The 278,048-nt window shown below is 48.6% G+C and overlaps 12 protein-coding genes and 2 long non-coding RNA genes across 40 annotated transcripts in view; 9 read left to right on the top strand and 5 right to left on the bottom strand.

Annotated features, from left to right (window-relative positions):
* The window catches only part of BUB1B (BUB1 mitotic checkpoint serine/threonine kinase B), a 31,621-nt gene extending 7,271 nt beyond the window's left edge, over positions 1–24,350 (top strand). The window contains exons 1-19 of one of the 6 annotated variants that reach the window (XM_085063495.1): positions 1,738–2,471; positions 4,028–4,210; positions 4,558–4,617; positions 4,845–4,989; positions 5,763–5,959; positions 6,041–6,219; positions 6,333–6,526; positions 9,161–9,255; positions 11,234–11,460; positions 11,743–11,852; positions 12,301–12,587; positions 13,522–13,703; positions 15,745–15,891; positions 16,049–16,164; positions 16,432–16,593; positions 17,303–17,445; positions 19,680–19,851; positions 20,216–20,322; positions 23,805–24,350. In XM_085063495.1, the coding sequence (XP_084919621.1) occupies positions 2,464–2,471; positions 4,028–4,210; positions 4,558–4,617; positions 4,845–4,989; positions 5,763–5,959; positions 6,041–6,219; positions 6,333–6,526; positions 9,161–9,255; positions 11,234–11,460; positions 11,743–11,852; positions 12,301–12,587; positions 13,522–13,703; positions 15,745–15,891; positions 16,049–16,164; positions 16,432–16,593; positions 17,303–17,445; positions 19,680–19,851; positions 20,216–20,322; positions 23,805–23,994 (2,904 nt within the window). In that variant the 5' untranslated portion in view covers positions 1,738–2,463 and the 3' untranslated portion in view covers positions 23,995–24,350. The other 5 variants (XM_085063499.1, XM_085063500.1, XM_085063498.1 and 2 more) reach the window with 5 other exon arrangements.
* A 2,599-nt stretch (positions 24,351–26,949) lies between these two features.
* On the top strand, positions 26,950–69,119 carry PAK6 (p21 (RAC1) activated kinase 6). 14 transcript variants are annotated; one of them, XM_085063482.1, is made up of 13 exons: positions 26,950–27,215; positions 31,288–31,366; positions 42,544–42,869; positions 43,184–43,382; positions 43,993–44,057; positions 52,599–52,807; positions 56,632–57,234; positions 60,382–60,873; positions 61,110–61,243; positions 63,907–64,033; positions 64,215–64,340; positions 65,013–65,147; positions 67,084–69,119. In XM_085063482.1, exons 6-13 carry the CDS (start codon positions 52,604–52,606, stop codon positions 67,249–67,251), a joined length of 1,989 nt encoding a protein of 662 aa, XP_084919608.1. In that variant the 5' UTR covers positions 26,950–27,215; positions 31,288–31,366; positions 42,544–42,869; positions 43,184–43,382; positions 43,993–44,057; positions 52,599–52,603; the 3' UTR covers positions 67,252–69,119. The 14 variants fall into 14 exon arrangements, with proteins under 14 accessions (XP_084919608.1, XP_084919612.1, XP_084919610.1 ...); XM_085063484.1 differs by lacking the exon at positions 26,950–27,215 and adding an exon at positions 29,546–29,647; XM_085063480.1 differs by lacking the exon at positions 26,950–27,215 and adding an exon at positions 30,966–31,122.
* Positions 69,120–72,506: 3,387 nt separating this feature from the next.
* On the bottom strand, positions 72,507–113,236 carry PLCB2 (phospholipase C beta 2). 3 transcript variants are annotated; one of them, XM_085063475.1, is made up of 33 exons: positions 113,032–113,236; positions 103,269–103,349; positions 103,099–103,176; positions 101,474–101,542; positions 94,112–94,252; positions 93,364–93,443; positions 93,021–93,074; positions 90,931–91,006; positions 90,488–90,588; positions 90,019–90,185; positions 89,677–89,823; positions 89,274–89,431; positions 87,309–87,391; positions 86,853–86,937; positions 85,547–85,718; positions 84,688–84,785; positions 83,896–83,992; positions 83,691–83,775; positions 83,288–83,412; positions 82,233–82,387; positions 81,716–81,880; positions 80,629–80,728; positions 80,256–80,360; positions 79,230–79,315; positions 79,040–79,136; positions 78,814–78,867; positions 78,252–78,462; positions 77,893–78,055; positions 76,815–76,891; positions 75,428–75,523; positions 75,080–75,137; positions 73,730–73,816; positions 72,507–73,513 (listed from the first exon to the last, which is right to left on the bottom strand). In XM_085063475.1, the coding sequence occupies exons 1-33, from the start codon at positions 113,062–113,064 to the stop codon at positions 73,241–73,243; spliced, it is 3,657 nt and encodes a 1,218-aa protein (XP_084919601.1). In that variant the 5' UTR covers positions 113,065–113,236; the 3' UTR covers positions 72,507–73,240. The 3 variants fall into 3 exon arrangements, with proteins under 3 accessions (XP_084919601.1, XP_084919604.1, XP_084919603.1); XM_085063478.1 differs by lacking the exon at positions 103,269–103,349 and having other exon boundaries at positions 113,032–113,235; XM_085063477.1 differs by lacking the exons at positions 103,269–103,349; positions 113,032–113,236 and adding an exon at positions 106,756–107,206.
* Positions 113,237–113,328: 92 nt separating this feature from the next.
* Positions 113,329–114,384, top strand: INAFM2 (InaF motif containing 2). The gene has a single exon (XM_085063494.1). The coding sequence runs from the start codon at positions 113,502–113,504 to the stop codon at positions 113,892–113,894; it is 393 nt and encodes a 130-aa protein (XP_084919620.1). The 5' UTR covers positions 113,329–113,501; the 3' UTR covers positions 113,895–114,384.
* A 4,954-nt stretch (positions 114,385–119,338) lies between these two features.
* Positions 119,339–146,221, bottom strand: CCDC9B (coiled-coil domain containing 9B). 3 transcript variants are annotated; one of them, XM_085063472.1, is made up of 14 exons: positions 145,955–146,220; positions 143,580–143,693; positions 143,085–143,189; positions 142,305–142,367; positions 141,750–141,914; positions 138,395–138,544; positions 132,479–132,553; positions 130,379–130,563; positions 128,992–129,053; positions 128,437–128,490; positions 127,908–128,013; positions 127,256–127,313; positions 126,095–126,907; positions 119,339–121,624 (listed from the first exon to the last, which is right to left on the bottom strand). In XM_085063472.1, exons 1-13 carry the CDS (start codon positions 145,973–145,975, stop codon positions 126,125–126,127), a joined length of 1,941 nt encoding a protein of 646 aa, XP_084919598.1. In that variant the 5' UTR covers positions 145,976–146,220; the 3' UTR covers positions 119,339–121,624; positions 126,095–126,124. The 3 variants fall into 3 exon arrangements, with proteins under 3 accessions (XP_084919598.1, XP_084919600.1, XP_084919599.1); XM_085063473.1 differs by lacking the exon at positions 119,339–121,624 and adding an exon at positions 121,631–125,446 and having other exon boundaries at positions 145,955–146,221; XM_085063474.1 differs by lacking the exon at positions 142,305–142,367 and having other exon boundaries at positions 145,955–146,219.
* A 5,804-nt stretch (positions 146,222–152,025) lies between these two features.
* On the bottom strand, positions 152,026–163,782 carry LOC146437056 (uncharacterized). The gene is made up of 3 exons (XR_014852803.1): positions 163,602–163,782; positions 158,165–158,648; positions 152,026–152,196 (listed from the first exon to the last, which is right to left on the bottom strand). It is a non-coding gene; the product is annotated as an uncharacterized LOC146437056 (long non-coding RNA).
* On the top strand, positions 157,388–176,941 carry DISP2 (dispatched RND transporter family member 2). Of its 3 annotated transcripts, XR_014852801.1 has the most exons (9): positions 157,388–157,638; positions 164,852–165,289; positions 167,582–167,611; positions 169,347–169,470; positions 170,364–170,479; positions 170,746–170,864; positions 171,803–171,900; positions 172,598–176,083; positions 176,170–176,941. XR_014852801.1 is itself a non-coding variant. In XM_085063470.1 (8 exons), exons 1-8 carry the CDS (start codon positions 157,559–157,561, stop codon positions 176,015–176,017), a joined length of 4,425 nt encoding a protein of 1,474 aa, XP_084919596.1. In that variant the 5' UTR covers positions 157,388–157,558; the 3' UTR covers positions 176,018–176,941. The 3 variants fall into 3 exon arrangements, 2 of the variants coding, with proteins under 2 accessions (XP_084919596.1, XP_084919597.1); XM_085063470.1 differs by having other exon boundaries at positions 172,598–176,941; XM_085063471.1 differs by lacking the exons at positions 157,388–157,638; positions 164,852–165,289; positions 167,582–167,611; positions 169,347–169,470 and adding an exon at positions 169,740–170,023 and having other exon boundaries at positions 170,174–170,479; positions 172,598–176,941.
* A 1,153-nt stretch (positions 176,942–178,094) lies between these two features.
* Positions 178,095–182,443, top strand: LOC146437054 (uncharacterized). The gene is made up of 8 exons (XM_085063469.1): positions 178,095–178,254; positions 179,178–179,310; positions 179,455–179,511; positions 179,728–179,824; positions 180,880–180,973; positions 181,269–181,321; positions 181,449–181,523; positions 182,086–182,443. The coding sequence occupies exons 1-8, from the start codon at positions 178,191–178,193 to the stop codon at positions 182,215–182,217; spliced, it is 705 nt and encodes a 234-aa protein (XP_084919595.1). The 5' UTR covers positions 178,095–178,190; the 3' UTR covers positions 182,218–182,443.
* A 64-nt stretch (positions 182,444–182,507) lies between these two features.
* On the top strand, positions 182,508–196,971 carry IVD (isovaleryl-CoA dehydrogenase). The gene is made up of 12 exons (XM_085063468.1): positions 182,508–182,657; positions 185,509–185,598; positions 186,860–186,911; positions 189,506–189,675; positions 191,121–191,214; positions 191,466–191,602; positions 192,112–192,208; positions 193,327–193,420; positions 194,291–194,372; positions 194,841–194,945; positions 195,591–195,663; positions 195,765–196,971. Exons 1-12 carry the CDS (start codon positions 182,526–182,528, stop codon positions 195,896–195,898), a joined length of 1,260 nt encoding a protein of 419 aa, XP_084919594.1. The 5' UTR covers positions 182,508–182,525; the 3' UTR covers positions 195,899–196,971.
* A 2,204-nt stretch (positions 196,972–199,175) lies between these two features.
* On the top strand, positions 199,176–204,951 carry LOC146437052 (uncharacterized). The gene is made up of 2 exons (XR_014852799.1): positions 199,176–199,368; positions 203,922–204,951. It is a non-coding gene; the product is annotated as an uncharacterized LOC146437052 (long non-coding RNA).
* Positions 204,952–213,650: 8,699 nt separating this feature from the next.
* Positions 213,651–248,779, top strand: BAHD1 (bromo adjacent homology domain containing 1). Of its 2 annotated transcripts, XM_085063467.1 has the most exons (8): positions 213,651–213,974; positions 233,586–235,229; positions 238,310–238,671; positions 240,268–240,427; positions 241,384–241,460; positions 243,438–243,529; positions 244,272–244,423; positions 245,767–245,900. In XM_085063467.1, exons 2-7 carry the CDS (start codon positions 233,603–233,605, stop codon positions 244,402–244,404), a joined length of 2,451 nt encoding a protein of 816 aa, XP_084919593.1. In that variant the 5' UTR covers positions 213,651–213,974; positions 233,586–233,602; the 3' UTR covers positions 244,405–244,423; positions 245,767–245,900. The 2 variants fall into 2 exon arrangements, with proteins under 2 accessions (XP_084919593.1, XP_084919592.1); XM_085063466.1 differs by lacking the exon at positions 244,272–244,423 and having other exon boundaries at positions 213,654–213,974; positions 245,767–248,779.
* An 11,279-nt stretch (positions 248,780–260,058) lies between these two features.
* Positions 260,059–262,198, top strand: CHST14 (carbohydrate sulfotransferase 14). The gene has a single exon (XM_085063465.1). The coding sequence runs from the start codon at positions 260,119–260,121 to the stop codon at positions 261,187–261,189; it is 1,071 nt and encodes a 356-aa protein (XP_084919591.1). The 5' UTR covers positions 260,059–260,118; the 3' UTR covers positions 261,190–262,198.
* A 9,327-nt stretch (positions 262,199–271,525) lies between these two features.
* Positions 271,526–273,720, bottom strand: LOC146437049 (prolactin-releasing peptide receptor-like). Its single transcript, XM_085063464.1, has one exon. The coding sequence runs from the start codon at positions 273,608–273,610 to the stop codon at positions 272,525–272,527; it is 1,086 nt and encodes a 361-aa protein (XP_084919590.1). The 5' UTR covers positions 273,611–273,720; the 3' UTR covers positions 271,526–272,524.
* A 3,505-nt stretch (positions 273,721–277,225) lies between these two features.
* CCDC32 (coiled-coil domain containing 32) overlaps positions 277,226–278,048 on the bottom strand; it is a 4,754-nt gene continuing 3,931 nt past the window's right edge. For both annotated transcript variants that reach the window (XM_085063463.1, XM_085063462.1), the window contains exon 4: positions 277,226–278,048. This exon is cut by the window's right edge and continues 916 nt beyond it. The gene's annotated coding sequence lies outside the window, so the exon portion shown is untranslated.

Below are 278,048 nucleotides of genomic sequence, written 5' to 3'. Positions count from 1 at the left end.
CCCTCTGGTCACACAGCTTGAAGGAACTAAATGGAACAGATCCTGCTTCAGGATGCATGGCAGTTCAGACATCATAAAAGTTTTATTTTCTTTTGACTGGGCCATATTAACATGTTGGGTTGGATTTGTTGTTTGTTGTTTTGTTTAATTTTTTGTCACACAGTTGTGTGTAGTATGTTGGCCTTTGATGTTACTCCTTCCAATTTTCTTGTGCATTATTTCTAAGCACAGAACAGAATGTCTTTACAGTGCTCCCAAACCAGATTTTGGCATTAGCCATGTTCTCTCCCGTGCCTGCTTTTCTGTGCTACACACAGTGAAGTACACAAAGCTCAAGTAATAATTTCATGGTGTTTCAGGACTCCGTGCAAAATTGAGCCCAGCATAAACTGTGTGTTAAGTACTCGCAAACATAAGGAGCAGGAGGATCCACTCCAGCGAGTGCAGGATCAGCAGCAGGACGATCAGGAAAAGACAGAGGTGGTGATGTACTGCAAAGAGAAGGTTTATGCTGGAGTTGACGAATTCTCTTTTGAAGAGATCCGAGCTGAAGTCTACAGGAAGAAAGCGAGAAAGAAGGAGGAAGGTATGTTTCAAAGTGGGCTGAGGCAAGTAAGGCTTTTGAGATGGAATTATAAAGTTGTATTTGCTTCTGTCAGTTATTGCAGCTGCATCTCTTTTTTTCTCCTGGAATAGTTGTTTAAATGCTATGAGGGACAGAGACAGTAACATATTCAACAGCTTTCCATGGAAGTTGTGGAACAGGGAAAGATCACCAGAAGTTTTGGCCCCTTGACAAATGATTTAGGCTGTAGCCTCTGACTGTATGTGAAATATGCTTTGGGCCTTACAGGCTTTTTTTCCTTAGACGAAATACAAGCCATAGAACGGAAGAAGGAAGAAATACAACGGAAGATTGAAGAGCTGGAAAAAAAATTAAAGATGAAAGAAGCTGACAGGCAGAAACAACGATGCGAACAAGTACTGTCTCCATTTAACAGTTTTTTTCCAAGTAGCAGGAATTTAAAATGAAAGTACACAAGAAAGCCAAAAAGCAGCATATTCTTCTAACACATTTTAAGCTTCTTGTGAGGGGATTCTTCACTGAAAGTACACTCTCTCTTTCTGCCTTCCTTTCCTGTTTTCAAAACAATGTCTACATAGTAAATATTTTAAATAACGAAACACAGTTATGACTTTGTTGTAAGCTATGTTAACTGCTTACGTGTGTCTCTAACAGTTGCAGGGTAACTAAAACCTGTTATGAAAATTTATATAAGGTTGCAAAGAGTAAATGATGCATTTCAACTGAATGCATGTTGGAAGGTGGTGGGGTGGGATAAAGGGAAATGTCTAGCTTTTATGTAAAGAAAAATTTGTCATAAAATCTACTACATGTTTTCATGGTCTCCTTTTTTTTTTTTTTTCCCCCAGGAGCAGGAAAATGGAATTGAATGTTTGACTGAGGATATAATTGTGACAGGCTCATACAAAACCAGCAGCCTTTGTGCAACCCCAGAAGATACATGTGACTTTAACAGGGCTTCCCACCTGGCCTCAACACCCTTTCACGGGGTGGCAGCTCAGAGAATCCCAACTCCTGCTTTCCCACAGAGTGAACTGGAGAAAGACAGTCCAGAATCCAAGAGTGCACCTCTGAATCAGGAGACACCAGTGTGTGAAGAAGCATACACTGAAGCTCTCCACGTAAAAAAACTGAGGTAATTAACTGTAAAAGGCCTTAAGCCCCTTTTCCTGCATGTCTTTGACGGTTGTAGCTTTAGTGTTGCTAAGGAAAGGGTTTTCTGCCAAGACCAGAATATACTGGAGAGACCTATTTCTTTATCTCAGGGTCTGCTTTGCCTTGAGCAGATTTAAGGGGTAATAGCAAGCCTACTTGGCTGTTCAGCATTACTGCTGTGGGACTTATGTACAAGGTTTTTTTAAGAAAAGAACTTGCAGCGAAATTAATAAATGCATTCTGTCATCATTTTCAAATATGAAATCCAGAATCACCAATTCCTTTTATACTCATATAGTGAAGGTAACTAGCGGGGCTGAGCATCACATTAACACTGATATATACTTCTGGGAGCCTCTTTTGGGAGTGTCAAACTATGTATTTTTCCGGGATACCCAAAAAGTCAGGTTTTCTGTGGCACCAATACAGAACTAATCGCCAGTTGCGTGAAGTGAGAGCCTCAGGAAAAATAACGGGGTGAAATTACGGTAGAGAAATAATGTGGAGAATCAGCGGGTGCCAGTGGTTAGCAGAGGGAAGAGCGGGAACACACTCGCTCAAGAGGAGTATGCCTTTCAGATGAGATTAACTGCGAGCGCAGTAATTATAAAATTATTTATTTTTCCCTGGGGCTGCCGCGTGTGAGGCGGAAACTACATTTCCCGTGATGCCCTGGGGCGACGCAGGACGGCGCCAATCAGGCGGAGCGCAGGGCGCGACCAATGGGGAGGTGAGAGAGGTTTGAATTCCGAGGCGCCGCCGCCGTTACGGCTTTTGTGGTGCTGGGATCCTGTGCCGGTCGGGACAGCTTGCGCGGCCGGGGACCGTGTGCGGTTCGTCCGGCCCGGAGGGGCGGGGGTTTGCGAAGGGTTCGCGGGGCTGGAGCGGCCTGAGGTGCTGTGGGGTCCGTGAGGGGATGAGGGCGGAGGCTTTGTGGGGTGAGAGGTGTTCGGCTCTGATTCGGTTGTGGGGTCCGTGAGGAACTGACGCGACCTCAGGGGCTGTGAGGTGCGCGGGGCTGAGGGTTGTATGGTCCGTGAGAGGCGCGCGCATGTGGGGTCTGTGAGGGTTTAGGGGCTCCGGATCTGTGAGGGGCTGTGGGCCGTGAGGGGCGCTTGGGGACGTGGGGTCTGTGAGGTGCTCGGGGCTGATGGCTGTGGGGGTCCATAAGGACATATGAGGCGGCCTCAGGGGCTGCGAGGTACGCGAAGCTGATGGCTGTGGGGTCCGTGAGAGGCGCTCGGGGATCTGTGAGGGGCTGTGAGCCGTGAGGTTTGTAGAGTGGGGGACTATGAGATCGGTGTGGGGCTGAGGAGCCGTGAGAGCGGAGGGGCTGTGGAACCACTGTGGGGCTGAGGGGTGTAAGTTGTGAGATGCGCGGGACTCAGGGCTGTGGAGTGAGCGGTGCTGAGGGGCGCTCGGAGATCCGTGAGGGGCTGCGGGTTGTGAGTTGTGTAGGGCTGTGGGCGCGTCTGTGAGGGGCTGAGAGCTGAGGGGCTATCAGGTGTGAGGTGCGCGGGGCTGTGGGGGGACCTGAGGGGCCGTGAGGTGTGTAGGGCTGGGGGTACCTGAGGGGCCGTGAGGTGTGTAGGGCTGGGGATACCTGAGGGGCTGTGAGGTGTGTAGGGCTGGCGAGCTGTGGGTGGCTGTGCGATGCGTGAGGGGCTATAGGGGATGATGAGTCGTTTGGCGAGCGCGGCTGTGGCGCTCTGAGGGATCCCCGGCACGGCGCTGGGGCTGCCCGGACAGCGCGGGGTCCCCGCTGCCGGCGTGGGGCGGTGCGTCCCGGGGAAGCAGCAGCCTCGCCTGCCGTCGGTGCCACTGGCGAGTCCCCGCCGCTCTCCCCCGCCGGCTCCCCGCAGGGGTCGCGGCTCGGCTGTGGCTCGCTCCTCCTAGCACCGCTCCCCGGTGAAGAAGCAGAGGCGCCCGACTCCGGCTCGCTGCGGTTCCCCCTGGCCGGAGCGCACCCCCGGCAGCCCCCGTGAGGGTGGGGGCCTCGGGGCAGGGGAAGGAGCAATCAGGGTGGCGGGAGCTGGCTTAATCTTAGTGGCCTTTGCTGCTAGCGTCGCCTGCCTGAGGTTCTTCATTGTCAAGATTGGCTCTTTTTCTCATTTATTTCCCATGGAGGGGAATGAAAGCCCCAGGTCCCTCTAAAAGTTAGGCACCTAAGCGTTGTGTTTTGGTTGCACGGAAAATTGGGGATGAATGGGCTGATGAAAGCCTGCTCTGCTCTGTCAGCCTTACGGGTCTCCATTTCTTGTGGGTGTCCATTTCTTGTTAACACAGGATTAAAGGAGAGGCGTTCAGGATTAAAGGAGGGGGGGTCATGTTCCAGGAGTGCAGCCATGAGTGGGAGCTGAGCAAGGAGAATGTGCAGCCCCTCAGGCAGGGGCGGGTGATGTCCAGCTTGCAGGAGGCACTGGCTCAGCAGGACTCCTCCAGCCACACTGCTGTGCAGCTTAAAAAACAGTGAGTGACGTTATAACAGCTCCTTTCCCCTTAACTTCCTTTCTCTTTGTCATTTTATCTATGTCTTCTTTACCTGTACTAATCTCATAGGCATTAAAAAAGGCATCAAAGAAGTTTAATAACTGATGTTTGTACTGTTATCATACTCCGGGATTTTGGAACTACTCACTTCTGGTGCTGTGTAGTACAGACTTCAGCTTTCAGGTTTGCAATGGAGCATTTAACCAGCAAACATGAGGGAGATTTGGGTGTGCTTTTTAATAAAATAATTAATGCAGTTTGCAATGTACAGGTTAGATTTACAGTGATACAAATGTATTTATTGGATTAATAATTTTCTCTTTTAGGGAGTTTGAAGCAGAAATAAGATTTTACTCTGGAGATGATCCTCTGGATGTGTGGGACCGGTAAGCTTCCCTTTGTTTCAGAAGAAAGAGTCAAGTGGTCAGATGTCCTTGCAAAAGCAAGGGAAATACATTCTAATTTAATTAGAAGCTCATTGAAAGCTAAAATTTAAAATTGTTTTTTAATATTATATTGTCTTTCAGTGTTGTGCCTACTTTTTTCTTCACCTCTTCATATTGTATGGACAGTTATTAAGAACTGACTTGCTATGACCACCTTCTGTCTCTAGGTACATCAAGTGGACGGAGCAGACTTTCCCCCAGGGTGGCAAGGATGGCAACCTCACAGCAGTTCTGGAAAGGGCAGTGACAGCCCTCCATGGGCAGCAGCAATACTACAGAGATCCTCGCTATCTTAATCTGTGGCTCAAGTTTGTGAGTGTATTGGGAGCATCTCTTGGGTGCAGCTTTTCCTTGGGAATTGTCGTGGTGTCTGCCCACAGCTAAGCTGATTTTGGTGACAAGAGTCAAACAGTGTTGTACAATGAGTGCAATATTAGATGTACTTTTCTTCCAGCGTATTACTTTTGAATTCTGCTTTTGAATTACCTGCTTTTCATTTCCACACTCACTGTCTGGAGTCTGTACACTTGGAACAGCTGCAAACTCCAGAAGTTTTTGTTTAGGAAAAGCTGGCTTGAATAAATAGAGCTCAACTATTTATTTGAGGAGAAAGAGAAGTGATTTAAAGATAGAATATCTAAAATATATCTGTCCTACCAGTTATTTTAGCTTCTAGCTGTCTTGTGTCCACATCCTTTTAAACTCTAAACCAAGCTATGCATGTTCTGGTCCTGCCCTGTCTCTCCATTGCTGTAATTTTTGTTGTCCACATCTTTTCAACGCAGCTTTTCACCAGCTTTAGCTTGCTGAGCTGATTTACCAGTTCCAAAACCGGCAAGGAATGTGCTGTTCTTCATCCACAGCTAAAACAACTGTTCTCAGGAATACTAATATGGTGTAATTCAATCATTGAATTACCTCAGATTCCAACAAGAAATGATAAAATTCCATGTACTGGCCTTACAGGTGCTTTTGTCAGACTTGTACTGAGCTCAGTGGGGTCTTGCTGGAGGCATTGAAATGCAGATTTGAGTGGGAGCTGTCTGCAGTGCCATGTGATTACTGCCATACTTGGGTCGTTTCAGGGCGATTGCTGCAAGGAGCCCTTGGATGTGTACAGTTACCTGCGCAGCCAGGAGATCGGCACCACGCTGGCTCAGCTCTACATCACCTGGGCAGAGGTGCTCGAGGCCAGGGGGAGCTTCAGGAAAGCAGATCTGATATTCCAGGAAGGGCTCCAGTGCAAGGCTGAGCCTTTGGACAAACTCCAGGCTCATCACAAGTAAGGGAAGAGCTGAGGTGCTTCCCTGGGTTCCCTGGTAGGAAAGGTTGTGCTGATTTCTCCAATATTTCTTTTTCCTAGGCAGTTTCAGGCCCGTGTTTCTCGGCAGGCACTACTGACACTTGAGGAAAGCCCTGGTGGAGACAGCATGGGTCTGCTGGAAATTGCAGAGCCTCAGAGAAGTTCACTGGCAGATCTCAAAGGCAGAGGGAAGAAAACTGTGAGAGCCCCCATTAGTCGTGTGGGAGATGCAATTAAAGGTACATTCCAGAGCTGAAACAACCTGTTATTGGAGGAGTTTCATCTCTTTGTCGTGGAAGTTGCAATTTGAATGTGATGGCTGAAGGTTAATTGACAATCTTTTTGCTTATAGCTCTGAAACCAAGCAGAAGCTGCCAGCCTCAGGCTCCTCTGCAGCTTTCCAATACTCCAAGTTTTGCTGTGTTTGATGAAAATTCTGTGCCTGGCCCTGAGATTCCCACACTTCCAGCACAGTCATGGCCAGCACCTCCAGTTTCCAGGGCCAAAGAGAACGAGCTCAGTGCAGGACCTTGGAACTCTGGCAGGGTAAGGAGGCTCAAAATGGATTGGGAAAAGAGAAGAAGGTTTGTGAAAGCTGATGATTTCTGATCCCAGAGACAGAGGTCATGTCTTTCTCCCTTGCCTGTGGTTTATTTCTATTGTAGATACAGTTTTAATGGTAGAATTGTAAAATGGTTTGGGTTGGGAGGGACCTTATAGATCATCTGGTTTCACCTTCTGTTATCCCAGGTTGGTCCAAGCCCCATCCAGCCTGGCCTTGGAGAGTTGCAGGGATCCAGGGGCAGCCACAGCTTCTCTGGGCACCCTGTGCCAGGGCCTCAGCACCCTCACAGGGCAGAATTCCTTCCCAATATCTCATCCTAACCCACCTTCCCTTGTCTGAAGGCCATTCCAGTTTGGCCTGTCACTGTGTGCCCTTGTGAAGAGTCCTTGTCCTTCTAAAGAGTCCCTTGCCATGTGTACTCAGTTCAAGTTTAACAAGCTGGTATTTCTAGAATAAGGTTAAAAGGCTGTCTGGAGTTTTAAAATCAAGAAATGAAAATTGTTGCTAACCAGAAGGATTGGCTGAGGTGGCCTGCTAGACTGTTTGGAGGGCAGAAAAGGAATGTAGGAGGGAAAACATGAGCCAGGGAAGGGGTGAGATGGCAGGCATTAGTTAACTCTGTAAGAAAGAAGAGTAAGAGCTAAATTAGATTGGGAAATACCACCTGAAGGAAGAACTTGTTGCCTGTCTTGTGAAAATAAGGCAAATACAGCATTCTGCAAGTCTTGTTTTGAAGTGCTTGTGAGGAAAACCGAAGAGCGGAGATCAAAAGAATTCAAGTGCTGTATCAATGGAATATTTATCCTGACAATAGGATGACAGAAAGTAGCTTCCAATGGCTTAAAGTAAACATCAAAAGAAGCAGCTGTGCTACAGGTGTTGAAGCTGTTGTAGAGAAGTGGTGCAAGACATTGTCTGAAGGGAATCAGTCCTGTGAAATGAGGTTTGTTTCACAGGTGCTCAGATAACCCCCATTGTTCCCATGTTCTTTGTAGCTCCGAAAAGAAGACCAGAAAGTCATGAGTTTGATGCCTGGAAATAGAACCCAAACTTTTCCAGACAGCATTAGACTGGTAATATGAAAGCAAACCTTTACTTTATTACCTTCAGGTAAACAATATGGTGAGAAACAGTGCCCTGAGTTAGATCCTTACGATTGATAAGATTGGGCAATTAGAATATCTTAGCCAATATTGTCTAATTAGAGGAGCAGTTGGTAGGGTCATCTCCCCCTCTGGGTTCTGCCCTCCTACTCTGCCTTTATTATGCCTGTTGGTTACATGGTGCAAAATCAAATGTCCTTGGAGAGCTTAACAGCCAGACATAACAAAATTTCAGGAATGTGTCAATAAGCACCTGTTGTTCAGTGTGGGAAAGAAAGACGGGAAATTGCTAGAAGTTCTACTGGGGCATTTAAGAGTCTCCAGAGCTACAGATACATTAAGAATACATAAAAGCTAAAAACCTGAAGTATCAAGATGATGAAAGTATTTTCTTCTTCTCAATATGGAAGTTGTTCTAAGTGAAGCTTAGTAAAAAAAACTAGCATGAGGGAGGGATGCAACTAGGTGAAAATTTAGGGAACGCCAGGATTATTCTTTTCAGATAGAAAGCAATTTGATGAAATGAATGGAAAAGTTCAGTAAACCACAGGTTTCAATTAGCTGAGAAGAATGAGGAAGAATTACTACTATAAAGCTTCTTTTATCAGTTTTCCTTGTGCTGCTTAACACATTCACTCTGGTCTGCAAATGCTTCCATATTTCATTTAGTGTATGCCCTTAGAGTTCTGTCTGCTCTCCCCTTAATGAAATTTCTTGGATTTAATTAACTAAAATATCCTGCTCCTAGCAGGAGAGTTGAGGATGTTTGATTCCACTCCACTGAAGGGCAGTGCAAGAAAAACCTTTGGTGAATGCTTTGAGATATTAAAACCTGCCCAGGGGAAGGGGTTTCTCTTGTTGCTGGTGTCAAGATGCCTCAAGAAGCAGTTTGGGAGATGATGGGCAAGAGGAGTGAGTTTGTGAAGTATTCCCACCATGTAACTTTTTTTGTGCTCAAGAGGCACAGGGAATTCAAATGGGAAGATGAGAGTAAGCTGTAGTCAGACTAAATTGCACCTTATATCTTAAATAATGGACCTCAGAAGCTGTTAAGGGATTTTTGTGGTGCTGAAATGGCCTCTGATGTGAAATTTAAAAACAAAAAGAAACACCAACCCAGGGCTGGAGGCTGTTGGTGGACAGGAGAATGAATATTATCCTAGAAGTGGGGCAATCTTGGCTGTAAAATGAGGGAGGACTGTGGCATTTCTGGAAAACGAGGAGCAGCTGGAACAGCCATCCTGCTAACATTCCCTCAGAATAAGAGAAGCTGGGGCTGTGGAGGGGATTAAGGAGGAGTGCACCTTGCTTCTTGGGTGCCAGTGTTCAGGTGGTGGGCTGTGACTGTGTCAGGAGGGATTGATCTTGGTAAAAGTCTCTGTCAGGTTTAATTTTCTATAAAACAGAAACTGCAAATGAGCAGAAGATGAGGAAAAGGGAGATGCAGAGTGCAGAGGGAGCTGGAGACTGAAATGAATCCCTAAGGTGCTAACGTGGCCTTTCCTTCCGCAGCGTCCTCGCAGCACCGTGAATTCTGGCATGGAAGTGCCTCAGCCCCTGCCCAGTTTCACCCCCTATGTGGACGAGTCAGCTCAGCCACAAATGATGTGAGTCTTGAGTTGGGGATGGGGGACTGCATTTGGAATTCTCAAAGCTGCTTCCTAAAATTCTGACTTGTTTTGCCTAGTACTTAAGCTCCTGGAGCTACAAGAATTTAAAGATCTGTCAGCCTGGAAGCAATTAGTGCTGCAGCTTGATGACAGAGGCTTCAGCAGAGGTTGCATAAGGACATGGGAAGTGTTCAGAGCTGTTCGTGATGCAGGAGTCTATATCTGATTTATATATGCTGATTAGTTTAATAGCTTAACTCAGTGTGTTTACACAAAACCACAAGCTACCTGTCTTAGGGTGCTGTTTGCTGTGAAACAGCCCCAAATTGAGGCAGACTTGTGGCTGGCTTTTTTTTTTTTTTTTTTTTTCCCTATCTTGGGAACTCTGTGCTCAGCATATCTGGAGTTTTATTCTGAGATAAGCTATGAGAGTTGCCATGACAACAGTGTTGCTTAGGTCGTGGAGGAGTGAGTATGCTGCTTGTACAGTGCTCCCTGAAATGCTGATAAATCCCAGGAGATGGGGTGGTTTTGTTAGAGCAGAGGAAAAGACATTATTTTGCAAGGTTGCTCCACCTTCCTGTGGCGAATGATGGCCAGGGAACAGTCAGGCTCTTTCTGAGAGAGGAGTGGAAAAGGCTGTTTGGTATTACAGATGGTTTCCACAGCTCTGAGTTGCATGGAATCAAGGAATGCTGAGAGGTGGTGAGCAGCATGGATTGCATGTGGACTGCAGAAGAGCTCTGAGCAAGGCAATGCCATTGTTTTTGAAGAATATGTAAAAAAGGGCATTCATGTTTAAATCATAAGACTGTTTAATGCTCCTGAAAGTCAGTGATGCCACATCATTAAATGTCTTGGCATGCTGGTGTCTGGGATGAGGATTTGTTACTCAGAGAAGGCAGCAGCTTTTTATGCCAGGGAGAGGGAAGGAGTGGGTAGAACTGATCATCATGCTGAATTAGCTCTAAGTGGCTTAGGCAGAGACTTGGTGTGTAGGTTTAGATAATGTAGCTGAAATCTTGAAAGTAGATTTTATTTCTGCCTTTGAATCCATTTCTGCCCAGAGCCGTGGTCACCTGCCAAATGGTCTGGAAGTGTTGTCCTGAAACTGTGTAACTGTGATGCACATGATGCCATGAGCTGTCATCCAGAGTTCTGGGCAGAAGGACCCTGTTGTGATCTTAGTAATGAGTCCCCATACTCCCTCAGAAAAGCTTTAAACCCTCAAACATTAGGAGCACCTGTTTGCCTCCTGATCTCCCACACAGTGTGAGGGTTGTGAGTCCCTTGACTTGCAAAATGGAACAAATGTCTTGGAGCTGTGCCCAGGGTTTTCTTTTGAACTCCTTGCTTACCCAGACCACAGGTACCTCACTTTTTACAGTTTGTTGTTCAGGGCATCCTTCACTGAGGCACATCTGGGAGTTAATCCTGCTGAAGTCAGCTGGATTGCTGGTGTTGGGAAAGCTGTACCAGTATTGCTTGCTCTCTCCTGAAATTAGTATGTAGGTTTCATCTAGCCCAAGAGCTTCCATTTTCAAGTCTCTTTTCTCCTGTGTCCCTTTGCTCGCAGATAATCATCCTACAAACTAGAGTTTGGGGACTTGTGTCTCCCCTCTGGTCACACAGCTTGAAGGAACTAAATGGAACAGATCCTGCTTCAGGATGCATGGCAGTTCAGACATCATAAAAATTTTATTTTCTTTTGACTGGGCCATATTAACATGTTGGGTTGGATTTGTTGTTTGTTGTTTTGTTTAATTTTTTGTCACACAGTTGTGTGTAGTATGTTGGCCTTTGATGTTACTCCTTCCAATTTTCTTGTGCATTTTTTCTAAGCACAGAACAGAATGTCTTTACAGTGCTCCCAAACCAGATTTTGGCATTAGCCATGTTCTCTCCCGTGCCTGCTTTTCTGTGCTACACACAGTGAAGTACACAAAGCTCAAGTAATAATTTCATGGTGTTTCAGGACTCCGTGCAAAATTGAGCCCAGCATAAACTGTGTGTTAAGTACTCGCAAACATAAGGAGCAGGAGGATCCACTCCAGCGAGTGCAGGATCAGCAGCAGGACGATCAGGAAAAGACAGAGGTGGTGATGTACTGCAAAGAGAAAGTTTATGCTGGAGTTGACGAATTCTCTTTTGAAGAGATCCGAGCTGAAGTCTACAGGAAGAAAGCGAGAAAGAAGGAGGAAGGTATGTTTCAAAGTGGGCTGAGGCAAGTAAGGCTTTTGAGATGGAATTATAAAGTTGTATTTGCTTCTGTCAGTTATTGCAGCTGCATCTCTTTTTTTCTCCTGGAATAGTTGTTTAAATGCTATGAGGGACAGAGACAGTAACATATTCAACAGCTTTCCATGGAAGTTGTGGAACAGGGAAAGACCACCAGAAGTTTTGGCCCCTTGACAAATGATTTAGGCTGTAGCCACTGACTGTATGTGAAATATGCTTTGGGCCTTACCGACTTTTTTTCCTTAGACGAAATACAAGCCATAGAACGGAAGAAGGAAGAAATACAACGGAAGATTGAGGAGCTGGAAAAAAAATTAAAGATGAAAGAAGCTGACAGGCAGAAACGACGTGAACAAGTACTGTCCTCATTTAACAGTTTTTTTCCAAGTAGCAGGAATTTAAAATGAAAGTACACAAGAGAGCCAAAAAGTAGCATATTAGATATTCTTCTAACACATTTTAAACTTCTTGTGAGGGGATTCTTCACTGATAAAGTACACATTCTCTGCCTTCCTTTCCTGTTTCCAAAACAATGTCTTCGTAGTAAATGTTTCAAAGACACAGTTGTGACTTTGTTGTAAGCTATGTTAACTGCTTACGTGTGTCTCTAACAGTTGCAGGGTAACTAAAACCTCCTATGAAAGTTTATATAGGGTTGCAAAGAGTAAATGATGCATTCCAACTGAATGCATGTTGGAAGGTGGTGGGGTGGGATAAAGGGAAACGTCCAGCTATTATGTAAAGAAAAATTTGTCATAAAATCTACTACGTGTTTTCATGGTCTCCTTTTTTTTTTTTTCCCAGGAGCAGCTGAATGGAATTGAATGTTTGACTGAGGATGCAATTGTGACAGGCTCATACAAAACCAGCAGCCTTTGTGCCAACCCAGAAGACACATGTGACTTTAACAGGGCTGCCCACCTGGCCTCAACACCCTTTCACGGGGTGGCAGCTCAGAGAATCCCAACTCCTGCTTTCCCACAGAGCGAACTGGAGAAAGACAGTCCAGAATCCAAGAGTGCACCTCTGAATCAGGAGACACCAGTGTGTGAAGAAGCATACACTGAAGCTCTCCACGTAAAAAAACTGAGGTAATTAACTGTAAAAGGCCTTAAGCCCCTTTTCCTGCATGTCTTTGACGGTTGTAGCTTTAGTGTTGCTAAGGAAAGGGTTTTCTGCCAAGACCAGAATATACTGGAGAGACCTATTTCTTTATCTCAGGGTCTGCTTTGCCTTGAGCAGATTTAAGGGGTAATAGCAAGCCTACTTGGCTGTTCAGCATTACTGCTGTGGGACTTATGTACAAGTTTTTTTTAAGAAAAGAACTTGCAGCGAAATTAATAAATGCATTCTGTCTTCATTATCAAACATGAAAAGTAGAATCACCAATTCCTTTTATACTCATAGCCTTCTGCACTTATTTTGAGTATATGAAATGCATCTAGAGTTCGTGGTTTAGTTCTTCTACAGAGGAAAAAAGGTGGGGAGAAGAAAAAACTGGCAAGATAACTTTTTATTGTTGTGAAGAAAAAATATTTGTTGCATGGGAGTTCTTAATCTATAGCTGAGTTGGATTTTCTGGCTGTTCATGGGTAAACATGCATACCATGCTGAAAGTGTTTTTTACTCGGGAGGTTACTGGACAACCATGCTGATTACAGTTAGGAAGAGTTATTTCAGTTAGGAAGAGTTATTTCCAAGCCACCTCTTCACTGCTTTGAAAGCACTGAAATTTTGTAGCAAAGGGAGTGGTAAATATTCACAATGTCTTCTGTTCCAGCAGTCAGATTTGGTGGAAGAGAAGATTTTAAAAATCCTCTTTAGACTAAGATTCTGAGTGTAATCAATCATCAAAACTGAAATGAAGCCAAGACATGACTTCTGGCTTTCTGCTAGGGATGGGAGAGAATTTCTTCATGTTAATTAAATCTGGGCGTGCACAGTATCCTCTCCTGGTCCCTAGGTTTGCACTGTCTACAGCTTGTATCTTTGGGAAGTCTGAGTAGTTGATGTCTTTATTTGCAGCCCGATCATGGAAGCAAGCCTGGAAGATACTCGCTCGTCAGGTTCTTCAGTCTCAGGAGGTTCTCTGTCCTCTGTTACACAAATGTCTACTAATAAATACCTCCAGATCACTGAGAAACTGGAGCTGTCTCAGAGCTTACTTGCTGAAGTGGTTACTCATTCTCAAGGTGGAGTTGTTACTGGTTAGTACTAACCTGAATTTCACTCACAACAAATAACTTACAGCTGTCTCCACATGTGGGTTTTTTTCTGTCCTTCCTGTATCCCACTGTGCTTTGTGTCTTTCCCATTCCTGTGCCTTGTGACTGAACTTGTCTCCCTTGTTTGAAGCAGTAGTGTGGTGCAGTACAGGATGCTTGTCAGCATCTAAAACATGTCAGTGTTAAGGTGAGAGAGAAGTTACTTAAGGTAGTAAAGCAGGTAGTTTGTAGGAGTAATGCGCTCAAATTCTGACATGAAAAATTTGGACTGGATGGCAGTAATAACTTCTAAGACAGCTTTGTCTTGGTTTGTCTTTGTTTTTTCTCTGTAATCATACTGTGTGTCTCCTGATGTGCTGATAAGCTATTGCTTTAGAAAAGATGAATACAAATTTGGAGTCTAGTGCAAGTTGCATAGTTTTGGTTTAAATCTCCACTTTTAAATATGCTGTAAACTGTTGTGCTGCTTCACAGTAGCGTTCTAATTCCTATTGTGGGAAAACAGTAATGGTACTTAAATAGTAAAATTTTTCCTTTATTTTGCATCTAGTTAAAGGCCCGTGTTTCTCTCTGTTCTAAATATTTAGATTACAGTTAGAACAGAAATGGTCACAAAAAGCCTTCAAAATTTGGCCTGTGGAATTAGATGTGTGCTGAATTATGGTTTTCAAGGTGTTTAACCTGCTTTAACTCCTTTAATTTTGGTTTATGGTGCTTTATTAGAATTGCATATTTGAAAATTCAGAGTGTAACTACTCTGGAGATATATGTTCTCATGTGCCTGCAGACTATTTTATGATGAAGCATACTTGGGACCTGGAATAGAAATGTAATTAGAAGTGATTTCACTGAAGCAGGTGGAATATTTTGGATGGATCTTTGAGTTGTTTTTGTCATATGTACTAATCTTTAGAGCAAGATGGAAAATCTCTTCAGAAAAGAGAAAGCATTTTTTTGAGATGCTTAATGGTCCTTTCTTAAACTTTGCATCTTTCCTATTGCTTTATTTCTTGATTTCTGCACATCTCCCTTGAACTGCAGGTCTCACCCTACATGTAGTAATTCTTAATACTGTGTAAAGAATAAAAAATACTTCAGGTGTCTGTCAGTTTATTCCTGCAAAATATGCCAGTAAATTTCATAGGTTTGTGATGATAAAAGCTTGGAACATGTTGTAGCCTCCAGCCTGCACTGTTTCCTGGATCTGCTTTCACAGAGTTGCTTCCTGAGCAGTACTTACTGAAATGCTTTTCAAATTAGTATGGGTATAAAAGTAGATGATCTGGTTCTTACCTGTGAGCTGTAAAAGTTTAAAATGTTCTCCCTCCTTACAGTCATGGCATTTGGGAGAAGGCAGTAGAGGCCATCTCGTTCTTGTGTTTTATCTCAAATGAGCAGGCAGAGTAAACCCTTGAGGCTACCTCACTTTTTTACAGATCAGCTCATCTACTGAATGACCTTATATTCTGTTATGAAGGAAAACAAGTCCTACAGGGAATTATCTTAGGTGTCTTCCAGGAGATAAATGCCATTAAATTCTAAATATTTTAGTGAGCAGCAGAGTTGGAGTCCAACTTTGTTTTCCTTTTCTTACATAAAACCTCTGCTGTAATCAAAGGACTAAATTTCCCTAAACCCCATAATTTAAAAATCCCAAACTGATCACTTGCTCTGGGCATAGACTTAAAAAATGAGTGTTGCTTTGCAGAATGAGTTTGAATTCTGCTGTGGCTGAAATAATTCAGAGCTTTGTCTCTTGTCAAAGATAGATTTTGCATGATGCTACAGAAGAACACTTGAGACCTCACGATAAGAATTTGTAAGGCAGTTTTAAAGACAAGGGTCACATTCACTTCCCAGAACCATTGGAAAGAGATTAATTGAGTTGTTAAGAGGTGAGAAGTAATCAGAATGTGGATCAAAAGCTTCTAGTATCCAGGTTACGTATTACTGACAGATATAACCAAGTTGCAGAGAGTTAACACAATTTCAGCTCACTTCTTCTTGTTGTTTGTCTTCTTAGGGGATGATGTGGCTCCGTTCCTGTGGAGCGCTGAGCAGCGTAAAAAGCTTTTGGGTTCTGTGCTAGCATCGCTGACTGCTTCTCCAGATATTCACTCGGAGACTGGAACTCTGCCTTGCATGGAGGTTGGGAAAGACATTGAGCTGGGTAGGTGTACCAGACCCTCTGCAGCGCAGAGTTTGTGTTCTAATGTGTTTGAATTACGGTTCATATTCATCCTCTTAGTTTCATGTGGTGCAGGTGGGGAATGACTTGGGAGCAGCTATTTACTGTGACAGCTTATGAATGTAAACTTTCATCACAGGAAATGAGACTTACTGCATCAAAATGGAATATTGTAACAATGAAGAATACAAGATGTTTTTTGCCATTCCAGCTGAATGCACTTTCCCTGAGGATGCGAAGGGATTTGCAATAAAGGTAGCATACATGATGGTTATTGTACAAGAAGTGTGAAATGGTAAAATCTCATCCATTAATATAAACCCTTAATTTCTGAATTCCACGCATGAAGTTTGCTACTTCAAGTCCTCTTTCTAATTGTGGATCTAGATTAAAAATTTCTGACTGTGGAAAATGTCTTCCTTGGTCAAGTGGGAGGGGAAAGAAGAGAGGATGAGAAGAATATGAAGATGAGCAATTTTTACTTTATTCCAAAAATAAATGTTCTTATGTACCTTCTTGTAGGTGTATTCTGAGCCTGTGCCTTGGGATTTTTATTTCACCCATGAGTTACAGAAGCGTTTGAATTCTGACTTTGACCAGAGCTTCAGTGAGAATTGCAGCTGTTACCTGTACCAGGATGGCTGTGCCATTGTGCACAAGGATACAAACTGCTTCACACTCAGGGTCAGTACAGACAAACAAAGGACAATTGGAGGGTCCAAACTATTGCTCATGTGCCAGCAGTGAGTTTGGGGTGGTGGTATGCTCATTGCTGAAGAGCTGCTCCTGTTTAATCCTGGAATACAGATCTTTGGTCTTTATCTGTGTACAAATTGGGGCTGTCCGTTAATGCTTCAGTTGGGTCTGGTTTCTCATTCATAGGTCATGTGCTTCTCAGAGACAATCTTGAACCAATTTTTCACATTTTCTGTCTTTGTGAGTCATAAAGGACTGGAGCCAAGGCCCACATGTTATTCCACAGCAAGATTTGCATCTAAAGCTGTTGTTTAACTTGACCTCTTTCAATATAATCCAGTCAGCAATAGCAAGGTCATAGAATTTAATGCCTTGCTGACTGAATCACACTTGAAGTCTTGTAAGTGCATTTTGAATTGTTGCATGCAAATAGGACTGAAATTCAATAGTGATTTCAGTTTTCAGTTTGATTTCCCCCTCCTGATCTTTTGTCCAATTTTGAATAATAATGTTCCCTAAGAGCTTACTGTTCTTGTAATTCTGTTTGGGCTGATCATATGCAAAATCTGATTATACTGAATTTAGGGTGGGACTATTACCTCTGTACAGATGAATAATTAAACAAAAGGTGAGCTATAAATATTTCACCTAATCTAAGGCAGAAGGGTACAGAGATAGGTGTTTATTCTCTTTTCAGGATATTCTCCGTGACCGTAAGTTCATCACAAAGGAACTCATCTTCGTGGTTGTTCATGATCTTCTGCGTGTGGTAGAGAAGCTGCACAAAGCAGAGATTGTCCATGGAGATCTGAGGCCAGAGGTGTTGTTTCTGGGAGACAGGTTTGTCTCTTCCTATGAAAATATGGGAGGGACAGAATGGTCATTTCAGCTACAGCTCCCGTGCTGCTGTAATTTCTCCCCCTGAGCTGGTGTACTGAGGCCGGAACAGCAGGCCCTGAGCCCAGGCTGACCCCCAGATGAACCTTCCAATCAAATGCTGTATTTGTATTTGCTCCTTAACACAGCAGTGTTAGCCATATGATCTATGTATTCACTTATTGTCAAAACCCGTATTAGCCTTTCTGTATTTAGAAACCAGACAAGACCACACCTGGGGTTTGGGGGTGTAGGAGCAAGAACTCCTTGGGTTCCTCCTTAAGCCCTGGCCAGGATTTGGGAGGAACCCCGGAGGAGGCTGAACCCAGATGTTCCTGCACGGGAAGTTGTGTGAGCTTGTTTATTGCACATTGTCCAAGCCAGACCCTGTCCCAGCACAGTCAGAAGCTTCTTTGCCTGTGGGTGGATGCACCCGTAGGAATTCCCAGTTCTGTTTCTGCTTGACTAAGGTTCCAGACTGCTAACTGGATATGGTTCTTAACTTGCCTTTGGCTTTACACCAGAACCCTATCTGAAACCCAGGCAATTAGAAAACAGAAGTCAGGTGGGACTGGAATATCCAGATACCCTTAAACAAAGTGTTCAGCTTCCTCTGCAGTCCAGCTTGTATCTAGATGCACAGACCTAATTTTCTTCTTTAAGCTCTTTCCCATGCTATATTAAGAAAGTCATGTATCCCTTGGAATGAGAACTGTGAACTAAGTGTGGTGATACCTGGAAATAGAACACAAACTTTTCCAGACCATGTTAGAATGATAATATGAAAGCAAACCTTTACTTGAAAACCTTCAGGTACACAATATGGTGGAAAACAGCGCTCAGAATTCAATCCTTAAAATTGATAAGACTGGGCAATTAGGATATCTAGCCAATATTGTCTAACTAGAGGAACAGTTGGTTAGAAAATCTCGCCCCCCCACCCCGGGTTCTGCCCTCCTACTCTACCTTTATTATGCCCGTTGGTTACATGGTAAAAAAAAATGTCCTTGGAGAACTTAACAGCAAGACATAACAAAATTTCAGGAATGTGTCAATAAGCATCTGTTCAGTGTGGGAAAGAAAGGTGGGAAAGTGCTAGAAGTTATACTGAGGCATTTAACAGTCTCCAAAGCTTCAAATAGATGAAAGATATATAATAGGTAAAAACTTCAGGAATCAGTGGGAAGCCAGTAACCAGAATGTCTCATGAATCAGATATGATTCCATTACATAAATTCACTGGGGCTGTTCTTAGTTATCACCGATATGTTAAAAATAGCTATTAAATTGAGATTTACTTTGGGCCTACAGTAAGCTAACATGCATACTCCCAATGTATTTTATTTATAATTTCTTTGTGATTCTTTTATTAATAACTTATTTATATAGTTATTAATAAATTACATACCTGTACTATGCAAGTTCTAATATTTTCTTCACATCCTGCAATGGGCTGTCGTGCACATCCCTTGGTGTGCTGCATCCTGTTCTGGAAGTCACTGATCTAATAGTGGCTTGATGGACTTGGATATCTCCTGCTGGATTTCTGTGTGGTGAATACAAAACAAACAACTGCCAAAAAGTTAAGATAATGGTTTGGGGTTTTTAGATGGCAAGAGGCCAAGTGCATAGTATAAATCACAAAATAAGCTCACAGCATACAAGTACGTAAGGAGAGTAGTAGTGAGAGCTGTAATACATGGATATTGTTGGCCTGGCAGTTGTCGATAGATGCCTTTTAACATTTTATCATTAAAACATTTTAAGCCTTTACAGTTCACTCTTCCCTTCCCTTCCTGTTTGTCCTCCCTCACCTGTAGACTAGGAAAGGTTTTTTAAAGTATTATCAAGCTTAATTATTTTTTGCATCAATTATTCTGAGATTGAGAAGGAGAGGGAGAAGTGCAAAACATCACGCTATTCCCACAGTCCCCAAAGTGTGTTTCAGACAACTGTGACAAATATGAAAATAGCGCCTTAGTGTTTACTATTGCTTATTGTGGAGAAGCAGGATCCTCCCTAGGCTCCCTGCTGTGAGCCCTTGCTGTCCAGGGCAGCCCTTGCAGCAGTAGTTCTGACAGCAGCCATCAGAGGGGAGCATTGACATGGCTAAGACTCAGCTTCACTGTGCTGTTAAATTTAATTTAAAAAAAAAGTTTGTTGGATCATTTTCTGCCTCATGTGCTTCCTCTGCTCAGGATCTGTGATGCATTTTCTAACGAGAAGCTGTCATATGCTGTGAAGATGGTGGATTTCTCTCACAGTCTGGATTTGAAGTTACTGCCTGGAGTCAGCTTGCCCTACAGCTTTCCCACAGCTCACACCCCTCATGGACAACAGCTTCTGGCAGAAGGTTTTCTTCCTTATCAGGTGAGTTTCTATTTAGCAGGATATCTTAGTTTCTCTGTTTCCTTTACAAAACCCATTTTCTTAAGTTAAACTTTACTAGTGCTATGGAAAGGTCTGGTCTCCATAAATACTGAATAAAGAGAATTTTACATCTGATGGAATCTTTGGCATTAATTGAAGGGATTAGTGGTGCTGTTCAGTGATTGTAACTACTGCATTTATTTAGAATCCTACAATGAAACCAGAATTTTACCTTTTGAAGTTTTCTTGCTTAACAGGTCTCTGAAAGATTCTGGTGCAAAGATGGTTCAGACTTAAATACGTGAAAGCACTAAGAGCAGAAAGTCATAGACATTGAACTTTGTGATGCTTGTTGTGATTACAGGTAGACTTGGTTGGCATTGCAGATGTAGTCCATTTGCTGTTGTTTGGGGATCATATCCAGGTCTATCAGGAAAATTCCACCTGGAAAATCAGCCAAAACTTATCAAAGTAAGTCCTTTTACAGATGGGGCTGCTGGGAAAGAAAAGACATCTAATTTAATTTTCTTTATAGTGGTACTATCTTCAGAGCTTAGAATGTACAACCTGGGGCTGTTTTTGCCAAAAAGTGTTAGGTTTGTGGGAACTGTAATTGTGAAGTTCTTGGACTTGTTCACTGGTAGCCTCAGTGCTGTGTAGGAGACAATTTTAAGCAGAATATGAATAGTCCAGTTGAGATGATTTTGCTTTTTCTATCCTTTCAAATGAGACTGATTTAGTCTCTCTGCACCTTACAGGTCAAATTTGGAGAAGTTTGAGAAGGTGGGTGGTGAGGGGGGCAAAGATCATATGAGCATGTTGCTTCAGAAATGGATTCGTTTGGCTTTCTGCTTTTTTGTTTTCATTCTAGGACACTGATGGCAGAATGTAACAGTTGTCTGTAACAGTTGTAGAAACAGTACATGTGCACAACAAAGAAAATAATTTAAAACTGTCTCTAAGATGCAAGTGTGCAAACTGCTGCTCTTTGGAAGCTGCTGTTTGTCCTCAGATACTAAATTCTACTGCTCTCTTTTAGCTGCATGTTTTGGCTGTACATTTGCTCTGCCTTCTCATACACTTTGTTTGTTCTTAGACTGAACACTGTTCATTTTGTTGGGCACATACTGCAGATTTTTTTGCCTTGGCATTTCATAAGGACTTTCCAGAACTCTTGACTTAGGACAACAATTACTTCATAGGTATCTGATTCAGGATCATGGATCACTCCTAGAACCATTGCTTTAATAAAACATACTACCAGTATGGGAGTTGTCCAGTTCCCTAGCAACCTGCACTGCTTACATCTCCCAGTTTGTTGTACTCAGCCTTTGGAAAAAATCCCATCTTCTTAAGCTGTGTACAGAGGAAAAAATGTTTTTTCTTTTTTTTTTACTGGGTATATATCTGGTTTTCTACTATGAGATCCTTTCTTTAATTCTGCAAGAGATTAAATTGGGCTACTTCAGATGAATCCACAGAAGGCTTGGGACGTGGTGTCAGGGACCTGATCAGGATGTGGGGATGGGAAAAAGAGCAGTAACTGTCTGGGTAACTGGAGCAGGAGGAATAGTAAGTCTGAGTTGGGAAGGATAGGGCTGGCTGTCAGTGGAGTTTGGATGGGAGGGGTTAATTGGAAAGGAATTGTAGTCAAAGCTGGGGATGCTGGATTGAAAAAACTAGGATTTTGGGTTGAGGTAGAACTCGGAGGGAGACTTCAAGAGTGAGACCTGTGAATGGCTAAAGGAAACACAGCAGGAAGAAGTTAAAGCTTGGGCATGAGTTCTGTGGAGCTGGGACCAGGCTGTAATGGCTTCTCACTCATCTGCATGCCTCAGTTCACAATTTGGGAGTTCAGAGTACATATAGGGAATTTCTGTTTTCCACCCTCTCTTCTCCTTTGCTTCTGAAAGTATTAGAGACTTATCATTCATGATCTGTACTTACTTTTTCACTATCACTTATTCCAAGAAATGTCTTCATTGGTGCTCTAGCTACACATTGTACTGAAGTCTTATATGCACAGTGTAAATGAGGCATTTCATTATGTGGGAATAAGGAATTTGCACTAAATCCTTTTCCATTCACACATGGATCTTTTAGTGTGTCTGGTTGGTACTGATTGATGACTCTTGCTCTAGTCAGTTTAAAGCTTTCAGGTAATCTGTGACAAGCAAATTCACTGCTGCGGGGAACTTGCATCCACCAAGAGGCTCCAAAATTATGCACTCCCTGGGAGAAGAGTCAGCTGATGGAGAACAATCTTGCTCTTCATCCTTTGCATACAGCCCCAAGTGCTGGTGGCACTTGTAACACCCGCGATGACACAGGATTCTTCTTCCTGTTGCTTTCAGTAATTCTACTTTTTAAAAGATGACCTTGCTTCTGTCCTTTCTATTCAAAGTTCTCTAAATGATTTGGAAAGTGAGTTTTTTATTTCTTTGGGGTTCATTTGGAAAGCTTCCAATTAAAAGGCTGACTGGTGTTAAATACAACAACCATGACCCTCTTATCTTAAGAAAACTTTTTAAAAATTACTTAATTATTTTTAAGTATTAAACAAATGTAAAGATAACAGAATGACTGAAAGAGCTACTGATTTTACTACCAGTTCAACAAAATACCAAAGCAGTGGGGAATTGCAGGGTAGAGCACAAAGTTTTTCTTCCAAGGTCAATGGTTCCCAATAAAAGAGAACCCACTTAAAAGGTGACAGAATGAAAGCAAAGCACTGCAACATTGCGGTAGAGATTTAGCGGAAGGTAGAATGTAAATTCTGATCAAGTTGATTTTTTTCATCTCTGAGTATAATGCCGACAGCCTGTTTTTCAGGGGAGGGATTTTACCATTATCATAGAATAGATTTGATGAATTTTTTCTGTTTTCACTGTACTATTTTAGGAAGCTTCATCTGTGCAGGTTTATGTGAGGCAGGATATGGAAGCTGTGTTTGAATTTTTAGGACTATTTTTGTCACTTAGAACTTCTTACACCGCCTTAGCAACACTTCATCATCTCTGCTACACCTCTTGCTCACCTAATCCCACAAAGAAAATGGACTCAAGTCTTATATTTTTTTTCTTGGTTAGGTTCTGCATTGACTTAATTATTTTAGCAAATACAAGAGTTACCAGTGGTAAGAGCTATAGGCTGGATTCATTCTGAGACTGGCTGCTGCTGTTTTGTCAGTCACTTAGATAAAGCAGAGGCAGATAATTTGTTTCAAAGCCACTGTAACTCCTAGCTCCAGGGAGAAAAGTGCTTCTGTATTCAGTAGCAATGCAAGACTGAAGAACAAAGGGTTAGCTCTAATATCAGTTTTCTGAGACTTAAATGAGTCACTTAACCTTTTTATTCATGTTGTGTGGGTACATCTGGCAGAGAAAGGATTTATTACTATTAATTGTCTCCAAAATGTTATCTATACAGAGCTGTGGCAGATGGAAGGAAGGGAAAAAACAAAATAAATCTGGCTCTAAACCACCTTTTTCTTTTTTTTTTAAAGTTTTTCTTGCAGCTTTCCTTTAATATATTGCCCTGTTAACTTAGCATGCAAGTGGGTAAATAAGATTTACATCTGCCCCTTATTCATGAAAGGAGTTTCCCAAGTTGTTTGGTTCAAAAATGTTCTTGATAACTCCTTTGAACTACAACTGCCATAGCTTAGCGTGAATAGTGGTAGTGGTCAGGTATACTAGAAGAGGTAACTACATAAACAGTTGGTTTAGACCTGTGTAGTTACTATCCAGAAACCTATTGAAGAAAGAGAAAGAGGTCCATACATATAAAATGACCAATATGTTCCTAGTTTTCCTTTATATTTATTCACGTGGGTGAAAATTATTATTTCCAGTGTGGTTCTCCCAGGATGTTTAGTGCTGAATATAAATGGAGACCTTGATAGACATGGTGTGTGTGTACTTTTCCACTGAACACTGCTCTGTTTGTTTCAGGACCCCTGGCAGTGATTTCTGGAGTAAACTTTTTGAGAAAATTCTGAATGCAGATGGTAAGTCCACAGTACCTCTGCTGAAGGAGCTGAGAGAGGAAATCAGTGAAATGTTTGACAGCTCTTTCCAAGAACGACTTTTGTTGACCTTAGCTGCTGTGGGACAAACTTTCCTCCTGGTGGACTTCCAGTGATTTCATAGAAAACAAACACATTTGGTATTGTAGAGAAGAATTTGTTGTTGTGTTCTGATGTTTTCAAATGTAAACGTGAGAGTGTTTGGAGCCATTCTCCAATACTTCACATGGGACTTGCTCAAGAATGTTTCTTTTGCATGACTTCATAGAAAACCTTCTAAGCCTCTCCAGGAACTTTTGTGTTGAAGTGGTTTGTGAGAGAAAATTGTTTGTCTTAACTGCTGCCTCCCCTTGTACAGCTCCTTAAAAATTTAATGCCTAAGTTGCATTGCACACTTTGAAATGTCTTTGCATTCAATTAATTCAAGTCCTTTAATTAGTGTTTAATCAATAAAGTTGTATTTTGGTAACAAGTGTCATATTAAGCATTGCTGTCAGATGGTTTCAAAAGACTTTTATTTAGAAGCCATGCAGGAGTGCTGCTGCATGACTGGGAATATTTATTCATGGATGCAAAAGCATCCTCATTTGGCAGCTTTCATAACCATATGAGATCTCCTGGATACCTGGATACAACTTGAATGATTCTGCTTGGAATGTGCTCTCGTAGAAAGTTGTCTTAAGAAATAGATGAAGTCATGAGTGGAAAAGCTGCACACATAAACCTTTTTCCTTCTTAAGGCGAGAGTTTTGTTTACTTTTGCAAGGGCTGGAGTTTACTTTTGCAAAGGCTGGCTCAAATCCTGACTAGATTTGAGCATCCCTGAACTCTCAATTTGCCCTAAGTGAAGTGTTGGCAGGCTTTTGTGGGAGGTTAGGTGGATAGCTGTATGTGTTAACCTTTTATACACTGCATTATTGAAACAAATACAAGGACTTCATTTTATTCAAGGCAACAGAATTTACAGGATCCAAACCCAAGGTGATACTATGTACTTTAAGTGTTGGGAAACTTCTCAGACTTGGGATTTACATCCTTGCAGGTTCTCCCATGCATGAAAGTGAGAGTAGACAACTGCATCATTAGTAATTTCTTCCCCTAAAGAAGCCAAATTGGCTGTGTTTTTTCATTTGATTAAATTTGCCAGCCATGGTTCTGCTTGGTTCTCCCCTTTTGTATTACCTCCAAATTTTGTGCTGGAACTTAATTTTGTCTTTTCCATGTTGCTTCAAGCCACCTTCTTTCCTGCTTTTTTTCTGCATGTTCCATCGCTATTTGTCTTACTTTAGCCTGTCTTCTGTTTGCTCTCACAGATTCCTAATGCCTTTTTTTTCACACTTCCCCTGAGATGGTTATATATTCTTCTAATTCAGGAATAGGACCTAAATGCCCTGGTAGACCAGCTTTAATATCAAATGTAAACTGCTCCAGAAGAATTAATTTTTGTCCTTAAATAATGTTTCTTGTAGTACAATATATGGAGCAAGCAGATAAAAAATGATTTATCTCTAACCAGAGTTTAGAGCCAAGATCACTGGTAGAGTACCCAGGAGTCCAATGCATAGCTAACTTCTGCTAGCTCTAAAAGATAACATGTTTGTTCTTTTCTTTAGCCAAAATGTGTTTGCTTTTGCTGATCCTCTAACTGCCTTTTAGACAAAATCTGGGGAGTCTCACATGCTGTCCTCTCACTTGCAACTCTTTCAGTTTATATGCTGCAGCACTGAGCTGAATACCAGGTAGGTTAGGAAGAGAAGGCTCCTAACAAAGGATTGGTCATCCCAAGGACTTCTCAGACAAGAAATGTTTGTAGCCAGTACAGAACAACTTCACTGTGTCTAATTCACACACAGCTTTTGAGAACAGGCTGAACACAGAGATAAGAGCTCTCAGCAGAAGTTCAGTAAAGGAAATCTGTTCTTCAGGTCTTTAAAATATGTAAATGAACCTATCTGTCTTTACTTAAATGAGGTCTAAATCAAAGATGCAATACTCCACTATTAATTTTTTGTTGAGTTGGCATCTGTTTTCTTTCTAAACAAAAAGTGTGCTAATCCTCCATCTATTAAGACTGCCCTTGGTCAGTTACTCTTCATGTATGTCCCAGACAACACAAAACTGCCCCCCAATACTGTAAAATAAGAAACTTGGCAATGGCATTAGAAATTACTCCATAATAAACACACAAATAATGAAGAGGAGTGAGCAGGTATAACAAGCATGAGCAGTCACCTCTTCTGATGTTTGTTCCCACTTTTGCTTCGATGGAACTCTGCCTCTCTGCTGCACAGGTTAGTATCTGCCTCCCCTATCCCATGAGCTGATTGCACCAATTGCACCAGGAGGTCTTTAGATAAACCTGTTGTCTCTTCAAGTAGCTCTGCCTCCCACCTTAAACAAGTTTTTCCTGAGCATCACTTTTTGAATCAGTGTGTAATCTGTGACCTTGCAGGCTGGAATTGTCATAGACTTACCATGAAGTAGGAGACACACCGTTGTGTCCCACAAGATACTTGGAGATGAAAATTGTCTCAATATTTTTTAGGGGAAAGAGCCATCTCTGAATTCTGAGATGACACAATGTTCCACGCCAAGTAGAAGAATGAATGTAGAATGAAATTGTGTGACAGCCAGATGTAGAAGTCCTAGTGATATATTATCTCTAAAAACCACAGTCATGGAATCTGGGCTATGGCAAATTTTAATGCCTATTACATAAATAAAAGTGCACAAAGGAAAATAAATCCAAGGAATGTTATAGATCACATTCTATATAGATCACATTCTATTCAGTTGTACCAGGTTGCTTGAGAACAAAACCAGAGATACAAGAGGGATGTCTGGAAGATACCTGCAGGCTTCAGCTGCAGTTATTCAGAAACTGAAAGAATCAAATGTTAATGTCCACTCTGTTAAGCAGAAAGGGGTCTAGAAATATTTGTAGGAAATCACTGAGCACCCAAATATGCTACAGGTAAAAAATGGAGGCTGATCTAATGTGCTTGAGCTGTGGGTGGGGCAGACCCCACAGGTGTGAGCCATTTTCTTCTCAAGGTCTGGAAGCTGCAGCTGGAGTTGGTTCCACTGTTTCTAAGGCCTAATGGAGATCACTGCCTACACCTGTGAAATACAGGTGGTCCATGTTACCTCCTCAGTAGCTGTGGAGTGACCAGTGATGTTACAGAACTTAATTGCTTTTTAAGATATACCTACAGGCACTTACAAGTCCTTGTGAGCTCTGAAACTTACTTTATTTGCTCACTTAATACCTGAAGAGATCATTTTAAGGAAGCTTAAGGAAAGGTGAGGGGTACTCATCATCTGCTGGTTTGTAAAGGTATGTGATTTGTAGATTTAAAATCCTAACTGAGCTAATTGGGAAATGTCCTAAAATTTATCAGATAAACACACTCAGAATATATGTATCAGAGACTTTTCCAGCCTGGGATATGTATGTGTTTAATAGAAAGATTAAGAAAACCTCAGAAGATGTACCTGTTAACTGTTATATTATCAGAGGTGTAAGCTTGAGCTTGTGCTAGCAGATAAAATGACTTCACAGAATAAACTAGGATTTTTGTTTTTTCCAGAGTGAACTAGAAGGGGCAGGCAATTCAGGAGAGCTATAAGGATATTGCAAGGTTATGCACAGACAAAATTAGAAGGGCCAAAGCCCAACTAAAACTTAATCTGAGTACTGCTGTGAAAGACAGCATGAAAATGCTTCTATAAATAAATGAGCAACAAAAAGGGCTGGGAAAAATCTCCATCATTTATGGGACTTTGGGGCACTCCTCAAAGTGCCCCAAAGTAAGAAGTGGTTGAGTTGGTATCCCTGGCAAGATTTAAATAATATATAGAGGTGGCACTTGGGGACCTGGTTTAGTGGTGAACTTAGCTGTGCTGGGTGGGCTCTTGGAAATCTCTTCCAACCTTAATGATTCTATTATTTTAAGAAGAAAAATCGCCCCTCCTGCATAAGCATCAGTAAATAATTCTGCATCTTTCCTCTGTTCTGCTGCTGATTTCCCAAATAATATTCCAAAATGCCTTTGGGCAAAAGTGCAGCTCCTGAGGTGCAGTGCTCCATGCTGTGCCGCAGTGATTTCCCCAACGATGCCTCGATGTACAAAAGCTGAGCTCCTTTTCTAAGTGAGTTCTTTGCCTGTGGGCTGGGGAATTGGTGGTTGGAATCTCTCCTTTAGCCTTGGGCTGTGGGCACTGCAGTCCTATTGATGTGCCTGTGCTTAAACAGATCACCCTTAAAGCTTGACAGAGGAATGCTGAACTCCTTTAACAGTTTAATTCTTTTAGTTCTTACTATTTCACACTCGTTGCCCCTCTGCTCCGTTAATCCAGCAGAAGCTGGATGCTGTTTGGAAGCTTAGAAATATGAAGGTTTCATTTCCATAATAGTTTAAATTATTAAACAACATGTGAATATCAAGGTCATTCAGTAAAGACTGAAGAAGAAAGTTGTTCCTTTTGTTGGTTCTAGAAATGTTTGTTCCCTACTTTCCTTTTGTAATAACTACAATCCAAAGGTATTTAATTATTGACTTGGTGGTTCCAGCTGGTATGGAAGTGTGATTTACAAAGTCAGGAGCAGCAGCTGAGTGAAACGCTGACAAAAGACAAATGTTAGTGTTCAGTTTCTGCGCCTGAGCTGATGTTTATTTTCCCAGTGCTTTGGATTCCCTTGAATTTTCAGTATATCAGGTTGTGTCGTTCCTTGAAGATAAACTAGTTATGTACTTTGTAGAGTAATACTTTATATAATCATTCACTCAGGAATCATTTTGTAGGAAAAAAAAGAAGTTGGAATATTGCAGAATTTAGTGGTGTATGTGACTTATCTGTATGCTTTCTTGATATCCAGTAAAGGCACTGGACTGTTCTGCCACATCTGCATCCATTCCTAAAGAGCCAGCCTGCTTCACTACTTTACCTGTATGTGAACAGAACTGGCTACAGCTTGTCCTGTTCTTAAACCACCCTTTTATTGCAAATGCATCCTAAAACTATTATTTTTTGTTCCTCTCTGTTTTTAATCTGCCATTTTCTCTCTGCTGTGTTTTGTGATTTTTATATGTGTTAAATGTTCATTCTGTGAGAGTTGTGTTGATGTGCAGTGGCACCCCACACAGCCAAGGCCAAACCAACAGTCCAGGATCCTCGGGGGTCCCTTCCAGCTCAGGCTGTGATTCCATGAGTTATAATTGAGTGATTATAAGTAGTATGAAGCCTTTACATAAACCAGGGTCTCTGTCCCCTCTCTTTTTGTGACACATTTTTCCTTCCAGAAGTTGTTGTATCTCAGTAATGCTGCAGAAATTTACAGGGTAGAAATTGCTCTACAAACATGAGTGTTATTTAACCTCAAATCCAGTGAGGAGCTGGAAAGCTCTAAATCTAGCTCTAATGAATGAAGTCCGAAAGCTGACAGCATTCAGTAATTTCACAGGCTTGGGATATTTTCTGACAAGAAAACTCATTTCTGAGACTTGTTGACAGAAACATCAAGAACGGAGCTGCTGCCTTTGCCTCCACCCACTCCAACAAAGAGTGGGGGAAGAGAAGCAGCTCTTATAAATAGCTTGGTTCCTGTTGTATTTGTAAGTTCGGTTCTTTTTGTGTCAATTACATCACTCTCTTCTCCATGGCAACCCCCTACGATGTCCAAACGGCAGAGCACCATCAGAGGAACTCAAACCAGCAGATGAATCAAGATGATTTAACTGCAAAATAGTGCAGGGGCAACAGAAGGAGGTAGGAAACAAAGGGGCTACTGGCAGCTCTGTTACTCTGGAAAATCAGCATCTGTAGTGGCTGGTTCCCAAAACTGCCCTATCTTTATTTCCAAGACCTTGTCAGGAGGCAGTAGGCGAAAGGAAGGCAGGCAGGCATCTTATTCCCAATCTCTGATCTTCTGTGTGTCTGGAGAGCAGAACTATAGGTGACTAAGCAGGAGGAGCATGGCTGACTCACTCCTGAATTATTTCTCACTCCTCTTCCCCCTCCCATCTATTCTGTTTGTTTTTTTAGCTTTCACCCAACAGCTCAGATTTTCCCCCAGGCCCTGATGAGGAAGAATTAGCAGTAGGCTTTCTTGTTACCTAATGTTCACAAAAATGTGCTTGTGGTTATCCAGGTGAGGAACTAGAAGCCAACTCCAAGAGCAAGAAAAATGAATTGGCTCTTGGATACAACACCTTTATCTGAGGGGGGTGGGGGGGGAGTGTTTCTCCTTTCTGAATGTTGTGTAGGAAATACCAAAGTAACTGATGTGCCAGGAAGCTGTAAATAACTGGCTTCTTTATCAGGATACCTATGGAAAACACCTAATTGCCTCCCTGGCAGCCCTGCTGGTGTTGATTTCTAAATCTACTGCAGTGGGGAGCAGCCGTGGCACTTGCTGTCTTGATTGATTACAGCACTGGGTTCTGCTGGGCTGCATTTGGGACTCAAGGATCAGGAACATAACAGTTACAGCTGCAGAGTTTGAGGCAGTGTGAGCTGTTTCAATCAGCTTAATAAACCAGTCCTCATTGACATCCCTATGAAGTCTGAAGCCTTAGAACAGTGTCCCTTCCTTCTTCTCAGGGTGCCAGGAGAACTGGTGCTGAAATGTAGACCCTGCAGAAGTGTCAGCTTTGTATTAGTTTTTCATTTTTTTGAAATTGCATGACATGGACCCGGGGAAGTTATGCAAGACAGCACAATGCCCAGAGTCCTGACATCCACAAAGAGCCATGGCAATGCTCCCCACATGCAGAAGGAAGTCTGTGATGGAATAACACTGTATTTGCTACTCGTGGCCTGCAGTTTACAGGGCATGAGAGTCTTTAATCACAGACTCTTGAAGTGTGAGGCTCTGTTATGTCTGTAGCTCTCTCCCCACCCCAGTGTGATGCTAAGCCTGTGATTTCTAGGCTTGGTGACAGGAAAATGCATGGAGTCTCTACACACCAGAATCTTGATTAGTATATTGCTCTTGCCTTTTGTGCAAAATGCCACTCAAGGCACTGTGCCATCCTCTTTGCTGAGCTCACAGCATCAGCCCACGATAAAAAAAGGTCCCAGAAAACATTGACTCACTGCATCCCAGCATCCTGACAGGGCTATATGTCTGCAATGAAATCTCCTCAGCTGGAACTGCGAGGTTTCAATGGAACTGATGGTTGTGAGGCTGTTTTACCTTCCCTGAGTTGTGCTACCACCTGTACTGCCTGCCAGGAACACGGGTGGGAGCACTGGGATCACTGCCCAGCACCTGGCACGGGGCACTGCTGCTGAGGAAGCAGCTGGAGCCGGGGGCTTTGCATGTGCATGAGGAGTTTTCTGCAGAAGCTTTAACACTAAATTGCTGAGAATTTTTGCCTGAAGCAAGGGATGTTTCCCGTGTTTAGGACAAGCAGCAACCTGCAGTCAGAAGGAAGAAGGGGCTGAATTCACTCCAAAAGTATTTCTCCGGGATCTTTTTTCAAGGTAAGCCTGCTTTTGTGGGAGGTAGAAGGGGGCAACAGGGGTTCAGCGTTCTGAACACTAAAACTGAGATGACTTCTGCATTTTTGTTACTTTTCCAAGGTGTAGAACTCAGATAAATGTATTACGTCTCTGGTACTCCCTTTTTAGGCTGAAAAATCAGCCAATAAAAACTCATTTTCTGAGGTCTGAAGCCATAAAAAATGAGTGAGGGAGAATGTTTTTAACACTGCCTTGTGCCTGCCTGTTTTCTAGTAGTGAATCAATGCCATGAACAGAGCCTCTAAAACATATATTTAAGTAGCAGAATGATGGGTGTTGAAAGAACGGTATGTGAATGAAAGTAAAATTTAGTAAATAGACATCAGCTCCTAAGCTGATTAATTTCATTTTGTGGTTTTCAACATTGCCAGAGTATTTGTTGTTCTGTAGGAGTCAAAATGAAGATGGTTCCTGCCTTGGGAACTTGGACTGAAAGGTTTTTAATTGGCATGGTTTGAAGAAATGCTACTGAAACCAAAAGCAAGGAGATAAGATTTTTTTTTTAGCATCTATTTGAATGACACATGAACAACCAGTTTATTACTGTTGAAAACTATTGGTTGAGAGGCCAGAAGGTAGTAGAGAGCTTCTTTTCCTAGCTGCAGAAAAAGCCCCTTTAAGGTAGGAAAAAATACCTTAAATGTACAGAGATAGCTGTGAAAAAAACTGGTAACACTTAAAAAATGTTTTATCATCAGCATCCCTTCCTTAACTGAAACTCTTTCTAGCTGGGAACCCTCCAGATTGAGAAATGTGTGCTTAGGTTGTAGGGTATAAATTATAGTCCTTGCTGGAAGTACAGCAGAGAACAGGTTTGGCAGAGCTGCTGGAGCCATGGAGGGAAGGCACTTGCTGAGCCTGGAAGTGCAGGGCCAAGCATCTACACTTTCCCTTTGCACACCAATCATGCTAGTACCTGTATCCACTTTCATTTTGCTCTTGGAAAAGGAATAATACGTGCTCATGAAACAAAACCACCTTCTGCCTAGGGAACTAAATGTAGTCAGTAAACTTCTGGAAAAAATCCTTGTCAAGTCTGTGAGGAGTGAAATCAAAATACTTTTTTTGCCTCTTCCCTGGGCGAGGTGCTAACAGAGCAGTGCCTGGAGGGACACTGTGCTCTGGGCTGGCTGTGGGGTGGCTGGGTGAGGCTGCCTGGGGAAGGAAGGGCACCTGTGCCCAGTGTTGAGGCAGGGGCTGGTGGCCAGGAGAGCCTTGGTGCCAGCGGTGGTTGCGTAACATTGTGCTGTCTCCACAGCTGGCGCTGCCAGGCGCTGGATCAGCTCAGGCACTTGGATGTAGTTGCTGCAGCTTGATTCCACTCTGTAGAAAAAGTTGAGGATATTCCTGCCAGCTTCCCAGTCAGGAGTCATCCGTTCTGCCTCTGTCACTTGGGGAGCATGAATGAATAAATCTTAAATCATTAATCTAGGGCAGCTTCCAAGAATCCTGTGTACCCAAGTGTGGAATACATTGTGATCCGATTCATTATCCAGGGACAGCAAAGACTTTGAAGAGGTGTTTACCCACGGGGTGGGCACGCTGCACTTCAAACTCCCTAAGAAAACCACACCATGAGAGGGTAGGGGAGCAAGGGAAGTGCAAGCAAGGCCCCAGAGGAGCAGAGAAATTGCAAAGGGACAGTAGTAGCCACGTGCTGTGGAGTGGTGGACAGGCCAACACAGCAGCCTGGGGCTTTGGTGGGGGTATGGAATCCACTGCTGCTTTTGGGAGTACCACTTGACATAATTTTAGACTGGAATTCTGCATCACCAGTGTTAAACATCATATTACCTTCCATGGGATGGTTCTTTACATCTGATAAAACCTTGTATTTTGGCTGATAGGATTTGGTGGTGGAGGGGCTTTCTCCAGTTCCAGAGAGAACCACGGCAGGAGGGATAAATAAGACAGAATAAGTGCTGCTGCTGAAGAATACGAAGTACAGCAACCTAGATAAAGGTGATCCTAATTGAGGAGGAGGAGCACTGGTATTTAATTAAAACTACTCCTAAAACCCAGGCTCTTAGCAGTAAAATAAATAATAGCAGGATATGAGTAATTCCTCTCCGGGGGAATGTCGGAGACAAAATTACAGTAATGTAGTAATAAGAGGGGCCTGTGTGCAATTGCTCAGAGGAATAGGAACAGGGCAGAATGATTTTTGACTGCTAAGAAGTTCAAATGTGGTTCAAGTGAAAAGGGACTGATGCCTGTTAGAGTACATGCTCATCGGGCCGCTTCCAAAGGCAGAGCTGTCTGAGTTCCTGAGCTGGATGTTCTTGCTGGACTTGGCAATTCCAGCACAGATACCGAGCTCCTTCTCTGCTTTGGCAAATGATGGCAAGTTCTGTGGGTCATTTGCACTCCTGCTGCTCAGTCAGGGTGTTTTCAGTGAATTAAAAATAAGTATTTCAGACCTAAGGACAACTGTGCCGCATGTCATGCATCTGGAGGCAAGAAAGGATATTAAACCATCTTTTGCTTCCTTATTTCCCTCCCACTCCTCATTTCTGATCATCTCAGAAATCCGTCTGCATTCCTCAGGCTGTGATGGCCATTCTGGGGAGGTGGTTAAATAGTGTAAACTCATTAACCACTCTTGACTGAGTGATAGCCAGTGACATAACATTGTTTCTTCATTGCCTGGCACAATGCTGCATTTCAGTTTTGGTTACTCCTTTCATTTCATGCTTTTCATTTCTGTGACATCCATCTGTTTACCAGACAAGGTTGGGGGGAGGGATGTGGAAATCCCAGCATGCAAAAAGAAAAAAACATACAAGTGAGGCTGGATGGGGCTTGGAGGAGCCTGGTCTATTGGAAGGTTCCCTGCCCATGGAAGGTGATTGGAGCTGGGTCATCTTTAAGGTCCCTTCCAACCCAAACTATTCTGTGATTCTATGAGTATACAATGGGGATTTAATGAAGAACAGAGGCATTGGAATGAGGACTGCTGTTGCAGTGAGAGAATATTCTGGATACTTGGGGACCAGGAAAGCAGGTAGTATGACCTTTTTCCTTTTATGTTCTTCTTTCTTTCTTCCCCTCTTACCCCATCTGTGAAAACAACCAACCAACCACCCGCCCACAGCTCCCTCTCAAAACTCTCAAGTTTAGTCAAAGGAAAGAGTAAGGTGATAGTGGTTTGTGGTAGATGTGGAAGGTCATTTGTAGCCTGCTCTGAAGAACCAATATGGCCAAACTGGGGCTTTGAGCAGTGTAATTTTTGGTGCAGGCCCAGCTGAGGCACTGCAGCAACATCCCCTGGCGAGGGGCAGGTATCCTGCTGATATGGCATGGAGAGAGTGTATAGACAAGATGGTTCAGTTGTTTAAACATGGCATTGCAAACTAGAAAGCAAATATACTCAGCAATTTCAACAGAGACAGCAACTCCTGAACTGATAATGCCAACGTGATGGCTCTGAGCTCAATTATTTGTCCCTGAGAATGGCTTAAATTGGATTGTCTGCAGGGTCAGTGTTATCTTATTGATGGCCTTTTATTTTTCTGACTTCCTTCCCTGCCAAGTGTTGTGGGTACCTTTTTTACCCCACCTGCGTCAACATTTGAGTCTTCCAAATCTGTGACTTTTCAAGGCACAGAAGGAGCTGAGGGTCTTTACAGCATCGTTGGAGAGCTGTGCTTAGAGGGGGAGAAGAGGGGTGAAAGTCTGTCCTTAATCTGGGCCAGGAACAGAGGAGTTAACACGTAGTGGCCGGAAAGCACTACACAGATCTTAAAATAACCAAGAACAGGATAATTTGGCTTAAAAAACCATCTGGGTCTTGATTCTGTGCTCATTAAAATTCATAGTAGCCTTATGATTGGCTTCTGGAGGAATTAAGCAGGGTGTTACACTTCATAATGAGTACTTTGGGCCTTGGCCAAGAAAGTTCACCATTGCATAAAATAATGCTAGAAATCACCTTCTTTCCTGTAACATCCAGCTTAGAATGAGGATCTTTCTAGCACTTGTGGAAGCCAGTGAAAAAGCTCTGATTTCAAGGGATTTTGGATTGCATCTAAAGAACAGATGTTACAGCTGACTTTGGGAAGAAGTCTCTCTGGGAGAGTCATCTCTGAGCTGGTCGTGCTGTGTCAAGCTGTCCACTTTGGGGACACTCACAGTCTGCAGCCATCACAGTGTGCAGGAAAAGGGGGAAGTCAGATTGCAAACCTGGCGCTGGGATGGAAAAGTTGGGCCACAAAAGTAAAAATGCCTGCTGATGTTTATTTCATTAGAAACACAAATGTATTAACTAATGGCACAAATAGCTTAGAATTTTGTGGCAACCATAAGATGATGTCAGTAGACAAAATGTTCCTGTCTGTGACTGCTGCTGAGAAAACCTGATTTCTGCCTCTTATAGAATACTGTTTGGTGTTAAAGGGAAGAAAATACTAATCCTGCTTGCTCCCAAACCAGAAATTTGTGAAGCTCTTTGGGCTTTTGTGTTGCCTTCCAAGTTCTAGATATGTTCTCCCGAAACACCTCGAAACAGAAGCCTGAGTGACATAAAGCTGAGCCAATAACTAATTTAAGGAACACTTTTATTCCTGTGTCATTCAGAGACATGTTTTTAAAACAGTCTTTTAGAACTTGGGCTCACCTGAATTTTCTGGCTACTCCTAACTTGTGGACTGGTCTGTGGCTGTGCTTAAACTGAGACTGCTGTTTGTTGAAGGAAGGAGATAAATGTATTTTCCAGAAAAATACTCAAGTAAGGGCACAACTGTTACCCAGGCTTTCAGTTTTCATTAAAATTCTGAAAACTAAACATGAAAATAGTAATTTTAAATGTTAACAAGCCTTTTCTTCCCCCGCCCCCAAAGGTCACATGGGGAAATAGTTACGCGGTTTTGTATTGTAATGTATTTCTAAAAGTCATTTATTTGTAGACTTTATTTGGCACCTCAGAGAGCACATGAACAAGAAAAGGGGTTTTTTTGAATTAGCAGTTTGAGGAATGGTGATTAAGTAGAAGATTAACTGAAGTTTTTCAGTTATTTTTACAGTTCTATCCTCAGAATCTCTAAACGTGCAGATTAGGAAACATTACCTCTTATTTACAGCTTAAATGTCTTATGTTGCTCCTTTCTTCTTTAAGTATTATTATTATTCTTCAGAATCTGGAGATTTTCTTTAATCTTTAGGTATACACACACACATTTATGTCTATCAGTGGACTAGCTTCTGGTGTCATGCTGAAGAGGATTCTGGTTGAGTTGTTCCACCATGGTTCCCCTCTCTCAGCAGCCAGCAGGATCTAGACTCCTTCCAAAGGAAGGGCATGTGCTCTGCCAAGTGCCAGCAGGTCCATGTGGTCAGGTAGGCTGTGACTGTGCTCACTTTGGCCTCCTTTAATAGTAGGGTAGGGCTGTGGTATAAAAATGTTCCTACAATACCAGAGACAGCCGGTGTGTTCCAGTCCTCTCTGACATGCATTGCCTGACTGTGTGCATGTTTTGGTTCCTTAATGTGGAATCTGACAGCTTTAGTAGTCGCACAGATGTTTTGGGTAGTTGGAAACTTGTTGTTAATGGAGACAAGTGGTAAGTGGAGCTTTGCAGTTAACTGGGCAAACTGCTGGTTTGCCCACCAGCCTGTGCTGTGCTGAAATTGTGTGTCTCAGAACAACCAGCACCTCCTTCTGTCTTAGGTAGTATTCAGGCCATTAAAAATTCCAGCCTAAATGATGGCTGCAGGAGATTGCTGAGGATGAAGAAAGTAAAAGATTTCTGTAACTACTATCAGGGAAGACAAAAATCACTCTTAGGGGTGGTAGGAACTAACTACTTCCTCTGTCGTAGCAGTTAGAATGCAAGCCGAGGATGCCTCAACTACAATTTTTCTATGCTATATCAATAAATCTCAAAGTGGGGATTATAATAATTTAATCCTTTGCAACCCCCGCTGTGGACTCCAGAGCATTCACAGCTTGTGGAGATAAGGGAAACCAAGGATACACTATTGTGACATGCTGCTCTCAGTGGCAGAACAAGAAGGTCCAGTTCCTGATTGCAGGTCGTGGCTGCTGTGTTGTGGCATGACTTTGTGCGGCTGAACTGCAGGCCAAGCTCCTGTAACAACCAAAGCTTGAAAATAAATAGTAGGAAAAAACCCCAAACCAAACCAGGTTTAACCCTTCAACTGCCTCCTATTTCCAGGGAGAGGAAAGCAAATGCTTGATCCAGCCTCAGCAGCTGGAGGGGCCTGAAATAAATTTTGTTCCCATTGCAATTGTCAGCCCTTACCCTCTTCTCCTCTTTGGATTCTGTTCAAATAGCTGCTCTGCCTCTATCAGCCTTCCCCCCAGAAAGTCACCCACTCACTACCACAGGTCAAAGCCCCCTCCTGCACTCGCCATAGGGAAGCTGCTGCTCGGAGGTGACACCCATTCCCTGGCACGGGATCAGCAGCGCATCTTCCCGATTTTCCTGGGCTGAATGCTTTCGGTGTAAGGCTGAGCTGGCTGCGAGGACAGTTGTTCCCTGCCTCCACAAGGCTGCAAGTGGGATGGGAAGCCTGTGCTGCACGGAGGCACGTGCCTGGATTTTGACAAGCATAAGCTCCAACCCTCAAATTATTCTAAGCTCTTGAGAGTTGGGTTTGAATGTACCCAGAGGTAGAGTGACTAATGGCAGCAAATGGTGTTAGACTTTTGCAGCCGTTATTTCAGCCGCTAGGAATTCGCTGGATTCTGGCTAATACTTCAGCGATAGCTGACTGACCTAGTTATTCAGAACAGAGGCTGCGGTCTCTTTTCCTCTGGTGTCAGTGAGGGATTTCAATCTGCATTTCTATAGTATCCTTAAGGATCGCAGCATGCTTGGAAAAACAACAGATTAAGCCGCCTCTGTTCTGGGGGAGCTGAGCATTGTCAGTTATTTTACCAGCGTGCAGAATGCCTTTCCCAAGGTGACCTGGCAATCTGTAGGCAGTGTTGGCTTTCTGCTGGGATGTCGCCATTGCAGGACTGATCATCCTGACTTTTGTGGGAAGCAGCAGATGCACCTTTTGTAGAGGGTGGCACAGGCTTGTCTGGTGGAGCATGACGTTACTTCTGTTATAACCAAATAAGTCTGTGAATTTTTGCAAGTAAAAGATCTGGAAGAAGTGTGAGGTGGCCATGTTCCAAGCTGTATTGATATTATCTGTAGGGAACATCTACCAAGCCACAGGAATTTAACCAGTAGCAAAACTGCATGTGCTGTGTTCAGGTGATCTTCTTGAGCTTTAACTTCAATTTCTCATCAGAGTGGGAGTTAAAATTTTTCAAATTTGCTGTTTTCTTACTCTCTCTAAGCTTAACCTGTTTTCTTCACTTCACTGGAAGAGTTGTCAGGCACTGGAAGGGGCTACCCAGGGCAGTGGTGGAATCCCCATCCCTGGAGTGTTCAAGGAAGGACTAGATGTGACACTCAGTGCTCTGGTCTGGTTGACAAGGTGGTGATGGGTGAAAGGTTGGACTTGATGATCTTAGAGGTCTTTTCCAACCTTAATGATTCTGTGCTTCTTGCCTCTGGCGTTCTCAGTCTGGCAGGATTTGCAGGTCCTTTTGCTGTTTCCTTGCCGGTCGTGCTTTGCTCCACCACAGGAGTTGTTTGTCCTGGGAGAACCTGGCTGTAACTCACTGCGAGCCTGAAGCAGCACAAATTCCCTTCTTCCATGTGCCCAACTCTGCAGTGTGTTTGGCATAGGGTAAAGAGGGGCTCTGAGCTCCCCACTCCCTGCCAGATAGGAGCATGGGGATGTGTCCTGATCTTCGACAGCACTCAGAGCTCTGGCAGAGGCAACAGACTTGCTCAACCAACCTCCAGTTCTTCAGCTCTGGTGCATTAGTGTTTTGTTTCAAATCGGGAAAAATCTCCCCTAGTTTAGACTGTAAGCCTTGGATAAAAGCACTGGGTGAGCTCACAAAGCTGGAGTGCAAGCAGGGCTTTGTCCTGCTGGCATCTCAGGAGGCTACCTGGATAATGGCAGCAATGCATAGTAAGCAGGAGGATAACCCCAACACTGGAGCTGGACGTCCAGGTAATGCTCTCCTGGAATGTTCTGCCCAACTTTGAATGGGATACCCTTGGGGAAAGGTGGCTAAACAGTAAGCACTTATTTAAAGCGAAACTGCCTCTGGATTTCTCCCTCCTTATCTCCAGTCCTGCCTCATGTCATGTGTTGACTAGGAGACTCCCAGACTTGATTCCTATCTCTCGTGCATCCTCTCGCCAGTTGGTGCTGATGTGTGAATTTGCAACACACCCTTTCTGCTAGTGACCCCACTGTCCCACTCCTTAAGTGTATTCTTTCACTTCCCTGACCAGCTTCTCTAGATTTCCAGAACTATGAAAGAGAAGAGGGAAGGATTCTATGCAGAAGAGCATTTTTGCCTCCTATCAGATCCCTGAGCAGAGAGGAGACTTGATGGAAGGTCTGGTCCTGAACCACAGCCTGGCTTCATGGGTGGAATTGCTGTAGTCCTCACTGGGATTTCCTGAATGTATCCCATTTCCTGTGCCTTGGTGTTAGGCTTTTTCTGGAAGCTTTGTTGAACATGGATCCATTTTCCTTAGCTGTCTGCCCAGTTCCCACAAGCTCTAGACAAGTAGGTAGGTACGTTTCTCCCAGCTGAGGTAGAAGACAGACATTGTATATGGTACAGTTGGCCTGGGTGTCTCTGACCTTTTATTTTTGAAGTTTAAAAGTCCCCAGTGTTGCCTATTGGAATAGGCAAACATTGAATAGTGGGATTTTCATCACAAAATCCTCCTCCAGTGGCAATTAAATGGGATTAAATGAAACCTATTGCAGAAGCAGTGCAGGACGTGAGGTGCTGGAGCTCTCCTGGCACAGTGATGTGGTTGGGCAGGGTGAGGAACAAGGTGAGACGAGCACTTTGGATTTGAAATTTGCTTTGCTTTGTGTCTGGGGAGGGGACATGGAATATGGAATGGCCTTTGCTGGGAAGATAAATCAGGCAGGCTGCGATGCAAACGTTTAGTCAACATACCCTGCAGCACTTGTTGCTGCCAGGAATGGCTGTCCTGGAGACCGACAGGACCTGAGTGAGCAGCACAGAGCAGCCGTGGGAGGAGTGGGGCGTGTATCCCATGTTTATAGAAATCTGCCAGTATAATTATTTATATTGTCTTGTGCAATTCTCTAGGTTAGAAGGGAGCAGTGGGCAGGCAAGGAGCAGTAAAATGTGTAATGAAGGGATAGTTGCTGAAGGGGGAAATTAGAGATGTGTCTCTTCTACTGGGAATTTTTTCTTCAAAGTGTGCAGGACTGCTGGGACCAAACTTGTGAATATATAGACTGTAAAGTGTCCTAATTTTTCATTAAGACTGTAGGCAGCAGAGGTTCACACTGACTCAGAACTACCTTGGTTTCATCTAAGCTTGTGCCTTGACAAGTAAAATCAGGCTCTGCCATTTATAACAAACTCAAGTCTTATTCTAGAAGACCGTGCTAGCAGGTAACTCAGGAAATACAATACTCTGGCAAATGTGGAGCCAGCTCCAAGGCTGAATGACTCCTCATAGACTGCAAGAGCCGTTTGTGTGTGACGCTCCCCACGCCGTGGTTGTGCAGATGACTCCTCGCTGCCTGGCACAGCAGCAAAGCCCAGGTGCACAGATGACAGGGACAGCTTGCCCTCCACACCTACCAGGTTCAAGCTCTGCTTCCTCATCCCTGATCCTCCACCACGCTGCTCTGCCCTGTGAGTTCCAGTGCTTTGGGAAAGAATGCTGTCCGCCTTGTTATTTACTATGATTTGTTACTATTGAAGGGAACTTTGCTTTTTTTTTTTTTTATTACAACTGTATATGGGGCCTGCCCTGTAGGAGAGACAAGCTAATCCCCAGACAGAAAGGAACCTGGCTAACTCTATTTCCTATACCCTAGGGAGGGAACAGGCAGAAAACCTGGATCTCTGTGGCAGGCTGTGGCAGGCAGGGACCTGCAGTGTAATGTAGAAGTGGTGACTGCACGTTTGGGAAGCAGCCTTCCACAACTTAGCTAGCAGGTCTGGAAATGAGGATTAGGAACCTCAGACCATCCGCTCCAATAGGTTCTCTCTGTGAACCTTGGGTCTGTTCCTCCTCCATGATAGTACTGTAGAGCTTGTGAATTCCAGCTAAGCTGAGACTCTGGTGGTTCTACAAAGATACTGCAGCTCTTTTACGTGGGATGAACAGGTAGGGAGGAAAATGGGAATGAGGGGAACATAGCTAAAAAATCACTGGGCTGGCCTATCTCTGCTGGACAAGCCACTCCCAGCAATCATAATGACAGCCTAATGATTATTTGGAGCATGTCACTCGTTTAAGAGTGGTTCAACAAAACCAATGTTAAAAAAATCCCTAAAAAGTCACGGGAGTGGATTTTTGTGGTTTATATCTCTGTTCTTTGCACCTAAAAATATCTGAGGGCTAAGCCAGCATTGTCAGTGGTTTGGAGAGGCCAAGAATCCTCTTTATTCACAGTGGGGCAAGGGCAGCTGATGGGTTTGCTGCTGTGAACTCTGACTGCTCCCGGGCTGTAATCCCCAAAGTGTCCTCTGATGGTGGCCCAGTCACCAATCCCATCCGGCACTGCCAGAGCTGGTGTCCTGCTGACTACAGTGGCTTGTGGAAAGTCTATTTCCAGGAGTCAGTAAACCCCGAGGCACAGGCAGCACAGCAGGATTAGAGGGTGATCCCAGACTCCAGACCTGGCAGCACTGACTCATGGCGAGGACAGGGGGAAAGTAAAAGCGCCAGGTCATGTGCTGCTCATCTGCAATGCAAATAAATGGGGTGAACTCTTCTACAGCAAGCCATAAAGCAAGCAATCAAAGCGTTCCTTCCTGGAATGACAGAGGATTGGTGGCAGGTCCTGAAATCTGCAGCCAGGCGACACAGGCGGAGATGTCGGGTTCGTTAGAAGCTGCAGCAGCTCCTGGCCCCGGGGCTGTGGAGCCGAGAGAGAAGAGCTGACGAGTGGAGCTTTAATAAGTCACAGTGAAGTGGTGTGGTGGAAAAGGGCGGAGGGGAATGGGAGGTGATCTCCCCGAGGTTCTCGCCTGAGACCCGGCGCATCGGGGTGCCCAGGTGTGACTCTGAGCTCTTTCTCTCTCTCATCCCCTCTAGGGACCGAGAAGGGAGACGGTGAGGAGAAGCCGAGATGGTCCCAAGAGGCTCTGCTGTCGGCATCTGTCCTTTTCCGTGGAACAGGAATCTGAGGCTTCTCCACGCTGAGCACTCCTATGTCCCATCTGCTACCACACCCTGAAATCAAACTCGGCAGCTTAGGTGCACCAGGCACTGTACAAACATGTCAGACTTGCCTCCACCCCTTTTTCTTCTCCCACTTTCTCCTGCCGTCTTTCTCTCTCAAGTTTGTCGAAGTGTCAGCGGATTCCGGTGGCGGAGCATTCTCACTTCACCTCTGGTCGCGGAGCAATGAGGAGTCAGGGGTAAGCGCCCTCCCGCAGATTTGGGGATCAACGCTGGCTGCCTTGCTTGCTTGCTTTAAAGCCATAACAGCCGTCCTAATGGCCGCTGTTTTGTGGGATTTGTTCTCTGTGTTTACGGAGGACTGGGTTTGTCAGTTTAAAGTAAGTCTCCACTTCTCGGTGGCTGTGCTGCCTCGGCTTAACCCCTTCTCTTCAGAGCTGAGCCGTGCCACTGCCAAAGATCAGCGTTATGATCACACGCGTGTTGGCAGTGCCAGCCTGGAGTGAAGCCAGAGCGCAATAGTTCGGGGGGTCATACAATTTTTTCTCTCAAGGGATGCTTCTGGAAGGGAAGAAAAACTGGGAGCTGGATTCGTTTGGGAAGGAGTTTGCTTCATCTTTACTCCTATAGCCCAGCAACACAGTCCTCCAATCGGCTTTGCTGCATGACAGTGGGAGAGTTTACCTCCAGACCCTTCTTTCTCCTCTCCCTTGGAATTGTCCACCACCGGCATTGTTGCAGCAGAACTACCAGTAAGACCTTGTGGTTTTCACTTTCCAGGGTCTACGAGGTGGGACAGCGTGTGGGGCTGTGGTGCTGAGGTCTGACGGTTCAGCCAGCTGACACTGGAGGATGGGGAATGTGGAGGGAAAATGCCTTGTTGAATCTTGCATGGTGATGCTCTTAAACCCTTGGGGTGAAGAAGGGGTTAAATTTTACTCTGGATGATGCTTGAGAGAGCAGACAGCACGTCAGGAACATGCATACTCATCGCCTTTACAGGAGACAGAGCAATATCTGCTCTTAAGTATCTTGTATCTGCAAGGACCCTCACCATACCTCCCAGAGAGGTCTAGTTAAACCCCTCCTGTGTGTATTCCCAACCTTCTGGCAGCTTTGCTGGCCAGGATTCTTTCAGAACACCTCCTGAAGCTAGGCTGGAGTACTCGTGTGAGGCTGGGTGTATGAGTGTGTTTTGGCTGGCTGAAAGCTGCCCAATCTCATCCTATTTAAGTTACAATCTACTGTTTTACTGGGCATTTGTAGATAATTATTTTTGTCAGGTAACCAATGCATACAAGCAGGTATTTGCAGTGACAGAAAACAGTCCTGTCTGTTAATATTTGCTTTCTTCTTTGCCAGGACATTAATGCTTTAATGTATTTGGGGACAGAGCACTGAAAACACAGAAGAGAGATTTGTGTCTGGTGAGTGCAAGCTCTCAGGTGAGGCTGGGGGTTGTACAGGGAGTGAGAGACCTTTGCCCAGTCTTTGTCTGCTTTTCTGAGTTCTCTGTTTGGGTACAATCTGAGTCAGCCCCTAACACAGCTGCTGGGGAAGGGAACTTGCTGCCTGGCTCTCTCTCCAGCCCTGTCTCAGGGAAAGGCTCATTCCTGATGGTGTGATGAAGCTTTATATTGATTTTAACATTCTGTGCTGCCTTGGTATGTACATCCTGTGTGTTGTGTGAACAATGGTTCATGAATCTAGGAGCAAAGCTGATCATATAGTGGAAAGAGCTATCAGCAAATAGCTTGCTGGATTAGTAACTGTGCTCCCAGATGGAAAGCCTGCTCCCTGCACAGGGGTTGTTTCTGTCTAGATGGGTGTGAGTATTAATGTGCCTGGGAAGGTCACCCTGGGTCCTTCTGCCAAGGCTTGCAAAAGTGAGAAACTACACTTATTTGGTCATGAAATGGTTTTTATTCCCAATGAGAATGAAATTAATTAAGGGGAATTCTTTAAAGTTTGGCTGTCCTGCCTCCAATCAGGAAAAAAGAGAATTTTTACCTCATTCTCCAATATACCACAGAGAAAAGAGCTAAATATTTCTGTAAATTGCTTTAAACAAAATTGCTTAAAAGAGCTTGGACTAGCTTAGCCCAACTGCAAGTGAAAACACAGCCAGGCTCTGAGCTCTGCATTGCACTTGGGGGTTTTTTGGGTACCCACAGGGGAACCCTGCTGAAGTTCCTTCCCGTTCAGAGCAGCACATGAGCTCTGTACCTGGACAGGACTCAAGTGAGCAGGAGCAGCTGAAGACCAACCAGGAGTTGTGCTGCTCAGCACTGAGGGCTGCAGAGAGCACAGCAAACTCTGACACCTCATCAGGGGGTTCTGGAGTGGCTTCCTTGTCTGTGGCACTAACCCTGCTCCTGCACCAGTCTCACTGACTTTGAGTTATAATGGCATAGGCTTAGTGCAGTGGAGCACAAAATCAGCACTTGGCTGCTATGGGTCTTGTTTTTAAAGAATTCCTCATTATGGTTTCTAAAGTTGCAGGATTTCCATGTGGTTTGAGGACTAATGTGCTGCCATTGGGTCAAGTAGCGATGATAGAGTTGTTCTGAGACTGACCCTCCATTTATCTGGCAGAAGAGAACAGTGGGAATGGAGGGTGCCCATAGACTTATAGTTGAAATCTATTTCCCTCAAAAATGTCTCAAGAAATGACACTTTCCCTAGGGCTCAGCCATTTAACTTTAGTGTTAGTAATTAGATTATTTTGTAATTAATTGATGAACAGAGTGTAGATGTAGCCAATAGCAGTCATTTATCTCATGTTAGGACTGCACCTCAGGTTTTAATGTACAGAGGGCTGTGTGAACACTCACAGTCATGGCAAACAGAGCAGGATAACCGATATTCCCTGGGAGGAGACTTGTCTGTTGTGATTTAAATTTGCATCTCAGTGTTGGCAGCAGTGAGCAGGAAGGCACTGAGAGTCAGGCAGGCTGTGGGGTTTAAGCAACTGTCCCCTCTATGTTTTGGGGCACACTGCCTGGGTTGCAGTTTTCCCATCAGTTATCCTGTGGGGATAACAGAAGCAAACTGCCTTGCAGGCTGCTGACAGGAACTAAATATATTTGTATCTCTCTTTGGGAGAACACGATGAGCATAACTAGGGACTGAGATTGTTTAGTGTTGGCTGGAAGGAAGTTTAACTCTTGCATCTCTAAACTTGGGTGATCTGAAAAATTGCTGGGGTGTCTGTCAGCCCTTTGCTGTGTGCTGCAGTGATCCAGAGCAGTTATCACCAGTGCCTCTGCTGGGACAGATCTGCTTGTGAGAATTCAGCCCTGCTCCCTGAGTGTGTGACTTTTCCTGCATACAGTGAAATCTGTGCTGTGCCCATCTGCAGCATGGAGCTGCAGCTTCCCTCCTGTAACCCTGTGTGCCAGAGGCAGCTGGATGTGTGAGCCATGCAGGAGTGTGGTGAGGTTCCAGCGTGGCTGGCATGGAGCTGCAGGATGTGGCACCCAGTGCTGCAGCCCAGTGCCTTGGCTTCTTCCTCTGCCATGTGACACTGTGTGCCAGATGTGGCCCCTTGGCTTGTCCCAACGTAACCTCTTGTCTGATATGTAAGATGTTGCTATTCATGTGAATTTTTGGAGACAGGGCCTTAAATGGTCTTATTCTAATCTAGATAGTACTTTTAGGCTGATTTTGAATGTATTTGTCACACAAGACAGGGGAGAGTGAAGCCCTGAATCCTTCAAGCCCTGTCTTGAAGCTCTGTGGTGCTTTGGATTAACAGCAAAATACAGCAACTTGTTTTTAACCCTGATGCATCCTTTGTGGCAAAATGATGTCAGTAAATCCGTGTGGAGCAATGTAGCTGCCCTTTGAACAGGGATCAGGGAGGGGTGTAGGTGTGAGGTGTCAGAGGCACAGTGCTGCGTGGTTTGGTATAGCCAGAACAGGACACAAGCCACATGAAGCATGACAAAGGTGAGGGGAAAAGGGCCAGAGCTGTTGTGGCTTCAGTGTCAGCCTGGTGACCTGCAGCACACGTCCTGCTGGCTCTGTGTGCCAAGGACACCATGAGTGAGTCGCCTTCCCTGGTGCTGCAGCAGCGGTTGGTGGCTGTAGCCTCTCACACACTGAGCTCAGCTGGGAGAAGCTGCTCTTGTAATGAAGGCACTGGGCTGCAGCTGAGGTTTGGGAGTGATTTCTGTCTGTGCTGCTGGGTTCTGTCGAGGTGGCTGGACCTACGTGCTGGTGTGCAGATCAAACCTGTGGTCTGAGTGTGTCTTGGCTCCTGCTGGGGCCCTGCACCCAGGTTTTCTTTCCATGGAAGCCAGGGTGTGTTGGGCCTGGGTCTGGCCCTGAAATAAGGTTAAAAAGAAGCCAAGAGACATACCTGGGAGATGTAGATCTGATAATCTAGACATAGCCTGGAAGAAACAGGGCTAGTAGTTCTTTTCTGTCTCATCTGTAAATGAGGATAATAATTCTCTTTCCTCACCTTTCATCTGTTTAGATGAAACCTCCAGAGGGTGGGGCCTGACTTCAGAGACTGGCACAATGGGATGGTGACTTTAGCTGGGATTTCTAGGGGACTGTAAACAATGGAAAACTTTGTTATTTGTCAAGGGATAAAGCCCATTAGCATTTGGGACATGCCTGTGCTGGTTTTGGAAAGTTCAAGAGGTCTTTGCAAGTGCTTTTATGTATGTCCCAGAATGAATTTGGTATGGCACAGCTAAAACACATCTAAAAGTATGTAACCCAGCAGTGTCCCAAACAAGCTGAGCAAATAGGCGTTTACTGGGTTTCAGGTTTTAGGCCTAATATTTTAGCAAGGAAATGGAGCAGGGGAGGGAGAGGCAGCACTGGTGCCTCAGAAGCCTTCAGACCCATTGCTCATTGGAGGCAAGGCAAAAAATGTCAAGCCAGTTGTGCTGTTCTTCTCATGTCTCAGAAATAAACCCACCAATATAACAAATATGTCTCTCCCTAAGCTTATTTTCTAATGTAATATTAATCTGTGCTCTCGTGTGTGTTTGGTCAGGATTTAGAGCATTACATGAGTTTTGCTGTGCTGCTGCTTCGCTCGGACATGCAGCTTTGCCATGGGGGGCTGGCGAGGGAGAAAGGCGTGGAAGGAAAGGACTTGAAATGAGGAAAGGGAGAGCATAGCAAGGAAATAGTCACTCCTCCTTTAGCAGGGAAAAAGGTACTTCAACCAGTATTTCTAAAACTAGAATTGCAGACACATGTGGAAGGTGTCAGGGCTGTGCTCTTAGATCCCGTTTAAGATTTTGGACCGTTTGGCTTTTCTTTCTCCCTTTCACTGACCCTTGTTGCCATTCCTTGCTGTATGAAATCACATTTGGGTTTGTCAGCTCCTCAGGGACCTAACCTGTCATTTCCCTTTGTTTGAAAACAGCTATGATTGTTTATGGCTTGTTATAAATAATAGGAGTGTTGGAAACCTCAGGAAGGCAAACATGAGTATTTTAGAAGGTATGGGATGCAGTGAAATTCCATGTGTGCATATTCACACATACATTTGTGTGAACACATGCATATGACATGCATGGATAATGGCCTAGTTAACCTGTAATCCATTTCAAATGCAGCACATGACAGTGACCTGAGTAGCAGAGTATGGAAATACATTTTTTCTTTTAATTGGCAGGTTCTCTGGGATCTTCATCTTCCTACTGCAAACTCAATCTGCATATTGCAGTTCCTCAGGTCCTGTAGGAAGAGTTCTCTCCCTCTCCTTTTGGAGCTGGCCAGAGCAGTTTGGCAGACCAGCTGTGGGAGGACTTGGAAATGATGGGAATGGCTTTCTTGAGCTCAGGGACCAAGTTATCTGCCGTCCGGGGCCGGAGGAGTGCAGGGAGCTGCGTCCCGATCTGCGATAGCAACGCGCTGAGCTGATGAGCGAGTTCAGCGCTGCAGCAAGGAGGGGGAGGGAGAGCTTATTTTTAACTGGAAACTGCACAAGTGAGACTGAGGTAGCTCTGTGCTGCCGTGCTATCATCAAGTGCGTGTGAGGCTGAGGGAGGGCACGGGCATGGCTCAGCCCGGCGCTGTGCTGGTGGGACGTGTGGCTGGACGTGAGCAGGGTGGAGGCAGGTCGGCTGGAATGGCAGTGCAAGCTGCTGCCTTTGTCTGGGCGTTGGAACAAGCCACTCCTGATAACATTTATCTACTTTTTTTTTTTTTTTTCCCTCGGTGGTGTTGCTTCTCTTCTGTGCCCTCCTCCTCGGGTTGCCTGTCTCCCAGCCATTCCTCTCTTCCTTGCTAACTCCCATTCCCCTTCCATCCTTAATCTTCCCACCCCTTCCTCTCATCTGAGCCTGACCCCTCTCTCTTCTTGCCCCTCCTTCCCAGCTGATCCCTCCCCCTGCTCTGGATCTGCTGGCTGTGGGATTTTTTCTCGTGCTCACTGGCAGATGTGACAGCTTTTGGAACTGTATCATCTAGGAACAGCTATATCTGGAGTTGAAAAACCTAGCGTGGTTTCCCAGGCAGCAGGAATGGATCGCTGAGAGAATTTCAATCTCCGACTGCTTTTGTCTTGTGGTAGTGACTTTTATTATTTATGTTTGTGACATTTCTTACAGTACAGTTGTCAGCACTGAATGAAAGACTAAAGTCAGGTAGATTATTATAAAATCAGTGTCACAGTATTTGTGTTGTTATATTAAAGGGATGCTGTCTACGTTTAAATACAGGTTTGGCTTGATTTACAAAATCTTATATGCATAAAATGTTGTTATGAATTTCTTACTGGCTTAGAAAAGGCCTGGTTTTATGTGTTTTATTTAACAATAAACAGTCTTTAGCTGGGTATTGGAAATACAAGTAAACAGCTCTTGCATGAAAACCACAAAGTGAAAGGAGACTGCTTAAATACAGACCTCCTCAATGAGATGCAAAACCTACCAAGATTATTAGAATTCACTGGATTTCAAATAACTATTTTTAGTGTGTGTATTTCATTTGATCTTAATGCAGTTTACCTTTAAACCACCTGTCTGATCTCTTTATAATCAGGGATTGATGCTGACCATGTAAAGCAAATGCCATTGGATGCCCAGGGGTGTGTTGCATTTGGAGCTGATTACATTTTGTTGTTTTTAAGATGTCTGTTTTAAGCCAATAAGGTAGATGCAGGCCATGCCAACTAGTCACTTAAAACTGACCATGAACTCAGTAGGTGCTCCTTTCTGGGTTTTGGAAGCCTGCTTTTGTCTATGGGACCCAGGTGAAGTCCACATGTTGATTGCCAGGGATAGGGATTTTATGTAAATATACAGATGTAGTGTTGTGTTGATGCTTCTGCAAACTGAGATGATGACATAGAGCCATTGTTCTGGTTGGGGCCAAAATACCACCTGTGTTTTGAAGCACTTCAGCTAGAGTCATTCTTCTTAAGGGGAAATGCCTGATATGTTCAGAAAACCACTGATGCTACAAGTGCTAATGAGTGTGGCATTTGCTACACCCCATTTTACAGGACCCTTTTCCACCTGAAGCACTTGAAAGAGCAAACTTGAAGATACTGGTTGACGTAGTAAGATCCCTGGGATTTCTGTGGCTGGATGAAGGTGGATCAAGGAGCTGTCATAACTGATGTGTAGTCAAGGATTCAGAACTGAACTGCTTGCTGTAATACTACAGAGATACTCCCTTCTTTCCTTGCAGGCTCTGAAGCTCCTCAGCAGCTCCAGCTGTTGGTTTGAGCACTACTAACACCACGAGCTATTAGAGTATCTTTCCTTTCTGGGATTGTCTGTACTTTTTTTTCCCTTGAAGAATTGCCCTCTGACTTTAGTCTTGATTATTAGTTAATAAGCAGCACCTAAGGGGCCTGATAGATGAATCACTGTGTTTGAGGAGCTGCAATACAGACCTGGAGCACAGACACCCTTCCCATAAGCTCTCCATTAAGATGTATTTGGGTTTTCATTGGAGCTTCTTCTAGGCAAAGATTATTCTCACTGCAAAATCTCTTCTGGGCAGAGCAGTTGCTTCCAGCCTCTTTTGTAAGGTTTTTTGGTTTTGTTTTTTTTTAGTTTCCTAAGCTTTTGTTTTCTTTTTCACCTGTGAGCTATCTTTAGCATGCTGTCGCAATGGACAGTGTCAGTGTGTGAAGTTGGTGTTTCACCAAGGATGGATTGCATGACTGGGGGTTAGATGGAGCAAAGGTCCTTCCCTGCCATACAGACACTTCCTACCCCTGTGACTGCAGGATCATGGTAACCAAACCAGGAACCAATGTGTATTGGATTCTCAGGACCCCAGTCTAGCACTAGGAAGCAAAGTCATTGTTCAGCTGGTGGCTGCACTTTGCTCCCTAAACAAGTGTAGAGTGGGATAACCTGGAAAATGTTTGACATAGATTTCACTGTGATGTGCTGATTTTGGAGGCTGGTGTCCTCTAGAAGTGTGGTCATGTCTACATCACAGCGGGTTATCTCTCCATGCGGTCTGTCTCTCTGACCCTTGTAAATATTTATTCAGCACAAATAGTTGGAAGCTGAGGTCCTGTATGGGGGAAGAGTGACTGCTGCAAAGTTGAAGATTAAGTGGCAAAAATCCTCTGCCTGGTGTCAAGGCAGAGATGGCATTCATGGCTGTAAGCAGTGTTAGTGAGAGGCAAATGCTGATGGTGAAGTTGTCTGTGGAAAATTTTTGTTTATTGGTGATGTTAATAGCTTTAAAAAAACCTGTGAAGCTTTTCCCCAAAGCAGTCAATAGAGTCATAGAACAATTCAGGGGAGAAGGGACCTCGAGAGGTGCAGCCCAACCCCCCTGCTCAAGGCAGGGTCAGCTTGGAGGGTCAGGCTGGATTACTCAGGGCTTTGGCTTTGAGAGCAAACCCCTGAGGATGGAGCCTGCCCAGCCTGTCTGGGCAGGCTGCTCCAGTGCTGGACTCTCCTGGTCACGGGAAAGCTTTGCCTTCTATCCTGTTGGGACCACTCCTGTTTTGATTTATGCTTGTCTGTCTCTGATTCCCACCACTCCCCACTGTGAAAAGCCTGGCTCTCCATAGAAAATCTCCTTACCTCTCCCTATCTTCCCTATCTGGTTTTTGTGAAGAGATTGTGTCAATCTGTTGCAGTCCTCCAGCTTTCCCTCCTCTTGACTGCATGCAGAACTCTGATTCTTCCTTTTCCTTCAATATCCTCCTGATTTCAAAAAGGTCCAACCTCTTAGCTTTCTATGTAAGTATCTTTTTTTGGTTATAAATTCTTAATTCAGATTTGGAATGTCTCCTGTGTTTGGGTATATTTCAGTGCTAGGTGCTTCTGGTTTGTTGCACTTGCTCTGGCTGTTCACACAAGCTGTCTCTCTCAGCCCCCAAGGGAAAGGAATCTTAGTTTTTAATTTTAGCTTCTTCAGCTACCTGCTGACAGAGTTTGATTTTCCACCTACCACCTCCTCTCTCCCTCCCGAGCCCTCTGTCTAAGCAAGAAAAACTGAGATCCAGAGTCAGTGTCGAGCAGCTCTTCCTTTGGCAACAGCTCTGCTGTCTTCAAACGGGAGCCAAGTGGATATTACTTACTTGGAGTAAGCAGTGAGAAGACAACCTGAGTCCTTTCCATAGGCACCTTAAATTCCAGGCTTGTGGTAGACTCAATGCTGTCTAACTGGCTGGACTCCAAAGCCATTTAACAGAGGTACAAGCAGGTAGAATATAAATAGGTATCTCTAAATTATTTTTAAAATAGTTTTATCAGGCAATATGAATTTGTAGAAATAAAGGAAGTCATTACAAATCCCATCTCAGCCATGAACCTGTAAGATGGCCTTGGGAAAACCATCTCTCTTCTGGTGCTTGTTTCCTCATCTATAAAAGCAGGTGATCAACCCCTGTTAAAGTGCTTTTCACTGGAGAATGTTCTCAACACAACACACTTAACTCAGAGAATTGATGTGTGATTTTACTGGTTGGGCACTGGAGCCCCAGACAGGCACTGACAGCGTTGCCTTCTCCACTTCAGGCATCATGTTCCGCAAGAAGAAGAAGAAACGCCCGGAGATCTCGGCTCCGCAGAACTTCGAGCACCGTGTCCACACCTCATTTGACCCAAAGGAGGGCAAGTTTGTGGGCCTGCCACCTCAATGGCAGAATATTCTGGACACGCTGAGGCGCCCCAAGCCAGTGGTGGACCCTTCAAGGATCACGAGGATGCAGCTCCAGCCTATGAAGGTAAGGGAGGGAGACTGTTCTTCCCTGTTCTTCAGGGAGTTGCCTCCAGGTTGAGGCACTGTTTCCATTGTCCCATGAGCAGGACTAAGGGTGGTATCTGTCTGGAATTCAGTGGATAGCAGGCTTTGATAGCCCAAGGTGATAGTAACTTCCTCAGGAATAAGGACAGTAGGATCCTGACCTGTTGCTGGCACTGTTGAAATAACCAGCTGGCTGCCTGTCACTGATGGGGACCTGTGAAAGCTCCTGTGGTAGCTGACAGGACCCAGGATGTGTTCAGCTGTTGTACAGGGAAGCCAGGAGGAGAATTCGTGGAGAGACCTGTTTTAGCAGGTTTGTCGTTCTCGTGGGTGAGCAAATTTGGCTGGTAATTAAGTTGCCAGGGAAGCCTGAGTGGGAGAGAGCAGGGTGGCTCTGCATGAGCTGCCTTGCTCTTCATGGACAAGAAGGACAAAACCAGGGTCTGGGCTAAAATGGTTAATAAATCAGAATTTTAATGGAAAGTGGATAAATTAATGGGAGAATGTCCTTCAGTAAGGAAAAGTAAGTGATTCCTGTAGATGGGTAGGTTTAGATGGCTGCTGGCATCTGGAGACTGTGTGAGTGACAGCAGGAACATGCTGTGGGAAAGGCAACTTCGTGGTGACCTCTCAGGAAAGGAAATGAAAGTTGGTGACAGAAATATTGTGCCTGAAGTCTTGCTAGCATGGGGGAGGCTTTTGTTCCCAGTTAAAAAAAAACTTCAGTACCTAAAAACCGAAATGTGCATTGTAAAATAAAAATGTTGCTACTTGGATTTTTGGAGGGATATAAAAAAGAGTTGGCTATCTGAAGAATATATTTAGCTTTTTGTGCACAGGTGCTTAAAACATGAGGACTAAAGGGGACTATATTTGGTATAATGCAAGCTTTAGTACATAATCAAACCTGCAAATGAAATGGCCCATCGGGATCTTTGAGCAGAATGCTGATTTATAAAGGAAAAACATGCTTAGGAGGACCAGGTGGAAAAAAAAAAGGCAGGAGGTATAGCCTGATGTCCTGAATGTGCTTTGAGGTTCCAAATGTAGTAGGGGATAGGAGCACAATCCAGAGAAGAGATAAAATGTGTAATAGGAGACCAACTTGGTTAGATCAGGAGCTCTTTAATGAGCTTAAACTGCAGGAGGATTGCTCAGAAGGGTGGAAACTAGGTCAAGTTATAAAGGGCAAGGAGAAAAGAAATTCATGCAGGAGCAAAACTGGAAGGCCAAGGCACAAAAAGAGATGTTATTCTCAAAGAACATAAAGGGCACTAAGGAGACATCATAAATGCACTGAGGAGGAGGATGAAGGAAAAAATTTGTTCACTGCTGATTTTGGAATGAAGTTAACAGATGACACTGAGAATTCCAATGTGCTTAATGATTTTTCTCTGGTCTTTATTGTGTGATCAGTGGGCTGACAATTAGCACAAGTGTGAAGGGATGAGACTGCAGGCCAGAATAAGAACAGAACATGAACAGAAATGAGATTTAGCTAAGAAGTTGCACATTTTCAAGTCAGCTGGGCCTAATGAAATCCAACGAATTGCAGATCAGTCAGAATAATTTCTATTCCCAGAAAGAGACTGGAACAAATAAGCAAGTAATCTATTTGCAGCCACTTCCAAGGAGATAGCAGGGTAATAGCCAGTGTGGATTTATCAAGAAAAGAATCACGTCAAGCAACCCAATTTGCATCAATCACAGGCTAGGGGGCTTTGGGTCAGGGAGAAGTGATAACACTCCCCTGTATCTTGACTTCAGTGAGGCTCTGGACACTGCACTGATGGCATTTCCAGAGCAAACCATGTTTCCTCAAGTATTAGGCAACGGGTACTCAAAAAATAGTGGGATGCATCACTGTTGGAACAGAAATGTGTGTAAAGAGATTTCCAGGAGTTTGCCCTGAGCCTAATGCTGGTCAGGACTTTCATGTCTGCCTTTTTAAACCTGAGGATGGTAAAAACTGAAAGGAGGTGCAAATCTGTAGGAGAACAAGGACAGAATACCCAACAGGCTTTAAAAACTAAAGAAAGGTCTTAAACTAACACTGTTTTCCCCAGCAATTCCAAGTGCAAACACTCTCTTAGACTGTGTAACAAAGCTGGCTGGTAAACTCCATTTGAATTAATTCCTGTTCAATGATACTAGTCAATTAGATTTTTTTTTTTCCTTTTGAAGTGCTAGTTGGCCAAGCCCTCACATATAGTCCTGGATTCAACTATCAGAGTAGTTCCTGGTTTTGTGTGTAGCTTATAAAAAGGTGCTTTTCTTGTTTTAATTATAATTTCTCAGCTTTGGACAGTAAGGCAAGATCTATGTAAGAGCACTCCATACACATTTGGCTCAAATTTTGATGTTTCCAATCTGATGCAGTCCTTAAACAGAGCAGGAAAGCAAGATTAACTCCTATCTTCCCTGTCTGCTTGGGCTAGGTCTGACTTGGTGGGAGTGATCTGAGTCTAATCCTAGGCAATTTTAGCTAGAAGGTGAGGAGAGTACTGAGTGGATTTTCTGGAGAGGCCATAGCACGTTGTTGGAGACTTCTTATTCTGAGAACACACATGTCTTTCTGGAATGACTTCTGTCCACTTTGGACAAAAGGTTGGTGTCCCCAGCACGTTCTGTGATGACAGCTGGGCTGTGGAGGAAGGAGTGGGTGTGTGTGGTGAGGGAGTAGGAGTGAAGACCAGAATTTCCAGCTGCAGCTGGTGTGTGTGTGCCATGGAATGAGTGGAGTTGTCCTTTCTGCACCTTGTTGAACAAAAATCTTCTGTTCTGCCTTTCATTCTCAGACGCTGAGCAAACCAGGTGCTCGTTTGTGCACTGTGGTGGCATTCTGTTGAAATTACTGGAGCTACTGTGTTGCACCAGCTAAGTATTAGTCTCAGTGTAATTAATTCAGCATGTTTAGAAGATCCCTGGAGCTCAGTTAGCAAACAGGAGATTGCTGTCACTCCAGGGAAGGACTTTCCTCAGGCAGAGATTCATGAAAGTGTAGGAGTGATCCTGTGCTGTGAATTTCTGTGGAGAAATGAAACATTTTTGTTTGCAGCACTAGAAAAGCTTCTGTAAGCTTTTCAGTTCCAGAAAAAACAAGGTAGAACACTACATAATATACCAACAGCTTCAAGTGTCCTACTTGTACAGAGCTGGTGCCTGTTTGGATGGAAGCCTTGTTCTTCAGCGTTTGCTTACAAGGCAGTTGTGAGCTGCTGTGACCCTTTGTTCATAATTTTTAATTATAATAGCTTGGCAGAGCAGGGAGGCAGAGTTGGAACAGCATAGTCTGCACTGGTCAGGATTGAGATGTATTAGCAGAAATTGTGGAGAAGCAGACTGAGAGAGGCTGATTACAATGCTATTGAGAGTGCTTCAGGGGAGAGATGAACCTTGTGTTAGCACAGCAAAGGTGAGTTTTGCAAGTGGAGCTTGCAGCATGCTGGAACTTCTGAGAACTAATATTTCAGGAGCTTGGTGAGTGCACAAGTGATGTAGTGTAACACAATTTCAGCCCAAGAAAGCCAGGAGTGTTGCAATATCCCAGTTTTGCTCTAATATTGTCTTTTAGAATGTGAGCACACCAGCAGAATTGACTGTTCTGGCTGAGCAGGATGTAACCCAAGAACTCAATTTTTTCCCTCAGTAAAGGGCAATGAAACAAAAGACAAAAATTTGTAATTTTTCCTGAATTTCTTGAGTTGTCTTTGTCTATATGTACAAAATCTAACCTTTGGCAAGATAAACCGAGCCTCGATTCGTACAGCTCTGACTGGTTTCTCGCCTCCCCTGTGTTCCCAGACCGTGGTGCGGGGCAGCACCGTGGAGGTGGAAGGCTACATCTCTGGGTTGCTCAACGACATCCAGAAGCTTTCTGCCATCAGCTCGAACACTCTGAGGGGCAGGAGCCCCACCAGCAGGAGGAGAGCGCAGTCCCTCGGGCTCCTGGGAGACGAGAGACCCCCGGACATGTATCTTCAGAGTCCTGAAGGAGACTGGGCAGACAAGTACGGGAACTACCTCAACTGCAATGGGGGGTCCAAGGTGGCCCGGAGGCAGACCATGTGGCCGGATTACAAGCCCCGCCTGGAAGGGCAGTGTCATCCCAACGGGATGGTGACAAAAGCCCAGTCCCTGGGGCCGTCGGAGTTCCAGGGTGCCGATGGCAGCTGCCCGCAGCGCGCCGCTGGGCTGCAGCACATGCCCGCCGCGCCGGGCGACAGCGACGTGGCCGTGAGCAGCCCGGAGGAGGGCTGGCTGCAGCGACAGCACAACTCCAGGCCCTCGGGGGAGGGCAGCCCCACCTCCAAATCGCGGGAGAACAGCCTGAAGAGGAGGCTCCTGCGCAGCGTGTTCCCCTCGTCCAGCGCCTCCAGCAAGCCGGGCGCTCCCCTGCCGATCAAGGTGAGAGTTACTCGCTGGAGTGTCGAATTTAGAGTTCCAGAGGTGACAGATGCAGCCAGCTTAATTGCAAACATCGGGCAACCATCTGTTCTTGTTATGATTGATGTTGGAGTCGAAACAGTCCTGGGCAGGGGAGATGTGTGGTCCGGCTGAGCTTCACAGATGCTGCGAGGCACAGCTCAGGAGGGCAGCCAGACCTCCGGCAGAAGGTCTGCTGGAGCTGCTGAGCGTGGGCTGGGAAGGACGAGGGGTCTTAGTCATTACCTTCTGCGAGGTAAAGGCATGACTGCAGTGCCATTCTGCTGGCACCAAAGAGCCTTTGCCATTTGGGAAGTTGCCATGGTTTGCATTAGCAGTGTATTCTGCCCGTGCGAAGCAGAGCTGCCTCGGGAGAGAGTTGGGTGTAGCTGTATCTGCCAGGCTGCTACAGCAGCAGCGTTTCCATCAGCGCCCACAGTGCTGTCACACAGGAAGTCTGACTGCTGCATTTGGGAAAGGGTGGGATGGCTTACAGCTACAGCTCCTCCAGGAAAGCTATCTTGAATGAATGACTCATTTCTTGTTAAACTGGAGAAAATCTCTGGTTCCTGGTACTAGATGGGAAATGCAGCCATTGCTTCCCCAGTCCATTCTGGGCTGACCCAGCACCCGTTGTGTTTGCTTTGCTTGTCTGGGGGCTTCAAAGCTGATGCTGGGCCAGGCTGATTCCCAGCAGCTGTGCAGTCACTGTCCAAACCACCCTGACTGTTCTGAAGGGTGTTGCAGGGAGGGGGTGTCTCCAATCCAGCTGCTTGCAGCTTGCATAAGGATTGAGGCTCAAGGCTTTGGACACAGTGGGTTTCCTTTCCAAGGGAGAGGATTTTGAAGGGATGCAATCCTTGTGTAACACAATCTGCTGGGTGTTACTGCAGTAACACTGTGGCTCTGGGCTGGTCTACACTGGTTGGAGGCCTGTCCCTGAGTTACCTGGAACTGGCCACTTCTGTCTTCCCCTAGACAGAGTGCCTTTGCCATGCTCAGCACTTCCATGAGCAGGAGCAGATGTTACCAGACAAGTGGGTGTGCTTGGGAGTGTTTGAACTCCAGCTGTTTGTCAGAGAGGAGCAGGGAAGACCTTGAAGACCATGGAATTTATCTCCCTGCTCCAGTGAGGGATCTGTGCCATTGCTGGTAGTTGTTTATCTAAGGTGTTCTTACCAGCCTCTGATGATGAAAACCTGGGTCTCGCTCTCTGATGGAGCTGATGATGTGTGAGAAATGCGTAATTGCAAGGTGAAAGGGACAAGGATATAACTGAATCATGAAATCCCAGACTGGTTTGGGTTGGAAGAGACCTTAATGTCCATTGGGTTCCACCCCCTGCCATGGCCAGGGACACCTTCCACTAGACCAGGCTGCTCCACACTGGCCTTGAACACTTCCAGAGATGGAATATCCACTGCTTTGCTGGGCAGCTGGCTGAAAATGAGGAGGTGAACACAGGGGGTTTGAGTATTCATGAAGGAAATATGAAGGAAAGGAGTGGGAGAATCAGTGACACCTCAAAATGTCCCAAGACTGGAAGCATGTACATGGGGACTGTCAGATCACAGGAGCAGGAAATAGGACTTACATGTAGTTAAACAAACCTGTGTGAGCTTGCACACGTGTTGTGTGCCCTTCTGCATGCTCTGGGTTATGTAAAATGTTTTTTTTTCTCTCTCCTGAGACAAAACAAGATTTGGGAAATAAATTCTGTGTTGCTGTGAGCGTGTCAGCACAGGACTGCTGGGGTGGAGCTGGTGTATGGGGAGGAAGGAGCTCCTGACAGGCAGTTGTGTTTGTGCTGTGCCCTGATGCCACTAAATCGTGTTTTCCAGGGCCTCTCTGTGTGTGAGGCTTATGCAGATTCTGCTCTTGACAAAAATCCTTGATTAAAATCCAAAGTGCATAGAATTAAATCCTACACAATTATTTTCTGTCTGAGACAGGGAAAATGAGTGCTCTTGTAAAAAATTCTCGATTGACAGTTTTTGGTTCCCATCCCTATATTATTAACTTTATTAATAATCTCTCTGAATTGTGAGAGAGAAAAGGCTTTTTGCTTTGAAGTTGTTATATTGCCCTATAATATAAATGATGGGCTTGCTCTTTCTGAAGTTGCTTCTTTGACAGATCCACTGTTATTTTGCATATATTTATGTGCATATAATATGTATATTTTACATATGCATGTGTATGTATATAATGTATTTTGTACCCTACGTGCTAAATGTTGCCGAATTGTAATTAATCAACATTTCCAGGGTGAATATGAGCACAAGAAGATTTATCCTTCCTGTCATGGGAATGCATATCCTGCAGCCACATTCCCACAGGCTGTGATCTTACTACATCTCCTACACTAGACAGGGCTGGGCCTGCTTGGCATTTGAGTGGGAGGTCTCCCAAAACCTAGAGCACTGCTAATCCAAATTCACTGTAGGTCAGTTTTAAGCCAGTGAGGGTGGCAGTGTAGCTGGAGTGTCACGCTGGCTGCCTCCAGCTGTCTGGTTCCTGGTGCTTTTCCCAAAGCAGAGGACTAATTCCATGCCTGATCGACAGGAATGCTCTGCAGGTACCAGTGGAAAGTGCAAAGAGTGTTTTCAGTAGGCAGAGTGTAATTACCCAAAGGGAATTAGGCCAAGACATCAAAGTGATTTACAGCCTTGGCATGGATCCCCTTTCCTTTTATACAAAGGAAGATCAGAGGCACAGAGGGATAAAGGATTTTCAAATTCTCTGCAGCACAGGTTGCCCCTGAGTTTTGGTGGCAAGGTTGGAATGCTTTTTAGCAGCTGGGGTTTTTTTCTGTGGATTTTGCGTCTTGGTGGTTTTTTTAAAGCATGTGCTTTAAAAGGCTCCCTTTAAACTGGCTCGGTCTGGAGGCCCCTAAAGCATAGCACCCATTCCCTAAGGGTTTCTTGAAGATCTGCTTCTAAAGAGATCTTCATCCAAGCTGTGTGTTGGGCAGACGTGGAGACAAGAACCTAAAGCTCTCGACTCCAGTTTGCTCCAAGGTGTGCTAGGCAGAGTGGGATGACACAGAACTGATTCCTCCCCTCTCTGCTTGTTAATCCAACCATCACTTTTTTCTTTCTCTCACTTTTCTCTTTGTTCTTCTCAAAGCCCAATGCTTTCTTCAAGCCCCAGCAGTGGGGATCCCCCCAGAGCCCTGCAGCCAAAGCCCAGTCTCTCCCCCCAGACCAGCCCAGCTCCGAGTTCCCCAGGATGATCTCCGAAGCTGGGACCCCTCAGAAGTCCCCAACAGCAGAGAAGGCTGTGGCAGTGCCACCAGGCCGGCCATCCCCAGCAGGGTCCCCCAGGAACCGGCAGACCCAGACGAGTTCCAGCAACCTCCACCTGCCCCAGGACTCTGCCGGGAAAGGGCAGCCAGCCAGCGAGGACCCTGTGGTTGTGACTCATGAGCAGTTCAAAGCTGCCCTCAGGATGGTTGTGGACCAGGGAGATCCCAGGACAATGCTGGAGAATTACGTGAAGATCGGGGAAGGCTCCACGGGCATCGTGTGCATCGCTCGGGAGAAGCACTCGGGGCGCCAGGTGGCTGTGAAAATGATGGATCTGAGGAAGCAGCAGCGCCGGGAGCTCCTCTTCAACGAGGTGAGTGTGCTGATGACAGGGGGATTCTGCTGTCCACATTGGAGCAGTCAGTGTGGCAAGAGGAAGGGAAGAGCAGGATCAACACCTTTTTAGCAGCATTGTACCAAGAGGAGCTGTTGCTGGGGGGATGGAGGGTCTGTGCTGTACTCACAGGGCTCTGTGTGCTCACTTGGCTGGATAAGGTGGAATGTCATGACTGATTTTGTGGTGGTCACTTGTCCACTGTGGTTTTACAGGTGGTGATAATGAGGGACTATCAACATGTCAACGTTGTGGAGATGTACAAGAGCTACCTGGTGGGAGAGGAGCTGTGGGTGCTGATGGAGTTCCTGCAGGGAGGAGCCCTCACAGACATTGTGTCTCAGATCAGGTACAAAGCAAAATCCCAGATATCAACATGTGAGAGCAAGAGCAGCAGAGTGGGGATTTCTGGGACAAATAGTTTCCCTCAGAGATCTTGTGTTTGCAGTGCCCTGAAATGACTATGGTTTATAACTGTTATCTATTTGAAATATGTGATAATACTTCTGATGTAGAAGGGACCAATTTAAAGTACTGATCCCTTTAGATACCCACTAGTCATCTCATTGATGACCTTCCCTGTAAAACACAGTACTCATAAAAAGTGTTGTTTACTGTATCTGTTGACTCCTGGCCAGGAAGTTCATTGAATAAGTATTAAAGAGCGTGCAGAAATAGTTTTCAGTGGTGCAACCTTAGCCACAAATTCAACCTCACTAACTCCTCTGGAGAAGTGCAGCAGAGCCTTGAGATCTGGACTCCTTCCCAAATTTCATTGCCTAAAGATAGCAACTACTGGACACTCTCCTAAATTTGTTTCCTTATCTACACTGCTTCATATCCATTAATGCCCAGAGCATTTCTGTAGGGCAAAGAAGTCGTTCTCAGATGGCCTCTGGTCCCTCTGACAGGGTATTCTGATGATGCAGTTATGGTGTTTGTGTCTTACCTGTGACTCTGGAGCACCCTCCTCCTGCTTTAGAGCAGTCCTGCAGGGCTGGAAACTGGTGCAGGGAATGCCATTGGGAAGACTGACCAAGAAAATCTGTAGGATGAGAGGTTCTTTTTGGCAGTTTCAGGATCTTAATTGGATCACAATTAGAAGCATTGCTAGCACTATTTGTATTCAGTTTTTTAAAAATCACAGTGTACCTTTGGTTCACCTATGTGCTTGTCCTATATCCTGTGGTGGATTTAAGGCATGTTGGGTTCTGTGTTTTGGAGGAACACTTGTGATAATTTTGCGAGGCATCAAGAGCCACACTGTCCTCTGTAGCCTCCACAATCCCACCTGGAAGGGGTGTCCTGGAGACATTTATCTGGGCAGGCCCTCCAGAACTGAGTTCAGAGGCATCTCAGGGTCTGAAACATTTAATCCTGAGGAGTGCTGAGTTACAGCTTTCCAGGCCAGTGAAACTCTTGTAGCTCATAGCTGGTACTGGGATTACAGATAAAAAATGATGAAGAGGTCTATAAAGGTGTGTTTATATCCACCAGTGAGACCTCAGCCTAGATTTGTTTTAAGAAGCTTCCTTTGAACCTGTTAATGAATGCTTGTTTTTCCACATAGTGGAAGTAGGATCTGCTATAGCCATAACATTTATCAGAAGTAAGCTAGAAGCCTTTATCAGTTTTTCCTGGGGAGGAAAATACCCTCATTGCAGTCATTAAACATTTGCTGAGGGGGATAAGTGATTTACATCTCCAGGAGTGAGGTAATCCTCCAGTAATCTGTTTTACACTATGCAGTCACTTGACTGAAACCAAATTCCATATGTGACAGGGTGAAAGTGCACCTCTTGTGATCTCCTGGAACCACAGGGCTCTCAGATGGATCAGCTCAGGCACTGTGGGATGAAAAGCACTGCTCCCAAAAGCATTGGGTTATGTGCTGGGAAGTCCCACAGATAGCCTTTCTCCCTCTCCCTTTACAGGTTAAATCATAAAGGCAGATGTAGCTCCCTGACACCCTTCAGGTTTGGTTGCCAATAGTGTGGCACAGGGCAGCTACAACCTGTAGGAGCTACAACCTGTAGCTGTCCTGGTTCAGAGGAGTAAAGTACAGAATACCAAAGAAACAGCACAAGTGTGGGTTTCTCAGCTGATGAGGTAGAAATTGTTATGGGTTTAGAAAGTGTTGGTTCACTGCATGGCTCTGCCTTCTGAGTGCTCTCTTCTCCTCAGGCTCACTTGCAGACCCAAATTTGAGGACATCTCATTGCTCTGTCCTCCACTGAGAGTTGTTCAGAGCAACTGCTGGAGAAAGGCTGAGAATCAGAAGCACTCAAATTGGGTGCTTCAGCTATTCTTTACAATGATTCACTCCTGGCATTGCTGAGTGTGAACATGCAGAGCTGTCACTGTCCCCAGGTACAGGAGAGAGTTTTCATTTCTGCCATTTTCACTCAGTTGTGAAGGTTTTTGTGTTACTGTTCCAAACAGCAGGAGCTTCTAAAGAGGAGGTTCTTGGTGCTCATATTCCACATGCTAACATAATGCTAGAAATCAGGAGCATCTCATCTGCTTGTAGCCTGTGCTACCTTTAGTTAGGTGTGAGTGTACCCCAAGTGTCTGCAGGAAACTCCTAAAGGATCCCTATATTCGCTATCAAATGATAATGTTTGGATGTTTTGTGGATACAGTTGCACAATAAGCCTTATGAATAATGGCTTTACTATATTTGCTTCAAAAAAAGCTGTCTCACCAGTTACTGCAGCACCTTGGCATCAAGCAGCACTTCTGCCTGTCAGAACTGCCTGAAACAGCATCTTGCAGAATGAATTTAGGTACAGAATTTAAAGTGCAATTTCTCTGTATTGAACCTATGAAAACTGAAAACTGTCAACCATCAAGTCAAAAATGCTTTCGCAGTAAGAGACGTAGAAGAACGGTGAAGGTGAGATGGTAATTGTCATAGGAACTGAAATAGGTGTGCTTTAACCTCCCTGTGCCCCTGTGAGGGAGCACAGTGCTCTGCCCAGCACAGTTCAAGTCCCCCGTCTCTGCTTGCAGGCTGAATGAGGAGCAGATTGCCACGGTGTGTGAGTCGGTGCTGCAGGCTCTGTCCTACCTGCACTCTCAGGGGGTCATTCACCGAGACATCAAGAGCGACTCCATTCTTCTGACGCTGGATGGGAGGGTGTGTTTGCTCTGACCAATTGTCTGCTGCTGCTGCAGCTTGTGCCTCTTATTTCCTTTCTGTTCCCAAGCCCTTGTTTGCCCCTCATCCTCTTACTCCCTTTGTTGTCTTTGTCCGTGGTGTTTCCCTCTGTGTTGTTCAAGGCTTATTTTTAAGGTTGGTTGCTTTTCTCTTTGTACAGGTCAAACTCTCCGATTTTGGTTTCTGTGCTCAGATCAGTAAAGATGTACCTAAAAGAAAATCCCTGGTAGGTACTCCTTATTGGATGGCTCCAGAAGTCATTGCAAGGATACCATACACCACTGAGGTAAGGAACCACCTCCCTAATAGCAGGAGAGAGAGCAAGTAATGTTCTGAAGTGTCACAGGAAATTAACTATTGGCTTTTCTAGGAAGTCTCTAGATTCTGTATAAAATATAAACCCAACTATGATTATGGCTTTGATGGTGATGACATTAATATTTCCTAAATGAGTAGAAAACCAGATTGTTCTGCTTCCAGGAATGAGGCTTCTTGTCTTCTTACACCTAAAGCTTAGCCTAGACTTGTACCTGCTGTGGACAGATGTGAGCAAGGAGCAGCCTGTGACATGATAAGGATCAGTAAATTGATGCCATAAAGGAAGGGGAGGAGATGTGAGCTCTGAGGGGTGCTCACCCCAGGGAAAGCAGACATGGGAGCTCTGGAGTTCTGGGCAGGTGGCAGCAGACTGACTAGTTTTTTTTACCAACCAGCCAGGTGTGGCACAAGCAGTTACTTGCACACCTTTACATGTTGCAACACCAACGTGGCTCAGTCCTGGGTGCACAATTGACTTTGTTAAACTACTGTAAGGGGTCCAAGAGCATTAGTGGGGGTCGACATTGTACTCTCTTGGTACCATTTGTTATGGGCTGGGTGTTGTAGTCTTTGTGAAAGCAGCAAAACAAGGACCTGCTGCTCTGGAGTGTGTGTATTGATGTGACATTGTCTCCCACAGGTGGATATCTGGTCCATGGGAATCATGGTGATAGAGATGGTAGATGGAGAACCCCCCTACTTCAGTGATTCTCCAGTCCAGGCAATGAAGAGACTCCGTGATAGCCCTCCTCCCAAACTGAAAAACTTCCACAGGGTGAGCATGCTGCCAAACACTTGTAAGCCTGATGGTTATCACGGGCAAACATCCATATCAGCTGTTCCCAGTACAGCTGGCTGTGGAAACGGCCTTGCTAGGACACGTTTCTTGGGGAACAGCTTTGGCCTCGGGGTCTTGGTGGCTGCAAGCTGCTGCTGACAGCTAGTGGCTGCTTTGGGAAACAGCCTTGGCAGTGTGAGGGCACCTGGCCGTGAAAAGAGAGTGCATGTCAGAGCTGCTTCAGGTAGACCCAGCAGTTCTCAGCTTGCTGATGTGGATAGAGTAGCTCATCTTCCAGAGAAGGAAACAGGAGGATCTTTGCTCTTGGGAGTTTCCAGCTTCATGGCCTTCAGGACTACACAGGCTGCATTATGGTCAGAGCAGGAGAGCTCAGGACAGACTGGTGCTTGTCAAAACACTGCAGCAGCTCAGATGAACTTGGCTTTATGGTTTCTTAGGAAAAAGTAGTAGTGACATGAGAAATAGAGTGATCACCTCTTGGTGCCCTCTTAGAGCAGTCGTCCTTTCATGTCATGCCTAGCCTCTGAGATCAAACAGTTTCTGCAGCATCCTGAGCTATCCAGCCTTTCCAATTAATCAGAGCATCTGCAGCTGCTGAAACTGAATTATTTAAGAGAGTAGACTGCTGAACTAACAGCACACACTCCAACATCAACAGCTGTTCTTTCCTCTTTGCCTTTGCAGCACTAATTACAATTTCACGGTCACATTCTGGACCTGGTTCTTGCCCTCCTTGGGCAGTGTAAAACCATTCTGGTTCAGGTCACAGCTTGATTGACATGGCCCTGACACAGGCTGTGACAGCTAGAGCTGGTTATAGCCTTGCTCTGTGCCACTTTGTACTGGGAAGCAAACTGGGTTCCAGCAGAGCTCTGCACTGCAAGCCAGTGGGCATCCTGCCCTGTGTCCTGCTGGAGTGCAGCTCCAGCTGTGGATCCAGCCCTCCACTCCAGTGCCAGTTCATGGCTCACTGTGGTCAGTGACTGCAGTACTGGGTGCAGCAGGTTGAAGGGATGCCACCTAGGATGATCCCTGCTGCTTTGCTAAAGCATGAGTAGTGTTATTGACAGGGATACAGGCTGGATCCTGGCACTCATCCTGAGCTGGGCGGTGCCTTCTCCATCAATCCCAAGTGAAGTCATCCAGAGCACTTCTGAAATGAGCAGTAGTGCAGTGTGAACAATATTTCAGGATCTGCTTAGTGAACCAGGTCTGGGAAAATGTGCCCAATCTAAACTGGATGTAATTATCAGCATTAAAATAAAGAAATGTATGCCAGGTTCATTTTTTTTATTCCATTGTAACAATGCAGAGGATTAAACCAGCCAGAGATGTGCAGGGTCTTGAACTGGAGGTGGTGCCTGCGGATGGCTACTCATCCAGGACAGACCTGTGAGGTCATTCAGCTTTTTGGTACTTGTTCTGCAGCTTCTTCATCTTCTTGTACCAGTAGCAGTAGGGTTTTTCAGGCTCTCAGAACCTATTGGGGAATCCTATTTAGCTACCTTTGCATCATCTGTGGCCAGTAAAAGATTGGATTGATGCCCCCTTCCCACCCAAGTGATGTGCCCAGGTAGCAGGAATCCTGCTGAGTTTTTGAGCTGAAATGTAGGAAAGTTTAAGTAACAACATGGGGAGCAGAAGTAACCCAGATGGAAGGACATGGCAGGCAGTCTTACCTTAATTGGTTGTGCCCCATTCAAAAGAAAACAACCCAAGCATTGTGCATACCAGTGACAGGAAGTTACATCCATAGCATAGAAAGCATATGATCCATGTCACAGTGGTGGGAAAACAGGGATTCACTCTGGGTATGTGCAGGATCCTTTTAACCACAGCTTCCTCAGCAGCCTGGTGTTGCTCGAGCTGTGCCTGGTCCCTTTGTGGGTTTGACTTGGTTGCTTTTTCACAGACCTCCCCAGTTCTGAGAGACTTCTTGGAAAGGATGTTGACACGGGATCCATTGGAAAGAGCAACGGCACAGGAACTTCTGGATCACCCCTTTTTGCTCCAGACAGGACTTCCAGAGTGCTTGGTGCCCCTTATCCAGCAGTACAGGAAGCGTACCTCCACCTGCTGACTTTGTGAGGGGAAACTGTAGGGAAAAGGAGTGTTTATAAAAAAATATATAGAAAAAAATAAGAGCCCAGGCAGTCTTGACCTGTGGATGGTGCTTGGAACTTGCCAGTGATTATTTTGGAGGGCGAATGTGAATCCTGTCCGTGCATCCTCAGCCTTTTGTGGCTTCTCCTTTGCTGAAGACAATCAACACAGACTAGATCTACGTGAGACCAAGTCTGTCTCAAGGATAAAGCGGGTATTCCATGGCTTGGGGATCACTGCTGCCAAAGGATGGCATTCGGAAGTGGAGTCTGAAGATGTGGATCTGAATGTCTGTGAGTTTCTGCACACCTTGGCTGCTGACTACTGAGCTGGAATGATATTTCCCATTCAGAAATGTGATCTTTGTTTCCTTCATTGTACACTGGAGCCGTGAGCTGACTCACTTTGGGGCACAGACCCCTTTAAACTCTCAATGCACAAAAGACTTGACTTTTTTTTTTCCTCTGAGACCTTTTCACAGATGATTTTAATTTCCTTCAGGAAATGTGGACCTAGAAACCTGCACACACTTCCTTCGGGAGCAGATGTGATATGTGTATATTTGTTTCTAAGTGGCTCTCTTGCATCAACATGCTTCTCTTTTGCTGCAGAATATGTATGGTTTAGTGGTCAATCTTGAATCCATTTCATGATTTTAAACTTTTGGAGGGGGAAACCCTTGGATACAGGCTTCAAAGTGACTCTGTGAAGACCAGGTGCTCTTGCCACCAGGATCTTACGGTTGAAAATTCACCATATGCAACATCTCAGGTGCTGGTTGCAATGTGAACAGCATATTCCTGTGGTTGGTTTCCAGGCACCTTGCTTTCCCAGTCCTTTCTCCCAGGAAGTACTGCCCTGAGGCAGTAATTGGATAGCATTTTGGGGATGCTGTAGGAGACCAAATGGAAAAGTTTGAGCTGTCCTGCAATATCCCAGGATTGATTTTTGTGTTTGTGTGCTGCTGTCTGGCTATTGGTCTGCCCTTCCCCATTGTCCCTTTACATCTGGAAGGTTTTTGGTTGTCTAAACAGCTCTTTCAGTTATTTTAAGATAGTTTTAGGTATTTTGTGTGCTGCACTCTCCGATCAGTGAGATCCTCAAGGTAATTGGACTCTAGGTTGAGATTAACATTGTACAGTGATGGTGTGTTTTGTTGTGAGGTCTCAAGAATATATTGCTACATGTGGAACTGGGATCTTGTTTTGAAACTTCAGATACCAAGCTACTGGAATTTAAGTTATTCTCAGGACAGTCCTACTGTCTCAGAAACTGACCTCAGAACTGCGTTTCTTCAAAAAAAGTTCATAACCTCTGTCCTCTGCTATTTGCTCCAGCTACAGATCCTGCTTCAAAATTGAAGCCATGGTTGATTACTTGAAGTAATTTGGGATGGAATTCATCTGCACTGCTGCCAGCCATCAAAGGGTGGGCACCCAAGCTTGTAGGTTGGCTCTGTAGCCCACGGGAGAGGAACACCCTCTGGGGGAACAGCTCTGGAGGTGGTTCATCCCCTTGGCTCAGACACCTGCTGAAGGATGAAATCACTCTCTCTCTCTTACCCATGGCAGGTTGAGAGGTCATAGGGGGGTTGTGTAGACTGGATGTCTAAGTTTGGGGCTGATGGAATTGGTTGAAATTAATTCGTTAAGCTCCTCCTTAGCTGCACTGGAAAATTTTTGATGTAAAATGTTTCTGTATTCTAGATATATTGCTTTTTTTTAATGCAAAAAAAGCAGGGCTTGGAAAAGATTTATAATTTGAAACAAACAGTCCTGCTTGTCTGTAGTTGTGAATCCTTTGCACTTGTGTTTTAAATTAAAGTAGTTCTTGATTTATTCATAAGCCTGTTACAGTGCTGAGATGCTTAAAAATGTGTCTGTAGTTCAGAGATGGGAGTGTGAACCCTGGAATGTGGTCTGACTGCCCTGTTCTTGTGGCTATGTGGCTTCTAAAACAAGAGGAGGCTGGGGCAGGAGCCTGGATCCTGAGTCCTGAAACAAAGGTTTCTTGGCAACAGGGATGACAGCTTTAGCATTTAACACCATTTTATACTTTAGCCCAAATCTGGCTAAACAAAGTGAGGGATGGCCCTGGAAAAAATGCATTCAAGTATCTTATAAAATTTTAAAATCTCATTATCATATTTTTGAGGAATGCAGAAAGGATCCATCTTCCTACCCAGTGTTGAATTCAATTCCTGCTTCTTATGTTTCCCTCTTTGCAGTTTGTGCACAGCACAGCACCAATTAACTGCTCCATTACTTAGATGAGTGTGGAATCAAACATAAATCCTAAGATAAACCTAGATTAGCTGAAAGATTGAAGCTCTGTCTCCAGGGCCTGACAGCTCCTTCCCCAGGAGCCAGGCAGGAGAAGGAGGATACAGAGCAGGTTTGGAATTTGCATTGCAGTGGTGTTCAGGTTGGGATTTCGTGTATGCTAAGTGAGATCTGACTGTACAGCAGGGTGTAGCCTTTTTGACGAGCTCAGAGCCTGCTCAGTGGGTAATAATGCTAGGAGATGTTGTTTTCTGTGAGTATCTTTGCTTTTCTGCAAAGGTACACTCATGTCTCAGGGTCTGCTGCTGTTCTGTGTCATATTTTCCCTGAATCCTTCTCTTCTCTTTTCCCTCCTGTCAGCTTTGCTCATATGGAGCCTTTTCCCTGCTGCCATAGCCCTGGCAATCAGCATCCAGGAGTCCTTTGAAGATGGCACGTGATATTTCTATGAACAATTTGCTGAATCAAACGGGGAGTCTGGCAGTGCTGTCATGTCCCAGTTGCACTGGTTTATCTATAATGGTGCCTGTCCTCCTCCAACAGGCCTCTGATGTTGGATGCAGCAGCTTATTATCCCATTTATTTTGAAACAGGACAAATCTTTGTCTAGAGGCCCCTGTTTTTTAACCAGTGGCAACAGGAGGACCCTGGATCAAATGAAGCTCGTGGATTTGACATTGTTGATTCTTGAGACAAACCCCACCCTTCCCCTGTGGACTGGGGAAAGCCTCTGGCTGTGCCCTGAGTCCAGGGGATAAATGGGGATAACAAGTAATAATCTCGATAATCTTGGAGAACCTTGACATGTGGGATACGTGTGGGGCAGGGAGAATGTCTCTAAAATAGAACAGTTGCTGTGCAGCAATTCCTTCTGTGAGTGCATTAGACACATCAGCACTGTCTCTGTTATGGAGGTAAAAAGGATTGGGGTCATTCAGGTACAGTGTCTCCTGTTTGTGTCCCTTGCTGGGGTTGGAGTCCTCTGCTTTAGACATCCCCATTACTTAATTTTTCAATAGTATAGTACAAAGGTTTGCCTCACATAAATATTTTGGGGCAGAGAATGAAATCTAGACTATGCCACTTAAAAGATGAAAATGTGGAAAGGATCAGAGATTTAGGTACAATCTGCTGCTGTTCAGTGTCTGGCCAGATGTTATTGTCTCAACTGCTGTTGAATTGGAGTTCTGTGTGTAACCACCTCATGAGAGACCTGTCTGCACCAAGTACCCATCACCCTGTGCTTGGCAGGTGAGTGAAAACACAGGCAGGGCTGCACATGAAGGAATCCTCAAGGATGTCTGAATCCCGTGGGAAGAAACAGTGCTGGAAAATCAGATGGCCCCACTCCTCTGGATCCCGTGAGTAACCAAACCGTGGTGTGACTGAGTTGTGCTGCTGGAGGGATGGTTGGGTTCAAGGTGTGCTCAGGAACCTTTGCAGTTACATTAGGCTTAGTGCCTTTACTTAATTTTGTCCATTTCCCATCTTGCAGAACTTTCCCCAGTTTTGTGCAGACAGGGAGGTGTTGGAGGCTGCAGCACACATGGGCATGGAGAGGCTTCAGCCTGGGGAGAGAGGAGGTGATGCAGAGTGTGGTCTGTGCCTCATCTGAGCCCTGCCTTTTCTTATTGTGATGCTTCCATGTGCACTCTGAAAAGTACATTTAGAAGGTGCTTTTATCACTGAGATGAAGTCTGTATAAATGATTGCACCTGTTTTTCATGAAATTTTGCATCAAGCCCCTGTTCCAGTGCTGGGTTCCATACCAGAAGGGTTGCAGAGCAGCAGCTCTGATTGGGGGGTGTAAGAGCACAAGTTGTCATGGTGGATTTTCTTGCTCGGGTTTCAAATATAAGAGGACATGAATGCCACCAATCCCAAGTGCTGAAGTTTGTTTTCTTAGCTCTGTGTTGTAGTCCAGCTGAGCTCTGGTCAATTTTGAAATGCCCACACCTCAGGGAGGCCCCTGCAGAGCATTTTGCTCTGGTGCTGTGTCAGCCCTTGCTTTGGCCCCTGGATTTGTGCTGTTCAGAGCTGTCGGGACACTGATGCTCTGTTGGGGAAAGGGCAGAGGAGCTCAGCTTGAGAAGAGCAGAGTGATGGGTCCTGCTGGCTCTCAGATGGTACCTGGGGGAGCAGGTGAGGCAAGGCAGGAATTATGGGCTGGAAAGTGAAGCTGTTTGGGAATTGTGGCAGGCTAGAGGGAAGGAGACTCTAGTAGGTGTTGTGCATTGTCACAGCTCATGCTGGTGCTGTTGGTGGGAGCAGCCTGTGAGATCAAGCCTGCCCAACCTGACTTAGAGTTGTCTTGTCGAGTGCTGCATGGAGGGACAGAGCATGTCCTGCCTGTCACTGCCACTGTCCTGTGCAGCATAATCTTCAGGTTGTGGCACTGGGGGAAGGAAACTCCTGTGAACACAGGCACTGCTGGTGTGCCCTGGCTTTCCTTGTGTGTCTCCCTGACTCAGGTTTAGTCTGTGGGGTTCATTTCCAGAGAGGGTTTGAGGGAAAAACCCAACCCCTGGAACTTTGGCAGCATGTGGAGAGGAGGCCACCCTGTGCCTACCTTCTGGTCTGATGTCAGTGTCTGGGTTCCCCCCAGGGAGAAATGGGACAAATTTTCCTTTAAAGTAACCTCTAAAAAGCTCCTCTGGTGGGGTTTGAGTGGCTGAAGCTGGTGACACACTGGTGTAGGAAGCAGGGCTCAGTGCCCCTGTGCTCCAGTTTGGAACTGCCAGCACTGCCTCTGGCTTTAAGGTAAAATCTACAACTTCTCCCTGACTGCACTCAGACCTTGCTGGGATGTTTGTTCTCTGGTGAGGAAGGGCCTCAGACACCACAGGGACAGAGAGGTGGACAGACAAACACACTGAGACACACACACAGTGTCACAGACATGGGCAAACAGACACACACACTGACTGCAGCCAAGTAACAAATGAGCCAGTTGTTTGAGAAAAGCAATGTTTTATTTTTTTTAGAAAATAAATAGGTCAAAAATGTACAATCCATAATTCCAGTACTCTGGTGACACCACAAGGGAGATGGGGACGCTTGTTGGGTGTTCAGGCTAGGCTTAGAATATCCTGTCTCATACCTGCTTGAGCTGGGGTTTGGTTTGTTTTATAGCAGCATTTGTAATTGTCTATTAATGCAGCTTCAGGTGTAACTGTTCTCCTGTAGCACCCACAGCCTGGTGTGGTTTGCTGTGATTGAGCCCACTTTCCACTCCCATCCCCACCTGTGGTGTCTCTGTATCAGTGTTTAGGGTTGTTTGGTTTGTTTATTGCTGTTTCATTGAACCGTGTGGAAGATGTTAGAATGAGCTGGACTGATGTGAAGGTGTGCATGTGAGGAATGATCAGGGAACTGACTCTAAAAACTGGTCTGAATGCAAAGTAAGTAGTCCTGTAGCTGCTGCTGTGATGCCAACAGGGAGCTGGTCTGCAGGCACAGGCCCTTTCCCACTGCTGAAACACCTCAGAGCTCAGGCTGGGGAAGACAGAGGGTGAAGTACTCTGAAAGGTGAGCTCTCCAGACTACTTCCAGGTATCTGGGATAGTATAGTACATTCCTGAAGGATTTCAGGAGCTCCCCAGAGTGGAAAGGGATAGCAGTATTTTGTGAAGCTGGTTGTTACTTCACCATATACCTTCTTGCAAGGAACAGTAAGGAAGGGACTCAGAATATGCTCTCTTCTATCTCCACATCCATTCCAGCTCCCAAGGGCTCAGTCACTGCCAGTGTAAGGCTGGACACCTCTGCCACTAGGATGTTTGCTTCCAGTTGGTCTGTAGAGCCTTGTTCTCCCTCAGGAATGCTTCGACCTGCTTCCTTCTCAGTCTGGGGCTCTCCAGGAAAGCTGGCTTTGGTGTAGTTCTTCACTATCTCCTGCACCTCCATCTTCAGAGCTCTCAACTTCTCCTCACATTCCACCAGTACCTGCTGGTGGAGCTGCAAACAGAGAATCAGGTCATTCCCACACTCTGGAACCAGGCAGAGAGACCAGGAGCACTGGGATGAGCTGTTGGAGCTCCTGGGGTGTGTGTGGGCCCCTCATCCACTTCCTCAGCCCCCTGGGAGTGGGTGGGCTGAGGGTAGCAATAAAGATGGATTCCCTGGGGGTTTGGACTTGTGCCAAGGAACAGACCTGACCCTAAATGTTCTCACCTGGCTTTCTCTCTCCTTGATGGATTGCAGACTTGCCGCCTGCTTCTCCTCCAGTTTCTGCTGGAACCTGCCAGTCTTCTCTGTCACCTTTACAGAGATAAAGAATTAACCCCCCTCAGGTTCCAGTTTTGTAAGAAAGGGCTTTGGACAGCCCAAGCTCAGCCCAGCAGGGCTGGCCTGGAGCAGCAGGCACAGCCCAGCCTCATGCCTGGATTCAGAGATACCACACTAGCCTGGCAGGTGAGTGCATGTGGACACACAGGACACAGGGACATGGATACACAGACTTGCATAAGGACAGACACCTGGACACACCCAGGGATACATGTGCTCACACAGGAACACATACAAAGGTGGATACAGGGATGGACACACAGACACACAGGCATAGGAACATGGACATGTACACAGGCACACAGAGACTGACTCCTGGTCACAGGAACACATGGACACAGACACAACCACGTGCACACCCTTGGACACAGAGACACAGACACATGGACTCACAAGGACACACATGAATGCAGACAGAGATGGACACATGGACACACACATGCTCACAGACATGCATGGACACAGACATACTGACATGGACACAAAGACAGACATGAACACACACAGGCACAGAGAAATACACACATACACACCCCCCCACACAGGTGCACACAGACATGCAGACAGACATGGATACAAATGGACACAGACTGCCACAAGAACACTGACAGACACACAGACACATGGACACACACACTCTCAGATGCATGGATATGCACAAAGTATCCTCGAAACAGGGACATGTGGAGACAAACACATGGACACACACATGAACAGAGAGACACACAGAACACATACACAGATGGACAGACACATGGGCACAAAGCCATGGACACACTGACAGACAGTGACATGGACTCACAAGGACAAGCACATGGACAGTGGCACACAGATGGACACATGGGCTCACACAAGGACACACAGACATGGACACAGGGACAAATGGATAGATACACACAGATGGGCATGCAGACACACAGATGGGCATGCAGACACACAGGGACACACACAGTCAAATGAACACACAGACACAAAGGGACAGACAGATGCACAGAGACACAGCTGGACACACACACCCTGACCCAGACACACCAACATGCACAGAGACACCTGGACACACATGAACATAGAAGCATATACACAGGCAAATATGGATGCACATGGATTCACACATGGGCTCAACAGACAGAGACATGGGCAGACACACACAGCTGGACACATGGCCACACTGAGTTCCCCCCAAAGCCCCCTTCAGAGCCCAGAGCTGCTGGGGCAGCCTCACCCCCCAGAACTCACCCCTTTGACTGTCTGCACCACTTCCTGAATGTGGGAGTTATTAATTTCTTTCTTCAACCTTTAAATAAAAGTATAAAACCCTGTAAAATCCATCTATTCTCCTCCCATAAAACCCATTTGTCAGTATTGATCAGTGCCATACTGACCAATAGCTGTGTTACATTCCAGCACTGTCCTGCCACAGGGGGAAGCTGCTGTAGTTTTGGGAAAGGCAAATAAAACATCACTCAAATGTGACTGAGCCATAAGGCAAATAACTGGATGCAAAATTCTACTTTTTCAGCTTCCAAGTCAGCAGCAGACCCTGCATCCTGCATGGACAGAGCCCAGGAACATCCACTCCCACACCTCTCCTGAGCAGCCTTGTCACTGGTACTCCTCAGCATGGCCTGGACCCGCTCCACTCTCTTGGCCTCCATCTGCTTCTTAATGTCTTTAATGTTTCTGTGGAGAGAAGAGAGGAGATACAGGCCTGGTTACCAGCCCCACACACAAGAGCAGGCCTCCAGCCACATCTCTCTGGAGCTCTCTGCTGCCCAGAAACACCAGGAGTGCAGCAGGAGGCCTGGAGTCTTAAAGGAGAGTCAGGACATGTCTTGCCCCAGCAGTGGAAGCAGCACATGCTAAAGGCAAGAGTAAGAAAGAACAAATGTACTGGAGATTTTCCCTCCTCCACCTTCCCAGTTTCCAATCTATCCTCCAGTATCTACACCTGTATCATGTCCCATGATGTCACTCATACTTTGAAGTTTACCTCTGCTTTTGGATTTCACAGCTCCTTGCCTTGAGAGGAACACTACTTAACACTATGTGACAGAGGCACCCAAGACATTCACTGGCTGTCCCACACTTCTTTCCTATGAGAAACAGTGAACAATCACTTCCCTCTTCTCTTCTAGACCATTCATGATTTACACATTCCTGTCACATTCTCTCAAACATCTGTTCTCTTTCCATTCAGATTATTTTATATTTATTCCTGCTGAACTGAATTGCCATTTCATTGCCTGTTGCTCCAGATCTTGAAATCCTTCTGGAGCTTCACCCAGCCAGCTGCACCTATGACTGTACTAAGGACATCCTGCTGTCAGCAAACCATTACCTGGCTACTCATGTTTCCTTAGACTTGCCTGAATATGCTCAATAGTTGAGAAAAGAGACTCTGGCTTGGGGCAGGGCACAAAAAGAGGGAGTTTTATCTGATTTTGCAACTAAAGGCTGAGAGAGGATTTAGTGGGAAGGAGGAATGAGTGAGGATTTTAGCTTCAGGACAAAGTTCCTGAATGAACAAAGTTCTTGAATGAACATGTCTGGCTAAAAACTGGTCAACTGATTCTGCCAGTTTGTTTAAATCCTGGAGCCAAGATGCTCAATTCACTTAGAAGATGGAGTGGATGAGTCCCTGGCAGGGATTAATGTCAGTGATTAATCCTGACTGCAACAGGCAGAGGTGGCACCCAGGGACCAGGCTGCTCACTGCAGTGGAGCACTGTATCCTGCTTGGGACCTCGTGGCAGGAGCGCTGTTCTGGAGATCACAAGAGGTGTCTTTCCCCTGTGCCACTGTGTGAGATTTTGTGCCACATCCCCCTGCCTCAGTTTCTTACCAAAGAAAAAGAAAGGGTTTCCCTTCCCCATCCTCAATCCTGGCTGTAGAGCAGTGCTTTGAGATCCAGCAGAAAGTGCTGCCCTGGAGCAGAACCAGGCACTAGTTGTGATTCCATTGCCGTGTTTACCTTTCCGACGTCTCCGTCAGCGCCCGCAGCTCAGCTGCCTGCTTCTCCCTGGCCAGCTCCAGGATCCTGGCAACTTGCTGTTCCAGGGATGAGCACAAGACCAAAAGGGAACAAACCAGGATGAGACACTGTCCCCCAACAATATCCAATTACATCCAGGTGAGCTGTACACCTCCCTGCATTGAATTCCAGGAGCCACAAATTCTGAATCCGTGAGGCTGGGTGCAAACGCTGGCACAGCAGTGAGCTCAGCTGTGTGCACAGGCCCCACTGTGCCAGTGGATTGACACTTTTGAGACAGGAAGGCTTCATCCTTGGCTCCTCTCCAAGGTAAGAAGCCTGATATCCCAGGTAAGCCAGTGCCCAAATGCCCTGTTATTTTCCCTCAGGGTTGCACACAGCTTGCAAGGGCCTTGTTAAGCCTAAGTGCACCAGTGAGCTGAAGATTTTAGATATACAGTGCAAATTCCTTTGGAAAACACTAAAAGGAAAAGTCTTCCAAAGCCTGGAAACACTCCCCTTTCATTGGAACAGACAGCACATGCTGGATTTACCACCACCATCCCATGGCCTGCACTCTGTCCCCAGGCACTACTGTGGCTCCTGCTGGCCTTGGCTGAGTTCAACCTGCAGAACTCCCCTCACCTGGACTCTGGCTTTGACTTCCACCAAGTCAAACAGCAGAACACACTCTGATGGTGCCCCTAGTGAACCCTCAGCCCAGCTCTCAGGGTTCCTAGACTTCTGGAGAGGTGGTACCTGGCAAGTGGCTACTAAACACCACATTAACTCTGAGCTAAGCCATTAGAAGAGCTAGAGCAGATGGAGCCTGATGTGCTCCAGGCCAATGCTGCTCTTTTTTTAAATAAGAGCAGACATATAAAAATGTTTCTGCAGGAATTTTAGGGCTTCTAACAAATAAGCTCCACATCTTCATTCTCAAGTTGCCTGACATGGACCCAACAATGTGCATGTCAGGTGTGTTCTGGGGCCACATTCCCAAGCTCAGTTTAGTGAATAACTTGTGATTTTTGGGGCTGTGCTAGGATACCTTTTCAGGTGACACTGCAGCCCTCACCTCGGTGGCATGCTGCTCTTTCTTCCTTCGGATCCGATCGTGATGTTCCTCCCCAAGGCGGATGAGGTCCAGCTCCAGCCTCTCCCTCAGCTCCACCAGCTGGTGCTGATCAGTGCTCTCTGCCACTTGCACAGGATTTGCAATGTCCCCTGGTGTCACACTCCTGCAGAACACAATCAGGGGCTGTGCTGCTTCTCGCCACACCAATACAATCCCAACCTTCCCATCCACCATTGCAGGGAACACTCCAGGGACATGCAGATGCCTGCACTGCTCCATCTTCCTTCAGAGAAGGGGAGCCCATGTTTCCTGGGGATCCTTGTTTTGGTTTGGGAATGTGACCCTCAGGCTGTGTTTACCTCTTCTTCTGGGTTTTCCTTGTGCGTATTGTCCTTTTCTTGCCCCCAGGGCAGGCCAGCTCCGAAAAGAGTGCAGAGTATTTCTGCAGTAGCTCCTTCCTCTGTTTGCTTCCCTTCCGCTCCAGCTCCCTCACCTCCTTCTCCTGCCTCTTCAGCAGCTTCAGGAAGCGCTTCATCTGCTGCAGCTCAGCAAGGCTGATTGTCTCAGGCTCTGAAACACAAAATGAAAAGGCTGAGCAGAACCAGCTCCTTCCCAAGGCTTGGAGTGGGGAAACTGGAGCATGTCCCTCAATCACCACATCCAAACCAGAGCCCCTTCTGCTCCACACCATGGGTGCCTCTCTCCCCAGGTACATATTCTGTAATTCTTTAGGAATTACTTCTAAAAACAAAGCAATGTACATAACAGTTACTTGCCAACATATCCTGAAACAAGTTTCCTCTTGTGCCTTCGGTTCAGTTTTGAGGCACAATTAGACCTGATCTGGCTACACCAGGCAGGGTTGAGGCAGGTCTTTTTAATTTGGGAATGTAAGCCCAGGTGACTAGCACAAGAAGTTACCTGCCATCTGCATCACTTCTAACACAGCTTCATCCTTGGTGAACACTGCTGCTCCTGAAATCCCAAAAGAGGTTCCTGTTAATGTTAATCTTGGATGTCTAGGTTGGAAATGGACAGTGGAGAGCCCACCAGAACACAGGCCACGTGAAGGGATGTTGGTGTCAGTACAGAGGAATTAATTAAGCTGCCAAGATGCTTAAATGCTTAGAAACTCTTGGAAACTTACCTGTGGACCCTTTAGAGGGAAGAATGCTGGGTTTCCCGGTGGAGTCTGCCACCCCATTAGTCTCAGCAGATGGGAGGTTTGTCTGTGTGCCAGGCCTCTAAAACAAAGATCAGAGGTAAATGAAAACCCTGTTATTTCAGGCTAAATTCATGCAAGGTGCTTTAGAGAACAGAACCTGGCAAAAACTCACATCCCCTGAGGCATCCTTGATCTTCACCAAGCGCTTGTCCTGCAGGTTGAAGAACTTGATGGGGTTGGAGAGGGCAATAGTGAGATCTGGAAACAGAGAGGAGGGCTTGGCTTGGATAGCAAACAACTCATGGACTCGTTTTCCCTGCCCAACACAGGACACTGTGAAGAAGGAATGGTTTGTGTTCTCTGCCTGTAACCAACCTCTCCCTGACAGCACAAAGGAGGGAGGGAGGAAGGGAATCTCCTTCACCTCAGTCCCAGCCCAAGGCCATGGCTCACAAGTGATGTTCAGGGCAGCTTTATGAAGTGATTTTGGGAACTCCACTCCCAAAATCCAGGGCCAAATTAAGACTTTCTCACCTGCACAGCTCCCTGCTCCAATTCCAGTCCAATGACATATAAACCTCATATTTTTACTAAAAATGTGATAAACCAATCAATTTCTCAGGATTTCCCCAGTAAATAAGGTTCATTTGTAAGAACGCAGGGGAGGAGAGAGCAGACATGAGAAGTATTTACAGAACTCCTGTGGCCAATGCTGTTGCACTCTGTGGGTTTGGTCATGGCTGTTGATCCCTTTCAGTGGGGCTTCTGTCTCATCCAGCTGACCCTTCTCAAAGGAAGGTGCCCACATCTCAGTACCAGCAAGAACCTCCCTTCTCTTCCAACAGGGAAGAACATCACTCCTAAAACCTCCCTAAAACCCCTGTTCTCCTCAGCCCCTGAGAGCTGTCATCTATTCCCTGAAGGAAACCTCTCGCTGCCTCTGAACAACAGTAGGGCTCAGCCATTCCCCACTGGAGCCTGGTACACCTGCATTGCAGCCAGGCTCAGCTGCAGTGGAGCCTCCCTGCTCCTCCCAAGGCAGCAAGACTTTGACAGGATGCTGGCACATGCTCAAGTCCCACCCTGACAAGGAACTGAGGGTGCAGCAGGAAAGCATTCCCTGGGCTGGAAAAACATTTCTGAATCCGAGTTTGGAGGCACCCAGAAGCACCCCCCTGTGCATTCCAGTGCTCCCTACCTGCCCAAGCATCTGGCACGTAGTCCTTGATCTCCAGGAACACGAAGAGGGCGGGCATGGTGAGCGGCATGTTGCTCTCGCTGCGCAGGCACACGTGGTGGTAGCCTGGAACAGAGAGGGGAGGCAGCTGAGCTGGCAGCATCCTCTCCCTCCCTGTCCCTGTGCTCCAGCAGCCAAAGGCCCTCTTTACAGGAGGGCACGGTGAGTAGATCATGGGATAAAGCCAAGGTTGTAACAAGATGGATTTGGAAGTTCCACTGCCTGCTCCTTAATCTCCAGGCCCGCGAAGTACGCAGCTGTCTTTATCTTCTTTATGGCTCCTGCTGGACAGATCTCAAGAGCTCAAAAGCTGAAGGAATTTCCACAAATTTACCTGGGTGCATTGCGATGACGGGAATGATACGATGGCCAATGAACTTCCCTCCTTCTTCCCAAGCCACAATTTTGAGAGATGCCAACTCAGGCATCATGATCTAAGGGAAAAGCAGAGTAAGGCACCAGTGTCCTTACCTCTAATTCCTGATAGCAGCAGCATCCTTCTTCCAACCAAACTATTCCATCTCTTCAAGGATGTCACTGCCTATTTGTGCATCTTGTAATTTAAGGGCACAGTTTATCATAGACAGCTGAATTCCCAAAACTCCACCAAATGCAGGCTTCTCAGCCTGCCCAGGATCACAGGTTACCTAGGGACAAAAATAGGGCAACAAACCCTCCAAACCACTGCTTCCAGGAAGCAACTCACTGGAGAGTGGAATGAACTGGGATGGATAATTTAGCAAACGTGGTAGTGTTGCTGTAAGGGCTTTTGACTCCCTCCTTGCCTGTTTTCTTGTGCCACAAAATGAACTCAATTCTGCCAGGAGTGAAGCCTCAGAGTGTTTCTGAAAGGAGGATATTTCAGCCAAGTGGGCTGAAAATATCTGTAGTTTCATGCTGTGCCTGACAGATGACTTCTGTAATGTGTACTTGACTTAACTTCCCTGTGCCCTGCAGCTGGATGGGTGACCACTGAATTCTTGGGGAGAGACAGGGCTGTTTTCCATGGTCTAGCAAAGCTGAAAACTGGTCCCATTACTGCTCCAGTCTGGTTGTTTCTCACTGACAGTTTAACCACAGACATTCAGTTCCTTTCTTCTTTCTGGTGCTGGAAGTTTTCCAAACTAATCAGTCACTTCAGTCTGAAGAGGGCATCACAGAGGGGAGACTTTGGATGCCTGTTATCTGCAGAACCATTCCCAGCTACCCCTTGTCTGTTCTGGGAAATATTGATGGAGAGTTGTTTAGGATATTGTTGTTTGGATTGTTTTATTGTTACTGAGTATGTCCAAAGCCAGGCCTGAGGTCTCCACAGGGGAGTCCCTTCTGCTGCTACTGACCTCTCTGGAGGCAGTGCTCATGGCCAACAGAAGGGGAAGCTTCACAGGTTCCCTGTCTAAATTACCATCAAATGTTCTCACCTTTTCAAAAACAAAAGGCTCCTCTTTCCACACAGGGTTAATGGAGTTGGCTGTGGAAGTCAGTTTGGTTCTGTGTTTGCGTTTGGCGTCCCTTGGCAGCCCAAGGAGCTCCACTTCCACGTAGGTCTTCACGCTGCGGTCCGAGAGGAACTGACCAGAGAGTACCTGTGAACAACACAGAGTCAGCAACTGCTGGCAAGAATGAAACAGAAGGACCCACCCATTCCTTCACCCCAGAGTCACTCTCCCACCCCAAAATAGCTTTTCTGCTCCAGCTCTTCTTTTACCTCCACCCCTATTTCTTGCTTCAGCACTTCCTCCCTCCCCACCAACACAGCCTTGGCTGCCTCTGCACAGCAGATGCTCATTTTCCATTTTCATGTGATTATGATTAATTTAAAATAGCAACAAGCCTGGGAGTTGCCACAGTAACACTTTCCCCCAGGACTCCACGGGTTCATGTGCCACCGAGAGTCCCCCTGGGTGACACAGGATGGGGTCCCCAGGCTGCACTCACTGTGACAGAGACAGTAGTGGCCACCAGCCCGTCGATGTGGTCCACGGAGAAGGGGTCGAACTGCTTGTCGGGGCGCCGCATGAACTCGTGCTTGAGCAGATAGCCACACTGCCCGTTGAACTCAAACAGGGCCATGTTCTGCTGCATGGGGACATCTGAGAGCAGGGCAACACAGTGAGACAGGGCTGGGGGGGTCAGGCAGCCTGTGTGCTACGAGGGAGCTGAAAGCTGCTGGAGGCTTCCGGCCCCTGCCAGCCCACGGCTCACAAAGCCATCTTGAAAACTAATTAAGCCTCTCAGCACCCCACAGGGAAAAATATTACAGCAGCTGTTGTAAGGAGGGGAAGTGGTTTGCTTGTGCTTGCACCTTAAGTCATGGCAGAGCTAAATTAAAACCTACTTTAAGGAGCACCCACTATTTTTGGGTGCCTGAGCCCCTCTGCTCCTTCCGCCTTTCATCTTGGGCTTTCTCTGAGTCCATCTTCTGTCTGACATTTCTGAAGACACTGCCTGGTGGTTTCTGCACCTGCCTGCACTATCATCCTCTTCAGAACCAACCTTGCACTCGCTCCCTTTTGTCTCCTATGCTCTATACCTAACACAGCCTTCTGAGGAAGGAAGAGGGGTAGGGAATAGCTCTCAAGGCTTTTCTTTCCTTCTTATGCTGGTTGTGCAGCAAGGAAAGGCTTTTCCTCCCTGTTCAGGTCAAAATCCTGGAAATAATAGCACAGACAGGTCAGTGCTGTGGCCAGGTGGAGCTGTGCCTCTGCCTTGTAAAGAGCTGGCAACTCGGGGGACGGGAGCTGCAGGTGCCCTCATGGATGTGATTCAGTGTGACACTGTGGAACAGGATGGCCAGGGACAGTGCCTGGACACGAGGTGACAGCAATCCGTGTGTGTATGCCAGGTCTGTGCTGGGCATGGAAAAGGGCTGTTGGTCTGTGGTAGTCAGAGGAAAACAGCACTTTGGGAATAGGTGCATGGAATAAAGCAGCAGGGAAATGGCAGCAAAGGGAGAGACAGGGATCAGGGGCACTCGGGGACCCCACACTCACCCATGGTCTGGAAGTTGAGTGCCACCATCTGACAGCCAACATTCCAGAACATCTGGGGCTGGTAGTTGGAGGAGTCCATCCGGGTGCCTTTGGGGTAAATGCGGCTCATCTGACACTTGTTGTATCTACAGGCTCTATAGGAAACAAGCTGGAGCACTCCCGTTGTGCCCTGGGGCCAGGCCACACATTCCCATTGCAACAACTGTTGGAGCTCTGCTACCAAATGCTCAGAGCCTTCCAGACAAGACCTCAGAGAGGCCCAGGCTCCTTTTCCATATGATTTCCCCTTAAGGACAAGCATCTAGCAGCCTTGACACTGCCTACAGCAGGATGCATCCTGTCAAGAATCTCCCTCCCACTCCAAGCACCCAATGGCACTGGGAAAGGGCTGCCAAAAGGATACTCTACAAACTGCACGGGGAACTTGCTCAGTAGATCGCAAGCCTTCGTCTCGGTGAAGGAAGAGATGACATAACTCCGGTTCTTCTCTAGAAACAGGAGAAGATAAAGCATTCAGAACGAAACACCCCACTCCCCATTCTGCCTGTGGGACCGACGGAGCCGGGAAGCACTTGGCCTGGATTCCAAAGGGACTGAGCCTTACTTACTGGCTGAGACCTCAAAGGAGTCAAACTTGATGGGCTGGATGTAGTTAACCAGGCTGGACATCTCCTCGTATGCTGTCACTTCCAGGCCAGCTGTGCCCTGAGCAGAAAAAAAGCCAAAAGGAGGCAGATGAAGAGACCTTCCCTGGAGATAAAACAAACTGCACTGGGGCTTCCCATCCAAAGAGCTCTGCTGGCTGCCCTGACCACAGCACTCCAGTTTCTCTGGCTTCCCAGTCCTACAGCTCCATGGTGGGCAGAGGCACAGAATCTCCAGGCAGCTGGGCAAAAATGGAACCAAGGCACATGGAGAGCTCTGTTCCAGTGAGGATGTACGAAGCCCAGAACCTCTTTGACCCCTCAGAACATGGAGTCTGGGACAAACAGGATATTGTTCTTCCTCCTCTCCAAAGGACACCAGGGAGATAGAAATGGGAAATAGACTTAATTGAAGGGAATGCTGATCTCCTCCCTCCCCCTTCAGCAGCAGCACTTTCAGTAACAACCTCTCAGACCAAGGCTAGGCCTCTCCAACAGCCCCAGTGCAAACAGTTATCTCCAAATCACACAGAGTCAGCAGTAACTCCTCTGCCACATTCTCTATGACTGCAACAGAATTTATCTTCTTCAGTTTCTCTTACAAAAGTCTTGTTGCGTGGGGGATGGAAAGCCCCTGACAGGCTCATTCCCCTTTGTATTCTGGGTTCATCTCTATTCAACAGGGTGAGACCTCAGAGAAAACGGAAGCCAGCAAAAATCCAAACAGAAGAGGAAGAGAACCAACAGTGACAGTACCTCATCTGACTGCATCTTTTTAATTTCCTCTTCATCCAGGTTTCTGAGCTGTTCATCCTCTTCCTCTGGCTCCTCTTCAGCAACATCACCTGCCCAGACTAAGGACACAGGCCCTCATCAGTGGTGCAGGTCAGCAGGACAGACACAGGACCCTGCAGGCTGCTGGCAGTGGAGGGCTCTGCCAAACCTCACCCCCAAGTGATGCTGCAACAGTGAGGGGAAGAATCCTACAATTTTATTGGCCAAATCCAAATGTGAACTGGACCAGCACACACAGGAGACCAAACCATTCCTGCTGCAGGCTCCCCTCTCACCCAGGAGTGACAATCACTGGGCTGTTTCCCCACCAGGGTCACACATATTTGTGGGAATAAGTGTCCATTTCCAGGTGTTCTGCACTGGTGCTCACCTTGTCCTCACATGACCTCATGTGCTCCTACCATGGCAGGGACTGTTCTACCACTAGGACCCTGAGCCCAAGAAGTGACAGGAAGGGAGGAGAGAGGGGTTGAAGGTTTTATGAACCTCCAAGACCCCCAGAGTGAAGAACTAGGCTGTGGGGAATTTGTGGTTATCAGAGACCAACAAGCAGTAACAAATTATTCCCCTTCCCTCAACCCAAAAGCCAGCACGTATCAGTGGATCTCTAATGGATGATGAGAAGGGTGTAAATGATTGTCTCTTTTGGTTGGACCAAGTGTTCAAAGCATTCTAAAGATTTAATTTCTCTTCCACTTGTATGCTGCTGCTTGGGATAACTGATTTAATTACTAGTGCTGGCTTGCCTCAAGCTCATATTGGGTGACTTGGAAGGCTTTGCCCATGCAGTTTTGTTAGTCCCACTTCCCTTCAGACATACTAGTATCTTCAGCATCCACAGAGGTTGGCTGCTCAAGGGTTTCTGGTTCCATGTTCTTCCCTTTCTTCAAAGAATTCTGCCTCTTCTCAGATATAGATTGGTTCTTTTTGTTTTTAATCAAGATTTTCCTTAAGAGATCCTTAGGACTTGGCAGAGGAACTCCTGGCTTCAACTGCAACAGATACACTTCATCACACAGAGAATTCAAAACTCACCTCTCCTGTCTCCCTGGCACAGACATCTCTCACCCACTGTACACCTAATTTCCTGCATCTGCCAGCACATCCCACTAGATCAATGCAGATTTTTCCTAAGATTTCATCAGTGGTTTGAGACCAACATTTTGCACCTCTCAGCCATTTAGCCACCCATCCTGGTAAAAAAACACCTGCATGGCCTGAAGGCATCTGCATACCTCTGGCTTCACATTCCACCCACTTCTCTCATTATATCCCAGATCCTCCTCCCTCATCAGCACTCAGGCCAGATTTAAACACTGCCTGCAGCAGATTTAAAAAAGATCCCAGAGGAGGTGGCTCAAGACAAGGACATGTGACAGACTTTACCAACAGCAAAGGCCTGTTAATAACTTAGCTGATCCCTTGAAATGTTCCCCTCATTCCTCTGTTCCTATTGCCTGGACATGGGGCTGACAGTGGGCAGCTGCTGCCGGCACACTGCTTCTTTCCAGCTCTTCTTTGGATCTCAGTGCTGTCTAACAGATGCTTGGGCCAGGTACCTCAGCTGCCCCTCCTCTACACACCCCAGGGACCAGCCTCTTGCCCTGCTGGCCCTGCCCAGATGTTTAAAACCATGTCCTCTGGCAGGGCAGCTGTGGCACCAACATGCCCAGGGAGCACCAAAGGTGTCACTGGGCCCACAGAAATACCTGTTGTACAGGTAAGATGAAGACTTGGGTCAAGGAGATGGGGAGCTTTCCTCAGTTATTCCGAGCCCATGGCACTGACCTGCCCACCTATGCCTGGAGGGGAATATTTCCAGGCTCGAAGCAGGATTAGGCCCTTGCTCCTGTTTCCAAGTGCTGGCAGACAGAGCTGGACCAGTGCTGTGTGCAGAACACACCTAGTGCCCCTGGTACTACTTGGCCACCCAGAGCTCAGTGCCCAGAGTCCCTCAGGTCAGAGAGTGTTAAACAAGAAAACCTCAGTAAGAGCCTCCCAGCCATCCCTATGAACCAGGATCCATGCCCGTGGCATTGTGTTTGTTGTGGCACCTCCCAGCACCAGGAGTGACCAAGTTTTCTAGGCAGGCCTCCCCCATGGCTCCTGCCCCAGCTCCCACATACCGGGTATTTCTCCAGAGGCTCTGTCAGCAGCATGTCTCCAAAAATGGTTCGGCAGTACTCTGCCATCTTCGCCTGCTGCTTGGGCCTAGGAGAGATCAGGCAGGACTGAAGAGGAAAGCAAATGCTCAAATCCGGAGTTGGGCATGAACAACCACCTTGAGATCCATGACCTCTACCCAGAAAACCATCTCTTGCCTTCACCCAGCTACACAGATGTCAAGGTCCCATTCCCAAGCCAACTCCCATGTTCATGCTCTACATGGTAAAAGGCTGCACAGCTGTGACCACTCTGCAGGTTGAGGCTTGTCCTTCAGCTCTGACCCACCTCCAGTTGCTTCAGAAACCTCAATTAACGCTTCACTTCAGCTCAGCACTCACTTAAAACCCAGCAGGCCTTGCCTGTGTATTTTCTACTCTGCACACAGCAGACAATTCTCCCAGTCACCAAATACTCACGAGTCCACGTGGTTCTCGAAGGACAGGATCACAGGATATGGAGATGTTTTGAAAGCACTTTCTGCAATGGCCTCAATGGCATCCTGAAGGAGAGGTCATGGTCAGAGAGAAGCTCAGCACTTAATAATGACACACAACTGACTTCCCACTGAACAGACTCCGAATTTGTCTCTCGGGAGCTTCACTTTGAAGTCACTAAACTTCTCCCAGAAGGAAGGTGAGAAGTGTCATCTTTTTCACACCTGCCCAGATATCCAGCTCCAGAGGATCCATGATGAGCTAAACTCAACAGCTTGCACCACAATGAAGCTGAAGATGCAGGAAGGTGAGGTTTTGGTTTTACTGCATGGGTCAATGTCCACATCACTGCACGTGAGACTGTCTGGCCAGAGGGACAAACACCTGTCCCAAGCACCTTGAACTGGCACAGAAAGGTGTGTGCAGCACCAGACTGAGTCACTGCAAACTCTATCCATACTTTCCTCTGAACCTGCCCAATTTTATATAATTTCTGCTGCTTATAAAATCCTTTTGCCTGGCAGCAGAGAGAGCTGGAGTGTTCAGTCACCAGCTGTGCTGACATTTCGAATGCAAATACCATGGAAACCTTCTCAGCATTAATGATGTAAGAAAAAATAATATTTTCCTCAAGCCGCTGTTAAACTGCCACAAACTTTCCACTATTTTCCCTTCTGGTGCTGCTAATTGGTAAAGAAGTGCTATTTGCTCCTTTGCAATTACAGTCCCCTGATCATCCCAAATCCTGGATCAGCCATGACCTCAGCACAGAGGGAGGCTGCCACAACTGCTCCCTCATGGACCACTGGGAGTCTCTCACAGAAGCCTCAAGGCTCTGAGGAGAAGCTCCAGACAATGCTACTGAAAGGCCACAGGAATTGTAGTGGAAGGAAGGACTATGTGTTATGTAAAACCAAAAGCCAGCTCATGCTGTGTTAGCAGGTTATAATTTCCTTGAGGAATGGTCCCAGGCTTCGGCAGAACTCTGCAATTACAGCAGCTACAAATGCCATTATTTCTGTTCTATCTGCAGTGAACTGCTGTGCAAAAAAGCAGCAGTGATACCACAGGGCTTTGGAAATTACTGAGTCTGAGGATGGCAATACCTCTGACCTTAAGGACTGGTTTGGTTGGTTGTTCTTTTTCCCCAACCTAAATATTTTAGTAATAGTGAAGCGTGGGAACTGGGGGAAGACACAGAAGAAAAATAAAGAGCTGTAAAAAACAATCTAAAGCACCTCTACCTGTTGGCAGCAGCTGTGTAAAGGACTGCTGAAAACCAAAAAAAAAAATCAGTGCAATGCCTTTATTTTTAACCTGCAAGCTGTGGATAAATGCCCTGTACTGCCTGGCTTTGTGCTGAGCTTCTGAAGGCTGGGACCTGAATCCTCAGGGAAGCCAGATGCTCCACAGAACACATTCCAACACTCAGGTCATTAGGAAGGAATTGAACCCTATTCTTCCAAAAGGCTGCACTTGAGGCTGTCAGCCATAGACACCTGCTGCAGACCAGAAGATAAACTCATTTTAACTGTGTGTTTTCTAAACGCCATCCTGTTTGTTCCTCTGACATGCCTCTATCTATAGATCCACCAGCCTCACGCCACGTTCTGTCCATCCATCCTGGGACACAGCCCTGTGTACACAAACACGTCTGCTCAGCCATCTCTCCAAGCCTTCCACCTGACTTCCACATTTCCCTCATTCATTCATCCATCTTCATCCAGCTATCAACCGCTCTGTTCCTCCTCCTGTTCCAAAAATGTACAAACTCCAACCTAGTGCTTATCTGTTCACTTTTCCTTCTACCCACGCATTCATTCACTTGTCACCTCGCCATCAATCTTCTCTCAAGCATCTTTGCCCTCAGCCCATCCCTCTGGCTCCCTCAGCAATCAGTCTAAAAGCAGGCAGGGGATAGCATGCATGGGGAAAGCTCTTCCCTACCTTGAAGAGGATCTCAGTTGTCATGGTGAAGCCGTGGGTGATGATGGGCTCCTCGTCCGGGGGTCGGCCCTTCCAGCAGTCCAGCTCCACGCAGCGGCAGCCAGCCAGCAGCGTCTGGCGGTACATTTCGGGAGAGGACACCCCAGAAAACTGCCCAGCTGCAGGAGACAGGCTCAGCATTAGCTACTCACATGGGACAGCTCCTGCACAAACAGGAGCAACAGGACTCTCTGCAAGCCTTCAGCAGGGGGACGCAGCAGATTGACAAGATGTTTTTGGTTGCAGGGTGATACTGCTTCCTGCCACGAAGCATTTAGAGTCAGCCCAGCCTCCAAAACCTCCAGGGCACACACATCTGGCCGGCTGATGGTGTCACTCCCCTGTCCCTGGGGCAGTGCCATACCTGTCAGATAGGTGTTGTGTGAGGAATTGATGTAGTAGTGCGAGAGCGGCTGGGTCATGTCTTGGTACAGCATCAGCTTGTCCAGTGCTATCAGGTTGTTCTCAGGGCCACAGAGGAACCAGACCATCCCCTCTGGAGACAGCTGCCCTGCATGGCAAACAGAGCTCTTAATGGTCCCCAAACAGAACAGCTCTGGGGCCTCTTTGGAAGTGCATTGCAACACAGGGAGTTGTGGGAACCAGGCTGGTTGCTCCCCCAGGAAGCAGGATGGCAGAAGGCACAAGATCTTCTGCTCTTTCCTCCTGCCTCTATAGCAAGAGCTTTGGGCTGAACAAGACTCACCTCTCTGGATGTTAAACCCACTGGGCTCGTACTTCTCTATCAGGCTCTGCACCTGCTCAGGTTTGGCTGGTGGGAAGAGAATATCATTGAGGCGGGTGTCGCGCTGCTTCTTGTTGATGAACTTTGCCAGGTGCTCTTTGGTCATGTAGGGCTTTGCTTTTAGATGGCTGCAGTGAGAGAGTCACAGAGGGGCAGAGGTAAGGCCTGGGAATTACCCAGGAAATCTTTTCACACAGGAGAGGTTGATCCTTCCTCAGGTGCCTCCTTCAGCTCATTTATTTCAGGGTCTGTAGCACAGTAAAGTCTCATCCTTTTTATTCAGGCTGTGAATGAAGGCATTAAGTGTCCTGGGATCCTGCCCTTCTAAGGCTTAAGGCCAGACAAACCACATGGCATTAAATCCCCTCCTTTCTGTCTATATTTCGCCACAAGAGATCAGGTTCTGGGCTGTGGCTTGAGGGAAACTTACTGTGAGGTAAATATCTCATCAATCTCAGGCCGTGGACACAGAGACATGAGGAATGTCTTGTACACAGGCTCGGGGAAGTCCTCGGGGTTGATGGCATCATTCTGAGAAAGCAATGAAGACATGTCAGGATCCCAAACCCATGACAGATCTCACCTCTCATTGAACACCCGCAGTTCAGCACTTGGCTGTGACAACCCCAGAAACATCTGGCGGGGTGTTGCTGCTCCTTGTGCCACACAGTGTGAGTGCTGGAGTCACAAGTGTTACTGGAACACAGTCACAACTGATCCCAGCAGGCTGCAGTCAGACCTGGCAGCAGTAAGGTAAGCAACTATGAGCATCTCGGCTGATGGTTTTTCACAGCCAAAGACATCCCAGTCAGGGCAGGGAAAAAGATCCTTCTCAAGCTTGTGAGACTTCTGGATATCCAGAGAAACCCTTACCTTGCCATTTGGCAGATGACAAGCACTTAACGCTTGTTCCACCCTCTTCCTGTCTGCAGGGAACATCTGAAAAATACTGACCAGACAGGCAAACAAACATCACCATGGAGCAGGAGAGAGGGCAGGGGGGCTGGAGCTGCAGGACACTCCAAATGCATGGCGAGGGAGACAGGCAAGACAACTGTAAGCATGAACCAGCAAAGACAGGCAGTCTTTCTCCAGAAGAGCAACTGAAGGACTGAGTTTGGTTAACCTACTCAGGAATTTTTGACTGCTGATTTAAAGAAGTTCTGTATTTCTGCTATGGACTCCTTAAGAGCCCTGTCACTCAAAATCCTTCTTCCCTGTCCTTTCCCTGCCCCTCTTGGAGGTGCTCCCTATGGCACTGTGGAGAAATAACTGAATTTTCCCTCCTCTCAGAACATCCCTATCAACAGCACTGTGGTCTCCTCCATGGATAAATCCAGCCTCAGCTCTGCTAACCCCCTGGAGTCACAGGTGCTCCCAGCAAACAGAGGAACAAGGAGTGTCCTGTGCTGTCAGGTGGGAGTGCCTGGGGTGGCTGCAGCAGCTCATGCAAACCCTGTGTCCACAGCTGCCCTTTGCAAAGCAAAACTGCAGCACCCTTGGTATGATTCCAAAGGGATTTACATATTTAAAGGGAAAGGCAAATACTTGTAGAATTTTCAGGAATTTTGAAAGCCTTACATTTACCTGCACCTGGAGATACTGAGTATTTTTATAAACCTGGTTCTTAATCTGGACTATGTCATGGTCTGAATTTTTATCATTCTGCAAGAAATGGGCACTGAGGAGAGGTACAGCCTGTATCAGATTCCTTTTTTCTAGCTTGTTTCAGAGGAATAAGCTGGTTTCTCCCTGCAGCAATGCTACCTTGCTTGAATTTTAAGGATCAATTCAAAGCGCTCTTCCCTAGTGTGTTATTCATTACAGACCTACACATTTTTAACAGCCTTTTGATGAATACTCTGGTTTCTGACAATGAAATTCTGCTGGTTGGTGGTTCAGAAAACAAATAACAAAAAATGTTTAGTGTTGAATAAAGCCCAGCCCTCCAGGAGCCCATTTAGTCAGCACAGCCCTAATCCGGCACAGTTCTGCCATACAACAAACCCTGGGCCTGTGTTTATTTGGGGTCATTAGTGTTCACCTCTTGTGGTGCTGTAACACAGCACAGACTTAAAGCAGAGGGGTTCAAAACTTCCCAAATGTAGAGTCTGCAGTTCCTTATTCTTAAAACAAAAGGTAATTTACAGACCCCAAAGCGAATGCAACATGGCAGTGCTGCCTTTTGTCATTCTATGGGCTAAATCAACACAGAGGAACCACAGGGCCAGCCCTGGAGTGATTTTACTTGGGAAGACACTGAATGGCACAAAATCAATTCCAGATTCATAGTGCAGGGGAGAAGGGACAGGGTGGGCTTTGCTTGCCATTCCAATGGGAGCCCTACCTGATGCACAAGGCCAGGCTGGGGACAGGGAAGGACAAATCTCCATCCATTCTAAACTAGTACTAACATTGGCCCAGAGACTGCTTTGCTCTCATGCACATCTAGAGTGAAGGCTGAGGGATGGAGAAGTGGGGAAGGGCTGTAGTGGTCACATGGGGAGAAAGCAGACAAGAAAACAAGGAAGCCCTGCTGCAGGTGAGCTGGGGAGTCCAGCAAAGAGTTCTCCAAATACAGAACTCCTTAAAGGAGAGGGAAACTGAATCCTACACCTCATCCACCTTTCAGCTCGGGTTGACAAAACAATCTGCGATCAGAATCTTACCAAAGTTGCTTTGTTTTGTTGATTATTTCTTGGCAACAGCCAGGAAGTGAAATCTGTGGCAGTTTAAGCCATTTCTTGCTGCAGATAAAGGCCACAAAGTCTCTTTTCCAGACTCAAATGATGTGTCACCTAGGTGCAGCAGGAGCCCTTCCGTGGCCTGGACACAGAGGGAAAGTTCTCTACCTCTTAGGCTCAGGAAGAGCCGACAGACAAAGCCATTGACCAACCACCTCTTGCCAGCTGCTCTGCCTGTAGTCTGACTGAACACACAATAAAACAAATATCCACACTCACTTCCTGACAGGAATCTTCCCATCTTCATTCAGCTGCAACTTCAGCTTCACCAGACTGTGAAAAAAATCCCAAACAAGATTATGAAAACGCACGGGTGCAATCTTTAGAGATCCTACTAAGTAAGGAGAAAGGAAAAACACGCAATTGGGAAAACAATCTAAGAGTGAACTGAAACTCAGGAAACTGAAAACAGACCATCAGCTTAACCTTGGCATGACCCAGGCCTTGGTCTGGAGGCTGCCAAGGGCCCTGGAAACTTAGAAGTCTTTTTTTCCCCCCAGCACTGACAGAAAAGGCAGGGCACAGATGTTTCAGAGGACAAAGTTTCTCAGAAAGGACTTACATTTTCTCTAGGAAGGTGTGGCGGGGAGCGTTGTATGTGAGGGGATTGTGGACGATGGCCATGATATCCTCAGCCCAGTCCTGGAACAAACAGGGCAGAGGCACTTGGGCATTATGGAACTGCTCCAAGAAGTACACAGTGAACATGGAAAGGGCACAGAATCCTGAAATGGCCTGGGTTGGTAGGGACCTTAAAGTCCATCCTGCCAGTCCCACATCCTGCCATGGGCAGGGACACCTTCCACCAGACCAGGTTGCTCGAAGCCCTGCCCAGCCTGGCCTTGGACACTTCCAGGGATGGGGCAGTCACAGCTTCTCTACCAACCTGTACCAGGGCCTCCTCACTCTCATAGGGAAGAAATTCTTCTCACAGCCACTCAAAATCCACCTTTTTCCAGTTTAAAACCATTACCCCCTATCCCGTCTGATACTGATGAGCTTGGCTCTATCACCTTCCTCCTGTGAATAAACACCAGGAGCTGAAACTTTTCTGCTTCTCATCTGTCTATTCATCCATACAAAACACATGAAGGACAACAATGACTCACTAAATGTCTTCTACTGGTCCTTCTCCTTGCAAGGCAGAGGCTTCTAGAACTATGGAGATACCACACCTAACCAGAACATAAACCTTGTAAGGAACGCTGACAAGGCTCAGGGACCTGGCTCCCCCTCTCTTTTCCTGCTCCCCACTGAATGCCCCAATCCTTAGTGGTTCCCAGTGCTTCCACAACCTCAGGCTTTGATACCTTGCCAATATTCTCCTTGTAGGACACAAAGTTATGGAAAGTGAGGTCAACCATGTCAGGGCCAGATACAATCGTCAGGTTCTTCAGCAGGAAGGTGCTGTGAGGGTGATCCAAGTTAAAAACCTCTCGGAGCTTCAGGGACTACAAAGGAGACAGAAGAGATGGGGGTGACTGGAGAATGAGGGTAAACTGTACCCACACCCCAATATACACATTGCCCCAAATTCACAGCAAGCAACTCAAGGGCTGCAAAATTGCTTAGTGCAATCTTCTTTTCCTTGGCTTTCCTTATTTTTTATTTTTGTTCTGGAGCCTACATTACCTGTTCCTCCATGGGATGAACCATCATAACTAACACCCCTGCACAAGTCTGAAACAGTCAAAGCTGGAGACTGCTCTTAAAGAAACTTCTTCTGAAACTTCAGCCTGGGCTTGCAGACAAGCAGGGGAGGGTTTGGCTTGCTTGTGCCAGAGGTGTGTAACCAGTTGATTTTATCAAAACACACACACACTAAAAAAAGTGTATTAACACGACACAATTACTTGTGACCTCCCTCCATAAGAAAGATGTTTTTTGGGACCCCTGTCACTACAGAGCTGGGTTATTTCCCTCCAAGCCCCATTTTCTGCTGCTTTCAGTTGCTAGGAGTGGTTTTTTCCATAGCAATTCCAGTACCTTACAGCAATGGCTCACCAGGGACTTGTTTTGTTAAGTGTAAGGCTCATCCGATTAGTGGTACTTGGATTGCAGTACCATATGAAAGTATTTATAGAATCCTTTAAATTATTCAGCATTTTCTGCATTCCTATGTGTGGTGTCACTAAGCCAAGGTATCCTAGAGTTTTACTGATGGTGCTGTTTATAATGGAAAGATAAATCTCCCACTCCTAGAATAAGGCACAGCAATTCATTATCTAAAGTGCAGGAGAAATCCCTGTCCAAGCAAACAGGGAGCTGTCAGAGCACCTGCTCCTTTAGAAATAGGAATGAATTCACAATCTGGGATTGTTAGAGCAGGTCAGACTTTTGGGTTAAACTGAAGCTGGAATCTGAGCACACCTTCAGGCTTCATGGGTCTGCAGCACATCACACACATAGCTGCATACACATTTCATAAGAAACTGCAGATTTTTTTTCCACTGCAATTTTCCAGGTTTCTGGAGCATTTGCGATTTTAACACATCTGTAGCAAACAGGTATCTTTCAGAAAAAGAGGATGGGCTAGATTGTAACTCAGGCTCATCTGACTGCTGTCTCATTTTGGAAAAGCACCTCTCTGAGGGGGTAACTCTGAAACCTGTTTAATCACAGAGCATTTGGAAGAAGGGAAGGGAAAGAATATGATTTGCTTATTTTCTGCAAGGGAATTTCTAAAATGGCTCACTCTTGCCTCGTGAGCCATTTTCCTTCAAAACTGAGCACCACCAAACACCCACATCTCCTTCCCACACCAATGGCAACTCCTTGTTGGAGCTCAACTTTCCAGTGTCAGCATCAAAGCGTTGGGATTTTAACTCCAGACTTAACTTCATCTTGCAAAGGCACCATCATTTGTTCAGCTTCAGGGTTGTACGGGAGAGGAGGCCCAAACAATGGTGAACTTGTGGTTGTGCTGAACTCATTTCCTGTATTTGTTATCCGGGGCTCCTCCCAGCCCTTCCTTCTCCGCACGCCGCTCTCAAGCAGACATTCGTCACCTGGCTCTCTCCAGACCTCTCTGTTCAGGCCAAGGCCCCAGCAAGCCAAGTGCTTTTGCCCTTATCCAGGCAGTGATGCATCCAACACCCAGTGAAGGGGTGGAGAGGGGAGCAGGGACTGTGTGTGAGCTCTGAACCTGATATCACAGCGCGGCTCTTTCACAACCTGCACTCCTTTAGTGCCTTGTGCCACAGCTTCACTCTAGGATTACTTACTGTCACTTTGCAGGTAGTCATAAAGGAAAAATAGGAATTGCTGCATGAAAAGCAGGACATGCATATTAGCCATGCAAATCAGAAGGGAAACACACTTAGCAAATCCCCTTAAAAAAACCCAGACAAGCAGAAAACAACTAGCAGAGTGGCTGAAATATGGACTCAGTTTCCATTTCACGTCCCACCCTCCTGATTTCCCTAAAATCCTCAGCTGTACAGAGATCCATAGCTTCCCCAGAGAAGCAAATTCTCATGCAAATATAAACAAAGAGCCATAGACAGATGCAGGACAGAGAGGGATGGTCCTTTCTCTGCTTGAAAGGGGGCAGAGCCAAGTCACAGTGGGACCTTCCATGTCACTGTGCCCTGACAGAGCTGTGTCTTGTGGCATTAGGACAAGAAAACTTCTCTTTTGGAGAAGAGAGGTCTTGTTTGGTTCCCAGAAGGGAAAAAGGAAGCCACAAGACATTTCTGATGCCTTTGACTCCGGAGGTAACACTCCTGTCCTCCTTAGCCTTGCTGCTCCATGCTAGAGATGATGGCCACAGAATGAGGAGGGCCAGCCTGTCCCTGTGCCAAGCATCTCAGGGACACAGGCAGACAAAAATGCACAGTGAAGCACTCTCAGCTCTCAGTGTCTTATCTAAAGGAACTGGAAAATGCAGCAGCTCAGACTCCCAGGCACAGAACAACCCACGGCGCTCTGCAATGCAGCAGGGACACACTGCCAGGGACAGAGGAGACTCTGTGGCCTCGGAGCTCACTGCACAACCATGGCACAGGCAGGAGGGCCTAGCATGGCAAAGGCCATCACTCACAGGTGCTCATTTCCTTGCTCAGCTCTGCTCCACCATTTATAAATCCTTTGCCAGCACATTCTTGTACCTGCCTCTCTCTAGCACACTCACAGATCAGTGTCTCCACACAGCTCCATGATTGCTCTCCAGCTGGAGGGCTGGATCAGACTTAGTTCAGCTCCATCCTGGGCTCACAAGTTGCTGAATCTCAGTGCCACAGCTGCCCCATCCCTGAGCTGCAGCAGAAACACTGACCACCTGCAGCATTTACACCCCATGGCTCACAGCCCACAGCTCAGCTCCGAGGGCACTGTGATTGTCCCACATGGTTCCTGAACATTCCCACTGGCTCCAACTTTATAATCTCAAAACATGAGTGAAATGCCTTGGTATCATTTTCTCCCTGCACATGTGCAGCGCAGGCTACATCTCCAGGTTCAACACCAACAGAATGTGGACAGAGGATGAAGCTGGTTTATAATTATGACAATCAAAGCACAACACTTCTTTTTACTAGAAAATATGCCTGTCTCAAAGCCAATGCCTCCTGAAACATCTAAACAAACCCCAAGACACAGCCAACAGCCAACCAACAGCCCAGCAGCCTGGCCTAAAACATCATGTATTTTGGCCTTATTTATTATTACAATCTCTGGCAGCATTCTGGGGTCTTGGTGCCTCAACAAAAAGAAACCACAAAAAAAAAAAGAAACCACAAATGGAGCAGGCTTTATTGTTCCTCGTTACTGAAATGAAAACACAGACCTGAGTGTAAATAACAGTCTACTGTGTCAGACAGTGTAGACTCAATAGCTTTTTAATCTTGTCTCCGTGCTGTTCAAAGGCCCTGCTCATTCTTATCTTTATTACTGTTGAACTCACACCACAGTTTGTTCTGCCCCCTCTCAAAAAAAACCCCAAAAAACCAAGAAGAAAAGTCACGGCAGAAACACAGAGCTGCTCTCCAAGAACCTCGCAGGGGTGGTGAGCAGGGGAGCCCTGCACAAGTGTAGGAAGGGCCAGGGAGGCCTTGGCTCTGTGGTGAGGCAATGGCTGGGGAGGGCAGGAGATGGCCATTCCCATTTGGAGGTGGCTCCGATGGCTGCCAGCCCCTTTTCACACTGTGCTGGGCACTGCCTGCTCCCTAACCATCCCTAAGAAGAGATGGGGTCCCAGCTGAGACCCGTGCTGGCAGTGCACACGACAGCAACTCCCTTCTCAAGTGGTTTTCCGTGTGGGTGCTTTGGTGTTATTATTCTTGCTGTGTGTAGAGGTTACAGGAAAAAAAAACCAACAAAACAAACCCAAAACCCAAAAACCCAAACCTCCTGCTCGGCAGTGGTGGGAAAGTGTTACTGAAAGCAGGGAACTCCCAACACCCACAGTGACCCACTCCCTCCGGGGAGACTCGTCAGTGCCATGGGACTGGAAAACTCAGGGCATGTCACATCCTTGAGCTGCAGCCCAAACCTGCACAGCCCCTTGCTGTGGAAAGCAGTGGCACAGATGCTCTCCATACAGCACCCTCCTTCCTCCAGAATTCCTTCAGTCACAATCCAGTAGGAAAACCAGGCCACAAACTTTGCCTCAGAGCAGCTGCAGATTGACTGTGGCATCACTTGCAGAAAAGGGGAAAGGAGGCTCCATTTGTTGCTGGTGCCATCCACAGCTCTTCCTAGAGCTGTGATCCTGTTCTTGTCCTAAATAAGGCTGATGGCCCATTTTTCTCCACCTTTATGCAGTGAAATGAGTAACTCTTTGTACTAATTTCAACAGTTCTATTCCACAACCATTCCAAGCCACTATTTTGTAACAGGGCAGACAGCACCCATGGTCATTCTTCCACCTCAAAAGAGATCTTTGTTGGCTTCACCACGCCAGATTTTTATATTTATACCTTTTGTATCAACACCCCAGACATGGCTGCCCTATGTGGAGGATGTGGTAGTTCATGTGAAGAAATTTTCCCTGCTTTCTGCATTCCTTTGTGAAATTCTGTTCTCAGGAGAGCCAACTGAACATGCCCCTGAGGGCTTTAAGCCAGAGGCATCATGGATAGCAGAGCCATGTATAAGCAGGAATTTTCCAGACCCAGCTGGCACATCTTTGGTTCAACATCCCTTGCAGTGCCCACACAAAATCTCCCAGGATCCACAAGGGAAAGGTGGATAAGGAGCAATTCTAGTGCATTTTACTAGATGTTATAATCAAATTCCAGAAAACTCCCTGAAATAAAAATGGGATTTGTTTCAAATGAGCCTCTGTAAAATGCAGAATTCAAAAAGCACTTGGGATTTTCACAGCAAAGGTTCGTCAAGTGCATCACTTCTGCCCACTGAGAAAACTTAATAAATCAGTCAGTGCTTGACCTTTGCTTTGTCATTTTTTCAAAGATGAGCTGCAGCCAATTCCCAGGACTATAAAATCCCATCCCTGGCCTATTAAAACAGCTAGAACAGAGCAGCTCCATCCAGGTGCCCAGGGAAAAGTGCTGGAACAGGGCAAAGGCACTGACACTTGCCTGACACACTCCTGCAGCTCCCAGCAATCCAGGATTCAGCAGCTTCCTAGCCCTGAGGCATTATCTCACATTTAATAACCCTCTAATGGCATTCCCTTATTGTACTGATGTTTTACACTCACTTTTCCATGACTTTGAAGGAAGCATCACCCATGGCACAGTGATATGAGGTGGGACAGCAGCAGCACCTCCTGCTTGTGCCACACCTGCCTCTGGAAAATTCCACTTGACATGGAGCTCCTGCACTGGATGAAACCCTGAGTAATTGCTTCAAACCATGAGTAGCTGCTTTGTGCTCCCCTTCTTCATTCAACTCCTGATTTTACAGCACTCCACATCCCATTCACCAAATTCCTTCTGCCAGACTACCATCCCTCCTACTCAGATGTTCTGCCCCCAGCAGCCACTTCATTCCTTTGTTAATCCTGCTGCTCTTCCATACCTTTTCCAGTTCTAGCCTAAATTGAGAGTACACTAGAATTGCACATAAATATGGGTCCATTTGGGGTGTACACTACAGAAGGACTTCCAAATTATTTCCTTAGAATTCCAAACATTCCATTTACTTTTAGGGGCAAACACTGCTGAACACTACATTGATATTTTACCATACACCCACGATGTTTTCTGAGTAGCGACAGTCAACTCAGGGCCTGCTATTACAGAAGAATGAGGGACTTTTTTCCTTGTGCATTGGCTGATTTTTATCATCTGTATGAAATTACCACTCATTAGATCAGTCAATGAACAATTCAAGGTCTTCCTGCAAACCAGCCTGATTTTATTACCCCAAATAACTCTGTACCTCTGGCAAACTGTCTTCGCCTGGTACTCTCCAGTTAGTCTTCCTTCACTAATTCCTAAAATTTAGGACATGTTTCTCCAGCCTCCTGTTGCCACCAGGACATCCACCCATGACCTCAGTACTTCCACCAGCAATTTAGCAACTGTATCAAAGATCAATTCATTTTGCCAACAGGCTATTCCTCAAAGTTTCACACACTAGAAAAGGATACCTCTCCTTTAGGCTGGCCTCTTCCTTAGTGTGTCCCATTTGGAGGGCAGCACCATCTCTAACAGCCCCAAATATTTTATTCTCTCAAATTAAAACTTAACTTCCAGAGAGCTTTTTTTAACCACAATTCCCACAAAACAAGTTGCAGACAAAGTTTTAGGCTCATTGAAAACTCAAGTATGTTCCATTCTAGTGAATTTCGAAGGAGAAAGGCAGTTTCTCTGAAGGACATGTGGTTTTTAAGAAGATGGGTAGTGTTCTTGAGCTCTGCTGTGTCTTTAGCACCCACCTTATATTGGTGTTTTGAGAAATACTGGTCTTGGGGAGCTCTGAACAGACATTTTAAGAGCAGATTGAGAAAACAGCCACACAAGTTATGCAAAAGGCTGCTTGAGGCTCAGCAGATATTGCAAAACCTTCCCCTTTTGCCTTAGAGTCACCTGTATCACCACATGACCCATTAACTTTACTCCTTTGGTCCCTTTCCACCTTTGAGGCTTTACTGCAGTTTTCTTCTTGCCTTTTCCGTACATGGAAAAGTTAAAAACAAACAATAAAAAGTCACAGAAATAAAGTCCTAACAAGGGCTGCAGGAAGCTTCTATTATAACTGAAATCAAAACCAAAGCACTGATCACATGCAAATGTAAAAATACATGAAAAAAGAAAGAAAAAATCTAGTTTTTCTGAGGAGAAAAAGCCCAGTACACACTGCTGGAATGGCATTGTAATTCCAGGTTTGTGGGTAACCCATCCTGTGCATCCTTACACAAGGGCAGCTCCGGTGACTCAGTGCAGGAGCATCACAGCCTCCAGCAGGACTTACCAGTGCAGCAGGGCACTTGGAAGGTGAGTTGGTTTTCCTGGCTTTCTGGCACATTCCTTCCAACAAGCCCATCTACCTTAGTCTGGAAGTGCCACTTTTGGGTGCACAGAGGGCCACTGGGAGGTCAGGGACAAGATCAAGATGGTTTTTCTGTATTTACATAGCTGTGATGTAAGGAGCTTGGATCCTCCTACAGAAATCCAGGACAAACTGCCTGAACTCTCACCAAAACTGCAGGCAGCCCAGTCTTTCCCATTGAAACACTGGACAGAAGGAAGCTATGGACTCACCTTGGGCATTTTGGCAAATCGCCCCACTCGGGTGTCTCGGATGCTGGTGATATCCAGAATTTCCCTTTCCTACAACAGAATAAGGACAAGGAAATTGAGGAATGACAAAGGAGGAAGGAAAGCACTCCATGACAGAACCCCAAGAAGCTGTAAAGCAGGTTTGGGTCAGTGTCTTTCCCTGTGGAAGAGCTCTCCCAGCAGGAACAAGGCAGGGAGGGAAGCCGTTCCCATGGAGGACACTGCACAGCCTTCAGCAGGCAGCTCCTCCACATCCTCACTACTGGCTTGTTGTCTTGTTTGTTCTTTTAATATACAGCCTGAATTTCCTTCCTCTGTTACTAATTTTTCTTCTCACCATGGGTCTGGAGAACAAATTATCCTTGTTGCAGCAGATAGTATTATTTTCCAAGATCACAATACGGGACAATGTGGATGCCACGTCTTCTGGCTGTATCCCCATTTTATTGTTAAGCGGGACAGCAATTTTACTCCTAATCCCACTCCTTTCTGGGTCCCTAGAGCAAAAGCAGTTCTGTTTACCTTAGCTGATTAAATGCTTTTAAATGCTCTTTAATCAAGAGCATTTTCCAGGAATCTGAGACCCCTTCCAGTCTGGGTTTCCTTGTGGCAGCTACGCTTCCTTCCCCCAGCCCCTTTCCCAGGTATCCCAATGAAGTATCTCCCTTTCCATGGGAGCTCCATGCCTCGCTTTGTGCTCCACGTCTTCCTGCTGGAACCCTTAGAGCAGAAATTCTACCACCCGAGCAGACCTTGAAAGCAGAGCAGGAGTGACAGAGACAGAGGGGTGTGATAGTCCCCAGCTTTGTGACACTGTTCCCAGGGGATGTGGCTGTGGCAGTGCCCAGCCCCAGCTGGCACTGGGCTCAATCTCTGGACAAGCAGAGCTCACCCATCCCATTAGTTCCCTGGTCAGGCCCTGTGCAGGATGGTCTGACTATCTCCCACGGCATGTAGGTCAGGCAGAGGAAGTAGAGCTGAACCACAGCCTGCTCTGGAAAGCAGAAGTAAGCCCAGCCTTCCACCTCCCTCTCCACCACTTGATGCTACTCATCAGTGAGGAACTGAACTCTCTTTCCTCCATGTGTTGCCTCTCCCTCTCCTCCAGCAGCTGGCATCCTGTGCTTTGCTCGGGCAGCCTGCACACACCACCTTGAGCACAGCTCGCTCTCCAGACCCCACAGAGGCCCTTCATCACTATGGTCACTACATTTGAACTAAAATGTACAAAACCCCAATGAGGCAGTTAATGGCCCCATTGTACAGGTTGGGAGAATCCCATATCTTGCTGGGTGACAAGGATATCAGCACAACTGTTCTCTGTGAAGTCCTTTGAAGGACAGGTAATGAGCTTTGCAGGAGTCAAAATGCCAGCATGACAGGCACAGGAAGGCCACACTCATACCTTCAGTTCTTGCTCTTTCCTGGTGCTGTGAAAACCAACTTGCCCCTGACTAATTCCCGCTCCTTGGAGGGGTGTCCCTGCTAAGAGGAACGAGCGTGGCAGTTTGCTCCCAAGTGCAGGACCTGTGCATTTGTGGTGTTTTCATCTCACATGAGCCTGACCTGGCTGCTTGGAGCCCAAGCTGTGCAGTCTCAACACTCACCGTGCTCTGATGGGTCCAGTACAGGTAAAAGCCCTGGGGATCCACTCGGAGAATCACAGGAGAAGCAGTTGATGTTTCCTGACAAAATAAACAAAAAAAAGAATGTTGGCAGCTTGGGTGATTTGGAGAAAGCATCCTGGGACAGGAGGTTCCCCAGTTGTAATACAGACCTGGGCAGGTGAACACCCTCTGGGATTTATGAAAATGAACCCAAGGATTTTAGGATATCTCCAGAGCGACACTGTGAGGCTCTGGAAGCAGAAGCCTGAGTCAGCTGACCTAACCTGTGCATTTAATAAGAACAGCTCTCTTGGAGCTTTCTACACAAAGAACTATGAGAACAAAGTACATGGAGATTCAGTTGATTTTTTTCATTTGAACAGTTTCCTTCACCTGCTTCATTCTACAAGCTCAGGAGTAGCTGAAGCCAAGCAGAGAGAGCATTCATCTGTGGCATCTCCCATCCAGGTGCTCAAGCTGGTTAGCTGGGCTCCTAGTCAGGAAGACTTCAAGAGGTCCATCAATACAGCATCATTATGCTGCTTTATGTGGCAATTCTGAAACTCCCCAGACTGTCTCTACACAGACCATCAAAAGCAGCAGCTATGCATACACTCACACCAGAGGCACAAATCAGAGGAAATTATTTGGGGCTGACCCTGAACCCCACACAGCCCTTTCTGAGAAGGCTCCAAATTCAATTCAGGAAGCTGAAACACCTCACTGCTGAGATGAAACCAGTGATGAAACTTGGAAGTTGTGCTTGTCTCTTGGCTTCAGGTTCTTCAGCTTGTTACTCGACTTAGACTTCACTCTAGAGTGTATCTGTATTTTCAGGGACCTCCATTTCCACACTCAATATTGACAGTAAACTGTTCATTGCACAGCACATTGTATGTGGTCCTTTTACTCCCTCCTGTCTTCCTCCTGCTGTGCCAGGGCCAGCGCTGGCCTGCCCAGCACCATGTCGATGTTCCCAGAGCTCTGGGCTGGCTCCCTGCACACGTGGCCATGGAAAGCAGAACAGGCCCCACAGTGCCACCAGAGTATGGAGCCCTGTTCCAGATTACCCTTATCTCCCACAAAGCAGCTTTCTGGGGGGCAAGCTAAGGCTGCAAGGAAGCTGCTGCCAGCAGGGATCCTGGGCAGGGCCAGGGCTGTCTGGGGGTAGAGGCAGCCCCTCCAGTGGGATGACTCCTGACGGCAAAGAGAGCTGGCAATCCTACAGAAGATGGTCTGGCAGCCAAACTGGCTGCTGCTCGCTCTGTGGGGCAGAAAGCAAACACTGTCTGCTAAAATCCTGAAAGGTAATCCATGAAAGGTAATCCATAACCTTTCAAAGACAGAACAGTTCTGCCTCTACTATGAGGACTCAGAGTCAGCACAGAGCCAAACCAACACCTGCCTGCCCTGCTCTAGAGGTCAGCTACTACCCTGTGCCCTACCTGAGCTTCTCACAGAGTTCCCAGCTGGTTCTTGAACTCAACTACTGCCCATGGAGTAGGACTTCACTTCTTCGGTCTGCTTGGCAGCTCCAGCTTGCTGGATGCTGAACAAAGCACAGCAGAGCTGCTCCTTAACCCAAAGTCCTGAAACTGACTCCGTGGGACAGGTCAGAATAGTCCTGCCTGTCAGGGATCCATTGCTCTCTCCTCTAGACTACCTTACCAAAGCTGGACAAGGTGAAGGCTCTGTATAAAAAGTGTGGGTTTGCTTTTTTTGCTGGAAGACCCCAGTTCAGTGCCAAGCTGAACAATGATGTAAGAGGCCAATATGATCTTCCTTGACTCCTTTGCCTCACTTATTGTGGAAGGAGCTCAATACTGTTGCCAACAGCACAGTCAGGTCAATTGAAAGACACACAAAAACCACAACTCTCATGAATTCTAAAGCACAGCAATCCTTCAGTCTGGAGCTCTCACCACCATCCTCTGCAGCCTGCTCTAACCATGGATTATGAAAGCCCAGTGTGATGGAGCAATGTGACCAGAACAGCCCCCTCATGGAGAAGCCTTTCTTTATTGGTAGAGATCAAGTCTGTAAACTACTTAGTTGAGGCAACCTTTTAGGAATGTTTACAAACATATAAACCTTAGGAAAAGATCCAGACAGGAATTGAGCTCACTAACCAACAGCTGCAGCAGCAAATAAACACTTGTGGGTCTTGGAAGCCCAACTTGACTCACACTGGGTTTTAAGGGAACCTATCCCAGGAATACCCAGTAAAGAAGTACTTAACAGCTTCTAATTTTTGGGAGAGTGGTCCCCAAGGACTGAGCACAAAGTCATCAGTGAGTTTAGACAAGTTTGGCTACTGTTATTCTGAGAAACCAGATCCCTGTTCAAATTCTAAGAAGACCCAAGTGCACTCTGCAGGCACTGGGCACACAGGAAAGAGGAAGGCTGTGCCTTTCACTGTGCCCCAGAGTCATCCTGCTGTTTACATACTGCTAGTGGAGCAACTGTCAGTGATATTCCAACCCATATTCCTCACATCCATCCTTTCTGCCACCTGCACAGAACACTGCTCTCATTTCTCAGTGCCACTGGACCACCCTCGTTGATGTTGCACACAGGTGATTCACTCCCCCACATACTCCCTTGGGATTTAACACTCTATTCTAGCTTCACACCCACCAAAGTGCTAATCCCTCCTGCACTGCTGCTGCAGGCTCCTTCTGACCATCTTGTTTGCAACACCACATGAACTGTCTCCCCAGATCCCCATGAACAACCATAACCTGTTATGGGTTAAGGGTTGTTGTTATGGGTTAAGGGTTTCCCCCCTTTTATCAACATCGATGCTCAACAGCAGGCAATCCATCTCCAGACAACATAAATGGGCAGCTGCTCTCCTCCTGCTCAGTTGTGTGGCTACTGGGGTAAACACTTCTTTGCCTCCTTTAAAAATGAGGAGGGGAACCCTTACATTCCAATGAACTGCTGCTGCTCTGCACTTTCTTCCCCTCCCACAGAAAGACAGTGACTGCAAAGCAGCCATTTAGAAGGTAAGGAGGACAATGAACTGGAGAGAGCAGCAGCCTCCTGCTCTCCAGCCTCCCTGAAGCTCCAGCCCTGTCAAAGCACAGGCTCTTTGCTGCTCGGTTGCCATACGCTCGGGAATTCCCAGACCCAGGGGCCAGGCAGGCGTGGGAGGCCATGGCTCACCCCTGATCCACTCAGGCAACAGGGCCATAAGAGGAAGCAGCTTGGAGGCTGATTTCATCTCTATCTGCAAAGTACAGTGAGCGCTCTCTGCTCTGGAGTAGATCCTACCCCTCACGCTCCTCCAGAAAGTCAAAATGCAGCACATGCACCTCACCCCACAGAGACTCCCAGCACTGACCACCTTCCCAAGGGCTGGTGTCCTACACCAGAGGCTGCACACACAGACCCAAAGCACACTCACTCAATTTGTTTCCATCCTCCACAACAAGAAGTGCAGAAACCACATCTTCAACCCCGTACACACCTCACCTTGATTTTAGTCTTCAGCTTTCCTGTTTTTCCCAGCTCCCCCTCCCTGTCCAGAGATCTCTGCTCTCAAGTGAGTTACCACACTGAACACAGGCTCCCAGCCTCCCCACAAGCAGTGACCCAACCAGTGTCTCCCTGCTCCGCAGAGGCAGCCTAGGGAAGGAACACCCCAGTACTCACATCATCCCATTTGATGAAGCGGTCTCCCTTGCACAGGTACTCCTTCACCTCTGGGGGCTGCAGGACGGGGCTCAGCATGGACATGATCCCGCAGATGTGCCCCTCGGCTACCAGAAGCAAGGGCAGCTGCACAGTTCACTCCACCTCGGTCCCCTCTCCTCTATCTCTGCCTCTCACATGGCAGGGCGTTCTGCCATGGCCACTGTTGGCATCGGAGAGCAAACAACCTCTTATATCCCAGCCCAATTTAGGAGGGGCAGGGACAGGCAGGCGAGGAATGATGAATCTGCATTGTAAATCAACAGCTCTCCAGGCAAGTAGAGCCTCACCCAAGGTCACCCACAGGAAGGCTGGCGATGGCTGGGGTGCTCGTGGGCACACACAACCACTGTCCCTCTGGGAGGGATCCACTCCTTGGAGCTGTGCTGGTGAGGCACCCGGCTCGGTGAACTTCCGCAACTCAACTTCCTTAAATGCTCTCTTGACGAAATACAGGCATTGCCAGAAATGCTCCAACTGCTTCAGCAGCTGTGGTTACGGAGCAGCTCAGCTCTGGCTACAGGCAGACTGCCCCCTTCATGCAACAGGCCAGATGTCCCAGGAAACAAACTCATTCCTTGCTCTGGACAGATTCCATTTCTGGGGCCACTCACTGCACTGTCCAGTCTTAAACAATTTTCCTTTCTCTTATGGGCTCTTTTAAATGTCAACCTTAAAGTGAGACAGACCAGCAGAGCAGCTGGAAATTCCCTAGATGAAATAAAACAGAGTTACAAGGAACTGCACAATTCTCTGGATTGACTTGGGTCTGTGGCAGATACGTGGGACAGATACAGAACAGGAGAGGTGGCAAGGTGAGGATTGTGGTGACAAGGCTGCAGAGAAGTTACCAAAAGCAGAACAGGTTAAAGGCAAACAGGGCCAAAACGAGTCTCTGCTCCTGACCTTGGAACAAAGTAATTCCATGTGGGCAGAAGAGGAGGAAAGGAGTTCTGCTGGTTGATGGGCACTGGCTGACCTGGAGAGTGGCTTATGAAAAGGCCTGACATGGGCAAGATCAATTTTAGTCAGAGGCAGAGTCCCACAACTAATTACAAGTGGAGATAACTGCTATGACTGCTGTAGATTCCCAGGCACATGGCTGGATGTCTTCTATCAATGCCAAGGTGTGGCACTTGCCATTGCTCAAGAGGGACAAGGTGCTGGCAGAAGTAGCACAGACTCTCTAAGAAGGGGGGTACAAACCCCCCCACAGTGCAGGGCAAGCCAGATGCACATTCTGTTCCTTCCCAGCCCTGGTGTGATAAGTCTGGCACTTTGGAGCAGCCTGGACAGCTGGCAGAATGGTCACTGAAGGAATCCTAAGGGCATTCTCAGGTGTTTGTGGCATGAGGCAGGAAAGATTAACTGGAACTGTAGCAAGTGCTCCAACTGTAAAACTACAAAGGCTGGAATCAGAGCTCCCTGCTGCAGGAACAGAGAACCCTGAGCAAACCCAACATCCTTTGTCTTTCAAGGGTTTACCTGCCCAAAAAAAGCTTGGGAATAAGAGAGCTTCCGCATTTCCAGCTACCACGGCATTTTCCGCACTTATCTATCTTGCCCTTACAGGAACTGGCTATCCAAGGGAAGGCTGTTGGCTCCATTTCCTTAGGGTCACTGGGATATTCCAGGCACAGCCAAGCCAGTGTCACCATGATCCCACACTCAGGGAAAGTGGTTACCCCCAAGCAGAGAAGCAGCAGACGAGAGAGGGTGTAGTGAGGCATGAAAGTTCTCTACACTCGCCTGATCCCTTCTGCAAGGCCAGAGCAGCTTCAGGGCTGCTTCCCTTTACATTAGGGAGCAGCAATGGAGAGAATAGAGAGCATCAATCTTACTCAGAGGTGCTGCAGTCCTCCCAGCCTCTGGAACACTGACAGCACTGCAGGAAGGTCCTGAAGGTCACAGCTGTGAAGCAGTAAGAGGTGGGATGAGCTTTGCCAGCTGGTAGTGCCAAGGGCAGGTGAGATCAGTCATAGCTACTGGATCCTGTGGCTTGACTGGTATTATCAATTATGACAGCTTTATGAACCAAGTGTGCTTCCTGCCAGAACCTTCCTGCCAGGGCCTCACGGAGAGGCTGCTTCTGTCCTTCTCCCAAACCCAGATATTCATCAGCTTTCTCTGCCTCATCAACAAAGAAAGCAAGAATCCTGCCACAACCTTCATTTACACGTCACTCAAGGTCAGCTCTCCCTGAGGAATAAAACCTTAATTCAATAAATAATAAAATCATAACTGAGACCCAACCAAACACAAGCAGTGTGAAGAGCAGTGCCCAAGCTGGTGGCTGCCCTGCAAGGCCACGTGATACCCAACAGCAAGGGCCAAGCCCCGTTTTCACAAACGTTGTCACAAAAGCTGCAGCTCCCTTTCTTTTGCCCAACCCAGCCTCCTTATCTTCCATTTCACACTCCTTGCTCTGTGGGAGCCTCTGTCCCTTGCATGCAGAGATGGCTGATGGAGCCATGATAGGATAGAGCAGCAGTCCTGCCCTCTGTGGAAAGCTCCAACATCAGAGGAGGTGGGACCAACAGCACTCGAGCAGTATTTGTTTGTCCCAACCATCCTTTAATTTTCTCTCTCCTGGGAGGCCCATCACCCAGTGCACACTCATCCCACATCCCTCTGTGTCCTTGCTTTCCTCCCATACCTTCACCACCAGGTGTTCCACCACCTGCTACAACAGTTTTGATATGCAAACATTTCCTCTTTTGTCTAGTACCCTTTTTTCTCTCTGTGTGCTACCTATCCAGCAGCCTGTACCTCCCCCAAGGTGCATGCAACAGCAAGGCAGGCAGCATCACCCTTCAGACAAGGTTTAAAAGATAAGATTTGTAGACAATTATTTAAGCCATGCTGTTACCCACCCCCCCACCTCCTGACTTCCAGAAAATTACTCTGTTAACCTCCATCCCAGCTTACTCCTGGCACACAGAAAATCCGTAAGAAATATCTCCCAGTGCTGTTCCAGGATAATTACACTTTGCCATGTGTAATGCTGTCCTCTAGTGAAGAGCTGTGACACTGCACACCAGCAGTGAAGTTCCAGCTCTGCAAATGCCAGCCCATCCTGCTGCTTCTGTGGCTGCTCTGCCCTCAGAGCTCTGGCAATCCGGAAAGGATTAACGATACCATTAAGACCACAAAGCCAGTATTTTCTCACCACCCTGGAGTGCAGAACTGCTAAGGGTGTGTACAGGGGCATATTTTGTGTCCTACTTTGAGCCCAAACCACAAGGCCATGGACTCCTGACAGCTCTCAGCATGACTCTTCAGGCTTGCTCTGTGAAAGTCAGAGGGCAGTGGACTGTGGCACAGAGACAAGTGGCCACAGATGCCACAAAGCCATAAAAGCAGTGAGGTCTCGTGCAAAAAGAAAACAAACCAAGAAACTATCTGTCCAGCCACCACAACATGGTTAGGCCCATAATTAACTGCTCCCTAGGCAGAGTGTGTTGTGTTTACAGCACTGGCAGCTTTCAGCGTATTTCTGAACAGCACAGAGAGTGCTGCAAGCAGGATCACACCATGTTTAAGCATCCCATACATTCCTGCAGTGCCAAGTCACTGCTGCTCAGGGCTGGCTGGACCATGCCATTCCTGACTGCTAGAAAAAGAATGACCTGGCTTGGAAAGTCTTGTTAACAGGAAAGGAAGAGTGTGAGGAGCAGCAGCACACAAACAACATACCCATCTCATGGTATGCTTCAGAGAAGAACAGGAAAGCAATTTTACCACACCTGGAGGTGGATGCAGCCAGTTTCCCCTGTATTCACCTCCAGTACAAAACACTGCACAGGAAATCAGGACACTGGGGGAGGAAGCCCCATTCTGCTATTAAGCTCATCAACATTTCCTTCCCACTTCACCAGCCCAACCTACTCCAACTGCTTGGAGCTGAACAGGTGTCAGCCATGGTCTTCCCTGACCCTTCTACAAACTTCACTTCTCCACATGCTAGCCCAAAGCTCTGGTTTCTGTAATGTCCAGCCTCAACCTACAGCATTCTCCTCTTCCCTGCAAAGGCCTTTGCACAGCTCAGAGAGATGTCCCAGGCATGCCATCCAGTGTTCTGCTACTCCCAGAAGCAGGGTCTGCATGGAGAGAATCTATCTCAGACCAGCAATCTTCCATTAATTAAGTCTTCCCTATCCTGCAGCACTGTGATCCTATTCACTGACTGTGATCATGGGAAATCAATAACAGGTTTATTTAGCTACACCCTTCAGGGGCCCTTGGAGAGCAAACAAACATCCCACTGCAACACATAGCAGCAGAATTCAAGCTTTCTAGTGGACCCTCAGACCTGAGAAGTCAAAATTAAAGCAGCTTATAAGGAACAGGAGCCTGCAGAGCAATTTTTGGAGTGGTGAGAGGAAGGCTGTTCAGGGGGCTCTGCAGCTCTCCTTCCTTAGCAGGTCCAGTCCCTGAGTGCACTGTGTACCTCCACTCTATTTTTCTCCAGCAAGTGATCTCTTTTGTGCTCTTTGTAAAGAATCCTAGAGAGGGATAATTTGCAAGCTGTGTCTAGTGCCAGACACAGTCACTGACTTTATAAGACCCCAGAGCTCCAGTTTTGCACCATAGAAGTCACTTGTTTCTGCTAAAACCCCAAGAACACAGCAAACACCACTACTGCAGCTCCTTTCCAGGGGGTTGTTAGCAAGGAGTTCTGCTCAGGAAAGAAGGCACACACCTGCTCACAGCTACCTGGAGAGAAGCTCACACCCAGTTATTTGTCCACAACAAAATGAAAAGCTGACTTTGGTAAAAGCCAAGACTGCACATTTAATGAACACAAGTTTTGCCCTACTCAAAGCTCCGAGAGCAGAGGGTTAGCAGGGAGAAGAGAGCCTTAACACTGCCAAATTTCTTGAATAATACCATGGAATTGTGTGTTTTATGAAGGGCAAGTCTCCACTGCAGCATGAATGAATCACAAATAAATGCAACAGGGAGGTGAAGCTGTTGGGCTGAAGGCAGAACACTGCAAGCCCACCACACTCACTGCATTTGCTGGGAATGTTCCAACAATTCCCCTGCATGTATGACCTTGCCCAAGGCCAGTTCCTAAATAGGGAAAGGTGAATACATGTTTTGACAATGAACAGATACATCTATCATATTGCTAATGATACTTGGTGGATATGAGAGGATACAAATACATTTGGTTGGAAGGTTCATCTAGAGGTCAGCTTTGGCTCAGGGCCTGTTGTTCAGGCCTTAGTACTTCAACTCTACAAGTACCAGGCAAAAACTGTCAAGACCTCACTAAGCCCCAGAGGCATTCCTTGTACATGTCAATCCTCTCCCTCTTAACTGGAATTAAGCAAGAGCATAGGGAAAGGACTTGTGGGAGGTAGTAACTCATCATCATTTCACCTGCTGAACACAAAAAGCAGAAGGGGCTGGAGCAAACCCATCATTGAGAGAAAACGCATTGAAAAACTACTAGAAAAATCAATTTTGTACAAATTGCTATAAATTTCCATGTATAATTACACTTAAACATATACAGGTCAAGCAACTTGGTGTATATAACCTCTAGAACACCACAGAGGAGGCAATTCTATAACCCAGGAAAGTTTTTCCAGCTGGTTACCATCAGCTAATTCCATTTATGTGTGAGATATTTGACTCTAAGGAGAACACAGATGTAACCAATACAATCAGGTGTAACCAATCAGCACAAGAGAGGCCCAGGGCACACAGAGAAGTCTCCCAATACTGGCTAACAAGAATTTCCCAGACATGCAGCAGCATTTCATGAACATTAAACACTCCAGGAGGCTTCATGATGTAGATCAAAATCGTTTGGGTTGGAACAGACCTTGAAAAATCATCTAGTCCTCCAGTAATACAAGTCCTGGGTTACAGGAGGTTTCTGCTGGAAACACTACACCTGACTGACCTCAGATTGACAGGAGGCAAAAAACGATTGCAGAAGGTGCAACTACATCATTACCAAAAGTAATTTCCTTGCAACAAGGCTAATTTATACCCCAAATCAGCATTTTAGTTGTCTTTTGAGCAAGACAGAAGAGCACTTTTGTAGGGAACTAACACCTGTGGAGTCAGGTAAAGCCATGCCTTAAGAGAAGATTTTGATTGTACCAGTAACAGGTTTGGGGACTGCCCAATTTGGACAAAACTGAGGCAGCTTTTCCCTCTAAAAATTGCCGCCTAGCTCGGGCACCCTTCCAGCCTCACAGAGGTGCAGGCAGCACTTACCTGCATCAGGGAGGCACCAAGAAGTAACTCCATTGGGAAGCCCAGGTAGAGAGGAGACTCCTGACCTCCTCCAGCGCCGGCATGTTCCAGGAGGCTGTGCCAGGAGCCTTCCCTGCGGCTCGGCGGGTGCTGCCCAGCTCCCTGAGGCACCGCTCACCGGGCTCCCCTCACGCCGGGACGGGAAAGCGGGATGACCAGAGGGCATAGTCCCGGGGGGCTCCTTTTAAAGGTGGCCCGGGCTCCTCCCCCTGCCCTGCCTCCTTCCCTGCCCTCCCTGCCCTTGCCGTCCCTCCCCTCGGGGCGGGGTTGCCCCCTGCGCTCCGCCCCTCGCCCCCGGCGGGGCAGCGCGGGCAGCGGCACCGGCGGCAGCGCGGGCGGTACCGGCATGTCCTGAGCGGCGGCGGCGGCCGATCCGGGCCGGAGCCAGCACGGAGGGCTCGGTGGAGCAGCGGGCCAAGGGCCGGGCCCCCATGAAGGAGAAGGAGGCGGGAGCGGAGCGGGGCAAGCCCGCCACTTACACCGGGGACAAGAAGGCGCGCATGGCGGCCAAGACCAACAAGAAGTGGGTGCGCCTGGCCACCGTGCTGGCCTACGTGCTCTCCGTCTCGCTGGCCGCCATCGTGCTCGCCGTCTACTACAGCCTCATCTGGCAGCCGGTGCGCGGCAGCGGCGGCTCCTCCAGCCCCGGCCCCGGCGCCGCCGCCACCCCCGCGCAGCTCCGCGCCGCGCCCGCCGGACCCACGGCGGGGCCTCCGCCCGCGCCGCCGCGCACCGGCCCCGGCCCCGGCCCCGGCGCCACCGCCCCGCCGCCAGCGTCCCCCCCGCCCGCGGCCGGGAGCGGGCAGGGCGCCGGCAGCCCCTGAGCCGGGAGGCCGCGGGAGGCCGCACGCCGCCGGGATGCGGCCGCGGGGCTCGGCGGAGGATGCAGACCGAAGGCTCGCCCGTCCCTGCGGCACCGTGCAGCGCCCGCGGAGACTGACCGGAGACTGACCTGGACACTGGCTCGGCCCCGTTTGGACTCGGTGGAACTGCGGTATCTTCTTTTTCCCCCGGTTTTTCCTCAAAAGGGAATTTTGTGGCTTCGTTTTCTTCCTCACCAGGGCTAGCTTCTCCCTTTGAACCCGCATTGAATTCCTGCGCTGTTTATGCCGGTCTGTTACCTATACAAGGATATCGATGTCCAAAAATTCCTCGCTATTTACAGGATCAGCTGGGAACAATACGAATTTAGAGGCTGTAATCCGTTGTTGAAGTAAAAAACAGTTTTGTTTAACGATGAGCATAAACTTATTTAAAATATGTGGAAGGTAAATTGACTTGTTTACTATATTAAAATATTTTCCCAATATGAAAGTCTCTGTAACACAGTATGTTCTCTTCGGTGGTGGGAGGAGGAATGCTGAACTGGAAGGGCTTTGAGTAGCAAAGATTTGGCCACTGCAATGGGCAGCTGTGGTATATGATGTGGATTCATTTGTCATTGGTCTCCATAGGTGAGGCTGGAGAAGCCTCTGCATGTGCCTAAATCCTGCTAATTGTGGAAACAAAGCAGTGTTGGTGGAAAGGTTTGATCTGTGCTGGCAGAGCAGGTGGAGCCGTGCTGGTGGGCTGTGAGCTGCAGTGTGGTTGTACCTTGTGCTGCTGCCTGCAAGGGATGGATTGTCCCTGCACCTTGGGGGCATGCAGAACCAGGGTAGGTCTGGGCCAGGCAGCTCCTCGTGTGCCCTGGGAAGGCTCTCCTCCCAGCTCCATGTTTTCCTGCCCTTTGCCTCTCAGAAATCATCTACTCCTTGATGAGCAGGGTGAAAAAATGGCCTTTAATGACTCTGGGATGTGGGATATCAACTAGGAAACTGTAAGAGCCATGTTGTTCCAAGCTGCTGCTTTCCAGATGGATGGATTCGGCTGAATCTGTGAGGCTGCCAGGCTGTGCTGCATCCTTATGAAAGACTCACAGCAGTTCAGATTCCTTCTGCTGAGGGATACAAATGTGCTGTAACGTGGCGTACGTATTTCAGTTGTGCACATCACAAAGGTACCGTAAAATATGGCACTTGGCTGCTTAAAAGAGCTGTTTCATATCAAAATTGGAGTCTGGGACTGTGGTGGTTTGTTAAGGCTGCCTCATCAGCTGGGCATTGCCTTTTACAGCATCTGTGAAAGGCACAACCTGGAGCAGAGGGCTTGGGGGAGAAATGAGGCGAAAGGAGAGTGGTTTGTGATCTTCTTTTCACCCTCCTTTCCAGTTTTCAGGGGAGCATGCAGGGATGGCTGTGCGTTGTTAGAACAGAAAGATGGTGGGAAGGACAAAACTATCCCGCTTAGTCACTTTAGCCAAAATCATGGGATCACTGCCACCCTCCAGCAGGGCAGGATGAGGAGCTGGAAGCACTGTACCAGCAGACAGCTGCCCTGCAGCTGTCAGCTCCCGAGCTGCTTCTCTGCTCTCCCTGTTCATCCGTGGGGAAAAGTGTCCTGGAGCAGCACCAGCTCCTGGCCCCATGGGTGTCTGCTCTGTGAGTGGGTGATTTTGTTCCCTTGGTGGTTCTGCCTGCAGTGTGTTGATCTCTCTCTGTGGGGCTTTGCATGCCCATGGTAGTTCCAGGTCCTGGTGACAGTGATGCCGTTTGCTGGCCTTGGGATACACTTCTGGTGGTGGGGGAAAGTTCCTGCAGCTCCCCAAGGGAGGAATCAGTGACAGAGAAACCAGGCTCGGCTCATTGTGGTGCCAGTTGAGTTTAGTCTGTTCCTTGGCTCGGGTGCTAAATGCAGAACCAGTTGGGAAGTGTCTCTGGGAAGGAGCTTGTGTTTAACTTGTAAAACCTTTGGAGATAAACAAAGCTGCATGCAATGACACGGCTGCTAGGATTTCTCTGCAGCTAGCCTGCAGCTCAGAGCTGGTGACTGAACGGTGCATCCAATGTGTGCTGGGTGTCCAGGGCCTCCTGGCATCCTTCACTTTAACTACAATTGCTCTCAGAAGACTAATAGAACCCGGCTGTGTGGCGCAGATGGGAGAGGAAGTGAATGGAATTAAATGGGCTGCGTGGCCCTCTTCCAGCCTGTCGTGTAACTGCTGAGAGACGCCTTGTACTTGGGAGCAGACACAACCCAAAGCTCTTTACCTGGTTTGTGGTTTTGGTGGCAAAGGATCTCTGGGACAGAGACAGTACTCAGATCCACTGGATCAAAGGGAACAGGCCCTTCACTGATGGCTGCCTCCCCTTCTGGTGCTAAAAATAGTTGATGAGCCAGTACGAGGATGGTTGTGGCTGTCTGCATTCCTGTAGGAAAGTGCAGGCTTGGTGAGTTCCCAGACTGTGTTTTTGCATCTTCTCCTCTGCTGACAAACAGATTTCAGTGAAATGCTGCTATTTCTGTACCCATTACAACTGGCTTTGGAACATCCTGGGGCTTCACTGTGGTTGTACTGAGTGTGTCAGGAAGGGGAAGCTGCCTGGGGAAGATGCAGAAGAGTTGTGGGCTGCCAGTCTAATGGCCAGGGAGCTTTGGTGATTTCAGCAGCCTGGTTTTCCAGATCTTCTGGACCCATATTCTTCAGCTACAGTCTCTTCCCCATCCTTTTCCTAGCCAGGAATTGCAGCCCTCTGGAGGCAGATGTGTTCCCGTTGGGATGCTGTTGCCAGCCTGTGATGAGCCCGTCGCTGTGCTTCTTACTCCCGTCATGACAGGCTGTCGAAGAAATCAGTGACTAAGTGCACTTTGCAAATACTCTAGTAACAAAAACAGCTCATCTGGACTGATTTCCAGGTGTAAGCTAACTTAAAATTCACGGCACTGGGGATTTCTTGGGAAGTAGATTGGCTGCAACAGATACTTGGATATTTTTTGCATTACCTTGCTGTCGTTGTACTGAGACAGTCATTGGCATCACAACAGAATTGCTTTAGTGCCCTAAAATGGTGCAGTCACCAGTCTGGGGTAAAGCTGAGGTTTAAAAGGCAGATGGTTGTGTCGTCTGTTACGTTACTTCAGCTCCAGTTCACCCTTTCCCTTTGCTGCTCCTCAAAAAAATAATAAAATCCAGGTTCACTTAGTGTGATTGTATCAGGCAAGACAAGGCACAGGGTTGTTTGTTGCTTCCTAGGTAGAAATAACTGTAACCTTGTGATTCAAGATGTTGATTCCTTGGAATTGCTGGGGAGGGTTGTTCCCTTCACACAGCTGCCGTCCTGCATGTCACTTGCCAACAGAGCTGTGCCATATTCCCAGTGTGTCTATGTTGGTGAGGAAGGGAGACGTCTGGAAGTCACCTGGATGAAGGAGATACTCAAGTGTGAGTGAAATACCTTAAAGCCCTTCGCTTTAGTGATAGAAGGAACTTGACAAGAGTCTCAGAACTCTGGGATGCTCCTGTAAAGGCATGATGGCTGTAAGCACATGGCTGGAATTCTGGCATCTGTGCTTCTATTTTTTCACTTCATTATTTATTGATTAAACATGGTAACAATTTTGTAATGCCAACTTTTCCTCCAAGTTTTGAGTCTCTGTATAATTTAAAGCCCAAGTTCCAGATTTTTGTCCTCTAGGAGCCTTTAAAAAATGGTGGCACAGGGAACAGAAGATGTTTGTCCAAATCTCCTTGGCTCTCTCCTTGCACATAAATGCCTCTGGCCCACACCTATTTATCAACATCTAATACCTAATATCTACCCTCTGCTGTGCACAGTGGTCTTGTCCCAATGAGCCCAGTTTGTCCAAGGAGAGCATTTGGCATAACTCACGTGCAGAGAGACCAGAAGGAAGGGAAATAGCAGGAAAAAGAGTTACTGGAGCACGTAATCTGCTCCAGCAGCTGGCTCACGTTTCCATCTCTAAAAGCTCTCTTTTCCCCAAGCACGTTCTCTTGTGGGCTCATCTGATGCAGTGCACGTCATCTTAATCCCAGATTCCTGAGCAGTATCTCTGAGGAGGAATCTTGGCTTAATCCCTGAGCGTAGCTGAAAATCAATTGTGTGGTGTAGTGATGATAGCAAAATCAGTGGCTGCTTCTGGGCATTGGGGATTTCCCTCGGAGAAGTGGAAGCTGATCTTGATGAGCTGTTCTGGATAGTGTTACCAATGGCTGACCCTGAGTCCTGGAGCTGCTGGAGCACACGGAAAGGGGAATGGGGTAAGAAACAGTCATAGCCGAGCTGGAGCATGAAGCTAAGGAGATGAAGCTTGGTTTGTGGCTGTTCCACAGGTGTTCAGAGGCAGTTTTGGGAAAGCTGGCCAGGTGCTATGTCACTGCACTGAGATGGTGTGAGCAGCAATCAGCCGCGCACTTCCCAGTCCTGCCTGCAGAGCCGGGGAGCTGGTCGAGCTGCTGCTGTACAACCTGTCCAGGGAAGGCAGCAGGCAACGTCCTGAACTTCCCAGCAGTGCTGTATCCTGCTGCTGCTCTGGGCCTGCTTTCACTGACTTGAAAAGCACTAACTGCTGTATTATGTACTTAAAGTACAAAACTGATGGCTAAGTGCCAGTCCCCTCTGCCATTTGCAACCAGTTAATCTGGGGGGAGGTTGGTGGGGAAAATCAGCAACATCTTCTGTTATTTTTTCTTCTAGAGACTCTGTATAGGGCTTTACTGGTTAGTGACCTGTGTGTATGCTCCTGCTGCAGGTATTGAACTTGTTGAGGTAGGAATGGAGAGTTGAACTGCTGTCGGGATTTTGTGTTACTGCCTCCTTCAGTAATTGCTTTAGAAACAGGTATCTCCAACTTTATCCAGATGTATTTTTGTCCTTGGCCTGAAGGCTTTTTAAATTTAATTCTTTATGCAAGAGCTGATTTCCTAGTCTGGGATCAATTCGGATAGTGTTAGTTACAGAGTTGCTGTGTTGAAATAGATTGTAAATTTCTAAGGAAATAAACAGTGTCTGGTTGCAAGCTGATCCTTTGGTTTGAAGGGAAAAGCGTTCTGCGTGGGAATGCTGCTGCTCCCCTGGTGTCTGGAAAAGCTGGAATAACTTCCACCAAATCCCTGATCTACCAGCCACTGCTGGGAGGGAATGGGTACGTGTGCAGGCAGGTGACTCTGAATTCTGCAAGCTGCCATTACGCTTGCTTGCAAGAAAAGTGCAGTGGTGATGAGGTGGTGGCTTTGATGCCTCAGTGAAAAAGTCATCCTCGTCTTCCTGGCATTGCTGCAGGTAGCTTTTGTGGTGAAGGAGCTAGCCCAGGAGTTCAGTGCTTCCCAAAGGGTTTAGCACTCTGAACTGGAGCTGTTGCTCTGAAAAGGAAGGATTACTGATCCCGCTTGGAAAACTGTGTATGTGGAACTGAGAAACACTAAGAAACAGAATGCTTTCCTCATTCCAATTTTTATTTCATATAAATAATCCCTCTACATCAGATTTGACAACTTTTCAGTTTTTTCTCTCACTATAAAGAAGAAAGAGCTAAGCCACAGTTGTCTGAAAAATCACAACCCAGGCACCAAACAAAGTGCATTGAGCAAAGTGTTAATGAGCAGGAGAAAATACACTTACACAGGCACAACCTGTCCAGTCCCATCCCTGGAGCCTCGATCAGACTCAGTCCTTCCTGGGCATCGTTACCTGCTAAGTCACTTGGAAGAAAGGAAAAAAGGAGGGAATGAAGGACCAGTGATGGTTTTCCTTTCAGAACGGAGTCTAGGGCAATAAGGTTTTTTATCTCTTCAACACAGGATGGACTAGGACAATATAAAATTCCTGCCTGGCCATGTGTCCAGCTGCTCCTGGGGTGCAACAGTTTTTGAGCTGAGACTGTGTGTTCCATGGACCATGAGGCAAGCTGGCTCCTGGGAAATGCTGGTAATGACTCAGTCTGACTGGACCAAGAATGAGGTCAGAGACCTGATGTACAAAATAATAATAAATTAAAAAATAAACAATTGGAAGCAGGTTTTTTAGCCAGTCAGATAAGGAAAATCAGCCTTAAACAGTGATGGAGAAGCTCCAGGACCTGGAGCAGTTTTACAATCTTCTATTTATCTGTTCTATTATCTGTTGGATAAGTCCAAATAAACCCAGTCTGGGCTTTTGTGGGGTTTCTACTGATGTTTCTACTGATAAAACACAAAAGCTGCACTCTCTGTTTCTTGATAATACCTGGTGTGATGCCAGCAAAGTCTCTTGAATTTGGCACAGGGAGGAAATTCCCAGGCTTGTGCTTCATGATAGGTGTCACGGGTTTAAGTCACGTGGAAAACCAAATGTTTGTCTGTGCAAATATTAGGTTATTAAAGCAGCATAGAGTATTTCAGTCCACACGTGCCAACCTGATCTCCAGGGCAGTCTGCCAGCCTGGTCAGCCAACATCCTGCAGGACATTCCAGGCAGTCTTCACACACACCTGTCCCAGGGACATTTTCTCTGGCATCAAGTTTAGAGCAGCACCTCAAAGTGAGGGTGATGCCCACTCCGCTCTGTCATTCAGAAGTCAGAAATTATGTTGTGTTATTCCTTGTGCCTTCTCCTTAGCTGGTAGCTGTATTCCAGCTAGGTCCTAGCTTGCTGTAAGTGGAAAGCCAAGCAGCTGGAATTCCTGCATGTTTGTGCTTGTAAATGCTCCTCTAGATCCTCCATTTGAAAGGTGTCTTTAAGGCCAGGTCAGAAGGTCTGTGGGGCAGCTTAGAGAGGACTCCTGCCCTCTTATTCAAGCACAAGGCTATGGAAGGCACAACCAGGAAGGTGAAATTGTTTGATATGAAGTCTTGGACCTCCAGCTCCAGTTTGGCCTGGGTCCTGCTGCCAACTGCTTTGGGCAGTGTGATGGAGGAGGAAGATTGTTGTGCTGTCCCCCTCCTTGCCATGCTGCAAGGATGCCCAGTTACCCTTGGGAAGGGGGCATGGAGTTTGCTGAGCATACACACACCTGGTCACCCAAGCAGCCACCTTCCTTGGCACAAAGCACTGTCCTGATGTGCTCCTCAGCCTCTAAAGGGGAGGAGAGCTGGAGGCTCTTCAAGAAGGACATGCAGGGGTTGATCTGTGCTTGTCAGAAGCTCTCCATCCATCCATCCATCCCGCTCATGCCCTGCAGCCCTGCCACTACCATACACCTCTGCCAACACTTCAACCATGTGCAAACCTCTAGTACAAGAGCTCTGAACACTACTTCTTCACCCATCTACTGAACTACACCCTAACACGTCACCCCTCTGCTTTGCCAGTCACCTGTTCCTGCTGTTCCAGCTGTGGCACAGCCCCTGGCATGTGCAGGCCCCTCCAGCCTTTGGGGAGAAAACGGGGGGTGTGCCCAGAAACCCAAACCATAACTTTAAACAGAATTAGTCATTAAATAAAATAAAGTGCATCCAGTAGACATTTCCTTGGCTTGCCATGCCAGCTGCAATATATGCCAAACAAATAGATAAGTGATGGTGTTTTCTTTAGGGCGGGAGTGTGTGCACCCTTCCCTGTCCTTTGACTCATGGATAGGGAAGGGGGATGCCAGAACTATGAGTGGGGTAGGTGATGGAGATCCCACATGTTGCAGATGCTGAAGGGTACTGGGCAGGTGCTGAAAGCTGATTTCATAGAAGGCAAAAGAGTGAGGATAAGTTTGCGCTCCTCTTCTCCTCCACCGCCTCCAGCACGTTATCCTGCGAAACGAGAGCAGAGACAGCCACGGGATTATCAGTCTCCAGGGAACTGCTGAGCTGTAAATTAAAATGTCTGCTGAGCTCCACTCTGCCCTTCCTGCACGGCTGGGGCTGCTTGGGAGGCACCACTGGGGCATAACCCAGATACCTGCTGCCAAATCCGACAGAAGCAGTGGGGGTTCGGCAGCCCAGGGGAGGAGCCGACTCTACCAGTCTGGATTAAACACTCTCATTCCTCCTCTGGGATGGATACATCAACTTTACTCTTTCCTTGTATCTCAGGAAAAACAATTCTGACATGTTTTTGTGTGTGCTAGTTCAGCACCTGGAGCACCAAGGCTTCAGGTAGGGCTCTATGATCCTTCCTGGTGAACCTGTCTTGGGGGTGCAGCACTTGTGTCCCCCAAGGGCAGAGGGTAAACTGGCTTTTCCTAAGGAAAAACTATCCTGTGAGTGGAGCCTACTGTCCTAGAGCTGCCTCCAGACCCAGACATGATGATTTTAATTGGGAAAGGCAGACTTTTTATTCTTTTCTAGTTGCCAGATGCTTGGGTGCTGCTCAGAATTGCTGAGCTGGCATTTTCTTGCATCCATATTTAAGTCCATAGATCTGCCTTTTGCTGATGCAGATTTCAGCACACGAAGTTCCCAAGAAAAGTCAGGAAGGGGATATAAAAAAAAAGATATTAAATCCCTCAAAGGCAGGAGAGACCATAGGAAGCCTAGCTTGCATAAAAAAGAAACATCTCAAGGAATCATTTAAAGACACAGCCACAGATATTTAATAAGAATCTGCACTGAAATCAGACCCGAGGTGCTGACACAATTGATGCTGTGTACAGCTGAGATGAGATTGCTGATGGAGACTTAATTCCTTCTGTCTGTGTGCAGCAGCGAGGGCTTGCTGTGTCCTGCTGCTGAGGGGCGCTCAGTGCTGTGGCAGCACACTGGGATTTAATGAGACTGGGAAGAGCCAGAAGCAGACTGTCAGTCACACTTGGTGGTCCAAATATTGTAAGATAATCTGGTTCATGAGTCTGAGCTGACTCCAGCACAAGCTGTCCCTACTGTGAATCTATTTGGTCACTGATGCTTGCAGAAGGCTCTGACTGTGTTTTAGTGCTGGGAGACAATACCCTTCCCTGCCTTGCAGTATTATCCTTTCAAAGCAGACACCTTCTTCCCGTGCATGAGTGAGTCTTTACAGCCAAGACACTGGTGGGCTTTAAAGTCATTGCTTCTCTTGGTAATTAGCCAGAGCGATTAGCCTTTCTCACATTTCCCATTGTATCCTCTTTCCCATGCATAACTCCAGGGTCCATGGGAGACTGAACAGCTCTGGGCTGGCTCTGAGCTGGGGCTCAGGATAGCAATGCCCCTGGGTGCTGCCTGGGCTCTGCCAGCAGAGTGGCAGAATTCCCTGTGTGTGTCAGTGTCACAGGAGAGAACTGATGAAGATCACCAGGGTCTCACACCTCCCAGCCTGGCTGGCTGGGGGATGGCACTGGGATGGTCTTCACAGCCAAGCCAACACCAGGCCCTTGTGGGACCTACTGGTTAGGCTCCATGTGATGGGGGGGATGTGCAGAGCTCCCTGAAGCTGCAGCTGAATGTAGCTGATGAAGGTTGGGAACAGCAGCAACAACTGCAGGATACAAGATCAGCTCCGTTCCCTGTGTTTGGAATGGCAGCATCTCACCCATCAAAGCCCTGAGTTCTGTTTAGTTAAGCTCCAGTAAGTGGCTCTCAGGATTCAGCTGTGGTGAGCTTCCAAGTGCTCTGACAGGTAGGACCTTTTCCTAATTCCCCCATATTTATTCCTGGGCTTCTCCCATACATTGTCCCCTGCCCCAGCATTGTGTGCTCGCTTGGATGTTTCTTCCCCTTTGCTGGTGTTTGCTACCCCCATATCTGCAGAGATCACAACTCCACTTCTTTCTGCCTTCATCTTCCCAGACTAGACAACATTCCCTCAACAACCCTGGAGTCCTTCCCTGTGTGTGCTTAGTCTCTTGCACGATTCCCACAGAATCCCCATGTTTTCCAATGTTAGCACTGCACTCCCATGTCGTGCCATCACTCCAGATGGAGTGATGGAGACAACTGTGTTATCAAGTCCCACTCCCTGACTCTCCATGAAGACTAAGCTCTCCCCTTAGGTAGTACTCAGAGGTGCTCTGGGAATTTGAAATGCCCATGGCATGACAGTGGGCTCCAGAGGGTGGTGTGGGCTGCAGGAAGGGCCAGGGAAGCTGATGCTATTCAAGGCAAGCCCTTGACCCTGCCAGTCCTAGGCCAACTCCCCAAACATACCAGCAGATGGTATTGTCCTGTCTCCTGAACCTCAAGGAAGCTGGTTGCTCTTCCGCAGCTCCGTAACTGTTTTGGGAAGTGCTGGTTTCTGCTTGTGCTGCTTCCTGCACCAACCTTGGGCACTGGTTTGCATCAGAGCCGACCTCTGCTGACCTTCTCCGTCCTGCAGCACTCAGGCCCTGCCTGCCCCACTCCTCTTTACGTCAGCCAGTGCTGCAAGGTCAGATCCCTGGAGCTGCTCTGGAAATCTACCCCCAGCTGCATTTTCTCTAAAGATGTTAAGATTAATTTTCTCAAGAGAATTCAGGGAAAAGCTTCTGTGGTTTTTGTGTATCGTTTACTTCTCTGGGACTTGTTGGACATTCTCCAGGGATTCCAGTGCTGCACTTCGAGTAAATATTTATTTCTTGTTATTTGAAGTGAAGGATGAAAGCCCCACCACACTTCTCTGCAAAGCATCTCCCACTGATTTGAAGGTGCTGGAGATTTTTAGTGCCATAAATAGACATTGGGAGGGGGAGCTGTGAAACCCACGTGGTGGCTGCACAGAGCTGTGGTTGTGCAGGAAGGGATGTGAGATCTACATTTAATGTGAGTGGGACACTGTGGAGCCCCCAAGCACGGCAGGGAGACAGCACATCATCACTGATGTTACAGATGTTACAGATACCCACTGGGCTCTGAAGTGGACTCAGGGCCCTATTACCAAACCATAGGAATCTCCATCGCTGAGATGAAAATGGACTTCTCTAGTTTATTGTTTCCTCTTAGTTAGTGTCTAATTAAAGCTATCCTGAGTGAGCAAAGTAGTCATTAATTCCTTCATTCTCTAATTTGGTGGGAATTTTGGTAGATTGGAGAGGCGTGGCTGGACAGTAATCTCCCACTATGTCCATCCAGGTGTTTCATAACATTCTCCTAAATGCTGTTGGAATTAATTTCTCTCACTTAAAGGAATTTTAGTTGACGCATAGAACCAGCTCCTGCTGGTTCTTGATGTTTTGTCTTTTTTTGAAATCACTATGACGCTTGCACTTCTCCCTGCCTTTTGTATGGATTGGATTATAGGGAAAGTCTTTGTTAGCAGCTTAGCCACTTCATCCCTAAGCTCGTTTGTACCTCTGGGAGGAATACTGAGCAACACCGGGAGACACATTGTAGGGTCTGCAGAAAAGCTTCTGGAATCCGGGAAAGGCACTTGGTGCGGGGATCTGCCTGCCTGGCTCTGAGCAGCTCATTGCCTCAAGTGCCTCCTTATGGAACAGAGCTCCTGCCTCTGAGAAGGACAGAGGCAGGAGTATCCTGAGAGCCACTCCAGTGTTAAGCAGGCTGGATTGTGTTCTGGAAACGTTCATCTTTATTTAGTGTGATGTCCTGCTCTGTGGGACATTGCCTGGAAAAATGCACCTTGCAAAGAGCCTCTACCCTCTCTCCTTTCCCCTTCCTCCTAATTTCTACCTTACCTTTGTGCTTGTCTTCCTTTGTTTCTTCTCCTGGCTTTGCATTTGCCTTTATGGAAGAAAATTGTTTGTGTAAAACCTGGAGCTTTGCTCCATAACTGGCTCTGTTCTCCCTCCCTTCTGGTTTGGTTCATGTGCCTTTGCCCCAGGAACCACCTCACCCTGTGTATTTATACACTGCCCTGCACATTACTGTTACTATCCATCATTCAAAGTTGGAGCACTCACAGAGCTTATACTGGGAAGAGAATCCCACTTACAATCAACCTTCTTCCAAGCTCTGCCCATGAGGTGGGCCCCTGTGGCTTTGCAAGTTTTTTGGGGAAAGACCCCACTAACCTCAAGCTCCGATCACCCCAGAGGCAGAAATAAACTCATCCCACTGAGGTTATCCCTCCCATCCTTGCTAAGGTCATCATTTCCCAGGAATAGTTCAGTATGAGCCCTAATTAAAGTGTGTCATCAACCAGCCTCAGCAGCCCAGTCTTCTGTCCAGATTTTCCTGCCTGACTTCCCATTCCTTCCCGACCCACTCCAGGACAGGCCTTTGGGATGCATAGATTTAATTACCTGAGGGATCGATAGCACTGCTAATGAACATTTCTGAACATCTGGCATCTGGTATGATGAAATTGTACCACAGAAAATAGAGTTGTGGCCCTGTACTATGGCTGAAAGCATTAATGAGATAACTCACCTTGTCTCAGGCAAGCCGGTGCAATCTCTGCTAGTTGTGAATGTCCCCACTGTCCTTGTCCTTGCAGTCCTCAGGCTGGTCCCCTTCCCCAGACTGGGATTTTGCCATGTCCTGCTCAGGCACAACAGTCTTGTCAGAGCTGGTTTTCCCTGGGGGAGAAGGCTCATGGTGTTCAGTGCCTTCACCATCTTCATTTCCTTTCAGTGCAGGTGCCTGTCCCTCAAGAGCAGTGGTTTGGGTCACTTCTTCCCCTCCTTTGCTCGCCAGCTGTCCTTGCTCTGCATCCAGTCTGTCTCCTACTGCTGTGTCCAGCTCTCCTCCGTGGCTGTTGAAGGAGTTCTCAGAGGACTCCTGTCCTGAAGCTGGGTGTTTCTCCAATCCAGCTCCATCTACATTTTCTCCCATGGGCACTGACAAGGCCTCCTCGCTGCCAGGCCCGGTGGCTTGCACAGTGCTCGGCAGGCTGCTCCATGAAGCAGTGCTGTCAGTGCTCTCCTTCTCCTGGGAGATGTCACCAATGCCAGGCTTCCCATTGGCATCTTCCCCAACGCTTTCCTTGCTTGGCTTGGGCCCTGGCTCTGAGTCCCTGGTGCTGGCTGGGGACACCTCTGTGCTGCAGCCCCTCACTCCCTTCCACTCCTCCTTCTGGCCATTGTGGGCAGGCTGGACCTTCCCACTTCGCAGCCGCTGTGAGGAAGAGGCCCCATGATCCTGGAGACTTGGCTGTTTCCCCTTTTCCTCCAGCTCAGCTGTGCAGTTCTCTTCCACCCCCTCATCACCTTTGCTCTTCCGCTTGTCCATACCAAGGCTCCTCTGAGAAATGAAGGACATATTAAATTCAGCTTATTAAAATATCAGTATATTGTATTTCTTGTCTATGACAGTTCTCAAAACTTGAAAATTTTGCAAAGTATGTAAAAGGATGTAGGTGGAGAAGTGTCCAGGGACCAGAATACGTGGGGTGGTTGTGCTGACAGAGAGTCAGTGCAAGCAGTGAAGCTGCTGTCATGTCTCACTATGCCATGAGAGGAGGGTTAGTGACAGGTACAGCTACCCAAAAACAGAGGTCTCCCAGCCCTGGAATGGATTAGAGATTCCAATTTTCCTGATAGTGTATGTGTTGAGAAAACTCAGCAGCCAGCCTGGAACTCAGGAACTCACCTGGCCATCAAGGTCATCCTTCAGAAAAGACATGTCCTCGCCTTCTTTTGCATCCCACCTGTCAAGAAAAAGTGATCACAATTTAGGCCTTGAAGTTCTTACAAAGCCAGTGTCCCTGCCTGACACCTGGATAGGGATTCCTATCAGAGCCATGTATTCCTTGCCTGAGCCCCTTGTCCAGGCCCATTGAGAGACACTCATTTGAGACCACTAAATCTTAATGAACCGGTTGCTGTAATTCTAATTGTAATGAAAATATAAACTCCAAGTGCCAGAACACAGTTGAGTCAGACTAAGAAGATAAGTTTGCTTGTGCTGATGCCTGCCACAGTCTGGTCCTGCTTGCCTGGCAGTGCCCAAGTGTCCCAGAACAGCAAGTGCCCAAGTGCCTCCACAACAGCAGACACAGAGGCAGATACTGAAGGCTAAAATAGCTTTGAAGTAGTTTGGAAGACAGACTATTTACAAGGGCCTGGAGTGACAGGACAAGGGGGAATGGCTTCCCACTGACAGAGGGCAGTGTTAGGTGAGATATTGGGATGAAATGCTTCCCTGTGAGGGTGGTGAGACTCTGGCACAGGGTGCCTCTTCACACTTAGGCAGGGAGTGAGACATGGACATGCACACTATGGCAGTGCTGCCAGCTCCTCACCTTCTGGCTCTGCCCGTCAGTCTGTCCTTCCCCTTGGCACGGCTGCTCATAGCAGGCACTGCTTTCGGACCAGGGTCGCTCACATTCACTCCATGATGTCCTCCACCTAGGAAACAGGTTGGAAATCCCATGCAAAAGCAGGCAAAAGCAGCTGATGGACTGCTGAACAGGGCAACACCCTCGTATCCTTGGAAAGGGCCTCTGGAGTGAGAAGCCTCTGAAGCTGTATGCATACTGCACATATCTTTTCTAAAGTAATAAATACAAATCAAGAATTTAGGGTGTTTCTTGTGTGATTTTTTAAAATTCCAAATTCCAACTCAAACTTTAAATCTTATTCCTTGGATACAGTGTAACTTGTGCTGTTCTTGCAAGATTTCTTCTCTGCACACAGCTATGAGAGCAGCCATGTGGTATGTTCCAAAAGGCTCTCCAAATCTGCAAGTGCCTAGAGAGAACCCTCTCCCTGAGGGATATCAGAGGTGCTGGCATTTGGTGGGGTGACAACAGAATCCTGTGGTTTACTCACCTCTCCCGTCGGGAGGAAAGGACCTGTGCTGGAATTTCCTTGCATTCCTTCCCCCTGCAAGGACACAAGAAAGGATGCACCAGAGTGAGTGAGTCTGTAAGGGACAGACAGCAGAAAGCCTGATGTTCAAATGGGGTGTCACAAGGGAAAGCTTTGTTTTGCCAGTCCAGCTCCTGAGGAACAGGAGTCAGGATGGACTTATGCTAGTAAAGAAGCCAGCATGTGCCATAGGGATCAGAGATGATGTGCTCTGGAATAGGACTGCCTCTTAAACCAGTGTGTGGGAAGAGGCAGGGCTGAGCCTCCACACTGTGTCGTACCAGGTTACAGAAGCCACTCCTCTCCCTGGGAAGGTCCAAAGCTCTAGCACCCAGCTGCTCAAACCCATCCCCTGAGCCCTCTGCCCAGCAGGGAGGGCTGAGCCCCCAGCTCAGAGGCATTTGCCCAGGAAAGCAGAGCTTCACAGCTGACAGCCACGGCAGCTGCTGCGGCACTGGGATGCACACGATCAGCGTTCACTAGCGTCAGGACAGAGTCTAGGTGTCCCTTGCCAACCTTTCTTATTGCTGGGATTATCCAAGGCTGGCTCCCCATCCTTAACAAAGTCCTCTTCAAACCTGCAGGTTAAAAACAGGCATTGTCAGACCTGACCATTCTCCTTCAGTGTGCAAAGCGTGGGCAGGAGCCCTCGGCACGACGCAGGCTCCGGCCTTTGGCCCTTCTGCACCTCCCCACGGGCAAACCTGTGCAAGTTTCTGAGCAGCAGCTGAAGCTGTGTGTGCTAACTGAGGCTGTGACACAGTTCTGCCCCAAAGGAGAACCTCTAAAACCTTTACATCAGTACCCATACGTATATATTAAATTCTGTGAACATCCTATAGATGTAGTGTAGCTGTTTTAGACTCAAATGCAGCTTCCCAAGCTTCCAAACACAATCTGAAGTAGCTTCAGGACTTGTCATCTCAAATCAGACTCATTTGGTTGGCTTCTAGTCCTGCTTGTTTTGTATTGTGGCTTTTCTCTTAAAAATGGATTTTTGGAAAAACAGTAGGGCTCAGGGCTGTCTTGCCATCAACACTCAGCACCCACTAACTCAATTCACCCCTGTTTACTGGGGCCTCAGTGACTGAAAACTGATGTGTTTGCTCCCATTCCTCAGCCAAAGGATTTTGCCACCTACTCATCCAGTACAAACTGTTCTATCGCCAAACCTTTGTTACATTCCCTAACCCCATACCCTACCAGAAGCTTATCCTGCTGCAGGTGCCAAGTCATCCTCCAAAGCTCCCTAGCTGGGGTGACCCAACTGAACCAGCACAGTCAGAGGGACAGTGATTAAGGCAGGGATGTGTCTGGCCCCATTCCCAGCTGCCCCACACTGCTGTTCCCAGCACTGTCCCCATATCATACGGGTGGCCCTTTGAGGTGATGCCCTTGCCCCACAGTGCCTGAACAAGCTCAGCTTGTGGGGTGGGGAGGATTTAGGCATGTTGGGCTCTCCTGTGCTTGAAAACAAGTGGGAATAGGGAGAGAATCTGTGGACTAGCAACAGAAACATGCCTGTTTCTGGAAGAGCACCTGTATCCTCCTGCCATTGGATTTGTTCGTGTGGAAGTGGAGAGGATCCTCCAGATGCAGACTGAGCCTTGGTTCGTGCTCCCCTCCCTCCCACAGTTCATATCTTGGTTGGACCAAAGGCAGGCAGTCTTTCTCAGCACATGGTATCCCCTCTCAGAGTAGGAAAGCTCATGTCAGGAAGAAAACATGAGAATCACTCTGATACCTGATCCCACCTACTTGCATGGTCAGGGAAGGAAGAGGCATCAAGTGTGGGTTTGGTCAGGCACATGGCAGCATGGGATTGATAAGTATCTGCACAAGACCCCACCCACGGCTTTAGGGCTGCTGCAGGCAAAGCACCCTGGGACAGGGAAGGACCTACATGTGCTCTGACTTCTCCACATCCCAAGCCCGTCGCCACTCGCCCTTGGCGTTCTTGTGACGTGCTAGGCGCTCCAGGTCGATCTGGTCTCGCTCCCTCTTCCAGCGGATGTACTCCGAGCGCTCCCGGCCAGTCATGGGGAAACTCAGCTCCCCAGGGCTCTTCTGGACTGCCTTCCCACCATCCTGGTGGAGGGAAAAGAGCTTCTGGTTAGTTAAACTCTGGAACAGTTGCATTCAGAGTACTTTGTACTGTCACCAACACAAATGCTCAGCAGTATCTGAAAACAACTTGGGACAAGGTCAGCTCCTTTCTCTGATGAGATGAGCACACATCTGATCTCTGCTTTACCCAGAGCCTAAGTACACCAGGGCTGGGGCTCTTTGGCTTTACAGAGGGGGAAACTGAGGCAGCAACCTTTGCTAAGGTTTCCTTATGGCATAGAGGCAGTTCCTGGAGTGCTTGCAATATCTCTCAACAGGGTTTGAGTGATGAGTCCCCCAAACTGAAGACTTTGGGACACTTAAATCAAAGCTCTGCCTGTGAAAACCTTCACAATGAGAAGGCAGGGAAGGAAGTCAGCCTTCTGTGACCACGAGGCATCCATGGGAGACCAGCCACAGAGCTAGGGCTCACACTGTGCCCAAGGGCAGCATTCCCAGAGCAAAGGGGCTTTTACCTTCACTGCTGTCAGCCTCTTGGTTTGTCACTCCTCACGGCAGACTGGTTAAGGGCTGACATTGCTCAAAAATTTAAAGCTTAATGGAAAGACAGTTCAGAGAGCTGATGGAGCATGTGGGAGGAAGCAGCCCAGCTGTCAGGTTAATGGATGAGGTGGAAGCAGGAGCCGACAGGCTGCGGTGTGTTGTCAAGCAACAGTGTGTAGGGAACAGCTTAGTGCAGAGCCTAGTCCTGGGGTGCTAATTACCAGCGGGTAATTCATCACCTCACACACGTGTCCTTCCACACCAGCCACCCTCACACCTTCCCCAAAGAGGAATTAACTCCTCAGCCTTGCACTGTGGATAAGAGACACAGCAGGAAGGAGAGACTGAAAGCCCTGTTACCAAGGTGACCCACCCGCGTGGGCCGGAGCTGGGGTGGCACCAACTGCTCCTCCATTCCTCAGCTGGCAGGAACTGGGGATCTGACACTGTGTCCCCAGGGAGGGAGAGATGGGGTCCAGGGAAAGGCAAGGCACAGCGGGTTAAAGCAAGGGCAGACACTGTCCCTTGGCTGGGGCACAGCCTAGGGGTGCTCCCCACCGCTTGCAGCCCCATGGTAAGGCACAATGGGTCCTGCCAGCATGGATCCTAATGCATCCATAAAGCCAAAAGGGTGGAAAGGACTGAGGCTGATGCCCGTGCTCTCTCGTGGGGAGGGGCAGAAGTGGCTGGGGGCTGATGGAACAGGAGGAGCTGGACCCTCACCTCAATTACAGCGTAGCTGCGGTTAGCTGGACCACAGGCTATTGTGATCCCCCTTCCTGCTCCAGGGGGCTCAGCTGGAATTAGTGTCTAAGAGCCCATCTGTGTCCTCCTAATGAATCACAGTGAGGTAGGGTTATTCTATTTGTGCTCCATTAATTAAAGCATCTGCAGGCTCGGGGGAGCCAGCATGTCTCCAGGCTTTGCATTAAACAGTCAGTGGGAAAGCCTGTGCTTTAATTTACCTCCATCCTACTCAGCTCTGGCGGGGGTGAGGAGCTCTAGCTAATAAGGCCCGAGCTTTTCAATCCACAAGGAGATGGTTTTGGGACAGGAACCAGCCAAGGTTGTGCTGCCACAGGGGTGAGGATGTTACCCTACCCTTCCCTGCAGCTGTGTGAAGGGCTTGAGCAGCCATGACAAGGTGTGGAGGCAGGTCCCTCTCACCCTTCCAGTGCTGCTTTGCTCCAGGTGTGTCAGCTGCTCAGCAAAGCTTTGGATGATGACAGGGATGAACAGTGGGAGCACGTCAGAGCACACTGCTGCTTCACAGAATTACAGGATGGTTTGGGTCTGAAGAGACCTAAAGATCATCTTCCTTTAGGACTATGGTGGGGAGGCACATTCTACTGGTTTCCTCTTCCAAGACAAGGCTGCCCTGGGCCCCACTCACCTTCCGGCTGTGCTCACTTTCTGGGCCTCTGTCACTGTCTGATCTCCTCTTCTCTGCTGTTCTCCGCTCTTCCGCCTGCAAGGGAAGGGACACAGGAATTACTTCAAGGATTAAGCAAGGATTCCTGGCAGGGGAATCAATGCCTGACCCTATGCCCACCAGGACATGTAAGAGCTACCCAGAAAGGATCAGCAAAAGCGGAAGGATTGTTTCTGGGGCCCAAAATCAAACTGATGTAGGAAAAAAAGAAGTCAGAAAACAAGAAGTGTATGAGAAAAACATTCCCATAGGTCCCTCCTTCTCCCAAGCTGGAAGCAGAGTGGTGTCCTGCATGGTCCAATTTCTTTCCAAGGCAGACCAAGTTTCAGGTATCTTTCCAGATTTGGGCCATCTTTGGATTCCACTGTACAAGATCTGGGAGCCTATATGAGGTGCAGCTACAGCCCAGCATGGTCAAACTAGGAGTGATTTTAGTCCCTGCCAAACACGGCATCCTTCTACCAGAGTCCATCCCTGCTCCCATGGGGCTTACCCATGCTGCCACCAGATTGGCAAGCTCTGCTCTGGTGCTGATATTCCTCTACCTGCCAGGAGGTGATAATTAGCACCTGTGTCTTAGTGAGCCACAGATACCAAACGTGGGCCAAGCCAGGGATTATCTGCCCTACCTGGAACTAATAATAGAGGCAGAGCCATGTCAGAGGCCAGGGTGGGATCACTAACAAAACACTCTGCAGAGCATAAGGATCCTTTAGGAAAGGCTTTCTGCCTGGTTGGATGGCTACAGGGCCAGGGGTGTGGAGGGCTGAGCTTGTCCTGCTGCCATTTTGCAGTGCCAAGCAGAACTGAAACACAAAGAGGAACATGGCAGCACGAACTGCCAGCTCAGCCCTTCCAGAAAGCAGCAGCCTGGTGAGGTCCAGCCTAGGCTGGAAACAGGACTTTTATTCTATGTATTCACCAGACCCAGCTTTAGTTTTACAGGGAAACTCAGGATATCAGTCTCAATACCTGCAGCTCTGCCCAATCTCCCAAGGCCACTCACCCCACTACAGTTTGTTCCCATGGGATCATGCAGGGGACAAGCTGGGGACAGATTTTTGGTGGATTGCCCACACATGCTAAGTCTGAGGCAGGTGGGAAGTGCGGCCATACAGCTCACGGACACATCACTTGGTGCATGACAGCTTCACTGGTCTGACTGGAAGCTCCACTACAGATGGAGGTTTGTTCACACAGATCCGTGAAAATAATGGGGAAAATATTAGCTATATTGTCCTGGGATTTTTCAGCAAAGATTTGGGAAAAATGCAGAGGGGTCTGCATTTCTGGCAGAGAAGCCACCCCTCACCATATCCCACCTGTTGCAAAAGGGGATATGGTGAAAGATGACAACAGGGATTTGTTTTAAAATGTTGCTGTGAAAACTTATGTAACCAACAATGCTCCCCCTGGACTCAAAGTCACCTGCTCCAGCAGCCCCATATGAAGAACCTTGTAGTGAGAGATTGAATGAGTCTCTGCAGTCCCAAACTGAGCATTTAAAGAGATATTAAACAGCAGAAATCTCAAAACTTTGCTCTCCCACAGCCTTGCATCCCAGTGGCTGTCCCATTTGGAATGCTAGCTCACTAGTGCCCACCACAAACCTGGGTCATGGGGACACTGCACAACCCTCCTTCCTTTTACACCCTCACTCCAAGCCAGCTGCCTTTTGCCTTAGTCTGCTTCTATTTTTGCTTCTCAGAGCGCACTGTGGAAAATGGAGAAGACCACAAAAATGTAGTTCTTTTGTACCAGGAGAGCAGCTCTGAGCTGCACGGAGAATAGTCAGCTTGGCTCTTGCACTGGCTCAGGGGCAGAATTCCTGTTGCCCTGCTGCCCCAGAACCACTGTTCCCGTTACCACACACCTGGGCCAAGAGGCAGAAAAACATGTTTTTCTCTTCCTTCTTCCTCTCTACCCCCAAAATTATGAACAATGACATGGACATTATCATCCCTAGTGCAACCGTTCCTGCAGAGCAGGAGAAGAACACAAAATCCTGAAAGGAAGGAAGTCATCTCCTCAGTCATGGAAGATAACAGTTGTTTATCCTGAGGTTTCTGCCAGGATTTCTCAGTTTCTAAGTCCAGAATGGCCCAGGGTGGGGCCCAGGGTGGGTCAGAGCCTGCTTCGAACCAGCCCTGGCATCCCAAATGCCTTCTGCCACTGGGTCTTTCTGACCTCTGGACACACACACTCGCAGCCAATGTCACCATGCAGTGGTGACAGTACTAATGCCACTATCCAGCCAAGCACTGGTTTGTACGAGCAGCTCTCCAGAGGCTTTGACAGACTTCCACATCTCTGGGCTACTTCAATGTCTTCTTTTTTAAAAAATAAGGGCTATCAGATGAGTTAAACAAGCCTCTCGGTACCCACTTCTCCAGGAACATGTCAGCACCACAACTGGCATTTCTTCTACAGGAGGAGATTTTTGTAGAAACTTAAAGCTGTTTTTCCAGTGCTCAGATTTCCCACTGGGCAGGATTTTTGAAACTATTACATGAGAGGATTTTTTTTTTAATAACTCTTTTGAAAAATCTGCCTTCTTAATTGTGCTGCCTGAAGGGAGCTAAAGACTTTTCAGCCACCCTTTCTGCCTATTTTCCCCTCCCATCTGCAATGTAAAAGCAAGTGTTTCTCCTGCCACGGGTTTGGTTCCTCTCCTCTGCAAGCACGGAGTCCTCTGTGTTAGTCCCTGAAAGCAGCTTTTGTATCTCTTGATTACAGTCATTTCTGATACACCATCCTGGGAAACTCTGTTAATAAAAGGACAATTTAAAAGCCCTGCAGCTCTATCAACTGCCCATTTAAAAGATGATTTGTAACCTGTTAATTAACCATTGTGCTCCACTGGTCCTGGGCTGCTGGCTCCTAGCTCTAATGTACTAACAAGCCTGAAACATTGCCAGAGCATGGAGTGGCTTTTTAGGGCTAAAAATGAAGGATTGTCTCCAGCTCTGTGTGCAGCAGAGCCCTGAGGCAGCCTGTGGGGCAGCCAGGCAGAGATGGGTCCCAGATGTGGCACCTCCAAGCCAGCAGCAGCACCAGAGGTTATGAAGCTGCACCAGCAGAGCAATTGGCTCTGCAAGGACACAGGACAATTTGGTCCCTTCAGCCCTCTGGGCTCATAGAGAGTGAAAGAGTCTTTTTACTTATGGCACCAGGGCTGTCTCAGAAAAGATCACGAGAGCAGCTTTTTTTTCCCCCTTGCATTTCCTCTTGGCAGCTTCTGACCCAGCTGTGCTGCAGTCTGGGACTGACAGTGTGGGGTTAGCCAGAAGAATCATGAGCAGCAAGAATGGGAGTCTTTTTCTTCTCATTTTTGTTTGGTTGGTTGGTTTGGCTTTTTTGGCTTTTGGGGGTTTTTTGATGTGGTTTTTTTTTTTCCTTTATCGAATTTCATCATGAATAAAAATAGAGAAAATATGTGATAACAAGGACACCCATCAAGCACTTTAATAGGATAAGTCTGACAAGTGCACAGAGAAGGAATCAAATTTGACAGTGGCCAGGCTACTGGGGGGGGGGGGTGTGATGGATGTGATCCTTTCTCCTAGGTCTTTGTGGGAACCCCAAAAGAGCAGGGAACCAGTTGGGGCATGAGGTAAAAACGCCCAAGGGCTGAACCATGCTGGGGTTAATGGGAGACTGAAAGTTAATCCTTCCATCGGGGGTCGCAGCTCAGGTCCTAACACACAACTACCCAGCTGACAACACTGACACCCCACCAGGCTCTCGATCAATTTGGGGAGGAAAATGAAGTTTCTCTTTTGGATTAACAACTGATTAAAGGATAGAAAAGAAAAAGTGGCCAGAAAATGGCGGTTTCCATGGCAGAAGATTAGCAGGAGTGTGCCACTGGAACATGTGCTGCTCAACATGCTCATAAATGGTCTGGAAAAGGAGCTGAAGAGAGGGATGACAGTTTGCTGATGATACTAAATCATCCAGGGCAAAGAATGTAATTTGCCCGGAAAGAGCTGCGAAAGATCTCTTGACATTGAATGCCTGCATCATAAAATTACAGCTGAAATTCAATATCAGTAATACAAAACAACTCACACAGAGAAAAATGCCCCTTCTTGTATACACACACAGAGTAATGAGTCCTGAGCTATTATTATCAGTCAGGAATGAAATTTTGGTGTTACTGTGACTAGTTCTCTGAAAATGTTAGCTCAATTATTTAGGAAAAAGAAAAAGCAAGGAAAATGCAAACTTGTTGGGAGAAGAATAGAGAACAAGCCAGAACATTGTTATGTCACTGAGTACATCCAGGAGAGCCTGCAGCTGGAATACCATGTGCAGTTCTGGTCTGCTTGTACTGAAAGAATATGGTAAAAATAACAAAAGCACAAATGGGGACAATGGGAATGATCAGAAATAAAGAGCTGTCCTCAGCAGATACATCTAAATAGGGGCGATCTCTTAAGTTATGTGAGATGGCTGAAGGGAGACGTGAAACAGGTCGATAAAATCGTTTGTGCTTTGGGAAGTGACCAGGGAATGATCAATTCACTGCTTCCCCTGATGCAGGAACAGCAAATGGAGCTGCCAGGGAACAAGGCTGAACCAGTCTGGGATTCTAAGCTTCTATGATTCTATGGTTTCAGCCAGTGCAGCCTTAGGCCTGCCCTCACACACACTCTGAGTCCAGATGCTTTGAGGCCAGCGTGAGCAAGGTACTGCCAAAACCACACATGTGGATGCTCAGCCCCAAATTTCATATCCCATTGTGGAACCAGATGAGAGGTGCCCTTTTGCAGGGCAGTCTATACACTTAAAAGACAGCACAGGATCTAAAGCCAACATCCAGGCACTCCCCCTGCTGCTCTCTCCCAGCACAGCCCCAGTCTTATTATGACCTCAAAGACAAGTGTTTAAACGAACCCAGCAGAAGGAAGCAGAAGGAATACACTTCCCCTTGCACATCACAGAAGTACATCTGACAATCTCAAGGACAGGAACAGCACAGGCACAGTCGGGACATTCCCATTACACCCAGGAGTGTTGGTGATGATGTCTAGACTGAAACAGCAATGTCTGTCATGAGGACTTCTGGGGTTACCAGTGGCTCAATCAGGCAGCTCATTTGAGGTTTATGGCATTCAAAATGCTGTTTGGCAGCCACAAGAAAGGAGCACCTGGGCTCTTGGAGCCTAGGTAAGCCCTGGGGAGGAGGAGAAGCTGAAGATGAGTGTGGGTAGTAGGAGCAAATGGTCAGCATTCCTGGGTGTGTTTGGTAGCCACTCCAAGTGTTGTTTTCCTACGTAGTCTTTGCTGACCCTCTTTGCTGCAGGCAGTCTTCTTTATCTGTGAAAACTCCCAAAGAGGAAAACAGCACATGCCTCTGTGTGTGCAAAGAGGAAGGTATTTGCAAAGAAGTATTTGAAATATGTTTCAAAGATTAACAAAGCTCAGCCAGCTCACTCAGCAGGTGATAGCTGGGCACAGCAGGACGTGGTTCAGGAGCAGATATTGCCCAGCTCCATTAATATTTAAGTCATGCAGTGTGTCAGGAGGACACTGCTCCTGTCCCACTCTGCTGTGTGCCTCCAAAAAGAAGCTGGTAAGAGAGGAGGTGAGATTCACACCACATATCTGGCAGTGCTTTCATCAATCCTCCCAAAATAGCATCTGCTTATGAACCCAGTGTGTTTAGGAGCCTTCTAGCTTTAGCTAGGATCACAGGGGAGGGAAAAGATCGTGGCTTTCTTCTTTCACAGGGATGGAAGGCAGAGATACAAAGATAAGCTGCACACTATTAACATAGAGTGTCTCCCAACATCCTGTGGCTGGGCCCTCCTCATGCCAGCAGAAGTGGATGCCATGGATAGGTTACAGGCCAGTCACTAGCACTGCACTCACCTTTTCCTTGTTGTCCATGGTGATGGCAATCTGCATCCTCCTTCCCCGTCGGAAAGCCACCAGATGGTCCGTCTCCTCCTCACTCAGGTCTGGCACTCGGCCCGGGCCGGGGAAGCTCTCGGCACGTTTCTCACTGACAATCCTCTTGCCCTGGAAAGGATAGACTGAGTTAAGGACACCCCCATTAGCCCTCCTAGGAGAGTAGCCGTCCTAAACTGCAAAGGATTTTGGACTGGCAGAACAGAAAATGAGCTGCACAGTCAGTCCCCTTACCTGGTAAAGCTGCCACCCCACTCTAAGGGATCTGTGATATCACAGAGGTGTGTTTAGCTCAGCCCAACGTGGGCATGGTGGGATTCACCCTGCCTGGATGATTTGCAGCATGAACCCTGAGGGATGGTTTTATTTCAAGCTTGTGTTTGTGACTTTGAAACAAATGGGAGGTTGTCCCCTCTGCAAACAACACATCCCAATAAAATGTGAGGCTACCTTGGAGCATAAGCCTAGAAGGCAGAATAGAAGGGGAACAGTGGGGTTCTTTCTCTCCAGCCTTGCCCACATAGCAGTTACTACCCCGAAGTGTATTTGCACTCAATAATTCATCATTTCATAGTCATTGTATGTCTCTATTTCTGGAATTATTTATTCAGCAATGGAATACTTTAGAAAACTGATATATAAACTCCTTGAGCAAGGGCAGTTTACCCCTCTCAGATATTATTTCCAGCTGTCTGTATCAGTGTCATGACTTCACTACATGAATTTACATCTGGTTCTTATTTTGTTAATGATCTTTGTTGCTGGCTGATGTCCTGCCAGTGCCCTCAGCCATCAATTCCACAAAATGAGCACATCTTTTGTAGAAAAATAAATACTTTTTCTCATTTAAAAGCATCATCTTTCAGATCAATCATGTGCCTTTTTATTTTGCCTTACAAGGAAATAAGAGACTTAATAAGTCATTTCCATTGTTATCTCTGATCTTTTTCTTTTCTCTTCATCCACATGAAGTCTGCTCAACATCACAAGGGATGAGGGAACCTCAGCAGCTTCCCTCTCTAAAGGATGGTGCATTTTACTCTGTTTTCCTCCTTGGGCTTCCACATATACTGGAGTCTTGATTTAAAAGGCACTCAAAATCTCCAAGGAAACTTCAGTGAAACTTGGGAACTCTTTGTTGCTACGAAATTGTTTTCAAAAACAAAGAGCACACCCAGACCTCTGATTTGTAGGGAAGACTTGCCATCAGGGCCTTTGCCATGACACGTGATACCAAGAAGCCTCACATCAGCATCATCTTCCCTCAGCACTGCCAAGAGTTCAGATGTTAGCGTGGAGGGAGTCTTGCTGTGCACAGCCTCCGTCAGCATGACCTTTTTTACGGCTTCTCAGTCATCGAGTTTCCTAGCACATGATAAATGTTTTAGGAGACACTGGGCTACTTCCAGCAGCAGAACCTCAGTCTCTTGTTTATTCATCTTTCACATCTGTGTGATTTTGCTGTTTCAGCAGAGATAGTTCTTGAGTCAACCCGATGCAGGGGGGAGGAGTGGTCCTGGCTCTGCCTGTCCTGTCAGCCCCAGATGCACAGACACGGTGGGAACCTTGTTACACATTCCCTTGGGGATGTCCAGCTCTGCTTTTGGGTTCAGTAATCCTAGGCTGTACTGCTGAGGTCAGAGCCTGAACTGGAGACTGGCCTGGTCCTGCCCTACCCATAGTACTGGTATGAGGTGTTTGGCATTCTAGTTAATATAATTTTTTATTAAGAAAGTAAGCCCAGAGATGCTAACAGCAAGCTATTAATCCACAAGTTGTACATCAAACATCTATTATCTTAAGTCAACAGCTGTTCCCTAGAGCTCTTCAGTGTTTAGGTGGTGATGGCTCATCCTTTAGACACATAACAGGGTCACAGATACCTCTTGCCAGGGAGGCCTGGCACTGGGAGGGTGTTTGAAGGTGACTTCATCACTTGCTGTCTGAGAAAGTCCCTCCTGAGACCCAACACAGAGAACCTTTTGCCCAAACACCTTGAGCACAACAGAAGCCTCAAAGAGAATCACTGGATTACAGGGAGGTGACACCTTCCCTGGGCCACTGGATGTTAAAAAGCACGGTGTGAAGGCTGGTGTGTTGGCAAAGCCTTTAAAACCCTGCATTTATTAAGCAGATGGCAAGGAAGACTCAGAGGAAATACAGGAAATGGCTATTTAAGAGAGATGTGATAGCTAGACACATCCAAGCTGGGAGACCACCAGATTTTCTGCGTTATACCCTTTGCTCTCCCTCCCTCCTTCCCTACTTTCTTCTCTCCCTCCTTTTCTCCCTCCCTCCATCCCCATTTGGCTTCTGGCTAAGCTGCCTTGCCTGGAGGCACATTCTGCTCAACGTGCTGACATGTGTCTTCTTTCCCTGTTTCCTTTTTTAACAGTCTGGGTGATCTCCTAGCCTGCTTGTCCCACATTGGGAAATCCTGGTCCTTGGTGCCCCAGCTGCCAGAGCGAGAAATGTCATACGAGGAGAGCATCTGCATAGAGCCAACAGGGACAGAGAGCAGGGTCACAGCCACAGTGCCTGGCAGAGCCACCTCCTCCCCTCCACAGGGCTTGTCCTGGGTCATTCCCTGCCTGACAGAGATCTGGGACTCTGGCACCAGCTCTTTAGCTTAGTCAGAACTACACCACTCCCCTTACAGAGACACTGTGCCCATCTCATGTCTGAAGCATGTCCCAGATTGCACAGGCAGTGTTAAAAATACTCATCTGAGGAGCGCCAGGAAAAGGAACATGGGAACAAAGGAAACCCCTGGACTTCTGTCCAGTTTGTGCTGCTTTGCAGATGGCTTTCCTTTGGGGCGTCTGGCTTGACAACAATTTGGGTTATTGAGGATCGGACATGAGTGGTTTTCTGCACAGCCCAGCAGCTCAGGTGCTGGGACTGTGTGGTGGTCACAGGAAGGATGCTGTTGCCTCTTTTAGTCACACCAGTGTCACCAAGCAAGTCCCTCTTTCCAGGCACAGCAACACAGTTTAACCACAGAGTGGCCCAGGAGGGCAATGAGGTGACTGATCCCTCAGAAAGGGAACTGACTACACATGGCTGGGCAGAGAGTGCTGCTGAGGGGGTTAGTAAGGCCTGAGGGCTGATTCCTGGGAATCAGAGACAGAGAGGGAAGCATGTGGCAGCTCTGAGGTTGTGCTGAAGAACTGTGAAATGAGAGGAAAGAAACAGTAAGGGAACTATTCCCTTTGGATGTGACATGCTGGGCAGAAAGCTCAAGTGAGAGGCAGAACAGAAGCCCCTTTGTAAGTGAAGAGGCTGCAGTGTAAGAGGAATCCTCTTCCCTACTCACCTTTGCTTTGTTGTCCATGGTAACAGCCAGCTGCATCCTCTTCCCCATCCTGAATGTGAACATATGATCTGCTTCCTCCTCCTCCTCCTCTTCCTCACTGCCAATGCCGAACCCAGGGCTTGTAGGACAGGGGCTTCCCCATTTCTCACTCACCACCCTTTTGTCCTGGAAAACGAATCACTTCCATTAGCAAATCCAGGCCCTTGACTGTGGGATGTGATTCCCTTCCCCAAACACACCTGCACAGAAGCGGGGAGGCAGCTACAGAACAGACAGACCTTGCCCCCAGGAAGTTCTCTGTGCCCGGCACACTGCCGTGACATTCCTGGGGAACAAGGGGCTCGTTGTCTGCTCAGCAGCAAAACCCACAAAGACAGCAGGGCTGAAAAATCCTTTGCACTTACAAATCTGACATTTCAGAATAAAATGCCAGAGTTATGGGAAAGAAATGTCATCCTCATCTCTTTCTGCAGCACTCTGAGTTAGCTTGGGAAAGCCTAAGTCCTGCTGGAGGTGGCCTTGGAAGCCAAGTGGATGGCTGAGGGTGGTGCTCACCATCGAGAGGGCTGTGCTATCTTGTCCATAGTGTTCAGTCTGGGTAATTGCATCTTTCAGGTCCTGTATGAGAGAAAAATGTGTGCAGCAGCGCACCCCGAGAGAGGCGAGGGCCGTGGCCGGGGTGGGAAGGGAGCAATGCACTGGCCTGGATCCAGCAACCGGAGTGCTGAAAGGAGGGTGGACTGGCTCAGCAGGCTCCACATGAGCTCTGGCAGAGGAGCTCACCAAGGGGTTAAGGTAGGACTGGCTTCCCAAGCCCCACGCTGCCAGGATGGGTGGACATGGCTTATCAGATTAGATCCAGTTAGGAAGGAAGCCTGGGACTCACAGCCTTTGGCCCAGGGCCACTTGCTTTTCTCACTCCCAAAGCCTAAGGAGACCATAAGTTTTCCCAGCCGATGGCATTCTCAGAGGCACTCCTGATGCCTCCCATGACACACATACACACACACACCTCTGATACCCTCTACCTATATATTTGCAGTGATGCTAACCCCTGGAACCTGTCCAGGGCCGAGTGTTCCTGTTCACATATCCAGTCATCTGCCTGTTATCTCTGTGTGCATGGGTACAGGTGCCTGGGCATGGCTGGAAATGTATGTGCAGAACCTAAAATCCCTCTGATCACACATCTCTGCAGAGTTTACCCATCTTTTTCAGGGCTTAGGAGCTATTTCCTGTGCCTCAAGAGAGCTTTGCTCTCTTTCAGAAATGTCACTTTGCTGCAGTGGGATTGGAGTGAGAGCTAGCCTATGGTGAAGGATAGGCACCACTTACGTTGTGAGCTTTGGTGATGGTAATAGTGAGTCCATCCTGCTTGGGCCTCCTGGAGGTAACAGCCATTCCCTCCTGTTCCGCTCGCTTTTTGTCCTCTTCTATTTCCTGAAGCACAGATATCACCTTATTACAAGCCTGTACCTGGGTACTGTTCATTTCCCTGTTTAGGAGTTCTGCAAATGGACCCACCTCCAGCTCTAAGAGGGAGTGGATCAACTTGTGTCCCAGTTGTGGGATGCAGACAGAGGAAGGTGGCAGTGGGAGAGGAGATGCTACAGCAGTGAGGCAAGTGTCAGTGTCTGTTCTCCAAAGCCACTCAAGCCATAGTTAAAGGCTAAGCTAAAGGCAGAGCTCTGCCCACCCACTCCAAGTGTTTCCAATATAAACATGATATCTACAGAACGTAGTCATTCTGACAGCGCCACAATCTTCTTTTATGCTGTGAGTGGAGGACCCCAAATCAGAGCTGGAGAAGGGAAGGACCTGCAGACTCACCTGGTACCTTCGTATCAGCGCTTCGTTCTTTTTCCGCAAAGCCAAGATTTTCTTATCCAGTTCAACATCTTTCTGCTCTTTCTTCCTTAACACAGCATCATCCACAGCAGCATCCTGGAAACAGAAGGAGAAAAGCTCTTCTCAGTCATCATACCAACAGAAGGAAATCTGCTCCTTCTATGTGGGCAGGGTGGGAAGTGTAAGGGTCTTTCCCCACCACTTCTCCCCGACCTTTTCCTGACAGAATTGACCTTTCCTTTTCTTACACGTTTTTTCAGCAGTGAGGTAGTTTGAGCAAAGTGCTGTTGCCCCACTTTTATGGCTGTCAGTGGGCTCCACAGTTAACACCCTGCTTATCTGCATGCAGTACATGACCCTCACTTTTGGGTGTTCTGGGGCATGGAGGAGGCGTGCTGGGCGTCAGACACCAGTGAGGGACAGGCAGCAGAACCTGCTCATGGTATAAACCTCAACTCCTGCGCCTGCCCATCTTCACTGGCATCCCCAGGGAGGGTTAATCTGATCTAACAGCCCCTGCTAAGGGCTGCTCTGCCAGGACACAGTGACACAAGCACACATCTGTGTCCAGGTGGGACAACAGGAACATTTAAACCACCTCCACACATTCTCTTGCTAGACAATGGATTTTGTCAAGATCCGTGGGAAAACAAATGGCTTTTGTCACATTGCCATCCATCATCAAGTATGCGACAGGTGAGCAGATTGCCTGTGTGGGTGGATACACTTCCATGGGCATTTTGCAAGGCTGATTAAAGCTGAATTTGGTGTTTACCTGAATAGAAGCTGTTCTGGGAGCACTAAATTGGCAGGTTCGCTGTTTACCGAGCGCTGGGGTGTTGGCTGCTGAGGGTGGGATCAAAGTGGTGCATGCCCTCAAACACACCCCTTTCATCTTCAGATTCTTTTGAAGGAGGACTGGCAGAGCTGCCGGCTCGAGAAAAATTTTTAAATTCCTGCAGAGGTTGTACTTGTGCTCTTCTCTTTTCAAAGCAAAAAATGAAAAAGGCCTGTCAGGCTATTCTCCCTCTGCCCATTTGTCAGCATTTTGTCTACGCTGCAAGACGGCTGGGGGCGGGGGGGAGGGGGAATCCTTTCCATTTCCAGCTGGAAACAAGTCACTGGAAGGGAAGTTTGCTGGTGTTCAGTACTTCTCCTCCCCTTTATTAACAAAGCCATTGAGGTATTTCTCTCTGCACAACCTGTTCCAGCAAATGCTGGGAGCTGTGGGTGAGAGGCGGTTGCTCACCCGAACACCCAGGGCCTGTGACCGAAGCAGTGAGCAGTGTGTGGAGCCCACGCTCTGCTCCCAGGAGCTCATCCATTGTACACTTCAGCCCAGTCAGCGTTTGCTCGTCAGCTGCCACCCCGAGCCAGCAGATAACAGGGGGCCGTGCCCTCTCTTCCGCTTCTGGAACGAACCCGCCAGCCTAGCCCGTGCTGAAGCTGATGCTCAGGATGGAAAGAGGCTCCACCGTGCCCTCGCCAGGGTAAAGCTCTTCCGGGGAGCCAAGGTGCCCGTATGTCACCGCGACAGGGAGTTATAAATGGCTTTGGCAGAACAAACGTGCCATGGCTTTGAATCAGCAATCAGCTGAACCCAAAGCCTCCCCAACAGCAGGGCAGAGCCAGGGAATGAGAGGCCTCATTCTATTGCAAATAAAAATGTCACAAAAGGAGAAAATGCAAAGCTATCGGCTTCAGCCTTCAATTAAAGGACGACATCCCGTTGTGTCTCAGCCCCTCTCCTAAGTGGCACTGGCTACGCAGCTCCTGGGGGGGCTGGAGGGACGCCTTGCTCCTGACCATTTCTGCGTGCAGTGTTTTCCCACACATTTCTATCACTGCCTGCTCCTACAGCAAGATCTTGGAGGCAGCAGGGTTGGGAAAGTGTGAAAGGCAGGAGGTGGGGGGAGGGAAAGGGGACAGGAGCGGGCTGTACTAACACTCTTCTGCGTGAGCAAATGCATCCGCTCTTTTTAAGAAATACCTTCTTCCTTGACAGCTGCGGCTGAAGCCCTAACCAGCATAGGCACCATCCAGCACTGCCTGCGCTTCTGTTTGTTATCTGCCTCCCGGGAGGCACATTGTCCTGAGCCAGCCACCGCAACCTGCCCCAGCGAGGATGCAAACCCCAGCACCCAAAACGCGCCCCCCCCCAGCTCCCCTCCCCGCAGTGCAGTACGGCTTGTTTGCTCCCCGTGCCTGCTGGCAGCCAGGCAAGGCAAGAAAACAACAAAGCGACAGCCACCGAAAGGCCACCCTGAAGGAAGCGAGTGCGAGTCCTTGCGTGGCCTTTTGGGGTGAGGGACCCCAGTGCCCACGCCCCTCCCAGGCCCCGCGCAGGCAGCACTCACAGCTCGGTGCATGTTGGACATCGGCGGCGCAGCCCGGTGGATTCCAGAGCAGAGCTAAAAGAGGAGAGCCATCAGACGGCCTTTCTCAGCACTGGTTGCACAGCATACAAGATCATGTTTTGATTACAAAAGCCTCGTCTGGGCTCCCAGCCAAGAGCACTGGCTGCCTAATATACCAAGCACAGACAGGGTTTGGAGTGCCTGTGTCCTCCTCTCCAATCTCACTCTCTTTTTAAAAGAAACACTCCCCCTTTTCCCCCCTCCTGACTCCTTTTAACTTCCTGATGCCACAAGCCCTCGTTCAAAGTGGGAAAAGCTGGGCAAACAATGACGGATGGATCAGGCGAACAGCTTGGCTTCGCTGCGTGGCCATTCACGGGGTCATGTTGTTTGTTATGCACGGCTGGCTCCACGCCTGGCGGGGCCGGGAAATATCTGGGGTCCTGGATGTCTTGTGAGTGCGAGTGTGTGCACGAGCCTGCGTGGGAAAACATGGGTCAGATTTGCCTTTTTCTGTTTAATTTCAGTATTCTCTAGGAATTATTTCCCCGCTGTTGAAGTGGGCCTTTCTTTCAGGAAGGAACAGAAGAGTGCTGTGGGGTGGGCATCACCAGCCAGGAGCAGGACTAGCAGGAAATATACAGCCAAAGCAGATGGACTACTGTAAGTCTGAAAGCTGCCCAGACAACCCTCAGAAGAGTAACAAGTAGCAGGAGGGCTTTGAGGGAACAGCATTCAGCTGCTGCACCTTGGGTCACCACATGAACCCTTACCTCACCACAGAATATCCTGAGTTGGAAGGGACCCACAGGATCATCCAGTCCAGCTCCTGGCCCTGCACAGACACCCCAACAATCCCATCCTGTGCCCAAGAGCAGTGTTCAAACCCTCCTTGAGCTTGGGCAGCCTTGGAGCCATGGCCATTCCCTGGGGAGCTGTTCCAGTGCCCCACCAGCCTCTGGGGGAAAGAACCTTTTCCTGATATCCAGCATAGACCTCTCCTGACACAGTTCCAGCCATTGCCTGGGTCCTGTCCCTGGTCACAGAGAGCAGAGATTGGAGCTGCCCCTCCACTGCCCCTTGTGAGGAAGCTGCAGACCCCAATGGGTCTCCCCTCAGTCTCCTCCAGGCTGAACAAACCTCAGCTATGTGTACTGGTCATGTGCTACATCCCCCCTCAGGGCAGACTGGCTGCCCTCTCCCTCTATCCTGAGGGACCCAGATTGAGTGCGAGGCAAACAGGAGATGGCAGCACACCAGGGAATGGTTTGTTGCCCAGGGACTAATGCACACCCCAACCTTAATGTGGGCCCTGCAATGTTCATATGTCACAAAAACCAAGCTGGCCCACTGTTGCCCACTGTCCCCTCCAAGGCCTTTGAGCAGGTCAACTCCTCACAACATCTGAGAAGTCTGACCTGAAATCTGGAGTGGTTTAAGGGAAACCTGCCAAAGACTTTGCAGAACTCAGAAGCTGGCCCTCCTCTGTGCATGATATGGGCTGTTGGACATCAGAGCTAAGGCTGGAAGCATAGTTTAGTAAAAGGTCTTGGAGGGACAGACTGACCCATATTAATTAGTAGCTACTCAATGATGAAAGGAAATTGAAACAATTTCCAAGGCAGTGCGTCTGGATTCAGGCTTGATGAAGGAAATGAAGACTCTGTTGTGGATAGAAAACTGGGAAACAGACACAAGAGCTTTGGTAGAGCCCAAGCACTTTTCAAGAGATTCGTGGTGGACACAGCTGTGCAGGAGATGCAGAGTCATGTGGAGCTTTACCTTGCCCTGGGAACACAGGAGAACTGTGGGATGGCACTGCCTTGGTTTTCCAAGCTGGCATAGTCTCTTGTGAGGGTGGATTGGTATCCCATTTTTGGCTGGGCTGGTGGCCACAGGGACAAGGTCAGCCCTCGGACTGGTTTAAGTCAAGGAGCCAGTGTTCATGGCAACACTTTGTCCAACACTAGTGCATTGTCCTGTTTGTGTGGTGGTCATGCCCCTGGCCTCAAGGAGATTGCACACTCTGCTAATGCCAAGATTCAGGTTAAAACAGTGACCATTACCCCAAACTCCAAGGCCAGGTTCTGTGTGCAGTGCAGGGTGAACACCATGTGCAGCTGGGTCCATTGTGCTGCTCATGTCATGCTCAAATTATCAATCTTAAACCAAGTGCTCACAAGGAGTTTCTCCAGACCTCTCCAGACCTCACAGCCGTGACATCCTATGTCCCTGCCATTCCTGGCTGTGTGACCGAGCTCTCCCATCAATGAGCAGTGCCATGAACAGGGGTGAAGATCCTTAAAATACCTTTGCATTTGCTGCTGTCCTTGGAGAGCTGCACTTCCCTCCAGGGCAGTGTTGGCTGCTCCTGACATCAATACAAATAGCTGACATGTCTCAGCTGTCCTTTACCATGTCTGAGTGGCATAAATGACAGGCACCTACTTCTGCATCATCACCTGAGGTCAACAGGAACCCTTTGTGAACACTGCAGACACAGAAACCCAGGGGCAAAAGGGCCCAGCCAAGGGAGCAGCATCTGCAGCTGCAGGAGTGGGGCAAAACAGGCTGGTTTGGGGACCTGCTTGTGCCCTTGGGACAGTCACAGGAGAAAACAGAACCCTGAAAATGTGCTGAGATTTATGTGGTTATGGATATGCACGTACATTCCATTACTCCCAGCACTGTGGCCAGAAAGGGCTGCAGTAACATCACAGGTGTCCACAGCAAAAAACTGTGGACAGTTTGTGGAAGAGAAAACTTCATTTTCTCTGAAGTGCAGTGCCAATCTCAAGATTGGCACTGTCTTCCCATGAGGTCTGTGTCTACATCAGGCTATGGCCAATCCTTCTGGACAATCGTTCTGGCTCCAGGGATCCCAATACCCAGAGGTCTGCATTTAGGAAGGAAAGGAGCCAGAGAAGGTCCCTAGTCTCCCACTCTAGTGAGTGGGGTGTGCTGAATGCATATTTTGGGAGTCCCACAGGACTTCAGGACACACTGAATCCTGTTCACACAAACACCCCCACCTGGGTGGCTGCAGGACACCAATACTGCTCTCCCCAGCTCTTGGTGGCCGCAATTCCCCACATGCAGCAGCATGACAGAGCACTTCAGACAGCGAGAGTATCCTGCATCCATGTGCAACACGAAGGGCATCTGGAGAAACCAGCCTCATTACTCACTCAGCAGTTTGTACACCACCCCTAGAGTTAATCTCTTTATTCTTTAAAATCCCAGAAGACCTTTCATAGGCGGGATGGCCTGATTCTGGGTTCTCTTGTGCTCTGGCTGGTGCCATCTCTGAAGCTGCTCGGCAGTGTGGGCACATGGAGTGTACCCAGGCTGGCTCTGAGGTTTCTGCTTCAGGGATGTGTCAGTTCTTGCTAACCTCGGGCAGCCCCTGAAGGAGCAGTCCCTGGAATGGACAGCAGCTTCTTTCAGGAGAGCCTGGAAGCTGGAGGAATCAAGAGGATATAAAGGGGTTTTTGCTCCATTACCCTGCAGTGGCTGTGCTGCACAGGAGCTCAGCTGACTATCCCTAAGCACAGCCTCTAGCTGCCTACTTGGAGCCCTTGCTCTTCACTCGGGGCAAAGTTTGCCAGGGATTTTTCTGGGGCAAAGGAAGGAAAGCAAGGCAATGACGTCTCCATTTTGTGCTTGTGACAGGGAAATAGTCCCTTTCTCTAATTGTGTGCTGCTTTCAGTTTTGGCATACAGAACCAGGAGTCTGCCATCTCCCCTCTCCAGGACAGCACCCAGCAGCTGACACAAAGTTTTGCCCCATATTTTATCAGTAAGACTCTGTCTCTCTGCCTTACACAAAGACTGAAGGAAAGAATCTGATTCTTCAGAAAACGCAAACCTGCCTGCCCCGAGAAGCATTCCTGGCATCCTTTCATCAGCCCTTCCACCAGGAGGAACTGCTTTGGCTTGAAGCCCTCCCTACTTTTCCTTTTGCAGTCCGTGAAACTCCTCCAGAGCCACTCAGTCCCATGCGTCCACTTTTCCCAAGTGCTCTTCACCCAGCCGTATCCTGGCTCCTCTCCATTTTTTGCATGACCGCTATCGAGTCAACAGATGGCACTCGGGAACTGCTGGGAGGAGCTGGGAGCCAGCTGCCAAAAGCCCACTGAAGGAGCTGGAGTCTGGCTGCGCTGGGAGGCTGTTTTTATATCGTGTGTCAGTACTGGAGATAAGGCACAGGGCCGAGTCTGGAGGCACGGCTGTGTGATGCGATGTGCTGCCCGAGGCTCCTGAGCTGAACTAGCAATCCCTCTCCAGGCCTTGGATAGATGGAGGGATGGGAATACAGTATATCAAAGAAGAGTCCCTGGAGGCCTGGAGGCATCCTTCCTACCAAACACAGAGCAAACTTCCCCACAGTAAGCCAATTCTTCTTGCCTCTCTTTCCTCCTTTGCCTCCCTTGCCTCTCCCAGCTCTGATCCATCAAGCAGCTGCACTGCAGGATAAAAAAGGGCTACGTGTTTCCTCTGGCCAGGAGAAAGGTCAGCATATTCCCTAGACTGGGAGGATGTGCTCTAGCCAGAGAGACTCGGGGATCAAAGGGCTGCTGACACATTCACTTTTAAATAGATCAATATACAATTAAAATTAAAACTACCAAAGACAGTTAAAGGATATAATGACAGCTTGGTCCTGCTTAAAAGCAGTAAGGATCATAGCTGCCTATTGGTACTTCCCACAGGGATACCAATCATGGCAGAGCACAGAAACATCTCAGGATGTGCAGAGCAGCCCTCTTCCTGTTGGGAACAAGTCTGTCCCTTCTTTTCCCCTTCCCTGTGCATCATCACAGCCTGCAGGATCCTGCCTCAAGCCCTGTGGGTGAGTTCTATGCATATCCATGTTTAATGCCACCTTGAATTGATGCCTAAACCAGGCTACCTGAAACAGAGGCCAAGAAAAATTAGGGGTATAAAAAGCAGACAAATTTGGTTGAGGCCTTCAAGGTACACTCGGGCAAGCATGAGGGACTACACCCAAAATGGACACTGGGTCATGAGCTCTTCACCTTTGATAAGTTTTGTCATATTAGCATATTGGTCCCTAATTCTCTAATCACACCTTCAGATGATGATATGGACTGCCCCAGGCTCTGCTTCCCCCTTTCCACTGTTGTTTACATACTTTCAGGCCCTAGGGTAACGAATACGTCCTTGAATCTCTGTCCAGAGAGCTTTGTTTTCACTAAAGGTGCTGGGAACAGAGATTTTCAGCATTCTGTAAGAGCACGGTACAACACCAAGTTACAGATACATGAAGAGGAAAAAAACCCCGAAATTATTAAGGCATCAGAATAACCCATGATCTTGTCAGCTTTCCCAATATTTTCTGCACCTGCAAATTTGTCATTCCAGTGCAAGGCCTCTGAAGTGGTCATAGGCTGAGCAAATGAAAAATGCATTTGCATTTTTCATTTTAGACAGAAAAACTGTCTACTCAGTTCTTCCCACTCGGAGACATGCTCAGCAGGTCCGAATGCAGGTTTGCTGACCCTGTTCACTACCCAGCCTTCAGATGTAGGACACAGGACTCACCCTTGGAAGGGTGTGAGGCTGTGGAAAGTGGCCAGGACAGCCAGTCAGGCAGGTTATTTCATCTTTTATGGAAATGTAGTCCTTGGGGAAAGCATGGAATGCTGCAGACAGCAACTTGTTTGCCCCGTCATCAGCAGGGGCCCAGAGAGGCTCCCCATTCAAGCCCATGGCTTCAGCCCAGATCCAGGAGGATGTGGACAGCCCAGTGGCCTGTAACTTGGAGCTCACAAGCTGCAGATGAGCAGCCAGGATCCAGCTTGCTCTTGACATGGTCACATGCCTTTTGTGAACTCCAAAAAGTCAAAATTTTTCCACATATGGCTGCTTTGGGGCTACATGAGTGGTATGAACCACTTTGAGTCTTATGCAAATAGAAAGAAGTGGCAAATTCGGTGCCTCTCATCCCAGCCAAACTCCATTAAAGCCTAACAAACCATCTCATTTCCCTTTGCCAGCAGAACTCAAAAGCAAGCTCCAGAGACCAACCTTGGCTCCAGGGTCTGAACTGCACTGAAGACTCTGCATGGGCTCCAGTGGTGCCACTTCACATGGATGCTGCATGGATTCAGACTGGGCTCAGCAGGAAGACTGGCTTTTCTTGTGCAGAGGGTCAAGGTGTGGAGCTGATTGGGAGGACAAACCCAGGAAGAACCAGCCTGCACGAGGCTCAGAGGCGCCTGGGAAGGGAGGAGATGAAAAAGGGAGTCAAGGTGGCAATTAAATTTTAAAGGACCAGTTCAACAATAATTAGTACTTGGGTGGAGGGAAGGGGGGGAGGTGCCTGTGATGCCTGGAAAATAGAATAGATCTTTCCAACAACGTTGGAGTGAACACAAAAGCAAACCTTTACTTGAAAGCTTTCAGGTACACAATATGGCAAAAATCATACGAGGTATAGTAATTCTACAATTTTTATAAGGTTAGTCGATTTGTATAATTATCATATATTGTCCAATTAAAAGGTTAGTTGGTTAGGTAATGATTCCTGGGGTCCCCACTGGAAGTAGTCCAGAGCTTTCTTTTGCCTCACTTTTGTTATATCGGCTCCAGATTCTGGTTGGAAAATAGAAGTCTTTGTAGTTGGTTCTCTCCTGGGAATAAGACTAAATAATGTTTAAGAATGTGTTTATAAGGTTATCTTATTTTTCCTAAATGCAGGGAAGAAAGATAGGAAAAATACTAGAAGCTACACCCATGTTTTAGCAATCTCCAAAGCTACAAATATATGAAAAATATAAAAATCTAAAAATCTTAGGCGTCACATGAAGCACTTGCAGTCATTTGCTGGGCTGTGCCCGGCTGCTGAGTGCTTCACTCAAGTGGCAGAAAACTTCTGAAAGTGCAAATAATCCCTGCTCCAGCAGGATGGAAATCATATTTCAAGAGGGTGATATCTTTCTCTGGGCAATTTTAGGTCCATGAATGAGGTCCTGAGCCAGGTGATCCTCCCTTGGTAATGTGGATATTTTGTTGGCCCTTCTGAACTGCTCTTTGCAGCAGGGCTGAGGTGTTGCTCAGAGCAGGGGACACTGTGCAGTCTAAACACATGGGATTAGGGTGGGCTAAAATACAGGGTTTAGAATTGGGTTTGTAAAAAGGAAAAGTTCCATTTCCTTTCACCTTGGAATACTTTGTTCCCTTCAGTACCTTCTGCAGGAATTGATTAAAAACATCCTTCCTTTGCCCTGTTGTTATTGAAAGCTTTTGATGAGAAAGGTTTCGAACAAACACTTTAAGATGCACTTTTCTGGAAGCACCAGCTGAAACACTTGAAGCTCAGTTACTAAACACAAAAAAAAGAAAAAAAAAAAAAAAGAAAAAAAAAGCAACATTTCAACAATTTGAGATGTGGAACCTTTCCACTCCACTCATGTATCTGTTCTTGAGCCAAATGAACTGGTTTTCATCCCCCCAAGGCTCTGATCCTCCTGAAATGGGCCATTTCAGCCAATTTCCTCTCCAAAATATCAACCAGGCCATCTCTGGATGACACTGACTCACTGGCACTGGTGCCATTGGGACGTTGTTTAGGCTGTGAAGGTATTGTAACAGGCACAATTAGTCAAGGTGTGTCACATATCCCAGAGCCTTCTCTGGCCTTCCCCAAGCTGAGAATCCATGTCCCAAATCCTCTCAGGAAGAATATTTATGTGCAGAGGATGAATTAGTCTGGGATATCTCAGGATGCTCGGAGGGAACTGGCTCGCTGTCAGTCACGGTGGGAAATGGTGTGAACATATGGGCAGCTTCAGAGTGAATGTGGCTGCGCTCCCAGCACACAGCACCGTGGAAAATGGGACAATATTGCTACTGAGAGACTTTCCCTGCCAAGACAAAGCTGAATTGGGTCTCCATGGGCCTTCTGCCCCTTCAAATACACTGCAAACTCAGCACATCTCTTATTTGCTTCAGTTTGCAATGTATTGGTGCCCAGAAACATAACTGCCATATGCCTGCAACCTTCTCAGCCCTGGTTTTGGATCAGCAGCTACACACAGGTTTCCAGTCCTTCAGGAACCTTGCAGAACTCTGAGAAAGAGAGAAGGGCCCTGCATGGACCTCTCCGTGCTGTGCTGCATGAGGGCTGTGCTCCAGCACACACCCGGGGCAGAAATAATGACTGGCCATCAAAAATGCCCTGTGAGCCTGATTCCTGAGCCCCTTTCTACCTCATGCCCTAAACTGGTGCATACTGGTGAGGAGGCTTCCTATTGACACACACAACCACACAAATTTTGGAATGTGATGGCTCCTCCAAGTCCATCCCAGTGAAGAGTGCTCACAAATGGCGCTGAACAAATAGGCATTAAAACTTACTTTTTTAGGTAGTTATATTCCTAAAAATTCACTTTGTAACTTTGTTGTACCTACAAACCAGAAAAAGGCCATCATGGACCAGGAGCAAGGAGGAAGAACGTGGGCTCTGTGGAGTGCAAACATCTGCAGAGACACACATCCTTCTTTGCACAATGACACTGCTTGGGCCATGCTGCTGGGACAGCAGCAAACTAAACTGTAGGGGAGAGACCCAACATGCACCTGGGCCTTTCTCTTCAGGCATCCAGCACCAATGGCTTTGGTGTAAGATGCAAACGTTCAGACAAACAGCTCTGACTCAGGTCCTGGCACTCAAACCATGACTGAAGCACTCTATATCTCTAAATCAACCTCTCCCAAAGTTGCAGAAGGTGGGCAGCTACATTCACCTGTTAAATAAGCTCTGCACAGTGAAGGTGCCTGGGGCTCAGTTGGCTAATGCAGTGCTGCCCCTGCAGAGAGCTGTTGTCTGGCTAAGGAAGCAATTTCAGTGGCCAAGACAATGGGAGGTTTATGCAGCAGGAGCAGCTAGGACTGCTGCTGTACCCATGGAAAGCTTCCAGCACAAGAGGTGTCTGGCACACTGACGCTGGCTTCAAGCAGCAGAAATATCTTGGCTATTACATTGCTCCAGTGAGCAGTGACAGGCCAGGGTTCATAAGCTGGCTGCAGATCCATGAGCCATTGTACATTGCCTGGAAACCAGCAGTCTGCTGCAATCTGAGGCAGCTGCGCAGTGATCCACAGCCTTGCTTTGGCCATGGTGACTTCAAGGGCTTAGGTTTCCATGAAACTCACGACATGGGTGGTTTTGCACTGTCCAAAACATCATGGTGGTGTCACCACTGCAAGCTGTCAGCTTTGAGCGTGGTTTCCCTAAGATGCAGGGTAGCACTGCCTGCAGAAAGAGAGGCAGGAATGCATCCCAATGTAAAGAGACTGATCCGGACCACTTGGCCTCCATCCTGCTGACTCACCCATCGTGGTTTGCCAGGCACTGTGAAAGAAAGAGTTCCTCTGGATGAAGGATAGTCTCATCTTGATGGAATTGTCTTGTGAACAACATTTATGTTCCTAAAACAGTTTGGGAGCCCCATTTGCTTGTCCATACTGCTCACCCTTGGGTTTTTTTCTGTAAGGGGTCGAAATCTTGGGATCAGCACATGCCTCCCCTAGAATGACACTGAGCTCTGCCCCACCAGCCTCAAACTAGCTAAGCACAGGGAGGTCACAGAGTGGCAAGATTCCAAATGGCACAAGGCATTGAGGAGAGCATCAGCTTCCAGCTGATGGGAGAGGCAGCTCTTCCTCTACTGCACTGCAGGGTCAAGAGCCAAGAAGGTTTTGAAGTAAGGGACTCCAGGATTCCCAGAGTTTGGCCACCACAGCTGCTCCCTCCCAGCCCTGGCCGTGCAGCAGCAGCCCCAGGAGGGACGAGGGCAGCCCCATTACCTGCCTTGGGCAGTGCTTTCCAGCCAGCTGGGAGCACAAGCCCTGCTGTAGCCCCTGGCTAAGGGCAATTAAAAATAATTAATCCGTGTGTTGAATACCTTGAAGCAGCATGGAGGAAATGTGCCAAGCTGTGGGAGTGAGGAAGCATGATCACCCCCACTTCCCAGACAAGGAGTTCACACCTCGGGCTGAGCCAAACTAAAGCTGTGAGATGTGCCTGTCAGAAGCGGTGGGATGTTTGTAATCCAGCTGATTCCCACCATCCTTGTAGCTCCCATGGCTCTATTATTATCATTACTGTTGCAGGAATTATTATTTAGCATCAGGAAGAATGAAAAAAGGAAATATCACCCATGTCCTTGTCACCACATTAATGCCAGCCAATCTTTTCAGCAGATACCAGGTTTCAGTCTTTCCTGCTGGGCCACACAACACAAGCTGCTTTGGAGCTGCTCCTCGCGGTGGATCTGATCCTACCAGGCAAGTGACATTTCTGTGGTTAAGGCTCAGAACAGCAGGCTGGTCCCCTGCAGCCCAGTCCAGCAGGGAGCACTAGGCTGGGCCAGCAGCACCGCCAGCAGCCGGTGCTCGAAACTCCCTCCTGCTGGGTTTGGAGAGGTGTCAGCATTTGGTGGGAGAGAGTCACCCACCCCGGCATTAGGAAAAGCTTTTTGTTCTTTAAAGTGCCTCAGGCATTTAAGTCATTAAGGCAGGAAGGGCTTACTCTAAGCAGCTAGAGGATTAGTGGGAGTTATAGGATACTCTCCGCCCTAATACTCTCCCTTTTTGCTTCAGCTGTTCTGTATGTGTGAAGCAAAAAGGATGCCACCCTCATGAGAAAGGTCTTTGCCACTGTGAGGTCCACAGATGGCCACAAGGAAGGAGAAGGTCACAGCCATCCCCACAGCTAACACACAAAGTATGATGACCAGGTAGAGGAGAAGGTCGCTGCCATTCCCATGGCCATACACACTGTCTTGAGAAAGTGCCAAGCCCTTCCTAAACAGTGTCATGGTCATTGGCAGCTACAGAAGGAGCAGCCACCTTCCACAAGCTCTTTGGGAAGCCATGCCCGTGCACAAGGGGACACATGTGGCTACCACCCAGCTCAGTGCAATGTCATGTTTATGGATAGACAAGACCAGAAGGGTACTGCAAGGAGGTGGGCATGCCTGACCTCCCTGTGTTCTCCATGCTTTCAACTCAGTTTTTTCACACCCACCATCTATTTCAAAAAATCGTTTACTTATTTAATGCTGCTAAAAGCCAACACTTCAAAACGCTGCCCTGCACCTGCCACACAGGACCAGGAGTGCTTGTGGGAGCATTCCCAGCCCGGGACAAGGAGGAGCACAAGTGCGACGATGAGGGACTTGTCACGCAAAGGATGCCCCGTGCCCCGAGCTCCTGTCCTGATCCCACAGGCTCAGCCCCATCCCCGACAGCCAAGCTGGCCCCGGGGCTCACAGTTCCCCCCGCAGCGCTCCCGGTGCCGGCGGCTGCGCCCCCGTGCCCGCCCCGCGCCGGGCCCGCCTCCACCTCCGCGGCCGCGCAAGCGCCGCGCCGAGCCGGGCAGAGCCCAGCCGGGCAGAGCCGCGCCGAGCCGAGCTGAGCCGGGTAGAGCCGCGCCGAGCCGGGCAGAGACGCGCCGCTCCGCCCCGAGCCGAGCCAGGCAGGGCAGAGCCGGGACGCGCCGGGGCGCTACCTCCGCCGCCACCGCTCCGGAGCGTTCAGCACCGCGGGCACGGACAGCGCCCGGCGCCGCCGGCCATGGAGGCCGCGCCCTCCCCGCCCCCGCGGGAGCCGCCGCCCGAGGGGACGCGCCGCGGTCGCGACCCCGCCTCGCCCAGGTAGGAGCTGCGGCGTCGGGACAGGGGAGCGGAGCCGGTGCCCCGGCGGGTGGGAACTGCAGCCCTGCCGCCACCCCCGGCGATGTGGGTGGAAGTGGTCGGTGCCACCGGGTTTTCCTGGGACCAGGGCCCCCTACTCCCGCCGAGGTGTGTCCCGTCCTCCCAGCGGGGGAGCAGACAGAGTCCCTCGCTGCCTGCCCAGCTGGCCACTCGCGATTCGGGCTCTGGCGATGTGCGCTGCCCAACCGGAGCCCTGGTTGCTCCTGCCCCGGAGCTAGGCATACCATGCAGAGCCAATCGTGCCGGGGGGTCTTCCCGGTTTGGCCTCCCGGGCAGGTTTCTATCCTGCAACATGGTGTGCTCTCCCTTCTGCAGCAACGGGAGAGCTATTGTTGGGAGGCTCAGTGTGTTTCAGACAGAGCCTTATTGCACTCAGCTGTGGGCAAACACAGGTTTCACTCCAAAGATCTCCTTCATAAACCCCCTCATCCCTCATCGTGTCCCCCAGTGCCATATGCTCCCTTACCTGGTGTCTTAAGCCAGGTTGGCAGCCACAATCATCAACATTTTCTGGAAACATCAGCAAGCCCATAATCATGGGCAAGGAGCCATCCCATATTCACGAGCACACTGGCATTGTGGGACCAGGACAACAGACCCGAGCTCTTCAGATTCCGTTTGACCAGAGCACATCCCGAGGTCAGCAGAGCACAAATCCCTTCTGAAAGCCCGAGGGTTTCATTTCTCTCTGGCACAGGATATTCATGCCGACATAGCCCCACCCGCCCGGGGGCACTGGCAGGGCACTCGCTGCTCATCACACAGCTCTGATGCCCTCGGCCAGAGGCTGCTGTACCTGTGGCTCTCAGCATTCCGTGACTCTCACACAGTCCAGCACTGGGTTAAATCTCGTGCATTCAGTGGCATCCGAGCTGTCACTGGAGCCATTTTCTTTGCTTGACTTAGTAATCCTTGGCAATTCAAACAGGTCTTGGAATGAGCACTGCAGCCTACGAGAAATAAGTTACAGGGTTAGTCCACCTGACAGGTGTATTTTGAACTTCACCCATGCTGCTCACTCAGGCTTAGCTCATGTTCCCCACACTCTGCCCTAGCCAAGGCTCTTCATCAATGCTCACCTCATCACCAGAAAAACACAGATGTCAGAAAACACCCCCTTCTTCCTGGCCTCTTTTAGCCTTGGACACCAAGGTGGAGATTTTCTTTCCCTTTCCCTTCTCATTTCACTCCTTTTTTCTTCAAAATGACGCTTGGCAAACATGATTTTCCTAGTGCAGACAGATCTGTTCTGGCACTGAAGGCTGGGTGGGAGCCTTAAACCCTCCGTGTCTGGCTCTGTCCCAGCACACACACCTGTACCCACAGCAGCAGCAGCTGCCTGGGGTAAAGGTAAGGCTGTTCACACGAGTCAATGGAAAGGATTATAAAACTAAACTTTTGCTGGCAGACTACGTGGGAAGCAGAGTTTTGCAGTCTCATTAATTTTTCATGATGATTTAACATACTCAGGAGTCACTAACAAAAAGACTGTAGGTCTTCTCAAGGGTATGCACGATCCTGCTGCTAGACTGAAAAAACAAAACAAAAGAACTCCACAGGAATTGCTCAGTGCACAAGGATTTGCCGCAGCCAAAGGGGGAGATGGATTGCTCAGGAGTGCCTGTCTCTCCCTGTCAGAGAGACAGGGAGCTAGATAACGAGCTGACAGTGAAATGCAATGAACCCTTCCCTAATCCCATGAAAAGGGCACTCTTATCTCCTTAGAAAATACAAGGAAAAAAGCTCTTTTTCTCAAGAGCTCCACTGCAGTTTTGCTGGTGGTATGTTCAAAGAGAAATTTAAATTCCATTATAAAAGCACATTCTTAAAAAGTCATTTACAGCTCTCCAGGAAAAAGCTATTAGTCTAGATGGAAGCTGACCTATGGCACATGGATTTAATCCAGAATGAATTCATATTTCTTTTTCATTTGGGAACACTTGTACAGCTGATATACAAACAAAACCTTGCTAGAGGAAGAAAAAAAGGGGAAAGAAAATAAAACTAGCTTTTTTTTTTTTAAATAAGTGAAATTTTGTGGCACTTAATGTCTAACTGAGCAAAGGTTTTTCATGAAAAAGGGTTCCAGTTGTAGGTAAGGTACAGACTCCTGCCCTTTTTCTCCTTTTTTTATTCCCTCTTGATATTCTTCTGTCAACAGGAGAAGTTGTAGTTCGAGTCAGGCATCAGACAGCTCCATTCACTCGGTAGGTGTTTCCCATCTTTCATATGCAAAGTGCTGCTTTCCTGATCCTCTCCTTAGTATGCAAAGGAGGAGGTGATCTATTAAAAAAAGAGCAGTGTTTATAGAAATGGGCTTGGGGACGAAAGTGGAATTAGGCAGAACGAGAAAGGAGCCATTCCTGCAAAAGGCTGAATGTTTTTGGCCCATTTCCCTCTCACAACCACATGTGCTCTCCTGCTGCGTGGCTTGGGGGGGATGGGGGGGGCGGGACAGCAAGACCAGAGAGTGCCAAAAACTGGAGTGGCTTAGGAAAAGGAAGGCAACTGTATGCTACTATTTCTCAGTCCACAAAGCTTCCTCCACCCCAGCTAAGCTCTGTGTGCTGCCGAACCAAACCATCCCGAGGGGAATGTGCTGGGAACATGCAGCCAACATGGCATGTTTCCAGGAAACCATCCTGCTGGGGCAGAGTGAGCAGGTAAAGCCTAAAGCCAGGTCCTGCAGTGATCCTCTGTGGGGCAGAGGGATGCTGGTCTCTGGAAGAGGGAGATACTCTGCACCAGGGGGTGGCCTCACAGCATGGAGGCCTTGGCTCCTGCCACAGACCCTGTATCCCACCAGTGCTCCACATCCCTGCAGACCTGGAATGGCAGAAAGCTGTCTCCTTAGAAATCCTGACCCTCTCTTTTCTGTTCCCTTGCGGGAAGAAGCTCCAGTCCTTTTGCTGGTTCCCCCACACAAGGTAGGCTGTTTGTGCCCTGGTACTCATCTCAGAGAAGCACTGCTGCACTCAGAATGACTCGGGCAGGCCCATAAATTGGATTATTATTCTGTCTAGACATCTCAGGGGAAGAGACTGGGAAGCAAACAGCACGAGCAACACAGCTCACTGCTGTGGGTAACAGGAGCAGTTAACCCTAGTCTATCCCTTCCCTTATACCCCTTCTTTTCTCCTTTCCCAGCATCTTTCTGGTTGCATCCAGCTGAGCCTGGAGGAGAAAATGGAGGCAGTCAACTGCCTCTGTAGGATTTTCTGCAGCCAAGAGCCCATTTCTGCCCATTTAATTCCAAAGACATCAAATATCTGACACAGCCCAGAGTGGGAATGAATGTTAAAAATAAAAGTCTTTGTCAGTGTTAGTATGGCAAGCAGAGTCCAGTGTGGTGTTCTGCCCTCTTCTCCTCATGCCTGACAGCAAACAGATATCAGAAATCCCCAGGAACATTTTTCTAGCATAGTTCAGGGTCCTGTGGGCCCAGAAAAGTAATAGTGACATAGTTTCAGGCAAAGAAGGACCAGCCTAAGTGTCTGGTGCAGACCTCAGCAGAACAAAGGTTAAGCTCACCAGCACTGCAGCTAATTGGGAGAGCAGCAAGTGGAGACTGAAACTCTGCCGAGCTGCCAGCAGTGACTATCCAAACCAATCATTATTTGCAAGCTCCAGGTTTCCCTGGAGATATGGATAACCAAGGTCACATCGTCATGGATTTGAGAGGGATGAGCACAAGGAACTCGTATCCAGAGGGTAATTGACAGAGCCGTAATTGTTTAGTATGAAAAGGAGTTAATGAAGAGAAGTCAGGAGTGAATGATCCAAACTTGCCAAAGTTATTCCAGAATCTGAAGTCACTGAGCAGGCCAGGGACTGAGTTAGGAGATGACACGCGGGGGAAGAGCAGAACTTGACAGCATTTCACAGCAAAGATGGTAAACAAGAAGAGTGTGATTTCATGTGAAATATTAGACACAAAGCTACCAACGTATGTGCAGAAAACCCGGAGGCAATCTGCGATATCCGAGAGTTTGGCATCTGCTTTCCCCACCGGGAGGCTTTGTAGCTGAGGGCTTTTTGGAGGAGGAATCTTTCCTTGCATGGTCTCCTGCCTCTCTCTGACCATGTTCAAAGTGTATTTTGTAAAAGCCCTTTTTTTTCTGTCCAGTGTCACATATTCACCCTCAGATGAGGCAGACAGGCTAATTTAGTCACAAAAAGCCTCTGGTCCCAGGTTACTGTCCAGATCCTGCAGTTTAAAGGGAAAAGAATTTTGCTTTTCCTTTGAAAAAAAAGATCAGAAATACGGTACAGGTGTAGGAACACCAAAGCACAAGATGTCACTGCAGCAGTGTCTTTATAAATTATTATGCACCGAAGGAGAGCATCACCTATTTAAAGTGTGCAAAAAATAGGGAAAAAACAGGATCAAGGTAGAGGAAAAAGAGTAACTTAGAGGCAACAAAAAGGGAGTGAGAAAAGGTCTAGGCCTTGTCAAAGCATAACACAACCATGACCTCAGCTCTCTGATGAAAATCCCCTGCAGTACAAAACTACAAACCCCAAACAAGTCACTGGACACATGGGAAGAGCAAGATGATTTACACTTCAACCTTGTGAGTGTGGCTTGAGGGATCCTCCAGGTCAGCTCTCCCCAACAGCTCTGCCCCTGCTGCTCAGCAGCACTGTAGGGGATGTGGTGGTTTAGCACCTTCCCATCAAGTTGCCTCTAAAATTACTAGAGAAATGCAACGACTAGTTAAAGATGTAATTTTATTTTCTAACTGCCACAGACCCTAATCTTTCCTTGGTCTGTCTGCAGTGCTCTTGCCCTGTGCTGCACCTGAATCCCTCCCTGTGCAGGGATGACTCCGATGAGGCTGTAAGAACCCCTGGCAAGAGTTCAGATTACATCTCCTGAGCAGCTTTGCTGGCACTGCATCTGTAATCTCATGTATGACAAGTGTGGAGTTTCCTGTTGTGAACTACCTTTACACACAGCTCTAACACAAATCACATGCTTGAAAGGCCAGGTAATCCTGTCACTAATCCACCTGGGACAGGACAACAAGGACTTCAAGCCTATTGTTGATGTTCTTTGACAAGTTCTGTGGGTGACTGGGATATCATTGCCACAGCTCAGGAGCTCCTGCTTTGCCAGCAGCTCTCCCTCCTGCTGTGTTGAACCAGCTCAAGTCTTACCAGTACCTTGGCTTGCAGCTCAGAGGCAAATGAGCAGTGGAACTGCTGGGGACAACCTTATCTCAACCTTATCTCACTGAGGTGTGCACACCTGTCTGCGGGTTTTCTGGCACCTGCTTCAGCACAAACACTGACTTTTTTCCAGCTACTTTGCATTTACACATCAATTATGGCTTCCAAAGTCAGGACCCAGGAATGTGCTATCCATGTCTGTAACCTTCTGTATCTGTAATCACAGCTTTCTTCAGGTTTAGAAACTGAACTTAGCATTGGATGGTGCTTAATCAGTCAAGATTTCTCTTTTACTGGTCGCTGGAGTGGTACAGTGCACCAGTGAAGCTGAGGGTCATGCCTATGCCATGAATGTCCACATCAGCACTCGTGTAACTGCTACCACAAACATTACTCTGCTGTAATGATTTCAATTAAATAAGCCCATTTTGTACAATCATGAAATATAGTTCATCAGTGCTGATAAACTCAATTGATTTCGGAAAGTACATAGCACAGACTGCCAAGGCCAATATGTCCTGCTGTCTGGGAAAAATAGCAATTTTCAAGCAATACTGAGCTAATTGTATTCTACAGATTCTTTTGTCCTTTGTATTCTCATGCCAGTTAACTTTGGGTCTAATTCCAGAGACATGTAATCACTAAAATTCTGCCTTTTTCCATGGCTGTGAGGAAAATAAATGAGAGGGACTCTACAAAGTTTAAAAAACATCCCTTCCCCAACTTCTTACCTTCATTTTTTTCCTGCATCACACCAGGTGCCTCAGGGTAAAGTTCATCTAACTGCAATCTTAGTCCAACACTCATAATTCTTTGATGACTTGAGACACTTTGTGATTCTAGCTGGCCTGAACTGTCTGTCCTATTTATTCCTGGACGCCACGCACTGCAGCAAGACACATAATTCAGCTGTAAGAGACCATGGCATGTGCTCTGAAAAAGGACCAGAGACTGCTGGTGTTTGCATCTCTTGGGACAGCAATTCCTCAAGCATTTTTGGGGTCAGAACGACCTCAGTTTATTGTGTGTTAAGGGGCTTTTGGTATCACACAGACTAAGCAGTCCCTCAAAGTATTATTCAAACTCTCTCCAAGCTAGCAAAACCTCTCAGACTCCATAAGTCAAGAACTATAGGAATGAAATAATGTTTTAAATTCCTTGGAGAGAAGAAAGTGTATCCTGCAGACACCTTATTACTTGGGAACTGGAGTCTGCAAATGTTTTGTCTCAGTAAATTTAGCAGCCAGAGGACAGTCAAGTTTCAAAGGATCTATAGAGATCCCAGTCCATCCCCTTCCTACAAGATAAGACCAATAATATCTGCTGCTGTCATCCTTGGGAGATGTGTGTCTAAAAAGTTCCTGAAGAGCCCAGTGGAGCATGCAGGACACAGGAACCACTAGGGAATGTGCCAGGCTGGAGGCTGAAGCCCCTGTTACACATCACAGCCCTCAGGTTCACTGCTCAGCTGTGTCAGTGCCAGGGATGACTCACTATCCTGCTGACCCAACATGGAGCAGTGCCAGTGCTTCTGCAGAGCAATCACACTAATTAATCCTCCCAAGGAGTGCAGATAATTGAGTGGCTTCTTCACATGCAGATTCCTTTGGTTTCTGTTTGCCCAGGCCTCTGTAATCTCTCTGGGTCCTGATTTAAGATCCCCCTCCACAATGAAATATTTTGTGACAATATATGGGGGGGATATTGCCCAATTTTTCAAGCTTTCAGAGCAACACACACAAAGGATTGACTACAGGATTCTCCATTGCTTGGGATTCCTGAGTGAGTCACAGATGTCTTTATGAAAAGCATAATCCATTTTAGCCCTAAGGCTGATTCCTGGCACAGGACACAATGGGTGAGGTTTGACATTTGTGTCATGTGGGAGCTCTGTAAGCATCTCCAGTTCTCAGGACTCAACTCCCCAGTGCAGCGTTTCAACCTCTCTGCTGTTTTACCTTATCTTTCATTTTTCTCGTAGAGAAAAACAAAATGCAGGACCTTGCCAGACCTGCCTCGCCATGCCAGAGATCGGGAATGCCGAGCTCAGCTACAGTGGCACTTCCTGGGAAAAAATCTGCCCAGTCCATCACTGCCCCATTCCTGCATCCCCCAGGCTGGGGGAAGACAACCTGCCCTCCTCCAGCCACACACTTGGGCCAGTCTCCACGCAGTCCAATGGCCAGGTGCCATCGAGCTCCCAGGACTCGCAGCCATATTACCCCTGCTCCCAGGAGGAGCCCCAAGGCAGCTACAGCCTGCCCTCTCTCCCTGGGCAAGGTGAGAGGCCCGTGCTGTGTTCCCACCTTTCCAGCGGTGATCTCGTGCCAGCCTCCCACCACGAGGCCTCGGAAATGGCCTGGAAACAGTGGTCCCCTGGGCAGCAGCGGCCGGTGCAACATCATGTTGTCACAGTCAGGTAAGTGGGATGTGGAGGAAGGCTCAAAAAGACATCTGCCAGACTTGGTGGGGGAGAGTGGGAGGGATGAGCAGGGATGCATGAAACATGGGTTTGCTCTTCAGCTCAGGGCAGCAGCTGCCCCAAAATGCACAGAGGGATCCAGTTTGCTCTCTGCCTCTGTGTGGGTGTACCGAGAGCTGCCATTCCCATGCCAGGGAGAGGTGGGATTTCCTTCTCAAGGGATTTGTTGGCTAAAGCCAAGGTCATTCAGTCACTCCTAGGTCACACAGCTGTGAATGTGCCCATCTTCCTTTACCTTTGTATTTTTTCCCTTTGCACTCCAAGCCAACCAGCTGCCAGTCCTTCATCTTGCAGAGTTCTCACTGATAGGAGCAGAGCTCATTCTTTTCCTGTCCCCACAGAAGCTGCTGCCAGTGCTGGAAGGCAGTGGCAGCAGAGGGTAAGCACTGTCTACCGCTGAGCAGTGAGAGATAAAAAACGGGGGGAACGTTATTTGGTTTTCCAGGTTGGGCAGCAACAAGGGTATGAATTCTTTGTTGTCCATGACAGAATCCATTTGTGTGCAGAGTGCCTGGGTAACAACAGCTTGTGCTACAACCTCTGCTCTTTCCAGCCAGCAAGATCCTTCCTCCTGTGTGTGCCTTTTAGAGTCCACTTTTGCCACAAGATCAAGATCACTGCTGCAGCCATAGCCACTGCATCCTGATAAAAGATGGCACAGGATTCCTTCCTTGCCTGTGTACAGCACTGCAGTGTTAGGCAGAAAAGCCCTTTTCAGTCTCATTTTCCAGCCATTCACAGAGGATTTAATTTGCTTGTGTTTGCAATGTAAAGGAACTGCAGTCAAAGGAGCCTGGATCCTTTTCCTGAATCCTTTTCCTGGATCCTTTTCCTGGATCCTTTTCCTGGATCCAGTTTCACTCATAAGCTATCAACAAAATTGTCCATGTCCTCTGTAACAGGTTATTTAAGTAGGAAGCACAGCTGGATTGTAAATCCCTGGCAGAGTGTGCAGCACCAGCAGTCAGAAAAGTGATAACATAATAATGCCAGAATGAGGTTTTTAATCCAAGCAAATCTGTTTGAGGAGCTATTGTGAGGGAATTAGCACAGGATGGGCAGCATACTGCTGGAGAGAGACCTCGCTTTGATAATCTGGGGAGGCTTTTGCTCTGCTCCTCTCTGTCCCAAATCTACAGAGCATTAGCTGGAAGTGACAAGCAAAACACAGAATTGTTTATTACACGAGCCACCGAGAGTTACTGCCATGGGGAACTCTCCTCCATTGCTTTTCCATTACTCCCACTCAGAACAAGGCTAGGAAGGATGAGCTGCCTCAGAGTCACCAGTTGGCTGCTGCATGGAGGGGGGGCATCTGCCCAACACAGATATTGGAGAGCAGCAGGACCTTCTCCCAGTTTAAGCAGGAGCATAGGAGGGGGAGAGGAGGAGGGAGCACTGGTTGAGGAGGGCTTGGCACAGCTGTGGAAGGAGGTGGGAGCAGTTCTCTGGAAGCTGTGTCCAAGCCAAGGCCGTGCCAGACTGGGGCATGTTTCAATGCGATGTTTCAGTGCAGAGAGAGGGCAGAACAAAAGGTCCTGCAGACATCTGACCCACCAAGAAAGCTTGTCCTCAGGGATTTGTTAACAAATTTTGGGACCCCTGGGGTGGGCTTCTTTATTTCCCTCCTCAGAGTGCTTCAAGTAGGAGTGACAAATGCTCCTCTGTGAAGAAGATACTGAAAAAATATTTTTAGCAGCTCCACTGGCATTCTGCTCCTATAGCCTGAAAAGACAGTGTCTTTGGAGGGGCCCAGGAAACAAATGAGAGCCTCCTTTTTGGGAAAATCCTTGCTGAGCTAAACAGGAAATAAAAACTATCTACAGTTGTTGCTAGCCCAACTCATGAGATTTAACAAAGAGGTTTGCTTTTGTCAAGAAACAGTTTAAGAAGTGCAGGAAAAGCACTTAAACCAGATAGGTTTTAATGGATGAGATCTGCAATGGGATTCCTATGGGGCTGCATTGCTAATGTCCAGTACACTCTGTGGGGTTTTCTGAGAGGGGCAATGTGAGTGACTACATGGCTTCCCATCCTATTTGGTTAAAATGCAAGAGGAAAAGGCTCTGTCATTCATTAAACTCGTTCACATAGTAGCAGAACTGTTTCAGCACTGGCTCCCCTTGGTGCTTACAGCCCTGCAAGGGTTAACCTGCTCAGGGATCAGCCCAGCACTGGGCTTCCCAGGAAATAATAAATGAACACCTCTTTTTTCCTTTCTATCTGCAGACATGACAAAGCTTTCAGGATGCCAAAAAGGTATGTTTAACAGCAAAAGCTTCCTGCCCTTGTACCCTGTGATCAGTGCTCTCCTGTCCTGCTATTAGGAGAGGCAGAGTGTTGCTGCTGGTGACATCCCAGCAGGCCCAGCTCCAGAGGCAAGGTCAGCGCTCCTGGGGCTTCCCACTCCTTGGAAAAATCTCCATTTACTTGTGAGATCAATTTAACCTGCATTAATGAATGGCAGCACTGTCTCAGTAGCTGTTCTTGGGCAGGTGCCTGGTAAGATTAATTCAGATTGTCCTACCAGAGGAGCAATAAGGAAAAGAGCCCATCCACAAAATAAACTCATCTTTTCCAAAGACAGAAAATTTTAAATATGTTTATCAAAATTAAAATAATTTGATTGATTTCTACTTCTGTTTAAAAGCTGACTTTTGTAAACTATTGTTTATGGATGGTTTGGGTAAGCACCTTCCATCATCAGAGGCTGCAGCTGGGTTTTTTTGTTCTTTTTATTGTTCTTTTTTCTTCCTGGTAATTTTCTGACATGGAAATACCCAAAACAGCCTCCAGAATTTAGGTACTCAAATGAGTAAAGGGAAGTTTTGTTAATTTTCACAGTAAAGGCTCCATCTATTAAAACAAACTTGACAAGGCTGTTGTAATTGAAAAAAAAAGCCAAAAAAAATCAAAAGTCATGTGAGAAGGTGTTTGAGGTGCTTGTGACAATGTCTAATGATGAAATAGCTGCAGTGGAGTCCCAAGCAAAAGGGGCAAAAAAGCAGGCAAGCAGAAACTTTCCATCTCAAATTAAGTTCATAAATATTTCACTTCCCTTCACAAATCCGTGTCAACTATTTTTGAACAAAGAATTTCTTATATTTCAGAAATACATCAGAACACAAAAGAACTACCTAGAACCTGCCAAACCAGAGCAGGACCCCTTTCCACTATCTTGTATCTCAACTGATATTTCTGAGGAAGACAAAAATCTTGACACAGTAAAACCTGCACTGTTAAAAAATGTGGGATAGTAACTTGCATAGAGAATCGTATATGGGAGACAGTTTCTCCCAAAGGAAAAACAGAACTTGGATAGAAAATTTTACACCAGCTCTTTCAGAGCAAAAGTAACTGGCAAAAAATACTTTGGCCAGAGTAAGCTGCTTCCCTGGAAGGGTTTGAAAGGCATAGAAATGTAACAAAAATTGTGTGAAATGTCATTAAAAATATATGTATTGTAGAGAATACATTTGAATTTAGAGCAGTGTCTAAAACCATGAGAGGGGGCTTGCTCAGGTCAGTTACTTTCAGGGACTCTCGAGAACAATCTGAAGATTTCTCAGGGTCCAGTTTGGAAATCTGCAGCCCAAACTGTTGCAGCCACCAGCTGACATTGCACAACGCAGAGGAAATGAAGAGGCTCTTTCTAAATGCAATCTTTGAACTTAAATATTTAAAGCTTCCTTTTGCCTGAGGACACAAGAGTCTGGTTTTTATTATTTCTGATTGAAAAAGCTGGAAAATGCAGGGAGGCAAAATGTAATTACCCGAGTTAATTAGAGCTGCCTGCAAACATCCAGTTAGAGGCGTAATATGTTCATTAATAGCTGCACTAGAGCCTCCAAGCTTCGCAGTAAATAACTGCTCAGACCAGAGACCCTGATTTTTTCCCTCCTGTTACTAACACCTCATTGGTTCAACAGCAGGTTTTGTGCTCAGAGCAGAAGCATCTTACCAGCTGCACTTTTTCTCCTCCCGTTGACTGCAGTTACTCTCAGCTGATTGCAGAGTGGCCCCTGGCTGTGCTGGTGCTGTGCTCCGTGGTGGCTGCGATCTGCACCGTGGCTGGGCTGCTGGTTGGGGATCTGCCTGACTTTTCAGAACCCCTGATGGTAAGTCCCTGCAGTTGATGCATCAACAGGAACATAAGGAAAATCCGTGCCCAACCAGTGATATCAACCTTCCAAGATGAGCAGAATGTGCCAGTCCTGACACACAGGGACAGCACAGCCCTCAGCCATGCAGTGCACTCCCACCAGTGCCTTCACTCTGGTGTAAAGACACTGCCAGCACAAACTGGAGTTGCTCCCTCTGCTCCCCTTCCAAGGCTTGAAGGCTGGGATTGCCCACAGGGAATAGCTAGGCTTGGCAGAGACTGGATAGAGGAGCTGGCTTTTGCTCCTACAGTCTGTGCATGAGGTTCTTGACATGGAGAGCATGTCCTGTTCTGAGCACTATGCACATAGAATGTTTTCCATGCAGAATGCCACATTCCCTAAAGCCACCCCTGCCTCTGATTAATGGAGGAATCATGAGAAAATAAGAATACACTAGAGTTTATCCACAAAAAGGAAAATTATTCCCATTTCTGTAAGGGACTATTACTCTTGAAAAGGAGGAGAAATTCTTCTTCTAGGAGATCAGGGAGAGATAATTGTAGACATTGTTGCTGGGAAGGGAAAGGGAAAGAGAAGGGGAAAGGGAAGGGGAAAGGGAAAGGGAAAGGGAAAGGGAAAGGGAAAGGGAAAGGGAAAGGGAAAGGGAAGGGGAAAGGGAAAGGGAAAGGGAAAGGGAAAGGGAAAGGGAAAGGGAAAGGGAAAGGGAAAGGGAAAGGGAAAGGGGACATATTTATTCTCTCATCTCTGGGATGCTTTCCAGGAAGAGTTCAATTCATGTATCTCTCCAAGATGCAGTAATAGTCTCATACAGTTTCCATGTGTCAGAGGAGGCCTAAGGACAGCTGACCTGAAGTGGAGCTGTGACAAAGCCCTTTTCCTTGGTGCAGGGTTTCGAGCCACGGGACACTGACATTGGCAGGAAGCTCATTGTGTGGAAGAATGTCGAGAGCCATACAGGCTACAAGAAGACCCTTTCCCTTTCTCCCTATGTCAAGAAGAAAAGGTACTTGAGCTTGGTTTGGGGGGTTTGAGGAACATGTTGGTTGTAAAGTTACAGATTCAATATTCAGAAATATCTATGCGAATTCCAACATACATCCTACACTTAAAAGCAACTGAGGCATTGGAGAGTTTGAAGTCTTTGTGCCTGCAATGGACTTGGGCTCCCTATTGCTGTGTGTGGCACCAGAGCCTTGTGAATGTAACTCCCAGCCAGATGCTCTCTTGTTAACAATAACAGTTGCTGACAATAATCTGCCCTCTTGCTAGCTATGATGACCTTGGCATTGGCAGAGGACAGAAGGCTGCTCAGGGAGAGCAAGCAGCAAGGACACGGAGAATGGTGGAAACCATCTATGGAGCAGATGGATTCTTCTGCGGTCCCCCAGGTGAGTGAAATCTCAATGGGGCAGTAAATACTGCACACCCAGAACTCAACTGACAGAACAGTCAGAGTTTAGGACACAGGGAATACTCAGAATTTGCTCTAAGCAAGCAGTGTGTACAATTCCACCTGTGAGAGCCCTGATAGTGCCCTCCCAGCTCTTCATAGCTCAGTAGTCAGAAAAGGCTGGTTCAGAAATTCTGAAGAGTTGTTTCTCCTTTTAACTCTTTGCCATACTTCTTGTTTTCCCTTTAGGAATATACCTTAAAAGCACACATTAAAGGACTAATGTTTTCACCATTTACCCATATCAAAAGTGAATACTATGAAAAAACAGCATATGCCCCACTCTGTCTGCTCCCTCTCCCTTGTCTACCCACACTCCCTCTCTATTCATTTTTTTTCTTCTTGAAAAATGTAAATGGCAGTAAAATCTGAAGAGAAAAACAGAAAACAACACCCCCCTCCAAATTTGTCCCAAAACGGGCACTTGTAAGTAGAGAGAAGAGGAACAGCATGCGGATATTTTTATTTTCCTCCCAGCTTCTATCCAGATCTGAAACTGGATAGACTCTGAAACTAGTCACACACCAAATTCACAGGTCCTTGGGGGTTTTTGGCTGAGCTCGAGCTCTTTCCCTGTTCCAGGCGTGCAGAACCACGTGCTAGCAGTCACAAAAGGCAAGCTGACATTTGATTTTGAAAATGGCCTGATGCTGCTGACCAATTTCAAGGAGCAGGGATGAGGTCACAGGAGGCACACGCTACTGCTCCCTACTGTCTTGTGACCTGCTTCCCTCCAGGGAGCCCTCCAGAGACAGTCCTATGGACAGAGATATATATTTCTTTTTTCTATGAATGGAGAGTCTACACCAAACAGCCTGGCTGATTCATCTTCATTACCTAATAATTTAAATTTTTTTTTCTTCTTCTTGATTTCAGAAAAGAGCTATTCCCAGCTGGTATTTATGTCCACAACTGCTGGGAGCTTATGGAACTTGCAAGCTATTCAGTCAATGTGTCAAATGGAACAAGACAAGGTCAGTATGGCAGGAAGAACACATGTACAGGCTGTCTCTTTTCTGTCTGCTGCAATCTTTGATCTTTTGCTGAGAGGATGCCAGACAAAAAACAATGTAAGCTACACAACAGGTTTCACCTGGAGGATTCTAGAGCATTTCACCTATTTGGCAATACAGGGATGATCCCACCTGCCAGCTGCAAATTAAACAAGAATAAATGGACACTGAATAGGAACTGGTCCAGAAGCTAAAGGTGTCTGTCAGAAGCTGCTGAGAATTTTGGGCAGCAGAACATAATTACGGAAATGGAGCTACCAGCTTAGAGACTAGTGGCAAGTTTTACAAGTGAGAAGTTTAACTGGATGAGCTGCATTTGCCTAGAGCCAAATTTTCAAACCTGCAGTTATAAAATATAAATGATGGATAGAGTTTATTTTTTGCAAAAGGGTACCAACTTTCCATAGCTTTGGTGTTTGGGATTTGTCACTGGGAGAATGGCAGGGGGTGGGTGGTACACCTTGGGTAAAGAGGAAAGGGAAGAAGAGAGGAGAGGAGAGGAGAGGAGAGGAGAGGAGAGGAGAGGAGAGGAGAGGAGAGGAGAGGAGAGGAGAGGAGAGGAGAGGAGAGGAGAGGAGAGGACAATTACTGCAGTGAGTAAGGTACAGTCTGGGGCTGCAAGACAGGGTCTGACCTGATGCCCCCTCATGTCTTCCAGATACGTTCACACGTGCATTTTAGAGACCTCTGCCAGCGCACTGAAGCCAACGAATGCTGCCCAAGCTGGTCCCTGGGGAACTACATTGCTGTCCTGTACAACAGGTCTTCGTGTCTGGAGATAACCCAAGGAGACATCTCCCACACCCTGGCCCTGCTCCGTGCCTGTGCTCCAGACTACCACCGAGGTGTCCTCACTCCATCCTGCATAGGCCCCGAGGCTGTCAGACAGAAACACTCTCAGTGTGCCCAAGTCCCAGAAAAATGTACCCGCTTCAATGCCATCTACCAACTGCTTCACTTCTTGGTCGACAGGGACTTTCTCAGTCCCCAGACAATGGAGTACCAAGTGCCCTCTCTCAAATACAGCCTGCTTTTCCTGCCTACAAGAAAAGGTGCGTCTATGATGGGGATCTACTTAGACAACCTTGAAACCTGGGATCTGTTTGATAACTACACATCTATCACTGGAATGGACCTGGGCCTCAAACAGAAACTGTTTCAGCACTACCTTTTACTGGATACTAAGTATCCAGTCCTGGCAATATTAGCTATTTTTTTAAGCATTTCTTTTTATTTACGCTCAGTCTTTATTACCTTGATGGTCCTGCTCGCTGTTGTCAGTTCTTTGATGATCTCCTACTTCTTGTACAAGGTGGCCTTCAGATTCACCTATTTCCCTTTTGTAAACCTGACAGCAGTCATCATTCTCAGCAGCATTTGTGCCAACCACACTTTTGTCTTCTTCGACCTGTGGAACCACAGCAAGGGCCAGAACCCTTCCGCCGGGCTTGCTCAGAGGGTGAGTCAAACCATGCACCATTTTGCATATCTCATGCTGGCCTCGTGCTTCACGACGGGCGCTGCCTTCTACGCCAGCTACATCAGCAACATCACAGCCATCCGCTGCTTCGCCGTCTACATGGGCACCTCGGTGCTGGTGAACCTGGTTTTCATGATGACCTGGCTGCCCTCTTCGGCCGTGCTGTACGAGCGTTACATCGCAACCACCTGCGTTTACAAGCCAGAAGCCTACTGGAACAACAGCAGCCACAAGAGAGTCGCTCTCTCCATCCATTACGTCCTCCGGGCTCTCCAGAACACGCTGTCTGAAACCTCCAAGCTGCTCTTTGAAAAGCTTCTGCCTTGTGGGGTCATCAAGTTTCGGTACATCTGGATCTGCTGGTTTGCTGCCTTAGCCATAGGAGGTGCCTACATTTCCTGCTCCAACCCCAAACTCAAACTCCCGACTCTGGAGACATCGTCTGTCCAAGTGTTCAGGTTGAGCCACCCCTTTGAGAGGTATGATTCCGAGTACTGCCACCAGTTCATGTTTGAGAGGCTGGAGCATGGAGAAGGGCAGCATATGCCTGTCACGATCGTCTGGGGCATTCTGCCCGTGGACAATGGGGACCATTTCAATCCAAAAAGCAATGGCACCCTAGTGACAGACACCACCTTCACCATGCAAAACCCTGACGCCCAGAAGTGGCTCCTTGAATTCTGCCAAAAAGTGAAGAACAAAACTTTCTATTACCCTGATGCGGAGCAGAAATCTACTGTGTGCTTCATGGAGGAGTTCCTCAGGTGGATGGACAGTCGCCAATGCTCTCAGCGAGACCACAGCTTCAACCTTTGCTGTAACCAGTTCTCCTTCCCTTACAGAAGCGAAGTCTTCCTGCACTGCATCAAAATGATGCTCCTGGAAGAGGGCAGGGAAGGGGCAGAAACATATGATCTGGGCCTCAGGTTTGATGGGGAGGGAAATCTTGTTGCCTTAGTGCTGCAGTTTCAAACTATTTATCACTATAGCTTCAACTACAGCAAAGCCAAACAATTCTATGAGGAAATCAGCCTCTGGATAACAGAGGAAATGAAAACTGCCCCTGTGGGGCTTCAGAATGGATGGTTTACCAGTAAACTAGAGCTGTACAACCTCCAGCACAGTCTCAGCACGGAAACCATGGTGGTCATGGGGCTCTCCATAGCTGTTTCCTTTGTGGTGCTGCTGCTTACAACCTGGAACGTTCTCCTTAGCGTTTTCTCTGTTACTGCCATTGCAGGCACTGTCCTGGTAACCATTGGCCTTTTGGTCCTCTTGGAGTGGCAGCTCAACGCAGTGGAGTCTCTCTTCATTTCAGCGGCAGTAGGTCTCTCTGTTGACTTCACTGTCAACTACTGCATCTCCTACCACCTGTGCCCCCATTCCGACCGCCTGAGCCGAGTGGCCTTTTCTCTGAAGCATATGAGCTGCGCCACAGCCATGGCAGCTTCTGCACTCTTCTCTGCAGGGGTCATTATGTTGCCTGCCACGGTCCTGGCGTACAGGAAGCTGGGGATATTTGTCATGATGATCAATTGCATCAGCTGTGGCTTTGCCAGCTTCTTCTTCCAGTCGCTCTGCTGCTTCTTCGGCCCAGAGAAGAACTGCGGGCAGATCCTCTGGCCTTGTGCCCACACCATGAAAGACTACTCTGATGACTCTGGGCCAAATGGAAACTTTGCCTGTGGGGGCAGCGAGAAGCAAAACCGGTTGCGGAAGGTCCAGGAGTCCAACACTGCAAACGAGCAATACGAGCTCCAGCCCTTGTCCAGGAAACTCAGCGACAGTTTTGACAACAGCACTTCCACAAGCAAGCTGTCCAACCGGCCCTCTGTGCTCTCTGAAGACACACAAGTTGATGACAACAGATGCCCTCGAGGGGGAACGCACCCCTCCCTGGAAAGAGAGAGACAGAGTCTGCAGGAGACCCTCGGAGACCAGCAGGTCAGCCTGTGCCAGTGTCCTGCCTTGCAAACTTCCTCTCCTTACAAGCACAGCACCTCAGAAACAGAAATTCACAGGGAGAGACTCTGCCAAGATTGTCGCTGTCGAAAGTATGGTCTGAAAGCATGGGATGGGTCTGGGCTGGACCACATCCAGCCAGCTGGCATGAAAGAAGAAGGGCAGCCCAATAAATCTCAGAGCTACAGTGACACTGCCCAGCAGCAGTCAGATTATACCTCAGACCACAGCCCTCTCCCTGCTGCTGACATCTACAAAATTCACAGATGCCTTTGTTCTCTTGGCAGCTCGTTCGATATGCTCAACATCTCCAGCGAGACATCGATCAGTGATTTCGAGCAAGGCCTGAAGCTCGCTGAATCAGCCAGTTCCTGTCCTGATGCCTTAGAGCTGTCTGACTCCTACGGTAACACAGAGCGAGGTTACCTGAACGGGAAGAGAGATACCCTGCGGCTGGACCTGAGGGAGACTGTCTTTGATGTCTCTCCAGCTGCATCACAGCAGAACAGCTCTTCATGGAAAAATCGGTTTGGATTGGGGAACGAAGGGCCAGTCGTGCTACCCAACAGCCAACCAGACATGCCTGATGTTTGGATCAAACGATCCAGCGCACAAAGCTCCGGTTACAACAGCTGAGACCTTGCAGAAAGCAAAGCTGCTGCTGCTGCTAGGGAAAGGGGAAGCCTGAATGTCCTTAGAGCTGTAAATATCAATTTTTTCCTCCCACCTCTCCTAGAGCTGAGACTATTTCTTAGTATTTCAGCTGTGCAAAATGTGTGTTTTCACAGAACCAGCAGATCTGATGCCAGTGAGAGGACATGACAGCCATCTTGATGGACTACAAGCCCTTTGACTTCCAGTGTCTGGTGCCATATTCACAGCTGTTCACAGGACTTACCGAGTAAACCTGGTTTGTCACTTCCTACAAGGTGATTAGGTTTTGTTTTCTTGAGAGAAATAATGAGATGAAGCTCCCCAGGTATTTAATGACAGAGAAAGAGAGCTCATGTTAAAAAAAAAAAAAAATCCAAAACTGAACTACTGAAAATCTAGGTATCCAGTGAAATGTATTGTTAATAATAAATAAACTCTTACATTTTCTACTTTATGCAAGGCCCAGGTCCACAGACCTCATCAAAATAGCTCAGATATTATAAAAAAGTCCCGTTGAGACTTCCAAGTTGACATACCCTCTCCTGACCATGGAAGAGGCTGCAGAATCCAGCCCAAATCTATTTCCAGTAACAACTTCAGTTTGTTTTATCTGAAGGAATTCTAATACTGCCAAAGATTTTCAGTGTGAATTTCCCCCTTGAGAAAAGAGTCCTCATCCCCCCGACTCATGTGCCTTGTGTGTCCTCTTCACAGCGTGTTTCCAGTAAAGGCATTCCCCACAAACATGTAACTTTTTAAAATTCACATATCTGGTGTATCTTGAATTTTAAGGTTTTTTCCCCTCTACCAGAAACAAACAGGAAAACAAACATTTCCCTGCCCTTATTTGTTGTAAAATAAAACATTCTCTCTAAAGTTGGCATAAAATAAATGCTTATAACAAACTTTCCTAAAATCTGTGTGATGCTTCATTTCCCCCAAGAACACTGTGGTTATTCATCTTCTAAGTGCCTAATACCTTTTCCAAAGGGAAGTAAACATCTTTAAAATACTTTTTTTTCTGACACCCATGAGTTATCCCTGCGCTGTGGGGGACAGAGAGCAACTCCCTGATATGCATTAGGGACATGGACTTTTAAAGCTAAGACCAGTGTTGGTGAAGTATTTGAAATACGTCAGTTTCGTGTTACTGTATTTTTCATGTTTCAGTTTCACGGTTTTATACTGAAATTATCGTAGTGGATGCACATGTGGGTCTTTGGGCAGACAAAGCCACCCTCAGGCTGAGACTGCAGCATCCTCCTCACGGAGCTGCTCCTATTGCTATCGGGAGGGACTTCCCACCCATTCTGAAAACCATGTTAGCAAGCACTGGAAAAGCATCTTTAAATCGGGAAACACCTTATACAGATGCCTCATTTCACCTTGCGGCGTTAGAGGACAGTCTTAGTAGCTCACACAGCAGCGGCAGCAGCGGCACCCTCAAAGCTCTGACTCCCACATGTCCGCAAGGACGGCCACAAACCCCTTGATCTTCGAATCGAAAAACACCCTTGAGCCTCGAACGCCCAAACCACAGAGTGAGGCAAGGGGGAAGGGAAGGGAAGGGAAGGGAAGGGAAGGGAAGGGAAGGGAAGGGAAGGGAAGGGAAGGGAAGGGAAGGAAGGGAAGGGAAGGGAAGGGAAGGGAAGGGAAGGGAAGGGAAGGAAGGGAAGGAAGGAAGGAAGGGAAGGGAAGGGAAGGGAAGGGAAGGGAAGGAAGGAAGGGAAGGGAAGGGAAGGAAGGGAAGGGAAGGGAAGGAAGGGAAGGGAAGGGAAGGGAAGGGAAGGGAAGGGAAGGGAAGGGAAGGGAAGGGAAGGGAAGGGAAGGGAAGGGAAGGGAAGGGAAGGGAAGGGAAGGGAAGGGAAGGGAAGAAGGAACTGCGCTCCGCCTTTCCCTGAGGGCAAGAGCCTCGCGCGGGGCTGCTGTCCCCGCCATGGCCGCCAGCGCCTTCCCTGAGGGAGGGGGCTCGAGGCGCGAAACGGCGCGAGGCACAAATGGCGCCAAAGAGCCCCGGCGCGAGCGAAAAGCGGCACGCGCGCCGCCCCTGCCCTCTCCGCGCGCTCGCAGCCAGCAGTGCTCTCCCGCGCATGCGCGGAGCCGCCCAGCCCGCCCGGCGCGGCCAGTTTGAGTTCCTGAGGGGAGCAGAGCCGCCATGGCGGAACGGCGCTGTCGCATCCCTGTGTTCTCCCGGCTCCACCGCCCCGAGCCGCCCGCAGGTGAGTGCGGGGCACGGAGGGACACTCGGGGGACACGGCTGGCGGGGCTCGGCCGAGGGGTACAGGGGGGCGGCGGCGTCAGGGAGTTCCATCGCTTCCGGGCTGCGTAGTGGCTGTTCCAAAATCTCATTAGAAGCTTTGTTCCACGGTTTTGTCCCTGTTTAGGACTTAGGTGAACTCGTAGCCTGCTGTGTGTACCCTCCGCCGGCTGAAGGCAGCGGCCCATTGATATAGGCTTCCTTCACAGTCTCTTACTTTTCTAGATCTTTTAATGCTGCTTACAGCACTTCATAGCATTTTATAAATGTGAGGCACCCAGACTTGGCGTTAAAAACATGGGAGCTGGGCTGTGTCGGTGGAAACTCCGCCTTGCTCTAGTGTAAATGTGTTCATGGGCGTGTCATTTGAAAAATACACAACTTGGGGGAGAAAAAGCAACTTCCTAAACCCACTGAGTGAACAAAGCTTTATATTTAAAACGCTTGTGATTTAAGAGAAATAAACTCTATAAAAAGCTAGCTTTTGATGTTATTTTAGTAGCTATTTGCTCATAGTGAAATATGGAGGTCTCTTAACAGAGTTTCATGTGGACTGAGATTGTTTTGCTTCCAGTATTGAACAACGACCTTGTGGCACGATATCTGCTTGATGTTGAGACATTCTTTACTGTGTATTATCATTTCAAACTCCCACTAGTGCTAGCCTGGCAATTGTATTTTAGCACTGTCTGCATCTGACCTATTTGTGGCTTGTTCTGGACCTTTGATCCTGGGTAAAACTTGAGGACTGCTCTTAGTTACTTCTACCCTAAAGTGTCCGTTCTAGCCAGATATAACTGATGTACCTCAAATTACAGGCTTCAGAGACCTTAAAGAGGGTCTTTTCTAGGCTGTGGTGTTTTCACAGTTGTCTTTTTCTTGCAGAAGTGCAATTGCCTTCATATGCAAAGAGAAAATGTGTCAGCAATTCACCAGAGCCAGGGTGCAGCAGGGCTCCCAGTTTTGACTTTGCCTCAAACATTCCAGCGGATGGTGTCCTCAAGGATGCAAACCAACGGTAAATCAAAGCAAAATATTGATGCACTTATTTGGCAGGTGTCCTAAAGATGGCTCATTTTGCAGATTTTATCAAACTAACAGACTTGCTGATCTGCAAGAACACAGTAGTCTTCTGGTAATTGTATTTTCTCTCTCTTTCAAGGTTGCCTAAGTCTGCCAAGAAAGTGGAACCGGCTTCAAAGAACAGAGAGGCAACACGGTACATCCCTCCCATCTCTGTTAGTTGTCCTCATGCTGTGGTGTTCCCCTGTGGAGGGTAGTGATGAGCTCTCACCCACACGCAGCTTTCCTGCCAAGTTTGCTAGTTAAATCTGTTGGTCAGAAACAAACTCTTAAAGAAGGGCATATTTATGAAATTAGAAGGTGTGCAGCCCTAGTATTTTTGCCCCTAAGTCTGTGCTCTCTGATTCTACAGCCGTCCCACAAGACACCAACTACAACAACTAAAAGCAGAGCTGAAAAACAAGGATCAGTTGGTGGAAACACTCAAACAACAGCTAGCAAAAGCAGAGGTAAGGCTAGGAGAGAAAAATAAATAAATTGTTGAGTAATTTCTATATTCTGATCCATACAGGGTCATGTTAAGGATTGTCTTGCTTGTTTTCTTGTCGTCATCAGAATGTTTTTGTATTCTTCTGCAAGTTGTTTTCCCATCTGCTCTGTTCTGGGGAGGCCAAACTGGGAATGTTTTGTCTGATTCTGGGCTTCTGGTACAAAAGAGATATGGACAGAGTCCAAAAAAGGGCTGCAGTGTTCATTAAGGGACTGGAGGAAAGGCTGAGAGAATGGGGACTGTTCAGGGGCTTCTGTTTCAAATAGATCTGACTTTGTGGAATCAAGTTTAGATTCAGAATCGGCATTTCATTATTCCCTGGTTCTCAGAGATAACTCTAGGACATGCTTAGTGCTACTTCTGTTGTTATGCAGGAGGCCCTCTTGGTAACCTACAGCTGTAAAATCTCACTTTATTTTCCAGTTCTCAGTCTGTGGGATGACCATTCCTCTTATCTCACAGTTTGATTTTCTTAAGAGCCTCTGAGACTTCCTCTGAGATATTCCCAAAGCTTCTGACACTATTAGCCAGATCACCCTAATCCACAGGCTTATTGATCCTCTTGGAGAATTGCATTCAACCTGGGAGGTTGACCAGCTTATCCAATTGCCTGGTAATGTCTGGATTGTGTAGGGAATAATGCTGTGGCTTAAAGATATGACACCCTTTTCTTCACAATGTTTATGTGCTCCTCAGTGTGTGCATTATTTATATAAATGAGAGGGAGCACAAGGAAAGATAGAGTTGCATAAAAGGAATTCCTCCATGATCAAATTTTTCTAGGAATTGCTACAATGTGCAGATATGATAAATGTATTAATCCTGCCAAGAAGCAGGACCAAGGACCTCCAACAGCCTAATTTGCTGTGTTGGTAGAGACAAAAGGCAAGATCTGATTCTTGGTGCCAGTGCAGCACTTGTCGAGTTGTCATTGTCCGTATTACTAAGGAGAAGAAAATTTCCTTGGAAACTTGCCTCACTTACAACCTGTGTTAATGGCACGGTGTTCAACAGGAGTTAAAGAAGGAGAATGAGAGACTGGTCCAAGAAATTGATGGGATCAAGAAGGCTCATGGTAGGACTTCAGAAAGCACGACTATGCATCCTGGTAAGGAGTTTGCACTTTGCTTGCATACTGGTACTCCTCCTCTAGAAGGTTGGTTTTTTTCTTCTGTTGTGACTATTCATAAGAAATTTGGACTGTGCTTCCTTGCTAAGGGAATACTGCTGGAATTCCAGGGTTTTGGGAGTTTGTTTATGGCTTAAGGAAGAAAGCTGTTTCCTGTAGTAGGCCCTGGCCTGGATAAATTTAGTATTTCTTGCTATAGAAAGTTATTTTGAAAAGTTGTTTGTTCTCAGAGTAATCTGTATATTCACTAATGCAGCTCCTGAATTTGTTACAGTCAGCACCAGTCTGAAAGAAGATAACACCCAGGAGCTCCAAGAGCAGCCAATGGTAAGAAATGCTTAAAATGAGCTTTGAGGGGTCTGTGTGCCCCTACCCTTCTCTCCTGATGCTGAAACAGCTGAGACTCACATTTATTTGCATAATTTTAAAAGTAATTTTCCTTTTGACTCTTCAGATGATAAGTGCAAAAGTGGCAGAAGAATTGATGCTGTTTTTTCACTCAGTTGCAGAAACGAAGGAGATGCTTAAGGTAAGACTGACTCAACCAGGCAGTAAGCACCCGGCACTCCGGGAGGTTATTTTGCTCCTCCCAATCCTCCTCTTTTTTTCACATGAACCAGAATAAAATCTTCAGTGTTCCTCTTTTGATACAAACACACTTGTTAAGGAAACTGTGTTACTCCCCTTTAAATACAGGCATCCACCACCCTGGTTGTTATTCTGGAAGCCAGAGCATTTGATTTAAATCAGAAACTGTTGCAGCGCAGTGACCTTGGTTAATCTCTGAGGAAACTGGGAAGTGTGCAAGCACAAGTGGCTTCAATAATTACCTGTGTACAGACCAAAATAGTCATTACAGTTCTATAATTCTTGATAAGAAGCCCAAGAGCTAAAATATAACTTTAGGAGACTTCCTAAATTTTGGTCATAGATAAATACACATTTTCCACAAGCAACCAAGGTAAAAGAAATCGCAGAGTTAGTTCAGGAGGAAGAGCTCAGATGCTTTAGCTGGAGCTGGTTTAGGACTTGGCTTTGCTGTTCCTTACTCTGGTGTTAGTAAAATGTGGCGTGCACTGCCTTCTCCACAGACAGTGATGACAGACTGGAAATCGGCACAGGACAAGAAGCTGCATGCCCTGGAGAAGCACTCCTACATCCAAGCTCAAGTTAAGGAATGTGCAGCCATGCTTGAAGCACTGCAGGGGCACCTGGCAATGTGAGGCATGAGGATGGACTGTTTTTGCCGTTTCCCCGCTAGTTCGGTGGTTCCTGTTTGTCACACCTAGTTCCCAGACTTGGTGACCCAAACGCCGAGCTGGTCACTGTTCCCCGGCGGCGTAGGAACGGACGCGGGGGCTGGCTGGCTGGTTACCTCCGTGTCGTGTGCTCGCCGCCCTTTCGGTCACCGGTGTCGGTGGGTTAAGTTCATTAAAGGCGCTGCAAGTACTCGGAGTCAGCGGCGCCGGCGCCGGGCAGGGGCGGGGCGGGGCGGCGCCTGCGCGCGGGAGCGGCGGGGAGGGCAGCGGCCATGGCGGCGGCGGTGCTGGGGCGCCTGGCGGGCGGGGCGCGGCGCTGGCGGGCTCTGGCGGCGCCGCGGCGGGGCTGCGCGGGGCTGGCGGTGGACGACACGGTGAACGGGCTGAGCGCCGAGCAGCGCCAGGTACGGCCGGGCCGGGATGGGCCGGGACGGGACGGGATGGGCCGGGCGGGGGCGCGGCGGGACGGGCGGCGCCGATTGGCCGCGGGCGGGCCGAGCCGCCCAATCCCCGCGCGGGCGGCGGGGGCGCGGCGCCACGGGACGCGCGGGAACGAGCGCGCGAGTGACCTCCCGGCTTCGCCACCGAGCGCCGCGCTGCCGGAGCGAACGGCCCCCGCGTCCGCCTTGGGCCTCTTGGATCGGCGATGATCATCTGAAACGTGATCGTCAGAGGAACGCACCGATGGGGTCACGGTGTCACATCCTCCCAAAACAAGTGTTGCAGCTCTCCCAGCTTGTTCTCCTGCCCAGAGGGGCGCTTAGAGATTTAGGATAATTCTTAGGACTCATCACAGGTTATGGCTTCTTCACGAGGGGCAGCACTGATCTCTGGTCTGGTGACCAGCGGCAGGACCCCAGGGAAGGGCAAGAGCTGGTTCAGGGGAGGGTTAGGCTGGATATTGGGAACAGGCTCTTCCTCCAGTGGGTGGTCAGGCACTGGAACAGCTCTCCAGGGCAGTGGTCACTGCCCCAGGGCTGCCAGAGCTCCAGGAGTGTTTCGACAACACTCTCAGGCACAGGCTGGGATTGTTCAGGTGTCTGTGCAGGGCCAAGAGTTGTGCTTGTTACCAAAAACGCTGGGAAAAATAAGACTGACACTGTCTTTAGTGTTAGCGAGTAAGGCATTACTTTATTCTTGACCAAGAGATGTTTGTGTGGCTGACAAGGTTCTGACCTCCACACCAACCCAAGACACAAAACTTTTTCACTTACGCATTTTTGGCAAACAAAGAAATTAAAGTTCATTGGTTCTAAGTTGCATAATTTCTTTATTAATTTGTGTTTTAGTCTCTATTAGTTTTTAATTTTTTTTATTCTCTCTCTTCATGCTAATCTGGCCCACCTTCTTTAGTTCTTTTATGATTTTTTTCTCAAGTGGGAAGTTTCCAGCTTTCCAGGCTTTCATCTCCCCTGTGTCCTCTGGTTACTCCAACACATCTTTGAAGTGCCATAAATTTAAGATCCCAGGTGTCCAATCTCCAGCTCCCTCCGGCTTTGTTTATTGGAACTTGTCACGGTTAGTTTTAGCGAACTTAAGGTTTTGGTGATTAAACGATCAAAGTAACACTGAGAGTCTGTGAAAAAGAACTTTACTGGTGCTGGCTAAAAGTGGGCACTGCTTGCAATTAATTAAACAACTAATTGAAAATTAGTTAGCAAAGTTACACCATTTCCAACAGACTGATGATCCCTGTGGCTCCCTTCTGACTCTGAATGTTCTGTGGCTCTCTGGTCCTTAGCTTCACTGTGCACAACAGCAGCCAAGTGCTGACCATTCCCAGCATATTCCCTGCTGCCCCAGGGCTTGGAGTGAAGGGCAGTGTCTTCCCAGGGCTGCTCCACACAGGCTCCTGACAGTGAAACACTGGAGCTACAGCCTCACTTTCCAGATAATTTTGACAGGGCAAGCATATGGATGTACAAAGTAAATTTACTTATTCTTCTTTCTTGCTACAGAATTATTCCCTGCCTCATTTGTGTTCATGTTTATGGCCTTATCAGCTTGAATTGGCATTTCTTTGTGCTTCTGTATTAAGCAAGTGTAAAAGAAGGTGTAAAATATTTCTGTTGTTCCTGTCTGGTGAAAAAGAAAAAAAAAAAGATCAGAAATATTAATAAAGCTGTGAATTAAAAGCACTATAACTGGTATAAACTGGCTTAGGGTATCAGGGTTGCCTGTCTGAGTGCATCTTCAATCTCTAATTGATTAAGATTTTTTTTTTTAATTATGATTTTAAGCTCTTTGCTGAAGTGTAATGCAGTCAGCTTTGTCACACAGGAAAGATATGTCTTTTGGGGTTATTTTAAATTTATAAATCTAGCAATGGGGAGAAAGCTTATGTGGTAGCACTGGAATGCATGGTCTGTGTGACTGGAAATTTAACATATCTTCTCAATTGCAAAAAAGAGGATGCTTAGGTTTTGGGGCTCAGAGAAAGAGAGTGGGCACATTTTGGTTTGTTGCTCCTGCCTCTTATACAGGTTCTGGTTTAACAGCACAGGGTTTCAGTCTCTAAAACTGTTCCTTCACCAGAATTAATGTGTTGGAATAAAGAACCAAAAAGAAAAAAAAAATGGGATTATTAAAGATCCAGGCCAAGCTTTTAAATCTTCCTTTTAAAAGCACTTAAGGTACTGTATCTATTTTGTTGATATGCGTATAGATTTCTGTAGAGTACATGTATGTAAGTGTTCAGAGTTTAAAATTTTGAAAAATATTTTGGGTTTTTTAAAACTTGGATCAATGAACATTCCTGACTCTATAAAATTTTCCCACTGTAGAAAGTAGTTAGGTAGATAATGTAATTCCAGTTTGACACAACAAACACATTTTAATTAGTGTCTCTGCCTACTACAGGTATCCTCAGGTAAGTAAATGATGCTGTAAGCAGCTACTGGATGGGGGTTAACACATTATAAACTCAGTTCATCAGCTTCCAAAGCCCAAAAACATGCCTGAAACCCCAGTGCAGGCAGGAGTTCAGGAGCATTCTCTCCTGTCAGGGTAAGATTACGGTTAAATGCTGAGAGGGACTCAAGTACATCAGTTCCTTTTTAAAAGACTAGAGAAATGACCCTTTTATGTGGTATTTCAGCCAGTAACCTGAACCATGGATTTCCTTATGGTCTTGTGCTTCTGGGTTTGGGATGCTGGAGTTGCCTGGTGAGGGAATGTTGGCAGGATCCAGGGGAAGAAGACAACAGTATATGGCTGAGATGTAACAACTGTATTTTTCCTCTCCTCTTTTCCCAGCTTAGACAGACCATGACAAAGTTCTGCCAAGAGCATTTGGCTCCAAAGGCCCAACAGATTGACCAGGAAAACGAATTCAAAGGCATGCGGGCAAGTATTTCATGTGTGGTTCTGAAAGCCTCTCTGGGCTTTGATCTCTGCATTAGTCCAGACAATCTTAGGCCACACCAGAGGAACATGTGCATTAACTTTTCAAACTTAAAAGCCACAGAAAAAACCTTTTTTTAATTTCCTGTTTTATCTTTTGTTACGAACTTTCAGCAACCTGGGGCAGAACCCAGCGATAACAGTAATAATAAAGATTGATAATGGTCTCATTTAAATTCTTAAAATGGGATTTCTACTTAGCTCTGTTCAAGCTTCTTCCCCAACACGTGCTTTGTATACTCCTGGCTCAGTCCCTTTCTTGAACGAGTTTCCTCTCAGTTTTGCCGTGAAAATACTGCGTGCAAATGCTGAAATGTGGAGTTTGACTGTCGAGCTGAAACTTGTCTTTCTAATAAACCCAACAAATTCTGTGCCATGGGGTGCTTTGATTGATGGAAATGAGAGATGTGGTTTTTGGTTTTTATAAGCTCCACAAGCCTCAAAAAGCTCTAAACATCTGCCAGGATTTCCCAGGGTTCTGATGTTGACATTTCCAGGGATGTATGTGCTGCTTTGAAGTGTATAAACTTAGCCTGGCATTCCAGATGTCATCCAGAGCTATTGTAATGATACTTATGGAAGTCTCTGGAGATATTCCCTGATAATTATTGCTGGACACTGAGGCCATGTGAGAAGCACTCATCCGTGTGTCCATCACATCGCAAAGGAGCAGCGGGGAGATGGCCTCACCAGGACATGTGTGGGCCTCCTTGGTGACAACATCCTTTGCTACTGCATTTTGTCGTAGCTGTAACATTCCAATTTTTTTAATCTCCCCCAAGGAGGCTTCCTTGGCTTTAGGAGCCAGCACTTGTTCTACTGGAAGAGTTGTAAAGTGCCAGCCTATAGCAATGCTTCATATTTGCAGGGTTTTGGTAATGGATAGTTCATGCTGTTTCATAAAAGTGTTCCTTTGAGTGGGTGAAGAGATAAATCTTAGGAGTTTCCTTCCAGAATTAAATTCAGGCATGTGAATTTTCACCAGATTCCACTGTGTATAGCATAACTAGTGTCCTTAAGTCTGTGTGGTTTCTCAGCTCCAAGGATGGAGCTCCACTGTGGGAGGAACAGGTATTGATGAATTTGCCTCATTCTCGTGATATCTCACAGATAAATTGATGTGTCCAGTGAGCTGCTTGGGAAAACTTGTTATGCTGAAGCCCATACTGCCAGTTTGGGCTGATTGCTTGTTCTGTATTCGTAGGACTTTTGGAAGAAACTCGGAGAGCTTGGAGTTCTGGGGATCACAGCCCCTGGTAAGTCTGTTCCCATCTTTTAACTTCTGATGGGTGGTTCCTCAAACAAAAGAGAGACCACTTAAACTCTCACTTTCCAGTTCATAGCAGCCTTGTCTGTGATGTGACATCCATTTTTTCCTATCTTTGTGTTTTAAAAACCTCTTTCCCAACTGTTACTATTCTTCTCTGACTTTGAATCCTTTTTCCTTGTTAGACAAAATACCTTTCACAATTTAAAAGCACTGCTCAGAAATGGTTTGTCCAGATGTAACATATGTAGCTCAAACATATTTGTGCCTTTCTAATATGAAGCAAGTTTTGAAGGAGGAGAGCTGGAGATAAAAGTATCCTAGAACAAACATTCACCAGTAATGGGGATAGTTTGAGGGTCTAAAATAATGCCCCGAAAAGCTGTGATAACGAATGGAGACCTGACTACAGCCAACCAGTCGGAAAAAAATCAGGGGAAATCTTATTCAGCTTTGTGCAAGTTAGTGAAAAGTGTTGTGATGAGGGTTACAGATGAGTGTGGCCATGCTGAATGAACCGAGGCAGGGTAATGAGGAGAAAAGCAGCTGCTGGGGCCTTTCTTTCCCCATGGAAAAGTCTGTTTTCTAGATGTGGCTGTGCAAAGGCTCTGCAGGACCCAGCTGAATAGCAATGTGTCAGAATAATGCCTCTGCCTCGCTTTCAGTGCTGAAAGACCCTGCATTTCTGCTTTCTTTTTCTCTCCTCTTCCCCATTTACTGCTGCTCCTGTTTTTCCTCACTCTTACCTTCTTCCTTCTTTGATGTTGTGCCTGAGGCTTACATCAGTTTCCCACACTATAAATAAGCCATCCCCTCACGAGTCCTGTCCTTCTTGGTTTCCTCAAAGGTTTACCTCTCAATCCCTCCTACACCCAGGATTTTTCACCTTATTTTGTATTGTAGAGTTATGTGTTTCTTTGTTGACATTGGTTTTGTTGGAGGAGGTAGAGACTAGGATGTGAAGGTCATGTGGAATCTTAGGAGGTGTACACAATTAAATGGCATGCTCAGGCACTGGCACATCAAATCTATTTAAAGAAACATTTTGAGTAACAGTGCTGAGTGTTTTCTTCCTAAAACTAAGAAAACTGTGGTGTTTGTAATTTTCCATTTGTTTCATAAAGTGCAAAGTGAAGAAATGTAAATATGTAGTTTCCATGGAATGATAATACAGGCATGTCATATACAAAGAATAGCTTTGCAAGGGCAGCATCATTCAAAATCACACCATGGTTTGTGTTGTATGAGGAGGTGTCTGGCAGGATCATTTTTGTGTTCCTCTTGCAGTGCAAAGCAATCCTGGATTTGGGATGCTCATAGTTACTTATCTTTCTTAAGGCAAAAGCACCAAACCCAGCCATTTTATAGGAATTAACAAAAATCTCTCTTGTTTTGGCATACATGAGAAATTGTTAAACCAATCTTTTGGGATATTGATAGCAAACTCCTAAACTTCGGTTCATGGTAGTAAGAGGAGATTTCAGAGGATAAAGGGCCCTGCAGATAAAGGCAGGAGTTGAAATGAGGGACATGGGAGAAAAGGCTACATGTGATGCCAGTGGCAGTGGTGTTAATTTGAGGAATTTGGGACAGCAGCCCCTTGGAGCTCTGCCCTTTGGTGACTCTGAGCACGCACAGGGATTTGCTCTTACCCTTGTTGCTCTTGGTTGCAGCTTCCACATTGATGATGAGTAGAGTAAGTGCTCCCAGCTTATCTCCCCAGCTGCTTCTCAGCATTCATGTCCTGTTGTAGTGCTTCTCTTAGCAGTACAACCACTTACTTCCTACCCAGAGAACAAAGCTTGTAGGTTGGGAAGTGACTGTATTTGTGTGTATATAAATGTGTTTGTAGGTACATGTGTATATATTTATGTAAGCTGTTGGCTCCTCAGGGCTGTTACACATTTCTCAGCCTTCTCTTTTTACTTGCCTTCTCTCTCTCACAGTTCTACTGTGTGACTTTAATCTTTACCATTAGTTTTGGGCTCAACTCCATGTGCCTAGCTGGGCTCCCAGTGCTGCTCTGTCTCTCTTCATTCTCTCTTGAAATCTACATTCTTGTCACTGGTGAATTACATTTATGGCTCATTCTCCTTCTGAATTGGCCACTCATCAAAATTCTGACATCCTGCACATTTGTGAGCTTAGGAAAGTCCTTAGTGGCTCATTTTTGAGCAATCTGAGGATTCCTCACTTGTTTAGGGGCAAACATACATGGATTTTACAAACCTTACCTGTGTTCCTTTGTTCTCATCTTAAGGATGTTGCAAGTTGGTGATTTAATCTTTGTGATAGTACTACAGTTGATAAGAAGGATTTAATATTGTGCAATGTCAGTAGCATGTTTGAGATGTATCCCTGTGCATGTTCTACATATAAACCATGTTATACAAGTAAACGATGGATTATGCTGAAGGCAAAGGAAACTGAAATTCAGAGAGGATGGGGAAAGCCAGAATTGCCCAGCCAAAGGATGGGAAAACCCGAAGCATTCTAAGTGTCTTGGATCCCACTGGAGACTGAGCCCAGCCCTGGGACCTTGTGCACGTGGTGGGTAACATGAACATTCTCCTCTCCTCCCAGCGGAATACGGTGGATCTGCCTTGGGATACCTGGACCACGTGCTGGTGATGGAGGAGATCTCCCGAGCGTCGGCGGCTGTGGGGCTGAGTTACGGAGCTCACTCCAACCTGTGCATCAACCAGCTCGTGCGCAACGGCAACGAGGCCCAGAAGCACAAGTACTTGCCCAAGGTACGTGGCTGCAGGAGGGGCAATGCTGGAAAGCTTTGGGTTCTGGCTGCAAGGATGAATGCCTGTCACAGTATGTAACATCTTCAGCACCGGCAGATTTCAGTCACTAAACCTTAGGAAATACCAAACTTGTTAAACTTGCCCTTCTCCAGCTTGTCAGTTTTTGTCCTATTGATCCATATTGACCTCATCCCATACCCTGGTCCTTGTCTGCAGGCAGCACAGCCCAGCTCTCTGGAGCTGTGTTACTAAAGGAGGCTTTGAGGTGACACTGGAGGATATTCTTTCAAATTCCCAAATCATTTTGAAATCTCTGAGTGGAAATCACTGCTTTCCTATTTTCTGTTCTCCGTTTCTCACTGCCCAAATGCTTGGTTTGCGTGTTAATTAACTACATGTGAAACTTCATCATCGTTTGGGGCATTGATGTGGTAACTCAGAAGTGCATTAAATAGATTTCAGTTTTTAAATACATGGAAAGACAATGAGCACATTGAATCCCAACTACTGAGATCATCAGTGAAGGTATCAGCACAAGAAACTTGATTTAAACGACGTGCAAAGTACAGTGTCACTTCCTCAAAGCACTGTGCAGCCTGCAAATGTGTAACCCCAATTTGTCCTCCTTCCTCAGGTGTATTTTCATGCTTCCTTCTCTGCCTTTCGATGAGGTGTGAAGTCACTTCAGCTCTGACTTGTTTTGGTTCCTGACAGAGCACTTAAAGGTGCTTAACTAGATTTGAGCACTTAATGAGGCCTTCTGTAGCAATGCACTGATGGATTGAATTGGTTGAACATACCTTAAGCATTGAGTCTGCTTTAAAAAAAAAAAAAAGTAGAGATCGAAAGGAGGAGAAGATGGATGAAAGTACACAGGGAGGGAAAAAAAAAGGCAAGGAGAAAAGGGCAGGATGAAATAATAGTGAAGAGGAAGCAACAGCTCTGCCAGAGCCTGGTGTGAGCAGGCACAGGAGGAGGGTCCATCTGCTGTTGTGGGGTGAGGGGGGGGGTGCTGGGCTATGAGAACATTGCAGAGAACTTTCCCATCCCTTTTCACCCCCTCATTAGCCTTTTGTGTTCACCAGCTCCTGTTTGTGTAAAAGGGCAGCAGAAAGCCCAGGCAGGAGCTGGGGACAGGCATATGGCTGCCTGCATGGTTCCTTGGCACCTTCCTCATGTGTTGTGCAAGCAGAGCTGTGCTTGTCTAGCTCAGACAGAGCTGAGTCACCCTTCTCATCCCACTGGGATTTGGTTCTGTTCCCTCAGCACAGCACGAGGGAGCTCCTTGCTCAGGCTGTGCTGGGAACAGCAGCTCTCCTTTGAGTTCTTGCAGAGAACAGCGACTGTGGAGGCTTAGTGCAGGAAAACAGGCAGGGGGGCTAAAGAGGGAACACGAACAGTGCTGCTGGTCTTCATGTTTTGCTAGGATTTGTCTTTTCTTCCAGCTAATCAGCGGGGAGCACGTTGGAGCCTTAGCCATGAGTGAGCCCAATGCTGGCTCTGATGTTGTGTCCATGAAGCTGAAAGCAGACAAGAAAGGTAAAGCCTGTCCTGTGCTGCCTAGGGAGGTGCTGGAATCCCCATCCCTGGAGGTGTTCAGGGAACAACTGGACACAGCACTCAGTGCTCTGGGCTGGTTCACAAGGTGGGGATGGGCCAGAGGTTGGACTCGACAATCTTGGAGGTCTTTTCCACCCTAAGTGATTCTGAGAAGCCTGTTAGGGAATAAATGGAGTGGGAATACCAGTGTTGTTGTTGTGAGCTAACAGACTTCGTCTCTTGGCTTCCAGGAGACTACTTTGTTTTGAATGGGAACAAATTCTGGATCACCAACGGGCCAGATGCAGATGTTCTCATTGTCTACGCTAAAACTGACATGACTGCTGTCCCAGCCTCCCGAGGCATAACTGCCTTCATCGTAGAGAGGGTAGGTTTCGTCATTCCCACAGGGTTTGGAAGCAGAATCCTTCACCCTAACTGCCTCATTTGGAAGTCAGCTGGTTTTCCTTCCATACCTGTCAGCCTCTTCCTCAAAGATAAAGTACTTTCTGCCCCTCAGGCAGAAAAGGAACCTTTAATAACATAAAATAAAATCTGAGATCAGTAAACCTTCTGATGGACATAACTTCATTATTAGAATAGTTCAGTTACTGGCAGAGCTTCCAACTCTTGCTGTTGGACAGCCTGTGTTGGCAGCTGTTCAAATAATTTATTTACTTATTTGCTGTTTATGTGCTTGTGTGTATGTGTTTCTCTGTCCATTTACTTTCTCTGCACTTGCACTCAGACCTGCTCTTGTTCCTAGGTCACTTTATCCCCCTCCTGGCACCCTACACATATTCCTGTGATCAAGGGAATTTCACAGGTCTCTCATGATTTTCTTTAGTCTGGTGGAAGTGAGATGTGAAGTGTATTTTTACTGCCTTGACTTTGCAGGGAATGCCAGGTTTCAGGACAGCCCAGAAGCTGGATAAACTGGGAATGAGAGGGTCTAATACCTGTGAACTGATTTTTGAAGACTGCAAGATCCCTGGTGAGTTGGGTTCAACTCATGGTGGTTTTCTGTCTTCTTGATCAGATAAATTGGATCACTAATTGCACATATGTTTAGCCCATGACCCGCAGGGCTTTGCAGATGCTTATCTGCTCTCTGGCAGCCTCCAAGGGAGCTGGTGGAACTGGAAAAGTGCAGTCTGCTGGATTGCAGGGAGGGAGGACATCCCTTGTCAGGTCACTGCTCTTTCACCCTCATGCACCTAGTTCTTAACTACTGCTTCTCCAAAGCCTTGCTGAGGCTTCCAAAGAAACTTTTTTCCATTAGAGTTCCCATCTTGTATGGAGGTGAGCTGCTTTGCATTGAAGGCATTTTCACTGGAGACTATCCAACAGGCTTTTGTGATATTTCTGAGTTCTTTTGGGGCCAGGGCCTGAAAATGGACATCCTTTCCCTTGTTAGGTAGTACAGCAGAGGCCTCTGTTTGTTCATAATTTGCTTGTTATTATTTGTTATTATTGTTATTAGTGATGTTTGTTATTCCAGTGGCAATTTTTGTTGATAGAAAAATTCCAGCCTTTCTAGAGCAAATGGAGAAGATGTCTTATCCAGAATCATAAAAATCCTGGTTGCACATTTGCAGAGCAAGGAGCTCTCCTGCTCCCCGTGCACCTTCAAAAGCTAAAGTAGTAGATTTTCAGCTGAGGTCTGACATTTCTGCCTGTATTGGATCCCTCCACCCTGAAATCATGAAGTCCAGTGCCCCAGTCCTCTGATCATGTCCTGGAAATCATCCACAGGGAACAGCATGTTCTCACGGAAAGAGGATGGTAATGTGGAGAAGCACATCACTGCAGTGTTGGAAGTTAACACACTAGGCACTCTGGCCATTAGTGCTCCTTCTGATCTTTGGCTTTGGAAGCTGAAACAGTTTTTGCCAGGAAATTGTTCAGTCTGTTCAGTCATTTTTCAGAGAATCCTGGGATGGTTTGGGCTGGAAGGAACCTTAAAGCTCACCCAGGCCCATCCCTTGTCATGGGCAGGGACACCTTTCCACTAGCCCAGCTTGCTCCTCCCCCAAGTGAACATGGGCCCTCAGAGAGCAGCTTGTCTGAGTTTTGTACGTAAATAAATCACTTTTCCATTGCTGTTTTCAGCTGAAAATGTCTTGGGGGCACTGAGCAAAGGAGTCTACGTTCTGATGAGTGGATTGGACCTGGAGAGGCTTGTGCTGTCTGGGGGCCCCCTGGGGTAAGGGTTTGTCATCTTTTGTAGGTTGTAAGGCCAGAAGGGTCCTTGGTGATCACCAAGCCTGGTGGGGATCCCCTGGGGGCTGCAGCTCTTGGTGGGATGTGTTCTGGATGGAAAACTGGGTTACCGGGACAGGAGCAATGCCAGAAGGAATGTTTGCAAGTCTGCCTTCCAGTGTCCACGGACCCTCCAGAGCAGACTTTGGGAATGATCAGTCCTGATATAAACATTTCCAGAGACGATAAATCTGCCTCAGTCCCCAGTTGCTGGCTTGTATATGCCTGTGTTGTGTATTACTCAGGGAATAACCAGCTCATTTGTGTTATCAATTCCCTAGAATCTAACATGCTATCCAGAGAGTCACAAACTGGTTTGTTCTTCATTTAGTCAATCCTTGAGCTCCCCAGTAATTATTGGCACCCCACAGTCCTTTTGTCCTCCCAAGTGGTCTCTGGGCTAATCCTCATGTGGAAAGACCAACTTCCACAAAGCAGGAGGAGGGCTTTTCCCCCTCCTTGTTCTTGCTTGTGCTTTTTTTTTTATGGTACTGGCTGGCACTCCTTGAGTTGGGGGGGCTCTGGAGATGCAAGGCAGCACACACTGCCCTGGCTGTGGTTGTGAGAAAGCTCTTCGAGTCTCAGTCCCCTGAATTAAAAGGTCAGACCTTCCCATAGGGTGTCCCAAATGAGCACTAGGGAGAAATGTGGGACCTTTGGATTTTATTTTTGTCCGTGATTGAGTGGAGCTGTAGGAAGACAGCAGGATATCACTTTAGCTATGAGAATCTTTTTGCCTTGGTTTACGCTTCCAAAGGTAAACCATTATTAATCAGTAGTTCTGCTGTTTCCCTTTTCCCTCTGCTCTTCTTAGGCTCATGCAAGCTGTTCTTGACCATGCAATTCCATACCTGCATGTCAGAGAAGCCTTTGGACAGAAAATTGGCCACTTCCAGGTGAGGCAGAAAAAGAATTGGGATTTTTTTGTCCTCTTTTCTCTTTAAAACTGGGAAGACTGAGAGCTTTGTCATGGTGGAGGCTTTGCATGGAGAACGTCACCTGGTGTTTATGCTGGGGCTACATGATGTGGTAATGAGCAGCCTGGGCTAGGAGGGTTCCTGCAGGAGGGTTCCTGCTCATGGCAAGGAGATGGAACTGGATAAACCTTAATGACCCTTCTAACTTAACAAATCCTGGGATTCTATGATGTGGTGAGAAGGTGGAAAGGTCTCTGAGCTTGCTCTCCTGAGGTCCCTGTTGGTGGGTGAGGGAGTGTGGCTGATACTTGGGGCTCTGTGAATTAACAGAACCTCCAGTTCCCTCATGTCTGCTGGGTCCATGTCTCCTGTTGTGTCTGGTTTCTCTGAGGGATTTTGGGGATTGGGTGGTCCCCTGCCCCGTGTTCATTAATGTCCCTTGTACAGCTCATGCAGGGCAAGATGGCAGATATGTACACGCGGCTCATGGCGTGCCGGCAGTACGTCTACAACGTGGCCAAAGCCTGCGACCAGGGCCACTTCAACGCCAAGGTGAGCTCAACTCCTGCCTGGGCTCTGTGTCTTGGGGCAATTCCTCCCGTCACAGAGCCTGAGCCAAGGGGAGCCTCTGTACAATGAGTCCTTGAAGCCCAAAGGGCCTTTCCCCCTCCCCCCAGTAGCTTTTTTTCACTCACAGGTTAAAAGCAAGCCTCCTTCTACAAGGCAAGAGATTTAGCAGCATCAATAGGTGTTTATTGGAGGCCCAAATAGATGTCCTAGCTGTTGTAAGGGCTGTAGCAGTTGTTAGAAGTGTTGTCACTTCCATCTGTCACCACACCTCTGTTAGTGGAGGATGTTGAGTGTTTAGCAGTGGGAGCACAGAGCTCTGCATCCCAAATCAAATCACATTGATCTCCTGGGGGATTGATGGGCATTTGTGAGAGACTGACTTCTCTGGTGCACTCTTTATTCTTTTTCCTTCTTCTGTCTTCATGTGACCTTTACAGACTTGCCATGAGTCTTCTGTAGTGACAGGGACACTGCTGGAACTCCCTGTCCCTGTGCTTTGTGATCAAGTAGTCCAGGGTTCTTAGCAGGTAGAGAGTCTGTAGAGTGATGGCAGGGTGAGGGCAGCACAGGGACTGGAGACAGGCAGGTGACAGCTTTCCTGAGTGTCCCACTGTGACTGTCCCATAGGACTGCGCCGGGGTGATCCTGTACTCTGCAGAGTGTGCAACGCAGGTGGCCCTGGACGGGATCCAGTGCCTGGGTGAGTCACTGACGGCTGGACAGAGCCAAGCACAGTGCAAGAGCATTTCTCTGCCGAGAAATCGGGGATGGGAGTGACTTTGGGCATGTTTTGGGTCGCAGGTGGGAACGGTTACATCAATGACTACCCCATGGGGCGCTTCCTGCGCGACGCCAAGCTCTACGAGATCGGGGCAGGCACCAGCGAGGTGCGCAGGCTCATCATCGGCAGGGCCTTCAATGCCACCTTCAAGTAACGCCACCAGGGGAGCAGCAGCGCCGTGACCACCACGAGGCCTTCACCGCCAGGCTGGAGCGCACAACTCAGCTTCTTCCTGCCTGCCATTGCAGCGTCGTCTCTTGTGGAGTCCCCTCCGCCTGCTCTGGGAACAGATGCTGCTGGATTGGCCTTGTCAAAATGAATCAGAGGGTACATGGAAGGAGAAGTGTTTTTTCTCTTTTGCAGTCATCCTGATTCATGCTGTTCCTGAGCTGCTGATTCTCAGCGTTGCAGGGCGGAGGTTCATCCCCCCACCCCGCAGGCTGGCAAGGGGTGTGCAGCTACTGCTGCACACAGAAAGTCAACCCAAAACCACCAAAATGGACAATGAGGGAACAACTTTGTTCTTTTTCCAAAAAGCCCTGAGTGCCATTAAACGGTTAGAATATTGCATATTGCCATTGGATGGTGAAACGTCCTACTGTGACCTTCCAATGGGATTAATACCTTCCATTTTGGGAACTTACACCAACCACATTCTGGGGTTGCTATAATGAACGTTCAAAATCATCAGTGCACAAGCAGTGTTTGAGGCACTGATTCTTGAAACCTCCTTAAATCTCATGTGTGTTTCTTTGCAGAATTCCTTTCCTATTTGCAGAATTCCTTTCCTGTTCCAGCTGCCTCTGGAGGTATTTGGGAGCAGGCCTGAGTCCTTGCTGCGCTGACTGACTGCTCCCTCCAGGTCATTCCCTCAGAGCTGTCACCATCCATCATTCTGGGGACAGTTAACACATCAGAGCTGTGTTGTGACATCCATGGATGAAGCAGGCAGAAATTCTTTGGGATTTGGTTCCCTCTGAAGGTTGTTGTTTTGGCCAAGCCTGTCCTCACACTCCACCTCCGGGCAGCTGAGCAATGTGTTTGTGAGTGATCTCAGTGCATCTTGTGTCCAGCAAACTGGGGCTTACTCAGCTTTTTTAAGGAAATTGCACAGCATCCTGCCAGCCTTTAAGCGTGAATCACAAATCAAAATGGGCTGCTGGAAATATGATTGAACAGTTAATTAAACAGTTGCCATGTAGGCAGCTCCCAGCAATTTTAACAAAACTCACCTTCAACTGTGTGTATTTTTTTGGTTATAGTTGACACCTCTCTATACCAGGTGACAGTAGACTAACACAGCATTTTAAAAATGCTGTGGACTGAAGACAGTTCACTTTCCTGAATTGCCAGGTAGGTTACCAAGAGTTTATAGAAGTTACTAAGAGCCAGAAAGGGCTTCTAAAGTCCTGCTGGTAGTGCTTTCCTCCAAAACTTCATATTTATTCAGCCTCAGTGGGTGGCTGTCACTCAGGAAGTGTCCCAGGGTTTAATTTTCAGCCTAAATCTCTGGATAGAGGGTGGACAGAGGTGCTCTGTCAGGAGTATCTTGTTGAGCTCCATCTGAAAATGCTGTGGAAGTGAACTTTGAGGTCCACTTCATGTTGGAAACACTCTGCATTGCTGTACACGGATGTAACAATTTAGTAATGTGACCAGACATTTATGTTTTATCACAAAATGATTCCTGGATCACTGTTGAGATCCATTCCTGCCAGAGGAGCTTTTCTAGGGAGTGTCAGAGCCATGACAGGATGGTGTGAGATTCAGATTGTTAAAAACAGGTTTTCTAATGTGGAAGGAACCCAGAGATTTTTAAACCTGTCTTTCAGCACTGGAAGGGCCTGGTTTTAATACACATAATAAATAATGCCTTCACTTTCCAGGCTGATCGGCATCTTGGAGTTGAAGGTAAAATGAATCAATCTCTACCAAATCTAGGGACAGGGACAGGGAGAGATTCATAAATCCTCAGCAGGGTTGTGTTATTCAAATCTCATTCCTTCCACAGCAGCTGCCTTAGGAAAGGGATGGGAGAGCTTTTGGGGAGAAAAGGGGGTTAATCTTTATATTACACTGATAAAATAAGCTTTTGCTTTGGTCTGTGCTCCTGGGGGGTCCCAGCAGAGGGGAGGTGCAGACTCTGCTACCCATCAAAGCACATCCAGGCTGGCAGCAGCAACAGCTACGGTGTTGCTTTCCCTGCTTATCCCTCCCTCTTCCCAACACTTTCTCCCTGTAATTCTCATTTAAAAGAAATACATTTAGAGATTCATGCAGGCTGTGCCTCGGGCCTCCTCTGGAGAGCAGCAGAGCTAACAGGGAAAACACAGGGGGCTGTGCCTCTGGATATGGTCTTAACGGTGTCTGCTGTGGAGATGTGATGGAAATTGCCCTGGCCTGACAGCCTTTGGCTGGTGGCAGGGCTGGCTGTGCTGCATCTTCCCCGTTTTGCAAAATCCTTGACCTGTTTGCAGCTGGCTGGCCACTGAGCAGAGAAGGCATGGAGAGTGGAGGGAATTATTCATGAAGATACGCACTGGGTTGATCCTGGCTGGGTGCCAGGCACCCACCAAAGGCTCTCTATCACTGCCCTCTACAGCTGGACAGGGAGGGAAAATACAACAAAGGTTCATGGGTTGAGGTAAGGATCGGGAGAGATCCCTCCCCCAAAACTGTCATGGGCAAAACTGACTTGAATTAAGAGATGTTAATTGAATTTATTGCTAACAAAATCAGAGCAGGATAGTGAAAGTTTAAAAAAACCTTAAAAATACTTTCCTACCCCTTCCCTTCTTCCTAGCTCTGTCTCCTGCCCCCACAGCAGCACAGGGAGACAGGAATGGTGGTTACAGTCAGTTCATCACAAGTTGTTTCTGTGAAGGAGAGAGCTGGAGTCCTTCCCATGCTCCAGCATGGGATCCCTCCCACAGGAGACGGCTCTCCATTAATTTCTCTGATGTGAGTCCATCCCATGGGCAGCAGTTCTCCATGAAGTGCTTCATTGTGGGTCACTCTTCCACGGGGTCAGTCCTTCAGACACAGCCAGCTCCAAGGTGGATCCCCCACAGGTTCACAAGTCCTACCAGGAAACTTGCTCCAGTGGGGGCTCCTCTCTCCATGGGTCTGCACGTCCCTGCACAGGCACAGACCTCTACAGGTTCACAGCCTCCTCTCAGGCATCCCCCTGCTCCAGGATACACTCCTCCACGGGCTGCAAGTGGATCTCTGCACACCCATGGCCCTCCCTGGGTTGCAGGGAGCAACTTGCTCCACCCTGCTCTGTGCCATGGGCTGTAGGGGAATCTCAGCTCGCATCTGGAGCAGCTCCTGCCCCTCCTTCTCCACTGACCTTGATGTGTGTAGGGCTGTTCCTCTCACATATTCACATACCACTCTTCTCTGGATCCAATTCCATCTATTAACTTTTTTTCTTCTTAAATATGTTATCCCAGAGGTGTCACCACCATTCCTGGTTGGCTCAGCCTTGGCCAGCAGCACATCCAACTTGGAGCTGCCTGGAATGGGCTCTGCTGGACGTGGGGGAAGCTCCTGGCAGCTTCTCACAGAAGCCACCTCTAGTCCCCAGGCTACCAAAATCTGGCCATGCAAACCCAGTACAAAGTAACAGAATTTATTTCAGCAGGGTGGGATTTGGAATGAGGTTCAGTTAGTGACAGGAAGAGAGGGTGTAGCCTCAAGCCGCACTGGGGAGGTTCAGGTTGGATATAAGGAAGAATTTGTTTACAGAAAGGTCACCAGGCATTGGAAGGGGCTGCCCGGGGAGGTGGTGGAGTCCCCATCCCTGGAGGTGTCCAAGAAACGACTGGACATGGCACTCAGTGCTCTGGGCTGGGTGACAAGATGGGCATTGGTCACAGGTTGGACTCGATGATCAGCTTGTGTTAGAAAAGCTGGGCTCACTCTGAGCTGGGGCACTGCCAGTGTTTGATCAAGAAACTGAAGGGAAGTGGAAGATACGGTGGGGAAGATGGGCTTGGATATCCCTGGTGGTCTGCCTCTGCTTCTCAGGGCAGAAGGGACCATGGCTCCTTCCAGTTTTGGACACAGCTTGAGTTTAAAGAGAGGCTGTGTCTGTGGGGCCAACAGCATGAGGGAGCTGTTTGCTTTATGAACACACCAGGGACGTGGTGTTAAAATCTGTTTGTGAGGTAAAACTGCTGCAGAGGGTCTGCAGGGCCTGCTGGGCTTACAGCCCATCTGCCCAGGGAGCCACAGCCCCATCATGGGGCTGGGCTGTGGTTAAAGCAAATCTTGCCTTGTCAAGTGAGGTCAAACCACACTGAGAGGTGCAGGATGTGGGAGAGGAACTCATGTTTGCATGGCACCTCAGGCAAGGCAATGACTCTCCCCGACCCTCCACAGGGACCTGCCAGCGGTGGTTCACCTCCCAAAAAAAGATAACCTGAGTCCCGCTGGGGCTGCCAGATGGGATTCCCAGCCTCCTGCATTGCTGTGGGATGACTAGCTCCATCTCAGCAGCTCTCTGGAGAGCCCCTGTGTCCCCTACTCTGTCCCAGGGGAGGGCACCCTGCTTTCAGGGCGGGGGAAAGTGTGTGTGCTCGTGTGTATGTGGGACAGAGGATGTGGTTTCTTGCCTGTGGAGCTGGTCCATGAGGGGAAGGGAGGCTTTGGTAACCTGTGGGAAGGATGATATTTCCCTCCCGTGCTGGGCCTTGAGCAATTTCAGTACAGGGTGACACATAACGAAAGTGTCATCGCGTCCTGATTTCACTGTACAGAGACGTGCTGAAGCCAAGCCCGGTGGTGATGCTCCATCCCTGCTCACGAGCCTCCCTCCTGCTCCTGCCTCCCTCCTGCTCCTGCCTCCCTCCTGCAGCCCACCACGCTGTGATATTCAAAATCTCTGTGTGTTTAGATTCCCTCTCGCCTCAGCCTCCCAGGGGCTCCAGGCAGCGCTCGCTGCGGTTCAGCAGCGCTGCCGGAGCGGGGACCTGCTGCTGTGTCACCTCCGTGTTCCCACACGTGGGCGATGAGTCAGTTTCTTTCCCAGGGTGGAGTGACAGCCCACGGAGGCCGCGGCTGCAGGCAGAGAGGACGCGATCCCTGCATCCTGCCTGCTCTGTCCCTGCGGCCGGCCCGGCAGCTGCCCGCTGCTCCCGCACAGCTGTGCCGGCCACGCTCCCCTCGCAGCGAGGCACCCGCTCCTCCCAGCCGCGGCCCCGCAGGAAGATTAGAAAGAGATTTCTTTTCAATCTATACAAGAATTCACAACTGTGAAGGGGAGACAAAAACATTCTTGAGCCGAGGGGACAATATTGTGCGAGGGAGGCCCGGGGGGGCTGCGGGATTACTGTAGCGCAGCCCAGGGTCGGCCCGCTTGCACCTGCTGTTTGCTGAAAGGCTGATGCTGAGCAACAAGCAGCTGATGCTGAGGCCCAGTTGTCAGCCTGAATGGGGGAAAAAAGGCTGGAGCAGTGCGCTCGCCAAAGGGAATGGCAGGCGGCCCAGTGCCAGTGGGAGGAGGGAGCCGGCGGTGGGGGGACGGCAGCAGGCTCCCCCTTGGCACGTGGAGCTCCGCGCAGAGCCGGAGGTGTGGGTCTGCCTGAGGATCTGTCATTCCAAAGGCATCCAGGAGAAAAGGGATGATCCTGAACCTCTGATGAGCATGAGTTCTCCCCAAACCAGCCTGCTCACTCCACCCTGAGCTGCCACAAAGGGCAGGGGATGATGTACCAACCAAACCTGAAACTGAACTAGCGCTGCTGCAGGACACCCTGCCCTCGGCCACTGCTGTCCCCCAGGCAGGAGGAAAGGTACTTTTCAGGAAGAATTTCTTTATGGAAGGGGTTGTCCAGCATTGTAATGGGCTGCCCATAGAAGTGGTGGAGTCACCATCCCTGTAGGTGTTCAAGGAACAGCTGCACTTGGCACTCAGTGCTCTGGTCTGGCTGACAAGGTGGGGATTGGTCACCGGTTGAACTGGGTGATCTTGGACAGCTTTTCCAACCTAAATAATTCTGGGATTCTCTGATCCTGCTGTTCCTGCTCACAGCCCCCACTCTGATAGGGACAATGACAGTCAGATAGATGTGCCCTGCTGCACGAGGATCAGAGTGGCACTAGGATCACTCAGCATTGTCACCCAGAGGTGTTGAGGCACCTTGATCTCTCTGGGCTGTACAACAAGCACTGAATCAGCCTGCTCAGCACATCCATGGAGCATCACTTCTGTCCCCAGCACTGGCCACATGGGGCAGGGCAGAGAGAAAACAGGGAGTTTCTGGACGATGTCTCAGTGGGCTGAGGGGCTTGGCACAAGCACAGCCCCCTCCTGCCTTGGGCTCTCTGGTGGCAGAGCTGGGACTGCCCGGAAGGGGATTTTCCCGCCCTCTGCTGCAGCTGCCTCCCATAAGAGAGGCTGGAGTGAGTGTATTTTCCTGCAGCTGTTGGCAGGATGGAAATAATCCACGTGCCTGGGGTGTCTGCAGGGCAAAGAGGGCTGTACTGGGTCGATGTTCCCCCATGAGCCAACCTGTGCCAGGGGCATTAGGAAACAGCCTGTGTCCTCTCTGTGCCTTGTTGCAGAGCTTGGAGCTTCTCTGGAGGGAAAACAAGCCCAGCGTTGGTCTGAAGGAAGGGAAAGAGTGGTAGCTGCCTGGTCAGTGCAACACAGAGGAGAAAAGCAAATGGATATTTTTGCAGCCCAGAGGGGTCCCTACTGTCATTTAGCACCCGGGTGCTCCTGCTGGTGTGAGGAGAGGGAGCTGCACATAGCGGGTGGCCTGGCTCCATCCCTGCAGACCAGACACACTCAGGAAATCCCCAGGGGTGATTTCTTTTGCTTGAGCATAGCTGAAGCTTCCAGCACTGGGAGCCTCTGTGCAGCTCCCCCAGGCCCCACTTCCCTAAGGAGCTGGCGTGTCAGCGCTGAACACACTCGGCCAGGGCTGGTGTTCCCAAGAGCCAGCGTTTCCAACACAGCTCCTCAGAGCTTCCTCGTGGGACCACGAGGGTGTGCAGAACTCGAGGCAGAACTCAGTTCCTGGATCGTTACGAGGACCATCTCCTGTGCTGGAGGCAGCCCTGGCTCTCACCTCCCTGCTGAGATGGGACATCACTCCCTTTGCAGGGATCACTGTGCCCCCAGGAATAGCCAGTATCCATCTGGTTTCTCACCTGCAGAGGCAGCTGTGTCACAGCACACAGAGCACCCACCCTCCTGTACACTTACTCAGCATGTCTTGAAAAACTGGAAGTCTTTCTGCAGCTTCCACTGGCTGCTTTTGTTCTTAGAAAACCTCTTTCATCTGTGTTTTCTCTGTGGCAGCATCTCCTAGGAGCCACAGGCAGGATCGAGCCTTTTTTGCCTGGTATCCTTTGCACACAGGTCAGAACCTCTGCATCTCTGGGTGCCCCAAAACTGCTGCTGGCAGCACTTTGAATTCCCCTTCCTCTGCCCCCAGTCCCAGGTCAGGCTGGAGGTGAACATCCTCAGGGGCAGGAATCCTTTGCCTCCTGCTTTTTGCTTGATTTGCCTTTGCTCCCAAGCTGGGGTGCACTGGAAGGAGGCTGTGCTCTGGCATGGAGCTTATTCCAGAAAGCCATCAGGAGCCACAGAGAGGCAGACGACTGAAAAGCCAACACACTCCAGCAGGGATGGATTGGGTTGCAAAAAAGCTGGTTTTGGTGAAATGCAAAAAAATGTTGTGAGCTCAGGCAGGTCCCACCTCTGGGCTGTGGTTTGTGAGGGTAGGGGTGGCACTGAGCCCCAAAACTCAGGTCCTTGGAAGGGCACAGGGCAGGGCCAGCCACAGCACCCCTCGGGGAGGGAGGGCTCATGGATTACCAAACTCTTGGGATTCCAGGGAATCCTTACCTCCATGGCAGCTACGGGTTTGCCAAGGGAATTTATTTACCCCTGTCAGGTGAGCCCATTCCCCACTGGAAGGGACTGGGCTGTGCTAAGGGGTTAAGTAACTCTCCCAAAGTCAGCCGGGGTTGTCTGTAGCAGAGAAGAGCAAAACTCCTGTGGGCTCTTGAGTCATCATCATTTTTGACCCATCTCGTGATTTTAAAATGCAGTTTGGTGCTTCTGGGTCTGGATTTGGTGTCCAGCCATCAAGGATTACTAAGCCTTTCTCTGTGGAATTAAAAAGAATTTCAAATGCTGAACATATTCCCTTCCCTCACAGAGCCCCAGGATAACACAAACGGGCTCGTTTCTGCTACAGGTGGACCAAGACCAAAATCAGCCTAATTTTCCTCTCCCTGCCTGATACTGAGGTGGGATAAAGAGGCAGAAAAGACACAAAAAAGCCACAGAACAGCCGAAAAGAAGAGGCTGAGCACAGTCTGCACGGAGGGAAGTCACTGCTGTCCTCAGACCAGTGTCTTTAATTGCCACACCTCTTCTGCCTGCGCCCAAAGATCTGATCCCAGGTGACTCCAATGGACAATGTCATTTAAATCAATTATCTCCCTATTTGGAGCCATCCACCCTCTCCCTCCTTCATCGTACAGCCACGAGCCCCATAATTTATTCATCCTCGGCTGCACTTAAACATCTGCTCCGCTGCCATTTGAGTTTGGCAGAGCATTAGCTTTAAAATTTCATGAAACATAGTGCAGGTGGCAAAATCAGAAATTAAGGATTGTAATCACGGCAACGCCTGGTCGGTGAGCCAGCTCCGGCTCAGGATGAGAGATGCCAGGAGAGCTCCTGGAGATTTAATGCCCCTCAGGTGTTCAAATCACATTTTTGTTCCCTTTTCCCAAAGGTTGGGGGGATTTTTACATCCCCACTGCTCTTGGGTGGATGCTTAAGTGAGGGGAGCATCTTGTGCTTGTTGCTCCTCGGGTTGTGTTGCTGCCACAATTTTTTTCTGGCCAGGAGGTTGATTTTGAAGGGTGATGTGTCCCCTGAAAGGTGCCTGAAGACATCTTTGCTCACCAAATTGGGATTTAATGACATCTTCCATCCTGACCGTGCTTGTGGAAAGAAGGAACCACACTGGAGCCGTGTCACAGTTCCCTCTCCAGCCCTAGGGTTGGGTTACAAAGTAGGGATGAGGCGCTGGAGCAATGCTGGTTTGAAGAAAAAATCAGAAATCCATGTGTCCACAATCCCTGCTTTCACCACAGAGCCACAACCCTCTAAACAAGTCGGTTATCCGCAGTGGTTCCCTGTGTTTATAGCTAATGAAGAGAGCTTTGGAAAGAAAATATTTGCTTTGGCAATTCCTCTTTCATCTATTAACCCAGTTTCCATCGTCGCATGGAGCTGGGTTGGAGGGATAGAGAGCAGGAGGGAGGGCAGGGGGCTGGCTGGGGAAGTTAGAGGGAATTGAGACCTCTGTGTCTCTGGATGTGGGGCTGATGATGCTGAAGAGCTGATGATCCAGCAATTTCTGAGCCATCAGACATTGTCCCACAGAGGAGGAGATCAACTCCTACTCCTCTTCCCAAGTGATAAGAGGAAGACCAAGGGGATTATTTAGTGCTCGGCTGTGCTTTGATGCCTGGGAAGCTTTTGGAGGACGGGGGGTTTTAGATCTATTGAAGCACCTGGCAGATAAACAGGTGATAAAAGAGCCAGTGTGGGTTTGTCATGCAGAGATCACATCAAACCCCTTGAATTCCCTCTTTGCTGAGGAAACTGGATGTGCGGATGAAGCAGAAGCCACAAATGAGACATATCCTGACTTTAGGAAGGCTTTATGTGACATTTTGGGACGGAAACAAGGCTGTTTGGGCTGGACACAGACCCACTGTGCCGCACAGCTTGCTGGAAAATTCTCTCCCAAAGGCACGGCCAAGCTCCAGCCTTGGCAGGGCTCTGAGGGCTTCCCTCTGCACCAGCCTCCCTCTTGGTCCCCTGTGTTCAATCTCCTTGCATCAAGGGTGTTGTTTTAAAGAGAGAGACCAGTCAACTCTTCAAATCCCATCCCTGTGCAGCAGGAAGGATTTCCCTGGACACCACCAGCCCTCAGTTCTGGGTGAGGAGGCACCAAACCAGGCAGTCCAGGGCTGCGCAGGTTCTAATGTGCCAGAGAACAGCCCAATGAGGTTTGGTACAGAGATGATCCATTCAGACCCAAATTTAGGGCAAAGCATAGGAGTAAACATGCACTGATGGAATTTTCAGGTTGGGCTTTGAAGTCTCAAGGATAGGAGGAAGGGAGGAGCCATCTCCAAGGGTTTTGGGGCTTCAATTTTATTTTTATTTGATTTCCAGAAGGAAAACAAGTGAGGGGAAAAGGAAAGAGGGTGACTTTACTCCATTTTGTCTCCCCAAGTTTGGACAAGGCTCCCGTCAGGACCTGTCTTGTTCCCCATTTTAGCTTTGAAAGTTTGTAGAGCTCTGGATTCTCACAGGGCTGTTTCCAAGTTTCTGTGAAGCCAGAAAGGTGCTTTTATGGGATGGGGGCTGGCTGGAACCCATACCAGCATTCTGAGCAGACCAGTGCTCTGATTCCCCCTGTTTTTGGGGATCAGGCAGGGCTGGGGCAATCTCTGACCACAGTAATGGAATAAGGAGGATTTATCAGGGTTGCTGCTTTCAGGTGGAGTTTGGGAAGTTCTTATCCCACCAGCCCCTTGCATCCAAATGCATCTTCAGCACCCCTCAGGGATTTTTGTACTTCAGAAGTCTCCACTCGATCCTGCCTAAGCTCAGGCACAGACTCAGGGCTGCAAGGAGCCCTGGGGTGGGTTCCTGGGCAGGAAGCCTGTTTTGGGGTGTCAGCTGGGGGTGAGGAGCTGGGGACAGCAGGACAGGACCTGCATGGGGATGGGCAATAGTGGGTAAGGCTGTAAACAGGACAAACCCAGCGGGACAGTCAGCACCTGAGGACCCCAAGGTACAGATCCAGCATTTCCAGGTACTCCCAGCGAGCCAGGCTTGCCCAGGGCTTCATTTCCAATTCAGAAGCCAGGTCCCCTGCGAGTGCAGAGCCATCACTTTGATGGAGTGATCCATAACTTCCCTGGCTAATTGTCAAAGCACAGCACTCAATCCAGGGCACTCTTCCCTTGAGAAAGTGGCTTCTCCTACCTGAACTGGCAGGAGAGCAGCCCCAGGAATTGGGAACATTGCATCATTCCCATGGCAACAGCCTGGGAGGCTGCGAATGGAGAATTATGACTTCGTTCCCCGTTCTGGCACGAGGAGAAGCTGGGCTTTGCGGGATTAAGCAGATCCCAGCTCAAACATCCAGGGTACCACTGGAGGGAATAATGAATAGTAATAGCAGAATAAATGGGTTTTGATCCAAGGCTCTGTCCAAACAGTATGAACAACCCACTTTGTTTAAGTTTGGTTGGTTTCCAGGCTGAGTGTGAACTTACTGGGGGTTTCCGAACTGGGACAGGGGTAAGGCTGTGCCACCAATTCACTTCATGGACATTTCTGAGGAATAAACTGGTCAATAAATGTGAGGCCAAAAGTGATAACTATCATCCAGGGTCTCCTGAATGGAAGTTCCTTTTACTCCAGGCATCTTTATATCTCAAAAGAGCAGAAATCTTCACACTGCAGGAATGCTCTGACTGGTGGAGTACAAGTCCTCATGTGAGGATCTAATGAGGATATTTGGGCTAATTACTATTTTTGCAAAGGCTGCAGAAGCCAGGACATTGGGATAAACCTGTGGCTGAGCCCAGGGCAATCTGCAGCCATGGGACCCACATCCTCTTCTGCAGCAGCTCCTCCATTGTCCTGAGCCCCTGTCATCCCTCACCCCATCCCGTGGGAAGACCGTGCCATCGGACATGTGGACAGGACCTCAGCATCGCTGGCCGTGGTGGCTCTGCCTGTTTTCCAGCTTTTTGAGAATGGCTGTTCCTCCCCTGCTGTGGTGTCTCCGCACCAGGGTTTTCCTGTGCTCACCCCACAGCGCCACCACTTGCGCGACGATCCATCCCCTGATTCAGCCCTGTGCAGCCCACGTCCCTAAAACCCCACCCTGTGTTTCAAAGGCTGGGGGAAATGGTGGGCTGACCATTCTTTTTGCCCTTTCCTTTTCCTCTCTTGCCCCCATCAAACAAGAGTGAGGAAAGATGTGGGAAGGGAAATTAAGGAGGTGCTGCCCACCCGGGGCACAGCTTTTACTCCAGCTAATTGCACATCCTCCAAATCCATCCCCAGCTCACACGACTCTCCCCAGCAGCCCCAAATCCCTGAGTGCTGCCTGATTTACTTCCCATAGGAGACACCATCGCCGGACAAACCCTCCTTTGCTCCCGTCTCTGCCTTTCTGAGTATTTGTTATTTTAAGCCAACCCCTCAGGGATTCAATTTCTGTGCAGAATGTGGGGATTTAGCCACACAGTCCATGTTAATGCTAATAGGATTATCACAGAATCATGGAATCATTTAAGTTAGAAAAGATCTTTAAAACCATCGAGTCCAACCATTCCCCTGGCACTGCCAAGGCCACCACTAACCCATGTCCCTAAGAGGAAGATTTGCACAGGGAAACTCTGAATTTTCCTGCCGGGTGCCGGATGTATGGCCAACAAGGGATGGAGATTCAGCAGCTTCAGACTGTGAACATTGAGCCCAAATTCACCCCCCAACCCCTGGGATGAGGCAGAGGTGAACAGATGTGTGTGTATTTTCCCCCGACACTGAGATGTTGTTATTGTCTTAATGAAGACTTTGCAGCTTTTCCTGATGTCCCCCAAAAAACCCACAGAGATATTAGTCCCTCCTTGTGCTGATCTTGCCTCCAGCTGCTGAAAGTAAGGAATGAAGAACAGCCCTCGGGGCTGAAAACATCTCTGAATGGACCCTAGGGTGCTGGGCATCTTTGGGAGCCTGGGGACAAGGAAAGGGTAAAGCATCAAGCGGTGACATTTCCTTTTCACATAGGAAAACAGGAATGTCCCTGTGCTGGCAGGAGTGTGAAGGAGCAGATGAATCTCCTCTGCTGAGAAATGTCCCTGTCCCCGTGTCTGTGTGCTGGCACGAGCCCCCACCCACCTGAGGGACACAAAAGAGAGATGAAGATTTCCTGCTGATGCAGCTGTTTCCTCTGGAAGTGCAGATTGGCTAAGCGATGCCTTTGGGGTTTCTTATTAGGTTTTTCCGGTATTAATTCTGCACAAGGAGTTGTACAAGCAGCCATGGGTTTGTTCCCACTGATTTTCCCAAGCTGACCACAGCTGAAGTGTTTGCCCCAGCCCAACAACCCGCAGTGGGGCAAAGGAGTGGCGCTGGTTCTGCCACAGCCCCATCCCACAGCACAGATGGTCCCATAATTGCTGCTCGCTTTCCCGTCCTGACTTTCTGGGACACGTGTTTTGCGTTGCGATCCCTGCAGCCTCCCTGGTTTTGTGAATCACACTTCATAAAAGAATGGCTACCTTGGGAATGCAAGGCAGGACATTTATCCTTCCTGTGCGTGCAAGTTTGTCACTCTGTGCCATGACCCAGCTCATAAAGCAGAGTCCTTGCTTTTAATCCTGATTTTGAAATATACCGAAGCACACACATCCACCTCCGTCCACCACAACACTCAGGGATGTTCTTAACTCTTACTCCTGTGATCTTCTGCTTTAATTTAATCCAGTCTCATTTCCTGGCTGTGCTGGTCCCCACTGAGCTCTTTTCATTGTCCCTCTGGTTTTTTTTCCCTCCATCAATAAATTATATATATTATATTTATTATGTATTCCTTACTGAAGCACTTTAAAGTAGTAAGATGAGAGGTGAAATAAGAAATAGAACACAGCAATCCCCTTTTGTTTGCTGAACTTCCTTGGCACTGCTGCTTCCCAGACAATATTGGATATAAACACCATGAATGTTTCTAAAGCTAAAATAAATTAAAATAAATAATAAATTTAACCTTTGTAGCAGCAACGGCACCAAAAAGCTGCAGATGATTTCCTGAGACACAAATACAGTAATTTGGATTTTCCCAGGTAGGTAATGAAATACTGCATGACACCTCTGTGCTGGCAGAGCCCTCTCCTCCAGCCTGAATCCCTCCTGGCTTCTTCTGATGGAAAAAGAGGAATACTTCACCCAGCTAAAAATGAGCAAATGCTGATGTTTAAATAGAAATCTCGGAGGAAGCTGCCTGTGTAACCACAGCTGGTTTGCTGCAGACCTGAACACTCGCAGCTAATTTGCTTTTTTGGTGTAATAGAATTCCAAGTCAGTCCGTGGAGCTCCATCAGGGATTTATTTGGCCTTTTACAGTTACAAAAGGGGAAGGAAGGGGAAGGAAGGGGAAGGAAGGGAGGAAAGAGAGGACCACCAAAACACATCTCTACCAGCAAACCAGTGCAGTACAAGCACCTTTTCTGTGGAGGCATCAGGCAGGATGGGATCACATAGCTGGATTTGGGGATGTGCCTTGGGGGGGAGATGCCTGGAAAAGGCAGGATCCCCATGGGATGCAGCTGAGATGTGCTGAATTGAAGACTTTTTGACCCCGACCTGTCACTGCAGCCAGACAGGGGCCACATAAAGACCTAACTGCAGAGATCCAAGGATGGGTTTTTCCCCATCTGCGGCCACAAGGCTGTTTGGGAAGGTGGGGCTGGCCACCCTCCCCCTCACAGATGTGCCGAGCTCTTCCCTGCAGCCAAGTCCTTCCCTGAGGCCTGGCCGAGGAACTAGTCGGTGCAGGATCCTCCACACTGCTGCTCTTAGTGAGTGAGCTTACTCGGATTAAGGCTGTTGCTTAAGCTCCCATGCCTGTTTGCAAGCTGCTGGTGGAATGGGAGCTTTCCTTTCCATCGGTTTGTGGCTGTGCAGGAAGCTCTGGTGCTCTCAGGGATGCACTGCCTCCCCACCTGGGTTAAAAAGAGGTACTGCCAGGACAGACACCAAAGTTACAGGTTCTCTTTCTCTGTCCTTGCAGCACTGCTGGGCAATTTTTCCTCCTCTTGGATTTTCTGTGACTTTTTAAAACTCACCACAGTTGTTCCTGAAGGTGAGAGAGGTCTGAGTGTGCCCTCTGGAGTGCCATGTATACACCCTTCTTCCAGCCCGACCCACAGTGAGATGCTGGGGCTCTTCCCCATTCTCCTGTGGGACAAATTAAGTTTTTACTTCTGAAACTCAGAGTCAGAAAATGCAAAGCCCCTTTTCCCTGTTTTCCCTGTGTTAACAGTGAAATCCCCTTTTTCTTTCTTTCTCTCTCTCTCTCCCTTTAGCATTGGTTCCGCTCTGTGTGCCTGTCCCACCCCAGTACCTCAGTGGAGGTGAGGGGTGCAGTGAGGGACAATCCCTTAATCCCTGCTGGTTCCTGGCCAAGCTGCCCCACAGCCACGGGGCTTTACAACCCTTTACCAACAGGTACAACCGCAGCGAGGTGCTGCCACTGCCCAAAGTGTGAGCTGGGGACAAAGATCCCTGCTGTGCTGCTGCTCAGGCAGTCTATAGCCCTGGATGTTATCCCTTTCCCAAAACACAGGCCAGAATTTGGGGTAGGAAGATCTCTAATCAGGGCTTTGGTGGTTTGTTCTTCCCAATTAATGAGGGGAGAAAAAGCCCAAACTGCATCTTGGCTGTGCCGCCACCTGAGAGGCTGGAGCTCGGCAGACACACAGACATATTGTTCTGGAATCAGCAATTAGCTTCCCATTTTTCCCCCTCATCTGTCTCAGAATGGGACGAGGAAAGGCCCCACTTCAGAATAAATTAGTTTCTAAAGAGAGAGGGAGCTCTGCAGATGGCTCTGTTGTGCTTCCCACTCTTGTGCAGCTCTGGAGCACACAGCTCCCCATCCTCAACCTGTCCATTGTCCAGATGTTGTCCTGTTCCAAACACCTGGAAGAGGGAAGGTGGCCTCACCTCCACTTTCCCAAAAAAGCGGCTGTTAAATTATATTTGTCACCAAACTTCAGGATGAATTTTGCCCAAGTGTTTCTCTCTGGAACACTGTCACACTGTGGGTTTATTGCCTGAGTCGCAGGGTGGCTTCAGAACTCCAGAATTCCCAGATTCTTCACTTTTCTGCTCCAAATATCACTCTGTTTAGCTATGGGAGTCCGAAGTGGTAGATTCTGGAAGTCACTTGAACACATCTAACAACCAGAGTAAGTGTGCTCTGTGTAACACAGAAATTGAATGAACTCTATCTCAGAGTGCTGTGGTTTCCCTCCTGTTCTGGTGGCTCAAAGCAGAGGGAAGAACTCCAATAAAATACTGTTTTTAGGGAACAGTTTGGCAGCAATAAATATTGTTTTTAGGAACAGTTTGCCTTTGCTTTTCAGGTGGGGAGCAGCTCTGGTCTGAGGAGACAGAACCTTTGTGCTTGTGGCGTGGCTCTTGGTGATGTCCAGCTGCATTAAATAGAGCCTGGAAAAGTCTCATCCAAAGGTTGATTTCCAAAGGGAAGCAGTGAAATGGGGTCATCACAGAAGATCCTGAAATTATAGGGACCCACAAGTATCATCCCAGACCAACTCATAAAGAATAGCAGAGAGTTTTTAAGGAGAGTTGCCCTACTGCACCTTGGGGGCTTCCAGGGGTGTAGCTTTTAAGGTTATTCATTTTTCCCTGCTCTATCACCAATGACCTTAGTTTCAGGAATTAGTGTCTCCAAATAGCTGAATTTTCCTGCAATCTTCTCCTGCATAACATCTGGATCCTGCAAAAATCATACCAGTGCTTAATCCTGCTCATATTTGCAAGATCCCTGTGGACCACCGGAACAAGGCAGGAAGTATTTCAAGCTCCTGGGTCTCCTGCAGTTGAGTTGAATTTCAAGCAGACCATCAGGGTCTCGCCCTCATTGTGTGTGTATTTATCTCCAGGAGCCCCATGGGTTGCTTGTTCCATGTGCTGCTTCCTTCCCAGCAGTTTCCCAAGTTTAAAAGAAATAGGACAAATTTGGCACTGGAACAGACTCCCCAGGGAAGCAGTCACAGCTCCAAGCCTGACAGAGCTCAAGAAGTGTTTGGACAATGCTCTCGGGCACACGGTAGGATTTTGGGGCTGTCCTGTGCAGGACTAGGAGTGATGCTCAATTCCTGTGGATCCAACTCAGGAGAGTCCATAATTCTATGGAAAAACCCCATTCTGCAACTGGTGGAGGGGCTTCAGTGATGGGGACCGTGCTACTGCCAAAGATACTGATTAAATAATTTCCAAGGCTTATTGGGTCTGGTTTAGGGCTTTAAACCCATTTTTTTGAGGAAAATATGGAGTTTTCCAGATGTTCTCATTGCTGCCATGTCTCACCTGTTGGTAAGACCGTGGAAACCATGGACACCTGAGTGTCCCAGTGAGGACAGGCTCTGTGGGGAAGCTCTGGGACACCTGAGTATTCCCCGTTGGCCTTTTTCCCCTAAAATGCAACGGGATATTCCCCCGGTGCCGACTCACAGGGCTGCTCGGGGCAGCCACCGCACACAGGGGGGTCGCTGGCCTTTCCAGTGCCCATCTCGGGGTGGGAGCGACGGGCGCTCAAACCCCTCTGCCCTGTGCCTCTCCTCCCTGGCAGCTCTCAGCGGAGCTCCCGCCAGACCCCTGGGGCTTCCAACTTTGGCAGAGTTCGGATGCAGGGCTCGGGCGGAGGGCAGCTGCCCCCGGGACGCTCCGGGCACAGCCGGGGGGTGTGAGGGCATCCCGTGCGCCTCGGAGGGACCCGCGGGGAGGATCCCTGACAGGCGCGCGGGGCCGCCTCACGCCCCCGTCCTGGGAGCGAACCGCGGCCATCGGGGGCTGCCCCGGTGTCCCGGCGGGGCGGCTATCCCGGCTTTCCCGGCCATCCCGGTTATCCCGCGCCCCGGGCGGGGGGTCGGCGGCGCCAGGGGCTCCGTGAGGGGAGTGGGGGGGCGCCGAGGGGGGCTCGGGGCGGGGGCGGGCGCGGCGGCGATTGGCCGGCGGCGGCGGGGATTGGCGGCCCTGATTGGCCGGCGCGGCGGGGCGAGCGGCGGGCGGCGCGCGGCGATTGGCTGCGGACGAGGAAGCAGGAAGGAGGCCGGAGGCGCTCGCGGCTTGCGGGGAGTTCGCGGCGGCGGCGGCGGCGGCGCCCCCGGTCCCTCCTCCGGTCCCTCCTCCGGTCCCTCCTCCGCCCCCTCCCGGCCCCTCCGCCGCCCGCTCCGGCCTCCGCCCGCCCGCTCCGCGACGCCCCGCGGCCAGGGGCGGGCGGCGGCGGTGGCGCTTCGTCCCCATCCCGCAGCCGAGGAGGCGGCGGCGCTGACGCAGCAGCAGCGCGGAGCTCGGGACTCGCGGTGCTCCCGCCGCTGGATTTCTCCCCCCCGGGGCCTGCGGCAGCCTCCCGGTGAGTCCGCACGCGGTCTCCGCGGCTCCGCCTCGCCCCTCCGCCCCCGGGAACTCCGCCGGGCCGGGAGCAGGTGCCGCCGCCCGGGGTTTGGGGGGGCTGGGGGTACGCGGGGCCACCGGGAACTTCCCGCGGCGGCGGCGGCGGCGGCGGCAGGGGAGCGCCGGCAGGGCACGGCGGGCTCGGCGGCGGGTGGGCCGGGCCGAGCCGGGCAGCCGTTACCCCGCGCGGTCCCACCGGTGCGAGGCCGGCTCGGCCCCGCCGAACCCCCCGGGCTCCTCCGCCCCGGCCGCTCGGGCAGCACAAAGGCGGCGGCGCCGGGCCGGGCGGGAGGGCCCGGGAGAGTTGCGGGGCTCCTTGCCCCCGGGGCCGCTCGCCTCGGCATCGCCGGATCGGGGGCGATTCCCGGCGAAAGCCGCCGCTGTCCTCGGCCCCTCCGGATCCCGGAGCGGAACCGGCGCTGCCCGGCCGGGAGTTGGCACAGGACGGGCTGGCTGGGTTGGTGTTTTGGGGCTCCGAGCGGGGAGATAAGCCCCTCGCCTGAGGCTAGAGCGGCTGAGCCCGTCGAGTTGCCGATGGTGTGCGGGATGTGATGCCGGGCGGGCTGCGAGCCCCGTGTCCCTGACAGGCAGGTGCCATCCAGCCTCTTTGGGGGACAGCAGAGCAGTTTTCATTTCCATCGTGATTATCCCCACTTGCGGTGCGCTCCCCGTGGCTGTGGACATCTCTCTTTTCCTGCCGGCTGCTCCGGTGGCCGACGGCTTGTTTCCTCTTCTCCTTTTGTGTAGCGGTGGCTCCTAATGGAGGCAGCTCCGCTGGCTCCCTCTTTTCCAGCTGCTTCTACAAGGCGCAGGAGCCAGTACATGTGACTGGGCAGATCTCGGGAAGACTAGCAAGTGCTCCCCGGGCTCCTGCTCGACAGCCAGCCCCAGCACGGGCATACCCACACCCCGATGTCCCTTTCCCTGCCCGGGCACAGGGAGACACAGGCACCCCCTCTCTTTCACAAGAGCAGCCATGAAAACTTGACAAATACGAGCATTTGGGATCTATTCTGTTTGCCTCTCCCCTTCCCCTCTGTCTTTCCACGAAATGCTTATCTGAAAGAGGTTCTGGTTGTGTTTTGTTTTAAAGAATCCAGCTGCCCCTCGTGCTCGCTCTCCATCTGAAGTCATCATTGTCAGGAGCAGGCGAACCTCAAAGCGAGAGGCTTTGCCGGGCTTTTGCTTGCCTGGTTAATTGATCTGTCCATCAGTTTGCCACAATTAGCGAGTGCTTGCTCCACGCTGAGGGGCTCTGTGCTGTTCTGGAGGGCTCAGTTTGAGGTTTCTGGTCCTCATGGCTGTGAGAAAGAGTGACATGAACTGCGTGATAGACTGATGCTTTTGAAATCTTAATGTTATTTAAATACCAGCACGCTGCTGATGGCTTTAGCAGGAATATCCTGCTCACATATTCATCCCGAGCCATCCTTCACGTTTGTCATGTCCTGGCTACCTGAATTGTTCCCGAGCTTTAGCTGGAACTGTCTAAAATGTTTGCTGGCAATAGGAAATCGTGTGTTAGTGTGATTTACTGGGATGTTTTGGATTTAAACACTGAATTCTGTTTGTTTTCCTCATGAGCTCAGTGCAGCATTTCCAACTGCTCTTCTCGGGCAGAGCAGGAAAGTATAGCACTACTGATAGGTGTAAAATCAGCTGGAAAACACCAAGCCTATGGGGAGAAATAATTCCCTGAACTTTGCACAAGTGGATCCTTTCTGGATGCTTTGTTTGCCGGGGCTTGATGATTGCAGTTGCACACAACAATAAAATGCAGCTTAGAAATGTGGGGTTTGGGGGAAAAACAGTCACACCCTTGAGGCAGAAATGTTGTTTTGGAGGCCACTGACGTGTTCTCATCCAACTGAATGATTCAGTTAAATGTCGGTGCTCTGTCCTTCTTGCCAGTTTGTCTGCATCACCTTTCTGTCTCTGCTCTGGAAGCCTTAGTGTTTATTTGGCTTTTTAACCAATATCACAGGACAGTTGGAAGAGCCTCTGGAGACCATCCCCACCTAGAGCAGGTGACACAGGAGCGTGTCCAGGTGGGTTTGGAATGTCTCCAGAGAGGGCAACAGCCTGAGCAGCTTTTCCAGTGCTCTGCCACCCTCAATGGAAAGTTCTTCCTCCTTTTGAGGTGGAACTTGTTGTGTTTTAGGTGATGCAGGTTAATTTTGTTTGCTGTGGTGGTGTCAATTGCTGTTTTGTGGGACACATCTGCTGGTCCCGTCTGTGGAGATCCAATTTAGGGAGCGCCTGGCTGTGATTTGGGGGGAAATCCACCCTTCAGCGAGAGCTTTCCTAATGCTGCTGCAGCACTGAAAATAAGCCCTTAGCAGCAAATCTGTCCAAAGTAAACAATTGAAAAATAATTAGGAATGGTAGGCAAAGGCGCGCTCGCTGCTTGGCATCGCGTTCAGATGGCGAGCAAATGAATGAATGATGAGATCTGGCTCTGCAAAAACAGGAAGGTGTGCTCAGATGTGCACATACCACATCCAAAAGGAGTTGTGCGGGGTGTTTTTTGCCCCATCTCCCAGTTGGTTGTCCCCACTGGGACATCAGGAGGGATTTCCACGTAACCACAGGGATACACGTCGTGGAAGCAGTGGCAGAACAATCCCGCCGTCGCGCCCAACCAGCCGAACTAAGTCACAACTCTCATCTTGTTAATAATAAATGAAGCAGCGTTTCAGATGACTGGGAAATTAAAAAAAAAATTTTTAAAAGGTGCACCAAAGAGGTCATAAACCTGGGAATAGCTTCAAACAGAAGCAGTGAGCTGGCAGGGGCTGGGGTGGTTGGGCTGTGACAGAGAGGGATGTGCTGCCATCCCGGGGGATTTCCCCATCCGAGGGCTCTGTCCCTCTAGTTTGCTCTCCTGCTTGAATTCACCATGGATTTGTGTGCCTGTTTCCAGCAGCTCTTAGGTGAGCTGGTTATGTTCCCAGCTGCAGATTTGGACTGTCTTCAGCTGTTTCTCCACGTGGGAAGGCTGGAAGACGTTGCAGTTCTGGATGCAGACGGTGTTTAAAGGGAAGAAAAGGGGATGTTTTGTGGAGGATGTTCAGTAGGAATTGTGCCTTGTGTTTCTTCACGAGGACTGGAGGCTTTGGGTCCTTCAGCAATGCTCACAGCTGTCCAGCATGGCAGATGTTCTTTTATTGGGACCCAAGACATGAATTTAATGGCAGAAAATACTGAAACTCATGGCTGGATTGTTGCTCTGAGTGAATGAGTTACCTGTGAGAAGACCATCACGATTCAACTCTTTATGCTTTCACACTTGTACTGGTACCTGGTATCCTTGAAGTGAGGAAAACACACTTAAATTTAATACTACTGAGTTTATTTCTTAAAAGAGAGAAAGAAACGAGATTGTATGGGACAATGCCATAACTTTCTCCTGGATTTGATGTTTTAGCATGAAGCTTTATTATAAACTAAGTAGAATAAAGTAGAGTCACAGTAATATTTCATGTGAATAAAAAAACCGTCTTCCATTAAAAGAACAAGACACTGGAAGACTTTATCATGCCATAAAGTGAAATGAGGGACTGATGTTATTAAAGAGATAAACCAAGGGTATCATTAAGAAAAATAAATATAAATCTGATTTAAAACCAATTCATTTGGCCCCTGTTCTCTGGCTCTGTCAATATTTGTGCCATTGGAGTTTAATTGATCTGTTCCATGTTATTGTTTTCTCTGGCCATGTGGGTGAAACCCCTGTAAAATCAGAGTATGGAGAGTTGGCAAGATATAAGAAGTGCAGTCAGCTGAGGCAACTGAACCTGAACCTCTTTGTGAAATCTCTGCTCTCTCAAAATACAGTTGTATAATTTCCAAGGAACAATTTGAGTTAAAACATAGCGGAAGCCCCTCAGTGGGGAAAAAGTAGCTGAAAATGAGGATGGCTGCTCTGGGGGGCTGTTGTTTTCCCTTCGATCTGCTAATTAATGATATACATTAAATTTCAGGACATCTTCCATAGGGGGTGGGTGTTTATTAACTCCACATGGGTCAGAAATAATTCAAGGGATGCTCTTGATTTCTCCCTGATTTGTGAATGATGTTCACATTTGGCAGCGCTGGGTTCTTGCTGCGTGGTGATGAGGAAAGGCATGAATGTGCCTTTCCTTAAATGAAGCAAAGTGGGGATGAGCAGTGTGACACCCTGCTTGCCCGGTGGCAGCGGGCAGTCCCCGCTGGGCTGTGAGCCGTGCCGGTGGCGTGCAGCTAAATAAACACCATTAAACGGGGAGGGAATGTGTGTCACTCCCCGGGAGCACGGCTGCCCAGGGCCGTGCCGCTGCGCTTTCCCCACGTGGCGCGGCCGGGAATGCTGCTTTTATCACCTCTTTCAGCAGCTCTGGCTTGGATTAGAGGTGCCTTTTCAGTAGAGGTGTTTGGTTGGAGCACGTCTGAGGGCTGCTTGGAATCCCTCGGTTTGTCATTCTCCTTCGTTCGCCGTTTAAAATCCCCAGTGCTTTCGGAGGCAGGGTTTGGAGGGGTGTTTGCTGTCACACGGGCAGCCGGGCACCGTGACAGGAGGCTGGTGGCATCGGCAGGGTGTCAGACCATCCCATGGGATGGTACAGCCGGCACGGTGATGCTGGGATCCATGTCCCTTGTGGCTCCTTCCTTCCCCTGCCCTGAGAAGGGGGATGCAGCCCAGCTGGGGTTTTTCTCCTGCTGTATTCCCTGGGCACTGCCCTGTTGTGGATGGAAGCGCTCCAGGAAAAGGCACGTGGAGCAGGTGGGATTTGTGCTAAACGTGTGGTGCTCAGGAATAAGATGATGCTTGGGCTCAGAGCTGGCGGTGCTGCGTTCCTCGTGTCCCAGTTCTCCTAAACAAAGGTATGACTAAAGAAAATTATGATTTTTAGGTTTTCCCCCTTTGTAAGGCACATCACAGGAGCGCTCGCTGGCACCCATTGTTCTTCTGGCAGTTTTTGAAGGGCTTTCTCACACTCGGCTTTGAAACTCTACAGCTCAGCAGCCTTGATTTTTATTTTTTTTAAGTGAAAGATCTTGGCTTTTAGAGGCTGCCTGTGTCTCAATATTTCAAATTATTTACGAGGCTCTTAGAAATAAAAAGCAGGCATTTTCCTCCCATTGACTGGAATAAAACCGCTTTGCTGGCAGCTGATTTTTCAGCGTCTGAATTATCATCCTTGAAATAAAATCCCAGTGCTAGGGAAGCATCGAGATCCCAGGCATTGCTTCCTACTTACACCGTGCCCGGCCTTCTATTGTTCCTGCCTGTGGCCTGTGGGAAGCAGGGAGAATCAGGAGCTTCAGCCAGCCTTCCCGCAGCACGGCATTATCCGGCGCTCGTCTTCATTGTGTCTCCGAGCGCCTGCGGAATACCTGGAATGGGCTCAAGCTGACAGCGCGGGAGGGAAATGGGGAGTTGCGGGATGCGAGGGGAGGGTGGCTGAGCTGAGTTTGGGAGGCAGCAGGGAGCAGGCGCCGCGGGGAGAGCGGCCGAGCGGCTGCAGGCGGATCCTCACACTCCCAGCTCTCGCATCCTTGCCAGGCAAGTTGGTTAAACTAACCAGCGTCTTAGCTGGAAATGGATCAAGGTCCGCATCCCTGAAATCCCTTCGGGATCGCTCGCTCCGTCAGGGCACTTGGCAGGTTCAGCGCGTTGTGGCTGGCTCAGGGTTGGGAATTCCGTAAAAAAAGAGCAGGATTGGAGGCGGGTTGGAGAGGAGCATCAGGGTCTCTGCGGAGGGAGGATGGAGAGGCACCGGGGGGAATGCAGGCAGTGAGGATTAAGCTGCAATAATCACAGACTGATAAATACGGAAGGTTTGGAAGGAGCAGGAAAGTGCAGACTTGTGGAGGGAAATAGTGGGCAGCAGGAGGTTTATTTTTGATTAATAAAACCTGCTAAGGAACAGAGGCAAGAGGCATGTTTTGGTTTGTTCCTTTGTTAGCTCAGCCAAAGTCAGTGGAAGGATTCAAGGTTGGAGGTGGCTCAGAGTAAAGAGACAGCACAGCTCTCTCCAAGGTGAGCAGGACAGCAAAGGAAAAGGATTTGACAGCTATAATCACGTGTAGACAGAGAAAAAAGAGATTTTCTTAAAATCCTGGCTAAACGCCAGGTGGCAGGACAGGTATGGAAATCCTGACTTGGACAGGTAAATCCCAACCCAGGAATTCCTTAGGTTTCTGCAAATGGCACAGGCAACAGAAGTGAACCGGGCATTTTGGGAATTTACTCCTTAAAAATTACTTGGTAACTCTGACTGTCTGATATGGCCCTAATTCCTGGAGGTGGTGATTACCTGGAGGTGGCCTCTGCAGTAACCAAATGTGGTGGGCAGAGCACCTAGTGAGGGGCAATATGCAATGTCTGCTGGCTGCCCCCCTTTTCCTTCCCAAGAACTCTGTCATCTTGTCCTTTCTAGGTGCTGGATTTCATCAGGGATCTCTAGGGATGTAGTTATTTGGGATTTCTACTGTCCTCATTGTGTTTGGGTTGGAAAGAGGTGGATCCTTTCCAGTCCTGTTAGGACAGACAGTGTGAGTGGGAAGCACTGGCACGGTTTAGCCAACCTTCGGGGGAAAAAAAGAAAAAGCCATTTTCATTTCTTCCCTATATATTGGAAGAGGATGCAGGAAGTAATTCCCATTTGAGAATGAATTGCCAGCTTTGCTGAAAGTGCAGTCCTGACACCTCTGGGGCTGTAAAGGAGCTATACAACCCCTGTCCCCATCAGTGTCCATGGGTCAGCATCAGTTACCAGGAATAACTTCAGCCTAGGGATGAAGTTTTGGATGCAAGTGGCTTAATTACAGTGTGGATGGAGCATCACTGTCTGTGCTCAGCCCTCATGTGATCTGCAGCACTTCTCCTGCCTGAAACCACTAATGAGCTTAAGAACTCCCCTGTTTTCTCAGTGCTTAACAAAAATTAAATCCTTCCCTCCCAACAAAACTGGTCGCGTGCTCAGCCTGCTGCTTTCATCAGGAACAATGGGTGAGCGCTGACCTTCCTGAGATGCCACCTCAGAGCTCGTTACTGAATAATTAGGTGATCCTTACCCTTCCCACAAAGCTCGCGGGGTGTTTTTTGTGTTGATAACGTGACACATCCCAAGGCTCGGCCTTGAATTTCAGGCGTGGGGCTGTTCCAAACTCCATCTGTCCACTAAGTGAATGTCAATCCAATTTAAGCTTACATATGTTTCCAAGGAAACCATGGGAGGCAGTGGGGAGAGATGGATTGTGGAGGGGCAGGGAGGCGAGCGCAGCAGCGGCTCTTTGACTTTTCACTATTTAAATATCATTAAACCTCAGTTCACTGTAATAACCCTACGTAGAGCAGTGTCTGGAGGCCTTGAGAGTCGGATGGTTGCACTTGGAGCAGCCTGTCTTGTGCATAAAACAAACATAGTGAATTTAAAAATAAAAGAGGAAAGTGGCTTCAGGTGCTTCCATGAGGCTTCAGTCCAGCTCATAGAGCTCTGCACTTTCTTATGTAGATCCCAGAATCATTTAGATTAGAAAAGACCTCCAAGATCATCGAGTTCAACCTGTGGCTGATCACTACCTTGTCAACCAGACCAGAGCATGGAGTGCCCCATCCAGTCATTCCTAAAACACTTCTGGGGGTGGGGATTCCACCACTGTCCTGGGCAGGCATTTCCAATGCTTGAAATCATGGGCTTGGGTGGTGAGGGCCTAAATTTCTTTCTGTCAGGCTGGAAAGCTCATGCAGCCTTATAAAAACCTATCCAGCCCTCAGCTGAACAAAACAAGCTGTGAATGGACCCAAAGGAGGCTTTATATGCATATTTAGTCCCCCACGAAAATATAAATGGAAAGCATTTAGATAAATTTAAGATCAGTTCATGATCATGTTAAAAGAGCCAGGTTAGACGGGGCTTGGGGCAGCCTGGGCTAGTGGAAGGTGTCCCTGCCCATGGGGATTGGAATGGGATGATTGTAAAGGTCCCTGCCAACCCAAATCGCTCCAGGATAAGACACCTTAATGCTGCATATTGGTGTACTTGTGTTTGGAGGGCAGTAACAGTGACAGGCATTGCCTGGAGAGCAGGAAAGCCAGTGAATATTGGCATATTTGCTCCTGATCCCTTTGATCAGCTGCTGCAGCTCCCCGAGGGCATATCCTTCACCCTAGGTGAGAGAACTTCTAGGCACACCCAAGTTTGAGCAGAGGCATGGGACGAAATCTGTGAGGTGACAGTGGGCAGGAGGCCCCAGAGTTCTTTTTGGGTCTGTTCCCTTTGCAGCCCCCATGTCGACCACAGCAGAGACCTGAGAGAAGTTGGGGCATCCTCTGGGAAGTGTCTCTTGGCTCTGCCGGTGCTCCCATGTGTGTGGCAAAGTTGTAAGCAGGGTGGGAAGCAGCAGAGCTGGAGACTCAAACACAGACTTTGTTCTTGGTTTCTGTTCAGAGAAATGAGAATTCTCCCCCCGCCGTTTCCAGGAATTCATCTTGAATTGAGAGTTTAAATCCTGCAGAAGGCAGGGCTGTAAGTCTGCCTGGGTTTCTGGAGTAAAGTGTGTTTCTATTTGTTAATACAGCTGTTAAATAAAATGTATATCTTGGTTATTGAAATGAAGAGTGAGGAGCTAGCGTTGGAGTTCTGAAATGGGATATTACCTGTCATTTTAGTTTGAGGAATGCTGCTGCCTTAAAATGTTTTACTGTGACAAATAGCTGGAACTGAAATGCTGGTGTCTGGGGATATCCTGTGTGGATACATCTTTCCTTGTGCACTGTAATTGCAATCTGAGGCAGAAGCCCCTCAGCTCAGAGCTCTTTGCAGCTGTTGTCCAGCATCAGATCCTCTTTGGATCAAATCTCCTGAGATTTGGACTGCTGGCATCAAAACTCCCTTTGGGGAGGTGTATGCTGGGCACGGGCACTGGCAGTCGTCCTTGGGCAGAGCTGTGGGATAGCAGAGGGGTTCAGGCTGCTCGGGGGGGCTTTGTAGCACATTCCTCCTTATCAGCTGTTTACCCTTCCTTGCTGGGAAAGCAGAGCTTGCTGCAGCTTGCTTGGATCTTCCAGCAGCTCCTGGAAACTTCCTACCACTTCACCCAACGTTCGGCTGGTATCTGCAAGCATCACCCGCTGCCACTTTGGCTCTGCTTCAGCTGGCAGCTCGTGCAGCTCAGCAATCCCTCTGGGATCACCTCTCCACTTGCATTTCCCGTGGTCTGGCTTCACATGTTGTCTGCTTGTACCCCACTCCTTGGAGGCTGTCGCCCTGAACTGTGTGCATCTTTTATCCTCGTGCTCCTGTGCCAGTGGCTGGGATGGATGAGGGCAGTTTTCCCTACCCCATCCCTCTGATCCTTGTGTTGAACACCTCAGTGTGCAGTCAATGTTGTCAAATCCTGTAGCTGATAATGAAGGGGTTAATTCTGATTATGTTTTCATTTCTCCACTTGTCAGTGCTGGGAGTTCCTCAAAAGTTTTGCTGTTTTCTTCCCTATCACGAATATTCTCCTTGAGACTGGAGGAAGCACATGGGGGGATGTTTTTGCAGTATCAGAGCATCATTTGGGAGAACAGCTTGTGTAGCATTTGTACGACTCTTCTCCCCGCTACTCAGCACACCTGGATGTGTTGAAGCCACAGCCTGACTTCAGGGGACCTTCCTGAAAATCCAGTCAGAGGCACCTGTGGCATTTCCATAAAACTGGGCTGCACTGTCTAAAAGCTTTGTGGTTCCCAAGAGGAAGCTGTAATTAGGCTCCTTTGCCAGAGAGCTGATGGTTTATCCTCTGGAGTTCCCACTGGCTCCATGGTGACCTGCACTGGTGGGAGAATAGGGGTGTTCAACACCCCCCTCCAGGATTCAACCCAGAGCTCTTGGGACCAAGGGTGTGACTTAATCACTGTTCTTAACCATCCCTGATGCTCTTTAGTCTGTTTTTCCTCTTGGCTGTGCAAGATGCAGTGAAATCCAAGTAATATTTTGGTGTGATGGTGTTTATATGGCCCACCTTATTGGAAAAGCCTCATGCTGGTCCTGTCCTGGAGAGCTGAGTGTGTTTAATTGCTGCCTTTCTGAATGGCCAAGCAGCGTGTGGGTCAATAAATGCACCTCGACGAGTCCATATAAACCAGATCACTCCCAGCACGGGCTGCAAACCCTCTGCAGTCTATTTAAAGGTGGTGTTTGTTGCCTTGACTGATCAAACCGGGGCACAAGCGAAGGTGTGTGTTTAATGCACCTCTAACGATGTGGCTAAGGGATGGAAGAGCTGGGGCAGCTCCTGGTGGGAGTTAAACAGCCTCTCACAGAAACAGCGTTCAGCGAGCTGCACTTCTCCTTGGCTAGAGTGGCTAAATTGCCTGTGTTTGCCTTGTGGTTCCTGGGATTTTAACATGGAACAACATCCAGCTCCTGCTTGAGTTTTCTCTCCCCACGTTTCTGATCTGTGCCAGCTGCTGGTCCCTAGAAATGCTCCTCCAGCTCTGCTCAGGACCTTTGGCAACACCAAGTCCCTCTGCTTCCTGAGCTTAAATGGTTCAATTTGATCCAAATTTAAGTGATTCCTCTGCTAACACCCTGGGGATTAAGGAACTCATTCTCCTTGGAGGCCTCAGGAGTTGCAGCACTGTTCAGCAGTGCTGCATTTCCTAGGACTGACCTAATACATGAAAACAGTTGAGTTGTGAAATTTTAAATGGAACTTCTTCACTTACCTTGTGAGTTACTGATTTTTAAATACCTTCTCTGTCACTAATGAGAGGGGGGAGAGGTTTAAAGCAAGTTTACGCGGGCTTGGCAGTCCTGCCTTGGCTATAACCATGTCACCAGAAGATGTGTAAATATACACCTGTATTTGTGGTGGTGATTGGCCCTCTGTTTTTTGAAGGAAAAAAAAATGTGTCTTTTAAAGCCACATATGGACTTTTATTCCAGAAGTTCCCAAACTATTCCGTGATTCATGGAATGCCAGAATGGTTTGTGTTGAAAGGGACCTTAAAGCTCATCCATTTCCACTCCCTGCCATGGGCAGGGACACCTTCTGCTATCCCAGGTTGCTCCAAGCCCCATCCAACCTGGCCTTGGACACTTCCAGGGATGGGGCAGCTACAGCTTCTCTGGGCATCCTGTGCCAGGGCCTCAGCACCCTCACGGGGAAGAATTAGATTGTCTGATTCTAGTTCAAATCCAGCAAAGCTTGCTTCAAATTTAAGCTCTGCTCAGCATTAGTGCTGCACTGTGGTTTACAGGGCATCAGGGAGGGAGAGGGTTTGGTTCTAGGGATTGCAATGGGAATGCAAGAGTTCTGTAAAGTCTTTCTTTGACTTGAGTTCTGGATTGGGATTGAAACTCTCAAATGGAAAAGTGCTCAGCATAAGTCGTCCTCTGTCACCTTTTTCCTCAGCTGGGAATGCCTGGGGTTAACGCTGGTGTTTCGAGTGATGATCAGAAAGTGAGAATAAAGAAGTAGAAAGTCTGTTTTCTTTTGAAATGTCTGTTAAACTTTGAATAGAAAGAGGAATCAAAACCTTTGATGGAGGAAATCCCAGGGAGCTGTTCTGCTGTATGGACAGCTTGTAACCCAGCTGAGGGTGCAGCGATGTGTTACTGCTTTTAAAACCATAGAGAAACAAAAAGTATTTCCAAATGCAAGATGATACTGTCTGAAGTACTTATTCTAGAACTGAAAATAATTCAGGTAGCAGTTTTAGTCTGAAGAGGTAGTTCTGCTCAGTGTATTTCAAGTGGAGATGAGTCAGAACACAAGAATCCTCGAAAATACTACATGAACTTGCTCTTTAACAGAGTTTTGTTTTGCCTGCTTGGGTTTAAAGCTTCTGTAAATATAAGTTGACGTTATAAACGTGCATGTCTGTTAAGTTTTCAAATTCAGGCTGTCTTCTGCGTCCTCTCAGAGATGGTAATTCCTAGAGTCCATACTCGAATCCATACAAGGATTTGGACACTGAGGTGGGGCACAGGCACTTTCGAGGGACACTGAGGTGGGGAAAATACGATGAAAATTATTTAAAGGGAAAAAAAAGTTTAAATACAACGTTTAGTTAAATGTCACATTGAAGGAATGCCTACCCCTTCCCTGAATTTTCCTGCATTGCCTTTTTCTCCCCTAAAGCCAGCTCTGAGCTTGTTGAGTAGGAACGTGTTGTCTTTGGATGCTGAGGGTGCCGTGCTGACAGTTGGCAGTCAGGAGAGAGTGAATGGAGACCTTTGTGGGAGAGACGTAGCGGAGGGAGGAGAAGGGAAATCCGGATCCAGAGATAGGATGGCAGTGACAGCTCCCTGACATGGAGAGGAGCTGGCAGGGATGCACCTGCCCTTGAAATTCCCACAGGCAGCGCAGTTTGCAGCCGCACGTGTAGAACACGGAATCACGGCGCAGCTTGAATTATTGAAGCTTGGCAGCTTGAAGGAAGCTCCTAAAGCAGTCGTGGAAGGGTGGGATTATAATATATAGAAGAGCTTTAATATTTACTATAGAAAAAGCTTACACCTTGTTCTTCAAAATAAAGCCTTGGGAATAATTTGTTATTCCATTTTGTCCGTGGAACAGGAAGGATGCCAGAGCTATCTGAGCAAAGTGACATATGATTGATATTTTACCAGACTCAGCCTTCTGCTATGAAGGAATCAAGTTTGCATTTTGCATATATGAAAAATCAGATGAGCAGGGCTTGTGTGGGTTATTTTTTTTTTTTTTTTTAAACCTTGATTGGCAAAGCCTGTGCTCCTTCTATAAACATGACTGCGAAAGCTGTCCCGGAATATTTTTGACTTGGTTTTTCAAACTACTTATAGGCATGTTTTAGGGTGTTGTTGGCGCTGCTGTCACATGGCAGCTTTGTACAGAACCTATTTAAAGTTGTAACAGGCAATTCTATGTAAATGGGTGATATGTAATAGATCTGGTATTTTATAGAGTCACAGAATCCCAGAATTATTTGGGTTGGAAGGGACCTTAAGGATCATCTCATTCCACACCCTGCTATAGGCAGGAACACCTTCCACTATCCCAGGTTGCTCCAAAAGCCCAGTCCAACCTGGTCTGGAACACTTCCAGGGATCCAGGGGTAGCCACAGCCTCTCTGGGCAGCCTGTGCCAGGGCCTCAGCACCCTCACAGAGAAGAATTTATTCTCAATATCCCATCTAACCCTGCCCTTTGGCAGTGTGAAGCCATTCCCCCTTATCCTGGCACTACCTGCTCTTCTAAAAAATCCCTTTCCTTCTTGCTGCTGCTGTTCCCTGGTGTATTTCAGGATTGCAATATCTGTGTAAGCTTCAGCCTTCCCGTTTTTCCAGGTGGTCCAGTGTGCACCTTGCACCCTTTCCCGTGTTCCTCTTGCCTGATCTCTGCCCTCTGAATGCCTTCATTAGAAGGAAACCTTAGTAACTAGTTCACTGCAAAAGCCAAGTGTCAGAGCATCTCTTTCCATCAAATTGTGAGCCTGGAGACAAGCTCAGCCTCATTTCCACCCTCACATCCTTGTGCTCACCTGCAAATAGCAGGGAATTCCTCTGCCCTGCCTGGGCTTTCCTTGCAGCAGTGTGCTTGAGGCTGCTGATCCATGGTTCTCCATGTGTTGCTGCTGCTGCTATAGCTGGGAGGCTCCTGTGGGAAGCACAAGTGATGGGTGCTGTTTGAGAATTGCCATATGCTCTATCACCCTGCAGAATCCATTAATTCCAAGTTTCCTTCTCATCCTGCTGCATCCCTCCCTAATTTGTTGAAAGGCAAAGAAAATATGTCCCCTCTGAGAGAGGGAAGGTTGGTAGTGTTATCCATCTCTGAGCAAATGAAGGGGACAGAAACAAATCCTGGTCTCTGCTTTTGGTGTTTCCTGGCTTTGGAGTGGGTTTGGAGGTTTGGGGATGTGAGGGTGGCTTTGTCTGTGGGTAAGCACAGCTTTTGCACCTCTTCTGCAGAGAGTGAGTATGAAACTGTGGCTGTGCCATTGTGTCTTGAGCTCTGACCCCACCTGATCCACTTTCAGTGGGGTTTGGAAGGCTGTGAACAGCGTCAAAGGCACCAGAGCTTCCCAGAGACACACAGAACAACACTGCTTTATGTCAGGGTCACAAGCAAAAGGCTTGTGACAGCTCTTGGGGTGGAAATCTGCAGTTCTTCAAGGCCATGGGAAGTGGTTTTGCCAGTGTTGATCATGGGTGTGCAGTGAAGGCTTTGCTTTCAGAAACTTGAGGTTTGCTTTAATGCAGATATGTACAGACCCCAAAGCTTTGGGACTCCAAACTTGATCGGGATTTAGTGCCTGATGTCCCTGAGGTCACTTATCAATCCCCAGGTTTGTTTTTCACTTCATCGTTTTCTGCCAGTTCTGCTCGTTGGCAGCCTGTCACTGGCAATGTGACACAGTGTCACAGATTCTCACCATGGGTAAGGGGGAAGGAAAGCCCCTGCCTTTCCGAGAAGGAATGTGCTTTTCCAGGTATTGCCTTAGTTATCTAACCAACCTGCCTTGTTGCTGATTTTGAGGAAGCATCCTCTGACTCTCCCCCACACTTGTGCATTGTATTCTTCCACTGGTATTTTCCCTCTTCTCCCATTCCACCCCCTTTTTTCGCCCCCCTCTCTTTTTTCCCTCCATTCCCCCTCCTTTTTCCCCTTTTCCCCCCCACTTTTTTACCATCCTTTCCCCCTCTTTTTCCTTTTCCTTTTCCTTTCCCTCTTTTTCCCTCCCTCCTTTTCCCCCTCCATTTCTTTTCACCTTCTTTTCTCTGCCCCTCTTCCCCCCTTTTTTTTCCCTTTCCTCTTCCCTGAGAACACTGCTTGCTGAGGCTGCGGAGAGTGTGAGAACAGCCAGAGAAATGTAATTTTGGCTTTCCCAGACAGAGCACTGCCACTGGGCAAGATCTGAAAGCAGATAACCCAGGCTGAGCCAGACCTTCCCAAGGAATCAGCCGGGGAGCTCCTCAGGGATGTTCCCAGCTCTGGCTCCGGGTTGTGCCTGGCGGGATTCTCTCCCTGTGCCGCTGCTTTCGGGCACATTGAGTGCTCGGGGTGTGAAGCCCCAGGCTCTCACTGCAGTTGTCTGTGATTTATCACAGCCACACACGAGCTGCAAAGCTACCAGCCGGGTGGCTGGAGCACACTCAGGCTTTCGCAACAGGGGGCATAATTACGAGTGCTGGAGCAGGGAGTGGAGCAGAGCCCAAGCCAGAACAGCTCCCACAGATCCTCTTGGCTGTGCCAGAGTTGCCCCACATCCCTTTTTACAAGCCTTTTGGAAGCTGTGAAGGCTGTATGTCCACATGGCTTTCAGGAGCTGCTGGCAGTGAATCACAGAATTCTGGAATGGTTTGAGTTGGAAGGGATCTTAAAGGTCCATCCCCCTGCCATGGGCAGGGACACCTTCCATTATTCCAGGTTGCTCCAAACCCCATCCAGCCTGGCCTTGGACACTGCCAGGGATCCAGGGGCAGCCACAGCTTCTCTGGGCACCCTGTGCCAGGGCCTCCCCACCCTCATAGGGAAGAATTTATTCCCAAAATTCCTTCTAACCCTGCTCTGGTACAATGGTCAGAGCTGTGCTGATGAATGAGAGAAACCAGCCCTTTCTGCAGCCTGATGAGCTCTGTGTAAACAGTTGTCTCCAGAGCATATGGATGATGGCGCTTTCAGTGGGTCTCTGGAGAAAAATCAGGACTGGACCCTGAGAAGAAAAACTGCAGCCTGCAACAGCTACAGATTTTGTGAATGTTTGAGAGGGAGGCAATGTTTCCACTGATAGGACGTGCGTGGCATTCAAGGAACTCAGCCTGGGATACCTGATGCTGCTGTGATTTATCCGGATTTCCCAGAGCTCCTGCAAGGCTTCTTCCATGCAGCATGTTCCTTAGAGCACCGGGAATTACTCGCCTGCAAAAGCAGCAGGGAGAAAGGAGCCAATCCTCCAGATACTCACAGTTGTAGGGCTGTTGTCACAGCATAAGCTGTTCCAATGGAAATGGATAGACAGGATTCAAGTAGATGGGGCTGAGAGTCATCGGAGCAGTGCCGTGCATGGAGAGGAGGATTGGTGTTGTCGTAACTCTTTGTGTGTTATTGAAGTGCCAAATGGATTAGGAGCTTCAAAAGCTTTAATTTCTGTGCTTTTGGCATCGTCTCTTGGAACGCGCGCGTCTCCGAAGTGAAGCTCTGGAGAGGAAATGGGGCTTGAAGGGGTAGTCCCAGACTAGTTTCTTCTAATTTCACTTGCAATCAAGTGCTGGAGAGGGAGAGACAGATGCTGCAGCTGCGTGATTACAGAACATGCAGCTGTTATCACACTTGCTTCTTTTCCTGCTAATGAGGCATCAACTCTCTCCTGAGTTTGCTGTTTGGGTAATGGTTTTATTCTAGCATGAAACTAGAAGTGGTTTTAATTTTTCCTGATTCTGATCTGGTTTGGGTTCAGCAGCTGGCAAGATGGTTTTTCAGATCTAGTCTGGTTTGAGGAAGGAGTTGCCAGAGGAGTGTTGCCCAGAGGAACTGTGGCTGCCCCATCCCTGAAAGTGTTCAGGGCCAGGTTGGACAGGGCTTGGAGCAACCTGGGCTAGCAGAAAGGTGTCCCTGCCAGTGGCAGGGGGTGGAATGGGATGAGCTTTAAGGTCCCTTCCCACCCAAACCATTCTGTGATTGCATGATAAGGAGGCAGCAATTCCAGCTAGCTTTAAAATGCTTGGTGGGCTCTGGATGCAGCTGGATAGACTGAGCTGCTTGGAACGTTAATTTGTAACATCTCACTGTCTTTTCACCATTAATCCAGTTCCTCAGCCACGAGCAGTAAACGGGTGGTTCTGGTTTAAGTATCTTCACTTTCAGTTCTACACATTGTCTCATGCTTCCTTGGAGACTTCTGGGCACAGGCAGCTTTGCTTTGCTTTGTGAAGCGATACAAAGGTGGAGAAAGGATGAAGAGCTCTGCCACTCTCCCTTCCCAGCTGGCAGGAGCACAATACTCGCTGGAAGCAAGCTCAGCAGGACTCTGATTTTGAGGAATGATGCATTTGCCTGTCAGAGAGCTGAGTTTAGAGCAGTGTTCAAAAGCTCTGTCTCTGTGTGCTGTGCTGAGGGAAGAGGAGGGATCGCCGGATCCCAGGTGAGCTGGGAGCAGGAACATCCCCTCACAAAGCAATCCATGCAGTGCAGGTGATTGTGGAGGTGTGGAAAAACCTCTGGGTAGTGCAGCATACTGAGGATGGGTTTTGTTCCATAGGTGCTGGCAATGAATCATAGAATCCTGGAATGCTTTGGGTTAGAAGGGATCTTAAAGTTCCAACAGTTCCACCTCCTGCCATGGGCAGGGACACCTTCCACTATCCCAGGCTGCCCCAAGCCCCGTCCATCCTGGCCTTGGACACTGCCAGGGATCCAGGGGCAGCCACAGCTTCTCTGGGCACCCTGTGCCAGGGCCTCCCCACCCTCACAGGGAAGAATTTATTGCTAGTATCCCATCTAACTCTGCTGTCTGGCAGGGTGGAGCCATTCCCCCTTATCCTGGCACTCCAGCCCCTTGTTCAAAGCTCCTCTCCAACTTTCTTGTAGGTCACTTCAGCTACTGAAAGGGGCAGTTAGGTCACACCGAAGGTTCTTCAGGCTGAACAATCCCGATTCTCTTGAATCCCCTTCTCTCAGTCTCTCCCAGCCTTTTCCTGACTTTAGAGCAGCTGTGGCATGAATAAAGTCACACCTGTAGCACCCAGTTTTTAGCAGATATCCCAACTCATTTGGGCACAAACCCGCCAGGATGTGTGGTGCCAGGCCAAGTCAGGCTCTTGCCTATGGAAGCCTGAGGACAACAAGGTGCCTGATGCTCAGTTGAAGGCAAACCATGGCGGTTTATTTTGGGATTTTCACCTCTGCCAGAGGCTCAGACTCTCCGTGGGGACAGTACAAAATAGGATGAATGTTGCAAGGAAACCAGTGGTTCATGTAGCCTGGGAAGAGCTGTCCTTCAGAGGGCATAGTTCTGCTGGATACCTGCTCTGCCTCTGCCAAATCCTGCTCTGCCTGATCCATTTTTTAAAAATATAGTCCTCTTCCAAACTCCAGAGGTTGCATGTGGTGAGTTTAGCCTCGTGTGCAAGAATTCCAGTTCTGGAGGGAATTCTGTCTGACTTGATCCTCCTAATTCCCAGAGCCTGACTTTCTGATAAGAAAAATGTGAACATATATAAATATTTGTTCCCCACTGAGCTCTCCTGTTGGGGCACCAGCCGTGGGATATATCCTGTTTAATAGGGTGCAAGGACTCAGTCACCCCAAAACACATTGCCAAGAGCATGACATCTAGCAAAGCACCGTGCAAACCCCAGCGGGTTTCAATTCCTGAATTTCCCTTAGTTAATGCATATATAAGTAAGGCAATTAAAACACATCGGGCTTATTTCAAATAGATAATCTAATTATCAGCTTGATTAAACCATATCAAATGAACAGTTCTTGTAATTCGGGAGCTTTGTTCTAATCACTGCCAAAGCAGTAGGAGCTTTAATTAAAAGCCTCAAAAGTGGCAGACCAGTGTCAATTGAAGGGAGTTCCAGCCTGAATCCTGATTGCAGGGAAGAGCAAACCCCTCCTAGGTGGATGCTGATACAAAGATCAGCTCTTTGCTGCCAATAAATGGAATTTGACTATTTTGTAAATACCATTAAATGCAAGTAATTGTCCTTTGCTGCTGTTTCTGATGCTCAGAGACAGACTTAATTAAATCTATTCCACTCTCAGTCATTTACACTGACATTTTTAATGTCTATAGGTTGGTATCAACCAGCCATAACCTCTCTCAGCCTTGGACCTACAGCCTCTTGTGCAAATGTGTGCTCCTTCAGACTGCAAAACTCCTTAATTAAAAATCGGGTGCTGGATAACTCAGGAAGCCCAGACTTCTTTTTCCTCCTATGACTATATCTTTAGGGTCTTTCTGCCCATCATGATTTGGTGTTCAATGCCCACAACCTTTATAAAACACAGCTGCAGGGAGCAACAGGAGCAGTGGGCAGCCAGGTTCCAGCCTGCACAGGGATTTGCATGTATTTAATTTATTAATGTTGGCAGGTCTCCACTTAGTAGCCCAAGTTTTCTTTTCACCTGAGTAGGTGGACTTTTTGTTTTTCTTTTGCCTAATTGTCTTGGGAAACGACACTGGAGCAGCCTGCCTGTATCAACATGCAGGCAGTCACAGACTGGGGGTTATTTCTGCTCTCTGCCCAGGACTAGCCTTCAGATTTTGGAGATTTGATGGGAATTTGTAAGGTGTTGGGAACAGCATCAGTGTAAGAGGGAGCTGGGTGAACATCTCTCTTCTCAGATATGGCTCTCCCCAGCTGCTGTGGCATTTGCCATCACCGCCTTGCTTTTAATTACTGCTGTGTTCCATGGCTTGATATTAAACCACATCTAATTGCATCCTGTCTCTTAATTGGCTTAACTGGCCATCACCCAAAGAGACGGTGCTGTATAGAAACAAGCTTCCCCAAATATTTCCTAATTGGCAGTTGGTGCTTTGTGAGGAGATGGGACCCTCTCAGCGATATTAATAGATGTTTTCTCCCGTTCGTTCCCAGGATTGGACATTGATCCTATGACGCATGCCCGGAAAAAACAGCTTTTCCTTCTGAAACATCCAGCTGGTTCTGCTGGCCAGGCCTCGTCGCCAACAGGCAGCAGGAGGATGGACAGGGCCGACGCAGAGCAGCGGGACGGAGATGCCTCGGAGGCTCCAAAGTGTCCCAGCGGGTTTGTGGGGAATAACAAAAGCAAGAGTTTGCGCGAAGTGCGAAAGACGTACCCGCTGCGGAGGCGGCTGCCCCCCTCAGTGAGCAAAAAGACCTGCAAGGTGCTCCTCACCAGGCTGGAGGATGAGGCTGGCTCTCTGTCCAAACAGACCCCGAGCTGTAAAAAAAAGCACCTTCTCAGCTGGGTGGAGGGTTTGGGACCTGCTTTGTTCTCCGAACAAGTTCAGCCTGTGGGAGCAGGCAAGAGTGAGTCATCTGGGGAGAAGTGCACAGGAACTTACCCAGGGCCTGAGCAGGACCTTGATCCTGCTCCCTCGGAGCCCAGGAAGCGCCGGCTGGCCTCGCTGAACGCGGAGGCAGTGAACAACCTGCTGTTCGAACGGGACGATGGCTTGTTGTCCAGCAGGCGCTTCCGCAGGGACTCCGGGAAGGCTGCTGGGGACTGTACCCTCAAGGGCTTGCAGGGCAAAGCCAGTGACAGCTGGCCTGCCCTGGAAAAACCGGCTGTGAAAGCAGGGAAAGGAAAGAACCGGCATGAGCCTAGTCAGAAATGCAATAGCTGCGAGCATTCGCTGGACGAGGTCTTTGATGATGGGGCAAAGAGGGAGGATGGTGCCATCTCCTACCATCCGACCCCAAAGAGACTGGCCAGCCTGAACGCTGTGGCCTTCCTGAAGCTGACCCACGAGAAAGACCAACCCCTGAAGCAGAGGAGTAAATCGGACGGAGAGGGCAAGTCTGAGAACCACTGTTCAAAATCTACACTCAAATGGGCCAAAGCCGGTCGGAAGAACTGTGTCAAACCCAAGAAGGAAGTGGCTGCCTTAAAAATGGATGGGCAGCACAGCTGGCAAGGCCAGAGCCTGGGCACGTTTGGCAAAGGGGAGCAGCGGGACTCTTCCAGGCTCTATGGGACGACAGAGCCTGTCCCCTACGAGTCACTGTCTGGCTCCTACGCCAGCACGGAGGGCTTCTACCACAGACTGCCTTTGCTCATGGGAGGACAAGCTTCCATGAAGCCGGAGTATGGAAGACCCGGAGAGAAATCCCCAACCCCCAAACAGGAATTTCATCAGCCTTCCTTTCCCGTGCAGCAGTTCCCTCCCTTGCCTGTGCCCGGGAATCACACGGATTGTGGATGTCTCTATGAATCCTCAGATCTGACTCCGTTGAACGGGTTTTATGTTTATTATGGCCAAAGCGGATACAGTGGCTACTCCCCCTGCTCCATTTACCCCAAGAGCGAGCTGTCGCAGGCTGCGACCTGCGAGGGGCTCCTGGTGTCTCCCGGTTCCTTGCCGTCGGGGGCTCATTTCCAGCCCCTGCACTGGTGCAGCTCTCCGTACTGCTGCGGGGAGGGAGCGGCCGTGAGCAGCTACAGCGTGTGCGGCGTGGTGCACGTGCCGGAGGGCAGGCTCGGCAGCGTGCACGCAGGACGGAGCAGCTACCCCTACAAAATGCCTTTTGCAGCAGGTAAGGTGCAAAGTGCACGCAAATCCCGGCCGGCGTTCCCGGGAGAAGAGGGCGGCTCGGCGCGGAGTCTGCTTGCCAGGAGGCGGTTTCCCTCTGCGAGCAGTTCTCGGCTCCGCAGCCAAGCTGCGGCTTGGAAGGAGTCCGCCTTCCACCTCCCCTTCCCCCGTTTGTAGCCTGGAGGGTTTTTCCCACTGAAAGGTCTTGTTGGTGTGCACAGCAGAGAATCGGTGAAAGGATTTGGGCAGCGAAAAGGTGACTCACGGCTTGTCGTGCTGGAGCTAAGGCTGAGCTTTGATCTGTGTAGGACAAGCAGGGTTCAGTTCTGCTCGCCGTCCCTCTCTGCCACTCCGGGCGGCACGGGGATGAGTTACTCCTCCGATCCCAAAACCTCACTTGGGGGCTGAGGCATCCTCACGGAGCCTGTGGAGAAGCAGGCATTGCCTATGCTGTTAGACTCTCGTGGTGCCTGCCATGCAGGCTTTTTGGATTCCATGGATCAGTGCTGCAGAGCTGCGTAGAGAATTTCCACTGTGGTGGTCCAAGTGCCAGGAGCACTGTTAGGTTGGGAATTCTTGGTCCCATCTTTTCTGTCTGTGTCTGACAGTGAAGCACTGGAATGAGAGAGTACAGAAACAGTCATAACCTGCCCAGCTCTCCTCTGTCCCCACCTCCTTTTCAGACTTCCTGCTTTCTCGCAGAGCTTTGCCTCTGCCGTTGAAAAATGCCGTTTTAAATATTTAAAAGTGGAGTGTTGTGTGTGGGTTACCAGACACCAGCTCTGTGTATAAAGCCATCAGGCTGGACAGTGCTGCAAATAGCCAGTCTGTAGAGGAGGCTGCTTCCCAGCTGCTGGGGGTGCCGACATGGGATCTTTCTGCTAACCACGTGTTCCAGCCAAGAGCTGGCGTGACTTGCCCACTGAAAACAGATTTTCAGGTAGGTAGATGGAGTTTTGGTTCAAGTGAGGCTTTGTCATCTTCCGTTGTAGGAAGCTGCTGAAACTCAGGAGCATTTGGTTGAAGTGTAATTTCTGTTTTCCTGAAATATCCCTGCTGTCATGGTGCTGCTTCCTACGGCAGCAGCCAGACAGGGCTCGCTGGTGGCTTCAGAGCTCTTGAAAGTGGAGTGCTCACAAGACAACAGCTCAGCAGTGTGTTCTTGCCTGACAGTTTCTGTGTAGTGCCCCGAGGTCATACCAGTCTACTTTGTTCCTCAGCTTTTGCACGCTGGTGCCTCTGATTTTGTGCAGCCAGAAAGATGGAGGCGGTGCACACGTGGTATTTTCCAGAGCACAGCCCTCCCTGTGGATTCAGTGGTTCCTCATGGTACTGGCAAGGGCAGCACCAGTTGCAGAAGTAGGTATTTGCTACTGTGTCACCCTGCCACTGAGATCTCCCTTGCTGTGATTTCCTTCCTGGGAGCAACTTGGAAAAGCCTGTAACACTGGAATTGTGGAGATTTTGGTTTATGGATTGAAGCGCATAAGGAGGTCTCCGAGAATATTAACAGAGACTTGGGCTTAGGAATTGGTTTTTATATAATTGTGCACCTCTGAAATACTCTCCTTCCCAAGAGTGGGGTATTTTTAGTGAACTAAAGGAGCACTTTGGCTGCAAGTGGCAGGGTCCCATCAGAGAGGAACCCAGCTTGATGTGCTGAATGCTGTGTATTACATCTGTCTGATTGGGTGTCTTCCAGGTGTTCACAGGGGGATATCAGTGTCTGTGTGGTACAAATCCAGGGGCTGGGCTGTGATCTTGGGCGATTGTTGTGGGCAGTGTAGAAGCAGAGTGGTGGGAATAAGCTGGGACAGGCCCTGAGAGCTGCTTTAGTTCCAGTGCTGTTGGAGAGGCTGAAAGTGTGTGTGACCAAGGAAGGAGTCCCAGGGGTGCCAGCAAGAACAGCTCTGCACCAGGGCCCTGACATTCAGTAGAGATTTTTGTGAAGTTTCGTCCTGCTCTAGCTCAAGCTTAAAAGCTGCTTTTGTGAGCAAAACACCTGGGAGGTGATTCCTTGCTCCATGTGTCCTGTGCCTGCCAGTGCCTGCATCCTGATGTCCGGGCACTCTGGGGGGTTCCTGTGGCATTTGCTGCTCTGAGTTGATTTGATTGATTGATTGATTGATGGTTGTTGGTCTGTGGCATCCCTCGAAGTCACAGCTCCGTGGTGGCTTCATTGCAGCCCCTTAGGGGAGGGGGAAGTGGGAGGCAGGAGTGAATAACTTCCCATCTCTGCAAGGGATCCCAGCAGTTTCTTGGCTGGAGCTGGGTGACTTCAGATGAAATTTCCCCTTCAGATTTGTAAGCTCTGGTCTGAGGCATTTCGTGGAGCCTGACTGGAGCTGTTTGGTCACCCCAAAAAGCACACTCTCAGGTTTAGGGAGCAGGGATACATCCCATACTGTATGGGATGCTCTCTTCCTGCTGATAGGGGGTAATTACAACTGGTTCTTCCATCATCCTGGCTTGAGGCTTGTTTGTGACTCCTGAGCAGAGCAAGGTGTTCTGGGATGCTCTGAGAGGCACCGTCAGCCAAATTCCAACCTGCTGATGTTCCTGTGTCTGCTGCAGGGACACAGTTTTGCTGAGGGTGCAGCATCTTGTAGTTGTGTTCTACCTTGTTTCATCTTTCTGGATTTAATTTGGAGAATCTTCTCAATTTTCCCTGATTAGTAGAATTTGGCTTTTTGAAAGAAGCTGGCTGCTTTTGGCAGTGTGATTTAATCCTTCCCATTGTTTCGATAAGCCTTTTATTTCTTTTATACATATTGACAGACTGGAACTGCTTTGGACACTGGCCAGCCTCGTATGTATTCCTGGCTGGCGTTACTTGGGATTCAGATGGGTTTGTTGTGGTGCAGTGTCATCAGCAGAGCACTGGAACACGCAGGCTCAGAAATGGCTTTGCTTTTTACAATCCAGTGACAGTGCAAAATGAAATTACAACCTGGAGAGTCTTCACTGCTGTAACGCAATAAAGGGGATTTTGGGGAGAAGCAGCTGTGGTGTGGGACAGTCCTGGCCGTGTAGTTGCTTTATGTCACAGATGAGATTCCTGACTCATTTCTTCCCTTCCCTTAGAAGGTTGCAAGTCTCTGGACCAGCTGAACCTCACAATCCCGGTGGCAGGACACCCCGCCTCGCCTGCCCACCCGCTCTCAGGATGTCCCGTGCCCAGCGTGCCACCGGCTGCAGAGCCCGTTCCTCACCTGCAGACCCCCAACTCTGACCCTCAGACCATGGCCCGAGAATGTCCTCAGAGCTCCAAGCCTCCCAGCGGCTCCAAGTCGGGGCTGCGGAACACTCCGGGCTGCCTGCACGCCTCCAACAGCAAAGCGGCAGGAGGCCATTCCCACCCCAAGCAGCAGCGGATCAGCCGGCGCAGAGCCACCAACGGCTGGATCCCCGTGGGCACCGCCTGCGAGAAGGCTGTCTACGTCGTGGTAGGTGTCTGTCTGCGTGCTGGGGCTCCCTGGGGACAGCCCCTTGTGCACCTGCAGGCGTGAAGGCTCGGGAGTTCTGGGGCTTGGTTCCGGCCGGACATGGTCACTAGGTGCTGTCTGGAACCTCTTGGTGGAATTCCGATGGGAGTGGAGGTGCTGCTGGCTCTGTTCCCTCCCTGTGCTGGTGTCACCTTGCACGGTGTGGTTTGGGAGGGGAGGAGAACCTGCTGCTGCTGTGCTGGCCTCAGCTGGAAGGTGACAGATCCTCCCGGCTCCGGCATGTGCAAGGGTGGCACCTGAGGCACGTGGGAGTCCATCCTACAGGGATCATCCTCCAGCTGCTTTCTTCTGGGTAGGGCAAACCTGTCTGAGATGAGGGTTGTAGCCTCAATTATCAGGGGCAGGTCTAAAGGCTGCTCTCGTAAGGTGGTTCTCATTGGCAGTGTCAGTAGCCCCTCAGGGATCTCTCAGAGCACAGAGGACTCAGACAATGTTCTGGCTCCCAGATGGGATTTTTCTAGCACCCAAAATCCCCTTTCTTGTAACTTACATGGGGGCACAGCCAGTCTCTCCTCCAGGGATTTCCAGTCTGTACTTTCCCATTTGTTGCATTCAGGGACAGAGACTGGCTCCTGTAAGATGGGAGATTTCCTGCCAGAGAATTCAATTAGCTCTAGTCAAGTCCACTTCAATTGCAGAAGGCAGTATCCTTCATCTTATTAAACATAAGAGCTTGAAATGAGCCCTGTGTGGTGTCTGGGAAGGTGGGACAAGGCATTGATGTGCAGTAAATGTCAGCAGGAAGGAGAGCCATGGTCCAGGCAGGATCTGTGCTGCTGCTTGGTGCAGTGGCACAGCCTCAGGCTGCTGCTCTGAGCAGCCAGGGCAGGTTTTGGAGCTTCAGCCTTTGGGATTGTGTCCAGGTGCCAAGGGGTGTGCCAGAATGAAGCCTGTCAAGGCCAGGGACTGGCCTTGTGCATCCATCCCTCAGGCTGTCACACCCCAAAGGAGCAGCGAGGCGTTAATCTCCTTAGGATGCTTCCAGTCCTGCCTGGGAGATCTGGCAGGAGGTTAAACCATCCTGCTAAGGCATTCTGAAATGAAATTCAGAGCAGAAACAAACTAACCCCCCCCATTCATAGTCCCAAAAGTGATAATTTTGTACTGTCAGAGGGTACAAAGGAATTGTTGGCAGTCCTGCTAAGGAAAGCTTTGTGCCATGGCCTCCCTGCCACTCCCTGCTCTGCTCATGTCAAATATTTCATGTTTTATTGGTTTTCTTACAATGTTTGTGTCAGAGAAACACACAGCATTCAAAACACACCTAGTTTTCAGTGCCTTTGAGTGGGAAGGAAAAGCAGGCCTCCAGGCAGGCAGGTGGAAAAGCGATTTTCCTGAAGGTTATGGTTTTGCATGCAGAGTGGAAGGAGCGGGTGTGTTTTAACTTGAAATAAGAGTATTAATTTCAGCAACTGGGGCTTTTGTGGGATGTGCTGTACCCCTGGTGAGCTGCTCCTCACTGCCAGCGCTACGGAGGAGAGCCATGAAGTCTCCCTTCACTTGTTGACTGGGCTGTTTTGGTTCCTGTGTGTGCAGAACGAGCCGGAGCCGGCCGTGCGCAAGAGCTACCAGGCTGTGGAGAGGGACGGGGAGATCATCCGGGTGAGGGACACGGTGCTCCTCAAATCAGGGCCCCGCAAGAAATCCATGCCCTACGTCGCCAAGATCTCTGCACTCTGGGAGGACCCCAAGACAGGTACTGTGCTGGGAGGGTCTGTGTGTGCTCGGCAGAGCAGGCTGGAAGCAGGGAGGGGATGGATCTCGGGAGAGCTGCCGCCCTGTTAGGGTACCAGGGTGATGGAGAGGAGATTGGTGCCGTGGCTTCCATTTGGATTGTTCCAGGAGCTGAAATGCTCCTTAATCACTCGTCTGGGGCTGGTAATGGAAATCTTCCTGGATGTGAAAGCGCAGAATATTCGCCAAGTGCCCATCTTAGCAGCCCTCTCCTGTATTATTTCATTGCTCAAACATCAGGGGAGCTGCTGTGTGCTTCAATCCAACATCTGGGCTTGGAGCTGGTGGCAACAGGGCTCTTCTGCTGCAGCTCTGATGGACCCCAGTAGAGCTGGGGATGGGAGTTGTGGGGGTTTGTGGTGAGGTCTGGTGTCTGACTGGCAATCCCTGAATCAAGGAGGTGGAGCCAAATGCTTTAAAGTAGAGATCTTGCTTAAAAAGGAGGAAAGGAGCTCAGAAAACTCTATGTATAAGACATAAATCGAGGTATGTGAGGCCCACTGTGGTTTTGTCAGCGCAGCAGCAATTCTGCCCTGAACCTGGGAATCAATGCTGTAAGTTCCCACCTTTGGATGAGCCTCTTTTCCAGCTTGTGTGCTGAATGGATTCTTTTCTCAGGTGGAAACGTTTGATTTTTGAATCTTTGGGGAGTCTTTTGTGCCTGACTTCCTTGGGATGTTGTGACCAGAGTAGAAGGAGGCGAAGCTGTAGTGGAAAAGCAACATGACTGACTCGGTGCAGCTTCTTGCTGTAACAAAGGGACACCTAGTTCAGCATGAAATATTTATCAGCCACAGCTGCCTCTCCGTGAGCGCTGTGGGAATGAAGGGGATGGAGCAGCAGCAGGAAGCTGGGAACGAGTGGGAAAACGCTTGGAGAAAACTGAGGCTTGACTTGTTGTAATCCGTGTGGTTGCAGGGGAGCTGATGATGAGCCTCCTGTGGTATTACAGACCAGAGCACACTCAGGGAGGCCGCAACCCCAGCATGCACCAGGTGAGTCCAGATCCAGGGCTAGGGCATCCCGGGCTGTCTGTGCTCCTGCAGGAAGAGGGGACTGCCTCGAGCATCTCTGTGCATTCCTGGGTGGCCTCAAGCTGAGTGCAGTGGAGCTCTCTTGGCTGTGATGCAGCTGTTGCCAGATGTGTTGAGTGGTGGTGTCCCATTGATGGGCTTTCCCCCCAGATTTATTGTCCTGTGGAGAAACTCTGGGCTCTTACTGAAGCTGCTGAGTTCCTTACATGGAGGCTCTAACAGAAACTGCTGAGTGTTGATGTTTCTCCCTTTAATCTGAGAAAAATCCACATATTAAATAGAAAGTAATTTTGAATGTTTCTTTAAGAGTAAGGAAGAACAAGTTTATACCGAACCAAGATCTGACACCTTTCCAAAAGAATATTCTAATTCCTGCCAGACTGCAGAGCTTGATGCAAAAGCTCCTGCTGCCATTTTGCAGGAAACTGGAGTGCCTGTGTCATGTGCTGCCTTTTAATAAATCCCTTAATCTGCTTCTCAAACTCCAAAAAACGTGTTAGTATTGTGCAGAAATGTGGATGCATCGTTCTTGCCCTGGATAGATTTGTGATGAGAACTAAAGTCTGACTGGAGGATGCTATGCCAGGATAATGGAGTTGCTTTTTAAAGGAAAAACGTGTGAATCACTGACTTCACGCCTTGCTCTGCTTTGCATGGGCTTGTGTTGGGTGACAGAACAAGCTGGTTTTAACTGGGAACGAAGAATTCCCTGCTGTGTTCAACCCAGTTTTAAATACTTGGTGCTTTCTTCAGTTCTATTGCTTTTTCAATGAAAAGGGAGGGAGGGAGGTTTGAGGGCAGGACTTGGGAGCAGCCAGGGAATTGCAGGGCACAGGTGAGTTTCTAAACCAAAATGTGGCACTTTATAAATTAAAGGTTAGTGTATCCAGTTGCATTTCAGTCCAGGGAGAATGCCAGGGGGAATTAAGCCATGTTTTTGCAAACCCATTTAATCATACAGGTCTTACAACAAACGAGAGCTGGGGCTGAGGGCTGGGCCAGGCTTGCCAGAGTGACTCAGGTAGTTTTGACTCCAGGAGTAAACCAGAACCCCAAGGTGCAGAAGGCAGGTGTGGCATTCCCAGTGTCCCTGATCAACCCTGTCCCCAAATGTTCACCTTTTTGTGAGTCTTCCCCTCCAGCAAAGCAGAAGTGGAGCCTGCAGGGAATGCTTCCGTATGATGCCTGTTCAGGGCATCCTTGTTCCCAGAGATATCTCTGCTCATCTAACCATACCAGAAATTCTTCACAGTGACACAGGTTACCCTGTGTCTAACCAATCCTGCCTGCTGCAGAGCCAGATTCCCTAAATTACTCTGGGAAAAATTGAAGAGAAGTTTGCCAAGAGAGGCTGTGGCTGCTCCTCCTTGGATGTGTTCAAGGCCAGGTTGGATGGGCCTTGGAGCAGCCTGGGATAGTGGAAGGTGTTCCTGCACATGGCAAGGGTGGAACAAGATAACCCTTAAGGTCTCTTCCAACACAAACCATTCCAGGATTCCAGTCCATGATTCTGAAAAAGGCTGTTGCCGCTTCTCTTACTAAACCAGCCTTTTTAATTGAATTGGGGTGAGGAAGTGATTGGACAAGAAGGGATTCCTTACGTTTTGAAATAAAGATGGATTAGAGAATCCAGGAGGAAAGGGCTGCAGTCAGCCATGGCCTTGCTGCTGAAGAGCTTTGTGACAGTGGAAATTCATGTGAGATTTGAGCACTTTTGGCATCACAAAGTGTGCTGGGCATGGTCAAATGGTTGGAGAGTCAGGGCATGTTGCAGGATAGAGTTGTGTTGCACAGAGCACATGGCAGGAGCCTGGGCTGTGGGAACTGTTCACTGTGGGCATGCATGCTGACCACGTTGAGGGGATGGGTGAGGGTGCACAGCTGGCCCTGCCTGGCTCCTGGCCAGCTGGGTGACCTGTCCCCTCCCTCCTGTCACAGAATGAGATCTTTGCGTCGCGGCACCAGGACGAGAACAGTGTCGCCTGCATCGAGGAGAAGTGCTACGTGCTGACCTTCGCAGAGTACTGCAGGTAGGTGGAGCTCTGAACCTGCTGCTCTTCCCAAACCTCCCTCTGCCCATTTCCATCCCTGCCGGCTGTCCCAGCCCTGCAGGCTGTGGTGTGGCTGGAGCTGGGGCAGTGACACTCGCTCTGCTGCAGGCTGGGGGCTTCTCCCACTCCAGATCCATTACATGGCTGGTTTGTATAGAGTCATGGAATCGTTGGGGTTGGAAAAGAGCCTTAGGATCATCGAGTCCAGCTGTTCCCCTGGAACTGCCAAGGCCACCCATGTCCCCAGGCACCACATCCACACGGCATTTAAATCCCTCCAGAGACGGTGACTCCACCACTGCCCTGGGCAGCCTGTTCCAAGGCCTGACCACCCTTTCCCTGAAGGATTTTTTTCCAATATCCCACATAAACTTCCCCTGGTGCAACTTGAGGCCATTTCTTCTCAACCTGTCCCTTGTTCCCTAGGAGCAGAGCCCAGCCCTGCCCTGGCTGCACCCTCCTGTCAGGGAGTTGTAGAGAGTGAGAAGGTCCCTAATGAGCCTCCTTTCCCCCAGCTCCCTCAGCTGCTCCTGGTGCTCCAAACCCTTCCCCAGCCTCTTGTGCTCTTCTCAAGGGGCTCCCAAATGTTGATCCTTGTATGACCTTGGTACCACTGCGTGTGGTTTCAAGAAAGACAGAAACAGGAATGCAGGAAGACATGGAAATTGGAGCTAAAATCTAAGTGAGGTAGGAAGAGATCCTATATATCCATCCCTTGTAGGACACAGGTGCCAGACTACCCAGAAACCTGCTGTTACACATCAGTGCTTGTGCTGGACACCAGATTCTGGGATTTTGGCAGGAGGACCCTTTGGAGCAGTGACTTGGGACTGTTATGGTTGAGCTCTTGCTGATTGAACTGCAGCTTTGTCAGTAAGAGCTTCCCAGCATCCATATTCCAGCCTGCCATCCTGAGATGGATGTGCAGGGCTGAAGGAGAACAGGGATTGAATGGACACAGATCCAGAATGCAAACCAATGCTTTCAATCTCTTCAGTTTTGCTGGGTGCATCTAGTGGTCTGTGGAGCCCTGCCGCAGAGGGGATGCCTGAGACCTCCTCTTCAGCCTGTTCCTGGCCCAAGGAACAGGAATTTCTAAAATTGGAATTTTTAAAATTTCTTGGAATTTTCTTGGAATTTCTAAAAACAAACTGGTGTACAAACTCTTTAGAAGCTGAATTTTGGTCTTTCCTTTGAGAACAAAAAACCCCAAGCAAACAAAAACATCCCAACCTAACCCCAACAATAACAAACCAAAATAAGGCAACCAGACAAAACCTCCCATCCCCAAGCTTTGGATCAAAGCAGTTCCTTTCCTTTCTAACACCTCAGTCCTTTGGAGCAGCTGCTGGCAGGAATTTTTTCATGCTTTTTGGGGTCAGGTCACCTTTGAGAGATGTTCCCTGAAGGCATCCTGAATTCTTTGTTTTCCTAGACATTGGTTCATGAATCTTTATTAGGGGCTAATTAACAAAAATGAGGCCAAAGCAGTAAAAACAAGGTGGTTAATTGCTGTCATCTTTGGTGCTGTATGATATCCACCAGTATGGAGATACAAACTTGTGCTGCTTCCTGCAGTTCTCCTTGGACAAAGCTTTGTCCTCCTTCACATTCCTCCCCTTCCCCTTATCCTCCAGCAGCCACAGTTGTATCTCCCAGCAGGACACAGGCAGCAGGAGTGGGAATGGGGTCATGGTCTGCAGCACAGGAAGGACATGGACCTGTTGGAGTGAGTCCAGAGGAGGCTGTCAGATTGATCTGGATGGAGTACCTCTCCTATAAGGAAAGGCTGACAGAATAGGGATTATTCATCCAGGAAAAGTGACCTGATTGCCCCTTCCAGTACCTGAAGGGAGCCTAGAGGAAAATGGCGAATAACTGTGTACAAGGGCCTGGAGTGCCAGGACAAGGGGAAATGGCTTCACACTACCAAGGGGCAGGGTTAGATGGGATATTAGAAATAAATTCTTCCCTGTGAGGGTGCAGAGGCCCTGGCACAGGTTGCCCAGAGAGGCTGTGGCTGCCCCTGGATCCCTGGCAGAGTCCAAGGCCAGGTTGGACAGGGCTTGGAGCAGGCTGGGATAGTAGAAGGTGGAACCTAGTGGAAGGTGTCCCTGCCCGTGGCAGGAGGTGGGACTGGATGGGCCTTAAGGTCCCTTCCAACCCAAATAATTCCAGGATTCTCTGATAACTCCTTCAATGTGATTGCCCTGCAGATTTTGTGCCTTGGCAAAGCGTCGAGTCGAAGGGATCCCGGGCAGGAAAACCATCATGGTCCCTCCCTCAGAGGAGTATTCCACCCCTCTGCACCGCAAGGTGCCCGAGGACACGGACCCCGAGCTGGTTTTCCTCTGTCGTCACGTCTACGACTTCAGGCACGGGCGCATCCTGAAGAACCCGCAGTAGCACAGCCCTCCGTCGGGGCGGCAGGATGGGCAGCACCATGGCCTGGGACACCTCTGCACTCTCCCCACCTCGTGCTGCTGCAGGTGGGAGCGCCCAGCGCTCCAGCCTGGGACTCAGGAGCGTGCCAGGAGCGGAGCCCGCGGAGGGAGGCAGCAGCTGAAAGCACAGCACTTCGTTAAAAGCATAAAATGAAAATATATACGTAAAAAATAAATATATGTATATAGATATAGGGATTTGCATAAGTAAATCTATATCTATATATGTATGTAGAGCTGCATCTGTTGGGAGGGTTTGCAGGGGATGAAAGCCAGGAAGCAGTGCAGAGCCATGGCTGGGGAAACGGTGGGAAGTGCAGGGGGGATGTGTTGGTGCAGCGTTGGTTGAGTGTGGCTGGGACAGTCGGTGGTTCTCAGGCCCTGAACTGAGTCCACGTCCTTGGCAGAGCGCAGGAGAGTCTCCTTGGTCCCACAGGACACACTGAGGATTCCCAGGGTGAGAGCTCCTTCAAAATACAGCTTTGGGAGCTGCCTGGGTGCAGTGGCCTTGTGCCATGCTTGGATAGGCATTGCTCCATCAGGGGAAGAGGTGACCCCTGTTCTCCCTGGTCTTTTCCCTGTCCTCCCCTCGCTGCTCTGTGATTCACCACCTGGACTAGGGCTTGCTGCCTGCTCCATGGTGGAGCAGGGGGAGCTGCCAGGGTCACAGGTGTTACACCCCAGTGCAGGGTTGGAGCTGGGGCTGTCCCAGGTGTCCTGACCAAGCCACAGGATCTCATGCCCCATTCCCAAAGCCCCAGTGCTCACCGGCACGCATCGCTCGGAAGCACGGAGCTCACAAAGTGGGCTCTGCTGGGGAGAACCATGTTTTCCCTTATGTTCCAAGTGTTGCTCTTCCTCTGATGGCTCAGAAGGGCCCTGGATTTTCTTTTTCTTCCCAGTTTGTTTCCTGTAATGTCGTTTACAGTCCCTGCTTATCCCCGTGTGTCTGCAGTGGGAAGAAGCCAGAGGGGAAAGTGGCAAACCCTTTTCTTGTGTGTTTTTGGCTTTTTAAAATTCCTTCCCCACATGACTGTCCCGATCCTGGGAGTGCTGTTGGAGCCATCAGCAGCCTCTCCCCCTCCAAACTCATCCCGGTGTCCGAGCAAGCTCACCAAAGTGGCTTTGTGGCTCCTGAAAGGACCTGAGCATCGGGAAAGGTTCGCATGGACCATGTGAGCCCTGCAGGTCCTGCCTCTTGCCTTACCTGTACAGATCCCAGACAGACCTTAGATCCCAGACAGACCTTAGCTTATCTCAATGCTATCTTGGAGTTATTCCCAAAGCAAACCAAAGGACAGTGTCACATCCTGGGGAGTCACTGCACCAAGCGGGGAGTCCAGCCTGACATTGCACTAACGTACAGCAGAACCGACCCCATGCCACCACCTTCCTGCTGGCTGGAGCCACTCACTGAAACGAGGGATCTGCATTCTCCCGGTCTTTTGGGGCTTCTGAACTTGTGTTCCAGGGTGGAAATGTCCATTCTGCTTTAATGTCCTATCAGTGGAAGCAGCATTCCCTGTACTCCCTGGGGATGCAGGGCTTGTCACCTTGCTCCCGTGGCTGCACGCCTGCCCGGCCTGGAGAGAAAACCCACGGCATCCAATTCCTTACGTGGAATAGTTCAGGCACACAGGAGTTCTCCAGAGATTTGCTCTACATACCAAAGAGGGGAACGTGTCCAGAGGTGATGGCTTGAGGGGATGACAAGGTCTGGCACCAGCAGGCATCTCCCTGCAGCTGGTGGATGATTCCTGCTGGAAAATTCCTGTTTATTCCCACCTGCGTAGCCCAGGGAGAACACCCAGCTCCAGGAAGGGGGATCCCAGGTGTGTGAGCAAGAATTGGCAGGTGAAGCATCTTCTCTCACTTATACCTCAAGATACTGTTGGTGTCAAAGGGATTGCCCAGATCTCTCCTGAACGATTCGCTTGGCACTGGGGGTCTCTTGGAATGATGTGGTCGGGCTGGTGGGGCTGTGTTGGGGTGGGAAGAGGTGGCACTTTGGGGACACTCGGATGAAGGGGTGCAAGGAGGCATTGGAGAACGTGCTCTCTGATGCTTCTGGGGGAGGATATGAAGTGGTTTTTCCCCGCAGCAGGGAGGGAGGATGCTGGAGAAGTGGAGCTGCTCCTGCCCATTACACAGAGGGAATGGCAGCTGCCCAGCTGGGGGGTCAGCAGAGCAGCTGCACCCTGCAGTGGGTGGAAGGTGATGGGAAGCCCTAAATCCACGTGTTTGGCTCCATGGGGACTCCTTTGCCCCCGAGCCTGAAGTGGGAGAGCTGCTGTGGCCACTTCCCCCTGGCACTGCCATCGGACATGGAATGCTGGAGACCCACTGGCCAGGTGAGCCTGAGCACTGCTGCAGCTGGGCCAGGGGTGAGAGCCAGCCTTGGAACCACAGTAACTCACTGAAATTCCTCCTTCTGCCTCCTCTCCCCCTGCTCCCACCTCGTCCTGGCTCTTCTCCAGGTAGCAGGAAAATTATCCTTGCCCTGTGTCCATAAAGGGCTCCGGTCCAGCTCCGGAGAGGACAAACCTGACTCTTCTCATGTTGAATCTGCTTCAGGCCATGAACATTGAGGTTCACATGGTTGCTGATGCTGTTGTGCAAACAGCATGTAAATGAACTGAAAAGTCTTATCCCTAATGAAAAGATTTCCTGCTTTTTTAATCTATTAGATATGGAAATATTTTTTGAAACTGAAAAATGCAGTTGGTAGAATTTAAATTGAAGCGTAATACATGTAAAATATATTTTAGTTGATAATTTTGTAAAATGCACTTTTTTGTGTCTCTTCCCTGGTTTCCCAGATCTGTATTTCATTGTTTACAGATGGAATGAGAACATTCCCTATTCCCTCCTTCTGTGAGAAAGATATATTAGAAGTAATTCTTAAAAAATAAATTTGAAAAATTGTATTGATTTAGAAAACAAACCAGTGCTGGACTGTTCTTCCCATTCTTGCCTGAACTTCCCACCTGGACCTTGTGGTTGCAGGACTTAGGAGTGCTTGGGAGCAGATTTGGGTGCTCAAGGCTGTGGGGTGAGCAATCTGTTGGGTTTTCCATGGAAATAGAGCAAGTAGCAGCAGGATAGGCAGGGATTGACTTATTTTTTTCAAATCTGCTCTTGACAGCCCCTGTCTGTGGAATATTTGAATCTCTGCTGTTCAGGCAGGGAAGGTGGTGGTGGCAGATCTTGTCTCAGCTAGGCTTTAGGAACTCTGAAGGAAGCATTTGTGAATGTTGCTTTGGAAAATCATCTTGCTTGGAGCGCTGTCTCTACCTGCTGCTGCCATCGGAGTGTCCCGGCCCTATGGCACCAAGTGCCACACACACCCCGAGGACAGCTCCAGCAACCAAGCCATCTACACAGACATCCCAAGTGGCCAGGAGGATTCCAAGGGGGAGAAGAACAGACAGGAATCAAATAACCGGCTTGGAATGGTGCAGTGAGGAGCAGGATAATGGGATCAGGAGTACCCGGTAGGAATGTGTGCAGCCACGCTCAGGTGAGAGCTGTCCAGGGCAGCTTGGGGTGTGAGGCTGAAGGCACAGGCAGGTGCAGGGGCATTGCAGGGGCTCCTGCACACTCATCCTCAGGGGGAGCAGCTCCTGTGGCCCCAGCCAGTGGCACAGCCATTCCCACACATTCCAGAGCCATGGCTCCTCTGGAGCTGTCCCGTAGGCTCTTCCTTGGCTTTCACAATTTCCACTCCCTGTTGAGATGCCCTGCTGCTTCCTGGGGCTGTGGCCCTTGCACACTTGGGGAAGGAGGGGATGAGTTCTGGGAACATCATGGGCAGAAGGAAGGAGTAATGTCTGACATGGGATCAGCTCCTAATAACTGAGAAGGGAGTGAGGGGCACATGTGGCTTGTGGGGTGAATGCAGATAGGGTGGGCATGGTGGAACTGCATCCATAACCTGCTTTGGATCCCAGCTGCATCCGAAATTTGCAGCATCTTCCACTCCCAGGTCACCTTGAGCAGGAGATTCTGAGATGGTCCCATCAGAGGAGCTGGGGCTGCTCAGTCCCTGTCCCCTTGCAGCCCTGCTGGCATCACACCTGTTCTTAAATTCCTGGTTGGATTTCTTCCTGGGATTAAGGATTTTGCTAGAGGATCCTTGCCTTTTCTTCCTGCTCCGTCTTGTCAGCACAGCTCCTCTCTGGGAGCTGCCGGAGGCACAGACCTGGAGAAGCAGATCAAACCAAGAGAATTCCTGAAAAAGGAAACCACCACAATGATGAAGGGAATTTGCTCCCAGTTTGCTCCCCGGAAAACTGGGAATTTTCCTCCCAGTGGGAGAAAGGAGCTCATCCAGGGACATTTACATTTGTGATCTGGTTTGGGGTCACTGAGCACAATATTCCCAGCCCTGGTATTTCTGCTGAAGAACCAATTTGAGATTTTCCAGTTGGATTTAATGGGACTTGGTTGCCGTCGGGAGCCATCAGTGATGTGGGTGCCAGAAATGATGTGGAACAGAAACCTGCCCCCTATGCATGGCCCACAGCCAGCTCCAGCCCTTATCCGGATGTGGAAGCTCCCTTGGAGAGTCTGTTGGAAAGACAACCAGGGAAAAGCTTTTCCATCCCTGCTCTTCCTGCATGGCGAGCCGTCACCAAAAGGATAATCTGTGGCGGGCTGAAAAGTTAGGATTAATGTCAAACAAAATTGGATTTACTGTAGAAATCTGCTACCCGAGGGAGACGTGCGGAGCTGTATCCGGCTCTCCTGGGTCTGAAATTCAGCAAACTGTTCTTGTATCATGGCTGATGCTGCCAGGAACGTCCTGCTGCCACCCTGACAGAGTCCTGATGGCCACAGGTTGTCCTTGGAGTCCCCCGTGCGTCAGGAAGGTGTGGGCTCACCAGCTGGGAAGCGTGAGGTGTGTGGCCATTGGAATCCCACCCGGCTTTCACCAGCTGGGCATCCCCTGGCAGGTTTTGATGACCAGCAGAGGTTCAGGTACCTGGCGGAGCCAACCTGCTGCATCCCATTTCCCTCATTTCCATGTTTGGTGTCTGAAGGTGTCCGAACCTTGGGGGAATTGCAGGGAGAAGGAGGCCCTTGGGGTGCTGGGAAGGAGCTGTTGGGGCTGTGGGCACTTCCAGAGGCTTTGGATAAGACTTGGGCACTGGGACGAGCACGCTGAGAGGGGTGGGAGATGTTCAAAAGTGGATCCTGACCTTCGGGAATTAATCCTTTGCGAGGCACAGCAGTTTCCTGCAGATTCAGGGATGCTGGTGTGGCTCTTTGTTCCGTTTTGGAGCAGCTCCTTTCGCCAGGGAAGGTGCCAGCTGGTCGCCTGGTGCTGCCCTGGGAGCCTTCTTGGGGCTTCCCCACCTCACTCCCCACATGTCCCAGCCAGCAGATCCCGAGCAGCATCCAGGACTGGCTGAAGTGTCTTCCCACCTGGAGCGAAAGCCACGAGCTCCCGCTTGCACTTAACTGCGGCTTTAGTGCCGCTAATGATAATTGGCTGTAATTGTGCCAAAATCGCTGCGAGCCAAGAGACGGAGCAGTTGGGACTGTCACATTAATGTGACAGAGCGCTCCGGCACCCGCCCAGCTCCGCCCCTGCCGGTGGATGAGCCATGCCGGGATCTGGGGCTGGATTTGTCCCATTGCTGGTGGCAGGACCAGCCCTGGCAGAGTTGGTGCTACCCAGGGAGAAGGGATACACATCCCTTTAACTCGGTGGCTCCAGGGACCTGAGCGTGGGCAATTCCTCATTTTACTGTGCCCTTCTCACCCCATCCATGTGGCATAAACACTTGCCTCGCTGAGCTGGGGGCTTGAGGGGAGATCATGGATAAATGCTCACTAATCCCTGCGTGCCAGCGTTGGCTCTGCTGCTCCAAGTGCTGCAGTGGCAGCACAGGGAGCCCTCGGATCCACTGGCACAAGCTCCATCCATGGGAAAGCAGCCGCAGCCTGGCAGAGCCACTCTTGGAATGGCTCCTGCACTGACTGTGTCACTTGAAGCTGAATAAAAATGAGCTTGTTCTTCTCCAGCTGCTGCTCCTGTGGTGGCTGCATCCCTGTGCCCAAAACCTCGGGGTCCTGGAGCACCAGTGCATGGAGCTGTTTTTCAGGAAGCATCAAACTGGACATTCCTGGAGGCTGTTTCCCGCAGTAAAGCCCTAGGCAGAGAGGTAATTCCCATCTGGCCCTCGGGAATGGAGCTGTGCTGAGAGACCACATGGGGACTGGCCAGGACTGCACAGCTCCAGCATCCTGCAAAATGCCAAAATCCAGCTAAATCACCCATTGATACATCAATTTTCCTTAAATTCCAAACACCAGCCTGGAACATGTTGAGAACTCTGCAGGGCCACTGGGAATGGTGCTGGGCAGCATGAGAGATTGAAGCCAAAAGTAGGGAAAAAAAGAAAACAATGAGCCCAGAAATGAGGGGAACACAGGAGGAGTGAGGTGACTCCTTCTGCTGCCCGGTGCACCAGGAAGGCATCCAGCCTCTATCCATGTGTTCCACAGGGGATGGGACTCACCGGGGCAGGGTGAAGTTGTGGCATGGGGCTCAGTGCCGGCCTTGGGGCTGTAATTAACAGTGGGAGATGGTGATTAATAACTGGAGATGGTATCAAGGGGATACCTGATCGGGGATGGAGCTGAGGGTCTGGCACAGAGTGAGGGGTCTGTCGGAGCACGGCGTTGCCATAGGGATCCGACAGCTTCTCCGTCAGAGCCTCCGGTGAGAGCAGTTAATCTGTTTTTTAGAGGAAAGGATATTTAATAAAGGGAACCATTTAAACTGGATTTACAAGGCTCGCTGAATGGAGGCCCCATTTATTCCGTGACTTCATATTTAATTTTAATATCTCTATAAACCTCTCCGGAGTGTTCTGCGCAAACAAGCCGAGGCGGAGCGGTTCGACCGCCCAGTGATTCTTAAAAGAAAATCAATTTAACAGGGCTGGAAAAAACCTGCCTCTCCAGGAATATTCTTCCGCTTTCAGAAGGAGCACCGGAATAGCTGTGTTAGAAAACAACAAACAAGCTGTTCTGATGGAGAGGGATTTTTGAAAGGATATGGAGCAAAGCGGGGTTGGGAGCCTCCTCAGCGAGCCAGGTTGTTGGGAATTTGCTTTGTTGCTGTGCTTTCTCCACACTCATAAATTATGTAATTAATAATCATGTCACTTCATCAATAATCCATCTTTTTTTGTAGCTGTGCTCGCTGCTGTTCCTGTGCTGCTGCCTGAGCAGGGATGCAGTGACTGTACAAAGTCCATAGGAAAGCTGGGATAGGGATGATGGCACCTGGCAGCATTTAGCACTCCCTAAATGAGAAAAGCACAGGAAGGCAGCCAGATTTCCCACGAGGAAGCAGTTTGTGACTGTTCCCAGAGCGTTTCTGCTTCCCGCACTGGGAATGCCATGGTTTTGGAAGAATCAAGTCCTCTGGGAAAAGCTGGTGCGAAAACTCCCTTCTTCCTCTGCAGGAGGTAAGCTCTCCTGCTCCTCAGCACCTGGCTCAGGGCACAGAGCAAATTCCCTGGGGTTCCTTTGTCCCTGGAACATCTCATTTTTCTTTCTTTTTAATACGTGGGTAGGGATTGTGCCACACAAAGCTGGCTCCAGTTTCTCCCTCACCTTTTGGGTGGTCCCTGAGCCCAGATTTAAGGAGCAGAGCAGGTGCCCCTGGCCATCACATCCCAGTCAGCCCATGCAGTGGTTTGTGCTCTCAGATCACAGAATGTTCCCTCACCTCTGCTTAGTCCCTTTTTCCTTCTACACAAATGAAGCCCCAGCAGGAAACAGCATCCTCTGCTCTCCTGGGCCACGGGGAAGGTTTTTTCAAGGAGGGGACTCTGGACTGTTCAGAATGAGAGTGATTTAGCAATTAGATATTCCTCCCTGACCCAGCCTGCGGGATGTTTCTCCCTATCACAGCCAGAGATCCATGAGTGGGGTTGGATTCATACCACATCAGATAATTAGTCTATAAAAAGGGAATTATGTGGCACATTAACGAGCACGGTTGGGTTTTGTTCTCATCTCCCCGTGAAATGAAAGCTGGGATTCGCCGTGGGAATTGACTTCCCAAAGGGATCTCCCTGTCTCAGGAACATGATGTCCCAAAAGCAGCCCCACGGATGAGTGTGGGTCAGGAAACCAGAATCCAAACAGGCAGCAGCTCCCCATTTCCAAGGGCAGACCCCTTCCTCCCAACCCATTTTTTTCCTCATATTTGAGCAAATTTTCTTGTAATTTAACTTTCTTAATTAGTTTTCTTCTAAAATCTGGAAATAATGCAAGTTCTTTTTATGGATAGAGGGTGGGGGGGAAATCCCTTTTCATCACTCTTTAACAGCAAGCCTCAGTGTTCCATGGTCCAGAGCAAGAGGAGGCACAAACTGACTGATTTATTTAATTCTTCCTGATGTTTATTTTAAATTAATCCTGTTGGGACAGATGTCAGGCCAGAATCCTTGCTGGAGTCACTTCTGTTCTTTGATCTAATTAACAATGCCTTGTGTTTTATAATAACTCATTTTTCTAATAATTAATTTTTCATGAGGGATGGGATTCACTTGCTCTTTGACTTTCCCTAGATCCTGAGTTTCCTCCCTCATTTTTCTTCCCTTCAATGCTTATTTTCCAAACCACCTTGATGCTGATGCATTTCAGGCTTGAAAACACTGGAAATAACTTTCCAGATATGCTTCATTTAGAGAAAATTTCAGATTAATCATACATGTTTATTCATAAAAGCACCAGTAGGATCCTGCTGCGCACACCCAGGGAATTTAACATGGAAAAACAAATGGAGTGTGTGCATCAGTAATAATAAAATAGGAATGATGCTGCCATGATTCATTGGCTCAGGATTTCCGACTGGAATTTACAGTGGGCTTGATGATAAACCCTCAGACTTTCCTTGGGGAGTGCCTCTGGAATACTCAGGAAAACGATTTTCAGGGATTACACAGCAATTTAAATAACATGCTGCCCAGGATGGCCTGAAGGCACAAAACTTCCCCTTCCTATAAAATCCAGATTATGCTCGGAAAACCATATCGAGAAGAACAAGAAAAAAAAAAATCAGAATATTGAGAAGTTTTCCCCACTACCACAACTGAAGATAGGACCTGATGATCTTGGAGGCCTTTTCCAAGGTAAATGCTTCTGGGATTCTGTGAGTCAGCCAGCCTGGACTCCACACAGATGGCACCATTCCTCCCATGTCTTATTTATCCCTCCAGGATAAATTTTGCCATGTTTCCAGACAGATCCCCTCTCGTTCAGCTTATCCCCAAAACCTCCCAGCACCCATTCACCCCCAGTCTCCAGTATTCCCCTCAAACAGTTTTCCTGGAGCAAAGCATGTCCTTCACAGGCCATCACCACTCCTAGTACTTGGAAGGATGTAACAAACCTAAACAGGGCTCAGGCAAATGTGTCTTTATGAGACCCTTTCCTTTTTTTTTTTTTGCCTTGGGAACAATGATTTCTGGCATCAGGGATGAGCTGCTGCAGGTTTTGGAGGTGTTGGAGCAGATTCAGTCCTTATCATGCTGCCTGTGAAACCACAAAAACATTAATTGGCTACAAATTCCAGCAGGAACTCCACACACACAGAGTCACGACTTCATTAGAGCCCCTCAGGAGCCGCCTGGGAGCCTCGGGAAACTCCGTGTAAAGAGCAGCTGATAGACCCGGAACGAGTTAAGAGACTTGGAGACTCTCCTGCGACACAGGTCTGGGAGCTGTGTTGGATTTAGTGTGTGTTTGCACTGAGCACTGGTGGTAAAACCCCGGCTGGCTGCGACTGCGAGATGTCTGTGTGCATCCAGCAGCCCTGGGCTCGGAGGGATCAGAGATGGGTCAGCAGGAGGGTAAAGGGTGCAGCAGGGCAGTTGTGGCTGTTACTTAAAATCGGACACGCTCAGCCTGGCAATGGGCTTTGGATGTCAACCTGATTTTGGGGGGGAAGGTCTGGGAGCAGGAGAATAGCCGGGAGAGCTGTGCCCGAGCTGCTGTCCCCGCTGCGCTGGCGCCTGCGGTACTGCTGACCTCGCTCCGACCTCGGGCGCAGCTGGAGCGTGGGGAGGGTGTGACAGCCCTGCACTGCTCGGGGAGCCTGGATCCGGGGGGATGTGTGTCCATCCACGGCTGCCAGCCCTGCTCCTGCCTGCCCCGCAGGCATGGGGATCTGTCTGTGCCACCCCCGGCGCTGGGATGCGCCCTGCCTCGCTCCCTGCGCCCTCACCCCAAATCCAAGGGGCAAGAGCTGGCACGGCCTCTGCTGGGCGAGTGTGCCTGGTGGTTCTCCTGGCGCTGAGGAGCTGCAGCTCCCAGGATGGCTCCATCCCGAAGCAATGCCACAGTCCAGCAGACCAGAGGGAGTGGAATGGAGCTCAGCATGAGGAACTGAGGAAGGAACTGAGTTTGGAGTTAAGGCGCCGAGCTCAGAGCAAGGTCTTTGCAAGACCAGCCAACTGCATAGCAGTGAATTTATAACCAGATCCTTCCACACAAAGTTTTCCTTGAAAACAGTGATTTTAGTGTTGTGAGCGAACCTATCATGACCATCTCCTCAGAATGACTCAGTGTATTCATCCAGAGTGTTTGACTTTGTTTAAAAAGGCTTTTTTCCCCAGAGATAAGAAACTCCGCCTCGGCAGTGAGCTGATTGTGGAGTGGCTTCTGTGCTTATCCCCTTGGATAAGAGGCTTTATTATACCAAATTACGGGATAATCTCTGGACATGCAGCCACAGCATCGGATCTCTTCTCCTTTGCTTGTTTTACTTTTTGATCCAGAGCTGCTCAAACCAATCCAGGGGGTCTCCTCTGCTGGGAATCACCCTCCTGGTTCTTGTCCGGGAAGCTGGCGTGGGCCCAAACTGATGTTTTTTAAAGAAACCTTCTTTCTCTCGCTCAGCTTTTCCAGAGGCCTCACCCGTTTGTCCTTTTTGCAGTTCTTCAGACCAAAATAAATATCTGATCTCACCCCAAAGGCCAGCAGGGCGTTTGTGATGACATCAGTGTCCAGCCTCACTCCGAGCTGGAAGGACAGGAGTGTCCCTCACTCTTCCTCTCCATCCCCTCTGGGAACTGGCCTTTTCCTTGTCACACCGACACAGATTCCTGATTTCTGACAGCCAAGGTGAGTTCTGCAGCCTTGCTTAAACCTGTGTGTGCATAAATGCTGCTGGGAGACTGGCTCAGTGTAATGCAGTTGATATTATAATGTAATATTATAGTAGTAATGTATTTTAATGTTTTTCTGCTCATGTGAGTAAACAGTGAAGAAAAGGCCCAGATATTTACCGTTCCAGTTACCCAGGGTGGAGGTTGTGGTGCTCTTAAGGTGAATATTGGGGGTTGGAGACATCCTGAAGAGGGCTGTTACAAAAATCCTCCTTTTGTACCTGTAAGTGGGAGTTTTAGGGATGAGGCTGTGCTCCAGCCCCTGGTAGTGGTTCATGCTGAGGCCTGGCAGAGCATTTCCCTGGGAAGGGTTGTGTGGGTTTCCCTTCTCCTGCAGAAGAGAGAACCAAACCCTTCCAACACCATGGTGTGTTGTATAAACTCATAGCAAACCACAGCAGCCTGAAGCTGGGTCTCCTCAGTGACATTTTATTTGCTAAATGTGCTTTTTCTGAAGGGACAGATCTGCCTGGGAAATACATTCCCATCGTTTTGCACATTCTGAACGTGATGTGGCTTTTAACTGCTTTGGAAACCAAATTACTGCTCACTCTGGGTGTTAATGAGGCACACTGAGTGTAACCACAATTAATTTTCCTCGGTGACACAGGGTTTAGCCCTGCAAACCAGCCTCTGAACCCTGTATTTGCTCAGCTGTGCTGTTCCTATAGAGACTCTGCATCCTACCCCATACCTGTGCTCTTCAGACCAGCCCTTAAATCCAAGTTTTCTTTGGAAAATAGCCCCACTGACCTCGTGGGCAGTCTCCTATTTGTATTTCCAGAATGACTGGGTTATCCTGTGTAACTGCTCCTGACCTAGAGGTTTTAGTGGGGAATATGAACAAAAAGGGATGAGTGGTGCCAGACTAACATGCCTTTGAAAAGGTAAAAATTCCCCTTGGCTGCTTCAGAGTTTGCTGCAATCAGGCTTTTTCTCCAGGAGGAGGGATTGATTTTTGTCTCGGTGACACGGATTATATATGTTGGCACGGCTTCAGTTTGGGCTGGTGTTGAGATCAGATCAGGACCTGCCCTCTGAAATGAGAGCAGGAATCTGATAACACCTCGTGTGTGCAGCTTTGCTGGTGGCAGGGTCGGATATCCGTCTCTTCCCAGAGCTAATGCTGTATTTACATCCAAATAAAACCGGGAAATGTGCAATAATCTAGCTGCAGGCTCTCGTGCTCTGCTCCAAGTGCTTTGTCTGCCTTGGCTGACAAAACGCTCTTGGCTCCCGATCAAAGGAAACTAAGTGGAAGCTGGTTTTCTCTTGATGTTAAGAAAGCTCCTGACAGAGAGTCCCTGCAAGGCTGGTTAAGAGCCCAGGCCCCGTGCTAGGCTTGGGGAAACTCATTGAGGGAAAATGCAGAGAACAATAGAAGTGGGGAATGATTTGGGAAAGGGCTCTCTGAGGAAATGCCATCCTGAGGCTGGGTTAGTGCCACAGGCATCCAGGAGATGGCCTGAAGCAGCAGCCGAGCTGCTGGGGTCATTCACAGGGGTGGTTTGGGGAGAATGGAAATGTGTTGGAAAATCCCATCCTCTGGCTCTCGGGTGGTGGGAAAAATCCCATCCTCTCAGCTCAGCAGGCAGCCAGTGTCTGCTCCTCCTCCAGGTGCTAAACCTGTGCAGGAATTATGGAATTATATAAAGTGGGGCACAATGCCCAGTTATGGTTAGTTCAGCCTGGTGTTGCAGAAAGCATCCATTATCACCACACAAGGCCACCAAAACGCTGGAATGTGAACTGTGCTGCTGGCAGTGCCTGGAACCTCGGAGCAAACCTGGTGGGCTGTTTGAAAACACATTTAAATGTGTGTTGGGATGAGGGCAGTGTGAGGGGGGCTTACACCTGACTGACATCCTGACATGTCCAGGTGCTGGTGGGGATCCCATGGACAGCTCTGGACTCATTCCACAGGAAGGATTAGTGGGAGTCAGTCCTATGAGGAGCAGCTGAGGGAGCTGGGGTGCTCAGCCTGGAGAAACAGAGGCTCTCCACACTCTCCACAACTCCCTGACAGGAGGGTGCAGCCGAGTGGGGGTCAGGTTCTGCTCCCAGGGAACAAGGGACAGGAGATGAAATCACCTCATGTTGCACCAGGGGAGGGCCAGGTTGGACATCAGGAGGAATTTTTTCATGGGGAGTGGTGTCAAGGCATTGGAAGGGGCTGCCCAGGGACGTGGTGGAGTCCCTATCCCTGAAGGTGTCCAAGGAAGGACTGGACATGGCACTCAGTGCTCTGGGCTGAGTGACAAGGTAGGGATTTGGCACAGCTTGGATTTGATGGCCTTGGAGGTCATCAAATCACTTTTCCAACCTAAATGATTCTGTGATTAGAGGGATCAGTCAGCTTTGCTCTGGAGGCAGACTGGGAGAGCAGGGGGTGTTCAGCCTGGAGAAAACTCCAGGGTGACCTTAGAGCCCTTTCCAGTGCCTAAAGGGGTTCCAGGAGAACTGGAGAGGGACCTGGGACAAAGGATAGAGGGACAGGACAAGGGGGAATGGCTTCCCACTGCCAGAGGGCAGGGTTAGATAGGATATTGGGTAGAAATTCTTGGCTCTGAGGGTGGTGAGGTCCTGGCACAGGCTGCCCAGAGATGCTGCGGCTGCCCCACCTCCGCAAGCGTTTGAAGCCCTGTTGGACGCGGCTTGGAGCTACGCGGCTGGCAGGTGCGGCTGGAAGGTGCGGCTGGAAGGTGTGGCTGCCCACGGCAGAGGGTGGCAGCGGCTGGGCAGCGAGCTCCCCTGCCCCACTGTCACCCGCGGCTCGGCGCTCCCCGCCGCAGGGCCCCGCCGGGGCGGGCTCAGAGCGGGGCGGTCCCGCCGCCTCTTCCGCCCCTCGCCGTCACCGCGCCCGCCCCGCCCCGCCGAGCCCGGCCCCCCCTAGCCCCGGCCGAGCCGGCCCGGCCCGGGAGCCCCGGCCATGCAGCTCCGCGGCCCCGCCGAGCCCCGCCGGGCGGTCCCGCCGGGCCTCAGCCGGGCGCGCTCCCGGGGCGCGGCGGGCGCGGCGCTGCTGCCCTCCATGCTGATGTTCGGCGTCATCCTGGCCTCCAGCGGGCTCCTCCTCATGATCGAGCGCGGCATCCTCGCCCAGGTCGGGCCGCCGCCGCCGCACCCTCCGGCGGGGCCATCGCGGCGGGACGGGCGGGACTCGCCGGCGGAGCTGGAGCTGGAGGTGCTGCGGGACACGCGGAACCGCACCATCCGCGCCCTGTGCGGGCAGCGCTCCATGCCCCGCACCGTCTGGGAGCTGCCGCCCGGGCAGCGCCGCACGGTGCTCCGGCACCTCCTGGTCAGCGACAAGTACCGCTTCCTCTACTGCTACGTGCCCAAGGTGGCCTGCTCCAACTGGAAGCGCATCCTCAAGGTGCTGGACGGCGCGCTGGAGAGCGTGGACGTGCGGGGCAAGATGGACCACAAGAGCGACCTGGTGTTCCTGGGCGACATGAAGCCCGAGGAGATCAGCTACCGCCTGAAGCACTACTACAAGTTCCTCTTCGTGCGGAACCCCATGGAGAGGCTGCTCTCGGCCTACCGCAACAAGTTCGGGGAGATCAAGGAGTACCAGCAGAAGTACGGCGTGGAGATCGTGCGGCGCTACCGCAAGAACGCGGGGAACTCGGCGGGCGACGACGTGACCTTCTCCGAGTTCCTGCAGTACCTGCTGGACGAGGACGCGGAGCGCATGAACGAGCACTGGATGCCCATCTACAACCTGTGCCAGCCCTGCGCCGTCAGGTACGACTTCATCGGCTCCTACGAGCGCCTGCACGCCGATGCCACCCACGTCCTGGAGCACATCCAGGCTCCTTCCTTCGTGCGCTTCCCGGAGCGCCAGGCGTGGTACAAGCCCGTCACGGCCGAGACGCTGCACTACCACCTGTGCAACACCCAGCGCCGCCTGGTCAGAGAGCTCCTGCCCAAATACATCCTGGACTTCTCCCTCTTCGCCTACCCGCTGCCCAACATCACCGCCGAGTTCTGCAGGCAGTGAGCCGCTCCTGCGGGAGTTCTGCCTCGGCTGCAAGGATTTGCTCGCACAGCCCTCGGCGCTGTGTGGAGCACACTCCTCTATGCATTATTTCCTAGTTTTCTACTTTGCAATCACTGTTTATATAAAATACTCGCTGCTGCCTTTGCTACTAGGATCCTTTTTGTACCTCTCTGACTTTCCTGCCTACATTCACTGCTGGCTCGAGCACAGTAGCTTTTGTATCTCTATTTTGCTCTAAATCCTTTTTCTATGGCACAACGTGGAAAACTCCTGTAAGGAATCGGTGAAATTTATATATTTTAAGAATTTTTCTTCCTTTTCTGGATTTTGTACTAAATGTTGGTTGAATTGAGACCATAACATGGCAGTCGATGCACTAAAAATTAGTGCTGTAAACTGGTCCTGTGTGGGTTGTGGGTATAAGTGTAAAAAAAAAGTTTTTTATAAACCAGGCCACATTTATCCATTACTTTCTCATCGTAGATGGTACTTTAATGAGGCTGGTCATTTTTTTCTGTGTCAGTAGTACCTCTGGTTTTGATTATTATTATTATTATTATTTACCATTGAAATATAACTAGGGATAGGATAATACCCCCTTTTGGGGTGATTTTGAAAGTACAACTATTTACCCAACATCATGTGTCAGATGCAGTATCAAGCCATCATACTTTGCTCTTTTCTCTGAATTGAAGCAATACAGACTTGGCATAAGATCAAAGGCCATCCTGGTCCTTAGGATGGAAAATAAATCCCACAGGCCACATGCCAGCACACAGCCTCATGGGTCCCTGCGTGGAAACCACTGTGCAAAACCCCTTTCTGCAGCCATGTTTGAAACAATGGCAATTTGGGGATTAATTCTCCCTCCATTAATAGCTGTGCACACCCTTTTTCTAGCTCTTATATTTAATTATGGCTCTGAAGTCATAAAAGTTTGGGAGATAACGCAGGATGTTGTTCCTGGGAGGCTGTGTCCTCATTTCTAATAAAGTTTTTATATGAATTAGCCTGTTGGTGCTTTTCTTCGGGATTTTCCAAGTGTCCTTGGAGAGGCCTCTGCCCCTCATGCTGAGGCACAACACAAAGGTGTGATAAATTGGTTGTTCTTGTCGTGATTAATTAATGTTTTAACTGCCAGAGCAGCAGTAACACATGGAGAAGGGACACATCAGAGCCGAATGCATTACAGGACATAGGGAAATGGGATGAAAAGCAGCAAAATGAGCTCCTAATTGCTGTGGAGTTGGTACAAAGTGGTAGGGATGGGTTATGGTGCTGGCAGCTCCCTGAGATTCCTCTCTTCATTTTCCTTCCTGCCTTTGAAGGGATTTTCCTCAGGATTGTCACATTTTCTGCAGAAAGGGCATGAAGCTGCATCCTGGCCCACTCTTGGGGTGAGTAGCCAAGGACAGTTTGGGCTGAGGGATTTTTACCTTTGCTGAGGGGGTCATGCCTGAGTTTGAGGGCAATGGTTTGTGGGTTTGGGCTCCTGGCTGTGTCCTGGATCTGTGGGCACTGGATCCCAGGCAAAAAATGGGTCAGAAATTGGCCTTGCTCTCCTCGTGCCTGCAGTGAGATCAGCAGGATTCCTGTCTTCCCCAGGGGTTTTGGTGCTCAGTGAGCACCCAGGTGGAAGAGCTGGAGATCCATCCTGTCCTTCAGCCAAAGGCATCAGATCAGCAGGAGCAGGATTTTGTTTTGCAAACCAGGTGCTGCTGGGGGGGTTGGCTGAGCTGTAATTCAGCCTGACCTCCAGGTCTCCCTAACTAGGAATAAGTTGGTGAGACTTTTCTATCTTTGCTTCTGGGAACATTTTCTGCTTGTTTGGTGATTTGGTTTTTAATTAGATGTTTATTTCTCAGTAGTTTTAAAGATTTATGCTGCTTGTTTGTTTATCTGCTGCAGCTTCTGTTCTCCATATTAAATTTCTGTCTCTTGTCCCCTTAATCAAATTTAATGTGCACAGGATTTTGCTTTTCTTTCTCTCAGTCCTTTTCTGGGCATCACTGATCATCCTCTTCTCTTTAAATAAAGCAAGCTGGCTCCCACCCCCTTGTACCTTCCTGTGAGGAGGATTTTAATGCAGGTAGAGCCTTGTAGCTTGGGCAGGAGTTTGTCAGCAGGTCAGCAAAAATGAGAAATCCATCAGGTTTCCATTACTTGGCTTTCATTTTATCTGTGGCCAATGGTACAATTCTCCATGGCAGCTTTGGACAAGTAGAATGAAAAAAAAAATCAGCTCCCTCTGCAGCTGTATAATTTCTTTCCTTTGTCAGGTGTTTCTCCAGGGTGGAATAAATCAGGAGGAGATTCCAGAGCTGACAGCAGGCGCTGGAAGTGAGAGGTGCAGAGCAGGATGCAGCCAGCCCCTGGAGCACAGGGAAAGGGGTGATGGCTGCAGGAGCAGGGAGGAATGGAGCTCAGCTACAAACAAGGAGGAAAACACAAAGTTATGAACTGGTTTGGATCTGTTCCAGTCTGGCACCTCCTTTCCCCACCTTTCCATCCCTACACATTGCAGTTATCCCACAGAATCAAAAGGGGATCTTCCCTCTTTTGAGCTCTCTTTTAATCCTCTCTTTAATCCTGATTTCTGCACTGAATGCCCCAAACCTCCCCAAGTGAACAAACCCAAGGTTTTGGCACTGGGGTTTGTCCTTTCTTTTTCCTCACTTGCTTATCCCAGTTTTGTGCTGGTAAATCCCATCCCTGATCCCCCTGTCCTCGTGTTCTCCCTGTAGAGCCCTGTCCAGGGATGTGGAGACACCCCAACAGGTTAATTCCACCTTGTGGCACAGAAACCTTCTGATTCCCCCTAAAGTACCACAAAGTTACTGTGTTTTAATTTGTCATTAGTCACTTTTTCTGCTCAATTTTTGGAATTTGGAGCTGATTTGGTATTCACCTGCGGACCAGGGAGCGGGACAGGGTTAGGAACTTTTGCTGTTTCAAAAATCTCACTTCACATGTCATCCTCTTTCCTAGTTCCAACATTACACCTGCAAAGCTTCATTCCAGCTGATCCAAACCCCAAGCTGTTGGCTTTTGGGCATGTGACTCTGGGGAGGGCTTTGGAACATGTTCCCTCTGGTCCCCAGGCTCAGCTCGCGTTGTACATCAGGTTTCTCCTCTTTCCTGTGGATTTTGCAGGAATAACCAACTTCCTGGCCAGGCAGTGGGGCTGAAATAAAGGCATTAAGGCTGCCAGTCACCACGTTGGCTGGTAGCCATGACCCTGGATCTAGCAGGGATAAAGCTTCGGGAAAGGCGGCGAAGGCAAGCGGTGCCAGGATGGCTGCTCTGCCGCCTGCAGACAGCATCACACCAGCCTGGCTCCTGCTCCTCCTGGCTCCCAGCCTGGCTCCTGCTGCACGAGAGTCACCATGGGCTGTGGGGCATCCTTTGAGCATGAACATCCTTGGGGTGTTCCTTCTCTCACAGGCAGGATTTTGAAAGAGCAGAAAGAAAGCATCGCTGGTGGGTCTATTGTGTGTAGAGATATTTTGGTACTTGTAGAATCCCAGAATTGGTTTGGGTTGGAAGGGACCTTGAAGATCATCAAGTTCCAACCCCCTGCCGTGGGTGGGTTTGAGAGAGTGTCAGGCCCATCCCTGGACGAGGCTCTTGGCCACTGCAAACCAAGGAAATGAGGAAGGCTGGGATGAAAATCTGCCATGCCCAGGCGCTGCCCCCATCCCGCACCTCTCGGCTTTTATCGAAGCTGTTTTGCATGTGAATGAGAACTTTCCCGCTGCCTTCTGGGGCTTGAATTGGAAAACGGGGAGCTGTTAAAAAATCTCCAGCCTTCAGCCCCGACAAAGGATGGTTACCATGGAAATAATGGAAGTTGCATCGTGAGCAAAATCTGTCCAGGCCCAGCGCCAGCAGGAGGGAGGAGGGAACACCTTGTCGGTCACACACCTTCTGCCAAGGCCCGTGTGCCTCCACGTGGTTTTCCTTGTCCCTGGCAGTTTGTCCTTTGGGTGAAAAGAGGAGAAATCAGAAGAGCCATGACTGGCTGGGAGGGGCTGGTAGAAGTTCACCTGCTCTTCCCACAGTGTTGGTGCCGCTGGATTCAGCAGAGCTGCCATGCATTTGGGATCCCAAAGGACATAGTTAGCAGGGTTGGGAAGCAAAGCTGGAATCCCATCTCAGGTAACAGGTAGGACTCTCCTGTCTTGGTTATGTCTGACCTCTTCTTCATGTCAGGGAATCTCCCAGGGCTGTTTTCCACTAGCCTGTAATGACAGACAAGGTGGCTTCCTCTTCTGGGAAAAAAACCACCTTTGGATTTTAAACTCTCCAAAAGCCTTTTCCCTTGCAGACCCACAATTATAAACTGCATCTTCCATTCCTTTCAGCAAATCTTGATTTTGAACCAAGAAACTTGAGGAATTTGCTTTATACCTCTCCAAAGTGCTAATGGGAGCCACAGAATCCTTGCTGAGCTAAGAGAGGGACTAAAATAAATCTCCATCGGGGTTTATCCATGGAGATAAACAGAGCAGATCTCTTTGGTAAGGCCTGGGATCAGTGTGGGAACTGCACCTTTCAGTGGCTCTGCTGAGTGGTATTTGCTGGTGGGAGCTTGGAATAGGGAACCACAGGGCACTTTGGGGCCTAAGCACGTCCTTCTGCTCTCCTGGAAGCACCAGGGGCTTGGGAAGGAGCTCAAAGCAACCAGCAAAATCCTGTTGATTGCTGTGGGGGAGCATCAGGTGAGGAGGAAAACAGGGATGTGGGAAGCAGCAACAACACAGAGGTGCCTGAGGAAACCTCTGCTGGAGCTGCCACTGTTTGCAGGAGTTTTAAGGTGCCAGAGTGAGGAGTAAAGGACAAAGAGTGTGGCTGGCTGTGAGCTGAGATCTCCTGCCAGCAGCAGAGCAGAATTGAGGAGCTTCAGGCTCATTTCTAACCTGGGAAAGGGCCAAGCGGGGGGAAGCAGCAAAGGCTTGAGATTTGAAATGTAAAAACATAATAAATGCATATAAATTTCATGGATCCCCATGCTGCTTGCTCATCCCACATCTCCATCCCACTTCCATTAGCAAGTCCACCTGGATGTTAAGCTGATGAGAGCCCAGCGAGCCTGACCTTGGGGAGAATTCCAGAATGATTTTGGTGGGAACAGACCTTCAAAATCATCCAGTCCCCCCCCCTGCCACGGGCAGGGACACCTTCCACTACACTAGGTTACACCAAGCCCCATCCAGAATCAAGTTGTTCTGTGGGATCCTGGGGGCCAGGAGGCATTTTGGGTCTGGGGGCTTTGAAGGAAGCAGCTGCTGGGGATAAGGAGCTGGGGACGCTCAGGGTGGCCACGAAAACATCTGGTTTGTGGCAGAGCCCTGACAGCAGGGCAGGGCTGGGGGATCTGTCCTGCTGAGTGCTCACAAAGAGCTCCCCGGGGCCAGGCCTGGCTCCGGCAGCAAATTCCCAGCGCTGACAGGACGATGCTGCAGAAGTGCAAAGTCTCAGCTTCGTGCCGGAGCTTTCCCCCGAGCAGCTCTGCAGGAATCCACCCTCCTCTCGCCGGCTTCAGGAAATTCCTTGTAAAAAATCCCTTTAACTAAGTCTTGCAATAGCAAGGGCGAGCCCTGCGGCGCTTCAGCGGACCTTTGAAGAGCTGTGAGTGGTGAGTGTCCTCCGGCACGGGCTGGGGCAGCTGCTTGGTGGGACACTGCTCAGTGGGACACTGCCCAGTGCCACAGCCCCATCCCCGGCTGGCTCATCCCTGCCTTCCCTGCTCCAGGCTGGGATGCTCCTGCACACCCCATCCCTGCCGCCCCTCTGATCTTCCAGGGCTTGGATCCGCCTGTTTGCACGGCGTTTAGCACACCCCATGCCCTCCCCTTGGCTCCCAATCCCAGACCTGCTCCGTTGGAGCATTATTTTTCCGGCAGGGCTCTGCCAGCTGCTCACTCCCATCCACACGCGGCCCCGGAGGGCTCGGCAGAATTCCCCATCCCACAGGGACTGCTGGCAGGAAGCAATCTGGCAGACAACATGTTTAGAGGAGACTAATGTCTCAGAGCCACCGAACCATTTAATTGCCAATAAACACAGCCCACATGTAAATAATTATGGAGACCCAGGAACTGTGTCGTCTTCGGTGGAAGGAAGGAGCTGGCAGCCTGGAAATGCCCTGTGGCAAGGGGAGAAATTAAGATTTCTTGTTAATACAGGAGGGATGAGCATCAGTAAACCTGCCTGGATATTTCCAGGCATTCCTTTGGGCTCAGGGTGGCCCAGGAGGCAATGATTCCCGATGGAGTGAGAAGGACCAGGCTGTGCCTCGGGGTGAGTTTGAGGGTAAATCTTGAAAATTCATCCATTTGCTTCACCAGGCTCTTGTTGCAACCCAGTGGAATTACTGCAATATCTTTTTTTGCCACGTTTGTGGGATAAAGAGCTGCAAGGCTCCTGGTCCAGAACTTTGGAGCTTTATCAGCACTGTGCACATGCTCAGCAGTTTCTGTTCAGAGTCCTGGTAAAGTCTGCGGGGACACTTTGTCCCCTTGCCTGGACATCTCATCCCATTCCACCCCCTGCCATGGGCAGGGACACCTTCCACTATCCCAGGTTGCTCCAAGCCCTGTTCAGCCTGCCCTTGGACACTTCCAGGGACAGCCACAGTTTATCTGTGCCAGGGCCTCACCACCCTCACAGGGAAGAATTTCTTCCCAATCTCCCGTCCTGCCCTCTGGCAGTGGGAAGGCATTCCCCCTTGTCCCTCCAGCCCATGTCCAAAGTCCCTCTCCAGCTCTCTAGGAGCCCCTTTAGGCACAGGAAGGGGCTCCAAGGTCTCCCTGGAGACTGAGGCATTCCCACCGCCGTGTTTTGCCTCCTGAGGCTGCCGTGGTTCCATTCCTGGAGCAGGAGGAGGTCACCAGGCAGAGCCCCCCACTGCCACCGCCGGAGGAGCTGCCTCGATCCAGCAATTTGGCTTTTCCCGGGGGGGGGGTTGATGAGTTCCTATGGCAACCGAGAGTCGCTCCGCAGCGCTTCCCTGCGCGGCAATCAGCGCTCGCCTCATTGATGGAATTAGCGCCTGTCAGCCAGCTTCGGCTCGTTCCACTCATCCCAGCCGGGATATGGGCTGGAGCATCCCCGGGGAGCAACCAACCATCCCCTGCCTGCCTGCCTGGGGGAGCTGGCTGGAGCATCCCCCAAGTTCTGTGCTGCCAGGGGCTGTGGCATGACCTGGTGTGATCCAACATGACCCATCCCTGCTGTGGGAAATGGATGGGTTTCCCGCTTTGCTCCCAAAATTGGATATTAATATGATGCTTTGAGTGTGGGGGTTCTGGGGTGTCTCCCAGCCCTGCTCCATCCTTGGCCTGTTGGAGAGTCTGAGGCAGAGGCACCAAGCCAAGGATGGGTCTGTAGGATTTTGGGGACTGGTACAAGGCCCCCAATGCCTCATCACCACCTTGGGATACAACGTTGAATTAAGTCTGGCAAAGATTTGTCTGGTAAAGAGCCAGATTTGTCCCCGGGGGAGGGCATGGTGACCGTGGTGTGTGACTAAGGAGCTCCTTGGCATCTGCCACATGAGCAGGATGACGGATAAAATAGCAGAATGAGGAGTAAACTGGGGTTTAGGCAATCTCGGTTAATTTGCTGCAGCGAGGGCTTGCTATGCTCACAGAAAATTAAAGTGTGAGCACTGCAAAGCCTCTCACAGTGACGGATGAGCAGGGGGAGGAGGAGGCACCAGGGGAATATGGGATGAGTTGGAAGTGGTACATCCATAGATCAGCTGTGGTGCTTTCAATAATTCACCAGTGCTGGAAGATCCAGCAGTTCACAGAGAGGTGACATCCACGGGCAGAGGCTCAGTCTGCCTGATCCAGTGGGATCCAACCTCTCCAAGTGTTCAAGGCCAGGTTGGATGGGGTTTGGAGCAACCCAGGCTGTTGGAAGATGTCCATGCCCATGGAACTGGATGGGCTTTAAGGTCTCTTCCATCCCAAATCATTCCAGGGTCATTATTGTGGGCCTGAGCTGTACCAATTGTGCTTTTAGCCAAAAGAAGTGAAAATAATCCTGATTTACTCATGTACATGGCACCTGCCTCTTTAGCTGGAGCCCAGATCTGGGGAGAAAGAGTTGGCCACAGTTTGTACAGCCCATGAAATCTGCTCAGAGCAATGCAAAAGGTATTTTGCAAGACCTTCAAGGAAATCAGAAGCGGTGGCTTGAGTCAGAGTATTATTCTCAATAAACCAGGAAATAATAATAATAATAATAATAATAATAATAATAATAAATGAATCAACATTTTTAAAGCATTTTCCAGCTCCAGAAACAAAATTTGCCCAATGATCCTGGCTCAGTGGAGGAGCTTCTCTGTTTCTGGCTGTTTTGTCATCACTAGTGACATTCAGACAGAACAAACACAGCAAGAGCCGAGCTGAAGTCAGTGAAAAATTACCAGGCTAATTTTGTTTGTTGTGCCTGATTGGGAGACAAAGGAGGAAATTTCCAGGAGTACACATGGAAACAGTGTTGGTCCTTCGTGTGCATTTAGAGCTGATGCTCATCTCAATTCATTCTGCAGTGCAGGACAAAGGGTCTCATCATCTGCAGTGGTGGGAGAAGCCTGGATGGGGATCAAATAATGGGAGTAATGCCTTGTTTGTAGGTAAGCTCTTTCAAATAATTATCTCTGGAGTGCTTTCAAAAGAACAGCAGTGTAATGAATTATATTATCTGCCCCTCAGAGCTGTAGACACCTAAACAGGCTGACCAATATTTTCCTTTCCTGGGCTGTGTCCTGGCAGATGGGAGAGTTACAGGCACCAAATCCCAGTAGAGAAGAGGGTCTAGAATCATGGAATTGTTTAGGTTGGAAAAGACCTTTAAGATTATCGAGTCCAACTGTTATCAACCATATTTCAAGCAACGAGAGAGTTTGTGAGGAAGAAACAGCCTCAGGGAGAGTATTGGGCAAAACTCTTGAAAACTGAAGATGATTTAACAAAAATATCCCCTTTATACCCACTGGTTTCTGGGAGAAAAGGTTCCAGCATCTTCCTGAAGAGAGCTCCGCAGAATCAGCCTTCAAACATGTTTTTCTCCCTCATTTATCTAATTAATTTACTTTCATTAAGAACACAAACCATGTTCTCCTTTATCCATCCAGTTTCTGTGAATCACAGACTGCGGCTCCAGGATTTCTGTGTTTATTCTCAGGAGTCACTCAGCTTTTAGCTCACCCTTCCAAAATAGTGTTTTCCCTTTTCCTGCAGGTAATTTGGGGAATGAGCAAACATCTCAGCAGGGGGACCTGAGGGCAGGGATTCGTTCTCCTGGTGCTCAATAACTGCAAATTCTAGTCTAGTCTGGAAACACAGAAGAGGAAACCTCATCCTCTTTGTGAATCAGTTCTCGGGGATGGATATATGGATTTTTAAATGGTTCTGCAAATAGATAGTTGCTGTGATGGAGTGAGCATATAGTGACACTGGGATGAGAAAAAGGGCAAGAAGAATAATTTAAGGAAATTTAGGGGTGAGGTAACAGAAGTTGGGATGAGATGAAGAGAGAAAGGCTCAACACTGGCACTGACAGGACAAGGGGAAATGGCTTCAATCAGACAGAGGGCAGGGTTAGATGGGATATTGGGAAGAAATTCTTGGCCCTGAGGATGGGGAGGCCCTGGCACAGGTTGCCCAGGGAAGGCTGTGGCTGCCCCATCCCTGGAAGTGTCCAAGGCCAGGCTGGAGAGGACTTGGAGCAACCTGGGCCAGCTCTGATCCCAGCCTGACACCCAAGGATCTGCCACTGCCCAGGACTGGGACAGCACCAAGCACATCTGAGTTGGCATCTTCCTGGGATGTGACAGATCTGCAGTCAAAGGTTTCTTGGTTTTGTGGGACTCACATCAGCACACACACACAGCCCGAGCTCTTGAAGCCTTTATTACAGGAAGGACAAACAGGGACCTCCTGCCTTGCTTGGCTCCTCTGGGATGAACAGCCCAGGCCCAGGGAAGCTGCAGGAAGCTGAGGAGGGAGCTGCTCTGTGGGAAGGTGACAGAGGCCACTGGCACAGCGTTGGATAGATCCCTGTCTCTGCTGGTCACCCCATGGAAGATCACAAATCCTTCTAGGGCCACCACGAGGGCCTCAGCAGGAAGGTGAATGAGTTTGTGGATGGGCACAAGGGGAGTGGCTGAGGATCCTGTTGGGGTCCAGCCAGGCTGGGTCTGCACTGGAGTCCCCCAAGCTGCTGGCAGAAGCAGGAATGCTGACCAGTGCCGTGGGCAGGTTCCATGCAGGGCTGAGGAGCTGTTGCCTGGGAGGTTTGAAGTCCTGTTCCCGGTCACAGCTCAGCCCCACAGAGCCTGGCAGCACATGGTGAGCCAAAGGCATGGCTGTGGGCAGCCAGGAGCTGCCATGCCCTGAGATGTGGTGCCTGTGGGCTGTTCCCAAGGGTTTCTCCTGGGAAATCAACAGGTTAAAACCTAGGTGGGAACTGGGTGCAAGGAGACGCTGCCTTCTGCAAGTGCTGCTTGCATGGAGCAGCCTGAAGAGCCACCAAGGCACCTCAGACACCAAGGAGCACCGACAAGCAAACCCACCCTTCATCCAGCAGCTGCTGGGATAGATCAGCCTGGCACTGGGATTCCCACCTCCACTGCAGGACGCTGAACGTGGACATACATCAACCCAAACTTCCCCAGGACCAGAGTCTGAGACATCATTCCCAGCAAACTCATCACTTGAGATCTTCCAAGTCCTGCTCGGCCATGAAGAGCAGCGATGACTTCATGGATGTGCCCAGCTGCATCCACATGTTTGGCTGGAGAAACTGGGATGCCCTGTCTGGTTGAGGGGGCAGCTCCTCCAGCAGGCCAAGCAGGTCACGAAATTCACTCCCATTCCAAACCAGCCACTTGCTGTCAGCGGCCACGTGCCCCCATCTGCACCTGCAGAATGCACATTTCTGAGCCTACATTGTCCTTTCACCAATAAGCCACAATTTTAAAGGATAAATGCTCAGCAATTTCACAGCTCCCCGTGCAAGTCGACCTCTTCCCGTGGCACAAAGTGCTGCCTGTTGCTTAGGAACAATCTATATCCTACAAAATGAAGCTGTGCACTCTCCAAAGAGTTTTTTTACACAATGGGTGTTTGCCTTGCTCAGACACTGACCCACCTCCAGCATAAACCATGGGGTGAAGCCTTTGCGCTCCAAATGAAGCACTGGACACCTACTACACCCAGCTGTGATTTGGAACATAGGGATATAGTGATATAGGGAGGTGTCCCAGCCAGGTTTGGGATACAGGGCTGTGCAAACCTGATCCCTCAAGACCCTCCAGCTAAGGCAACCTGGACTGCAAAGCTATCTTGTCCCAAGCCCCGGTGGGAGCATCCACCAGGGTGGAGCAGGTGTTCAACCGGGAAGCCTTGCAGGACAGGGTCCTGGAGCTCTTCTTCTTGCGGTAGAAGTAGCTGCTGAGGTGGAACCAGAACTTGTCGTGGAGGGAGGCGTAGATGAAGGGGTTGTAGCAGGCGGAGCTCATGGCGACCAGGTGGCACGAGACCTGGATGACGTTGACGTACCTCTTGTCCAGGATGGTGAACTCCTCGTCGATGTCCCGGATGAAGTTGACCACCTGCAGGGGCAGCCAGCAGACGGCAAAGCAGACCACGGAAATGGTGAGCACCCGGAAGGTCTTGTGCTTGGTCCTGGTCCACTTGTCCTGGCAGCGATGGGCGGCGCCCGGCACGCTCCTCCTGCGCAGGCGGTAGGTGATGGCGCAGAAGGAGACAGACACGGCCAGCAGCGGCAGCATGTAGGACAGCAGCAGCATGAGGCACGAGTACAGCAGCCGCTCCCTCTCCTCGTGCTTCCAGAACTCCTCGCAGATGATCATGTCGTGGCCGATGGCGTTGAGGTCCAGGTAGTGGGTGTGCAGCGAGGTGGGCACGGAGGCCACGATGGAGAGCAGCCAGATGGAGGCCACGAGGCCCAGGCAGGCCCTGCGGCCGATGCGCCGGCGGATGGGATACGCCACCACCACGTAGCGGTCGATGGCGATGGCCGTGAGGGACAGCACCGACACGAAGACGGTGGCGGCCTGCAGCAGCGTGACAAAGTGGCACATGAACATGCCGAAGAGCCAGCCCCGCTCCTCGAAGGCGTAGGACACGGTGAGGGGGACGCAGGCCAGGCACATGACGAAGTCGGCCACCGCCAGGTTCCCGATCAGGAAGTTGGTGGTGCAGTGCAGCTTCTTGGTGAGGGCGATGAGGAGGATGAGGAAGAGGTTCCCGATACACGCCACCGCCACCAGCGTGGCGTAGAGAGGGATGAAGAGCGGCTTCAGCTCCAGGAGCAGGTCCAGCCCCGTGAAGAGTGGGGCTGAGCTGTTGTGCCAGGAGTCATTGGGCAGCTGAGCCATGGCAGCTCCTGTGGCTTCTGCACACCCCAAAGTCAAACACAGACGGGCCTGTGAGCTCTGAAGGGGACAGAAACATGCTTTGGTTGAGCTTCTGGGCAGAAGGACCTGTGCCCAGAGCCCAAGCCCTGTGCTGAAGCACTGGCTGGCTTATGTGACTTGGATAAGAGTGAAGGTGCCCTGTGACAGACACAGAGGAGCTCCCGTACGGAGCAAAGTTGGGAAGCTGGCTGTGAAATGGTTAAGCAGCCAGCACAGATCTGCAGGGAGCTGCCAGCTTGGGGCAGCAGGACCTGGGAATCAGCTCAAGAAGCCTCATGGAGAGTGACCTGGGAGCTGTGCTGACGTAAGGCAGGAAAAAAAGGACACTCCTGCATTTCTTGCTTTTTATTTTTCCCAGTGAATTCCACGCTGACCCACCAGCCCCTGGCCACCTGGCTGAGCAGGAGTGTCCTTTCCATTCCCTGCACTGCCTTGTCTCTCCCTGCCACCCCACCCCACCCCATCCCACTGGGTTCTTTTACCCCTTCAGTTATTTCTTCACCACCCATGGAGCCTCTGCTTCTCCCATCTTTCTCTGTAGCAGCTGTGATGGGAGGGAGGGAAGGAGGGAATGCCTGGCTCCCTGCCACAAACCCATTCACAGCAGCACAGGAGAATGAGGTAAAATATATTCCAGCAGAAAGTGTATGGAAATCAAGAGTTCTCCTACAGGATCCTCTTTTCAAGCCCCACACTCTCAAAATTACTGTGTGATCCCCCTTAGCAGGATCCTGGACAGTCTTTTCCCCTCAGTGGAGAGTGAAACCAGCATTAATTAAGAAACCCATGTAATTAACCGAGGGATATTGTGGTTTTCTACGTCCCAGCTGCACTCACTGTGATACAGCAGCTCCAGGTCCCTGTGCCCTGCCTGGGGCAGGAACACAAAATCCATCAGGAAACTTCCAACCGAGGAGCCAAAATGCTCATTAACTTATAGAATGAAAATTCTGAAGCTCAATTAAATTCTTTAATTCCGCTTTGCGTCCCCACGAGAGTCAAACCAGCCCTTCTGTGCCTCGCCATGGTCCTGCTCCCTCTCCGAAAAATGCTGAACCCCGCGGCTCCGGCTGGGTTTTGGGGGGTCCAGGGTGTGTCTTTGGGACCCCCTGTCCCGGTCCCGGAGCGCTCTTACCTGCCGAGGGCTCGGCGGTGCTCAGGGCTGGGAGGATGCTCCGTTCCCGGAGGATGAGGAGGAGCGCTCCCTCCGCAGGGACTTGTTCACCGCGAGGCTCCGGCACAGCCCTTCTCACCCGGGCTTTTGTGCTGTTGGGGGCTTTTTGTCTCGCTTTGTCTTTCCTTATTATCTTTTCCCCCGCTGCCTGAGCCTGTCGGTCCCGGAGGAACAGGACGTTCCCACCCGCGGTGTGTTCCCCGGGTGTCGCGCACATCCCGCCGCATCCCGCCCCCAGCCCGGCGGGGAGCACCGGGGGGCTGCCGGGAACCCCTCCCTCGCCCTCGGACCGGATCCAGGAACATTCCCGCGGCAGGGAAGGAGGGGAAGGCGCGGCGGGGACGGACGGGGCGGGCGCAGGGACCGCGGGGATCGCCCGGGGCTCGGCAGCGCCCGCCCCGTCGGGGGGTCTCGGTGCGGGGGCGAGGGAAGAGGCGGGGAGAGTGGGATGAGGGCAGTAGGGTGAGGGAAGAGTGAGGTGAAGGGGCTCAACCGTTTGGGTGATGACCACCCAAGCCCGGGGTGCTGGTGGCCCAGCTGGGAGGCAAGTGTAGGGTGGGATGGGGGTGGTCCAGCCACTGGGAATTGACCAAATGAGAAATGGTACCAGCGTCAGCCTTACTTAAATGAGGGGAAAATTATAAATAATGATCATCCACTGGAATTTTGGGGGGATAAGAGGAATGGAAATTGTCAGACACCGAAGTTCTGCAAAATGGAGAGCTTTGGTGCGAGAGGGTGATTAATTCATCCCAATCTGATGGAGCTGGGCTGGTTATTAAAGCTGGCTGAGCTGATCCAGAGGAGAGTGCTCACCCCTGCCAAATAATCAGCAGGAAGAAAATCATCTTTGTCTCCATATCAGCGCCTGACGAGAACTGCTGTTAATTTTAAAGAGCAGAACAATCAGATAAGGAGAGCCAGAGGCTGGTTTGAGAGGAGAGCTGGGCTTTGCAGCTGACAGCAGAATGACGAGTCCACCCCGAGGCAGCAGCAGGCTCCATCCCTTGTCCTGATGCACCATGGCCAGGGTGACCCGGCTGCAGCACTGGGAGCTCTTCCCTCTGCACGGGCTTATCCTGGAAAAACCTTCTTTGACATCATGTTTGCTGCTTCCAGAGCCTGCAGGATAAATCACTATTATTCCCAAAGTTTGTATTGTCCTGCCCCAGGCCCTGGCTCAGGGGTATCAGGATGAGTTTGAAAGCTGCAGCCTCACAGTCCCTGATGGGAGGGCTGGAGGTGCTGCAGGCATCTGCCTTGGCATCCCAGTATCCCTCCCATCTCGTACAGATGAGGACAGCAATCAGTTTTATGTGATTTTTATTCTTTTTTTATGTCACCAGGGTGGTTATCAGAAATAACCACAGGTTTTCCTTACCCAGATCCTTGAGAGACTGTCAATTGAAAAGGAGGATGGAATATTTAATGGCCATATGCTGAAGGAGGGAAGGTTTAGAGCTGATATTGGGAAGGAATCGTTCCCTGTGACAGTGGTGATGCCCTGGCACAGCAAGCCCAGAGAAGCTGTGGCTGCCCCTGGATCCCTGACAGTGTCCAAGGCCAGGTTGGACAGGGCTTGGATAGTGGAAGGTGTCCCTGCCCATGGCAGGGGATGGAACTGGATGAGCCCTAAAGTCCCTTCCAACCCAAACCATCCTGGAATTCTGTGATCCTCAGCATCACCAGAGGGTGCTGCCAGCTCATGCTTCTGTGGAACAGATTCCTTTGGTCCAAGCTTGTGGAGGAACACCTTTCTGCCCCTCTTTGGGTGGGTGGGAGTCTTTCCTTGCTGCCCAAAGTGCTGTGTCAGCCCTGCCTCCACCCTGCTCTGAGAAGGCAGCAGAATTGTGTTAGATACAACTTTATTCTGCCCCATTTAGAAAGCAAATCCCTGCCAGGCTGGGGCTGGGTCACCACACGGGGGAGATCCAGGTCTCCATGGGCTTCAAGTTATATGTGAGTTACCTCCACATATGGGAAGACTTGTGTTGCTGTAGAAGCAAAACCCACCCCTAGGTCTATACTCTGTGTTACAATTTAATTATATATCATTATATTTATATATTTATTATATATGGGAGGGGAAAAATAAGCTAACTCTATGTAATGGATTAATTTAAGGAAATTATTGCTCAATCTTTACAATGATCAGCCGGATTTTCTTTTGCCCTACATGTTTCCATACAGCAAGTCAGAGAATCTTGAAATGGTTATTATTTTTACAAGTGAAATGGTAAGAGCTGCTCCCTCACATCCCTTCTCCAAAGGAAACATTTGGTGATGTGGATGTGGAATTATTTCAGTACAGTTCTTCTGGATACATTTCTTCCGGATACATTTCTTCCTCAGATTAGTGTAACAATAGATAAAACAATATAAATCATCCTCACAGTGCGTGCTAACCTTAAGAAGGAATTTTATTGACTGGGAAATACACTGGGGACAGAGAAATTGCTGCTTTCTCTCTCTGCACAAACAATTTCCAGGAACAGCTCAGAGTTCTGCGTCTTTGTCACAGATTTGTTACATCACAGGTGAGAGAGATTTGCACAAGAACACAGACTGAATATAACAATGGCCAGTTTAAGGATAAATTAAAAGGGACATTGAGGATAAATTAAAAGAGACATTTAATGATCAAACCAGCAAAACACAAGGCTTGTGAGTTGTGCATCACCGGCACTCAGATGATTCACCCTATTTCTCAAGGTTTAGAAAACAAGGGATTGTTTTAGTGGAGATTTCTTAGTGTGACTTTTCTGGGAGGTGAGCCTGGGGTGGGAGTCACGCTGGGAAAGCTGATAGTGGGAACAACCTCCGAGTTGTGACGCAGGGACTGAGAGAGCAGCGCCTCTATTTGTGCACAGAGACAGGAAACAGCAAGAATTTACTCCTAAAATTGTATTTTCAGACAGATACATAAAGGAACATGGCATGAATTCGGTGTGGATTAACTCCCACAACCACACTTTCTCCTAAGGAGCTCTGACGGACTGTGCTGCTTCCCTCTACCGACCTCCAGTGTTGGTGCCGAGGCAGAGCACATGGATCAACAAAAAGTCAGCACAAAATCAGATTCTTGGATTAATAAAGGGAAATAACCCTCTGCAGAGTTAAGCAGGGTGAACAAACCCATTAGATACGAAATATATTTCAAGTCAGAGAATTCTGCACAGTTCTGTGATGAAAACAAGTTGTTTGTAGCCTCCCTGGCTACCACTC

Source organism: Lichenostomus cassidix, chromosome 5 (assembly GCF_008360975.1).
Source record: "Lichenostomus cassidix isolate B80296 chromosome 5, HeHo_3.0, whole genome shotgun sequence".
Classification (NCBI taxonomy): Eukaryota; Metazoa; Chordata; class Aves; order Passeriformes; family Meliphagidae; genus Lichenostomus; species Lichenostomus cassidix.
Note: the sequence above shows the minus strand (reverse complement) of the source record. Positions and strands in the feature narration are given on the sequence as shown.

What these genes read in the sequence shown, in the direction of transcription:
- IVD (XM_085063468.1), top strand. Translation starts at nt 182,526, where the DNA reads ATGGCGGCGGCGGTGCTGGGGCGCCTGGCGGGCGGGGCGCGGCGCTGG. An exon ending in AGAAAATTGGCCACTTCCAG is followed by an intron (nt 194,373 to 194,840) that starts GTGAGGCAGAAA and finishes TCCCTTGTACAG; the next exon opens with CTCATGCAGGGCAAGATGGC. An exon ending in AGGGCCACTTCAACGCCAAG is followed by an intron (nt 194,946 to 195,590) that starts GTGAGCTCAACT and finishes ACTGTCCCATAG; the next exon opens with GACTGCGCCGGGGTGATCCT.
- LOC146437054 (XM_085063469.1), top strand. Translation starts at nt 178,191, where the DNA reads ATGGCGGAACGGCGCTGTCGCATCCCTGTGTTCTCCCGGCTCCACCGC. An exon ending in CCGCCCCGAGCCGCCCGCAG is followed by an intron (nt 178,255 to 179,177) that starts GTGAGTGCGGGG and finishes TTTTTCTTGCAG; the next exon opens with AAGTGCAATTGCCTTCATAT. An exon ending in AAGAACAGAGAGGCAACACG is followed by an intron (nt 179,512 to 179,727) that starts GTACATCCCTCC and finishes CTGATTCTACAG; the next exon opens with CCGTCCCACAAGACACCAAC.
- CCDC9B (XM_085063473.1), bottom strand. Translation starts at nt 145,975, where the DNA reads ATGTCCAACATGCACCGAGCT. An exon ending in CTGACGGGCAGAGCCAGAAG is followed by an intron (nt 127,314 to 127,907) that starts GTGAGGAGCTGG and finishes TTTTCTTGACAG; the next exon opens with GTGGGATGCAAAAGAAGGCG. An exon ending in AGGATGACCTTGATGGCCAG is followed by an intron (nt 126,908 to 127,255) that starts GTGAGTTCCTGA and finishes TTCATTTCTCAG; the next exon opens with AGGAGCCTTGGTATGGACAA.
- PLCB2 (XM_085063475.1), bottom strand. Translation starts at nt 113,064, where the DNA reads ATGGAGTTACTTCTTGGTGCCTCCCTGATGCAG. An exon ending in GGGAAGATTCCTGTCAGGAA is followed by an intron (nt 91,007 to 93,020) that starts GTGAGTGTGGAT and finishes CTGTCTGGTCAG; the next exon opens with TATTTTTCAGATGTTCCCTG. An exon ending in TCAAGGAGAGAGAAAGCCAG is followed by an intron (nt 73,514 to 73,729) that starts GTGAGAACATTT and finishes CTCTGTTTGCAG; the next exon opens with CTCCACCAGCAGGTACTGGT.
- DISP2 (XM_085063470.1), top strand. Translation starts at nt 157,559, where the DNA reads ATGGAGGCCGCGCCCTCCCCGCCCCCGCGGGAGCCGCCGCCCGAGGGG. An exon ending in ACTTTTCAGAACCCCTGATG is followed by an intron (nt 169,471 to 170,363) that starts GTAAGTCCCTGC and finishes TCCTTGGTGCAG; the next exon opens with GGTTTCGAGCCACGGGACAC. An exon ending in CCCTATGTCAAGAAGAAAAG is followed by an intron (nt 170,480 to 170,745) that starts GTACTTGAGCTT and finishes CCCTCTTGCTAG; the next exon opens with CTATGATGACCTTGGCATTG.
- CHST14 (XM_085063465.1), top strand. Translation starts at nt 260,119, where the DNA reads ATGCAGCTCCGCGGCCCCGCCGAGCCCCGCCGGGCGGTCCCGCCGGGC.
- INAFM2 (XM_085063494.1), top strand. Translation starts at nt 113,502, where the DNA reads ATGAAGGAGAAGGAGGCGGGAGCGGAGCGGGGCAAGCCCGCCACTTAC.
- PAK6 (XM_085063486.1), top strand. Translation starts at nt 52,604, where the DNA reads ATGTTCCGCAAGAAGAAGAAGAAACGCCCGGAGATCTCGGCTCCGCAG. An exon ending in TTCTGACGCTGGATGGGAGG is followed by an intron (nt 64,034 to 64,214) that starts GTGTGTTTGCTC and finishes CTCTTTGTACAG; the next exon opens with GTCAAACTCTCCGATTTTGG. An exon ending in AACTGAAAAACTTCCACAGG is followed by an intron (nt 65,148 to 67,083) that starts GTGAGCATGCTG and finishes GCTTTTTCACAG; the next exon opens with ACCTCCCCAGTTCTGAGAGA.
- BAHD1 (XM_085063466.1), top strand. Translation starts at nt 233,603, where the DNA reads ATGACGCATGCCCGGAAAAAACAGCTTTTCCTTCTGAAACATCCAGCT. An exon ending in CTGGGAGGACCCCAAGACAG is followed by an intron (nt 240,428 to 241,383) that starts GTACTGTGCTGG and finishes GTGTGGTTGCAG; the next exon opens with GGGAGCTGATGATGAGCCTC. An exon ending in ACCTTCGCAGAGTACTGCAG is followed by an intron (nt 243,530 to 245,766) that starts GTAGGTGGAGCT and finishes ATTGCCCTGCAG; the next exon opens with ATTTTGTGCCTTGGCAAAGC.
- LOC146437049 (XM_085063464.1), bottom strand. Translation starts at nt 273,610, where the DNA reads ATGGCTCAGCTGCCCAATGACTCCTGGCACAACAGCTCAGCCCCACTC.